Genomic DNA, 271,560 nt, shown 5'->3' with positions numbered 1-271,560 from the left:
CGTGCCCTGGGCCCCAGGCCCAGCCGGGAGCTCCCTTGGCCAGAGCTGGACGCACCACCGAGCGCTGCTTCGGTCACGCCGGGTCATAACCCAGGGTGTGCGAGTGCCCTGCGCCCACACTGACGGAGGTGAATCTGGAACCAAAAGTAACCGAGGGGGAGACAAACCTCCGGTGCGGAGAATCCAGCTACTGTTTGTGGGCGGCCGCCCTGCCGGGGTGTGGGACCGGGTGTGCGGGCTGGGAGGAGGGGCACCCTCCAGCAGACAGCGGGACCGGGCGGAGAGCCCCCCTTGCTGGGGGCGGGGGTGGGATCGGAGGAGGGGGCGCCTTCCTAGAGTCCACATTCGCAGCACCGCACCCACCACACCACCTGACATAGTCCACGCGGTACTCAAGCGCGTGGAGGCCCTCGGGTCAAACAGACCCGCGCGCAGCCGGGGGCACTGCCCTGAAGGTCAGGCGTCTGGAGACCAGCGCCAGCTGGCACCCGCGGGACTGATACAGGCAGAGGAGGAGGTCTGCAGGGCCTGAGGCTCACCACATCCCTTTAAACAAAATTTGTATTTATTATCATTAAGAGAGCGAGTGGGGAGGGGCAAAGAGACGGGGAAGAGAATTCGAAGCGGGCTCTGCGCTGACAGCACTGAGCCGGACGTGGGGCTTGAACCCACCAACCGTGTGATCATGACCTGAGCCAAAATCAGACGCTAACAGGCTGAGCCACCCAGGCGCCCCCACACCCCTTTAAAAGGGGAGGATTTTTGCGGCAAACGGTCGGCCTCCTCTGACTGAGCCCTCTGTGTCTGCCCGCCTCAAAGGCAGGGTCACGGGAGGCTCGGCCGGGTTGAGCTCCCTCCGCGGTCCGGCAGCGAGTGCTGACAGCTGACCCGGCCCCACCGAGGCGCAGCTCAGCTGGGGGCCCCAGACTTTGCAACTGGGCATCTCCCCCTGAGAGCCTGTTTGCCACGTGGCTTGACTCGTGCTCTGCCTGCGGGGGAGGAAGTCAAGGTAATCACGTGGAGATGTCACTGAGTCCGCAATCCTGAACCCGCGTGATAACCTTGTGAACCTTGCTTGTTGAGTAAATAAAGCTGATGCTGTGCAAGGATCCAGCTCGTGTGTGCGCCTTGCGTGGGCTCGTCACAGATAGGCTCCGTGTCCCATGCTTTGGTTCACCTGCAGGCCGCGAGTGAGCACATTTAAGGTAGGCTGGGCCACCCCAGTAGGTTGAGGGTATTGCATGCATTTTTGGCTTAGGATCTTTTCCCTTTACGAGGGGTTTGTTGGGATGTAACCTCACGGTAAGTCAGGGAAAGCCTGTATCTTCCTCGTATGTGTGTGGTGCACGTAGCATGTCTTTGCAGCAGCGCCCCTTGTGGCCGCCCTGCGTCACTGCAGGCTCTGGCAGGCCCGGAGCGCGGAGTGGGGGGCGGGGGGGGAGGGGCAGAGACTTGCCGGCCCCAGCCCGCTGGGGGTCTCAGGCAGAGCAAGAGCCACACAGGTAGACCTGAGCACGCGTGCGGACGTGCACGTATTCACACGCACCTGCGTCCTGCCTCTGCGCACGGAGAGGTCCTGGGACAATGACAAATACATAGTATATACGGAGACAGGGAGGCAGACAGGTCAAGTGGCAACAGCTGTGGAAACGGAGCCGAGGAGCGTTTGTGATGTTCCTGCTAAGGTTCTGTAACTTGGAAATGGTCTCAGTATGGACAGACCTGCGCTGCCCTTCCTCAGGGCCCCCACCCTCACACGTGGGATTTGCAAACAGGAACACTAAGACTGGAAAAGTGACCCCCTTTACAGAGGGCTCAAGGTGGCCCAGACCGGGGGTGGCATCTTTCCCCTGCTGGCCCCAAGGCTGGCCTGTGACCGCCGTCCCCACCCGAGAGCAGCCCACGCAACACCTCTGGCCTGGCCTGGCCGTGTGAGGTGCCAGACTCCCAGCTGGAGAGACTGGGGGTGGGGGGACCCCAGCAGCTGGCCTGGGCTTGGAAGAAGCCCCGTCACCAGTTAACACCTTCCAGTGACCCTCTCGGTGCCCTGGGGATCGATGCCAGCTGAGCCGGAGCCCTGGCCACACACCTGACTTGATGCAGGGCAATCGCTCAGACACCAGCTGTGCTGTGCGTCACCCGGTGCTAAGAACCAGCGTGTGTCACCAGCTCTCATCTGCACAGAAGACATGAAGGGTCCCCCTCTTCATGCAATTCCAACAACAGTGTCGTTGTCAGCAGACTTAGCAATCATAAAGGCTATCGCTTATCACTTCTGTTCTAAACCCAAAGGCAACATTTTCACTTTGAATTGCTGACCCTCATGAGTGGCAAACCCCGCAGATGTGTGCGGGTGTTGAAATCTTGAGAAGTGGCTCCCTGGGGCCCCAGTGTCCCTGTCACATGAGGAGCCGGTCCCCTTCGGGCCTGACCGGCCAGACCCTCCCCCAGCTCACTGGCTTCCTCCCCCAGAAGCCCAAGATGCCCCCACAGGCCCAGGCTTCCTCCTCGTGCCCTCCCAGAAGGGTCTAGCACAGGACAGGTGACCAGGAGTGGGGTCCCTACATCCTGTCTCCCAAGAGCCAACTTCAGTGTCCAGGGGCCCCGTGTCCCTGGAGATCTCCAACCATTGCCCTCAGAGTGGATGTTCCTCATTAGCACCGCCAGCTCAGCCCCAGATGGCTGAGGGTCAGTGGCCGGGGGGAGGTCCTGTTGTGGTGAGCTTGACCTGGCACGGGCCTGGGTCAGGTGAGCCTGGGGCCTGGGTCTGGTGACCTGGGACCTGGGTCAGGTGACCCTGGGGTCTCCTTCAGCTGAGCCTGGGGCCCGGATCCGGTGAGCCTGGGCCTGGGGCCTGGGTTGGGTCAGCTGGGGCTGACGTGGGGTGACGCTGGCCCCAGTGCAGGCCTCCCCCCCGACCCCTCCCAGCCTGGGCGCCCAGCACAGCCCCCAGGAGCTGGGCTTCAGGCTCCTGCACACGCCAGTCTCTGCCGCCCCCATGTGGCCGTCAGCAGCATTGCATGCGCGCTGCCAGCAAGAGGCTGTTCCCAGGCCTGGGGCAGCAGCTGGTGGGGGCACAGAACAGGGGACAGGAAGCAGGGAGCAGGGGGAACGGGGTAGGGCCAAGGGGGCGTAGATCAGAAGGCAAGGGGCAGGGGCACGCCCAGCACCACCTGGGAGTTGTGTTTGGGTTCCATCGGGGGTCCACGGCTGGCCCCACACCCTTTTCCTGGAGGTGCCACCCTGGGGGAGGGGGAGGGGGGGGGGGTCTGCGCCTGCACCTCACGGTCAGGTGTGCACACGGCAGGTGTGAAGCGGTCCTGAGGGCTCCCGGCCCCGCCCAGCCTGAGGGGCGAGGCCTGAGGGCTGGTGCTCAGCCCCCTGGTGGGTGGGGGTGCTGCCTCCATCCCCGCAGCTGGGGGGACGTCCCCCGTAGGCCCCTCTGCCCCACAACGTGGCCTCCCAGGCTCCATTGGCCATGCCCGTGCCACGACCAGGTGCAGCAGGCTCCTGGCAGGCGGTGGTCGCCAGGTGTCCCCGCAGAGAACATGTGGCAGCACTAGCCCTGTGGCCGCTGCCCCCGTCGACCAGTGCCGCCACCGCGGCCACACCGTGGAGCTCGCGCGCCCCCTGGTGGCCACCCCGCGCCACCGCACGTGCCCCCCACCGGGAGGGTTTCCAGGACCAGGGAGGGAGAGAGGTCACAGGGCCATCACCGCCCACGCCCCTCAGGGCCACCTACGGGAACCAGGGCAAACTGCGACATTTCACACCACACGAGGTGCGTCCGGAGCCAGGAAAATGGTCCCGAAGGAAGCCGTGCGGACCAAGCAGCAGAGGATCTAGGCCAGCAACAGCGAGGACAGGGGCCCGGGCCGGACAGCACGGCACTGAGCAAACCCTGGGCGCGCCCAGGAGGGACAGTCACGTGGCAGCCGGGCTAACTGGCCGGGAGGGGGCGAGGGTCGCGGCAGTGGATTCACCCCGTTGTACACGTGCCCTGGGCCCCAGGCCCAGCCGGGAGCTCCCTTGGCCAGAGCTGGACGCACCACCGAGCGCTGCTTCGGTCACGCCGGGTCATAACCCAGGGTGTGCGAGTGCCCTGCGCCCACACTGACGGAGGTGAATCTGGAACCAAAAGTAACCGAGGGGGAGACAAACCTCCGGTGCGGAGAATCCAGCTACTGTTTGTGGGCGGCCGCCCTGCCGGGGTGTGGGACCGGGTGTGCGGGCTGGGAGGAGGGGCACCCTCCAGCAGACAGCGGGACCCGGCGGAGAGCCCCCTTGGGGAGGGGGGGGGGGTCCTGGCAAACACAGGTGGCCAGACAACCAAATCAGCACGCACAGGAAACCGCCATCTGGTCAGAACCTAGTGTGATGGGAAAACACACAAATCCAGGGAGGCGACGTCCCACAAAATACCTGGGCACATGTCTTCCAGTCACCGTGGCCGCCAGCAACAAGGAGCATCTGAGAAACTGTCACAACCAGAGGAGCCCAAGTGATGACAGATATGATGTGGGCCCTGGACGGGGTCCTGGAACGGGGAGCAAATGACCCTGCTAGAAATAAGGAAATGGGAGTAAGGGCCATTACTGACAATCTGTCAATTCCTGTCCGTGAATGTGACGCAGGATGCTAGCGGCAGGGGCGCCTCGTGTGGGGCTCTTTGCCATTTCCCGATGCGTGAATCCAAGTCAGGTAAACCGCGTCCTCTCTGCGTCCTGTCACGGCCATGGCGGCCACACTGGCCTCCTGTGGGCTCCTGCTTCCTGGCGGGTTTTCCCGGCATCCGGCCTGCCTCCTCCCTCCCGTGTCCATCCGGCACAGCCTCCCTATGTCGTTTCTTCCATTGTCATGTTTTCACGCCCCGTGTTTCCACCTCGTCCCATCCGGCACTGCTCAGGCCATCCCTCGCCCTCGGCGACACCACCACACTTACCCCTGTCCTTGGCGTCCGGCTGGGCCAACACTCCCGCCCAGACCCCACGTGCCTTTGGGCGCCATCCATCCTGAGGTGGCCATGACTCACGCCCCCGAGCAATCCAGTCCCCGCGTCTCAGGACGTGGACTGAGCTAGGGCGCAGGAGTGCACACGGTCACCTGGAGAGGGCCCCGCCACCCCGGAGCCGGCCGACTGCACCTCTGGTCAGCCCACCGTTTCCAGAAACTCTGCCCAGCTGGCTTCGGCTGGGCAAAGACCCAGGACTGGCAGGGCCCTGCCGCTCCCACCAGGACCCACCAGGAGAGGGTCAGGACAGTGGTGAGGATGCCCTCTGCCTTCCCAGGCGGCCCGCACACACAGTGAACTGCGTCCCTGCGTGCAGACTTCCTGCAGCATGGACACGGGGGGCAGGACCGGAAGGCCCTTGAGCCAGGCTACAGTCCCTGAGCGGTCACTCCACTACCACGCCCCAAACTGTGTATGTGTCACCTGCGTCCGTCGTATTACACACGTCCTGGCACATCGCTTTTCACCGTGAAATTGAGATAGGCCAGTATTAGACCCGCTAAGCGCTGACATCATGACACACGGAGCGTAAATGAACTGTGGCCGGGCCAGCCCCAATCGAGCCACCAGTCAGACACCTGCCTCATGTGCCTGCACCCAAACCCTCCACCTTGGACACGCTCCGCCCCATGGCTCCGCCCCAGGCTACAGCTACGTGGCTCCGCTTTGCAGAGCGTGGCTGCCACACCGCCAGGGACACGGCAGGCTGACTAATGCCATGTCCTGGGCCAGGGCTCCGGCTCAGGGATGATGGCATCAAGTTCACGGGGAACTGAGCTCAGGGGCTCGGTCTGCGATGAGGAGGGTCAGGCAGAACGAGGTTGTGTGGCTGTGACAAGCACCCCCAAAACTGGGAGGCGGAAGCAACAAAGGTGTACTCCTGCCCTTGTGTCCGATGTGGGCCCACAGGGTCAGCTCGTGGCCACTCAGGGGCCAGGATGAGGATGTCCCCTTCCTTAGCTGACCCCCAAGCCCACAGCATCGCCGGTCACCACGAGACGGCCGATGGCTTACGCTTCAGCCCAGATGTGACACACAAGCCACTCTGTCCTCAGCCCATCGGCCGGGGCCTCTCTGAAGCCCAGCCCTGCAGGCGGGGGTGGGCGACCACCCCCACCCCTACCAGACCAGAGTCAAGGTCTCACCGGCAGGTGCACCTGTGCAGGCCTCCAGGTGCGCGGTGGTCTCCCTGGCCAGCCTGGCAGAGGTGAAGCTCGGGCGCCCTCTGGTGGCCATCGTGGGCCATTGCATGTCCTGCCAGCCGCGCCCCAGCCAGGTGGGACTCCGGGGTAGGTGTGAACTTTGTGGGCAGTCCCCCCTCCCAGAAAAAGGCCCTCCCCTCCCCCAGTCACCCTGCCCCCGCAAAAGTCACCTGGTAGGGAGGCCGACCCTGACAGCCCCACCGCCCTGCTCTCCCCTGCATCGGGCTGACCACCTGCACAATACCTGTCTCCCCACAGGTGCAGAGCCTCACCCGGAAGTGACGTCACAACCTCAACACCCAGAAAGAACCCGGGTTGGGGAATGCGCATGCGTGCGTGCGGCTCACCGACGTGGACCCTGCGGTAGGTCCGGGCAGGATCTGAGCGGTCAGGGCAGAGGGGCTGGGCTTCCTGTGCACAGCCCCCTGGGAGAGGGGTCCTCTGCAGTGGCCCCTGGCTGCTCAGCCTGTCACACGGCAAAGAGAGACTCTTCGGAGGAGGCGTTTCCTGGGGCAAAGCCTCCCCCCCAGCTCTCTCCGCTGCCCTCACCCATCCCGATCTCCCTACGCCGGCCTCCCACCATTCGCGATGCCTTCATCCATATTTCATTAAAAGTCATAAATACTCTTTTCCTCATAAATTTTTCAGTGAAGGCTTGCAATGTCCATTCACGTCCAATCTCACTGATCCAAGGCTTCTGTCGCTGCGAGTTTTCTTTCCTGGCCATGGTGGCTGTCACGTGCAACTTTCCTTCGCGGAAACCTCGCAGAACCGAATTTTGAGAAGGGCGTTTGTTTTGGCTTTTCCCTGCCGAGGTTGGCGGAAGCAAACGCTACCACGGGCCGTCTTACCCTCCGCCGGTTATCATTTCACACATGATATTCTTTCTCTGTTTAATAAAAGGTTCAACGTTTGTTTTTTGAGACTCCCAGCGAAACGGAAAGGGTCGAACGTGTGTTATGGGTGTTCTGTCCCCAACCCCACGAAAACACAAGTACTGGCCAGACGGCAAAGGCTGCGTTCAGCGAGCCCCGGGGGCGCCTCCGGTGGTCGCACAAGGAGCGGTGCCGGGGGCGGTGGAGCGAGACCCGAACCCCGGCCCAGGGGCGCGGAACCAGCACACTAAGCCGACTGGTGGGGATGGGGGAGGAGGCGGGGCCGACAAGAGCTTGGGATCTGCAGGCAGAGGCGGGGTGGTCCAGGTAAAAGCCCACGTCTGAGGCAGCCACACCGCTTTGGCCAGAAAGGTCACATGATCAGCGGGGCCCGGCTTTGGGGCATTTTGTGTTCCAGCCTTGTGAGGACAGAGCCGGGGAGCAGGCCGATTCCATAACGGCCATGAGGCGTCACCGGGGATGCAGGCCGCAAGGCCTGAGCACACGGCCCACAAACCCTCCTGAGTCAATCCAAACACGACTCAGCTGTGGGCGACCAGAAACACTTGCCACGTGGGCTGGAACAGGAGGGAGGTGCACACTTGAGGAAAGCGGGTCAGGGCGTGGGGCTGCGCGAGGGCTGGGCCCCATCCTCAGCACAGCCAGCCGGTGGCTGTACCACCACGCACCCCGACGGAGAAGCCTCAGAAATGGGGTGTTTATTCAGGAGCCGGGCGTCGAGCTAAAATCACAGTGAGGGCTGGTGGCCTTGCAGAGAAGCACGCAGAACCTTCTGCAGAAGGCTCTGGGCCCTGGGAGAGGGCGCGGGGCCCCAGGCACGGGACAAAGTGGGAACCGAAATGCGCCACGCTACTTAATAAATTTCATCAGGCAATTCACAGGAAAAGAGCTGAACTTTGCATCTTTAAAGTAAACCAAAAATCTAAACAATTGGTTGTGGGGAGTGGGACCCAACAGGAACTAAAGTGGCTACGAGCCTTGGTGTGCCAGACGGGAGGGTTGGGACACCGACTAACCGTAAACCTGGTTGGGAAACCTTGCCGTTAAGTGTGTGAGAGAGACAGCTGAGTGGTGTGGGGTCTGTCCACACAGCAGAATCCTGCTCAGCCTTTAAAAGGAAATCCTGGTTCCTGCTACTGCGTGGATGAAGCTTGAGGACACTGCCCTGAGTGACAGAGGCCAGTCTCAGAGGGACACACACCACACGATCCACTCACGCGAGGTCCCGAGAGGGGTCACATCCATAGAGGCAGAAAGTAGATGGGGGTCCCCGGGGGTCAGTGTTCAGAGGACCAAGCTTCACCCTGGGGGGATGGAAAAGTCCTGGTGGTGGACGGTGGTGGCGATCACTCAGCTGTGTAAAACCGTGAGGCCTCCAAGTTGTTCCCTAAAAACGGTTACGATGTAAGTTTTATGTTAACGTATACTTTCCCACAACAGAAAAATCAATGAATAAAATCTGTCATCCTCAAAAAAACTCTGGCAGATTGCAAAAGAATTTTTTGACTCTAGTTTGCAAACCAGCAGAGGACAAAAAGGACAACGGAAAAAGGACGGAGCCCGTGGATGGGAGGGGGGACCAGAGAAAAAGACGACAAATCTAACGAGACTGTAGGAGGAGGTCCGTCCGGACAGACCAGGATTCACAATCAATGCACACGATCACGCTTGCCTTTTCAAACGCAGATCCCCACGCGGACTAACAGTGAAGCGCGCGTGGGGACCAGACCGCGGAGGGCGCGTCTCTGTCAGCTCGGCCGCTGTAACAAACACCACAGCCTGGGGCTTCCTCCTGGTCCTGGATGCTGGAGGCCCGAGATCGGGGCACCACACGGCGGGTTCCCAGCTTGTGGGCGGCGGTTTCTCACTGCGTCCCTACGGGGTGGACAGCGGGAGCCCTGCCGTCCTCCTCGGGGGCGCTGACCCCTCGCGGGGACCGCGCGGCCCCATCTGACTCCAGCCGCCCGCTAAAGGCTTCGCCTCTGAACCCCATCACACTGGGGGCTGGGGCTCCGGCGTCCGGCTTCTGGGGGACACACACAGCCCACCCAGAGCGGAACGTCTGAGGGGAAGGGGGGAACACACGTGCGCTTGGGGGAAAGTCCAGGAGGCGGAAGCGGAAGCAGGGTGCGAAGCTGGCCAGCCATAAACTCACGCCGGAGCAACGGGACCACGGAGACCAAACCCGTGGCCGACTCACAGGAACCTGAATCTTTCGCGAAAATGTGCACGGGTACGACAAACACGGTCACGCAAGCGCTTTCAACAAAACCGAGACCTGTGTCGATGGCTTTCAGACCTCACACGTCTGCTCGATTCCCAGACCAGACGCCACAGCTCACGGGCCCAACAAAGGGACAGAAGCCAAAGTCCACTGCTGGACACAGCACGGTGCGTTCGAGGATATCGCAGGCAGAGTCCACAAACCCGCGGAGAAAAGCGGGGCTCACGTATGAAGTCTCGACTCGGACGGAGATTTTCCATCAGCGGCCCTGGACGCCGGGATCCCAAGTATGGACGCACGGCCCGGGCTGCGGCCCACAGGCGCTCGCGCTCGCCGGGGTCGCTTGACATAGGCCTCTTGGAAGACCACTTGGCATCACCCTGTGAAGGTTAACGGCCCCTCCCCTGCATCCTGGCAGTTTTACCGCTAAACACGCTGCCCAAGAAAACCTGCCCACGGAGGAGGGCTGTGCACAGGTACCGTCGCCAGCGATGCTCACGCAGCCAAAGTCCGGGAAGATCCTCAGATCCTTCGATGGGGCCGGAGTGGACCAGAGGAAGACGTTCACACGGCGGGATGAACCCACACACAAGGCAACACGGGCGAATCTTAGTACAATACGGAGAGAAGAAACAAGCCACAGGAGCGCCTTCAGAGCACGAGACCCTTTCTGAAGCTAGAAGCCGACATGTCAGGGCTGCGTGGACGGGAAGAAGCCCCCGGCCTCAGGGGACGCTGTCCCGGGTGCACGAGGCCTCGCTCCACCTGGTTGTTATCGGGACTCGAAGCGGGGGTGGGGGTGGGGGTGGGGGTGGGGAGGCAGACCTGCCGGAACTTCTCCCGCCAAGGACGCAAACAGGACAAAGGTTTTGGAGGAAAAGACTAAAAACTCTACTTGAATTCCAAGGTGCTGGTCTTTCCGAGACCTCCCTCCAAGAGGCAAAATTTCACGGGGACACCCGGGCGCCTCGGTGGACCCACGTGTCCAGGTCCGGGTTCGGGACAGCGGGGTGCAAGCCGGGTGCCTCAGCCCAGCTTCCGAGAGCCATGCAGACATCCCACCGGTGTCCCCTTTCAAGGTGAACTCGCACGGAGGAGCGTGTCCTTGACAGGCTGGGGCAGACCAGCAGCCTGGACAGCCTGCCAGACTCACATTCGAGAGCAGCATGAGGGTCCACGCCACCCAGCCACCATCATCGTGGGGACACAGATGAGTGCACAGTCAGAGACGCTGGCACATCGTCCCGTGACTGACAGACCCGCCAGAGGGGATGGGGTCCATCCCACACTGACCACTGGGCCGGGGAGGGCACGGGTGACCCCAAAGGAAATCTGGTTCTTGTCGCCATGCAGGGGCCTCACAACCCAGTGGGCATCCTCCCCTTCCCGTGCCACGACTGCCGACCCTGGCATCCTCCCCCAACACCTGTGAGCTTTACTGCCCTGATGGGGCCATGGGACATGACGATGGCACGTCGGACATTCCCCCTGGGTGTCCGTCAGGGTGTCTCCAGAGGAGACAGGCACCAAGCCGGTGGACAGACCGAAGCGGGCGCCCCCCCCACCCCCACCCCCACCCAGCATGGGCCTGGAAGGACTGGAAGGCTCGCCCGTCTTCTGCCCTCAGACAGACGTGGGCGCTCTTGGTTCCCGGACCTTTGGGCTTGGCCTGAATGGAGCCCCGGGCTGCCCTGGGCCACACCCTGCGGACACGGAGGGTGGGGCTCCCCAGGCCCCAGGTCCTCGGCACACATCTCTTTCTGTGCCTGTCTGTCTGTCCTACTGGCTCTGTTTCCCTCCAGACAAAAGGAATCTGATCCTGTGACGTGTTTGGTGTCATGAAAATGAGTGGGTGTAATTTGGCTAAATTGAGTTCCTGTTATTATGAGGCTATTTTGCTGCAGAAAACGTGAGTGTGCTTTGGGCTGAAAGATTTAGGGTCAGAAGTTCAAATGCTTTGTCTTTCCGAGTCTGCATCTGGTCGGTGTCTGAGCTCCCCACAGGCAGGAGAAGGTGGGCTGACCCCGGTGCCCCAGGGGAGGAAGGGGTCCCCGGCTCTCGGGTACAGGAGGGTGGGCGGGGGCCCGGCCAGGGCTGGCCCTGAGCTGAGGGACACCACACGCCTTCCCAACGGCTCAGGAGCGGCCTGAGTCTTGCCATCGGGACCACCCGGGAAGGGTGTGGTTCGCAGGACGCTGCAGACCAGGAAGGCGAGTGGCCCAGAGGGTTTCACCGTATATTTCTGTTCGGGGACATGGATGTGCGCCAGGGTTCTCAGCAGCGGGACTGATGATAATTGCGGCGTCGACCCCGCCAAAGGCGTTGTGCGCAGACGGCTTCTGAGGGGAGCTGGGCCCACGCGGCAATGCCTCGGATGCCCCGGCGGACTCGTGGGTCACGCCAAAGGGGGGGCGCCCACCAGCTGTGTGTGCCGCACCCGCCCGCCCTCCCCATCTTCCCCACGGGCTTGCGGGCAGAGGAACCAGGCGGCATGCGGGAGCTCCCACCGTGTCTCAGACCCAGGGTGCAAAGCCCCGACCCGACCAGGCACGGTCCCCCACGCCCCGCGGCCAGCCATCAGTAGAGGGGCCGTCGCGGAGCCAGATCTGGACCGCAGGGCCCGGGCGTGCCCGTGCCGAGGACTTCAGAGAAACGTTTTCCTGCCAATAGGAGGGGCCCCAGGCCTTCTCTCCCTGCACTTGGATGCTGTGGACCCTTGGGACCACGCAGGGAGACAGCGCCAACACTCCACGATGGCAGATACAGAAGGACGGAGCCTCGTCCTACACGATGTAGCCAACCTGGCAGGGCTTGCCTCAGACCCCGTGCACGGTGACAGACGTCCTCGAGGCCCACCTAGAAACAAGCTAACACTGAGCTCTTCGGAGGAGGTGACCAGGCTGGGGCCTTCTTAGAACAGGACTTCAGGCACCTGATTTCCCGGGTGACGGCACAGCTAGGACACCGTGCCAGCTGGGGACCTCACAGGTGTCCAGACCCGAGGCACACGGTAGGCGTGGGTCAGCACCTCACATCCTGGCGGGGCCAGCTTCCCAGGCATCTGGAAACGGGGGTCTCTCTGGCCAGGACGGCCCAAGTTGGGAGAAGGGCACTCCCGACTCTGGGGTTTGACACAAGTCACCGTCCAGCTGTTATCGTATCAGGGGTTTCTCCTACAACCCCCAACTGAATTTCCTGTGGGCAGAGAATGGAGGAGAACGCGGCGTCTGACCTGGCCTGGGAGGAAGGGGTGCAGGAGGGGCATGGCTCCCGGAGACACCCCTTCTCTGGACCTGGCTGCAGGGGTCCTCCACGGCCCCCCCTCCCCTCCCCTCCCCCTCCAGCTGCCCTCCCCCCCGGGAGCCGGGCCCTCTTCACTCTCTTCCCACCATGCATGAGCTGTCCGGCCCAGCCACCGGCCACAGTCTGTGGATGCTGACGTTGTCAAGTCCCCGGTGGCCTCCCAGGTGGCCCATGGGCATCTCAGTCCACCCCATGCCCCCCAGCCCTGTGGGCTGCCCCTGCCCTGTTGGCCTAGTGCCCACCACACTGGTCCCAGGCCGCTCCACCAACTGTGAGGAAGGCCTCCCTGCTCCGCCCAGGCCCAAGCCCTCCCTGCTCCTCCCCCAGAGCCTGGCGGCCCCACAAGTCCACACCCCCCCCCCACCCCGACACACACACACAGGGACGGTGTCTGCCTGGGCTCAGCATCGGGGCCCACACGGAGCCACAGCAGACGCTGCATCGGGACCTGCGAGCTCTGAGGGAGCAGAGGACAAGGGGCCAGTGGCTGCCTCCTCTGCATCTGGCCATCACAGGCCACCTCAGGAACCAGAGAAAGGGCAGGCTGGAATGTCGCTGGGTCTGCATCTTGTTGCCAAGGAAGACGCCAGAGGACGGACACCCCAGGCCACGAGCCCACCTGACGCCCCGGCTCCCAGCCCGGCTGCAGCCGAGGCCGAGCAGTCAGGAAAGCAGTGGGTGCCAGCCACAGGCCTCACCACAGGTCCCACATCTGTCCAGATGCCCTCACAGACATAGGAAGGGCACGTGGGCCATTAAACCAAGTCAGGACGGTGTGGGGCCAGTGGCCTCGGCACTAAATGGTCTGGGGAGGCCAACTGAGGCCGAGGTGGTGCTGCGTGGACTGCTTCCCACCTCTGACACCGGATGTAGGGGCCTCACAGCAAAGCCGACCCCACAGAATGATCCCCATCACTGTCCCCCCGACCCGAGGGCCAGCAGGGGTTCCTCTGAGAACAGGCTCTGAGGATAAGAGGTGACGCAGGTGGGAACCCAGTGCAGGTGGTGGAGAGAGGCCGGGGGAACCTGCAGCCTGTCAGAACCCCTCTCCTGCACAGCCTTCGCGCTGTCCCTACCTGGTTCCACAGGAGGCACCGAGGACACACCCAAGACACCAGTGGGGACGGGATGGGCCAACACTGCCTGGGGTGGGGGGAGCACCTGGCCCTCAGCCTCACCTGCCGCCCCCACCCCAGACCACACCCCCCCAAGACTGCACGCACACCCCGCCCCACCTGCGGGCTGTGCCCCTCGCGGCCCCTCGAGCCCTCCACACCCGGCCCGTGGCCTTTCTGGGACAGCTCCCCCTGCAGCGCCCCCCCTCCCCTCCCTGCTCTACTCCAACACAGGAGGAGAGAGCCTCCCCCTGCTCCACACCTGGGCTCCCCCGGCTCAGAGAGAGGCTGCCAAGGCTGTGCAGGGGGAGGGGGTGTGGAAGTGGCCATTCTGGGAGCCGAGGGCAGGGCTGTAGTCAGGGTGTGATGGCATCTGGGGACACTGGTCCCCAAGGCCGGCTGACTGGGAAGCATTCAACTCCAAAAGCCAGACCCCAGGCAACCGCAGGCTGGGGGAGAGGAGAGATGGGGAGGGGCCCGGTGGTCGGCCAGCCCCGCCTGAACTGCGGTTGGCAGGAAGGGGGCACAGAGAGGTCCCTGCTCTGCACCGCCAGCTCAGGGCCCTTCTGGGAGCTGTTGGTTACAGACCGGGACAGTGGACCTTGTCATCAGGCAGCACAGGTGAAACGCACTGAGCACGAGTCTGGCCCGCCACATGGCTCCGCGATGAGGACTGGCCGGCCAGACGTGCCGCCCCCTAACACAGTCCCTGTAGCCACAGCCAGGCGTCCTCCAACAGCCTCGTCAGCAGCCCCGTGTGGCCCAAGGCAAAGGGTTCCCTCCCCTCCTTGGCCCGTGGGTGCCCAGGGCCACCTCACAAGCGCATGGCACCGGGCAGAGGCCAGGTGAGAGGCCACCCGCGGATGGTGTCGTGTGCTCTCAAGTGACAGGTCAGGCAGCCTCAAGCGTCCTCTTTGCCCCACCAGGGAGCCATGCTGCTTGGGCCCGGCTGCTGGGGGCTCCATGGGTGTCTGTCCCCACCGGGCCCAGGGCAGGTGGGGCCAGGCTCCATGCTCCTGGCCTCAGGCTCCAGTGTCCACCTGATCCCATATCCTGCCCCTCCACCCCCCCTCCACCCCCTCACCCCACCTCCACCCCTCCACTACCCCTCCACCCCTCCACTACCCCTCCACCCCACCTCACCTCCGACCTCCACCCCACCCTCCACCTCCACCCCTCCATCCCACCTTCACCCCTCCACTCCACCCTCCACCCCACTCTCACCCTCCACCCCACCTCCTACCTCCCACCTCCACTCCTCCACTACCCCTCCACCCCTCCACCCCCCCTCCACCCCTCCACTACCCCTCCACCCCTCCACTACCCCTCCACCCCACCTCACCTCCGACCTCCATCCCACCTCCACTCCTCCACCCCACCCTCCACCTCCACCCCTCCACCTTATCTCCACCCCTCCACTACTCCTCCACCCCACCTCACCTCCGACCTCCACCCCACCCTCCACCTCCACCCCTCCATCCCACCTTCACCCCTCCACTCCACCCTCCACCCCACTCTCACCCTCCACCCCACCTCCTACCTCCCCCCTCCACTCCTCCACTCCACCTCCCACCTTCACCCCTCCACCCCCCCCACCCCACCTCCACCCCTCCACTACCCCTCCACCCCACCTCACCTCCGACCTCCACCCCACCCTCCACCTCCACCCCTCCATCCCACCTCCACCCCTCCACCCCCCCCCACCCCTCCACCCCACCTTTCACCCCCACCTCCCACTCCCGCACTGAGGAGAGAACCAGAGGCTTGGGGGCATCGCAGGGCCTCAGGTATGCAGAGACCTGGGTGAGGTACTCCAGGAAGCACAGAGTTGCAGGCGGGGACAGTGAAGCTGGAGCGGAGAGTGCCTCTGTGACAGCTGGAGGTCCTGACGGTCCACCGCCGGAGGGGGCTCCTCCGGAGGGGGCTGGCCCAGACCCCTCACCTCCCGCCCACACTCACATCCCTCCTCCCACCACGTCCCGCTGTCGGACACTGGACTCAGGAAACAGGGCCGTGCGGCTTTGGATACAAAACTGTAAACGCGAGTCTTTAAAATGACAGAGGCCTCCGTGGCCCCAAACGCTGAGCCAGAGGCCCCCACCAAGGGACCCCGAGGGACCGCACCTCCGCCCACTCTGTCCTCCCTTCCCAGCCGCCCCCCGCCCCCCACCGGCCGGCGCACTGGGCGCTGGGGGCAGGCCGGGCGCGCTGGGGGCCGGCTGGGGCGCTGGGCTGCGAGTCCGCGGTCCGAGGGATTCCTGAGATGAAGAAGCGGCCCGCGGCGCCCCCACCCCCCACCCCCGCCCCGGCCGGGGCACTCGCCAAACCTGGCCCTGGGGGGGGGGGGGGGGAGCCCGCCCCCACCTGGCCCTGGGGGGGGGGGGGGGAGCCCGCCCCCACCCCATCCCATGCAAGCCGCGCGGGGCCCCGTCACGTGCCCAGGGCGTCGCGCGTGGGCGAGGGCCCGTGGGGGCGGCCGGGCGGGCCGTGCAGCGGCGGGGGCGGCGGCACCGAGTTGCGCTGCGGCGGCGGCGGCTGCAGCTCCAGCGCGAGCGCGGGCGGCGGGAAGTCCCGCACCTGGCGGCGGTACTCGAGGAAGGTGCAGGCCTTGGTGGCCAGCGCCACCACGTTCTTGCCCACGAAGATGGCCGAGACGCGACTGTCGCGGAAGAGCGCCATGTTGGCGGCACGCGCCAGCACGGCCACCACGTTGACGGTGGCGAGGCTGAGCACGGGGTAGAGCATCATCTTCTGCGGCGCGATGTGCTCGCCCTGCATGCTGACCTCGCTGAGCGCCACGCACGGCAGCACCAGCAGCAGCATGTAGCAGTAGAAGAAGGTGAGGCCCTCGGCCCACAGCGGCAGCCCGGTGCGCGGCGGCTCCCACAGATTGGCCTGCATGTCCAGCAGGTCCAGCAGGTCCAGCGCCACCCAGAAGAGGCGGCCGCGCAGGTCCTCGCGCTTGCGGAAGGTGCGCACGTACTCCATGCGGTCGAGCGCCACCAGCAGCAGGAACAGGCCGGGCACGCACACCGACAGCAGCAGCGTCAGTGCCTTGCGCGCCACCGGGTCGGCCGCGCCTCGCCGCGCCGCCTTGTAGTTCTGGAAGATGAAGTACAGCTTGATCTCCAGCACGAAGATGTACAGGAACCAGAGGATCATGGCGTAGCCGCGCTTGGCCGTGCGCACCTCGGCGCCCACCCACACGGCCACGTAGCGCAGCACCAGCAGGAAGCACACGTCGCCCACCAGCACGATGATGCACACGCCGATCTTGCGCGGGCCCTGGTTCTGCTCCACCAGGTACGCGTCCATGACCGCCATGCTGCCCATGATCACCAGCGTGGTCAGGCACACGTGGCGCCGGTCCGGGGGCGGCAGCACCATGGTCGGCCGCCGGGGCCCCGGCCTGGGCGCGCGTGGCCCCCACGCGAGGCGGGACGAGGCCCTGCGGCGGCGGAGGCGGCGGCGGCGGCGGCGCTCAGCCCGCGGGCATGGCGCGACAGGACCCGTCCAGCCGCTCTGAGGGCGCCACCGCTGCCGGCCGGCGAGCTCGGAACCTGGGGAAGACCAGAGGAGACGGTGAGGGCGCAGCCCGGGGGACAGCCTCCGCCCTCCCCTCCCCTCCCCTCCCCCCAGCCCCCGGGACGCGCTTCCTGCGCGGGGCGCTGTCCCCGCGCGGGGGCGCCGGGGGGCTTCTGTCGCACGCACGCGCCGGTGCGCTCGCGGGGACCCGGAGCCGGGAGCGGGGCCTCCAGGGGGCGCTGCAGCCCTGCCTGAGACCCGAGACCGGCTTCCCGCGGCCGCCGGGAAGGAAATGGAACGGAAGTGGTTTCTCCCGGCCGCGCGCATCCCCGGGCCCCGGCGGTCTGCCCCTGCTGGGCCCACGCCGTCGGCCCTCCGGCGTCCTCTCGCCCCCGGGCGCTTTGCTGGGCGGGAAGCGGGCCTGCGGCCTCAGCTCTGTGCGCTCTCGGAGCCCCCGAGGCCCGCGGAGGCCCAGGCCCCTTCCCTGGGCGCTGCGCTGGCGCTCCGGGCGTGTTTTCTGGTCCAGGACTGAGGGTCATCCAAGTGCTGAGGATCCCCTCCCACAAGCATCGCCACCCCTACCTCGGCGGACTCGGTGCCCCCACACACCCGTCCACAGGCGGTGGACCAGTCCCTGCCCCGTTTCACCAGGGCTCCCATTGCCTACGGAGGCTCGTGCCAGTGGACGCCTGTCCCGCCAGGTACGCTGCCCTGCTCCCCGCGAAGGGGTGGCCATCTGCCACTCCCCCCCCCCCCCCCCCCCGCACCTTTGGGGCCGTCTCAGGAAGCCCGCCCTGCGCTCTCACCCACAGGGACCTTCTTTGGGCTCTGCAGACCCCTATACTTCTCACACCCTTGGCATCGTCGTGACTGTGCTGGTCAGAGTCCCACACCAGACTGGGTCCCCACACCTGGGCCCGCACCCGTCACCCACTGAAAGTCACTTTGCAGACTTACTTCCACTCACTTCCAGCCAGGCCCCCTCAGCCCGCCTCTCCCCTCCGCAGCACCTCTGGCCCTGGGCTCTGTTTACTGCCCTGTCTAGACAAGGACATAAAATTTAATGTCCCCCGTGCCTGTGAAGCCTGCCCCTAGTGACACCACCGCCCTCAAGACTGAGGAAGGAGGCCCTCCTCCAAATCCACACCCCCACTCCTGACCTCAACACGGCTGCTGTCCCACCCAGGGGTCCCTGCAGCCACACACAGGACCCCCCCCCCCCCCCACTGTGAGCTCAGACACCTCCAGCGAAGGGTTCCTTGGGGGGAGGGGGGTCATAGCACCATGTCCCTACCAAAACAGTGTCTGGAGCCCCTGCTCCCCACCCACACCACACCCTCACCCCATTTTCAGCCACCAGGTGGGCACGCGTGACCCAAGGGGCCTCCTCCCACCCTGCCTCCTCTGGCTCCAGCAGCGGCCTGGGAATGGCCTTCCTCCCAGCCCTTGGCCAGGCCAAATAGCCAGAGAGCCGCTGCACCGCTCACCCCTCCCCATCTACTGCTTGGCTTTCTCGTTCCCTCTCTCAGCCACTCATCAAACCCGGGTTGACGATGCCAGGACAGACCCCATCCCCACGAGAGCTCGCAGGGGGATCCCCCGCCCCCGCCCCAGAAAGCCGGAGCCAGGGCCTGACCACCGCTCCCGCACACCCTGCCCGGCCTCTCCCTGGGGAGCTGGCCCCAGGCCCTCCTGCCCTGGCTCGTCCTGGGCTGGCCCTGCGGTCCCCCGCGTGCCGCCTGCCCGCCCCCTCCCCGAGCCGCCCCTTCGGTGCCCACCGATGGGGGCGGACAGGAAGGGGCCGCCAGCGCCGACCAGACCCAGGCTGCCCCAGACAGGCTGCGTCTCCGCCCTTCTGCCCAAGCCGGGCCCGGCCCTGCAGCGCCGCTGCGCATCCCAGCCCCTGCGCCCGACCCCCCGCTCGCCCCGCTCGCACCCCCCGGCCCCGCGCCTACCCACCGCCGGCCCGCCGAGCCTCCGCGCCGGGCCGAGGCCGCGCTCCCTGCGCCGTGCTCGCTCCCCTCGCGGCTCTCGGCGCGGCCCCCGCCGAGGCCCCGCCCCCGCCCGAGGCCCCGCCCCGCGCGGTGGGGGGTCCCGGCGCCCCGCCCCGCCCCCCCCCCCCCCCCCCCGCAGCACCGGTTGCCACGGCGACAGCCCGGCGCCGCAGCGGTGCCGGCGACCGCTGGCCCCGGGGAGCTGGACACCGCCGGACCCGCGCGCCATCCCCGGGAAGCCCCTGCACCCTGCTTCACCCCACAGCCGGGTCTTCAGTCCCGCTCACGCCCTGAAATCCCGCTGCGGCCCCACCCAGGCCGCCCACCAGGGTGACCCCACTCGCCCTCGACAGGCAGCCCGAGGACCCCGTTCCCTGCCGCGGAGCTGGTCCGGACGCGGGCCCGGGCTGACCACCGGCCCTGTGCAAGCGGCCTGTGGGGACAGTGCGGTGGGTGTCGGTGCCGCGTGCCAAAGAGCCCCGGGTCCCGGATCTCTCCAGCCTTCCTGGCTTCCTTCAGAGGGTGGGAGACAAGAGCAGCCGGTGGCCTTCGTCTTCAGCCGTCCAGGCGCTCGCTCGGGTTTGGAGGCTCAGGCTTCCTTCCTCCAACCCCGGTCACCACTGTGTCCTCACGGAGCCTCCACCGCACACCCCAGGCCGTCTGCCTTAGGGTGGGAGGAGGGGAGCCCACCTAATGCCTGCTCTCCCACATCCCACGTCCCTCCGACAGAGGAGGAGAGGAGCGTCAGAGAGGTGCAGGGGCACCGGCATCCCCCTGATGCAAAGGGGTGAGGCACGACTCACACCAGGTCTGCTTACACTGAGGCCCTGAGCCGTGCTTGGGTCCACACGGGTGATGCGGTCTGTGCAGGAGACTATGGGACTGCCACGCTCCCTCGGCGCCGGGGGCGGGGACGTCTCTGGCCCAAGGGAAGCCAGGACCCTGGGCTGCCCAGGCCACCGACCCACAAGAAGCACAGATGAGGTGCTGTGAGAACTTACTGCGGTGAACCCCTCGGGGTGGCTGCTTGGGAGATACCAGCCCCCACATCTGCTTTCACTGGCAGGAACCTGTGTGGTCAGGACCCCGAAGCTGTCTTTGTACCCAGGGAGGGGCCCCAGACCCCTCGGGGTGGATCCTCTCCCCCAGAGGCCTCCAGAAGCCCCCCTGCCTCAAGGCACAAAAGGCAATACGGAGGGAGGTGGGGAGAAGGCCCAGGGCACACGACCCCCACCGCCTCCGCCCCAGGGAGCACCAGCTGCACCCTGGCAGCCCCAGGAGGCAGAGGAGGGACGGGCTGCGTAGGAAGAGACCAGAAGCACCTCCCTGTGGCCTCCACTGTCGGGAAGGAGCTGCCCCCTCAGCCCCTGCAGCCTCTCCCCTCTGCCCTGCCCACCTCACCCTCACCCTGCCCACCTCGCCCACCTCACCCCTCTGCCCTGCCCACCTCGCCCAAGTGCTCTAAAAGCCCAGTCCTTAGCCTCAAACCTGCAAAGCTGCTCCAGGGCTCCGCACACCTCCTGCCCCACCCCCAGCACCCTGGCGACTCTGCGCTGACCTCGCGGCGCTCCCCCTCCTGGCTCTCCCCTTTGTGTTAACATTGCCTGGGCGCGGAGGCGTGGCCCTCGAGGGTGGGCCCAGAGCGGGTGAGGACGGTTAGGACTAGGACTCCGGGGTGGCACCTCGGCTCTGGCGGCCGCCGGCAACCCCTCCCCTTCCTTGGCTTGTGGACGCACCACTCCCATCCGCCTCGGACATCACGCGGCCTTTCCCTGTGCGTCTGTCTTCTTCTCGTGAAAACATGTGATGTTGGAAAGGCCCACCCAGTGACCTCATCCTAACTTGATGGCATCTGCAAAGGCCTCGTTTCCAAATGAGGTCGCATTTGGACGTTCCAGGGGTCAGGACTTAAACATATCTTTGGGGAGACACAGTTTCACCCGTGATGGACCTTCCCAACTTGCCAGTCTGACTGTGACCCCCTCACGAGGTGTCCCCATGGCCTTGACAAGAGGACCAAGCTCCCGGGCCTGGCTGTAGAGCTGCCCCCAGCCTGGCCCTGCCGGCCCCCCAGCCATATCTCTCAAGACAGCCCCTCACGGCCTTGCCAGGCTTGTTTCCCCCCCCCCCCTCCCCCGGGTACACCATCCCAGAGGCTCCCCTGGCTGGAACACCACTGCCCTGAATCGGGGTGGCATCCCCAACACCGTGCACTTCACTCCAGGCCTGGCCTCCATCCAGCTGTCCTGCCGCACTGCGGTCTGGCCGCCCGCCTTAGCCGCAGCCCCTCGCCACCGGCCATCACGCCATGCAGTCATGAGGATGGGCTCCATGCCCCCCACCTGCCTGGAAGGCTGACGGAGCTGCACCAGATCACAGAGGGACCCTGGGGGGCTCATGGGTGCCTGGGGTCCCTCAGGAGCGAGAGCAACTTCACGTCTCTGACGCCTGTGCCAGGTGAACTGTGTGCTGGTCACAGGCTCCTGGAGGCCCAGAGTGGGTGGGGTCACAGCCCAGGGGGGGCTGCCCATCTCCGGCTCTGAACTCGGCTGCCGGTGACCGGGCAGGCCTCACCTCCCGTGCCCGGCGGAAGCACGTGAAACCCCGCGGGGAGAGCAGCGTCTCCGTTGAAGGCCTCAGTTATCCCACAAGTGATTTTTCAAACACCGCAGGCTGCCAGACTGGACTCCGGGAGCCAGCCAGCAGACACACAGAGTGAACCCCACAGAGACGAACCCCAGACACCCGAGAGACTGGAGGGATCAGGCGTGGTCCGGCACGGGGCCCTGGAAACGATGTGACGGACGAGACGGGGGGAAAGCACCAAACAGAAATTGTAGGGCTGAGAAACACAATAACCGGAATCAAGAGTCAAAGGGAGGGTGAACGGCAGAGTGGACGCACGGGGAAGACCTAAGGACGGGGACGGCAGGAGGAGCTGGGCGTCCTGAAGCATGGAGCCCGGGGCGGGGGCCACCCGGGCAGGAAGGTCTGCTCCGTGCACGGCTGGAAGCCCAGGGCCCCGAGCAAGACACAGCAGCAGTCTGAGGAGTTTCTGTCTCTGCAGAAAGATGTCAAAGCCTGAGTCCAAGTAGCCCAACCAACCGTAGCATCGTCACAATAAACCCCACACCTGTACACACGTCATACAATCTTTGTCTTTGGTGAAAACCGGAGAGAAAATCTGAAAGGCAGTCGGATGGCAGAAGCCTGAGAGTTGCGCGACAGCTGACTTCTCAGCTGCAACAGCACGACCCAGGAGACAATGGGACGGTGACTTTGACCCACCGCAGGAAAGTGCCGGCTGTGGTCGGCAGAGGAATGGCCCCAGAGAGGTCCACGTCCTAATCCCCCAAACCTGTGACCACGTTACGTTAGGCAACTGGGATTTTGCAGGTGTGATGACATTACGGGCCTGGCAGGGGAGGTTGTCCAGGGTCATCGGTGGGTCCGGTGTCATCACAAGGAGGTGGGGGGGGGGGTGGCAGGAGAGTCAGAGAGACACTGTGAGGCCCCAAGCCCGGGCAGGGATGACGGAGGAGGGGCCGTGTGCCCAGGAGTGCCGGCGGCCCCTAGAAGCTGGAGAAGCGGGATGACAGGGCCTCCAGAAGGAGCCGTCCTCGATTTTAGCACACTGAGACCGCCACCTTCCACAGCTGTAAGGTAGTAGACGGGCGTTGCTTGCAGTGCGTGGGGGTGCGTTACAGCAGCAACAGGGAAGGAGTAAGTTGCTGGCCTGAAATCACTCTTTACTCAGACAAACAAGAACTGAGAGAGTTTGGAGCAGGCCTGCAGCAAAAACAGTGTGAAAGTTGCCCTTTAGGCGAAGAAAATAAGGGCAGGGAGGAAAGGAGAGCAGAGAAGGTGTCTGTCATAGTGATAAAAATGCTGAGATGTAGTGACGTGTAGAAAACGCGACGTCGAAATGTGAACCGACAACATATAAAGCAAGAAGGAAACAGAAGACAGTGTCGATGAGCTCCGGAAGCACCAAGCTGAAGCACCAAGGAACAGGCACACACTGTAGGGAGGAGCTCACCAAGCTGGCTTTAAGAGTCAACCCAGGGGCACCTGGGTGGCTCAGTCTGTTAAGCGGCCGACTTTGGCTCAGGTCACGATCTCGCGGTCCGTGAGTTCGAGCCCCGCGTCGGGCTCTGGGCTGACGGCTCAGAGCCTGGAGCCTGCTTCCGATTCTGTGTCTCCCTCTCTCTGACCCTCCCCCGTTCATGCTCTGTCTCTCTCTGTCTCAAAAATAAATAAACGTTAAAAAAAATTTTTTTTAAAAAGAGGCAACCCAAAACAAAACAAAAGGGGGGTGGGGCGTGGAAACAGAGCAGCTGCAGAAATTAGGAAACTTTTCTAAAAGGCAGATTTAAACACCATTGTATGAGTAGTCACATCAAATGTAAATGGACTAAACTTTCCCATTGAAAGGCCAAGACGATCGCTCTGATTTCTTCAAAAAAGAAAACAAAACAAAACAACAAAACAGACCTTGTTTACAAGGAACACATAAGCCACGAGAAAGGAAAGGAAGAGACGCGGTCTGGAAATACGCCCCGGAAGCAATGCGGTTACAGAGCAGCCGCGGTGGGTCGCTGCGCAGGTACGTGCCCCCACCCTGGAGTGCTGCGTGGGGGGTGCTCAGGCTGAGTCATCACGGTGCCTGCTTGCACCTGCCGGCGGCCTAGGGCAAGTGTGTGTTTACACCCACACCCCGGCAAAGATCCATCCAACGTGGTTACACAGGAAGAGTTGCTGGGTCTTACGTTTGTTCGTTGCCGCCTTCTTTTCATGTCCTGGGTCCCCTTTTGGGGCGAGACAGAGCAGACATGGCCGACTCTGTCTCTCCCACTGGATGCAGCAATTAAAGGAGGACCACGCATGGCTCACGCGAGGACCCAGCAAAGTCGTAACGGGCCGACTGTGGGAAGAGCCAGAATTTGAAGCACTACCGAAGTGGGGGTGGGTCTCGGGCTCTCCCTCCACACCCCTCGGCCTGGACTCACCCCAGCCTGAAAGCTAGAGATGGGGCTGGGGACGGGGACAGAGAAAGCTCCAGCGGAGCTCTCTAGTTCAGGCTCAGGGGGCAGGAAAGAAAGGGGCGCCCTGATGCTCCCTGAGGCTGGGGGAGCTCCGGGCAGAGTGTCGGAGTGGGGGTGGTTCTCTTCTCCCTCACACCTGCCCCCAGGCGACCCCCCACCCAGCCTGCAGTGGAGGCACCAGTTCACATGTGCCTTGCGAGGGAGAAAACCTTCCTCTCCCGTGGGAGGGGACGTGGTCCCCAGAGGGCGGGGAGGGGAGAGAGCCAAGCGCTGCCCTCTGTCCAAGTCGCAGGAGCCGTCACAGGGAGTGTGCAGGAGGCGGGGTGGCCAAAGCCGCAGACTCTGCCAGAGGACTGGAAAGGGGAGCCCCGGGGAGCCAGAAAGTATCCAGAAAGCATCCCCATGACGTTCGTGCCTTCTGGGCTCACCCCAAGCTGTGTGTGCCTCCCAGGTCTGTGCACTGGGCTACAGGACAGACCGCAGCCGAGTCCCATACCGGCCACCGGGGGTAGTGCCCACACAGGACGGACCCAGGTAACACTGTAAAGGCTTTGAAAACCGCTGGCATTGAAACCACAACCCACAGAGGGCTGGGCCGATGGCGTGCTAAAAAAAAATGTCACCACTCTCAGTGGGATTTTTAGAAGAGCAGGTATTCATAACATAATCTCTGAGCGTGCGGGATACTATCTGGAATCATCCTGCGTGTGAGGAACCAGAACATCCAACGCGCAAGAGAGGAGAAAATCAAAGCCCCAGGGCAAGCATGACACAAAACCCTCAACAAAATATTAGCAAACAATATCTCCAAGGCACCACAGCCACACAGAGGGTATCCCAGGAATGCAAGGCTGGCTCAGGTCAGGAAAACAAATCCGTGCGAGCCACCATATTCACAGTCTAAAGAAGAAACCACACGATCATGTCAACTGATGCAGAGACAGCATTTGACAGAATTCAACATCCATCCACGATAAATACTCTGAGCAAACAAGAGATAGAAGGGCATTTACTGACTCTAACAAAGGGCACCTACAAAGGGCAAAAACAAAAACAAACAGACAAAACTGAAATACTTAGTCCCAAAGGACTGGATGTTTGCCTTAATTACATATTAATTAACAACATACTTTTAGGTCATTTTACAGTAATCTGGCACATGCCGTTCTGACTGAGCAATAAAAATTAATGGCACCAGGGGTGCCAGGGTGGCTCAGTCAGTTAAGCGTCCGACTTCAGCTCAGGTCATGATCTCGTGATTTGTGAGTTCAAGCCCCGCATTGGGCTCTGTGCTGACAGCTCGGAGCCTGGAGCCCGTTTCGGATTCTGTGTCTCCCTCTCTCTCTGCTCCTCCCCCACTCATCCTCCCTCTCTCTCTCTCTCTCTCTCAAAAGTAAATAAACATTAAAAAAAATTAATGGCACAAATAGTGGGGCTTCCTGGGCTGATGTGCTGAGAAGGCACAGCATCTCTTGTGTGATATCTGTGCCCAACAGTCAGGGGAGACATGATTGAGGGGTGTTCTACATACTGGTCATGAAAGTCAGGAACACACAGAAGAACATTCCAGATGAAAGAAGACAAGGGAGAGGTGACAGCCAGATGCACACATGAGCCAGGACCGGTCGTAGCCCCATGAAGGACGTCACCAGGACAGTGAGGAAGTTTGCGTGGCATCTGCCAATGAGATGGGGATGTCGGATCAGGGGTGGTTTCCTGATTTTGGAGGTAGAACCGAGGTTATGTAGGAGAAAGTCCTTTGCTTCGGGAACCCTCTGAGGTGTAAGGGAAATAGGTGGTGTGTCTGCAGCCCGTCCCCAAAGGTGCACAGGAGATCTACATGTACAAATATAGGTGAGTGTATGTGTACCACACATATTACGTGTGTGTGTGTGTGTGTGTTCTGTGAATGTGGAGACAGAGCAGAGCCGCGAAGTGTTGACATTTGGGGAATGTGCGTGCTATTTCTGCAGGCTTTTTATTTGAAATCATTTCTTAAATGAAAGGCTTAAAAAATCAAACCATTCTTCACATGAACGATTAAATGAAAAAATAAGATCACATCAATAGAATCAAGAGACATTTAATAGAAGTCAATAAGCTGTTCATGATGTATTTTTTAAAAGCCTTCAGTAGATTAAGAATGGAAGGGGATTTTTTAATCTGATAAAATGCATCGAGAAGGATCCCTCGCGAAGAGCAATCTTTCTAATGAAGAGTTGGAAACATCCTCTTTGAGACAGAGCAGACAGCTACCGGCACGGCTGGGCTCTGTCCCCGAAGCTCCAGACACAGGAGCTTCTTCCAAGAAGCAAGGAAGCGAAACAGAAGAAGTAGGAGCTGGAGATGAGGAAACGAAGCTGTCATTAGTTTGAGCAGGTGATATGATTTGTGCCTGGAGAAGTCTATAGAACCGAGAGAACAAATGTTTGCAATTAATAAGTGAGTTTAGCAAGATTGTTTGTACCAGGGCAGTATGTAGCAGGCAGTCGTGGGGGCGCCCGGGTGGCTCAGTTGGTTAAGCGTCCAACTTCGGCTCGGGTCAGGATCTCGCAGTTTGTGAGTCCGAGCCCCCGCGTCGGGCTCTGTGCTGACGGCTCAGAGCCTGGAGCCTGCTTCGGATTCTGTCTCCCTCTCTCTCTGCCCCTTCCCACTCGCTCTCTCTCTCTCAAAAATAAACGTTAAAAAAATTTTCAAAATGAATAAAACTTTTTAAAACCTTTTTTAAATAAGTCAGTTACATTTCTATAGTTTTCAACAGTTAGAAAATGAAATTTATATGTGTGTATATATGTAACATATATCAGGTATATGTATATATATATATATGCATATATAATGTTTAACGGATGTACATATATGCATTTATGCATACCGTTCATAATACAAGTAATATGTCTAATAAAGGAAGTAGAACACCTCTGTGCAGAAAACAAGAAAACATCATGAGATAAATTACCCCTAAGTAGATGGAGATGTGCTCACAAACAGGAAGAATCCGCGTTTATAGAGATAACACATCTCCTCAAACGGGTCGATACACACGATGTAATCGCAAGCAAAATCTCAACAGGTTTCGCTGCTATTTGACGAAGTCGCTGTGAGAAGTGTATGGAAATGCAGAGAGCCGAGGAGAGCCCAAGCCTTCGTGCAGTAGACCAGGGTGGCGAACTCACCCAGCAGCCCGCCCATTGTGAGGCCGGAGGAGTCAGCGCCGCGGGGCCCGGGGAACAGAGGGGCGCCGTCTGGAAGGGGCACGGCGCAGCCGCGGGGACAGGTGGCCTCCCTGCAGACGGTACCAGGACAGGGGCTGTCCACACGGTGGGAGGGGGGAAGGGCCAAGATTCCTACAGCTGTGCTCTGAAGAGTGACGTTACTCTAAATCACATATTTTTAAAAGGTGAAAAGCAGTCCCACGTGACTTGTCATTCCAGGGGCAAAGTCAGGAAGAAAGCCCTAGTGGAGGGCAAGATGCAAGACAATAGCTTTCTGACTCTGGAGTTGGAAAAAAAAATTGGTTTTTTTTTTTAATATTTTTTATTTTTGAGAGAGAGACAGAGCGCAAGCGGGGGAGGGGCAGAGAGAGGAGACACAGAATGTGAAGCAGCTCCGGGCTCTGAGCTGTCGGCACAGAGCCCAGCCTGGGGCTCGAACTAAAAAGCCATGGAGATCATGACCTGAGCCGAAGTCGGACGCTTAACCGACTGAGCCACCCAGGCGACCCGGAGTTGGAAAAGATTTTAAAGGGGACACAAAAAGCAGTAGTGATAAAAAGAAAAGAGTGATAAACTGGATCGCATGAAATTCGGGAGCTTCTGCTCATCAAAAGACACCACTGAGGAGGCGAGAAGGCAAGTCACAGGGAGACGCTTTGTGCAGCGCTAATGAGCGACAGGGGACGCCCATCGGGGACATACCAAGAACCTCTGCGTGTTAGTAGGAAGGACGACAACCAAAGGGGGGGACATGCGGGCAAACGCAAACAGGCACTTCCCAAAGGGTCAGGGAGGGACGGCCAGCGTGTCTCGCCACCAGGAAAGAGACACGGCGACAGCCCGACAGCCGGAAGAGCCGAGGCTGTCCATACGGTACATCGTAACGTGCAGCGATAAAGCGAGTGAGTCGACCAGCTACGCGCGGCGGCCAGTGCGAAGCTCGCGAACACAGCCCCGAGAGGTGCGGCGGGACACCGCGGGGCCGCCCGAAGCTCCAGCGCCAGACGGAAGCGGGTCGCGGCGCTTAGAGCCGCGGGATTCGCGTGAGCGTGCGGAGAAGCCCAGGGCCAAGGGCCCAGGAGCTACGCGGCCGCGGTCTCCTTCCGGTCCCGCGAGGTGGCTCCGTGGTCTCCTTCCCGTCCGGAGAGGTGGCCGTGGGGGAGCTCACCCTGGGGTGGTTCACGGAGCTCGACACCAAGCATTTGCGCTTTTCTGCACATGTGCTGTGGCTCACGATGAGAATGCGCCGGGGCTCGGTCAGTGGAAAGGCGGACTCTTGGTTTTGGCTCCGGTCGTGATCTCACGGTCATGATCTCACGGTCATGGGATGGAGCCCCAAGTTGGGCTCCACACTGAGCATGGAGCCTGCTTGGGATTTTCTCTCTCTCTGCCCCCCCCCCCAACTTCACACTTTTTCTCTGTCAAAATAACATTTTTTTTTAATAAATAAAATCTTTTTTTAAAAAGTCATCTGGTAGATAAACAGAATTAAGAGCAACTGCCACAAGAAAAAAAAAATACATGATGTTTAAGCCGACAGAAGAAAACTGGATCCACCCAGTGGAAAGCAGAAAATAAAGAAAAAGAAGGGGGTGGGGGGCGCCTGGGTGGCTCAGCCTGCTAAGGGTCCAACTTCAGATCAGGTCATGATCTCGCTGTCCTGTCCCGTTGGTGAGTTCAAGCCCCACATCAGGCTCTGTGCTGACAGCTCAGAGCCTGGAGCCTGCTTCGGATTCTGTGTCTCCCTCTCTGTCTGCCCCTCCCCCGCTCATTCTCTCTGTCTCTCTGTCTCTCTGTCTCTCTCTCCCCCTCAAAAATAAATAAAATTGAAGAAGAAGAGGAAGAAGAAGAAGAAGAAGAAGAAGAAGAAGAAGAAGAAGAAGAAAGAAAGAGAAAGAAAGAGAAGGAGAAGAAGGAGGGGGAGAAGGAGAAGAAGAAGGCAGCACCTGGGTGGCTCAGTTGGTTGAGCATCTGACTTCAGTTCAGGTCATGATCTCATGGTTCATTGGTTCGAGCCCCATGTCAGGCTCTGTGCTGACAGCTCAGAACCTGCTTGGGATTCTCTCTGGCTCTGTCTCTCCCTGCCCCTCCCCTACTCATGCTCTCTCTCTCTCCCTCAAAATAAATAAATAAACTTGAAAAAAAAAAAAGGAAAAGAAGGAACAAAGTAAATTCCAGATAAAAATAAAATGCGAAGTCCTGTAATCAGTGTACAATTAATCAGAGAAAACACAGAGACTGTGGGGTGCGGCTACCCAGTTGGAAGGGTGTGTGAGTCTTCACCTTGGGGTTGTGGGTTCAAGCCCCACACTGGGTGTAGAGATGACTTTAAAAACTTAAAAAAAAAAACAAAACAGTGACTCTTAATGTTGGAATAAAATAAGTCAACAATGTGCTGTATTAAAAAAAAAAAAAACATGGTTTGTTTTAAGACACAGTAAAGTTAGAAAATAAAGGACAGACCAGCCTATACCACGCAAATATGAACCAATAGAGGGCTCCAACATCATCTCGGTATACAACCAAATATACTTTAGAGCAGAAAAATAGCGTAAAGCACGCAGAATGAAATTATGTGCTGGTAAAAAGGAACAATAAAACGAGATTTATCTCTTATAAATATATAAATACCTAACAATGTAGCCTCAAAGTATGCCAAGCAATAATTAACAGAATTACCAGGGAAAGTAGATAAACCATTAATTAGGTTTTTCATATAAAGTAACAAGATTGTATTTAAATGTGGGCAGTTTATTCCTGAGCAGGTAAATATTGAAGAAATTGAAATAATAACCAAAATCTTCCCTTCTGGCAACCCCAAGTTCCAGATGGTTCTCCTAAATTTTCAAGGAACAGTGGTTGCTACCTTCACAGGCTATTCCAGAAAACAGATCGCAGAGGCTGTGACGAGGCCAACATGATCTGGATTCCAAAGCATAGTAAGGCAAGTGCGATGAGAAAAAGGGGGAAATGCAGCCGGTTTCATTTTGAACGTAGACAACGAACTCCCTAAGATTTTAGCGAAGCGAAACCAGCTGGATATTAAAAAGTTACACGATCACAGGCACCTGGGTGGCTCAGCCGGTTGAGCGTCAGACTTCAGCTCAGGTCACGATCTCCCCGTTTGTGAATCCGAGCCCCGCGTCAGGCTCATGCTGTCAGGGCAGAGCCCGCTTTGGGTCCTCTTTCCCCCTCTCTCTCTGTCCCTCCCCTGCTTGAGCTCGCTCTCTCTCTCTCCCTCAAAAAATAAATAAATAAACATTAAACAAAAAAAAGGTAAACGTCGTGATCAAACAGGGCTACTTACAGGAATACAAGGATGGCTCAACTTGGGAAAGCGTGTGGTGTAGTTAATGTATTTCATTACAAACGGGTGAAGGAGAAAATCATAAGATTGTCTTGATGAGTGAAGTTCATGATTCTGAAAAAGCTCTTAGGAAATTAAGAGTGGAAGAAAACTTTCTAAACGTTAGAAAACCAGGGGCGCCTGGGTGGCTGTTGGTTGAGCGTCAGACTCTTGATCTCGGCTCAGGTCATGATCTCGCTGTTGTGGGATCGAGCCCCGCGTTGGGCTCTGAGCAGACAGCGCCGAGCCTGCTTGGGATTCTCTCCCTCCCTCTCTGCCCCTCCCCCACTAATGCACTTGCTCTAAATTAGTTAACAATTAATTAAATGTTACCAAACTTCAGGCACGGAAAGCAGCGGTTGATGGAAGCCTTGGGTCTGCACCCTTGCGGCGGGAGAATGAGGACACCTGCCCCTCCCCGCTGCCGAGGGGTGAGGCATTAACGCTGGGGCCACGATGACACTGCAGCCATCTCAGAATGCTTCCGTCGAATCTCCTCCCGGCTCTGCTCCTCTGGCTGAGCCATCAAGTGGAAACAAGAGCCAGAAGCCGTGGTGAGTTGCGCACACGGCTTTAAACCCGCACCACGTGGAGAGAAACGGAATGCAGGCCACAAACACCGGCGTTGGTTGGGGCCGCGGTTCCCGAACCGTGGGTCTAGGCACCCCCAGGTGCCACGGCGAATCCTCAGGGGCAGCACAAGGTGTCGTGAATTTTGAGGGAAACAGGTGAGCGCCACAAGCCGGACACCCCCTCGTGGATCGCGGACCGGACCGCCCTGCTTTCCTTTCTGCGGTGTCTCTGCAAAGCTGGTTTTACAGCAGCTGCTGTGATGAAAAGAGAGCAAATGCCAGGCCGAAATCCGCGTGGCTCAGCCAGTTCGGACGGCAGTGTCCAGTGTGAGGTCTGAAACTCCGGGACGTTGACTTCAGGGGACAACCGCCCGCCGCTGCCGAGTCGAGTCCCCCCAGGGAAACGAGCCCCGTGCCCATCTGGTCCCTGCACCCGGCTCACGTGCCAGTGTCTCTGGGGCTGCGCGGGCGCCTCCAGCACCAGAAGGAGGGATATTTGCACACCCCTGTTCACTGCGGCCAACAGCAGGAAGAAAATGGACAAAGAAAACATGGTGTCTCGATAAATGGAATCTTACCGCGCGTTATTCTAAGGAAGGAAATTCTGACACCTGCTACCACGTGGATGAACCATGAGCACATTTTCCTGAGCGACACAAACACCGTGTAATCTACACAGCAGAGGTCCGTAGAGGAGTCAAATCCATACAGACAGAAAGTAGATGGGGGTGCCCGGGGCTGGGGAGGGGTGGGGGTGAGTGTTTAATGGAGACAGAGTTGCACAGAGGGGAGGGGAGAAGGTTCTGGGGATCTGTCGCACAGCAGTGTGAATGCACGTAACACTGCTGACCCATACACTTAAAAATGGTTAAGATCATACATTTAACATTAGCTTTTCGCCACCAAGAAAGAAAAAAAAAGAAAGAAAAATAAAAATTGTCCCCAAAAAAGGAGGGGGAAAAATCTTGGGTATTATAAATAAAGAATCCAAACAAACCAGAAGGCAAAACATCAGCCATCAGCTCACAGGCCCCACAACCAAGACGGCCACAGACCCAGACCCCAAAACTGCCATCGGCCTGGCCCCAGCCTGGCACCCCCACTCCCGGTCCGCCTCATTGCTGAGCCCCAGCGGCAGAGGGGGCCTGTGGGAACGAAGCCCTGAGCCCCGCGTCCCAGGACAGCCTGACTGGGCCACAGGAGTCTACAGCCCCCACCCCTCCCCACCCCCTCCGAGTGCCTGTGCTGCCCCCAATGCACCCCGTTTCCTCTGTCTCACCACCCTCCTGGGACACTAGGTGCCCCTCGTCCAGGTCTCTGGCCCCCACCCCAGGGCAGGCACACTTCAGGCACCAAGTGACTCCTTGCTCACCAACGGTGAGCTCAGCCAACCAAGAAGGGACAGAGAGGGGAGGAGGGCAGCTGGCCACACTCAGTACCCAAGACCCTGGGGGGACACAGGAGCGTGGGACAGGTGCAGGGCTGGAGGCCACGACCACGGGCGACGACCGGGGGGGGGGGGCGTGCAGACCAGGTCACCAGCTGCGCCCCTCGGACCCAACTTCCCCCATAAGTGCCGCTGAGAAGTACCCCATCCCGGGAACACCCCGCAAGTGTCCCCCTGGAGACACGAGCCGCAAAGGGTCCTGGAGGGCCTGGTCCAGTCGCCGCGCCCCAAGCCCAGGCCCGGCCAAGGTCGACCAATGAGGGTGAGGAGGCCGTGCCCTGAAGGGAGAGAAAGCCAGCCCTGGGCGGTGAGGTCAGGGCCAGAAGGACCCAGGCGCTGGAGCAGGGACAGGATGCCGTGATCGCGAGAGGCCAAGTGCGGACGCGCTCACGGGCGGGGCTTCGCCGGAGGTCCTGTCGGTGCCGCAGTGGATAAAACACGGGAGGAGGCCGGCACAGGTGCTGTGGATCCCTGTGAACACAGGCCCTCGGAGCAGGGGACACAGACCGCAGCCCTGCCCTGCTGTGATGGTCGCTGGGCTCTTCCCCACGGCCTCCCCGTGCGTCACCTTCTGCGGCCGGTCTGTACTTCCCCTCACCTTCCCAGTCCTGGCCACGGCATCGCCCACAGTCTGCTGTCCCTGGCTCGGCTGCCGGGCGGCCGTCCCCAGCGTTGGCCCAGGCCCACCAGCCCCTCCCCTGCGCAGGCCCTGCGCCCACCCCGCGGCTTGCGGGCACATCACCACCCCGTCTCCTCCCCCCCGCGGTGCCTGCCCCAGGCCCGCTCTGTCTTCCTCAAAACCGTTTCCTCTACCCTCTCTTCACAGGTTGCAAGTGTCGCCAACGGATTCTCCCGTGGCCTGTCTTTCCCGGTCTTTACGGGGTCTCCGATAAGCAGAAGTTTCTGGCGTCCATGGGGGCCAGTGGAGTATAGGGTCCTGGGCCCCCACAGGCTGCTCTGCCTTCACATCTCCATGGGGAACCCTGGGCCCCCGCAGCACGGGCCTGTCCCAGGCAGAACCCGCGTACTCGAGCTAGCTGGGCCAGGCCTGCATCTGTTCCGTGGGGCCGCAGGGGGCTGGGTGGCACCCAGGCCCTGCCGCAGGCCTGCAGACCTGCCACGTCACGTGCAGAAGTGGACTAAGGTCCCCGACCGGGGCTGGGGGCCGGGGACCGTGATGGCTGCGCCCCCGCCTACAGGAAGGCGGCCATGCTTCTGTGCTTCTGAGCCACTAAGCGCGTGCTAACGTGGCGGCAACAGTAGGAGCCAATGTCAGAGCCCAGCCTGCTCCCCGGACCACCGAGTGTGCCTCGCTTCCCCCCGACTTGGCCTGTGGCACCTCGTGTCTCTCAGAATCCGCGCCGAACTCCCACAGACACACAGACACACGTGGGGTCTCGAGTAGGCTGTATTGGGTCCACAGAACAGTTTGAGAAGGGACAGCTCCAGAACGCCGAGTTTGCATTTGGCTTCTAAAATTCGTTCTCGGGGGCCAATGGGTGTCCTGACTCAACGGCACTCACAGAGGACAGGGAGCTTTGAGTGACTTGTTTCCAAGAAGGGTCCTGTCCAGCGGCTAGGAGGATGGCGGAGGGCCCAGCAGGCAGGGGTTCTAGAAGTGACTTCACACACTGAGGCGGCAGGTGGAGGGCTGGGGCCCCGCGGGCCCTGGGCCACAGCTGGAGCACGTGAGGAGCTGGGAGGGGGCCGTGTGGGGAGGGGAGAACCCGACGCCCCCAAGGGACGGGGGTCGGGGTGGGGGCAGGCTGGCCGAGACCAGGCAACACCAGCAACATGCCAGCCAGGCAGGAAGAGCCAGTGAGAGAATGTTCTTGAGGGGCCCAGGCGTGGAAGTGTCCTCGGGCCTGAACTGGCTGGCAGCAGGAGGCCGCGGACAGGCCCCTAGGCCCGCCCAGCAGCAGCCTGGGGTTCAACCGCCCTAGGACAGGGGAGCCTGGCGAGGGAGGCAGGGACGTGGCTGTCTGCGCCTGCTGGGTGAGGGGTGCCGAGAGGCTGAGCCCCCAGGATGGAGGGGGACTGTTCCGGCAAGCTGGGGGCGCATCCCCCAGACACAGATGGCTCTTTGTCGGGGCCGAGCCCAGCTCCCCCACCGGTCTCGGGAACAAAGCCCCCTCTGTCCACAGTGGCCTCCCCCTCACCCCCAGCACCGCTCCCAGGAGAGGAGCAGAGCCCCCTACCCCCAGGCTCCCAGCCGGCGTCCCTGCCCCCCCTCACACACCAGGCACCCACAGGGCGGGGTGTGCAGTAGGGGCCCGGGGCACAGTGTGTAGGGGGCATGCGGGGCAATCCCCCGAAGGACCCCGATGCCCACGCCGTGTTGCAGGCCATGCCTGACCCGCCAGCACCTGAGCAGCACTGGACCAGCCCAGCTTCGGCAACCACCCCCCAGGATCCCCTTCCCCTGGGCCTGAGCACAGACCGGACCCTCCCCAACCTGCCCCAGCGAGGAACCTGGAAGGGTGGCAGAGGGAGGGCCAGAACAGAGCCTCACCCCTGCAGAGAGGTCTCTACGACTTATTTCTGGGTCCTCCTTTGGTCCTGAAGGCCCATGGACTCCACACTGGGCCTGTCATGCCCGCCCCCAGTATTACTAGCCAAGGGGCTGGGCTCTGCCCCAGGTGGGGACAGCCCCAGGGCTCAGGGAGACCATGCCTGGGGCCCCGTGTCTGCGTCGTCCCCGCCACCACCCTGAAATCTGCCCCTCCGAGGCCCAACCAGGGCAGGTCAGGGCAGGTCCCCCTCCAGGCGGGCACAGGGCCTCAACGACCGGGTGGCAAGATCCAGATGAGGCCGGGCAGGGCTCCCGCCAGCCTGGCCAGTTCCTGCCGACACTGTCTCTGCAGCTGGCACAGCACTGCCTCCAGGCAGGCCTCCCGGCTCCTCAGCACCTCAATCACCTGGGCCGCCCGCAGGCCTGGGCCCCCCGAGGCTCCGGCGTCACTCTTCACCAGCCGGCAGGGCCCGTGGGGCTGGGCTGCGGCCCCACCTCGCTCCCAGGCCCTCTGAAGAGCTGCCAGCTCGAGTCCCACGGCCTCCCGTGAGGCCCGCTGCACCGCACTCCACTCGGGCCCCCAGCCTCCAACCTGCATGGGGCAGACGGCAGCTCGTGAACCAGGGGCGGCCACATCCTGCCCAGGACACGGCCTTCGGGCCCCCTCGGCCCCAACACCAGCCCCCAGCCCTCACCCTGGCCTCCCAGGCTGCCCGCCGGGGCTCCGCGGCTCCCCGCAACTCCTCCTGTAGGGCCTGCAGCTCGCGGGCCACCAGCTCCCACTCGCCAGCCCCCCGCTCGGGGATCCGCGGCACAAACGTGGGCTGCGAGGCCTCTGGAGGGCAGGTGCCCAGGACTGTGTCCTGCGGAGAGAGACCAAGTGAGTGGCAGGCAGCTTGTCCGGGCCTCGACCACAGGTCCAGCCCCTCAGCCAACGGGGGACAGAGGGCATAGAGGCCCGGGGGCAGCGGCCACCCCCCCCCCCCGGTGGCACAGTGAGCTGGAAGCCAGGGACGCCCCCAGACTTGTGGACCCCTGAGGAGTCTGGGCTCCCCAGCAGCTGGGCAGGGTAGGTGACGGACAGACAGACATCCGCAAAGAGGCAGAGACTCAGAGCCAGCCGGCCTGCAAAGCCAGCTTGGTGGCTGCGTGTGTCTGTGGCCTCCCCCAACCTCCTCTTCCTGTCCGAGAACTAGGAAGGCGCCCCCACCCCGGGGCTGCCGTGGTCAAGGCCGGGACAGGGAGGGGAGCCAGTCACACCATCCACCGCCAGAAGACCAGCTCCTGGCGCCTCCAACGCAGGGCTGCCTCCAGGCACACATTCTCGCTCTCCAGCCTCCGAAGCAGCTGCAAAGCAGACCATAAACCGTGGCCGGGTCAGAACCCCACCTGGGACCCCCGGCCCCGAGCACCCGACCACCGTGCTCACCAGTCCCCCTGGCCCCGCAATGGCAGAGCCGCCCCCCTGCGGCAGCCCCACCTCCAGGCTGGGGCCTCAGAGACACCCACCGTCCCCACAGGGTCAGGGGCTGAGCCCAAGCGTCGACTCGGGACCTCTGCCCCACATCCCTCACTGACTGGGGGGCTGCACCCGGGAGGCTGTAGGCAGATGAGGAGGTCCCAGAAGGGGCAGCCTGCCAGGCTCTCGGGGCGGGAAACCCTCCGTATAACCTCAGGAAGGCAGGGCGGAGGCTGGGCCTGGGCACGGCATGCAGGGCCCAGCTGCACCCCGCACGGCCCCCTGCCCGCCTCAGGCAGCCCCAAACCTGCAGACCCCGCAGGAACATGTGGCCGCGCGCTGGAGCGCAGCAGCACCTGCCCCAGCCTCGGCCTCCACCACCAGGGGGCCCACCGACCGGGGAGGTGCTGTTGAGGCCTCCTCCCCCCCAACCCGCTCCATCCCGCCCCCGCTGCCCCCTCAGGAAGCCACAGGCCTGCACCTGCTGTGGCCCCTCTCTGAAGGCAGCCACCAGCCTACCATCCAGGCCACGGGCACTGCTCCTTCCGGAAGACAGGTGCACCGGGCTTCCTGGGAACGCAGCAGCACGCTCTGAGGCCAGAGCACGGTGGCCACACAAGAGCTCTGACAAGCCACCGCTCACGGAGGGCCAGTGCACAGGCCCTGTACGACAGGCACCCGTGACCCAGCGTCTCCCCTGGCCGGGAAGGGACCCCTGCTCTGCCCCTGCAAACAGCAAACAGGCTGCCAGCCGGGCCACCAGGGGACTGCTTGCTGCTACAGCAGGAACCTGGGGCTCCAGGGGTCCGGAGGTCAGGTGGGGAGCGCCCTTGGATGCCAAGCCAAGGACCCAGCCCATCGCTGTAAAGCCAGGCACAGAGAGAACCACTCTGTGGGCCCAGGGGAGCACGGCCTGGAGCCCAGAGGGTGCCAGGTGCACCCACGTCCCTGGACGCACACGCACAGTGAATGTGGAACGGTCCCCAGGTGCTCCCCACCTCCCAGGCTATGGGAAGAGGGGCAGGCACAGCAGGAAGAGGCAACACGCCCCCACTGTCCCCCCACGTGCAGGCCCCGTGCCGGAGTCTCCTGAGGCAGCCACCTCCCCGCCGCACCCCACTGCGCTGTGGCCAGGGCAGGGGGGGAGGCACAGGGACATGAGAAGGGCTGCAGGCCCGGCCAGTAACCAAGCACGCTCACTGTCCAGCTACTCCGCAGCACGCCTGGCCACTCACACAGCAACCATAGATCACTCCAGAAGCTTCTGGGACCCATCCCAAGAGTGCGGGCTCTTTGGGTACACCGATCCGGGCTTCTGCCAGCAACCCCTCCAGAAACCTCGGGAGGAAGCCAACCGTGACCCCCAACGACCTCACGCCGTCTGCAGTCCAGAGGCGCCCGCACGCCCCAGCTTCAAGGGCGGGGAGGGGGGGGGCGCCACGGGCTCCCACCCACCACCACCACAGAGACCGGGGCCCCAGGCCACATCTGGCTGAAGCCGGCGCAGCCTCAGCCCTGCTCCAACCCAGAGGGACCAAGGGCAGGAAGCCTGGGCCTCGCTGAGTCACCCGTAAAAGGGGACCTTGCCGAGGGCACCTCAGGTCGCCAAGATAACCGCCTCAGCACTTCCAGAGAACGAGCGCAGCCCTGCCTGGGAGGGCTGGCCAGGTGCTGGCCAGGACTGCAGGCCTGGCAAGCGCCTCCCCCCGGCCGCCGGTGGCTGCCCCAACCCCACAAAGGGAGGCACAACTCTCTGAAAGCACACAACTCCCGAGCTGGGGTCCGCTGGGCCTGGAAAGAGGGGCCACACCAGCCCTGAGCCTCAGCCCACCTGCCTGGCCAAGTGCCCCCCAGGCTGGACAGTGCCAGCCTCACACTCTGGAGCAGCCAGAGCCCAACCGTCAAGTGACAGCCAGCCCTGGGCCTGTCCCAGGACGTCCTGGCCATGCCAGCCTGAGGGAAGGAAACAATAATGACCGACGGGGGCCTCCTGAAAAGAAAGTCAGCAAAGGATGGGGCATGCTAGACCAGCCCCCCTCTCTCGCTAACCGTGCCCAGCCACACGCACACACACGGCCACGTGGCCTGGATTTCTGCAACACCGGATGGTCTGGGAGCTGGGGGAGGCCCTGAGGACATGTCTGGGACCCCCCACCAGCAAGATGGGGAGTGGGGCAGTCACCCACAGCTCAAAGCCGGTCGCCTGGGTCCTCCCTCCCAGGACCCTCCCCACCTCGACCCCCACCACCTCACGCCGTCTGCAGTCCTACGGCACCGACACGCACCAGCCCTCACCTGCTGGCCGCCCTCCGCGTCCCTGAGCAGCTCGGTCTCGGCAACAGACAGGTGGCCAAGGCTGCGGTCACTGTGGCAGCCGCGGGTATATGAGTGGATCTGAAACAGGCAGCGTGAACCCCAGGCTGAGTAGGAAGGGGCGCCTCTCCCAGCTCCAGGTGAGGCTTTGGGGGCCTGCTTCGCAGACAAGGAAATGGGCCATGCCTGGCCGAGGTGGTCAGGGCAGGCCAGGGTCAGGCTCAGGACAATAGTCAGCACCGCTGGGGAGCCGGCCCTGGGCCCTGCAGGAGGCTCCTGCAGAGAGTGGGGTATGGGCAGCGCCGCCTACAGCTTCCCCATCCTGCCCAGTTCCCAGGGGTGTGGCGGAACTGGAATCGGGCATCCCTGCTTCTAAGCTCACTGACTGCCAGGTCCGTGTGGTGGGAGAAGCAGCCTCTGGACGGGCTAGGAGATCCAGCGAAGACAACGGCAAGGACACAGAGTGACTGTCTGGACCTGGGGGACAGGGAAGGCTTCCCAGCAAGGCCCGGCCCCAAGGCATCACGGAGGTCACTCGTGGCCATGTCCCAAGCAGGAGGAGTGCCAGGAGCCCAGTCCGAGCCAGAGCGACGCAGCTCCCGAGAAGAGCTGAGGGATGAACAGGTCCCCTGCGGGGGCAGACGTGCAGGGTGGGGGGATCCCAGCATCCAGGAGCCCTACATCGGTGGGAGTCTGAGGCCCCCCGCCCAACCCCCTCTCAGCCCAGGTTTTGCACTGGACCTGTAAGGGTGACCTGTGCCCCACAGCTGAGCCTTAGTGGCCTTCAGGAGCTCTACAGAAGCCGCCCGCTGCCCATCAGCCTCCACCCAGGATGTGGCAGAAGGAGGGGGTACCTTCCTTCCCAAAACATGCCCAGGCAGCAGCGGCTCCCCCAGCACCCAGAGCCTACTTCGTGGCTCAGAGACAGAGTCTGAGGCCTCTGATGACTTCCGGGCACAGGAAAGTCAACCCCACAGGCTCCTGGCCCCGGTGATGCCTAGCTCCACCTGCCCTGTGACCCCTCCTGGACCACCTGGAGCCCTGGACTCAGGCTCTGGGCCACCACAGGGCAGTGGCCAACCAGTCAGCTCCCAGCCAGGTTTGGGAAGGGCCACATCCAGTCAAAGGCCAGGCTCCAGCCTGTAGTATGGACAGTAAGTGTCCCCGGGGGACAGTCCCCAGTGACAGTACCTTGCCCAGGAGGGCACACTGCTCCTGCTGACTGGTGATCAGCTTCCGCCACTGGAACCGCAGCTTTCCCATCAGCCACTGCAAGTGGCGTATGTCCACAGGGCCATCAGCTTCCACACGGGGTACAGGGGCGCCAGGCCTGGCCAGGGCTTCACACTAGAGAGGGACAAGGGTCACGCCCTGCTCCCACGCCCCCCAGCGGAGACCCCAGGAAAAGAGGCCCCTGGAATGAGTGCCATGGTCCTCGGGGGTGCCACACACCCACGTCCAGTGAGCACACACCCAATACTGCCCCCAAGGGAAGGGCAGGGGAGGAGGAGAGAGCAGTGGAGAGGGTGACACCGCCCCCCACAGGGCTGTCCCAGGCCGCATCCAGGGTCCCAGCCAGGATCCGGCCCCGTTCCCTCTCACCCCACACCCACCTCGCACAGGGGTATCTCGTCGCCCAGCCGCACGCGGGTCTGGGCCAGCAGCCGCTCGAGCAGGGGCCCGCGGGCCAGAAGCCAGGCCAAGGCCAGCAGGAGCTCGCGACTGCCCTGGGAGCCGTCCTCAGGGAGCTGTGCCAGCGCCCGCCTGGGGTAGCCCTGGGAGCGCAGCTCGGACTTCACCGCTCGGACTTGGGCCTCTGTAGATGGGGGTTCGCCTGCTCAGGGAGGCCACCCGTTAGGAGTGCGCCACCAGACCTTCTAGGGGCCCCCGCATGACCCCCAAGCAGAGGCCAGGTTTAGGAGGGGACAATCGGGGGACTTACAGGATGAGAGAGCCAAGGCTAATGGGGTCACGGCTTAGGAGGTGGGCGGGGCTTTGCCAGAGCTGGGAGCGTGGTGGACTGGGTGAAGCCGGGACCCGCCTGAGGCGGGGCTTGCCAGGGGGGCGGGGCTAACCAGTTTGGGACTTTACAGGAGTCGGACCTCGTGATGTGAGTGGGAGGAGCGAAGGCCAACAGGTTGTGGCTTACTGTTGGGACGCGCTTGACCGGGGAGGGGCTTGCGTGAGTTGGACGGCCCCTGGTGGGTGGAAGGGGCTTGTAGGGGGCGGGGCTAGCCGTTTAGGGGGCCTTGCAGGAGAGGGACCCCGCGAGGCGAGTGGGAGGAGCCAGGGCCCACCGGGCGAGCCTCACTCTGGGGAGTGATTAACGGGGCGGGACTTGCGTGAGTGGGCGGAGCCAGGGCCTCGCCGGAGCGGGGCTTACCCTGGGCTGGGGACGCCGAGGCGCCGTCGGCTGACAGCGGCGAGAGTACGCGAAAGAGCAGCTGCCAGAGCGCCGGGGCCTGCGGGGATCGAAGAGCGACAGTCAGCTGGGCCGGCCGCCACCCCGCGTCCTCCCCGGCTCCTGCCGACCCGGCCCCCTGCCCCGCGGGCCTCACCGCCTCCGGACGGTCGAACTTGGCGCGGCGGAAGATCTCGGGGCTGGGCCCAGCGGGCAGCGTCCGACTCAGCGCGGCGATGGCCTTGGGCAAGGCCCCGACCGCGGCTCCCCGGTCCACCCTGCGCCGCCGCCGTCCCATGCAGCTTGCACTGACTTTCCTCGGATTGCGCGCCGCGGCCGCGGGGTCCCAGCGTCCAATCACCGCGCCGGTGCCGTCTCTGCTAGGCCCACGCCCAATCACCCAACGGGTCGAGACACGCCTCCAGCGTCGGCCCAATGAGCGGTGCCCCCGGCCTTTGAGTGCAGTCTCTTCTGTCCAGTGCGCAGGCACTTCCGGTGCTCTCGGGGCCAATTGGCGACGGCAGCTCCGGGGTACGCTTTTTGTGGCCCAGTCGCTGCGACACCCGACACCCGCCTCGTCCAGACCCCACCAATCAGCGCCTCACCCATCTTAGCGCCAAATGGCAGCCTAGCAACCCGCGGAGGGCTTTGGGCCGCGCTCCGGCCCCCCCCTGCGGCCGGGAGCGCAACGCAGCCAGGCGCCGCCGACCCTCGCGGGCGTCCCTGTGGCTCCGCGAGCCCGGCCGGCCCGCTCACCAGGGGTTCCCGCGGGATGCGGGCGGCCCCCTTCCCACCCCAAACCTACACCCGGACCCCGGCCCGGTCCTCCCGGCCTCGCTGTTCTGCACCCAGGAAGTCTCCTTCCGCCGCCGCATAGGAGCGGCCGAGGACGCGGTGCCAGGGAGGGCAGCGAAGCGCTCGCCCGCGGTCCCAGAGCCCGGCAGTGCACACGGACGCCCCGGCTCGTGAAAGGCGCCGGGCGCGCAGCGCTGTCGCGTGTCCACGGTGCGCGTAGGAAACGCCCCACACAGCAGGTGGCGCGCGCGGGCACGCGGGGCGGCTGTAGAACCCTGCACATCGGTTAGAGCTGACGGACGGCACGGGCGAATTTTGTACGTGTGGCACGTGAATTACACCTCAGCGAAGAGGTCGGGAGGACAGAGCCACCAGCCCTCCGATCCTCGCCCTGCCCACGCCACCCTCCTACGCTTCCTCCACCGCCCCCCACCCCCCGGCGGGGGCCACGCCCGCAGGAAGTGCGTCGGCGGCGGGTCCGGCGCCCCAGGTCCCCACCTTTGCCCTCCTCCCTCTCTCCCGCGCGGCCCGCTCCTTGGCCTGTGTTCCATCCCCACCCCACACACCGTCGCGGAGCCGGTCACCTGCCCCGCGGGAGGGGACACTACTGCCGGTCCCCCAGCTTCGCCGTGCCGGGTCCCGCAGGCAGGCCACTCTGCTGAGCCAGGCGTAGCGCCCTGCGGCCTTCAAAATAAAGACCACACCCCTGAGCCACCCGCCCAGCCCAGCGGGTCTTCTCTCTGAGTGTGCCACCTGAAGTGCTCTCCTGCGTCCTGGCCTGGTCAGGCCCCCTCTGGCGGCAGGCCTCATCCCTTCAACTGTCCCACCTGGCTGTGGGCTACACGGGGGCAGCGCTGCCCCCCCCCCCCCAGCACTTGGCCCAGATTTTCCGGGGTACCCCCACTCCTCACTGTGGCACAAGACACTGCTGAATCTCAGATTCAGCCCCAGCCCCCACCCTTCCACTGTGCTGAGAAACCCCGCCTCACCTTAGCACCATCTGTTCTCTCCCACCCCCTCCCCACCAGATGCACTATGGCTCCCACCCTTTGGCGCTCTGTGAGCCACCCAACAACGCCCCCCCCCCAACACACACACACACACCCTACACGAAGCCCTTGAGGCCCCCAACAGCCCGTCCAGCTCAGCCCTGCAAGGCCTGGGTAGGGCCAAGGCCTGGGAGCGGTGGCCCTCTGCCAGGACTGGAGACTGAATGGCCAGTGGGGGTAATGAGGAGGGCTCCAAGTGTGGTCCAGTCTGCAGCTGCTGCCAGAACTGACATGGGCATTTCCAGAAAGCCCCCAACTATCCACTGCCCAGCTAGTCCTCAAATTCCCCACTTGGCCGCTGGCTACTTGCTACTCTGGAGGGACGGTGTACAAAAAGAGGGGCGGTGCTGTCCAGGCAGATGCCCCTGCAGGAACGTGGCTGGCCTGGTCCACCAAGGCAGGTGGGGAATGGAGACAAGGGTGGGCAGGAAGTGGAGAGAGCAGGCGAGGACTCCCCACCACAAGGCCCCGAAAGCTTCTCAAAAAACGGAACCAGCTTGAGCACAGCTGATTCACCCTGTGGCCACCATCAACCGACTACCAGGCCTCATGTTCCCGCTGACCTGTTGACCCACCCTTAGCCCCATCCCTGAACCGAGGGGGCATTAGGGGGCCTGGGAGCTGGGGAGCTGAGCCACCATGGGGCCTTCCAGGGTGGCCAGCCACCTGCCTTGCAGAGGAAGCTTCAGCCTTGTGGCAGCCCCGGGGAACAGCACAGCAGGAAGAGCAGGGCTCCTGGCAGGGCCAGGAGTCAGAACCCCCAGCGGCGGCTCCCTTGAACCATCCCCCTGTCACCCTGTCAGTGCACTCTGTGGGCATGTACACACACACACACACACACACACACACACACACACAGAGGCAGGGCTTCTGAGTGCTCAGCTTTATTGAGGGCAAGGGAGACTACAGGGGAGCCCCGGGTGCCTGGGGATAAGGCCTGGAATCGGCCTGGAAGGGCAGTGGCCCAGTAGACAGCCAGGGACAGCGTTTCCACGACCTGCGCAGAGAGGTCAGAGGACAGAAGTGAGTGCAGGTCCAGTGAGCAGTCAGGCCTCACCCGAGAGTGCAGGGACCATCCCGAAGGCCTGAGGGTCTGCGCTGGGGGGATGGGGGTGTACCTGGGTTTATTTGAAAGTGTGACTCTCAGCGCCACCCCGCCCAAAGCCTGCAGAGAAAAGAGTAGGCAGGTTACCAGGTTGGCGGGGAGGGGGGGGGGGGAGGTGCTGGGGAGGCTGGGGGGAGGCGGGAAGGCAGCTCAAGGGGCCATGCGTAGGAAGCGTACCTTTGGGCCCGAACATGGCGGCGTAGCAGGGGTGGTTGCAGTAGGGCTTGCCTTCATGCTGCAAAGACAAGGGCCATGAGGGGCTGTCACCCCTCACCCTGCGCCCGCCACTGCCCTCCGGGCCCCACCTACCTCAGCGTGGCCCCCCGATGTCAGCGTCTTTCCGCATTTCTCACACTTCAGGCAAGGCCGGTGCCAGTCCTTCCCCAGAGAGGTCACCCGTTCGGCTGCAGAGGTACATACACCCCTCCCCTACTGTAAGACATTGCTCTGGGGCCACAGGGCACCCGTCTGCTAACATAACAGCCTAAAGTAACAGCCTTCTCCAGCTCCTTCTGCTCATGGTCTCACCCAGCCCGCCTGGTGGCCCACGCGGGGTCTCAGCTGGCCTCCGTGCCCGTGGGTGGGGAGGGGCACCCCCAGTCCCCTAGGCGTGTCCAGCCAAACAAACGGCAGGGGGCGCTGCGTGGAGCTGCAGGAAGAAGCCTCCAGGGCCAGGGTGGGGGGCCTGGGTGACCTGCGGGGGTGGTCGGAGATGGGGCCTGCAGGCGCCCTTCTCCGGGGCGAAGGCGGGGGAGACCCTTCCCACTTCCTCCCGCCTCTCTCCTGGGGGGGCCCCGGGGCGCGGGGCAGGGAGGCGGCACCCGGGGTGTGAGCGCGCCCGGGATCGCGCCCCGGGCGCCGGTTTCCGCGTCTGTTTCTACTTAGCTATGGGAGGGGCGGCCAGAGCGCAGCGTTTCTTCTTTGGCGGCGCGGTCCCCGCCCAGGGCGCGCCGAGGGGGAACGGGACGGTTGGGGAGATCCGGCGACGGGGAGTCCCAGAGTCAGGGAGACCCAGAGAAGGGGGAACCCAGAATCGGGGAGACCCAGCGGGACCGAAGGAAAGAGAGCGGGCCGGAGACGCCGAATCAGCAGAGACCTCGGGCCACCCCACACAGGGGTCCTGATCCGCATACCCAAGCCGTCGCCGGCAGGGCTGAAGTGTGGGCTCCCGGCACGCTGCCCCAGGGTCCCCAGCGCGCCCAGCCCTCCGGAGAAGCCCTGTTCGTAGTCCCTGGGTGCACCGCGGTCCCGGCCGGGAGTGGGCCGGGGCGGGAGGGGTGCGCTCACCAAAGTACACTTCCTTGTCGCACTTGGGGCACTTGGGCATGGCGGCAAGGGGTCAGGCGTGAACGACCGGTCAGGAGCAGACAGGAGAGCCGGACTGGGTGGGTCCCGCGGGGTGTGCGCCTTTCAGGGACCCCAAGACCCCGCCCCTTTGGGACCTGCCCCTCGAGCCCCGCCCCCTGAGTCCAGGATTTGGACCCGTGGACTTGGATTCCAGGCCAACCAGCCAAGAAAGGTCATCTGGTCCACCCCCGCCTTCAGGCAGCATCAGGCCTAACCGACGACGGGGTAGGGGGGCGGTTCAAGGAGCGCACGGGATCGCGCACGGGATCCCTGGGGATGCGCTGAAGGGGCGGGGCTCCTCCGGGGGCTACTGCCCCGCCCCTTGCCCAGGGTCCAGGATCTAGGGAAGGGGCTCCCCAGGGCCAGGAAGCCCCGGCCCCCCAGCGGCCCAGCCCCTGTCCCCAGTCCTCCGACACCAGTCCTCCGAGCCCCAGATAGCTGGGATCCAGGGAGTCACCGATAAAATGCAAATAGATGCAAACCAGCGTGTGCGGACTTCCTTCTCCCCACACACTTTGACCCGACCCTCTCCCAGACAGAGGGTTGGGGACCAGCGACGTCTCAGCCTTGTAGCCCCTCCCCCCGTGAATCTCCCCTCCGGCCTTCATCACACGCGGAGCTAGGACGCCCACCCCTCCCCAGCCCCCCACGCCCAAGGGACATCCCGGGCCTCTGCGAGCCCTCCACCCCCGCCGCTGCCTGGGAAGTCCATTGGACAGCAGCCCGGGAAATTTGGAAGAGGGGACTTCGAGACGGGACGTCCCCTCCCTCCCCTCCGCGGTAACAGTGACCAGTGTGAGCGCGGGGGTGGGCGCGGCCACGCACAGGGCATCTCTGCCGGAAGGGCTCCTTATCTCTGCGGGAAGAGCACGAGAGCGCACGACGGGAGTGGTTCAAGTCCTACGCCCAGGGCAAGTGCGGGCCGGTGCCAGGTGGAGACCATCCTACTCCACCCACCCTGGGAGTGGGAAGTGTCCAGGGGGCTGGTGGGGTCTCCCAGCCGCCTTTCAGCCCAGACCTAGGCTTCAGCCTGGCTGGGGTCCCGGCCTCCATGTCCCCTTAGGAAGTCCCTGCCCGCTAGGCCATTCCCTCCTGGCCACTGGCACCCTGGCCACGGTCCTCTCTGCTGGGGGCGGGGGAAGGGGGCCTGTCCCCTCTGCCTGCTCAGCGGATCCTCCCCCGGCCACACCCAGTTTCTTGGCTCCTCAGCTAAGCTCCAGCCCCCTGTCGAGGCCCCAGCCCCTTGGCCCCCCAGCGCCGCAGCCCCCTCCCCGCCTTGGCCCCGACGTCCAAGACCTCAGGACCCCCAGCGCGCCAGCCCCTCCCCCCGCCCCGGTCCCCCAGCGCCCCACCCTTCCTCCCTTTCTCCGGGTTGCCCATGTCCCTCCCTTAGGCTACCACCCTCCTCCTCATCTGCTGACACACCCATCTCTCAACACCAAACCACCCTGGGCCTATCCAGGCCCCATCTTCTTGGAAGGGGCTGGAGACCATCCTCTGACAGGACCCAGGGGCTCCTGGCCTCCCCACAGGCACTCAGCGACTCCAACATCACCCTCCCTGAAGCCCACCTCCCCACCATAGGCCTCCGGCCTGGCACTGGGAGGGAGGAGGGAAACCATGGGTGCCCCCACCCGCACCCCCACAGGGCCCGCCCTCTGCCCCCCAAAAGAGGCCTGGCTTGGGGTAAGGGTGGCAGCGGCCAGGGATGCAGGGCCACGGAGGCCACCTCCAGAGTGAGCCCTCGGTGAGTAGGGCACACTAGCTCCCACACCCTCACGTCCTGCCCCTCATGCTTCCCTGCGTCACCCCCTCCTCCCCGAGACCCCCTTTCTGAGACCACAGTTCTGCCCCCGGCTGGGACTCTGGGAGCCCTGGGGCCTGCAAGGCTTGCACCACATCGCTAAACCCTCAGCGGCTGGCTGGCTGCTGCCCCCAGGAGTGGGGGTGCACACCACGCACCACCGGAGCCCCGGACTCCCACCCATCGATGCTGGCCTGCTCCAGCCTTGAAGCCTCCACACTCACTGCCACGTCCGGGCCCGTGGCCCTCCCTGCCCAGCGCTGGGGCACTTGGGCACGGTTTCCAGAGGTAAGGCCACCAGCCCGACCTCCTCCACCCCCCCATCCCCTCCTTTGGTGTCTCCCTGGCCTGCGCCAGATGCTGCTGCAGACAGATAGGGTCACTAGGGTGGATCCTGACTTCCCTCATCTCCTGGCTCCGGGATCTGGAAAGAGGCCGGGATGGGGAAGAGCAAGGGTGGGGGGGGATGAGCGCACAGAAACACACACAGCAGGGGACAGAAATGTAGACAGGCCAGAGAGGCCCAGAGAGGCAGGGGCTGCGGGAAGGGCCCGAGGCCCACTGGTTGGGGGGGGGGGGGGGCTGTCACAGTGCGTCATGGGGCTCTGGTCACACACATGTTGCTCGTAGCACCAGCAGCTTCCTGAGAAGACTGCCCTGCATGGATGTGCGGCATGTGCTGGGTGGAGGCCTGGGGCTCCAGGGCAGGGCTGCCTCCACCCCTACCAGGGTGATGTGCTAGAGGGGTGCAGTGAGCCCCACAGGGAGCCCGGAAGCACCCACCTCTGTCCTGGTGCCCACGGGCATCACTGTGTGAGTGCACTTGTCCGGGTACCCCAGCTGCCTCCCCAGGTTTCTGTCCGGCCCACAGCACCACCTTAAGGCTCCAGGCAGGTGGGGCCAGGAGCCAGCTCTGCCCACCTGTCCACCCACCCTGCCCCTGGGATGCCCCCCACCCACACGCTGTGACTCCAGCCCCTCCCACCATGGGGGAGCATGAGAGAGTACCATCCCTGGGGTGGTGAGGTTCCGGCTAGCTTTCTCTGCTGTTATTTCCTGTTGCCATGGTCACAGGGCTGCGGGGGCGGGGGCGGAGGGGCGGGGGGAATGCCAAAAGTAGCCAAGGGCCATGTGCCTCGCCCTCTAACTGGTACACAGCAGTTTTTCCAGACATCAGACAGACACACACACACACACACACACACACACACACACGCTCGCTGGAACCCTCTCAAATCTTCAGCCACAGGCTGGCAATGCTCCTCCAATTCCCTTGGGCTCCCTACCCATCTTGCCCACCTGAGGGGATGGGAGCCCCGCACCAGCTGCCGCCCACACCTCCTGGAGGAGATCGTGCCTCCCCCCAGAGTCTGTACCTCAGCCTCCGTCTGAGGCTCGGCTGGGTACGGGTCAGGGCCCTGACAGCTCGCCGGAGACCTGGGCCCCACCAGGTGCAAGACCTCCTACTTCCATCAGCTCACCTGGCTCAGGGGGCACCTGTGGGCGAGGGGCACTGACCTGGCCCAGGGGCCAGTTCCAGACCCAAATCTGCCTTGCTCAGCCGCCTACCCCTTGCCCCACTGTTTTGGGGGTGCTGTTTGCATTTGTTTCCCAAACAAATGGAGGACACAGTAAGCCCCCTAATACACCCCAAGGTGTAGCCTTCCCCCACTTTGCCCCCTAGTGCTACCAGCAGGCACAGGGGCTGTGTCTGGAGCATGAGGGACAAAGTGGCCAGGACAGGAACACAGAGCAACCCAGCCACTTGCCCCAGGCTGCCTCTGTGCCCACAACATCCTGCCTGGCACAGGGACAGCATGAGGGCACCCCGGGGCCCAAAGACCTGTGGGAGGCGGCTGTGGGGCTCTGGGTGCATCAGCTGAGGCCATGTTCACCTTCTGTCTGCACACCCCCATGCCCTTGGCTGTTCATGCACCACCCAAGCTTGGCTGGGGACCCAGATGGGAACCAGGAGGGACGTTGCCCTGCAGGACGATTCCCAAGAGGGCCCCGATGTACCTCCACAGCAGTGCTGGGCTCCAGGCACCTGAGAGCCAGTGACCACTGAGGAGTCCCTGCCTGGGGCCAGCCACCCTCACCCACTGGGAAAGCTCTGCCCCTCAAGCTGGACAGCACCCCTGCACTCTCTCCCCCTGTTTTCTGTGGCACTTGCTCTGGCCTCCCCCCACCATCCTTGAAGCCCCCACCCCGTGCCCTGGCCTCCAGGCCCCTTCCTCAATATGGACAAGGATGTCCCTTCCTAGGGCTGAAGGGCCAAATGCCCCAGGGCAACTGCTGGCTCCCTCTCCAGGGTCTCCCCCCCTCCCCCAGGCTCAGCTGAGTCACGGACACTCAGACGTTCCCAGGGCCTATTTTCAGCAGCTTGTCCCCCGGGACCCCCCAGTCTGCTCTGAGGTTCTGCCCCAGAGTGGGCCTGCTGGGCCTTCGAGGGACCTTCCTTGCCCCGAGGCAAGAGAAGGGATCAGACACTGCACTTTCCCAGGACTTGGCTCCTGTCCACCCAGGACCCCCCAGACCAGGTGAGAGGGCAGCTCCTGTCCTCCTCTCCTGGAAGCAGAGGCGGCATGCAGAGAGGATGGGGGGCACACGTGGCCTTGAGCTCCCTCAGTCAGCCCTACCTCGACTGGAGTCGACAGTCTGGACAGATGGGGTGACCCTCCCTTCCCCCGAAGGCTGAGCCTTGTTCCAAGAATCTATGTCCGGGAGCCAAAGACCATGCAGAACCGCCTCAAATTCCAGCCTCTCAGGTCCGGCAGCCGGCCGAGCCCCTCCTCCCCACTGCCAGAGGGCAGCCAAGCCCTGGGAAAATGTGCTGTCCACACCTGGCTGCCCTGGTCCCCCGCCAGTCTTCACCTGGCCCAGCCCCCAGCAGCCCAGAGCCAGGGTCATCGGCCCTTGCTGATTTCTTGACACTCAGCCCCTGGAGCCACAGCTGGTGGTCAGTGAGCTGCTGCTTGGACCCAGGGATGGGAGGGAGTCAGTCCCCCCTCCGCCAGTCCTAAGAAATTCAGGGAGGCTGGCCTGGGCTGGGTGGGGTTCTCAGGGAGCCTCTAGCAGGGGAAGGGCTGCCTAGGGCTGATGCTGGGGGTCACTGACCCAGGGGGGAAGCTGGGCGGGGCCTGGAGGGAGAGGTGCTGGGCATCCAGGACATGGGAACCTAGGGTCTGGACCTCAGCGAAGTGGGGACAGAGGGAGGTGCAGGCAGAGCAGCCCCCCGCCCCTGGCCCCACCCCGGGATGCCTGCCTGGTGACAGCAGCCAGGGCCACACTGGCCCACGTAGGGGGTGGAAGGCATGCCACCTTGCAGGGGCCTAGCCTTCCCAAGCCGGGGAAGACTGGACTGGCAGGAGGTGGGGTGCAGCTGGGGAGGAGGATGGTGGAGGAGGCCCCCGCGCCATGTGCAGCCCTGGGCTCTGGACGGGGAAGGAGGCTGTTAGATGGCATCTCAGGGCCGCCTCCCTGGCCGGCACCGAATGGAGGGCGGGGCGGCGGCGGTGGAGGTCAGGCAAGGGGAAGTGGAGAAGGCGGCACACCCCGGCACACAGGCCCATTGCCGCCTCTCCCGCATCTTGCGGGAGCGTCCGGGGCCGTGGACGACGGAGAAGGCACCTGACTTGCTGGGGGGGGCTTCCTGGAGCCGGTGCCATCGAGAAGGCCGCGGCCGCGCGGGGGCACCGCTGTCACACCGTTGTCACAACGACGCGCCTAGCGACGCGCGCGGAGACCAGTGGTAGCGGCACCGCCCGGTTTCCATGGCAACCCCTTGGAAACAAACAAGGCGGCGAGTCCTGCTCCGCCCGCAGGAAATGGGACGCGCTTTCCCGGCCGGCCCCGGGAGCTGGGGGCCGCTGCGTCCCAAGGCGGGCCGCAGTCGACCTTCCCCGAGGCGGTCCCGGCACCCTCGCCCCCGCGCTGCCAGGCGGGCTTTCACCCACCCAGAGCCCCCTCCGCCCCGGGTTTGGGGAAACGGCGCGCCGCCCACCCCCTCTCCTCCCCACATAGTTTCCACTGGAGGCTCCCGAGGGAGGGCCCAAGTTGCGCCCTTAGCAGCTCCCCGCCCGGCAGAGGGCAGGAATTTCCCATCCGACACCGCAGCCAGGGCGAGCGTGTGCTGCTCAGAAAGTCTGGATTCTCCCCCAAAGGTCCCCCCAACCATGGAGCCACAGCCTGGGGCAGGTGGGGGCCTTCCGCCCAGTTTGCACCAGTGCCCCGGTGGTACTTGCTCTGCCCTGGGGGGGCGGGGGGGGGGGGACACTGGCTGCCCCTGGGGTGCCTGCTCCAGCGGCCCCTCCCCCCACCCCAGGCCACCTGCCCTGCACACTCTGGCTGCATTCCAGGGCTAGCCAGGTGAGAGGAGACACTGCTGCCCACAGTGCCATGGGACGGCCTGGCATCGCCGGACACCCGAGCCGGCCGATCCACCCCCAGGGACACGCATGGCCGCTCCAAGGACAATGGCTATGGCATGCACGCAGGCTCAGCTGTGTCTGAGCTGGTGGACTGGAGGGAGAGCCGGGGAGGGGCCCTGTGCCAAGGGTTGAGGCACAGAGAGCTGGTCCTGGGGTGCAGGGCACATGGGCCCAGATGCCCTGGCTTTGAGGAGGGCAAAGCTTCTGGGGCTGCGGTGCTAGGGGCAGGTCAGGGTAGATCGGCCTAGTTTCCGCCGGAGCCTGGAGTGGAACAGAAGGTGCGCCCTCTGCTGGGCTGTCCAGAAGCGGCGGAAAAAGGAAGACCGGAGGGAGGGCTCCTGACAGGTTCAAAGGGCAGAGACTGGGCTGCCTGGGGAGGCCAGGAGTGACTCCACTCTCACTGCAAACCCGGACACAGGGACACCGGCTGGGAAGGAGCACCCAAACAGGGGGACTCGAGCCCTCAAGCCCTGGCCTTCAGACTGCCCCCCGTTCTGTCCCTTGGCCCCCACTGATGCTGACCACACCCCTTCCCCATCCAAGCCACCGCACTTCCAGGCTGGGTCCTGAAGGCCCACCTTGCCTCTGCCTACTCCCCAGCTCCTGCACTCCTAGAGAGGACCGTCCTCCCATCACCTGCCCCCTTTCCCCCATGTGCCATGCCCTTGGCTCTCTGTCCCAAGGCAGACCCCGCCCTGATGGATGGAGGCATCTCCTGGCTCTAGTGCCCACTGCTGACATTTCTGGGGACCAGGACCCCAAACCCAGGATGCTTCCCATGCTCCCACCTCCGCCTGCTCTGGTCCCTGTCTCAGCCGCCTTTTCCACCTCGGTGCTGGCACCACGGTCCACAATGGAGCTGCCTGCCTCCCCACCCGCCCCTACCAGCCTTGGGACTAGGACCCCACTCCCACCAGAAGCCAGCCCGCGGGTGTGGGGACCGTCTGTGGATGGGACAAGGGGTTACAGTCCCAACGTACGTCCATCCCCCAACAGAGGCACGGCAGGGTCCCCCAATCCTCAAACCTTTATTGACGGCAATCTCAGCAGTTACATGTGAGCCGCGTGAGGGTGTCAGGCAAGCACTGCAAGGCGGTGGGGGCGATGGGCAGAGGGCTCCTGGCAGGGACGCCCTGGGTCCGCCCTGGGAACACCGTGAAGAGCGTGGCAGCGTCACCGGCGAGGGGAGCAGAAATAACACTGTGAGGCAGGCCTGGGGCAGTAGGAGGGGGAGAGCGGGACGCCCACCTCAGACAGACCCACGGAGGGCCAGGAGACACGCGGGGCCGTGTGGGACCACGGGCAGGGGAGAGAAACGGGGATAGGCAGGCGGGCCTCCTCCCGCACAACACCCGGGCCCTGGACGTGCAGGGGGAGGACCGGACGGCTGGCCGCTCTCCCCCATAGGGCCAAGCAGTAGGCTCTGGAGCAGGGCCGGCAGAGGAGAAGGCCCCGGCTCCTTGGACGGGCTGCGTCCCTAGGGCTGAGCTTTGCCCTCTGGGTCTCTGTCATAGATGTAGCTGCCCACGGCTCCGGTATTCACTCCTGCAGAAAACGGCACAAAGGCGGTAGGGAGGAGTGGGGAGGAGGGCACCAGAATCCCAGCCCTCCTGGCGGCTCTCACCTTTCGGTCCAAAGAGTATTCCGTAGCAGGGCTTGTGGCAGTAGGGCTGGCCATCATGCTGGGTGCAGAACAGGGACAGAGCTGAGATTTCTGGGCTCCTCTCCCCACACCCCCACCTGGCTTCCTCGTTGTCCACACACCCCGCCCTCCCTTACAGCCTTCAAGGACCCCAAAGCCATGCCAGGTTCCACTCACCTGATGGATGGGGGGAACGGCAGTGCACCCGTAGGCCTCCACTCTGGCCACCGGGGGATAGCACCCACCGCTGGCTCACCCCCAACCCCACCCCCAGGCCACCCCGGGGGGCGTCACCTCCATGTGCCGCCCACCTCCGCAAACACGCCCCCCCACCTCCGCAGGCCCGCCCCCCACCACCGCAGGCTCGCCCCCTCTTCTCCGCAGGCCCGCCCCCCCCTCCGCAAACCCGTCCCCTCTCCTCCGCAGGCCCGCCCCCCTCCTCCGCAAACCCGCCCCCCCACCTCCGCAGGCCCGTCCCCCACCACCTCAGGCTCGCCCCCTCTTCTCCGCAAACCCGCCCCCCCTCCGCAAACCCGCCCCCTCTCCTCCGCAGGCCCGCCCCCCTCCTCCGCAAACCCGCCCCCCCACCTCCGCAGGCCCGCCCCCCACCACCGCAGGCTCGCCCCCTCTTCTCCGCAGGCCCGCCCCCCCTCCGCAAACCCGCCCCCCCACCTCCGCAGGCCCGCCCCCCACCACCGCAGGCCCGCCCCCCCTCCGCAAACCCGCCCCCTCTCCTCCGCAGGCCCGCCCCCCACCACCCCAGGCTCGCCCCCTCACCTCTGCGTGCCCGCCTGGAGTTAGCGTCTTCCCACAGCGCTCACAGCGCAGGCACGGGCGGTGCCAGTCCTTGCCCAGAGAGGTCACCTTCTCGGCTGGGAGGGGAGACAGACGGTGATGCTGAGGGGCCCTCCTCGGGCACCCCCCAGAGGCTGCTGCCAGCGCTCTCACTCACCGAAGTAGACCCTCTTGTTGCAGCGAGGACACACGTTGGGCTCCCCCGTGAACGTGGTGACACTGGAGGCTGAGGGAAGGAGGAGTCAGGGCAGGGCACGGCCTGGCCGCTGGGACACCCCTCCACCCGGACACGGAGCCCGGCCCACCTTTGCTGGGCCCCCTGGGGGGGCCGCCGGCCTTGCGCTCCTCAGCCCGGACCACGGGCACCTCGATGGGGCCGGTGACCTGGGGGCCCTCGGCGGAGGGTTTCTCGTAGATGTAGGAGCCGGCCCCTCCGATATTCACCCCTGCGGAGTGGCAGACACTGTAGGGTGAGCGGCCTCGCCCACCCCCAGCCCCCACACCCCACTGCACTTCTCTCCACAGCCCACTCTGGGGGGTCGGGACCCCCCCCCCGCCCTCCCAGAGGGTGCCAGCCGGCTGGGGCAGACTTCTGGGAGGGGCGTGGGGGACGCTAGAATCACCAGGACGGAAGAGACTGTCGGGGGAGGGTCCAGAATGGGCAAGGGGAGAAGGGGGCCAGGGGACCCCGGGGCTGCTGGTGTCTTCCGGGCCCAAGTCTGTGCCGGGTCCAGGAGGCACACCGGACGCCCCTTCCGGGGCCAGAACGGTTCCCAGGCTGGGGGCGGGGACCCAAGCTCACCTTTGGGTCCGAACAGCGTGGCATAGCAGGGCTTGTGGCAGAACGGCCTCCCGTCATGCTAGGCAGAGGGGTGTGGCGTGAGGGCTGGCACCCGCCCACGGCCCAGGCTTGCCTCCCACCCCCGCCCTGCCCCGGGAAAGGGGGCTCACCTCAGCGTGGCCCCCGGGGGTCAGTGTCTTGCTGCAGCGCTCACACTTGAGACAGAACTTGTGCCAGTCCTTGCCCAGAGAGCTCACCTTCTCAGCTGGGGGCAGGACAGGAGGTCAGGGCCAGCGCCCAGGGACCTGGCGTGGGCAGACTCCTCAGCCCTCCCTCCAGCCCCACAAGGAACCTCCAAGCCCCCACCACACGCCGGAACCACCTTCTGCCCCTCAGAGCCCCTGCTGGGTCTCTCTCGGTCACCCTCACACCCCTGTGAACCCTCTCAACGACGCACCTGCCCCTCCCTCAAACACTGGCCTCACACTCATACACCTTTCCATCCCTCACAGACTCCTGAACGCTCCCAATTGGGCCCTGAAGGGGTGGGCAGAGCCCCCTGCAGAGGGGACAGCCCCAGCCTCCGGACCCTCCACGGCTGTGGACCCTCCATGGCTGTGCCGTGCCCCCTGCACCCCATGGGACAGAATGCCTACCTGTCTATATTTGGTTTCCCCATGATAAGGCACTGCCTCCAGCTGCTGCTTCCACACTCAAGGTCAGAGACCAGCTGCTAAGGGCCCAGTCACCCCCACCCCACCCCCTGCCCACTGGGCCACCTCCTAAAGGCCGGAAGTGTGGGGGGCCTCCCCAGGAGAGCGCGGCAGGAAAAGGGTGGTGGAGGAGAGGGCAGGAAGAAAGGCTGGAGCCAAGCCGGAATTCCGAAGGGAAGGGAAGGGAAGGGGTCTGAGCAGAAGCATGGGGGGGAGGCGGGGGCGGAGGTCAGGCGGACTGGGCCCCTGCCACACTGGCCAAGCCCCAGGACCAGCGGATCTTTTGGCCCCCTCGCAGCGAGGTTGCTGTGCAGGCCAGGCCTCCCCCAGGGCCCTGGCAGAGTGGAGAGAGAGGGCCCGGCCGGGTCACTCCCCACACCCAGAGGTCCATGGGTGCTGCTGCTGGTGGCCCAGGTTTGGGGCCCTGGGTGCTGGCTCCCCATAGCCCTGGCAGGACCTGCTGGACCGCCACCCACACCCACCCCTTCCTGGAGGCAGCTGGGGCTTTGATCCCTACGGCCACTCTACCCGAGGATGCTGGGACAGGCTGGCCAGCCACCCCTCCCGTGTCCATGCTGGGGCAGTCGGGTGCCACGCCAGCCCGGCACCCTCTCCCAGTCCTCCCGCTGGCCAGCAGCGGCCGTGGCAGCTGCACTCAGGGCTGCCAAAGCCACGCCGCACGGGCCAGCACTAGCATATGGCTATGCGGGGGCAGGGGAATGACCCTCAGACCCCACTGGGCGGGGAGATGGCCACATACTGCCAACCCCGTTGGGAAGACAGAATTGATCGGGTCTCTTGGCATGGAAGGGACCGGGCTCCCCACGGGCGGCACCATTGTTAAGGACACAAAGGCAAAGCATTCTGAGGCCACTCTGGGGTGTCCTGGCCCAGGTTTCACTCTGCTCAAGGGTGTGGGCTGCTGGGGCAGGGGTGGGGTGGGGTGCCTGACTGGGGGATGGGCAGGATCCCAGGCCAAAGGCCCCCCTCCTTCCACCAGCGCCTCCCGCCCAGGACAGAAGCCAGGCGGGTCTGAGCAGCCTTTGTTTTCTGCTGGGAGCCAGTGACCGCCCAGGCAGGCAGGCAGAGACGCTTCCGCGGCTGTCCACAGAACTGTCTGCCCCAGCCCTGGAGAGCCCTGAGCTGGCCTGGTCGGGGCCAAGTAGTGGGCAGCGGGCCTGGCGGGAGGACCCCAGGGCTGTCCCCCACCGTGAGCCTTACGGGGATGAGCCCCCCCTCTGGGATGGGGATGGAGGACTGGGCCAGCTACTGGGGAGTCGGCCGGAAGCCCCTGGGCTCCCAGCCAGGCCAGAAGCACTCCAGGCCAAATCCGGTCCCTCCCCTCTGGGAAGAGCAAACAACCATCCACCTCCCTCAGCAGGGAAGCCAAGTGGCTTCCTTCACCTTGGCCTGTCCACATTCCAGACCCCGACCACTGTCCCCACAATGACCAGGGAAGGGCCCCCTGTCTGTGGCTCCAGGAGGGTGTTAGTGGAAGGATCCGGGGGCAGGGACTTTGCCACCCTGGCAAAGTCGGGACAGGATCAGCCAAGAGAAGAGAGAGTGGCTGAGTAAGCCAGACAGGCGGGTGTGATCGCCAGAGAGTGGGTGAGCGCCAGGGGCTGCCGCATACCCTGGGGGGCCATCCTGGCAGAGACCCGCCACACCCTCCCGTCTAGGGCTCTTCTGACCTTGAGGAGGCAGGGGCACTTGGCCACCTGGGCTCCAGTGTCCTCTCATGCTTGCGGGGACCCGTTTGTCATCCCACCTCACCCGCAGCAAAGTCCTGAGGGAACTCGCGCCAAGGGAGGGAGCACGTTGGGACACGCAGGAGTTGGGAGGCCGAGGTCGCCCCCGCGTGGACCGAGTCCAGACAGAGCCCATATCTGACCCGGGCCCGCTGTGGTCAGAGGTCGAGGTGGAGGTTGGGGGGTGGTCACTGCTGGGGGCCAGCCACGTGTCCACGGGAAGGGCCGTGAAAGGCAGGAGCGCACGGGAGGCTCCCAGAGCGTGCGCCCCGCCGACCCCGACCCCGCCCCACTCGGCGCCCGCGAACCCCGAACGTCCCCCCACAGCCCGGCCTCATCCTGGGAGGCTCACGCACTCCCGCGGGGCCCACCGGCCGCTGCGGGGTTCGGGCGTGGCTGCCCCCACCTCGTCCAGCTCCACCCTCCGGCCGCACCCGCGTGGGCAGCGCGCCTAGCCGGCCTCGGGGCCGCGCATCCCGGGGCCGCGCAGCCCGAGGCGGGGCGCGCAGCCCGGGGCTGACCGCGAAGTGCGGCGGGCGCTGGTCCGGCCCAGCACTCACCGAAGTACACCGTCTTGTCGCACTTGGGACACTTGGAGGCCATGGTCCGTGCGCCCGTCGGCCCTCAGCCCGCGCCCTCTCCGCGCCGCCGCCACCGCGCCGCCGCCCCGCCCCGCCCGCCGGCTGCCCGCGCACCCATTGGCTCCGCGGCCGGGGCGGGGCCTCGGGAGCCCGCTCCCCGGGTCGGCGGGGGGCGCCGCGGGGGCGGGGGCGCACCTGCCGGGGCCGCGAGGGCGGCCAGACCCGCCCGGCGGCGCCCCGACGCCGGTGCCTCGCTCGTGTCCATGGCAACGCCGGGGCAGGGGCGGGGCGGGCGGGGGTCCGTAGCCCCCTCGGCTCGGGGGCATTCCTGGCTGTTTAGGGCCTCGGCCCGGAAGGCCGGCCCCCGGACACGCAGACGGACGGCGGCCCTCGGCGCCGGGTGCTCCCCCCCTCCCGCCCCCGGAGGACCCCACCCACCCCGCCGCGCGCCCCCCGCCCCGAGTCCCTTTGTTGCTCGGTTTCTATAGCGATGGCCGCGCGGCGGGATCGGAGCCGGCTCCCCCGCGGGGCGCGGCCACCTGGCCGGGCCCTGGTCCTGCCCCGCCGCCCGCCCCCGCCTGACACCGTCGACGGTGCTGAAGCTCAGTGGGTGGAAGGCAGGGCGCCCGACGCTTCCAAAAACAGCGGGAGAGAAACTGCTGGAAGCGAAAGAGGGGGAGGGCGCCGGGCAGCAGGGGACCTGGGCGTGCTGCCGGCTTGGGAGGCACTCTCCCCATGCTCTCCACCCAGGGGCAGTAGAAATGGGAGAGAAGAGGGGTGACCCCCCCCCCCCCCCCGCCCCGGCGTGCTCTCCGTGCAGGTGTCCAGCGGGCTGGCACTGCCATCCGCCTGCGCCCCCACCACCGCTGCAGGATGCCTCCCGCATCCCTCCTCTGGGGCCACTAGCTCCGTGCCCAGGGGCCTCTGACCTCCAGCCTCCTGGCCCCAAACCCGGCGAGCTAGGGATCCCCTGAAGGTCCCCCTCCCAACAGGGGCCTGCCTGATCCCTCCCAACCCTCCCTGCCCCCATCGTGGAGTCTGAAAAACCGGGTCCTACCCGTCCGGGTCCTACCCGTCCCGTGGGGCCCAGGAGGACCCCCTGGTCTCCTCCCTTGGGGCTCTACCTCCCAATAAGCCCTTCCCTGGGCCTCCAGCCTGGCAAATGGACAGAACCCCAAGCCCAAATGACCCCGTCCAGTCTGGGCAGCTCCCTCCAGGCCCCTGGGCCCCCCACCGTGTATCTTGGAGGTTCTGTGCTGGACACCAAGGTCTGCCTCCCCACCCCCACCCCCTTTCCTCTGCCGGATGCACCCGCCGGGCCCCTGGTGCCAGGCATATTTGCACACTAGAGGAGTGAGCAAGCCAGTGTCCCATGGCCCTTAGAACCAGGCCCTCCAGAACCTGGACTTTCATGGCAGTCCTGCCTTGGCCAGCTCCTGCACCCCACCCCCACCCCGCCATGCCCTGCACTCACACTCTATCCACTGCTGTTACTGTGAGGACAGCAGCCTAGAAACATGTGGTCCCAAGCCTGACTGACCAGCCTGACCAGCCCCCTTCCCGTCTGCACCCTGACTCTGGCCTCTTGCCAGGCAAGGCAGGCAAGGGGGGTGGGGAGGCCTCCTCGGTCCTCCTCCTGATAGGGTGGCCCGCGATGGGGCTCCCCACAGGTCAGGCATTCACCGCCCCCTGCTTGCTGAGGCTCAGCATCAGGTATCAGGTGTCTTCTGTAAGGAGGCTGTGTGGGAGGGGCCCAGGGCCCAGCCCTGCCTGGAGAGTGAGGAGGCATAGCAAAGGAAACTATGTTGGAACTGGCCAGACACCCCAGGGACGGAGGCGGGGGGGGCCAGGTTGGGGGACAGGTGCCCCGCACCCAACTACAGTCCTGGGCCCGACTGGAGGCTCCCTGATGTGACGGGGTTATTCTGGATGGATGGACACTGAACAGCAGTGTCCACCTCTGAGACCACAGAAGGCTACAGATGGGGGCAGGGACCGGGCAGTGGGATGGATGAGGACAGCGGGTGTCCAGGAAAGCAGCTAGCCAGCCAGGCGTGAGCGCAGGTCCCTCCCCCGGGGCCACAGTGGCACGGCGTCCTGGCGACGTTGGCAAATAGCACCCGGGGGACATCTTGGCTCTGCTGTGGGGACCCCGGGGCTGGGCTCGGTGGTAGGTGGCAGGAAGCCCGGGAAGGACAGGGGGCTTGGAGGTGTGCAGGCCGGGGCCCCCATGGGGACGACTCCTGCTCGCCTGAAATGCCCCCCCGCCCCCCGTCTGAGGAGGAGGGAAGGGGGCCTCAGGAAGCTCTCTGCCCCTTCCTCAGACCCCCAGGTTGGGAAGAGGCTCCCAGGAAGCTCAGTTTTGTCAGCTTGGCGCCCGCCAGAGATGCCACACCTCAGTCTCGGAGCGGGCAGGGCAGGGGCGCCAGGCCGCGGATTGAAGTGGCTGGGTGGGGCCACTTCTTCGACACCCCGGCCTGTCACCTTACGGGGCCCCATCACGGGCTCGAGGTGGGCAGCCAGGACTCCCTTATCTGTCTCCCGCGGGGGAGCACAAGCAGTTTCTATTTGAATTCCTGGCTGAGATGTGCACCCTGTCACAGCAGGGCTGGGAGAGCAGGAGGCGGGGCTCCGGGAGGAAGGAGGTGGGAGCCCCGCCCCGGGAGGGCCCAACTCACCCTTCTCCGGGCCAGCTGGGGTGGCAGAGAGGTGTCCCCCACCCCGCCCCAGACCCCTCTCCTCAGTGGTTAGACGGCTTGCACCTGTCTTGCTGGCCTGCAAAGGTGGGTGCCGAGGAATGGCCAGAGGTAGAATTTCTGAAAACAACGTACTTGCTGAAATCTGAGCAAATTCTCACTCTGGAAAACTCCACACCTGCTGGGGGCTGACCCTGCAGGTCTGGGCAGAAATCCTCAGACAGCTGGGGCAGGGCTCTGCCAGGAGAGGGCGGTGGGCTGGCCTGACCCAGCTGTGCTGGCTTGCCCTGCTGGGAGGGGAGCCATTCGGCCACGGGAGCCAGGCACCTGCCAGTCTGGGTCCAAGGCCAGGTCCAGGCCACTCCCTGCCTCAGCCAGACATGGTTGTGGCAGGGGGGGAGGTGTGGGGGGGGGTCTCAGCTTCTCCATGGGAAACAGGGGGTCACTGGGCCGGGCCCTGCAAGAGACAGGTGTGGGGGTAGAGGTGAGGGAAGGACAAAACCCCAGCCCAGCCTGGAGGCCAGGAAGGCCAAGGGTCACATGCTGCTCACTGGGGCTTTTTCTCAAGGGTCCTCCTGCCTATGGACGGTATCTCTGGCCTTGAGGTGCCCACCTGCCTGGCACACTGCCAGGCCACCCTTGACCCAACCCTGGTAAGTGAGCTCTGCCCTGGGGTGCTGGGGGGGACAGGACAGCCCCAAGGCTCAAGGCAAGGAGAGGGACAGGAGACAAAAGACACGGAAAGGGCCAGTTGGTTTTTTCTTTTTATAACTTTTTTTTTCTTTGTTTTTTTTTAATATGAAAATTACTTGAAAAGACCAGGGGCCAACCCCACCAGGCAGCTCGGCGGCCGCTGGCCATGCCGATCCTAACATTCCAGATGTAAGTTTACAGAGCTTAAGTTCATCTACAAAAAAAGTAATAAAAATAAAATTTAAAATGGCACCTTCAACAGAACACAACAAAACTTGCGGCCGCACGCGAGGCCCACAGGGTGGTGCGGGCTCCCGGGCGGCTCCTCAGCTCCGCTCCGGCCAAAAAGTAAACACAAAGCTAAAAACGACTCCCGGGCTTTCTGGGAGTAAGTGAAAGGGCACTTGCCCCCGAGGTGCCCGGAGGAGCAGTTTCTCTGCAGGGGAGGGGGCGGGAGGGGAGCACTACCAAAACCGGGCAGGGGTGGGCGGGTGGGTGGGCGGGCGGGGGCGCGGGCTGTGGTCGGAGTGGCCTCGCCGGGCAGCGGGACACCTAGTCCTCGATGACGATGGGCTCGTCATTGACGGGGGCCGGTGGGGGCGGCCGCAGGGGCAGGGCCTGGCTCTGGCGCAGGGCGATGGGCTTGTAGGGCCTACGGGCGGCACGCTTGGTCTCCGAGGACGATAGCAGCTTGCGGATCTTCCTGTGAACGCAGCGACGCCAGCAGGTGACCAGGGAGCGGAGGCCCCCTGCCCTCCTAGCCTCCAGGGAGGCCCCCCTGGATGCCCCACTCCGCCACCCTCGGGGAGGCAACCCGGCCCCCTCCCAGCCTCAGGGAGGCCCCCTGGACCCCCCCACGCCGCCAGCCTCGGGGAGGCCCCCACCTGGTTTCCTCGGTGGCCATGTAGAACACATCGTCAGGAGCATCGATCCAGTTCATCCTCCGCCGCTTGACAGGGGGCAGGGAGCCCCCCCGGATCAGGCGCACTTTGGTGGGGTAGGACTTCCCATTGAGCAGGAGGTTCCGGCTTGGTCCCTGTGGCAAGGGGAGGCCTGAGGACGACGCCCTGGGGGCCTCCACGCTGCACCGCGAAACCCCCCAGGCAGCAGTCCCAGCAGGAGGCATGTAGGCCTGGCCCTCTGGGCAGGCAGGGGACCCACTGAGGGCCAGGGGCACCCTGGAGCCGGCCCCCTCCCGGTCCCGCTGAGCCTCCCTGATGCTCCTGACACAGGGCCCGACAGGGCCACCCAGGCCTCCCGGCCACCAGCCCAGAGAGCCGTGCGCGGACACACGTTGTGCTTGCGCACTGGGGCGGGGGGTCCTGCCAGGGTGGGGACGGGGGCGGGGGCAGGGGCAGGGGTCCCGCTGGGGCCCAGCCTTGCTCTTACCATGTGCCTGGTCTGCCCGTGGTTCGCCAGACCTGACAACGGGGAGAAGAGAACGTGAGCCCCCTCAGCCAAAGGGCGGGAAACCTGGGGCCACGTCCTCCCGTGGTCCCAGCCTAGCCCAAGCAGCCCCCACACGATCCCACAGCTCTTGGGGGCTCTGAGGGCCACCTCTGGCCCAGCCAGTGAGGGCGGCACTGGCTTGGGCTCTAGGCGGAAGGCCAGGAGTCTCGGTTCTGACGGCACAGTCCCTGACACGCGGGCTGCCTGCCCTGGATGGGGCCAAGACGGTGGGAGCCTGGTTTACACGGCAGCCAGGCAACGCCTAGCACAGCGATAAACACAGCGGCACCGGGACCCCCTCTCCAAGGCGGCCTCTCCTCGGGCCCCACTGGGCTTCTTCCCCAGGGGCTCCAAGCATCCCTCGCCGACCCTGGGGCTGGCTGCCCTGGAGGAGCAGATGGGAGCTTCTAGCAGTGGCCAGGACACAGGCGCTTCCACCCCACGGGCTGAGGGTCTGGGGCTGCAGGCCTCGGCCCGTGACTTGGAGAAGTCACCGTCTTAGGTCACGGTCCCCCAGACCCCTGCCACGGGCACGCGAGGCTCCCGACTTGCGAATGCATGCCGGTGAAGACCTGGGCAGAGAAGCCGGGTGAGCCCAGGCCTGCCGCTGTCTCCCCTGCTCCGCCTGTGCCAGCGAGCGTGCACACGGACGTGAGCGTGCCCGTGCGTGAGCGAGTCCTGCCAGAGGCCCCCCAGAACCAGCTCTTCCCAGATACGCTTCTTGGCCGAGGTCCATTTCCCGAGCGGCTGCCCGGCCCGCCCCCCTGCAAGCCCCCTCCTCGCTGGGGGAGCCCTAGGCAGGGCAGAGGGAGGGGCTCCGGCACGTGGCCTGCAGCCCGAGACCCAGCACTACTTACCCAGGTAAGTGCCTATCAGAGCGATGGGTGCGGAGGAAAGAGAACACACGGTTAGCGTTAGTTAGACAATGAGCGTGGGCGCTGCCGGGGGCCGCGGGCGGTGGGTGCAGAGCGCGTGCGCCTGGTGGGCTGGGTTAGTGAGTTAAGGCCCCAAGGGCACCCGAGTCCAGGCCCTGGCCCGGAGCTCAGCTCATGCCTGCCCGACAGTCTGGCAATGCCCCTGGGCCTAGGCTGCCCGGCGGTGCCTCAGGTGGCCAGCCTGTGGTCTCCTGGGCAGGGGGCACCCCCGACCACACCGCCACACGCTAAGACTGAGGGAGACACAGAAGCACACCGATTTGGATAAACCGGTAGAAGTAATTAACTTTATCCACCCTGCTCGTGAAGCGCTTTTTAAAAAGGAAGCCCCAGAGACGCCCGCTGACTTCTGTGGAATGAGCTCATTCACGGGGTATCTAGCAGAGAGCAAGCCGGCCAGCCCCCACTGCGGAGACGGGCACGGGGTGGGGGCCGGCCGCCGAGAGAAGGGTGGGCAGGCCAGGAGTGACGGCAGGGGCACCGGGGACCCAGGGCAGGCCACAGGGAGTGCAAGGGCAGGAGCTGGCACCAGAGCCACCGGCTGACCCCACAGGACGCGCCTGCCGGGGCTCCTGACGCGGCCGAGAGGCAAGGACAAGGCCGGGCTGGATGGGCGCCGCCTGCTGCCACCCACAGGTCCCCATGCCTGGCCCAGCACCGTGGCCGGCACCCCGAGAAGCAGCTCGTCGGTCCTGAGCCTGTGCAAGGGCTCCGGGCATGACCACGCTTGCCGGCCCACAGTGTGGAGCGCCCACGCCGAGACCCCAATCCTCCCGAGATCGCCCCTCCTGGCCCCCCTCTGCCTCCCTCCCACACGGATCCTGCTGAGGGCCAACCCTCCAGGGCCCAGCGGCCCCTCCCTGCCACCGTGGCCACCCCTCTCCTAGCACCTTCTTTGGGAGCAGCCGAAGAGACCGTGGGTGCCCCCTGCCCAGCTAAGGGAGCAAAGCAAGGCCCCGAGTCACTGGGGGAGCGACCACAGACGGGCCCGGACAACCCAGAGTCCTGCTCCCCCAGGCACTGCCAACCTGGGTGCTTGTGGTGGCAGGGTCTCAAATCACCTGCCCCTCCCGCCCCGCACCCCCCCCCCCCCCTCCACCGACCTCAGTCCCCTTCCCCTGGGTGTCCCACCCCACTCGGGAGAGGGTGTCGCTGCCTTGGCTCTGGGACCCCTTCCCTTGGGGGCACCTCCCTGTGCCGTGCGGACCACGTGCAGCCCACAGCTCGGTCCTATCTGCCCCACTGGGGAGGCCAGGGTCCCAAAGCCCCCCACACCCCCCCACCCCCAACGGGCAGGGCGCACAAGAGGGTCGTAGGCACAGCACGGGCAGCCACGCGAGCTGAGGCTGACGGCATGCGGGCGGTCACAGCGCGATGGCAGACAGTACAGGCAGGCGGCGGGGGCGCCAGGGCCACACGAGAGGACAGTCCACTGACCGGGCACCGGGCCGGGAGGGAGGGGGCGGCCCACCAGCCAGAGGCCCCGGGGCGGGAGGCGGCGTCTGGGCGAGTCGGGGGGAGCACGGGGAGCGGGGTGCGGCCCAGCCCACGTGGACTGCCCCGCGGGCGTGCCCTGAGCCGCCCGCCGTGCACCATGCACGCGAGAGCACAGCAGCCGCGCCGCGGCCGCCCCGGGCCTTACCCCTACTGGGCATCAAGAGGCGCTTCTTCATGTTGCCTGCCAGCGCCCGGCGACGGGAGAGAGAGGGAGAGAGAACACGGTCAGCACGCAGGGGTGCGGCGGGGGCGGGGCCGGGCACCCCAGGGCCGGCAGGCCGCGCCGGCCGCCCCGCCGGGGACTCACCGTCCACCCCGTTGTGCTGCTCGTAGCTCCTCTTGCCCAAGATGGTGGGGGAGCCGTTGTTGATGACGGGGGCCGACTTGGCAGGGGTCAGGCCGCTGAGCACGCCGGACACGCTCTTCACGGGGTCGGGCTTGGGGGGGCGGGGGTGGGTCTCTGTCGGGAGCAACACGGGAGGGGCCCGGTCTGCGGGCAGCGAACGCACACGGCGGCACCCCTGGCCCATCCCGGCGGAGGACGACCACAGGGCCCACCGGGGAGACACCGCCCATCCCGCACCCCTGGGCGTCCCGCAAGCAGGGCTGGGCCCCGCGGGTCACTGGGTAACTGCCAGCAGCTCGCAGGCTCCAGACACAGGCCCGTAAACAAGCAGGCCCATCAGAGGCGTCCAGGTCCAGGCCACCGGAGCTGATGGCAGAGGGCTGGCCGCTGGCCAGACGCTGAATTAACAGCCGGGGTTGGCCCAGCCAAGGACACGCCCCACTGAGGGCTGGCCACGGCAGGCTCAGGCTCATACCTGCCAAGGCCTCCCAGCCCTTCGTGGCTTTCAGGGGGGCTGAGGCCCAGCCCCAAGACCCAGACCCTAGACATCCGATGACGCCAAAAGCACTCGTGTCTACACGGAACACGCTTAGCTCACGGTTCTGGAATGTCCTTCCCAGAAGGTCAGACACCTCCGTGCTGGGAGGGACTGACTCGTGACCCCGCCCCGAGCCCAGAGAGGGGGTTGGCTCTGTTCCCTCCTGCCCAAGCTCGCTGGCTGAGCCCCCAGGACAAGCCGCCTACGGCTGGCAGAGTGGTGGGCAAAGCTGAGGCAAAGGGCACTGGCCAAGGTGTTGAGGGTCCCCAGGCCACCAGAGTCCGCGCTGGGAGCTGCTGGCCAGGTGCTTCGGTCCAGCTCACCCCGCAGTGGGCCTTCCCTCAGGGACGGGCGGTGGAGAACCCCGGTGGGTGTCTGCAGGGGGCGCCTGTCCTGGGTGTGTCCAACCCAAACCCAGGACCCCCAGGCCCCTACAAGCTGCAGCAACACACAGGCAGCTCAGGGGCCTGGGCAGCGGTCGGGGGCTGTGGGAAGGCATGCCCCCTCCCCCACAGGCAGCCGCTGGCTGGCCTCGCTGGCAGTGCAGGGCTGGGGTAGGCTTACCTAGGTACCGGAGCACAGCTTCCAGAGGCTTCCGCACGGCCTGCTTCAGCACCAGTGGGCTCTGGGAGGCTTCGGGCAGCCGGGCTGTGCCTGTGTGTGGGGGCCCGGCATACGTGAGAGGGGCCCGGGGCCAGAGCTCCCAATGGGGCACCCCCAGAGCACCGGCACGCCCCTCCCGCGGGGACAGGGCACAGGGCACAGGGCTCGGGACAGAGAGTGAGGGAGCCACTCACACTCAGCCTTGATGGCCGCGCTGTTGATGGGCATGTAGGGGTGTCGGGCCGCGTGCCACGGGCGCAGGATCTCTCGGCACAGGCGCCGGGCGATGCGTGTGAGCTTGGTGGTGTGCAGGTAGAAGGCCTGTCTCGTCTTCATGGCGAACTTGGGGCTCCCGCTGCTCCGCGCTGGGATGCCATGGGGGCTCTGCGGAAGGGGGCGCGCCGCCCCGACACAGCGCCATGACCGCGGGCCGGGCGCACGGCCACGCGTGGGGGCGGGGAGGGGCGCCCACTTACCATGTTACTGCGGTTTGGTCCTGGCCTCTCTCCATCTAACCGGGTTGGCATTTTCAAGCCACCATATTTCTTCCAATATGTCCAGCAAGAGGCGCAGAGGCGACACTGCATGTTAGGGGGACCCCAAGAATACCACTGGTAAGACTGGGCGGCTACGAACAACAAAGTTGGAAATAGACGGGTCCTTAAGCAGAACCAGTGACGGCAGAGAGCATTCCACAGTGTCGCCCGCCCCCCGCCGAGCCGCCCCACCGACCCAAGACGAGGGCTTCCCCGGGCAGGGAGTGACCCCCGCCCCCCGCCCTGGCCAGGACCCCAGGACGGTGCAGGGCGCCCAGCGCTGGGGGTGGGCCCCGATGCCAGGCGGCGGGCACTTACTGTAACAGCTCTCGCAGGCTCGGCCGGCCCCAGGGCTCTGGCCTGGCGCCCCGGCCCCATTCACCACGCCTGCCTTGACGTTATTGACGCTGATCTGGTTCGGGTTTGGCTTGTTACTTAGGGTAAGGGAGAGAGGGAGGACGTCATGGGAGTGCCACGCCGCCTGTGTGCAGCTCCCCGGAAACTGAGGCTGTCAGGCACTGGCAGCCCCCGTCCACGCCCAGGGCAGGCGGTCTCTTGGCCACCAGAGCTGTGCTCAGCTCCGAGTGGAGCCCCAGGCCGGGTGGGCTCGAGTCCTGGAGCCCGTGCTTCCTGAGAGCCACTCCACACCCGCCCCAGCGGCCGAAGGGATGACAGGGGCCTGCCCGGTCCGCAGCCCCAAGGGTGGTGAGGACACGTGGACACGTGGACAGGTGGAGGGCTCACTCACTAGTTGGGAATATACACTTGCTTTAACTTGCTCTCCGCCTCCGCTGCTTTCAAGCGTTTCTGGAAACAGGAGCCACGTGTGAGGGGATGCGGGCGGGGGAGGGCGGCCCACCGGCCCCGTGTCCCTCGCGTCCCCACGGGCACCCACCTGCTGCACGTATCTGTCGGTGGTCTTCCACATGTAGTAGTACTCGATGATGCTGGTGAGCGACTTCCATGGCAGCTGCACGAGAGGGCGGGGCGTGAGGCCGCAGAGGGCCCCTCCCTCCCCGGCCAGGGCCCCTCCCTCCCCCCCACCCCCAACCCCCCACCCCCCACCCCCCCCGCCCCCGAGTCCCTTTCCCCTGCACACGCGGCCTAGCGGCGCCCCTCCCAAGGACTCCAAGTTCCCGAAGCGTCAGCAACACAACTCCCGAGTTCTGTTCACACCGCTGCTTCCGGCACCAGCTTTGAACCCCAGGGGCTCCTGTCGGGCCAGCCCTTCCTGCTCTGCCTACGGAAACAGCGTCCTCTGAGCGCAGAGGAAGCGCGTCCGTGGCAGGGATTTAGCTACGAAACCCGTCTGTGCTGCGTCCACTCCACCTGTCACGGAGGTGGCAGCGTGGTCTCTAAGTTGGGGCCCCCGTCCTGTGGCCGCCACGTGAGCCTGGCTGGGCGTCATCTGCGGCCCCGTCTTCGAGCGGCTGCTATTTCCTGAGAGGGCCTTGCTCCCTGTATCTGGGACTCTGAGTCACTCCTGTCAGACTCTGGGCGCGTCAGGACGGCGGCTCTCCCTTCTGCTGGGCCCCTCCACCCACCTTTGGCGGGTCCCGTCTGCCCTCCGGAGGCTTCCCAGAAGCCAGCCCACCTGTGACGCTACATCAGATACTGGCCTGCCTGTGTGTCCCAGCCCCACCTGGAGGTCCTGCCGGCGACCCACTGGGTTCGCTGGGGTGGAGGCTGATCTCCTTTTAGACGAGTGTGTGTTTTCACAGGTCATAAGGGCTGGGAGGGGTCCCCGAGGGCACGGGCCCTGCTCGGACAGTCATTCCCAGGAGGGACACCCTCCAGGGACACAATACAAAGCCGCCTAAAGACAAGCTCAGCTGCTTAACAGCAGCCATCAACTCACACAAGCACAGAGGTCAGTGCCGGGAGCCCGGGGTGACGCCCAGCGTGATGCCCAGCGCCGCTGACCTTGCACCTGGCAGCAGGTGCAGCTCTTGGCCCCGCCTTCCGGGAGCCGCAAACACACGGTGGGGCTGACACACGGTGGTGGCCCTGGGGAGTGGGGCCCCGAGCCCACCATGTGGCACTCACGAAGTCTTGCTGAATGTCCGTGAAGTCCTTCCCGTACTTCTCCAGGGCCTCCTCGAAAAGGCTGGCCTCCGAGGCGGACCATTCTTCCATCTCGTCCCTGCAGAGCACGGGCCCGCCCTGTGGCACCAGCGCCGAGATGGCCTTGGCAACGTCGTACACGCTCTTGTGCAGCGTGTCCATGGCGTGGAACTGTAGCAGGACACGCGGAGGTCACCCGGGTCATGTCCCAGCTGCCGCGAGGACCCGCAGACGCCCCAGGCAGGGCCGGCCGGCCGGCCCACCCACCCGGGAAGAGATGAGGACGGTCGCAGGAGGCAGCGGGGGCACAGGAGAGACGGAGGGGGGCTCGCTCCCACGCCTAGCCCGGTGGGCTCTCTGGGAGGGCACGGGATGGATGGACTACCCCAGCCTCACGGAGCCACCGGCCGGGAGCCCGGACACAGCTGGCCCCGGCAACAACCAGACGGGGTCCCGTGCAGACGCCCCGGCATGCGGCCCCCTCACCAAGGTGATGTCCCGGGAGGCGGCCGCGGCGCTCATGTGCAGGCTGGGCTGTCGGACGGAGCTGCTGCAGTCCAGAGCCCTCGCGAAGGTGCCCACAGAGCTGGGGGGGGGGGGGGGGGGGGCGGGGAGACACTGACCACCGGAGCCCGACGTGCAGAGGGCGCCCTGGCCAAGCCCGGAGCACACCAAGATAAGGGGACACGGCTGGCTAGGAGGCCCCAGGTACCAGGGACAGAGCTTGCCGCCGGCCACCACCGCGTGGGGTTCCACCTCCCCAGCTCACTGCAGGGCCCTCCCTCCACAGTGAAGGCGCAGGGTCCAGAGGAGATGCATGGGAGCCTTCCGGGCGCCATGTGCCCAGGGGGCACCTGCGTCCTCACAGCGCCTCCCCTCCCGCTGGCCCAGCCCCAGGGCTCCCCCAGGGGGTCTGCTGGAGCAAAGGCTGCTTCTTGGAGCACTGCCTCCCTTGTGGCTCTAAGGCCCGGGTCTTAAGGGCCACGTCCTCCCTTCTCAGCTACCTCCCCCCGCCCCGTCTCCAGGACAAGAGCCCACAGCCCATCCAGACACAAGCCTAGCAACTCTATCCAGTCCTTCGGTCCTGGGGACCAGCCCTGTCCGCGCCTGGCCTGCAAGGCCCTGAGGTAAGCAGGCAGGTGCACGGGGGCCAGCCCCTCAAAGCCAGAGCTGCCCCCAGGACCCTCAGGGCCCCCGCAGCAGCCCAGGCGGCCCCTAAGAGCAGCAGGGACGAGAAAGGCTGCCCGGACCTATCTGGAACTGGGGAAGGGGGTGTCTCCACAAAGGGCCCAGCCAGCAGGGGCAGGGGAGCCGTTCAGCCCCTGTGCCTGGGGTCCAGGCAGAACCCCGACTGCCCCTGAGGCCCACTCACCGGGCCACCACCAGGAACTGGTCGATCTGCTTGTCTATGAGGGGGTTGTGGGCCTCCCACACCTTGGTCTCCAGGCGGGACTGGTCTCGGCCATCCTCCTCACCTAGGAGAAACGCGTGATAGGCTGCCAGCAGGACCCTAAGAAGAGCCCGTGGCTTGCAGCCTTTTGGAGCCAAGGGTCCTGGGGGATCAGCCTCCCGGCTGCAGGGCCACACACACCCTTGCCTCCGCTGGGACTCGGGAGGGCTCACTGAGCCCGGGGTGCAAGGCTGCAGCACACGTTCACAAACTTCCAGGTCTGCTCAGCACACAATGGGTTTTCACCTCTGCGAACACAGAGCATCCCAGCCCGGCTCTGGAGGAGGCTGAGGAGGCGCCTGGGGGCCGGGGGAGCGCCTGTGGCCCGAAGCAACCAGGCGTGGGGACAAGGCAGAGGAGGCTCGCTTTGGGTCTAATCAAGCTCCTGATCCCGAGACGCCACGGGGCCACACGGTCCACTCAACGGCCAGGTCGGGGGACTCTGACGTGGCCTCGTCCAGTGCTGGCGTCTGCCACCCAAGGGCCCCTCACAGTACCCAAAAGGCTGCATTTCAGTTTATCCTCCATCTATGTGACCCCCTGCCCCCCTGGCCGCTCCCAACTCTGCAGACTCCAGGGTCGGGGCGTCTCTGGGGGGCCGCGTCCCGTGCAGACGCGAGGGCAGAGCTCCTGAACCCCGCTGGCACAGCCGCTTCGCGGGAAGTACACTCACGGAGAACAGAGCGGAAGCTGCGGGAGACGCCCGGGAACAGCTGGCGTCCCCACGTGGCCAGCCCTTGTGGGTGAACACCTCACAGCCATTCCCGTCCGGCTCCCTGGCCGAGGCCACGTCCGCAACCGGCTCAGGCCCTCAGGCTGCACACGTGCAGGAGACGCACTCGCTCCCCTTGACTGTGGCGGCAATGGGCTCCCTACCACGCGCAGGAGCCCTCGCGGGCACATCCCACGAAGTCGGTGCCCAGGGCGCCCACCGGGGAGCCTGGGTGAACAGGTGGCTGGGGCCCGCGGGCTGCCGTGAGGCAAGGCGGAGCACGGGTGGGATGTTCCTGGCGTTGTAGGCAGTGCCCTTCCTAGGGGGACTCCCCTTGAGATACCCCGCCCCCCCGATATCTGGGGTCCCACGCTTCCTGGCCTCCACGGTTTGAGGGCCACGAGCTGCAACCGGCACCTGCTGGGTGCCACGGCGCACCCGCGTCAGACTTTAAACGTGTTAGGGGAGAGCGTGTGCCTTCATTCACTCTGTGCCCGCCTTGCCGCAGCACCCAGGAGCTGGGGGGCGGGGGCCCCGTGCCGCTCAACCCAGGCCCGGCACCGCCGGGGCAGCCCTCACGGCCTTCTCGGGCCTGCGGGTCAGGGGCCGAGGTCGTCTCCTGCCCGGCACCCGGGTCACGGCCCAGGAAACTGAGGCTGGCTGACGTTCGAGCCGCCCGCTTGGGGTCCTTCTCCAGTTACCCCCAGACGCGTCGCCCTCAGCTGGGCCGGGGAGGCGGGACCCGGCAACGGCCGCGGTCAGGCTGGCAGACAGGGGCTGCCACGGGGACACCGTCACGTGGCAAGCAGCGGAACAGTACGGGGGGGCGGGAGGTGGGGAGCGTGCGGCTCCGGGCAGCCCCCAGAAGCGGCCAAGGACCAGAGGGCGGGACATAGGGCGGAGGGCACCCGTGCGCTTCCTGGCGTAGGTCCCCTGCCGCGCGCCGCCTCACCTCCGACTGGACGCACCGCCAGCCAAGGGGGAGCCAGCGTGCGAGCGCGCGTGTGTGAGCGTGTATGCACGGATGTGTGTGCACGCGTCCACACGTGTCTGTGAGCACATGCGTGTGAGCACGCGTGTGCATGCGCGTCGTACGTCACGTGGGCATGTACGTGGGGGTGGGGCGCGTATGCGCATAAAAGAAAAGAACACACGCCAGGCGAGACCAGACGTTTTTAAAAAACTAAATCGGCTTCAGAGAAATAGCCCGTTACGTCTGCAGAGCGAGGTCCTGAGAGAGCAGCAGAGAGGGAAGGAGGAGAGAAAGGGGCCCCAGGACCCCAGACCCACTGGCCCAACACACAGCTCGCTGCATACAGAGCACACACCGGTCCCGAGGAGCTCACTGAGGGCCGGGAGACCCAAGACCGCGCCTCGAGTGGGGGGGGTGGGACACAGGACTGAGGCCGGGCTGGCGCCACAGGAGGAGCTCAAGTGAGGAAGACCCCCAAGGAGATCATCATGGCCTACAGGCCCTGGGGTTAGCTGTCAGTCCGGTAGGGGCACCTGCGAGGAGGGGTGGGGCCGGGGAGGCCCACGGGGTGGTTCCCCAGTGGATGGCGGCCACGGGCGGCCCATTAGACTCAAGGGGCGCAGAGTACGCAGGGCTGCGTGGGCTCCACGCCCGTGAGCCCCGGCCACCAGCACCCTAGCCGCCCACAGCTGCTCCTCAGCCGCTAGCCAGACCTCCTGCCGAGACAGGACGCACAGCCCCTCTGGTCGCTGCGGGGCGCACGGAGTCCCGGAGGGCGCTGCCCACCGGCAGAGGCAAGGTGAGCCAATTCATCCAACCAAGTTTTTTGGAAACAAAGCTCCAAGAGTCGCGCAAAGGAAACGCAGCTGGTGCGCGGACGCCCTTCTGGCGGCCCAGAGCCCTACCTTCCTTCAGCAGGTCAGTGATGTCCGCCTGGTACCGGTTCCCCACGCGGATCTCTCCCTTATCTGCCAGCAGGGTCTTCTGCTGGGGGTCGTAGACTAGAGAATAGAAGAAGAAATCCTGAAAAACAGCACACAAGACCGCGTCAGCAGGGCGCCAGAGAGGCCTCACCCGGAGCCCGCCGCCGCGGGGCCGTGAGGAAGCAGGAACACAGAACCCCACGCCGCACAGGCTGGCAGGCCGTGGCCAGGGAGCGTCCGGCCCAGTTCACGTGCAGCCGTCACCGTGGATGCACCACGGGGCCACAGAAGGTTCTAGACTCCGTGCCTAGGGCCGTGCTTCTCAGGAACCGCGCCGAGCCGCTTTGCTCATTTCCAGCGAGTTCAGAGGCCTGACCGGCCCACCCTCGGAGCTCGCCCTGCGGTGTTCCGGTGACCCTCTGCTGCCCTAGGCCCCCAACTCTGTTGGGCCCCCTGTAGCCACCCTGCCTGCTCTACTTCCCTGACGCCTGAGGGGCTGTGTGCAGACAGGGCTCGTTTCTGCCACGGCTCAGCGGCCAGTCCTCACGCTTTTGAGGACAACGCGCTCCCCAAGCAGGCGAGGGGACACCAGCAAAGGGCCAGGCCCCCGCCCCGGGGACACACGCGGGCCACAGCCCACAGCAGATCATCCTGTGAGACTGACACCACGGCTCCCTCCGGACGGCTCTCACCCGCCACCGGCTCCTGGCTCACTCAGCAGGACCGACCTGGGGCTTGTCCCCTGGCTGGTGGCTCCCTGCCCGCTCGGCAGGATTGACCTGGGGACTTGTCCCCCCCGGTGGCTTCCCTGACTCCCGGCGAGGAGCCTGAGAGCGACCGCACCACCGTCCTCACGTCTGCACCCCGTCCCCCAGCCACCGCAGAACCTCAGCTCCCCAACGAGCCGGGCTCTGCATGGTGGGAAGGGACCGGGGCTGAGAACGAGCAGGTCGCCTCGGGCCAGCCCCCTCACCTGCCCCAGGATCTCCTTGCACGGCCACCTGCCCCAACCTGTCCTTCTCATAGCGTCCCAGCCCCTTCAGACCCCTTCTCCACGTCCTCAGTGCCGGCTCTGCCCAGGCCATGCAGCTCCCCAGGGACAAACCCGTTGTCTGGGAACATTTTCACCTGTCACAACTTGGGGGTGGCATCAGTGGGGACCATCCCACAAGCGCATGAGGTCCCCATGCGTGTCTGTGGGACCAGGAGGCGGTCCCATGGCCCCAACTCCTGGCAACACTGACGATGCTGATATTACAGACTCGGGAACCCTTCCGTGGCCTGGCCGCCTTGGCTCCGGCTCAGCCCAGGGACGGTGTGAGCGGGTGGCCTGCAGGGGCCCACACCCCCGGCTGAGCCCCCGCGGGGTGGCTGCGGCCTGGCAGGGGGCGGGGCGGCCAGCCTCACCTCCCGCTCCAGGTAGGACTTGAGCGACTCTGTCTCGTTGAGCAGGGTGACGCTGCATTTCCCTCTGCAAGAGAAGGGCAGGCGTCAGAGGGGCAGGGTGGACCCCGGGCACCCGCCGGGCCGCTGGGTACCTGATGTGAGTGGCCGGCAGCGACTCCAGCTGCCGCGAGAGGAACAGCTCGCGGTGCCGCAGCTGGTGCTTGAGCTTCTCAGGCAGGTCTGCCGTTTCGGGGTTCTCCACCTCCTCCTCCGTCTCCCCTGAGGGGGCGAGGGTTTCCCATGAGCTCGCCGCCCCAGGGCCCCCAGCCTGGCACCCGCCCAGCCGGCTCGTGAGGACCCTCCCGCACAGGCAGCTCTCACCTTCCTCGCCGCTGTCGGCCCCCGGTCCGGTTCTATAGCAGACTGACAGAGCTACGTGGCAGACAGACAGACAGACAGACAGACGGTACCCAGACGGCAGGTTAGCAACAGAGCACTGCTGGCCCACCCGGCCACCCATGGCCCGGGGCAGCCCCAGGTCAGGTCGGCAGTGCACCTGCTGTTCCCAGAGTGCTGACCCAGGCGCCCTCAGCCACCCCTCCGGAGCTGGCACATTGGTGCCCACAGGAAGCACACAGTACCAGGGATCAGGGGACCTTGGAGACACGGTGGAAGTCTGGGGCGGTGTGGGGGACGAGGGGGCCAGGGCAGGGACACGCAGAGGTTGGCTATCCCACAGGGGCTGCTGCACTTGGGCAACATCTGGGAACCCCATTCTCCATCCTGGGCCCTCCCTCCGCCCCCGCCCCCCACCCGCCACAGCCCTCTGCTGCCCCCCTGTGGTGACTGCAGGGAGTCCCCAGCCCCCCCTCCCCCACCCAGCCCCCGCCCGGCTCAGACAGAGGCCCCGGGCTAGGGACACCAGGGGAGGTGGTCCTGTGTTTGCTCCAGGCGTGTGGGCCACCAGAGTCCGAGTGTCCACCACTGGCTTTGTCTTCCCCTGCCTGCCCTGCCCACTCCTGCAGACCCATAGGCACAATGCACCCCCAGCCGGGGGACATTGCCATTGTCCAGACACCCGCCAACCAGCCCACCTTATGCTCACGGCAGTCCTGTGATGGCACCGTGGGCCCAGGCAGCATGGCTAGGAACAGGGCCAGAGACCATCATCCTGGGACCCTCCCCACAGTGGCTGGGAGACCCCCACCCATCATGGCCACCATCAGCAGTGACAAGGAGGGGCCCCAGGAGTGGCCACGGCTAGGGCCACATCAGCACCTGAGGAGACGGGGAGAGAGCGAGCTTCCCACAGCCCCTGTGCTCCAAGCCTTCCTTCGCGCCTGGTGGACCCCTGGGTGTGGGTGGCACTGGGGCACTTGGTCTCGAGGAACCCAGGGGGTCAAGGTGGGGGAAGGCAGCCTGTGGTGCAGAAAACCCTGCTCTGGGATCCAGTGCGTCCTGGTCCCGGGCCGTGTCGGGGGCCGGCCCTCCCCGGCACAGGCAGGCCCTGCACTCCCACCGCACCCCTGGGGCTGACACACACCCCGTGAGCCCCTGCAGCCTACTCTATCACCTGTGCCTGCCGTTCTCCCAGGGCAACAGGGTGCTGCTGTCTCAGGACAGCCCTGTGCGTGCGGGCGTGTGCGTGTGTGTGAGCGCGTGTGCACGCGCAAGTCTCAGGGCAGGGGGCCGCGGCCACGTCCGCTATGGGCTGAGGAGGTCGTTGTGGTTCCCCACAAGGGGCAAGGGCTGAACAAAAGGTGGCTGGGAGACCTCAGGAAGGGCTTCACTGCTGCGGGGATGCCCACGTGGCCGGGGACACCTGGCCCATGCTGGGGGCTGGACGCCCTGGCAGTGGTGGGCAGGGACTCTGTCTCAGGCACCCAGACCCAGAAGAGACCCTAGCAGCTGACTGGCCATGTGGGCCAGGGGCCTGCCTGACCAAGCAGCGGGCCCCCTGGGTGTCTCCCTTTCACCAGAAGGGTCCCCGGGAAACCCCAGAGTATCCTCACACCCTCCCCTCGATGCTGGGCTGGGGCCTGGGCAGAAGGGTGGATCAGCCTCACCCTGGCCACAGCGAGCTCACGGAGGGACGCACGAGCAGAGACAGCCCCATGCAACACGGTTCCCGGGAACACCACTGCAAGACAGAGCGGCTGGCACAAAGCACGGGGCTTCCCAGAAAGTACCAGCAGGGCCCTGCCCTGACAAGGCCGTGCCACCGGCCTCACTGGGCCCCGTCATACATGACATGCACCCCGGGACAGCACTCTGGGGAGCCGCGGAGGCCACTGCCCTCCCAGCAGCTCCAACATGGTGGTCCTGGCAACAGCGCCCCCCAGGTGCTTCCTAGAGCCCTCTTGGCCACCAGCTGACCTCTGGGGGGCCTGGCAGCAGGAGAGCCCGGCCCTGAGGCCACGGTGTGCCACCACGTACTGAGGGGGTGAGGACTGCGGTCACTCTGGGCGAGGCAGCGGACACGGGGGAAGAGATCCTCGAGCATCAACAGCGCAAGTCAACAGTAACTCCACCCAACCTGGGCCACAGACACCGGGGTCTGGCCAGCCCACCCCTCAAAGTCCCTCCCACCCTGTGGCATGGAACAGAGACCACCCTTGCTGATGTCTGTAGGGCCAGCAACCTAACAGACCCGTCCTCCGGACTGTGGGCCCCGAGACCCCCGGCTCTCTGCCCCGACACCCACGGCCAGGAGGGCAGGGGTGGCGGGTGCAGGCTTTGGGGCTGAAGATCGAGAATGTATGCTTCCCGGGGGCGCTTCATCGTCCACAATTAGACACAGAGCCACCTGTGTCACAAGAAGGCCACCGGTTATAGGACATGCACCGAAGCCTGGACCCGTGGCCTCCCCGTGACCACAGACGTCCCCTCGGTGGACATCTCCTGGGAGGCCAGGCGAGGCGAGGCCAGCACAGAACAGGCTGCACTGATCCTGGCAAGGGTGCGGCCCCCCATGCCAGACCTCACTGCTTCTCTCCTCGCCCCTGAAGCCTTGGGAGACCCAGTCCTGGAGCACCCTCTGACCCCTCCAGGACCCACGGAGGAGCCCGACCTGGCCTGGGCGTCCTGCCTCTCACAGCACCGTGCTGGGGACACAGGCAGAGGGGGTCCCTGGCCTGACTGCTGCCCTGACCTGGAGCCTGACGAGAAGTCGTGACTCCCCCGTGTCTGGACCTCCACCCAGAGGAGCCAGGGTTGATCGGCGGCGGGGGGGGGGGGGGGGGGGGGGGGGCGGGGCACAGGGGAGGCCTTCACCCATGCAGGAACGATACCCGGTAAACTCCCTAAGAACGGTTCCTGTCCCCTGGCTGGATGGCCCTGTAGGCAAGCACCTGGGAGCCAGGGTCAGTCACAGTCACAACCACTGGTGTGCCCCCCCATCCCAGGAGGGAGAGTCTGGGACCCCTCCCCTTGCTGCCTGGTGGGAGGGGCCGTGCAGGACCCGGGGCTGGAGGTGCACACGGGCAGCCGCACCCCCACGTACGTGGGAGCAGATGCAGGCCGGGCCCCAGTGGATGCCTGTTTTCAATCAGGAGCCTTGGCCACCGATGGGGAGGGAGACCTCAGGGCTCCTGCCAGGCTGCTGGGAGCCCCCCCAACATCAGTGACTCCAAGACTCAGGCTTGAACTACAAATAGAGAGACTCTGGTTCTAAAAGCACTTTCCAGACACCAGTGTAAACCTCCTGGCCAAGTGGAAAGGAGTGAGGCGTAGCGGGACCAGCAGAGTCCTCGCCCCCGCCCCCTGCAGCCCCCTCCCACCTGGCCTCCCTGAAACATCCCAGGACGGCTCGATCATATCAGGAAAAGTCCTGCAGCAAGCACACAGCAGGCCCACCTTTCAGAGAAGGGGACCCCGGGGGACGAGCACAGAGACCCATGCGCCCAGAGCCCAGGTTACAGCTACAGGACAGGTGGCCTCACCAGCCCAGGACCCCACGAGCCGACCCAGGGAGGGGCGGGGGAGGTGGGGACCAGCCCAGGGGGAAGCAGGAGGGGAAGGTGGGGGCTGGGCCCAGGGGGAGGGGGCGGGGAAGGTGGGCCCCCGCACCCTGCAGGAAAGGCCCAGACTCACTGGCGTGCTTGTCGGCCAGGGCGATGAGGGTGCTGGAGATGTCCCGCCTCCGGTAGAAGCACACCACCTTGGCCTCCACGTTCCCGTTGGCGGTCTGGAACAGCAAGGCAGGGTCTGAGGACTACCCCCCTCCCCCCACCCCCCACCAACTGACAGCCCCCAGCAGGGCCGACTCTCACATGGGACCCTGAGTGTGACCAGGAACAGACCCATCACAGGAGGGGCCGTGCCCGGGAAGATACGGGGCAGTGACACCTCCAGCCGGCCGGGGATGGGATGCACAGACCTAAGCCCAGCCTGTGCCCCTCCCCTCCAGGTCTGTCTCCCCCCACCCCCCTCCCTGTGCCCCTCCCCTCCAGGTCTGTCTCCCCCCCATCCACCTCCCTGTGCCCCTCCCCTCCAGGTCTGTCTCCCCCCACCCCCCTCCCTGTGCCCCTCCCCTCCAGGTCTGTCTCCCCCCCCCCAACCCCTCCCTGTGCCCCTCCCCTCCAGGTCTGTCTCCCCCCCATCCCCCTCCCTGTGCCCCTCCCCTCCAGACCTGTCTCCCCTGCCAATCCCCTCCCTGTGCCCCTTCCCTCCAAGTCTGTCTTCCCTCTCTCCCCACTGTGCTGTCTCCAGGACACAGGTGGACCCCAGCCCACCAGCTGGGGCTCACTTCTGCTGGTCTCCGTGTCCCTCCCCCAGGCCTTGCTCGCTCAGGGCCAGCAACTGGTGGACATTCGGCCAAAGGCGGCTGTGCCTCGGCTCCTGGAACACCCTGCCTTTCCAGCACCCCTCTGGGTGTGACCAAGGCCAGCTGACCACTGACCCCGGTGCCAGGGAGCAGCCCCCAAGGGGCTGGGAGCAGCCGATGCGTGCCCTGGGGACGATGCCGCCATCCCAGGGCTCAGAGACGCCTTCAAGGGCTTTCAGAGACTTTGACCAACATGGGAAGAGAGCAAGACGCTGAGGGAGTCTCCTGGGTTAGGGTTACGAACAGACCCTTCCTCAACTAACGGGAGCTTCCAGAACCTTCAATGACACCAGGCTCATGACCACCACTCCCACCTTCCCAGGGTGCAGCGTTCTAGCGTTTACATCCTTAAACGAAGTCGTCTCTAGGTCGAGTGTGGACCGCCCGGCTCATTCCACGGAGCCAACAGCCTCTTAGGAAGTCTGGCGATGTGTCACACACTGAGCCCCGGGCACTCCCCGAGGCTAGCAGACCACCCTCCGCCTAGAAGAACCGACCACCTTCCAGGAAAGCAGGGTAGCCGCGGCGAACGCTCCCTGGAGCCCGCGGACGCCCCGGTGTCCAGTGCGCGCCGCATGCCCCACGGCAGTCACGCCCTCGTAAACGGCTTCGGTGCTGGGAGACGCTTAAAGCTGCCTCGGCCACGGGGCCCACGTGGAACAGTGTCTCCTAGAAATGGTTCCCAGGATGGCCTGCTGGGCTCCAGGTGAGGAGACGCTTCACGGGGACCGCCCCCCAGGACCGTCGTCAGGGCCGCGGCAGCGTCAAGGGCGAAGTCTGACATGATAGCCACTGGACCTGTGAGCTCGGGAGCGGCGCCCCCTCATCCGTGGGGCCGGAGGGCGGCCTGCTGTCTTCAGGGCCCAGGTCCACCATGGAGCTTGCCCGGCAGGGTCTGTGGGGCGCAGCCCTCGGCCCCCACTCGTGGTGGCCCGGCCCAGGCCCGACCCTGGAGACCCAGCACGTGCACCCCTTTCCCCCACACGCCCAGGAGGATGGCTGGCAGCTGGGGGGCAGGGGCTCTCCGCGTGGGTCCCAGGCCCTCCCCCTTGGGGTCCGTGACCCCTCTTCGTCCACCTTCTGTGCTGTGCTGGGCCTGACGTTTCCACACACCCTCACAAAGCCAGACACCGATCTTCCAAAATTTGGCTTCTAATTCCAGGACGGCCTCCCCGCCAGGACCCCAGGACCCCCCCCCACCCCTCCCCGGTTCCCACACCCCAGATGCCAGGCCCCGCCCCTTTTCTTTCAAGCCCACGGTTTCCTTCAGCCCCTCAGGCCCCTTCGGGACCTAACTTCCCGTGGAGACAAAGCCAGTGCAAGAGAGACTCAGGCAGGGTTCTGAGAAGAAAATGTGACAATTACTTTGAAGGTTTATAAAAGCCCAGAGTCCTGGGAGGGGTGGGGACCTCTGTCACCCGCCACCTCACAACACAGGCTAGGCTTCATAGGAGGAGGTGTAATATCCAAGAAGAGGTCCCCGAAGAGCAGACCCCTGAACCGGTATGACCACTGCTGTGGCTTTTTTGACAGGTTTTAAAAGAAGACTCATTTTAGAATCATTTCCAACTTACAGAGAAGTGGGGGGGGGGGGGGGAGTGCGCTGCCCCTGCCCCCCCCCCCCCTCCTGCTGATTCACCCACTCTTGTCTGCAGGTGCCAGTGCTGCCTGGGCCCCAACCTGCTGTCCCACCTCTCAGGCAGGGCCTGGGCTCACCCTCAACTCATCACCTAACCCTGGGCTCTGGCTTTATTGTCAACAGCTCCAGGTTTTACCTTCCACCTTTCTGTGGACAGGGATGTCACCCCCCCCCCCCCCAGTACAGACAGGGCTTTTACTAAAATTCAAGGCCTTCCTTGAACACCTGGCTCCCCTGGGCCGTTCCCCCGTGACCACGCCCAAGGGACAATGTGGGGAACACACCAGGGACGCATGGGGGACACTGCTCTGGGGTCCAGGGCTCGGGGCGGGGGAGTCAGTGGCCAGGGTGGGACCACCAGGGACCGCCAGTGGCCAGGGTGGGACCACCTGCAGACTGACCCCCTTGCAGCCCCTGCTGGGACCCACTCGCCTGGCCCCACTCTGAGTGGCTCCAGAATCCACTTCAGTCAGGCCTGAGTCCCACGTTCCGTGGGGCGGCAGGGGGAGGCTAATGGGGGCTGAAGATGTGCCCACCAGCGTCCGAGCCTGCAGGCCACCCCGTCCTTTTACATGTGATCCCAGGCAAGTCTCTTCGCCACCCTCCCACCTTGACCTGACCTGTCCTCCCACCCCATCGGGGCCCCTGTCCTTTTACATGTGACCCCAGAAAGGTCTCTCTGCCCCCACCCGGACCTGACCTGTAAGGGGGTCCACAGGCACACAGACCCAGGGGTCCGACCAGGCTCAGAGCTGACAAACATCGGCAACCGCCCCTGCTCTTGTCGGTGCCTCCCGGTCACACAACGGGCTCTCCATGTCGCAGCCCAAGCGAGGGGCAGGGACTGCGCCAGCCCGGTCAGCGAGGCCACCTACGGCCATCTATAGTCACCTGCCCCGGGCTGCAAAACCCACTGTCAGTGGCAACTCCAGCTGGCAGCCTGGGGGGGGGGGGGGGGGACCCCCGCCTCCCCCAGCCACGCGCTTTCGCGCGACTGCCCCTTAAGCAACCTCTCTCTGTTGCTTCCTTGTGACCCAAGTCAGCACAAGCTGACACGTGTGGGTGGGTGACCGGCTAAGGATGCCGCCCGCCCCTCCTCCTGGGGCCCCTGACGCTGGGGCCGCTATGAGCAGGTTCCTGCCAATGAGGCGCCCGCGGGGCACAGGGCCTGGCAGCACAGTGGCCTCAACACGTCCTGGTCGCCCGCCCCCGCCCTGAGACCTGCGGACCCGGCCTCAGGGCACAGGCTCCCCCCCCCCCCCCCCCCCACCGCCCCGCGGTGCTGCCGCTGCTGGAGGCTCTTGGGGGCACAGGTGCCGCTAAGTCCGGCCTTCTCACCCCTCCCCGCCTCCTGCCGAGCATCCCAAGCCACACTGCCACCAAGCCTGAGGAAAGCAGCTTCAGGGAGGGCCTCGAAGAGCACAGCAAGGTCTTCCATGGCCAGTAAGCGACCGCCGCAGCCCTGCCCCCCCCAGGAACCAGGGGGGGAAGGGCCCACAGGGCCAGGGAGTGCACTGACCCGATGCCCCTGCGCCGTGGCCACAGCGGACACACGGGAGGCGTGGGCCCAGCGCCCGGCCCCAGTCATGGCCTCACCCCACGCCCGCCCAGCCTGGGAGGGCCTGCCAGAGGCTCCAGGGACATGGATGGAGGGGAGGACGGTGCACGTGAGCAGGAAGGAGGCAACGTCTGGGCAGGGCCCACAGGGGACCGTGGCTGCCCAGGCAGCTTCCTTCCTTCTACAGCGGGGCCTCCGGAACCTCCAGGCCAGACACCGCTGGGACGCTCCTGTCCCGTTTGAGCCCCTGCTAGGCACACCCGTCACGAGGCCACGGGGGCGCCACCGCCTGACTCTCCAAGGATAAGAACCGGTTCCAGGCAAGTGAGCCTTGGTACAAAGCTACCAGAGGGTCTGTGGCCAGCCCCAGAGCCCCCCGCCAGCAGGACCCCCAGCATGCACGCACACACACGCACACACACGCATGCTCACACTACCTTGTTGAGTTCCTCGATTCTGCGGATCAGGTACGGGTTGCTGGAAGAGTTCTCGAAATAGACGTAGTCTGCAAACAGGAAGAGAGAGTGTCACCCACAGCACTGAGCCCTGGGGAGCAGAGAACAGGAGGACACAAAGAATACGGGGTCCACACCATCCCAGTGGGGAGAGGAAGTAACCAGAGACATGTCAGCGGGTGCTGGGCACGGGCTCAAGACGAGGTGGGAAGCGGCCGCCCCAGACAGGAGCCCACCCCCAACCCCCATCCCTGGGGCCCTACACCAGCCGCCCACTGGGAGCTCTATCCTCCCAGGAGGGGCTGGGGGTACCACACCGCAGCTCCGCCCTGGGGACGGCTTCCCAGGGGCCACTGCTGCCTGAAAGGTGGGCCCTGAGTCACACAGGCTGGGCGGGCAGGACAGCCAAACACTGCCACCACGAGCCCCAGAGACCATGGCGGCATGCTGGGCGGGGGGCCACCACGGCCCTGCATCTCCTCCCCCTGCCCCGATGAGCCCCTGGCAGTGAGCGGAGGCCAGGGCCTGGGGTGAGGATGGCGTCAGGTGCCAGAGGAACAAGGCCCAGACGAGCTACCACCGCCCGGCGGGCCCCCCAAAATGCCAGGTCAGCACGGGCTTCCCTCAGGCTCCATCTCGGGGAGACCTGCCCTGGGAGGCTCACACGGAAAGCCCAGGATGGCCACGAGACCACTGAGTTGCCAGCGGGGCCCCCTGGCTGACGCCTAGGCCAGCTGGGGGAGGTTCGGCGCCGGGGACGCCTCCGCCTGCCCCTCGGTGCCCACAGGGCAGGCCTGCGGGGGACGGCTGGCCGGGAGGCTCGCCCGAGCCGGAATCCGGTTAAGGCCCGGACACGGCCCAATGCCCCCACTGAGCACAGATTCTGCGGAAGGACCTGGCCCGGCCCGGCCCACCCGGGCTGCCTGGGACCCCGAGGAGGGGCCCGAACAAGCACGTGTCGCCTGCGGGGCTCACCGGTACAGCCGGAGGACACGGCTGCATCAGACGCGGCCGTGCCCTCACCAGAGCCCCACGGGACCAAGAGGCAAAGACACCAACAACCCACAGGGGCATGCTCATGGGTTAGGGGAAAACAGGGGTCAAGGAGGGGCCGTGGACGGGCGCGAGGTCCGCTTTGAGGGAGACGGGAAGTCTCTGAATGCGGAGCGTGGCGCCGCTGCTCAGCTCGCAAAAGAGGAAACTTCAGGGAACTGCACGCTCAGAACGGGTGGATCCTACCAGGTGCAACTTACATCTCGGAAACGCACTGTTTACACAACGGTCTCACGTTGATCTTCTAAGCTTCTGTTCTAAGAAACTAAAGAACGAATTAAACCAAAAATGTCACTCACGTGCACTCCAGCCCGGAGACAACCCAGCCGCTCACGACTCCAGCGGCCGACCCCTCCAAGGGCGCCTCCCAGGGTGGCGGGCAGGGGGCCCGGGGAGCAGGAGCCACAGAGCCCCACACGCTCCCCGGAATTCACAGAACCGCGCACTCGAGGAGCGCGCGTGGCTGCGCGTCGGCTACGCTGCGGGTGACGGGAAACCGAGCGACGCGAGACCGCAGATAACGAGCCAAACGCAGGACAAGTGAAAACAAGCGCGAGAGAGGAAGCCAAGGAAGGACGCGGCTTCACCGCAACACCGGTAAGCGGGCACACCCAGGGTGGGCTGACCAAGGAGCCAGAGACCCGAGCTAGGGACGCCGGGGCGGGGGCGAGGGCGAAGGGGTGCGACGGGCACTGGGCACGGCTTCGCGCCAGGAACGGAGCCCGGGGAAGACTGGGCAATGCTTCACAGACACGAAGCCCCGAGCTCTCCGCGGAGAAGCCGGTACCCTGACGTCTGCTAAAGGAACTGGGCTCATAGATAAAACACCTTCCAAAGTCAACCAAGAAAGTAAAAAGAGACGGCAGACAGACAGACGGCCCTCCAGGCCCAGACGGCGTCACCGGGGAACCCGCCAGACGCAGGAGCGGGATCTGACGCCAGCTCGTCCAGAGAGCAGACGCGGAGGGACGTGGAGGGAACGGTCCCCACCGGCCCTCGCGGCCACGACGCCAGCACCGTGGCCACGGAGCGCGGGACAACAAAGAGGCTCAAGGAAGCGGCAGCACACCCAGGCCAGGCGTACACGGAGGGGATGATGCGTCGCAGCCACCGGGATCCCCCTGAAAACACCGAAGCCCGCGGCAGCCGGGCAGGGAAGGAAGGCTGTGCGGCTGTCTCAGTGGATGCAGGACAGACACGTGCTCCCGACGAAAACTCTCTCAGGAAACCGGAAATCAGAGGAAGCGTCGTCAACCCGATAAAAGGCGCACGTGGAAAATCTAGAGCTGACGTCACACCCGACAATGAAGAACCACGCCTTCCCCCCAAAATCAGGAGTGACGTGAGCACATCGGCTCTCCCTGCCGTGCACACTCCGTCGCCAAAGTCCGCGAGGAAGAGAAGTACAGACACCGGGAAGGGCCCTCCGTCTGCAGAAGACACGCCGTCCACACGGAAATTCCCGGAGTCCACACAAAAGCCATTGAAACGAATGAGGGTTTAGCCAGCTCCCAGAACAGAAAACAGCACGTGGACGGTACTATTTACAATAGGCCCGAGGAGCATTAAAAACCTAAGTATCCATTTGAGAAAAGACCTACGGATCTTCAAACGTCGAAAGCCCTGCGCACGGATCTGGCAACTACAAAACACTGGGGAGGAAAACGAGCGAAGAAAGGGGTCACAGGTTAGAATGCAGGCGCGGTCAAGGGCCAGGTGGCAAAGACCTGAGGCCTGCAGGGCAGGACGCTGCACCAGGAGTATTTTGTAGGTACGAACGCAACACTCCCACACACCTTTATCAATGAAATTAAAATGAAACAGTAATAACCAGACACAGTCTTTTATGACTCTTTTAGAAACTTTTTAATGTTTATTTTATTTATTTTTGACAGAGAGAGACAGAGGCAGCATGAGTGGGGGAGGGGCAGAGAGAGAGGGAGACAGAATCCGAAGCAGGCTCCGGGCTCCGAGCCATCAGCACCGAGCCCGACGCGGGGCTCGAACCTATAAACCATGGGATCATGACCCGAGCCGAAGTCGGACGCTCAGGTCCTGAGCCGCCCAGGCACCCCTCAAACGCAATCTTTCGGAACAACACAAGCCTACTACTGAGAAGAACTGAACTGTTTTGGGACCTTTTGCTTCCCCGCGGTCCAGAGTCAGCGTCGAGCACCATCCAGACTGACAGCGATGCCCGTCAAGTGCTGACGTGTGGCGCGGCGGGTGTGGCCAAGCACGGTATCTACGGGCAAGCATACGCTCTCCTGGGCACATTCACCGCTTGGAAAGCCTACGCCAAGCTCCATCAGGTTTTTCTCCTTGACGTTCTCCTTTCAGCAGACAGGAAGGCCTGGACTGCCCACACCCTGCATGTCCGCAGGTCCCAAAGGAGAGTATGGCCCCTAACCTGCTCCTGGGGGGTAACCCCAAGCCCTTGGGAGTCCCACGCCTGGTGAGCCACGGCTCACTGGGGATGTGCGGCCACATGCACACGAGGTCGGGCGAGCACGCTTCAGGCACATGGTCACCGGTGGTGGCCAGAGAACCAAGCACTGTCCATGGATCACTGGGAGAGGCCGGCTGAAAGCCTGATGTGCTCGTTACTTCCGCTGACTTTGGTGCGAACGCTTCTGTTGTAACCAACCGTAAGGAGGGGTATGAAGGCCTCAAGGAGCCCTCGGGCCCACAGTGGCGCAGCAGGAGACCCTCCACAGCAGGGGACGCGGGAGCTGCTGGCAGTCAGGCCTTGGAAACACAGAAAGTCCCTCGGGGCGTGAATGGGGTCCGGAAGCACTGTCCGAGCCCTAGATGAGGTCCCTGTACATGGGATCGGGGCGGAGATCTGCCTCTCGTCGTAGCCAGGACGCTGAGGAAACTACCCAGAGAGGCCGGAGCTTCAGACGTAAGTTGTCACCAAAATGGCTTTACCAGCAGAAGTTCGCACACGTGCAATTTTACATAATTTTCAGATGACCTCACAAAAGACCCCGACCACGTATGCGGCAAGAACTAGTTTCCAAAGGCACACGGTGAAAACGGTGGTTCAGAGCAGTCCTTCGCATCCCCCCAAACTTCGGTTTCGGCCCTGAATTTAAGACGTCACAATAAGGAGCACCTGGGTGGCTCAGTCAGTTAAGCATCTGACTTCAGCTCAGGTCATGATCTCACGGTTCGTGGGTTCGAGCTGACAGCTCAGAGCCTGGAGGCTGCTTCGGATTCTGTGTCTCCCTCTCTAGCTGCCCCTCCCCCTCTCACACTCTGTCTCTCTCAAAAATAAATGTTAAAAAAAAATATTGTTTTTAAAGAAATTAAAATTTAACAACCAGGGGGCGCCTGGGTGACTCAGTTGGTTAAGCATCTGTTTCTTGGTTTTGGCTCAGGTCATGATCTCAACAGTTCGCAGGTTCAAGCCCCGCATCAGGCTCTGTGCTGACAGCACGAAGCCTGCTTGGGATTCTGTCTTCCTCTATCTCTGCCTCAAAATAAACGAATAAACGTTAAAAAAAAAAAAAAAAAAAAATTTAACTGTGGCTGCGCCATGGAGCTGCCTGACGGGGCAAGGAAGACACCAGCTTATACTTCGGACGGACAAGAATTCTGTGAACCGGGCTGCCCAGAGGTGTCCGACCGGCCGTCGGCTCAGGTCATGATCTTGGGGTCCGAGGTCAAGTCCCGCGTCGGTCGGGCTCATAGCGAGGAAACTGTTTCAGAACTGTCTCTCTCTCTGCCCCCACCACCCCTGCTCTCGCACACTCTCAAAATAAATAAAAATTAAAAAAGATAATAATTCACAGAAGCGATGGTGTGTAAGTCCATGAGGTCAGAGGAAGGTCACGCTGATGCATGGGTTCGATGAGGCAGGAGGGACTCACACTTGTCACCAAGCACAGCTTGGAGCCCCGTCCGCATAGTCACGTCACGTGCGAGACACGGGTCCCAGCCAGGGTTCCCGAGAGAAACGCACTGGGGGGAGGGGGGCATGCGCGGACCAGGTGGGAGGAGGCACCGGGGTCCCGAGGTCACGCAGCCCCGATGGTCCCGTGGGGAGCTGGCTGCGAGGAGCCGCTCCTTTGGAGACCCTGCGCTTCTGCTGACAACTGTCCGCGCTGAGCTGTGGGGACGCGATGCACACGTGCTGCCTGCCCCCCGACCCCCGGTTCCCGCGAGGGGACGGTGCGGCACGGAGACTCACCCCGACCCCAGGCCGCGGGTGACCCCGGCCCCTGCCACTCAGCCCGCCGGCGTGGCTCAAAAGCAGCCAGAGGCTACCCGCAAACGAGCCAGCCAGGCAGCGTCCCGAGTGACACTGCAGTGTGGACCCTCTCGGAACCCACCTACGACAGCCCGACACCACCCGACCCGCACTCCGCTGCTGCTTTTCTGTGGGGAAAATCTACGGGAGAGCCGACTTATCCCGACAGGCTCGGCAGCCGGGGAGCGGGACGAGCCCGAGAGCCCACAGTCCTGGCCCCGAGGCTGCCCACGTGGACCAGTGGCAGGAACCGTGGACACGTGGCAAACCGATGTGATGACAGAGCCAGCACGTCCGGTGAGAAAGGAAGATCATTTTTTTAATGTTTATTTTTAAGAGAATGAGTGCGAGAGGGCAGAGAGAGAGAATCCCACAGCACAGAGCCCCATGCGGGGCTCGAACCCACGAACCGTGAGATCATGACCTGAGCCGAAGTCGGACGCTCAACCGACTGAGCCGCCCAGGCTCCGACACTCACAATGTCAACAAACGATAATGGACGCTCATGAATGTGCCAAAAAAAAAGTGAGAACCCCAACGCTGGCCTCACACAAAATTTAACCTAAAATGGATCACAAACTCAAAAGTAAAACCCAAAACTATGAAACTTCTATGAGAAAACAGGGCGAGAGTCTTTGTGAGCCTGGGCCAGGCAGGTTTTGTGGAGGCACCAAATACACACATTATAACAGAGAAAACCCGTAAGACGCGCCCCTGAAAGCCAGAGCGTGAAAGCAGCTCCCACAATTCAACAGCAAGAAAAACAAGCACCTCGATTTTTAAACCGGGGCAAAGGCCCGCGCACACACCCGCCCGGAGAGCAGAAGCTCAAGGCCGCTCCGTGGCGGAGGCCGCCAGCCCAGGCCCGGCGCGCCCTGGGGGAGCCGAGGCGCAGCGGTGCCGGCGGGACGCGAGATGGCCCGGCCGTCCCGCCACGCGGCATCTGTGTGTCACCAAGCGAAATCCGCGCTCCCGGTCCAAACACACAGCCCCACTCCTGGGCGCTTTCATCCGGAAGGCAGGACACACGCAGAACTCAGCACGGGAGTCCACACTCATCATCGCCCAAAACTGAGCACGGCCCCGCCAGGGTCTGCGTGCCTCCAAAATTCACGCGGAAGCCCTCACCCGCCCCCGGGAGATGGTGCCGAGAGGTGGGCCTTCGGGGGTGCCTAGGTCACGAGCGGGTCCCCTCAGCCAGGCAAGCGACCTCGCCAGACACCAGACCTGCTGGCGCCTTGCCCTTGGACGCCCAGTCTCCGGGCCGTGAAAAATAAATGTGTCCGTCACGGGCGGCCCCACCTGTGTCACAGCCGGAGCGGACGAAGACAGGCCCAACTGTCCACCGGCCGCTGGCACGGGCAGGAACGCCGGCCACGGCTCACTCAGGGAGGGGAGCCAGGCTCAAAACGCCGCAGACGGTGCGGCTCCACTTCCGGGACTTGCCGCACAACGCAGACGAGCAGGAATGGATGCAGGCCGCGGCCGTCGCGAGCTGGGGGGAGCAAGGGCTCAGAAAACAGACGAGGAGGAAGTTCGTGGGGCCGTGGAAACGTTCTCAAGGGCGGAGGTGGGCACACGCCTGCCATCTGTCAGAGTCAGACACTGTCCCCGAGAAAGCACTTACTACGTACAAGCCCGACCTCAACAAGCCCGACTTGAGAGAGAGTGAGCAGGGGAGGAGCCGAAAGAGAGGAGAGAGAGAGAATCCCAAGCAGGCTCTGAGCTGTCAGCCCAGAGCCTGATGCAGGGCTGGGCCCCACGAACTGTGAGGTCACGACCTGAGCTGAAATCAAGAGTCATGAGCCACCAGGCGCCCCTACCAACCTGACTCTAAGTGTTAGGGTCCCACGCACAGGGCACGCCCCTCTGTGACTGCGGTCTACGGTGTCTGCTAATACCCAGCGGCTTCTAAGGGACACAGGGTCAGGGGCTGCCAGCCTGATCAACACAGGACCTGGTTCTGTGTCTGCTTCCGTTTAGCGTCCGCCGCGGATTCACTCACTGAGCTCAGGGCCAGCGGCTCTGTAACCAGCACCGAAGGAGCTTTCCTGACGCAGGCGTGCTCCCCGCGAGGGACCTCGCAGCCTCCCTGCACGTACAAACACCAGACCGGATGGCACTCGAAACGATACAACAAAAATGTATGAAACCACGGCACCAGACAGGCCAGAAGGACCCCGGTTTACAGGGCACAAGGCGTCACCTCCTTCGATCCCAGCTGGGGACCTGCTCGTCGGACACTCACTTCTCACAGCTCTGCACGGCTGCCACAAGGACCGATCTGGGCCACAGACCAACGTGGGGAGTAGGCGGAGGCAGTGGTACGGGATCAGCAGGGATAGTGGGGACGGTGCCCGCTGAGGGCAGACCCAGAGCAGCAGAGGGTGGTCCTGGCAATGAGACCAGCCCACGGGGACGGGGGCCATGGGCAGCCGGGGGGGGGGGCAAAAGGAGGTCCCACAAGAACACGGACACCCAGCTGTGCCCAGCACATCACCGGAAGGCCCCGCCGCCCGCCCTCCACGCCCTGATTGTCAGAATCCCTCCAGAAGTGGCTCCCACCAGGTCTGTAGGGGCCGGGGACCCCTCCCCCAGGCCCGGGCTCCCCCTCTGCCCCTCCACACTGGGGACACCTGCAAGCCCAGCATTTTACTTTTTCCAAACGTGGGGATGAATCAGGAGAAACCAGCAGTAGCCGGCCAGGCACAGAGCCCTCGAGCCCCGGCCGCCACGTGGAAGCTGACTCGCGTCTCTGTGTGACTCTCTCCCAAATAGTGCACAGGAGTCCCAGGACTCCCGCCTGCTAACCCTATGGGCCCTGCAAGCTGACGGCCTGGCCACCTTCACGCAGGCATCCCTCTCCCGTCCCTTCCCTGGAAGGACAGCCAGCAGCACGTCACCGTCCCCGTGGCAGTCTGGGGACCAGAGCCTGCCTGGAGGGGGAGGTACCGATGACACAGGGGCAGCAGCCGATGTCCACTTCGTGCAGGTGGCCAGATGGCGGAGGGCTCCCAGGCACCGGGCCTGAGTGGGCAGGGTCCCCCATGTTCCTCTGGACACATCACCATCCAGATCCCCCTCTGCCACCCCCTCCCTCTTCTTTGAAGATCCTGCTGGTTCTGCTGCCTCAAATGAAAGGTGAGTGGGAGTCGCGCAGAGGGTGGCTCACCACGGCCACGTCACAGGCGGCCTCCTGGGAAGTCCGGCCCTCCAGAGGGCGGGGGTCCCTGCCAGGAGGTGCTGCTGTCTGCATCCTGACCTGGGGGTTCAGCCAGGTAGACCCTGTGGCTCGGGGCTGGGACAGGGCCAGGCGGGTGGGTTACAAGCCCTCTAAGACTTTGGACTGGACCCTCCGCTCCTCGGAAGCTGTTAAGCAGTTTTAAGCAGCGAGACAGCTTAGAAGGATCATCTCCTAAGGCAGGTCACAGACCACAGACCTGGGGGCCAGCCTGGGGGCCGCAGTGTGTGTGGGGCAGGCAGGCGGTGCCCATGGGCGCCTGAATTGGCAGCGGGGACTAGAGGGACCCTGGGATGTCCTCAGAGCCCAGCCCAGACCCTCGGCCCCCCCAAAGACAGCACCCCTGGTCCACCCGTGCACAGAGCCCTCGGGAGCCCTGAGAAAGCTGCATTCCGAGTCTGATTTGGGCCAGCTTGGCCCTGGCTGGTCGGTGGGGGGACTGAGAGGACACAAGGGTCCCAGGGAAGCTGGGGCCCCAGGCAGCAGAGCCGGCAGGCTGGGCAGAGGGAACAGGGGCAGCCCTCCCCTCGGACAGGGGGCCACAGGGCGCCCACTGTGCCTGGCGTGACCAGCCCCACATCCACACCTCCAGACCACAGCGCCCGCCCTGAGCTGGCGGCCCGTCCCTCGGGCCCTGGGCATGAGGGATTCCGTTCCGTGGACCGTTTACTCCAACATCCTTCATCAACAGCTTCTTTTGTATTAAGCCACAGCTTCGTGGCCAAATTCTTCTCTCAAGAGACCCGGGAGGCCAAAGCAGTGCTGGCTGCCGCGGAGGGCCCACCCGAGGGGCAAGACCGGGGGCGGCGGACACGCAGGGGCCATGAGCGCTTCCCCGCCGCCTCTGCAAGTTTGGGATGCTCAGGTGTACGGACTCCCCACCTGGTCAGAACCTTAAAGCGCAGGGACAACGGCAGAGGCACGGCTGACGGGAAGACAGGGTTCCGAGGGGCACAGAGCCCAGAGCACGGCCCCAAGGGAACACTGCCAAGCGGCCAGGAGCGCCAGCACATCCCGGCACCTTTTGAAAGTACGTTTTTAAAAGCCAACTACTACCCAAAAGAATGGGTGCTAGCTTCTTGCAATGAAAGAAAGGAAAGGAGGGGGAACCCCAAGGAAAAGCTTCTATTCTGTCAATCAAAAAGAAATGCCCCAAAGGCTAACCATGTTGTCAGGTGGCTCACGTCCCAACTTAGGCTCTTCATGTCTCAAACCTCACTCGACACCTTTGCCTTAAGTTGCAGAGAGAAGAATCGCCCTGAGGTGCCCTCGGCCCACGGCCCGTTCCAGAAGCCTGCTGAGGCCTGGGAAGACAGACCCCGGAAGAGCAGAGGTCATGGACCCTGACCCTGCCACCCACGGCCAGGCCCCGCCTTGCCGCACTCGTAGCCACCAACAGAAGGCCTCTGTCGACAGCCAGGTCACTTCCCTGGGAAGAGCCAGGCCCTGTCACCTCCCCGGCTGACCCACTCCACCCAGCTGGTCAGCTGGCACAAAGCCGCCACCCGGCCTTCGCCCCGCCCAGACCTCCTGGCAGGGCCTCGGAGCAGCCTGCCAGGTAAAATGCAGGACACCCAGATAAGTCTGCATTTCTGCTGAGGATTTTCTAGCATCTATGTGTCCTCTGCAATATTTGGGACACGGTTCTAGTCAGAAACTGCTTATGTGACATTCAAATCTAGCTGGTGTCCTACTCTCTCCTTGCTGGATCCGGCATCTCAGGAAAAGGCTCTGTTCCCAGGGTCCTGAGTGGAGATAACAAGGGGCCGGGGGTGTCCCCTTCTCAGAATGTCCCTGCGGCACCCCCCACCACACCAGCGCCACCCAGACAGGGCCATCGGCTTGGGGCCAGAGGGCTACGTCTTCCAGACGCCCCCTCCCTAAGCAAGCGGTGCTGAAGGACAGGACACCAACCTGCCAACCCCCCCCCCCCCCCGCCCGTGACCACCAGCTCTGCCAGGACCCAGGCGGCAGCGACCCCGAGACCCCGTCCACAAACCACGAGCAAACGCCACTTCTGCGGGAACCCACAGGGGGTTGCGAGTGGGAGCGTGTGGTCACACCTGCGGAGCACAGAGATCCTTGTCCGCTGGGGGAAACGGAGGCACGGGAAGGTCTGAGCGGTGGCCAGGCCCCCACCAAGTTCGGAGCCAGACAGGCCTAAAAGCCAAGCAGCCCCGCCCACACACCAAGGGTCCCAGGGGCCTGTGGCCTGGTAGGGGCTCTGCTAAAGCCCCCTACCCCAGAAGGCTTGAGCTGAAGGCACAGCAGCTGCCAGTCGAGGGCCTCCAGCCCTGCAGAGGGGAGACGATGCCCAGGGGCCCCCGGCCCACCACCCCACCTTGCCCCTCTCTCGTCTGCATCCAGGGGCCAGTGCCTCTGTTCCTGTGATCATGTCTTCATTTATTCAACGGCCCTTGTGGCCCAGACAGCACGTGGGAACCAGGTGTCAGCCAGGACCTACCTACGGGGCCTTGTCACTAGTCAGTGGGAGCCATGGGGGCCTTGAGCCAGGAAGGGGGGTTCTGCACTGCAGGAAGGTGGTGCCTGGAGGGTACGTACGGGGGGGGGGGGGGCAGGATGGAGAGACTTCTCTACAACACAGGGAGGAGCCCTGAGCCGCAGCCACGGGGGCGGAGGGGGCCAGCTGAGGGAGGGGCCAGGGGCTCCTGGGATGGAGGAGGGCCAGTCAGCCCCCGGGGACCAGGCACCTGTCAAGGTGCCTAGCTGGCAGTGTGATGAAGAAGAACCTCTGGGGTGACACTCCAGCCTTGCCCTCAAGGTGGGAGATGAACAGCCCCTCTGTTCCAGGCCCCTGCACCCCTGCCTGCTGCCCACACACCCTGCTGCTAATAGGATGTAGGCTCCCATTCCCAGGACTGCCTCTGAGCTGGGGGGGGGGGGGGGGGGGGCGGCAGGGTACTGATGGCCAGGCAGGTGCCATGCTGACCCACTGCACAGATGAGGGCAAGCCCAAGGTCGTCACAAGGCTGGCCCGGCTGGAGGGAGACAGGAGACCCAGGCCCCAGGGGGGCCGGCCAGTCAGTGAGGAGGGGAGACTGGGCCAGAGTCCACCCAGAGGGTTCTCGATCCTGACATACTCCACCAAAGGAGGGCGACCAAACATCTGGAGGTCTCGGGAAGGGTGGGCGCCAAAGGAATGCGGGGGCAGGAAGGGCACCCCGCCTCCCTGTGGAAGTGCCAAAGGAGGACAAGCCCAGAACCCCAAGGAACAAAGTGGGGCCCAACGTTGGGGGCTTCCTAGGACCCAAACCAAGGGAGGAAGTGGGGGAAGCCTCCCCCAGGGCCCCAGCCAACTCAGCACCACCCCCATCCCCACCCAGAGCTCCTTGCCTGTCCCCAACCCTTGCAAAGCACCTCTTTGCTGGACTGGGGCAACAGGAGGCGGTGAAAAGTTTTGGGGTGCATCAGAAGTGTGCTCAGGGTGAGCGCAGCCTGCTGAGGGCCCCACAGAGGGAATCCTGCTGGGGGAAGCCCCCAAGCACAGAGCAGGCCCTCCTGGGCTCCCAGGAAGGAATGTGGCCCCGGAATGGGGCTCCCCACCCCTGCACTGGAGCCAACCAACCCCCAAGGCCCTCCACACCGCAAAGGCCCGGAAACTTGGTCCGGTGGGGGGGGGGGGGGGCAGCCTGAACCTCCCAAGACCATGTGCTCCGGCTCAGGGGGAGGGGGGCTCAAGCCAGCCCCAGCCGCAGGCTCTCAGGCCCACCAGGCCCAAAGGATGCTCAGCGCTGCCCAGCGTCTCCGGTGCCCGGGGCCCAACAGACCAGCCGCTGGGCCCCCAACAGGTGGGCAGAGCCCCCGCCTCCCTGCAGCCCGCTGGGCCACCACCACCCACTGGCCCCCGTCGGGGCCGGGCCAGGGGCCATTTCGGGTTGCGGACTGGGGCGAGCGGGGCCAGGGCAGAGGTGGCGGCGGAGGAGCAGGCCGCTCAGAAAAGATGGAGTGGGAAGGGGAAGGCGGCGAGGGCGGGGGTGCCGCGGGGAGCGGGGGGGGGGGCCGCTGGGGTGGGAGGAAGGATGGTCGGCGCTGGGGCGGGCCTGCGGTGGGGGAGGGGTGCAGGGGTGGAGGGAGGGGACCAGAAGTGGGCCGCGGGGGGGCCGTGCGGCCGGCGCGGCGGGCGGAGCGGGTGGGGGAGGGGATGGAGGAAAATGGGGGAAGGGGAGGGACGAGACGGGGGCCCGGGCAGGGGTGACGGGGGCCCGGGGTGGGGGGGCGGGGGGGGGGAAGGTGGTGCTGGCGCGGGCCCGGGGCGGCGGTGTGGGGCCGGAGGCCCGGGGGGCCCGGGGCAGGCCCGGGGGGCCGGGGGGGGGGGGGGGGCGGCCGGCGGGGGCCGGGGGCCGGGTCCGGGCCCGAAGCGCATAAAGGCGGGCGGCGGGCGGCGGCGGCGGCCTTACCTCCGACCCTGTACATGTTGGCGGCCATGTCCGGGCCGGCGGCGGCGGAGGGCCGGGCGCGCGGGGGCGCGGGGCGCGGGGCCTGGAGGCGGAGGCGCGGGGCGCGGGGCGCGGGCGCGGGCGGGGGGCGGGCGGTTTAAAGGGGCCGCCGCCGCCGCCGCCGCCGAGGCCGCCGAGGCCGCGCAGGGACCGAGGGCCGCGGCGCGGGCGGGAGAGGAAGAGGAGGAGCGGCCGCGGGCAGGGGAGGGGCCTCGGGCGCCGCCGCCCACCGCGCGGCCGTTACCCGGCCGGCCCTCCCCGCGCCGCCGCGCGCCCCCCGCCCCGGGCGCGTCCTTCCGGCAGCCCCCGGCGCGCCGGCCAGGGTGAGCCCTCCCCGCGCGCCCCCTGCTCGGTGGGTCCTCCCACGACCCGCCCGCCACCCCCCCACCCCCCCCCCTCCCGCCGCCCCGGGGCTTCCCTGTGCCTGGGTCTTCCTGGCATCCCCAGCGCCCGTTACCCGGGTGGGTCCTGCCCCTGCACCCAACCTGCTCCCCCCGCCCCAGGTGGGTCCTCCCCGTGCCTCCACACCCGGGCCCTGCCAGCATCCCTGGCGCCCCTTCCCGCAATGGCCATCACAGCCTCCACGCTGGTCCAGAGCCCCTCCCAGGGCCTCCAGCCCCCTCTCTCCCACTCTCCCCTCCCTGGAGAGGGTGGCTCTCCCAAGTCCCCCCGCCCCGCCCCCCCACCTGCCCTGAATCCCAGCCGCCCAGCCTCAGCCACATGGCCCTGCTGCTGCACACCTCCCTTCCGGGCCTGGCTCTCTCCACCCACCCCAGGGGGGTCTTTGTCTCTGCCCTCACTGCCCAGCCCCCATGGCCACGCTTGGACACTGGTGGTGCCCCCATCCACATGGGCAAGTTCCCCAGCTGGTGCGGCCTCCCTGAACTGTGGCCTCACGAAAAGGCCAAGCCCAGTCTGCCGCCCATGAGGTTGGGGAGGTGGGCCCTGAGGCTGGAAGGACCGCCTCTGTGTGGAACAAGGTACCTGCTTCTCTTTCTCAGCCCCCCTCAGGACCCTGACTGGGCACGTGTGTGCTTGTCACTTAAGGTCCAAGGATTGTGGAGGATGCAAGGCTGGTGGGCCCAGCCTGAAAGAGCATGAGGGGGAGGGGGTGGCATCCCAGGGGGAGAGAAGCAGGTGTCCCAGCCGAAGTTTGGAGCCAGGAGCGACATCACTCTTGAGGGGCAAGGAAAAGGAAGTATCTGGTCTCCGGCTTGGTGGTCTGAGCAACATTGTGTGTTCCTGCCCTTTACGCAGCAGGGGCAGGTCTGTGGCTAGAGGGGGTGCAGTTTAGTTGAGGGACCCCCCCCCCCAGGCTAAGCACAGGTCTCCCCAGCAGTGGGAGCGGCAGGGACAGAGCCATATAGGAACCCACCCCATAGGGTCCCTGCAGGGGACTAGGAAGGTGGGCAGGAGCCCAGAGCCAGGTGGGGTTCCAAGGAGGGTAGTGCAGCCCAGGGCTCCAGAAGAGGAAATGCCCACTCACTCTCTGAGGAAGTTAGCCAGGAGGGCAGCCGAGGGGCAGGGGGTTTATGGTAGCTGGAGGAGGGGGGAAGGAGGAGTTCAGGTGCAGGACTCAGGGCAAACACGCTGAGGTGGTTTCCCCAAACGTGACCGGGGAGGTGGTCGTGGAGTGGCGTCCCTCCCCCACCATAGGCCCCCTTCCCGACGCCCTAGCCTGAACCTCCTCATCTGGACGGCGAAGCCGCGTCGTGAAATCTTCCAATACGGAACAAATTGGCCAAAAAGTCGCAACTACCAAAAAGTGCCCAGCTGGCCACTGGGGGTGGAGAGAGCCCAAAACGTCCATCGTTGTCTTGTAAAGTGCCTGCCTCTGCCTCGGTCCCAGACACAGGAAGGGCTTCATCCTGAGCACCGAGGCCCTGCCCCAGCTGGGAAGGCGGACGCTGACCTCCCTGCAAGGGGACAAGGGTGGGGAGGTGCTGCTGGGGATGGGCGGGCAGGGCCCTCGCGTGGGAGGCAGGGCCACCAGAGGCCAGCATCTCAGGGAAGCCTTCGGGATCCTGAGCTTCCCCACAAAAGGTAAGGATACGCCCCTCACAGAGCGGAGTGGCATTTAAGAAGACCTCAGGAGACACCACCGAGCCCCTGCCAGCTTCCACGCGGCTTTCTCCTCTTTCCAGACTAACATCCGGCGCCCTGCCCTAAACCAGCCCTGAGGCGGTCGACAGATCCCGGGTAAATTGCAGAAATTCAATGTCAATTGCAGAAATTCTATGAATTCATCCATTAGTTAGCAGTGCAAACAGACATTCACAGGGATGTTCTGTGCGGCTAAGTCCACACATCCGACAACAGAGAAACTGGAAGAGGGAGGGAGGAGGCGAGGGGCCAGCGCAAACCCCGTAGAGAACGCTCCTGAAGCAGAAGACGACTCCCCAGGAGTGCCACCGGTCACGAACGAACATGAGAGGAACGTGCGATCGCTAATCAGAAGCCCAAGTAGTGGATGACAAAACAGCAGCCTGGAAGCAAGATTAACGCTGAGGAAACTCGCTTCCTCACAATCACAGCATTCTGGAATGAGTGTGAAACAGCACGGGGCACGATGTCAGATTACCGATGGGGCAAAGGCTGGAGACCATCTGCGGGCAAGACAAAGCAACGGAAACAAGAATTTATTTGTTCGACGGTTACTTGTGGAACGTCTGCTTGGTGCCACAGTTTAGATGGGCGGGGGGGCGGGGGCAGGGGGTAAGGAGACACGATCTCTGCCCTCGGGCAGCACACAGCCCAGTGGGGAGGAAGGCAGGGATGATAATACACGATGAGGTCACATGTCCTGAAGAGGGTGGGGGGACAATTGTTGAGAGAGGTCAGGACGTCGGGAAGGAGGGACCCTCAGTCCTGTGCAGGTGCGGCACCCCTCAGGGCCCACGGGGCGCGGGCTTCGCCACTGGAGGGCTCGGAGTGACCTTTCTTCGGGGGACCCCTGGCGGTGGCACCCGGTGGGGGCTGAGAAGATGCAGAGGCTCCAGTGGCAGAGGGCTCGGAGGGGGCGCAGAGATCGGTGTCCCGGAGTGACAAGGGGCCTGCAGGCCGTGCTCAGCAGGATCTGCACTGAGGCCTACCGCGCCTGAACCCGGCCGTCAGGGGTCAGTAGAACTGTTTATCGGGAAGCACAGATCGCAGACACAGCAGACACGGACAGAAAGCCAGGTTGACCCTCACTTCTGCAGTGACACTCAGAGCGGGAAGACCCAGCCCTGAGGGAAAGACGGTGTCACCCAAGACAGGAAGGGTCCCCGGCCAGCTCTGGTGTGGGTCTAAGGGCCTCAGGAAAACCTCTGTAAACCTAGAAGAATCCAAGAAATAAGGGTCTTCAGACACATAAACCCGGACCTTAAATGCAGTCAATGAGGACAGAACCCAAACAAAGCCCGAGTGGCCGCGTGGGGGTGGTGAGCTCAGGCCGGTGTAGACCTGAGACCCCCGCCAGCCCCCAGTGGGGGCAGGGCCCGCTCCGCAGCCCTGGAAGTCAGACATCAGCCAGCGCTGTCTGAGGGGAGCCCGCTGCCAAAGCCACGTGACGCTAGCTCTTGATTTTTGCAATTTCTAAAAATAAACTTAGGAGAAGCTTTTAAACTTGGGGTGAAGACGCATCTAATTCAGCAATCATGTTTTCCCTTTAATTTTTTTTTGATCTTCGAGGGGGAGCTCTCTACTTTATTCCCACGTGCCCTCTGCCCTCTGCCTAGGCCTCTAGAAACCCCCGGGTGACCTTCACCTGACATCAATGGCCTTATCTTGATGAAATTGTGGGGGAGATTTTAAAACTTCATCCTCAGGTTGTTCAACAGTGAACACACGTGCTCTTGCAAGGCCAACGAAGTCCTTTTTCTCAGCAGGGGCCCTGGGAGGGGCCCTGGGAGGACACGAACAACACGTCCCAGGCACACAGCAGTTCTGGGGCGCTGCAAGCTCCCCCCTTCCCACCTGGCACGTCCACAGCAGCCTCTGCTCTCTGTCCCAAGCTGGCCTGCCTCGTGAGCACAGACAGGTGCTAGGACACCACGCGGTCAGCACGGGCAAGCCTGCGTGTGGGACACTGTCCCCCCCTGCCGCCAGAGCACCCCGATGCCCTCAGCCCAGGGATGTCTCCAAAGGTCTTCCCTAACTCAGAGGTGTTCCCTGATGGGCCACCACCTGGGGGTTCCCCGTGAGTCCTGGGAGGGACGCGTTGTCGCTACTGGAGCCGGAAGAGACACCCGCCTGGCTGAAAGGAAGGGAAGGAGCCGGTAAGAGTGAACATACGGTGGGGAGCACTGCGGTGTCCCTCAGGGGGGCCCGGGGGATGCCCTCAGCAGACGGATGCCGCCCCAGGACTCTCCCTCCCCGCTCATCCTACTGCCGTGCACCATCTGCTGGATAGACCCCGCCCCCCACCCCGCCTCCCAGGGACTCTCGGCCCGGGCACTGTGGACACCTGGGGCCCCGTCATTCTTGGTTGCAGGGGGGTTCTGTGCTCTGCGGGATTGAAACAGCACTCCGGTTCTGCCCACTCGATGCCAGGGCCGCCTGTGGAAAGCAGAGCGCCCCCCAAAAGATGTCCGCGTCCTCACCCTGAACCAGCGCGCGTGCCTGTCCGCGTCCTCGCCTTGAACCTGCATATGCCAGGTTCCACGGGGCGGGGTGGTGGAGGGGGGGCTGGGACTGCCAAGCCAGGACTTCAGAGTAGCCGCAGGACCAGGGGCCCGACATCAGCACGGGGGCCTGAAGTTGGAAGACGTAGAAGCCCCCGAGAAGACGTGCGGCAGGGACAGAGGGACGCTACGCCGCTGGCTTTGAAGGTGGAGGAAAGGGCCACAGGCCAAGGGTTGCAGGCAGCTTCTAGAAGCTGCAAAAGGCCAGACAGATTCTCTCCAAGACCTCCGGAAGGGAAGGCAGCCCTGCCCGCACCCAGGCTGAGATCTGCTTTGGCCTCTGCAGACCTCACAGTCCCTGCGTCTGCTTGAGGACGTGAAGTCTGTGGCCGTCTGTCAGGGCGGCCGTAGGAACCAACGGTCCCGGTGACAGCAAAACCGTCTGCAGGTGGTGAGTGACCCCTGTCCTGGGCCCCGCTCTCCTGGGGAAGGTCCCCACCTGCCCCGCCGCCCAGCCTCTCTGCTCCGCCGCTGTGGCGGGGAGTGTGGGGTGCCTGGCTCCCAGCTGGGGAGACCTCATGCAGGGGAGAGGCCCTGACACCACCTGGAAGGCAAAGGGCTGGCTCTTCCAGCATCCTGGACCCACCACCCGCTGACTGCAGCCTTGAGAGGCTCCCGGCAAGACCAGAACTGGTAGCTCAGCCCAGTGAACCGCTGGATGTCTAGTGACAACACGGGAGTCCTTTAAAGTCACTGGGCGACAAAGAACAGCAAAGTACGCGTCACTACGTCCTAGCCGTTGACACTTCAGCTCCCACTCTGGACCGTGAGCACTGGTGGGGGTGGGGGCCTTCCTGCCCAGCATGGAGCCTGGCGCCTGACGCCCACCCCCCACTACGTCATCGGAGGTCCCTAGGGAGGAGGGGGAGGGGATCGCGATGTCCCCCAGGCCCTGCCTCCACCTCACCCCAGGGTCCTGTGGGGCAGCAGCATCTGGGCAGGACGGAGCCCAGGCCTGGGGTTCTTCACCTCATCTTGTCCACAGTTCCCTCCCCCCAGCTGCCCCCACACGGAAGCCGGGTCAGCCCGAGAGTCCATCACCAAATCCAGGGGATGGTGCCCGCCGCCCACTGTTGTCTGTCCAGTGCCCCCGAGGGCTGGGAGCCTGCGGTCACCTCCCTCCTTCCTGCCCTCTCCAGCTTGATCTCTCCAAATGTGGTTCTGCCTCGTCACCCCCGGCTCAGGACTCCCCACCCCCCCCCCCAACCTCCAGAAGCAGACACCATGGACCACAGTGGGTCCAGGGCCAGCTCTTCATGGTTACCCCGGGCCCTCTGCCCACCAAGCACTGTATGGAGGTGGGGAGGCACCACCTCCTCCAGGAAGCCTCCCTCTGTGTTCCGCACCCTGTCCGTGTTCTGCTCCCCCAGGGTTATGTGTGCCCCTTTGGGCCTTCCGGGGGAACAGGGCCCAACATAAGACCTGGTGTCCCCAAACTGGGTGGCATCAGTACCCAGCAGTTCATGACATTCAATGCCCCCCTCCTGGAGGACAGGGCTGGGCAGAGGACTTGGTCATGACCAGGCTCTGTACGTGGGGCCTGTGAGGGCAACATGCCCCACTCCGCGTCCCAACCCCCCTCGCCCTGGAGCCACTCGCAGCTGCTTGACCCCAGGAAGGTGTGGGGGGCTATCCTGGAAGGCCCCACTCTGCCCTGTCCCCCAGGCCCCTCCCGGTGGCCTCCTGGAGGCTGGGCTGGGGCAAGGCACCCCTCCCACAGATGGCCTCCAAGGCCTCGGGCAGCCAGAGGGTCCAGGAGGACCTGTTCTCCCATCTGAAGACTCATGAGCCCCTGGTGGGGTGTGAAGAGAGCTCAGCCGCCGCCACCCCCCTCCCCGTGCCCCCCAGGAAAGGCGCTGAAAGACAGACACTGGGCTGAGACACCGGGCTCTTAGGAGGGCGGTGACCTCGAGACCTGCGCCTCCAAAGTCACGGTCTGCCAGAAGGGTGCGCTCGGGGCCAGGAAGGCTTGGAAGGCGTTGGCGGCCTCGGAGGGCCTCGGAGGGTGGGGGAGGAGCACGTCCTTGTCCACGTCCTCGGACACCAGCTGGGCCACGAGCCGCGAGAGGTCCTGAGGGCAACCGCGGGGTCAGGGGGCGGGGCGAGCCGGGGAGAGGAGTCGCTGGGCAGGGGCTGTCTCGCGCCACGCGCCGCCCGCCCCCTGCAGTCCCCTCCCCACCGCCGCCCCGCGCCTCCCGCCCCCTCCCGTCCCCCCGCCCCGCCGCCGCCGCCCCGCGCCCCCCCCCCCCCGCCCCGCACACCCTGGAGTGGGAGGGGGGCCCGGCGGTCCCCGGCCTCTCCCGGCCGCCCTGCACGGCCAGTCGCCGGCGCTCGTCGATGCTGACGCTCCAGCGGTGGCTCTGGCGCCCGCTCTCCGCCGGCTGGCACACCTGCGGGGACACGGAGGCGGTGGGCGCGGGCCACACCTGCGGGCCGCCGACCCTCTGCCCCTCACCTCGCGCGCCCGAGGTGCAGTCTGCTCGCTCCTCCCCGGGCTCGGGCTCAGCCTCCGGGTGTCCCGCGCTGCGGCCTCAGGCCCCGTGGCCTCAGGCCCCGTGGCCCAAGGCGGCTCTGCGCCTGGGGCCCCCGCCCCACCACCTGCCTGCTTCCCTGCTCGAGGGTAGGCCCCTGGACCGCGAAGTCCGCACAGCCAAGGCCCCAGCCCTCCCCACTGGTGCCTGGAGGTGGGAGGCGGGGGGGGGGGGGGGGGGGGGGGGGGGGGGGGGCTCCCCAGCTGGCCCGCAGGAGCCTCAGGACAGATGGGACCCACAGGTGGGCTGCTGCGTCTCAAGTCCCTCTGGAGTGATCATAAGGAGAGACTGGGGGACAGGAAAGAGTCCCCGCCCCCCCCCCCCCTTGTTCTGGAAGAGGAAGACGGAGTGTGGGAAAGAACCACTCAGACAGCAAGCGTAGCTCAGCGCAAATGTGGCGTGGCTCAGACAGGTGGTGCTGCCCCTCCCTCCCTGTGGCCACAGCACTTTGGTGGTTCCTGCTAGGGTCTGCTGCCCCAGGATGGGGGTGGGGGGGCAGGTCCGCAGCAGAGCACCTGCTCTGAGGATGCCTGTGTGCTCCAGGGCGCCCCTTGGGTCCCCGCCACCGGCTGTGAGCGCGGCGCCCCAGGGGGACCCGTGACACTGGGAGGCAAGCAGAGGACACACAGGTACTGCTGACCTCAGACCCCCGAGTGGAGAGCGAGGGTTCGCGCTGTGGATCAAGGAAATCGTTACAGAGCGTCGTTATGGCAAATGTGACTGATAATCAGGACTGGCAAGACGCCAAAAACCCGGCACCTGGGGGCTCAGTCGGTTAAGCGTCCAACTCTTGGTTTGGGCTCAGGTCACGATCTCACAGTTCGTGGGATGGAGTCCCAAGTCGGGCTCTGTGCTGACAGTGGGGAGTCTGCTTGGGATTCTCTCTCTCCCTCTCTGCCCCTTCTCTGCACACACGTGCATGTGTGCACGCTCTCTTTCTCTCTCAAAATAAATAAACGTAAAAGAAAAAAAGATTAAAAAAACAAAAACGAAGAGATCATAACTAGGTAACAAATCACGAGGAAACTGGATCATCTGTGTAGGCCAACATCCAGTGAATCAAAGGTCCGGGAGGAGACTGCCACAAGAATGGGTGCACGCACGCACTTCCAGAGTCGAGAGGAACGGGGCTCCAGGCTGGAAGGGCTCACACAGGACGATAGGAGACAGACCTGCACCAGGGGTAGAGCTGTGCCATCAGAACGGCGGCAGTGGAGGAAGAGCTCAGAAAGTCGCAGAGACTGAAAGGCAGGGCACATACAAAGGACCTGAGGTCCGCACCGTCTAGGGCATTGGGCAGCAACACTAGAGTTTAGAGGCAATACGACAATGCCTCACAAATCCTGAAAGGAGGATTTCCCACTGAGAAATGCCATGCAAGTGTGGAGGCAGAATAAAGACAGTTTAACAACTTTATAGTCGAGGACTCAAACGTCTTCTGGACCCTTCTGGGCAGCTGTTAGATGAGGCAGTCCACCGAAACAGGGGAGCAAACCAGCGAGTGGGGAGTCTGAGGGCCCAGGAACAGGGGTCCTGCAGAGGAGGGGCTGGCGGGGCACCCCAGACGAGCAGCCTCCCCTGGGAACAGAGCTGGCCTCCGGACTTCCCCCAAGCGCGGCCTGTGGGACTCCGGAGCGGCCACGGGCAGTTGTCCACGTGCCTGGGGCTCTGAGGAGGAGTGAGCTTCATTAGCACAGGCACAGCAGCTTCTGGATGTGGCTGGGGTCCCCAAGGAGAGTGTGCATAGTGAGGACAGGATCCCCAATCCTGGAATCACAATTCAGGGAGGCCAATTCTCAGGTCATGGGTAGCACCGGGAGGGACAGAGGGAGACAGCACTACGCAGCCACCCTGAGGGGCCCCGCCTGATGTGTCAGGGTATTTGTGGGAAGTATCCAGCGCTGGGGGAATTTCGGGAAAGGATTAATAACCTGTGTGTAGCAGATGAGGGGGGTGTGTGCCACGATTAACTCCAGGGAGAAACAAAGAACTGTGTGTGTGTGTGTGTGTGTGTGTGTGTACCTGCTGGTCATGGTGCTCTGTGCTCAGTGGATGTGCTACGTGGGCGAAGCCCACATAGTTACTGGACAGCAAACACTGCAAGCGGGTTTAGGGAAAAAGCCTGAAACCATATAGTGGGGGCAGGTGGGGGCGGTGCCGTACCCTCAGTCTCTGGGAGGCAACAGAATCAGAAAGTGAGGAAGCGAGAAGCAGCAGTGCCCGCACGCTCGTTAAAGCTGTGGGAGCAGCCACGAGAGCTGGAAGAGTGGGTGCAGGGCAGTGCCACTTGCGACCCCAAGAGCTGGGGCAGGGCTCTTGTTCCAAATTACGTGTGCGTGTGCGTTAATAAAAGTAGCACAAAATCTTAAAAATAAAGACTTCAGTAATTAAGATGAGCGATCTAATAGTCACGGAACACGCGCACATGACTTTGACCCACAGAGAGCCACGCACGCTCTCACCCAACAAGTGGAGCACCGCACACATCAGCCTGGTTTCAGGCCACCGGCAAAGCAGATGCGCCAGCACGGGACTCGTTAGGGTCACAGTAGGCGAGCGCAAAGCCACACAACGCAATGAACGATTAATGGCAGAGGCATATTGGCGTGGGCTTTCCAAAACACCCTTCTCATCCACCCGAGTGAAAAGGAAACTCCGTACTATATGCCGACTCACTTAGAAACGAGCAAGGATCCAGGGTGCACTCCTGTCCTGTGAAGATGAAGTTTTAAATGCTGGAAAGTTAGAAAAAAGCCACAGACCAGATTGCAAAGCAGGAAATTCAAGAAGCTAGGAAAAGAACAACAAAAGAAATTCACTGCAAGTTAAAGGCAGAAGGAGCAAAGATTAACGAATAAGTCCACAGGGGACAATTATCACCAGTCGGCTTTCTGAAAACCCAGCAGGACAGAACGACTGGAGTCCCCCCGGCCCCAGGCACGGTCCCCGTCACGTCGGCCCATCTCCTCCTGCCACGAACTGTAAGTCCACGTACTTCAGACGCTCTCCCACCCAGTTCTGGACACAGCTCTCCTGCTGCTGTGAAGCGCCTCTCCGTGGACTCTGGTTGGGAATGGCATACGTGCCATAGGCATTCCTTCCAGACGTCTTAGAATGTGTGTCTTTGAAGCCTTGAAAAAGTGCAGTCAGATTTGTCAGGATTTCCCCTCGTGGGTCTGTGCGTGGCCCCAGGGAGGAATTTCCCACTGAGAGATTTTTTTTTTTAATTTTTAATGTTTATTTACTTTTGAGACAGAGAGAGAGAGAGAGAAAGTGAGCGAGCTGGGGAGGGGCAGAGAAAGAGGGAACACAGAATCCAAAGCAGGCTCCAGGCTCTGAGCTGTCAGCACAGAGCCCGACGTGGGGCTCGAACTCACGTGATCCTTAAGATCACGACCTGAGCTAAAGTCAGACACCCAACCGACTGAGCCACCCAGGCGCCCCTCCGTGAGATTCTGACAATGCTCTCACACACCCTCCTGGCACATCCGTGGTTTGGTCCTGACACTTGGTGTGCGTTTGAGGACACGTGAGGAGTCTACCTTACGATCTCCTCAACGGGCAGCCAGTTACCCCGACACCATTCGTGGGAAAGTCCGTTTCCTCACTGTTCTGCAATCCGTGCGAAGCACAGATCAAATCCCCGGACTTACACAGGGGCCCGTTTCCAGACTATTGGCACCGGATCGTGGACCACTCGCGCGGTCTGTCTGTCCCCACGCCGTACAATTTTAATTGCTGGAGCTTAGAGCAGACAAGCGGTGCCTGCTCTTCTGTTTCAAAATTCGTGTCTGGTTTCTTTTCCAAGTAAATTTGCAAAAAAACATCTTTATTTTTTCAAATAGTATCTTTACTATGCAGTGATGTATGCACATTTCTGAACCCTGAATAAAGGAAGCCACGCTGCACACACACGGCACCACTTGCTTCCTTCACTCACGAGCACGTCTGCCGGGTCACCCTGCTGCCACGTGGAGAGGCACCCACCCGCTCTAACTCCAGGCCGAAAGGCAGTTTGGCACCGAAGCAGGCCGCGAACAGATGGGAGACTGTGCGTGGGAGGTCCCCATCCCACTTGGCTGGAACGTTCCCACGTTCCTCTCCATGCACATTCATGCGCACATCGAGGGACCGGGTTGTTTTTAATCCATCTGACGATGGCTGCCTTGTGAGCGGGGCGTCTGGTCTCCGTGCGTCCATCGACCGGACCGACGTCGGCGATGACACCTGCTGCGGGACCTCGTGCTTTGTCTTGTCCCTCCCTCGGTGTACTCGCCTCCCACACGCAAACTCACCGAACCCTAAGCTAACGGATGGCCCCTCGGGGGGACACCGGAGGGCCTTTCAAATACACAGCGCCACTTGCAGACGCCGTCCTGACACTCGCGCCATCACGGGCGCACATCCGCCCACCCCGAGTCTCTTGCTTCTGGGCACCCCCTCCCGTCTGAGATCACCTTCCTGCTCTGTGAGCTCTGTCCTTCACAACCGGGGTGAGGTCCTGCTGGGGCAGATTTGTTTTCTCTTATTTTGCCTACCCTTTTATTTATTTATTTTCCCCTCTTCTTAAAAGACTACTTTGGCCGGGCACGAAATTCCAGATTGACCGTTATGTGCTCCGCCGAGTCAAGCTTCTATATTGTTAATGCCAGGCTGTCACTCCCTTCCAGACTCTGTCTCCTCTCTGATCGTTCCTGACATCCTACCTTTGCCCCTGGTGCCCTGCCGCCACACTATGGCGGTTCTCGGTATAGACCCCCCTCATTTCTCCTGCTCTTGGTTTGCTGGGCACGTGACTACGTTAGACCGCCCGTGTTAGCCAGCCTCCACGGTGGCATCCAGAGATCTGTGCCCCTGGTGCTCAGGCCCTGTGTCCTCCCTGCCACGTTACGTAGTGGTGACCTTGTATCCAATAGGAAGTTGTAGACACGATGGAGTGTGAGTCCAAGGCAGTCCTAAGACACTGAAGCTTCCTCCTTGTTCTCTCCTGAACCTTCCACTCCGGGGGAAGCCAGCCTCGGGACACGAGGACTCGAGCAGCCCCAGGAAGAGGGCACATGGTGAGGAGCTGAGACCTCCTGCCCACGGCCAGCACCGACTCACCAGCCATGCGAATGAGCCCCTGTGGAAGTGGATTCTCCAGGCTTATTCAACTTTCAGATGACTACGGCTCTGACGTCTTGCCTGTAACCAGAGCCAAAGCCACCCAGCTAAGCAGTTCCCGAGTCCCTGACCTATAGAAACCGGGACAAACATGTTTATTGTTGTTTTAAGCTGCTAAGTCTTAGGGACACTTGTTACACAGCAACAGGTAACTAAAACATGAATGGAAACATAGGTACATTTAGGGTAAAATTTTCAAGATTCATGGAAAGTTGTTTTGTTTTTTTTAATAGTATTGCACTGAATTAGTTACTTTGGGGGAACGTGGCAGGTTCAAAACATTAACTCTTCCCATCACATAAGGTGGTAAAGCTTCCCGTTAGGTATCCTCTGTGCTACTCAGTCTCGTGCCACAGTATTCATCCCAAGAACAGACTCGTTCTCAGGGACTTTGCAGTTTCTGTTGTTAAAGGGAATGCATCCTTTTTCCCACTTACATTTTCTGGTTGGTTATCTTTAGTATGTGGAAAAACCATTAAGTTTTCGACGGAGATCATGTATCCAAGCTTCCTCTTTTACTAGTGGCCTTTTTTCTTAAGGGGCTTGCACGGATTTCCTAGACAGACAATGGATTAGCTGCAAAGAGTGACCGTTTCATCTTTTCTTTTCGGGTATTTATGGCTTTCATTTGCCTGACTTCCACACAGGCCGGGTTCCCGGTGTGTCCATCGTCATGGTGATGCCCTGCGTTCCTGCCTGCTGCCCGCGCCTGTGAGAAACACTTCTGGTGAAGACCACCCAGGGCTCTTGATAGCCGTGCTTTATCGGGTTACAGACCTGTCCACCTCTCCTTACCTTACTAAGAATCAGCAGCTTTTCCCCGCGTACTCATTACACTTCAATTTTACAAAATTGTTTTTAATTGTCATATTTGTTTTGTTTTAAAGAAAACGTACCGGAATTTATTTTTCAGTATCTACTGAAGTAATCACACGGTCTTCCTTCTCGCTTAACGTAGACCATTTTACCAAATGGGTTTCTAAATTCCTTTGTCCTTGGGGTACGGTATTTTTTGTACATACACAACTGTATTTACTCAACACGTAGTCATCTTGCACCTACTCTGCCGCCCCCCTCCCCCCACACCATCCGAGGCACTGGGCGCAGGGCTGCGAGGACACAAAGTCCCTGGTCTCCTGGAGGGTGGAAGCCTGGGAGGCGCCGTGGTCGCGAAGTTGGTCTTTCCGACGCTGCTGGGTTTCCCTGCCCCGCATTCAGGAGCTCTCCACCTGCGCCACAGTCAGATGGGCCCATCGCTCCCGCCTGCCCTAGTCCCAGCCCCGCTCTCCCGCGGCGCTGGCGTCAGGGCGCAGCCTGCTCTGTACGCACAAGTGGCTTCTACGCTTTCAACCTCACCGCCGGGGAGAGCTCATTTCCTAATCGCTGGGGACTGCCCACCCTTACGCTCTTCATTTAGGGCATTTCTGGGACAACTTTAGAACTCTCTTTGCCGTCTTCAGGTTTTTTAGAGTCAATTCGGGTGACGCAAATTCAGATGATCAGCTTTCACCTTTGCTTAATAACGCTGTGAGGTTTCACCGCTAACTGCCCTTCCCCTTTCCGCCGCCGCCCTCACTCCCTTTCAGCTGCATGCGGGTCTTTCTGGAAGGCTCCTCGGCTTCTCCCCTCCTCTCCTGCTTCCCACCTCTCTCTCTGATTTTCCAGGCGATTTCCTCAATTTCATATTCCAACCCTTCTGCCGAACATTTCAATTCTGTTGTTTATTTATTAAGAGCTCTGTATGATTTGCTGAAAGTGTATTTTTAAAAAAACAGAACCCTTGGGGTGCCTGGGTGGCTCAGTCGGTTAAGTGTCCGGCTTCAGCTCAGGTCACGATCTCGCGGTCCGCGGGTTCGAGCCCCGCGTCGGGCTCTGGGCTGATGGCTCGGAGCCTGGAGCCTGCTTCCGATTCTGTGTCTCCCTCTCTCTCTGCCCCTCCCCCGTTCATGCTGTGTCTCTCTCTGTCTCAAAAATAAATAAACGTTAAAAAAAAATTAAAAAAAAATAAAAAAACAGAACCCTTTCCAAGTTATACGGAAGGGACTGTCTCTCTTCCAGATCCCAGGGTTTCACTTGGACACTTTGGAAGCTTTCTGCTCCCCGAACCGCCTGGCCCTCGTGCCTCGGGAGTCCTCGCCAGCTGTTGCTTGCAGCTCGGCATAAGGGGCACGGCCTGTCGGGCACGGCGTCAGCAGAGAGGTGACTGTGACATCTGTCAGCTCTTGGTCACCTGCTGCCTCCCACTTTCCTCCTGGGCTGCTCCCGCCGCCCTGGGGCTCCGACCCAGGGGCGTCTCCTTCTCAAGCACCACTCTTGCCCTGTGTCAGGGCTTCGGGAGGGATGAGGGCGCTGTTACTTGTTGACTCCCTGAAGTCCGACGGGAGGAAAAGGCAATTCTCTGCTGTGTGCAGCGTGTCAGAGTTGGACGCTTGACCGACGAGCCCGACACCCCAACCTTTCCCTTTCTTTCTGGCCTCTGGAGCTCCCGTCTCTGCAAGAAGCCCTCTGTTCTGACAACTGGGTTTCCGAGCAGGTTGCTGATGTCTGGCCTCCGTCCCTCGGGCCTCGCCCCTGGTGCCCCTGCCAGCTGCTGGGAGTCAGGGCAGGAAGGGCCCGGGGACAGCTCCTGTTATCTCCTGACCTCAGTGTCCAATGCAGACTGGCCCCAGCCCCGCAGGGGCAGCTGGTGGGGCTCCGAGATCCAGGCAGCCTCGCTCCGTCTCTCTCCAGACCTTCCAGAACTTCCATCAGGCTCACGCTGCTCTCGAGCTCCCGCCCGCCTGCTGGTTACTTGCACGTTGCTCACCAGCACTTCCTTCCGGGGCCTTGAGCAGCTGCCTGTGCTCCCCTTTCTTCCTAACTGTCTACGTTTTCTTCTTCTGTGTGGTAAATGACACACAAACATCATTTACGGCACACGGTGCAGCGTCGTGAAGCACATCCCGCCCGCCAGCACCGTCCGTCGCCACTCACTCCCCACCCCCATCCCGTTTTCTGTCTCCGGGAGTCTGACCACTCTAGGGACCTCAAATCCGCTGCATGTGGATCATGCGGTGTCTGTGCTCCCGTGTCTGAAGCATAACGTCTTGCTGGTTCGTCCACATGGTAACATCTGGCTGGGTAACATTCCGTGGTAGTATACCTCGCATGCACCCGTGGACGGACACCCAGGCTGCTTCCGCCTCGTGGCAAGTGTGAATCACGCCGCCGCGAACACGGGTGTGCTAGAGTCCCTGCTTCTCGGTTCTTTTGGATTCGTGCCCAGAGGGGGGGCTTGCTGGATTCCAGGGTAGTTCCATGCCTCGTCTCGTGAGGGACTCCACACCGCTTCCACGGTGGCCGTGCCACTCCACACTCCCACCAGCATGCACAGGGCTCCGATCTCCCCACGATCTCGCCAGTACTCCTTTCTTTTCTTCTGGCGGTAGCCATCCTCGCGGGCGTGACGAGCTGTGTGCTGTGGTTTTCCTTTCCACTGCCGGCCCAGGGCTGATGATGTTGAGCGCTTTTTACATCTTTCTTGACCATCGGTATAACTTTGGAGAAATGTCCAGGCCCTCTGCCCATTTTTGCTTCAGGTTGTTGCTCCGTTTAGAGTTTCAGCAGTTCATTATGCATTCTGGACGTTCTAGACATTCATCCTTTATCAGATGTGTGCTTTGCAAATGTTCTCCCATTCCACAGGTTGACTTTTCCGTGTCCTCTGATGACCAAAAGGTTTTAATTTTGATGAAGCCTAATTTAGCTATTTTTACTTTTGTTGCTGGAGCTGCTGGCATCCAAGAAATCACTGCCAAGTCCACATGAAGCTTTCCCGTCTTCTCCTAGGAGTTTTGCGGTTGTAGGTGTGTGACCCACTTTGAGTTAACTTTGGCATGTGGTGTTAGGCGACAGTCTGGGTTCATTCTTTCACTTGTGTAAACCCAGCGTTCCTGGTGCCGAGCAAGGACACGACCGCCCCCACCCATTCTCACCGAGTGTCATGGCTCATCCATCAGCCATCTCTGCCTTTGTTCCTGGTGTGCATTTTACCCGCCCCCCCCTCAGCTTTGTCGGTTTTCCACATGTGGTCACGTGTAACCGTTGTTTCTTTCACGGCTCCGGGACTTTGAGGCTAGGTTAGAAAGGCCGTCCTACGCCCCTGGTGTTGGATGAGGCGTGGCTACAACTGTCTGTCTTCTGGAGAGCTACGCCACTGCCAAGCGTGATTCACCGTAAAGCCCATCTTCCCCACCGATTTGAGACACCATCTTAACCCTACACTAAGTGTCTGTGGGCATTTGAGTCAATTTCCAGACTTTCTAGTTGGTTCTGATAACCATGCATCACACGCCAGGACCCCACTGCTTTGATAACCAACACTTTGCAATATGATTTCACGTCTGCTAGGGCTGAACCTACTCTTGCTTATTTTTCCATTTGACCAGTTTGACGTACCGAAAAAGAGCAGGCAAAAATTTAGCATTATTTCAGTTTATCCGTTTTGGTAATCTCTACACCCAACACAGGGCTCGAACTCACAACCCCAAGATGAAAACTTGCACGCTCCACTGACTGAGCCAGCCAGCACCCCAAACATTTAGCACGCTTATCGCTGATGATGCTGAAGTGTGAAATGTCTAAGGAGGCCTCTCAGCGCTGGTGTCTCCCTGCTGTCAGTTTCTCGGTGATGCTTTGGGGCGCTTTAAAGCTTCTCTCAAACAGGTTCGCCTGTTTCCTGTTCAGCGTATTCCTTTTCCACTCGTTCATCTCCTACAGCCTGTCGATAAGCACGCGGGCTCGGCACACAGCTGTGTGTGTCCTCTCCGCTAGCCTGGGCCCCAGTCCGTTCTCCCTCACCGAACAGGCACAACCACACGTCGCCCCTGGTGCTGGTGTCACCTCGGACGCGTTCACGTCCCTCTCGTTTGGCTGCAGGACTAATTCTTCCAAGATGGCACAGGTCACCGTGAGGATGGTGACACAGCTATTGCTGGGGCTCTTCTGGGTCCTTTTTCCCCTAGCTGTCCTGCCCTTCTGCGGGATAGAGGTTTTCTTCAAATGTCTGGTACCCTTAGCCATTACTTCTATTTCACAGGGCACATGTGGACTAGGGCTCGGGGGCTGGGGCAGCGACCTGTTTCTGCTGCCTCCCATCTCACAGCCCGGAGCGGACCCTCTTTCTCTGCCCAAGCTGTGATCCGCCACCACAAGGTGACTCCTGTCGGCCAGCCCTCCCATCCTGTTCTGTTCGGTGGTCATTTCAGCGAGATTGTTGGGAAGCAGGCGTGCGTCAGCCGGCCCAGCCCTCGGGGAGAGGCTGGGTGGCGGCAGACCCTCCATCAGGGGAACTCTCGTTAGACCTCGGTCCCAACTTGAGGTCAATGACCTCTTGTGGGCATGTCATTACCATGTGGGGCAACAGGGACCGTGCTGACCCCTGCGGATGAAGGCGGTCCTGTGGGGCTCGGGAGGGGATGACACAGGGATGAGAGGAGTGCTGAGGCTGACTGACGTCTGCCAGGTGGGAGGCTCCCTGGGAGGCTGGCATGGGAAGGTCTGGAGGAAGAGCACTCCACACTGGGGGGAACAAAGAGAAGGGACACCCGGCAAGACATCGACACAGAGCAGCCCCTCAAGACCACAGTGGGCAGCTGACGTTGCCCGGGGGCTGAAGCAGAGGAGGGCAGCGGCAGGACAACGTGGGAGGCAGTGCCCCCAAACCAGAAAACTGGAGGTCTGCAGAGACGGATCTGTGCCCTCTTCTGGCCTCTGCCCAACTCCCTCTCCCCTGGCCACCTCCCGCCGGACGGTTCTTTCCCGCTCCCCTGCTGCCCCCTCGGCCCCCGCCCGCCCACCTCTCTGAACCTCACACTCGAGCGGTGGCCTCTGCCCAAGAGCTGCCAGTGTGCCCCTAAGTCCCCACTGCCTATTCGGGACGCAGGCTCCCGAGTCACGCCCTCCTGGTGACAGTGACACGTCTGTGTGTTTCAGCCCCGGACAGCCCGTCCCGAGAGTCAGCCCCACACAGGGGGGTCTGCCTGCCTGCCCCCCAGGACCCTCACAGGCACTCGGGGGGGGGCCACGGCGGCAGCTCCGGGAGCCCGCTTCCCTTCTCCCGCCAACTCTTCATGTAAACCTTCGACCGCAGCAAGTGCGCATGCACACAGACCCAAGTGCACAGCCTGACAGGCTCCCGCTCACCACACTGCCGAGCCAGTCACACCTGGGAAGCACCCTGCTGAGTCCGACCCTGGCGCACAGGCAGCCACACAGAACCTCCGGGGGTCTGGCTCCTCTGCTCCTGAAGCACCCCCTGGGGCTGGGGCGGCAGCGCCCTGGCCCCCGTCATGGCTCCTGGAACCTGGCGGGCAGCTGCTCACCTGCTCGGCATGAGGTCGGGGACAGACAGATGCCTCCAGTTTGGGGCCATCACAGGCAGAGGCTCCAGCGACATTTTGGTTACGGTTTGGGGACAAACCCCGCTGACCGCCTGCCTGCCTGGTCACAGGGTGGCTGTCGGGGGGCCGCCCTCTCGGCCCAGGGTGCGATGCTGGGGCGGACTGAGGCAGGCCCCTCCGACAGGCCAGCAGAAACAGACAGTATGGTGGCCGCCCAGCGGACACCGTGTGCCTCCCATCAGGTGCGATTCGGCCCTCCGTGAGGCTTGAGGAGCCCCTTCTACCGCACGCTGCGACCAACCCACCTGCAAAGCCAGTTCTGGGGTCCCGCTTACCCAGTCCTGAGTCTGCAGTACCTGTTGCCCTCCGCTCTGGGCGCCGGGCTGGCCCCAAGCCGTGGTCGCACTCGCAGGGGGAGGGGGCTGCCCGAGCTCTTGGGGCAGCGGCAGCCCCGACTTCTTCCCCAGCGAGGCATTAGCCAAATGCTTCCGGCTGTCCATGTCCAGCCCCTCGGCCAGCTTGTCTGCACCTCCCGGGCTCCCTGGGCCCCCAAGCAGATGGAGGAAGCGTCAGGCTCTGCTGGGCTCACCTTCCCACCACCAGCCAGACAGTGCTGGGCAGGCCTCAGGCTAGTGGGTGACCTGGGTCCCTCAGCTCCTCCTGCCATTCCCCCCACCCCCCCACATGCTACTGGCTGGAGCAACTACAGTGCCCTGCCTGTCCCCTCTCCCGGCACCCGGGTTTCCCACCTTGGCTCCAGCCCAGTGGGGGGGTGGGGTATGTGCCCCCAGCCGACAGCCGACCTCTGGGGACCTACAGAGAAGGCCAGGAACGACCGCAGAACGAAGGGCCCCACAGCTCTCCCGGCCTCCTTCCTCCCACCCGCTGTGACCTCACCTTGACTCCGCCCGGACCACACCCCAAGGCTGGCCCTCTCCCCTCCAGGGGCTCTGCGGGCACCACGGAGTGGGCTGAGGGGGGGGATCAGGGCAGGGGTCAGAAGGGCACAGCGTAGAAGGTCGGGAGGGGGGACCATTAGGGAGGCAGCAGTCACTGGTGGAGGAGTAGGGTACGTGCGGGGGGGGGCGCGAGGTGGGGGAGGGGCTGGGTACGCTGGGTGTAGGGGGCGGGGAAGGGTGGGGTGCGCTGGGGGTAGGGGACAGAGAGGGGCAGGGTACGTGGGGGGTAGCGAGGTGGGGGAGGGGCTGGGTACGCTGGGTGTAGGGGGCGGGGAAGGGTGGGGTACGCTGGGGGTAGGGAGGCGGGGAGGGGTGCGTACTCTGGGGGTTTGGGGTGGGGCACGCGGTGAGGTACGCAAGGAGTGACGGAGGCGGAGAGGTGGGGCTCGCTGCGGGAGCAGAGGCGGGCAGACGTCGGGTACACCAAGAGCTTGGGATGGGGTGCGCTGCGGGGCGGGGGGCGGAGGGCGGGCCCTCGCGCGTGGGGGCCGTCAAAGAATAGGGGTGGAGCCCACAGTCGTTCGGGGAGCCCCCGAGGGGGCGGAGCCGAGCCCGGCGGAAGTTCTGCTGCGGCTGGCTCCGCCCTGCCGCTTCTGCTTCTGCTTCCGCTTCCGCCCCGGGCCGCGCCTGCGCCCTGGTCCCGGCGGTCCGCCGCGGGGCGGGCGGATCTCTTCTCTTCCCGGCTTGTCTGGAGTGTGACCTGGCGCCGCTCGGACGGGGGGGGGGGGGGGGGGAGTGGTCTCGCAGATGCTGCCCTCCTCCGCCCTTGGGGCGTGTCCGAGGCGCCGCTCGGAGCTCGGGGCTCCTCGGCCGGAGCCCTCCCCGGGCCCCGGCCGTTCGGGCCACAGGCTCTGTCCCCTCCTGGGTCCCAGGCGGCGCCCCCACCTCCCTGGCGGCCCTCGGGACGGGGCCCGGGGCGCGCGGGCGGCCCGGGAGGAATCACACAGCAGGCGTGGGAAGGCCTGGGGTTGCTCCCCAGGTTTATTAGTGTTTTGCATCAGCACCTTAAAATAGTCCACGTGGTCACATACGTGACAGATTAGAATCTATTCCCCAAAAAGGTTATTTACATTAATCCTGTATTTCATTTAAAAAGAAAAAAAAAAAAAACCCTAGCAACACGTACATCCTAGAAACTAAATAATGCACGACGATGGATGGGGGTCTGCAGAAACGTAGAGGGGCACCCCTTGGCCTACAGGTTGGGACCCGGCGGTGGCAACCAAGGCCAGGCAGGTGACATGTGGGGACGCGGTCTCCCTCAACCCATGGGGGGCGGGTCTGGGGAAGGCGGTGAGGGACAAGCTCAGGTCAGGCGGCTGGCCCACAGAAGCAGGTGGCCCTGTCTCCTAAGGAGGAATCTGCCCCAGGGCACAGGCCAGACCCCGGAGAGTGGCCAGGTCTTCCCGTCTGGGAGTGAGCACAGTGCCAACCGGGGACCCTCCCCGAGCTGCAGCCATGACGACACTGACTCAGGATGCTGGCCCGCAAGCCCTGAGGAGATGGCCCCCCAGGGCTGCTGATGTGGGAGGAGAGAGGAAGCAGTGGGCCAGGCTGGAGGGTGGTGGCTGGCCCCCACCTGGCCTTGCCCGGTGGTGACTGGCGGCTGCTCCTGCCCAGGACCCGCATGCCTCGCACCCCACACCGCCCTCCGTGTGCTTGCAGCTGCGCTGACTCGGTCACAGATGGCTTTGGCTTCTGTGTCATCTTCCTTTGAGGGACAAAGTGCTTTCACGTGGGTCCTCAGAACAGCTCCATTGAGGTAGGCAGGGCGCATGTGACCAATAGGAAAACCGAGGCACAGGTCTCTGAGAGAGTCACGGTGGCTGGGGCTGTCTGTGTGACCGCCTGGGCCCTGGGGACAGTGTGGCGGGTGAGCCCCATAGCACTTAGGCACAGGACAGATGGCAACCGGGCTCTGTAGGCCCAGCGGCATAGGGTGGGGGCGCTGCGTGCCCTCCCGTGTGCACGAGGACGCAGCTGCGGAAGGGGATGGGGAGGCACATTTGGGGGGGAGGGTCCCATGACGGGGTGGATGTGACTGCTCTCTCTGGTCCCTTCCTCCAAAGCAAGCTTTGGGGCTAGAAGCTATGTCAGGAGCCTCACCTGTACCTCCTTCCTGCAGAGTTTGACCTCTGGAAAGGAGCCTTAGGGAACCCAAGGCCCTGAGGCCCAGTGGTGGGAGCAAGACCAGCGAGGCTCACGGTCGCAGGGCCCGCTTCTGAGGATGGCTGCTGGCAGACATGTGGCACGGGCACAGGGTGCCTGAGGCGCTGGGCTCAGTGGCCAGCCTCCAACCCTGGTCCTTCTGAGCCAGGGGTCAGCCTGGTCCCCAGTGCTGTCAGAGGAGGAGTTCGGGCCATCCTGGGGAAGGTCCTCGGCCCGCAGGCAACCCTGAGGCGGGGCCACACACAAGGTCAGGCCCTGTCCTGTTCCCCAGCTAGCCCAGGGACCCCTTCCTGCCTTGGGGGAGGAAGGAAGCCGGTAGGTCACAGGTAAGGAGAGTGGGCCACCTCACTCCCCCAGGGTCATACCTGCCTGTGCCACGGGCACTGTTTTCCGAGCACAGCCTGCATGGCGCCGTGGGTGGGCTACCGCAGGGTCCCGGAGCCACAGCTGCCAACGGATGGGAACTGGTGGGCTCTTCCTGTGGACACTGGGCTGGACTCTGGCTGCAGGTCAGGGTGTCCCTTTCCTGCCGCATGGGAAGGCAGGGGGCAAGGCTACCACCCAGGGTGGGACTCAGACCCAGACCCTCACTCTAGGGGGCTTGGCGCAGAGAAGCCGGGGCTCCCTGCCTCTTCGGGGTACTCCCAGCGGTACCTACGGCTCCAGTGGGATTGGCGCCTGAGCTCTTGCTGGCCACAGAAGTGGGCGTGGGCCCAGACACCCCTCAGCCGGCAGGTGGGCCCAGGGGGCTGGGCGGGAGGAGGCGGCTGAGTGGGCTGGGGCCAACTTCGGGGCCACTGTGCTTGCCGAGTTTGGGGCAGGGGCAACCAGCAGAAGCGTAGTGACAGCTCGAGAACAGCCAGAGGGAGAGTGGCGGGGGGGGGGGGGGGCGAGGCGGGTGCTCTGGACTGGGGGCTAGGACACTCGACAGCGACAGCGACAGCTCCGCCCCAGCCCCCGGGGGCCGCTGGGACGTCAGAAGAGCAATGTCCCTTTGGCAGCTACCTTGTAACGTGTATTTAAAAGCATTAAAAATATCTGCTACTAGAAAACCCCCACTGCCCGCGAGGCTGGAGTTTATTGGGAACCACAAGTGGGCGGTGCTGGGGCGTCTCCCGCCTGGTGGGCGGCTGGGCCCAGGCCTGGGCTGTCTGGCCTCCAGCCTCTGGCCACCCAGCTCCGTGTCTGGGCCCGTAGGCAGCCCGTGGATCTGCGCGCTGCCCGCCTGACCCCAGCTCCCTGAGGAAGCAGTCCTGGCTTTCAGGAAGGACAGGACGCGAAGGTGAGGACCCTTCTCGCTGGGGGGGGGCTCGGGAGGTCCTGAGGCCAAAACACACCTTTCGTGATTCTCAGAGCTCAGCGCTGTCCGCCTGACCTCCCACCCCGCCGGCACATCTGGTTATCGAGCAGGGCAGTTACCAGGCCCCGGTGGGGAGCCTCCCCGTGAGTTTCCAGGTTGAGAGCACATTCATACTTAAGACTGTTTCTCTTTGTGTTTTTAAGTGTCTCCGTAGTAAACTGAAATGTTAACAGAAAAGCAGCTGGGCCCTCCTGGCGCGCGCCGTCCAGGGCTCCGGGGTGGGGCTAGCAGGCGGACTTGGAGTGTCCAAAGATGCAGATAGGGAAGTGCTTGACGTGGGAGGACCACTGGGCCGCCAGCTGGAAGAACTTGACGTCATTCCACTCCACACCGTCGATGAGGACTGTGGGGACAGGACCGCCTGACCCATCTGCCCAGCACGCCCCAGGACAGGGCTGGGGGAGGCTGGGGGAGCCCGGGGGAGCCCGGGGGAGCCCCCCCCCCCCCCCAGCCTCCAGCGGTGCCCAGCTTCTCCCTGACCGCGAGGACCTGCTCTTCCACAGCCCCTCCGCCCTGGCTGGGGTCTGCAAAACGGATTAAAACGCCGTGCTCTAAAAGCAGAAAAGCAACAGAGGAAGGCAGGGCAGTTCTGGACCACAGTGGTCGTCAGACTGGAGCTCCTGGAGAGAAAACCGTTCCGGGCTCCATATGCTGAATTAATTAGCTGCAGAGTATCTTCTATAAAAAGTCTGAGATACACAAATCAATCTCTTAAGAGAACAGAAAGGACTGAGAAATTATTTCTGAGAACAGAATTTAAAAAGCTCTTCTCCGCACACAAGTGCTTTATCCAAACGTGTGATACGCATTTCATGGCAAAACGAAAGCGTTTCCAGAGGTGAGTTTTCAAGAACACTTCAGCCTTCCCTGGTTCGCTTTCATACTTTAGACAGGACCGATGGGACCTTGGGTCAAGGACCTGACTCCCCGCGGGTTCCCCTCTGAAGGAAGGACACGTGGACAGGTGACCTCTCACGAGTCCTGAGAGCCTCCCGCCGCCCCGCCCCCTCGCCAAGCACTCACCCCTCAGCATGTTCTGCTGGTGCTTGGCCGTGCAGATCAGGCGGCTGATACCCTCGATGCACTGGCTCTTGGACTCCACATCCTTGTCCTTGGTTTTCTTGGGCAGAAACATCACTAGGAGGGAAAGGGCTGCAGGGCTCAGCCACGGCCCTCGGAGCCCGGCCTCCCCGAGCCACCCACATTCCACAGTGGCCACGGCCACCAGCCCTCCCACCCGCCCAGGTAGCCTCTGGCTGTGGCTGTGGTTGGCGCGGCCCCCAGACCCGTGGTGACCTCGGGACCTGCAGGGCTGCCCCTCCGACTACCCCGACGGTCAGCCTGCCACCCCCACCTCACCCTTCTTGTTCTTCTCCTTGGTGACCACGGTCATGGACATGGCAGGCGTGGCCACAGCCTCGCCGCTGCCGGGCAGCCTGCTGACCTGGAGAGACCGGAAGGTGCACTTGAGCGTGTTTTTGGTGGCCGGCAGGTCCTTCTTCTCCACCTCTCTCTTCCTGTCTGCGGGCGGGGCTGCTGTCCAGTAATCCACCTGCAGCCCCATCAGCTCGGCGCCGACGCCCTGGCTGCGAAAGCAGAGGGGGCCTCACTCCTCTGTCCTGGCTCGGCGGCCGGCACGGGCGAGGAGGTGCCAGCTGGCGTCCGTGCCGCTCAATGCGGGGGGGACGACCCGCAGTGGGCGCCCAGCAGAGCGGAGCCCCGGTCCTGGAGCCCACTGTGGTCCATTCCCTGGGCTCTTGGGAGAGCCCAGTCTGGGCCTTGCGGGCGGGCACAGCGGCCGTGCTGAGGTCACCCAGGGGCGCCTGGGTCCGCCACCCGTCTGCCCTCTCAAGCCACCCCTTTGAGTCTAGAGGGCCAAGGTCAACCAGCCTCAGCTGAGGTGTGCCCCCGCCCCCCAGCCGCGGGAGCTGGCAGCAGCCCTGTGACCCTGTGACCCACGTGGGTGTGAGGACGTCCTCAGACCCCTCAAGTTTTGTTTGGGTGAGTTCTACTCAAGAGAGAGCCCAGGGCGGCCGGGAGAGCTGCTGAACACCCCACGCTCTAGTCCCTACAGGGACCCACATCCAGCCACATCTTCCCCGACCCCCCCTGCCCCGTGCATGCGGAGCACCCCCCACTCACTTACTCGGTGTGGTTCCGGTCCCTGGCGCCACGAGGGCTGGGGGGGGACATACCAGGCCAGGGCCTGCGCTGCCCCTACCTCACGGGGCACCCGATCCCAAGCAAGCCCGTGTCTTCCCAGAGGCTGTTCTGAGCCCACCCTCTGGCCAGACCCTCAGGCTTCCTGGCATCCCGGAGGTGCGGCCAGCGGCCGGGAGCGATTGTCCGCATTCTCTGGCCATCGGGGGTGCTCTCAGATCGGGTGGGGCGGGGCACCTGTGTGGCACGGCCACGTTTACCTGGGGGAGGACAGGCCCCCGCTCACTGACGGGGAGGAAGGCGGGGTAGGTGAGGCCTCCTTGGCCGCGGGCGACGTGGACGGCGGGGTGGACGAGAGCACGCTGGAGCCCGAGGGGGCTGCGTCATCCGAGTCACCTTTGGGAAGAAGTTGGGCAGCCTTGAGTGCCCCTGTGTCTCTGCCCCCAGGGCAGCCCCAGGGGCCGGGGAGGGCCCGTGCGGGGAGGTGGGAGACCCCGAGCTGGAGAGGAGCCGCCGGGCCTCCCACGGTGGGGCGTCCCTCCCCTTCCTGGCCCCGAGGGCAGGGAGCGTGGGGTCACCTGATGTGGCTGAGGACGGTTCCACGATTCCAACCTTCACCACCTAAAAGGCAACGGGACGCTGGCTGGCAGCAGTACCAGATCGTCGGCCAGCCCGACTGTCAGTGCCAGGGCTCCAGACGCAGGCCCAGTGCCGTCCTCCCTCCGCCGCCCGGCCACTGCGTCCTGCCCCACCCTCTCTGGGAGCTCCTGGGGTGCGGCAGTGACCCAGTTCTTCCTGTCCGCGGCACAGGACCCTCCCATGGGCACGGGTGTGCTGGGGAGACTCCACAGAGCTGCGGTACCCCTCCGTGGCCATCCCGCCACCCGGGGGTAGGGGGCACAGGCTCCACACTCCGGCCCTCAGCAAACTGTGTGCATGTGTGGCCAGCCTGGCCCAGAGGTTGGTGAGACCCGGGCACTGGTATGCGGAACCCCTGCCCAGCGAGGGGCAGAGGCGGCCCTGGGGCCTGCCCCGGGCGCCCGGTCAGACAGATGCCATTCCAGACGGCCGTGCGGGCCAACCAGCGCGGGAGTCAGGAGTCACGTTAAGCGGGGACTCGTGCCTCGGTTACACAATGGTGTTTTAAGTGTCCACAGGGGGGGCCTGCCCGTCACTACAGAAGGTTCCCCAAGACCGGCTGGACTCCTTCCCTCCCAGGAGGGTCGGCAGTGGCCCTGACGCCTGGCCAGGGTAAAACCACGGCCTGCTGGCCTGCTGCGCCTGGGCCCTGTCTGCCCCTGGCTCTCGCAGCAGGTGCCTGGGCCAGGGGCCACACGGGGAGGTAAGAGGCCGTGAAGCGTGGCATGGCCCGGCCGGCGCATAGGAAGTGAACTTCCCGATTCACACACACCGCAATCCCCACTGAGCAGCCTGGCGTGGAGGCAGGCCCCGTCCCACAGCTCCTGAGGGACAGAAGCATCCTTCTGCCCCTCCCGGGGCACCCACCCACAGCCGAGTCTGACACAGGCCTCGTGCCCAGTCAGTGCCGAGAATTGGCCCCTCCTCGCCTCTAGGTGAGCTGTCTGCGTGCACTGGTCAGAGAGCTCACGGCCCAGCCCTGCTCCACACAGGAAGAAAACAAGAAGCTTTAAGAGGGCTGGGGGGCAGATTTTAAGGAATCCTCTGCTCAAATTGGTGAAGAAGGTTCTGGAACTTAAAGGTAGTGCAAGCATCCCAGCAGAGAAGTACTCACCCCTACAAAGGGGATGAACTTTTGTGAAGATTCCTCGTCAGGGCTAAGAACACAAGAAACACACAGTTACTCCTCTCTCGGTGTGGCTGGCAGTGCCCGCACCACACCCACACCTGTCCCTACAGCGGCCCGACCTCCGACCCCAGGGTCATCTCTCTGCACCTAAGGTCAAGAGGCCAGCAGGGAGCTCCATGGGAGCCCAGCTTCCTGGGGGAATCTGTTGTCCATCCCAGGTGCCTGGTGCCCTGAGGGCCTGCATTCCGGCTGGGCCCCCAGACAGAGGTTTCCCACGTGTGTCCCGGGACACCCCCCCCCCACCCCGCCCTGGACACTGGTCTTCCTCCAACACTGGGGGTGACCACAGCCGGGGTGTCTAGGTTTTCTGCAGATAGTCCGGGTAAAGTCCAGGGCAACTAGAGAGAGGAGACTGGGGCAGCGGCGGGTCCCAGGCCTCTGGCCTGCACACACCGTGCTCTGACAGAGCGACACCCCAAGAGCAGCCAGAAGGGGAGACTGAGGCTTCAGGGCCATGCTGTGGTCGGAGGCTAGCCAGCACTGGTGGCAGAGGAGGTGCCACACGGCTTCCCTGAGATCGCTGGTCACAGCCCATCCTCGGTGAAGGCAGCCATGTCCCAGGGCCCTCGGGGAGAGGAGGGCAGAAGCCAAGGGGATGTGGACCCCCTTCTGTCTTCGGTGGCCCAGGCGGGCACCCGTCCTGCCGCCCATTTATGTACCGGGCATTTGGATGACAGGCCTCCACCTCGGGGCCTGGGCTGCAGCCTGAGTTGCTCTCCCCGGGGAGGGCTTGGCCACCAGGTGCACTTGGCCTCTAAGAGCGTCTCCTGGCCTGGGGAAGACCCACAGGGCAGGCCCAGTCCCGGGCCTCCTGTCCCTCCTGCGGCCTCCTTGCCTCTCCGGGCCATCCTCCCAGCTCTGCTTCAGTCTCACATCCCCAAATCTCAGAGCTCACCCTCAGAAAGCTGTGCCCAAGGTGCTGGCCAGAAGGGGTCCCCGGGCACAGGGCCATTCAGGAGAAGTCCCTGCAGATGGCAGGCTCTCCAGCCCGCCCATGTGGGGACAGAAGCCCGTGCCTGGCCAGCACTCTCCACTAGACGTGCACCGGGGCCAGCACGGAATGCACGCACGGCGCCCAAGGCGGTCCCGGCAGGAGCCGCTGCCCCCTCCCTGCGGCCTGGCACCCGCGTGAGGGGACAGCAGCCGGCAGGCCCCTGGGCACCACCTGGACACGGGGGCCTCCGCCCCAGCATCGCCCATCACGCCTCCGAAGAAGGCCCGGCAGACGTCTCTGGACAAAAGAACCTACAGATTCGGGCCGTCCCACTGAAATGACCAAATCCCCAGCCTTTCTGACCTAAGGGGAATAGAGTTTATCCGTTTCAGAGAACAGCAATTCGAACCCTGTGCCCGGCCGGCTTTCGCATGCGAGAGGGCGCAAGACAGGGTTCTCAGGGGGTCCCCAGCCCGGTGTGGGGGAGGCTCCGCCCCACAGGGCCCCAGGACCCTCCCCACGAGCAGCACGCAGGGAAGGCAGACAGAGGCCTGCAGGGGCGGACAGGAAGCACGGCCACACAGGGATGTTGCTGGACTCTGAGAAGCCAAGCTGAGCCGCTGGGCCATGCAGATAACACTCAGCACTTGACAGGCGCCCAGCGCGACAGGGGTGACACCGGCTTGCCTAAACTCGGGACACAGACGAACACGCGTGTGCCTCTGTGGTGAGGGCCCCTGGGTCTGGCTCATGAGACCACAAAACGTGCCTCAACAGGACACTGGGGGCACAGAGCTGAGGGGTGCTGAGGACACGGGGCGCTGGGCGTTCCCTACCCCGGTGCCCTGAGGGAGCCTCCCGGGCCACACGCAGCCTTTGTGGTCTGACCATAGGCCACGGACTGGGTGCTGTGTAGACCGTCCGTGCAGGTGTTCTCACAAGGGGCAAGTGGAGACAGGCCCCGAGGGCCATGCCCACCGCGCACCTGCTGCTGGTCTCCTGACCCATCTGTTCTCTGTCACCATCTGCTGACCCCCTGGTCCTGGGCTCTGAGGGTGGCCAACACACTGGGCCTTCACGGGGCTCCACCCAGGGTGTCTGGAGCCCCCACCCCAGGTGCCGGTGTCACCACTGTGACGCACAGGTGGGGGCAGAAGGCACGGGACGAGGGCCAGGGTTCCCTAAAGCCCTGGCTTGAGGCTCAGAGGAGCCAGCGTGGGAGAGACGAGACGCTGTGGCCAGGCAGCGAAGCAGGCTGCGGGCTTCTGCGGCGGTCGGCGGGCACGCCGCGGCTGGCCTTTCTTTAGTCACAAAGGCTTGTTTAGCAGGACAACGTGGGGGCTCAGACCCCTCCTCCTGGTCTGTCTCGGGGTTCAGCAGGAGCGCTGCCTAGAGCCCGATGACCCTGCCCTGGCTGGGCTTTCCCAGGAGAGAAAGAACCCAAGACCCGGGGTGGGAACAGGGTCCCAGGGGAGGGACCTGGCAGGCAGGCCGCCAGGACAGGAAAGGGGGCCCCAAATGAAATGGCAGCTCTAGGCAGGTCCCGGTGTTTGGCTCCCAACGTGCAGGTTTTCAGAGGGTGGAGCCACCTGGGGGTGGGGGGGAAGCCCTTCATTGCACATAGGGGGTCTTAGTGGTCTGGCCACCCGTCCAGTTCAGCCACAAGAGTCGGCTGGGAAACCCTCTGTGCTGTCCACAGCCCCGGGGCCCAGGCCAGGGCGAGGCTCCGAGTGCGTGCCACCCCAGGGCAGGCCCCCCACCCTTCTGCCTGGACACCCCGCCTGCAGGATCAGCATTCATGCTGTCCTTGCGGGGGGTGGGGGGAGCCCGCGAGCCAGGTTCACAAATACACTGAGCCGATAAGGAGGCCCGCATGCGGCCGATGTGGCATCAGTGGACAGTGTCTCGTGGTGGTACCCCATGCACCTGCTTCTAATTTGAGAGGTGGGGCCAGCGTGGCTTCAGAAACACAGACGCTCACTGAGGGGCTAAACGTGGCCACGTCTTCAGCTCAGACTCTGGACTGAAACGGACAGAGGAAAGCCTGTCCAGCCCCATGTCTTGGTTCCTTCAACCGGGTGGGGGCCCGAGAGCAAAGTCCTGACCGGGGTGGGGGCGGCCACCTGCCTGCTGCCCAGCTGGGGGGCCCTGCCTGGCAAGGCGCCGCCCCTCCCCGGCCCACAGACAGGTGGCTGGAGGGTAAGTGACGCACCCCACCTGCTCACGCTGCTAAACAGCCCTAAAGACCAGCCTGGGGACAGGGGACGGGGTGCAGACCCAGGGACAGCGGTACCTGAGGGTAAAGTCAAAATGAAAGTTCTTTTTCCTTTTCAGAAAGCCACCAAGAGAGAAAACACAGACACGTTACTGTGCTGAGGGACAGGACGTGCCTGCAGGTGCAGCTTGGGGACGGCACGGCCCTCGCTCAGGAAGAGCCGGAGCTGCGGGCGGACCCCTCGGGAGGGCCGTCCCGCGCCCCTTGGACACCGGCAGAGACGCTGCGGTCTGCGGGGCCCGCCCTGCAGCCCACCTCCCCACCTCCCGGGCCCTGGCCCTCGCCCACTTGGGCCTGGCAGCCAGACCTCTGCCCGCCCTCAGCCCCAGCGCCCGCTGCTGCCCGGCGTCCTGCCCCGGGGCAGGACGAGAACTGTCTGCCGGCCGGGAAGCCGGGCAGTCGAAGGAGCCTGTGCCTGTGTTCCGGCAAGCAGGTCGCTGCTAGGGCTGGGTGGCGTGACCGCCGCCTCTGACCCTTCACGGTGAGAAATTCCAACATACGAAATGGAAAACACCAGACTGCCTTCTTCTGACCGATACGGAGGAGGGCCTGGGGCTGCCGGGCCCACCCGAGGCCTCCCCCAAGCCCAGCCGGGTTTGTCCCTGAAGGCCACCCCGAGGAGCCCCGGGCGTGCTGCCCGGGGGGCCGAGAGCCGCAGCCACGGCGGCCCGTGTCTGCGGCGTGGAGCCGGGTGCACCGGTACCCACCCTCCGCCTCCAGCCCCGGCCACGGCCTGCCCGGCCCGGGGCCCAACGAGGTACCTCTTCTGCTTGTAGGTCAGCATGGCCTCCGCGATGGGCAACTGGTGGGCGCAGTTGGCACCCGCGATGTACTGCGTGATCCTCGACACGATGTCCGGCGTGTCCTGCGCTGCAGGAGGAAGCCGGGCAGGGTCCGTGGGGTGCCGCGCCTCTCCCCCCACTCCACCTGTCTGCCCCGGGCCCGGCCCAGGAGCAGTGGCCATGCTGAGGGCGCCAGAGGGGGCCCTCTGCCCTCCCCGCTCAAGGGGTCCCGGGCAAGGGCAGCAAGGCCGCTCCAGGTCCCCAGGAGCCCCCGCCCCGGGCCCCGGTGGACAGAGGAGGGCACCCAGCTGCTTCTCACAGAGGCGCGGCGGGGGCGGGGAAGCCTCGCGGCCTCACCCGCCAGCTCACCCTCACCCCGGGCCTCACCGGCGCTCTGGGCCTCCAGCTTGTTGAACAGGTCTTTCCAGGCCAGGTCCTGGAAGAAGTTGTTGTAGCGGTAGTCCACGGAGCCCAGGTACCTGGCCACGGGGTGGGAGCCTGCGAGCCACAGGGTGGGGGGGGGGGGAGGTCAGGCCACGGAGTCTGCGGCCTCCACCCGGACAGACGTGCTGTGCGGCCCCACCAGAGCCCTCCCCATGGGCCGGGGGGCGTCCTGCAGACCACAAGCGGGGCTCGGGCGCCAATGAGTCTCCCCCCAGGATCCAGCACTTTCCGACGCGCTGACGTTTACGGATTTGGTCATAAAACGAAATCGCGTAAGCAAAAACGAAGAGTGCGGTCGCCCAGGGTTTGATGACGTAAAAGGCCTCGTGACCACCCCCACCCTATCTGTGACGACAGCATCGCGTGAGGCGCGTGCGGGGCCGGCACGACAGGGGCGCGTGTGGCGCATCGCCCCCCACGGCGTCCGCGAGCCCCCCACCCAGCGGGATGATGAGGACCCGCCCCGCCCGCGAGCCCCTCACCCAGCGGGATGATGAGGAAGCGCATGTAGCCCAGCCAGTCGGGCGTCTTGTGGGACAGCTGCTCCACGAAGAGCCGCAGCACGGCGCTGAGGTAATGCTGCGCGCCCGCCACGGCGATCTTCACGGGGGTCGGGGGCTGGGAGTTGCAGTTGCAGCTGAGGCCCCGAGGGCAGGACACAGAGGGGACAGAGGCCTCAGGGCGCCGTCCCCGCTGCCAGGACCACCCCACTGCGCCCGAGGGGTGTCCCCAGGGCCCCGGGCACACACCGCTCAGGACGAAGGGAGCACCGCGCCCCCTGCGCCCCGGGGGGGGGGGCCGACACCCAGGACCCCCAGACGGCAGGAGCACCGTGCCCCCTGGCGGGGGGGGGGGCCTGCTGGCCACACCCAGGAGGCCCCCGATGGTGGGTCTCTGCCAGGAGCCCCCCTGCACCGCAGGAACTCCCACCAGCGCCCAGATCTGGACAGAGGACGGGGCCGTGGGGAGCCTGTGGGCGGGCACATCTGGAACCCGCCCGCAGCCCCCAGGGCAGAGCCTCAGGCAAGGCTGGGGCGCAGGGACCCCGACAGACACTCGGCTGCCACACGTGTGGCAGCTGGACTCACTATCTCTGTATCCGAGAGACGATGGTGCTGAAGGCCGCCTGCACGTCAGCCGCGGAGCACGTGCACACCACGGGGAGCGCGTGTCTCTGCAGGACTTCCGACAGGAACTGGGAGCGAGGGGCGGGCGGAGCCTCAGAGCTCCACCCACACTCGCTGTCAGCTCCACCCCTCGCAAGGACTGGGGACATGCTCTCCGCCCCCGCAGGGAGGACACCCCCGCCCCCCCGCTCCCCCCCCCCCCCCCAGAAAGGACAGCGCCCCTCCCCACCTGCCCCTGCCAGTCGGAGGTGTTGACGAGAATGATGTTTTCAGGTAGCTGGTCGTCAGAAATGAGGATGTGGTTTAGCTGGTCGTACACGGTCTTCCTGGGGATCTGCAGACACAGGCCCGTCCACACCAGGTGGGAAGGGCGCCGCGTCCCGTCACCCGCCCAGCTGACCCCTGCCCCAGCGGCCACCCGGGAAGGGGGAGGAAGGACAGCCCGGTCCCGTTCCTGCTCAGGAACCTGGCTCTGCTCTGGACAGAGGTCACTGGGCTGTAGACACCGCGGGTCGGTCAGATCCCGCCCTCGAGCTGCCCGGCCCGGGGGGGTCGGAGGTGTCCGTGGCCTCTCCTGGAGACGCACCTGCAGCTGGCTCCTCGTGTCCGGGCAGCGCTCGTTGTCCAGGCTGTTGGCCCGCTCGTTCTGTGGCCGGGCCGGCTGCCGCTCCTTCAGGGATGTGCTGCGGCCCCGGCGGCCAGCCTGCTTCACCTCGGACCTGTGGGGGACCAGGACAGGCTGGGGCAGGCCCACGCGCTCACTGCCCAGGGAAGGGGGCTCTCAGCGGTGGGACTGTGGTGGATTCACGTGGGGCGGGTGGCGGGCGAGGGGCTCATCTGTGGGGTGAGTGTGGAGGCCACGAGCACACACGCACGTGCTTTAAACCCGGCATGAGGCCCGATTAAACGTGTGCAAGCAGAGAAGGGGTGGGGGCACCACAGCAGCCCCGCTGTCCCTCCGGGGCCTGGCCGCCCCGCAGAGGGACGTCCTGGGGTGGGAACGGGGGTTCTGGCCGTGGTGCAGGCACAAGGCCGACCGCGGCTGGGAGTTCGGCTAGGTGCCCAAGGTGAGGAAGGGCACATCACAGGGAGGGGCACAGAGACGACCCCCAGACTGACCAAGATGGTGGGGGGGGGCAGGTGAGACAGCCTGTGAGAGTGTCTTCCCATGCAAAGCTGCAACTCAGACCCCCGCTTCGATGGCTCTGAGAGGCAGGGTCCAGGCCCCCCCCCCCCCCCCCGGGGCTCCAGTGTTGGACCTGGAGCCACTATCTGGGGGCTCCTGAGCTTGATGGCACTGGGCACCCCCTCCCACACCGGCATCTGGTGTCACACAGGTCCACGAGGTACAGGTGGCAGAAAACGTGAGACGGCCACAGGAACCACACCTCAGCCCCAGCAGGACTGCTGGCTGCAGACAGGGTGCAAGGGGTCCACTGTGGACCCCCGGGTGGGCCGAGATCTCTGTGCTTCTAAGTGACTCTCACCTGGTCAGACGGGGCCCTGCCCACCACACCGGCCCACGTGGGCAATGCAATGCCCGGCCAACGGCCTCCCCAGGGCATGCTGTCACCTGGTGGAGGGGATGACGAGGGACTCCGTCTTGGTGATCCGCCCGCTGGGCGGCAGCTTCTCGGTGAACATGTCCAGGGCGGAGGTCTCCACCTCCGGGCTGTCCTCCGGCTGTGCAGGCTGCTCCCCAGGGGCGGGGGTGCTCTGATGTGCAGAGAAGGAGGCTCGTTGGGAATGCGCACCCTGTGGGGGCCTCCCGAGGGCCGGCCTCACACTCGGCAAGTCCCTGGTTTGGGTGGAGGTGTCTGGGCCTTTTTTGGGTTCGCAGCTTTCTGCACATGGTATGGACACGCTGGCCTGGGGAGCCGAGCTGACCCCCACATCCAACCACAGGGCTCCTGGTCTCAGCTGCTGGGGAGACCAGCACCAAACCTCCTCCAAATCTCCCTAAAACCTGCCCTCTGGTCCCAGACATCTTCCTTGAGAACCTCCATGAGAGAACAGGGGCCACCCAGCGTTCACAGTGTCTATGCTGACAGCAAAGCAGGGGGACACGCACTGTCCCCAGTGATCTGGGGGGTCCTGACTGTACCCTGAGGGTAGAGGTGAATCCAGGGGGCCCTGATTGTCACCCAGGATCGAACCCTGACTGATCCTTTGCCTGGGGATAAATCCAGGAGAGTCCTGAAAGTCCCCTGAGATGGGGGTGAATCCAGGGGGCCCTGACCATCCCCCAGGGTGGGGGTGAATCCAGGGGAGCCCCGACCATCTCCCAGGGTGGGGGTGAATCCAGGGGAGCCCCGACCATCTCCCAGGGTGGGGGTGAATCCAGGGGAGCCCTGACCATCCCCCAGGGTGGGGGTGAATCCAGGGGGCCCCAACCATCTCCCAGGGTGGGGGTGAATCCAGGGGGCCCTGACCATCCCCCAGGGTGGGGGTGAATCCAGGGGAGCCCCGACCATCTCCCAGGGTGGGGGTGAATCCAGGGAGCCCTGACCATCCCCCAGGGTGGGGGTGAATCCAGGGGAGCCCCGACCATCTCCCAGGGTGGGGGTGAATCCCAGGGAGCCCCGACCATCTCCCAGGGTGGGGGTGAATCCAGGGGAGCCCCGACCATCCCCCAGGGTGGGGGTGAATCCAGGGGAGCCCCGACCATCCCTCAGGGTGGGGGTGAATCCAGGGGGCCCCGACCATCCCCCAGGGTGGGGGTGAATCCAGGGGAGCCTCGACCATCTCCCAGGGTGGGGGTGAATCCAGGGGAGCCCCGACCATCTCCCAGGGTGGGGGTGAATCCAAGGGAGCCCCGACCATCCCCCACGGTGGGGGTGAATCCAGGGGAGCCCCGACCATCCCCCAGGGTGGGGGTGAATCCAGGGGGCACTGACCATCCCCCAGGGCGGGGGTGAATCCAGGGGAGCCCCGACCATCTCCCAGGGTGGGGGTGAATCCAGGGATCCCTGACCATCTCCCAGGGTGGGGGTGAATCCAGGGGAGCCCTGACCATCCCCCAGGGTGGGGGTGAATCCAGGGGAGCCCTGACCATCCCCTAGGGTGGGGGTGAATCCAGGGGAGCCCCGACCATCTCCCAGGGTGGGGGTGAATCCAGGGGAACCCTGGCCATCCCCCAGGGTGGGGGTGAATCCAAGGGGCCCTGACCACACCCTGGGGTGTAAGGTAAGGACCTGAGTGTCGAGCCCTGCCCCGCGAGCTCAGACCCCTAGAGACAGTGTGTTGGTGGACTCTGTGCTTGCACAAACGAACGTGCTCTGGGCCTGCTCACGTGGGTCACCGTGTCAGAGACGCTGTCACTCGGCTGCTTGACTCCCAGGGCCCGGGTCTTCTCGGGCACATCAGCCTGTGTGGACCAGATGGGAATCAGGGCATATTTAATGGTGGGCACGGAGGCTGGCTCACCTCTGGCCAGGGGGATCTGGGATTGGGGGGCAGCCTGGGAAGACTGGCCAGGGCTTCCTTAGACTGAAGGCTCAGGTCACCCCGTGACAGTCACCTGGCATCAGGCAGGGAGATTCCAGCCACACGCAGACCCAGGAGCACGGTTAGCTCTGGGCTGGTCTGACACTGGCGTGTAAGCAACACCCTGAGGGATCAGAGACGGAAACCCTGGAAGGCCCACCCGCGGTCTGTGCTCCCATCAAGGGTGGGCACTGCCACGTCCAGCCTGCTCACCGGACTCGGGGGCTCCTTGTGGCTCCGGACGCTGTGGACGCTCCCGATTTCCGTCTGCGAGCTGGAGTGTGACAGCCCTTCGAAGTAGGGCCTGGGCGTGGGGACGGAGACAGGTCACCCTCCAGGACCCTCCCCAGGCTGAAGGCTCAGCCACTGTGCCCTGGGGTCTGGCAGCCACACAGGGCTGGGATGGGGCAAGGGAACCACAGCCCAGGAGAGGTTGCCCTGCGGCCCACGTCAGCTCCTCCACTGGCTCTGACACCCACAGCCCAGGACCTCGCCCCCGAGCCCCGCCCCCTCCTGGCCCGACACCCACAGCCCAGGACCTCGCCCCCGAGCCCCGCCCCCTCCTGGCCCGACACCCACAGCCCAGGACCTCGCCCCCGAGCCCCGCCCCCTCCTGGCCCGACACCCACAGCCCAGGATCTCACCCCCGAGCCCCGCCCCCTCCTGGCCTGACACCCACAGCCCAGGATCTCACCCCCGAGCCCCGCCCTCTCCTGGCCTGACACCCACAGCCCAGGACCTCATCCCTGGTCCTGCCCTGCCCCCTCCTGGCCTGCACCCAGGCTGCACCCAGCAGTTCTGTTGGAGGGCCAGCAGGCCAGCCAGGGGACCTCAGGCTCCTCGGCCAGCTGGCAGGAACACAGGCTCAACAGTGCAATGACGGTGGGGTCAGCAGGATCTAGCAACCCCAGGCAGACCAGGCCAAGTACCTTGTCCCCAGCAGACAGCTGGGGAGAGGGTGGGGGGACTCATAGATTCGAAGAGACTTAGAAGCCTTTCAAGCTGATACGGTGGACAGGGGGCACATGGTCTGATGCCAAAGCCACCAGGGAGAGAGAAATGTGGGAGTGAGGGCAGAAACAGTGCCCGAGACGTCCACGCAGACTCCCAGAACTGTGAGCACCAGCTGCCAGTGACCTGGAGGTGGCCTGGGTCAGCCAGCGGCCGACAGGAGCAGGGCCTGTCCCAGCGGACGGGGGCAAAGCCCAAGGGGCCTCGGGAGGTGGGTGGGCAGCAGGCAAGAAGCCGGGCCCCTGGAGCCACAGTGAAGGCCAGAGGCGGACACCTGAACCAGAGCCCGCAGATGCCACAGGCGCACCGACAGTAGGACAACCAGAGGCTCAGCAGCTGCACAGAAAGCCCACCCTCCCCCCATGTGCGCGTCTCCCTCCAACCGACTTCCACCACCATGTGAAAAACAAAAAACCAGGAGGCCACGGGGGCTCTGGACTGCCACGTGGCCCCCTCTTGGCAGCCTGCCCGGACCCCACAGTGATGCCCCCAAGACGGGCCACATGCACTCCTGCCCTCCCCTGCCCCAGCCAGGCAGATGCCCTGCTCCTTGGGGACATGCCCACTCCCCTCCCCTGCGCACAGGAAAGCCCTGCGGTCCCAGCAGCCCGTCTCCCCATTGCACAGAAGGGCCTCTCCTGTGATGGTCGCCTCAGCCCGGCTGGGACCTCAGGAAGACCCCTGAGCACCCTCCACACGCAGAGCCCCTGCCCCTCCATCCCTGCCCCTGCAAGGCCTCCAAACTGGTCTCCTGTCTTCATGCTCCCAAGCTCATTCCAGAGAGATCCCTCCAGAACACAGGCTCCCCGTCCCACCCCGCCACAGCCTGCGTCCCCTGCCACATGTGGGGGGCCACGGGGTGCTCACCTGGGGTTCCACAGAGATCCCTCCAGAATACAGCCTCCCCATCCACCCCCCCCCCCCGCCACAGCCTGCGCCCCCTGCCACACCTGGGGGCCACGGGGTGCTCACCTGAGCTTTGGTTTGGGGGTGCTGAGGACACTGTCATCGTCCTCCAGGTCAGGGCCGCTGTCACTGGGGTTCTCCATGTCCAGCGTGTCATACAGAAGGTCCAGGTCCTCCTCCGCCTCGGGGACACGCTCTGCAGGGTCCTGCTCTGAGTCCAGGACCTACGATGACGTCAGACGTGTGAGCGCACGCACGAGGGGTGGGTGGGGGTCCCCTCGGCAGGACAGGTGGGAAAAGGACGCAGAGCCGCCAAGCACCCTTTGTCCAGCAGGTGCCAGAAGCCCAGCTGTGCCGGACGCTGGGGTGATCCCTGGGGCCTCCAGTCACGGGGTGCCGGCACGGCTGGGCCACTCCTCCCCCTGTGACTCAAGCTTCCACACAGAAGTGCGCAGCTGGCACAGGCCAGCACCACAGCCACACGGGAGATGTTCCCTCCCCAGGGCCTCCCTGGCCTCTCACTGTCCCCTCTCCTCCTCCTCAGGCACCCACTGAACCGACTTCTGTCCCGTGCGTCCGTCCTCTTCCGGAACGTCAAGGAGGTGGAGCCACACGGAGAGCGGCCCTCTGCGGCCCTCTCACTCGGCGCGGCGCGGTAAGACCCGTCTGCGCTGTGTCTGCCCGCAGCGAGGCCTCGCCACCGCCCGCGCCGTCCGCAGTCTAGCCACCGCCAGGGGGTGGACGTTCTGGGGTTTGCCGCTGTAGACGAAGCTTCTGTGACCGCTGAGTCTGCGTGGACGCGCCCGGGTCTCTCGTAGGTAAACGCCAAGAATGCCATCACTGGTGGAATCGCCTGGAGGAAGGCCTGCTGCACACCCCCGCCAGCGTCTCCTGCTCCGCTCGAAGCCACAGCTGCCGGCGGGCGTCGCGTGGGGGTCGGTGAGGTTCTCGCTTGCGCCTCCAGGACGCCTCGTGACGCCGGGCACCTTCTCGTGGGTCTGCTGGCTGTTTATGTATCTTCTTCGGAGAAATCGTCTCGTCAGACCCTCTGACCAACTGTTACGCTGGACGATTAATTTCTTACCCGTGTCGTCTTCGTATTTGGGGTTGTACGTTTTCCATCTTCTGGGTACTGGTCTCTTATGGGATCTACGATTTGTAAAGCCCTTCCATCTTATGGCCACCATTTCATCTTCTGGAAGGTTGTTCGGAGCACATGACTTTTATGTTTTGATGGGGTCTGACCCCTGGTTTTCTCTTTGGCTCCCGTGCTTCTGTGTCCTACCGCCAAGACCACTCCTCTGTTTTCTCCTAAGACTGCCACAGTGTAAGTTCTTATACTTAGGTCTTTGGTCCATTTTGAGTTGGTGTTTATACATGGTGTGAGGTAAGGGTCCAACTTCACCCTTCAGCACTTGGAAATCTAGCGGTACCATCGCTATTTGCCGAAAAGCCTATTCCCCCCTATCGGGTGGTCTTGGCATCCTTGCCAGAAATCAATTGACCACAAATAGAAGGATTCAGGGCGCCCGGGGGGCTCGGTCGGTTAAGCGTCTGACTTCGCCTCAGGTCACGATCTCCTGGTCTGTGAGTTCGAGCCCCGTGTCGGGCTCCGTGCTGACGGCTCGGAGCCCGGAGCCTGCTTCGGATTCTGTGTCTCCCTCTCTCTCTCTGCCCCTCCCCCACTCACGCTCTGTCCTTCTCTCGCTCAAAAATAAATAAATGTTAAAAAAATTTAAATGGATTCACTTCCGGTCTCGCTGATCGTACGGTCTTGATTCCATACCTCTTCCTGAGTTTTGAAATGAGAAAGCATCGTTCCTTCAATTTCGTTCTTTTTAACGACCGCTTATTCTGTTTGTTCCGGGTCCCTTGCGTTTCCATGTAAGTTTTAGGACTCGCTGGTCTACCAACAGGCAGCTGGGGATTTGACGGGGACCCTCCCGAATCTGTGGAGCGATCTGGAGAACCCGATTCCAGTGCCTGCGTCGGAGAGCAGCTGACCTCCCGGAGCTTCACATGTGTGGACAGGTGGCCATCGCCCTCAGTTCTGTCACAACCACGTGTGCCAGTGACACCTGGGACACTTACCTGCCACCTCTCCCGGGTAGATCCAGAACCTGTGGACTAGCTTTCCTCTGCCCACACGGAAGGTAAAACCAAAGCATTTTTCTTCTGGTTATAAAAGTGAGCAAACCCATCACCACGCACTTGGGGCGGCAAACAGCTAAGAGAGGGAGCTCCAGCGCCACGGCGCGTCCGCGGTGGGGGGCGGGTGTGTGGCGATGGGGCCCACAGAAGCTAGTCTCTGCTCAACTCCGCAAACCTGAAGCTGCTCTAAACATAGTCGGCTTAGAACCAACAGGAAACACAGAACTCATGGTCACAGCCCGAATGACGTCCAGCCTCCCTCCTGGTCTGTTCCCTGGGTTGTGATTCGAGAGACACGCAGGCGGCCGCTGCTCGACCCCCGAGGTATCACGGGAGCCCAGGGGGCCACAGGACGGTCAGAGGCAGAGCCAGGATGTGGCCCGGGTGCCCCCAGAGCCCTCGCCTCATCAGGACACCCCGCCGTGGGCCTGGGGGGCAGGCAGGATCTCACTCACCTCATCTGACACTTTAAACCTTCGCAGCAAGGCCACGACCTTCTGCTTGAAGTTTTGTTGCTGCAAGGCAAGCGGGACAGAATCAGAACCGAAGGGGGTGGGTTCCCCGCGAAGGACACAGCGGGCTGCCAGGGGCAGCCGGCAGGAGAGAGGTGCCTGGCGCACAGTCTGTACGGGCTCCCGCGAGCGCGGCTCTCGCCCGCCAACAGCACCGACCCTTCGCAGGCATTAAGAACCACGGCCGCACCGGACTTAGGAACAGACCCAGGAGGGGCGCGGGGAGGGCGTGTGCCATCCCTGTGGCTCTTCCCTCGGCCTCCTGTGGCTGGCCCCTTGCCACGGCACCGCCTCCCTCCTGTAGGACCCGGGGGTGGGCACGGGCTGGGCAGAGGGGGCGGCGAGGGCTCAGCAGAGACCCCAAGCTCCCTGTGCGCCCAGCGCTGCGCTGGGCCTCAGAGTAAAGCTCCGGCCACGACTGAGGCAGCCACCCTCAAGGGGAGCCACGCTCCCCTGCACGGACACCCAGTGTAAACAGAGGCTCACGCAGGTGCTGCCGTGCCCCCAGCCGGGGCCTCCAGAGGAGGTGGGGAGGTGTCTGGGCTTGTGCCCCGTGGCCTTTTACCCGGCGTCCACCCACCGTGCTGGGGGGCCTCAGCCCACGTGCAGCAGCGGCTTGGCTCTGGGAGCTCTCCCCGGGGTGGGTGTCCCGTGACGGGCCTCCACCTCCGTCTGGAGCTCCCCCCACCCGCCTACAGGCCTGCCCAGGCCCCAGGGCCTCTGTGCCGGGCGGACCCAGAGGCTGAACAGAAACAAGGGACTGGCCTCACTCGGGGAAGGGGACAGCCTCCCAGCTCTGTTCCTCTGCTCTTGGAGTGGCCTGAGCAGGACGGGGGTAGCCCTGCCTCCTCCCCTGCCCCCAGGGCCAGGAGCCACTGGCCCCCCGGGGTGAGCTCCAGGACCCCCTGCCAGGGAATAAAGAACAATGGGCGGCTCCTGGAGTCGTGGCCTGGGCCTCAGGGGAAGCCAGCAGAGCCAGATCAGGGGGACCCGGACGGCGCCTCACCTCCCGACCCCCCACCCAGGGCCCCCCAACCCCAACCCCCCCCCCACCCTGCCCCAGTGTTAGTAAAACCAGTTTCCACCGACCCTGGTCATGGACGCCGTTCTTACTATCGATCGCCGCTGCTTCTTGGGCTTGCCCACATCGAAGTCCTCCTCGTCCAAGTCCTGGGGAGACACGGAGCCCCGGGCTGGGAGGACTGCCCTCCCCCCCCCCCCCCCCCCCGCTTCCCCTCCCAGTGCCTCCCGCACGCGGGCCCCTCAGGAGGGTCCAGGGCTGTCTGCCGGGGGCTGTGCGGCTGCGGGGAGCCCCGAGGCCACATCTCCCAGGTGGCCGCACGTCCCTCACACCAGGCCCCAGGTTACCTGCCCTTGCACGGCATCGTCACTGGCCTCCTGCTCAGAGGAGAAGCTCTCATACTCCTCCTCAGAGTAGTTATCTACGGAACGAGCAAATGGAACAGGGAGTGCCTTGAGATTCCGACCGGTGTCCCGGCAATGAGGCAGCAGCCAGACGACCGGGCCCTGGGCACCCGCAGCCCCCACGGGCACTTCCAGGTGGGGGCAGGGCCGCACCTCCCGGCTCCCACAGCGGCCCCCGTGGGCCTCAGACACTTCAGCCTGGATCTCGTGCCTGACTGGCTCCCCCATGTGCCCTCCCACACCTCAGGGGAACAGTGGCCCCATCGTGACGGTGGCAACAGCCACGCCAGGATCTGTGCCAGACTCCAGAAGGCATCGTGATCAACCCTGTGACCTCCTGCTGAGCTTGCAGCTGTGGGGCGCAGGGACGGGACATGTGGCACGGGGTGCGGGGCGCAGGGATGGGACGCGCGGGACACGGGGTGCGGGGCGCGGGGATGGGACGCGGGACACGGGGTATATAGGGCGCGGGGATGGGACCCCCAGCCTAGGTTCCCAGAGCAGGCACGATGTTGCCGTGAGGGTGCAGTCCAGAGGGAAACCCACAAACCCTCTCAGCCCCCCGCCCCGCCTTCTCAAACCCGGCAGGACAGGAAGGCAGACACACCTGTGGACTTGGCCTTGGGCCCAGCCTGCATGGCACTGTCCTCGTGGTCAATGGGCTGGCTGGACAGGGAGAAGATCCAGATCTCGGCCACCTTCACGGAGGCCTCCTTGACGCTGCTGCAGAGGCTCAGGACCTGGCCGCCCTCGGAAGGGTGCTGCATCACCTGGGGGTAGGGCAGGGCTGGGCGCTAGAAAGCGCACCGGGCAGCGCCACCTTCCGGGTGCACGTGAGCAACGGCACGCGGCAGGCAAGAGACACAACCGTGGGGCAGCCTGACAAGGGGAGGCACGGGACACGGGTGTGGGGGCCGCGGGAGGCCACTGGCCAAGAACGGGGCGGGGGGGCGGATCGGCACTAGGCTCTGCCACTGGGGACTGGAGGCTGTCAGAGAGGGGAGGGGCTTGGCCGCAGCGAATAGCGTGTGAGGCTGTGGCTGTGGGCCAGCAACCCCGGAGACCCAAGTCCAGGGGCCTGTGTCTGTGGGGGACCAAGGAGGACCGGCCAGCAGCGTGGGCCGGGGGTCTCGTGCGGCAAAGCCAACGCCCGCGAGGCTGGCCCACCTGGCCGGTGAGTCCTTAGAGCCATTCCGGTCGGGAGAAATTTCCATTAGACCAGGGAGAGGGGCACCGCCTCCGCGCACCCCGTGCGCCAGCCCGGGTGAAAGCCTGCGCCCCACACCCGTCCCTCAACCCAGTACCGCCACTGTCCGAGCCCCGCATGGGGGTCCCGGGCCAGATGAGAAGGGCCGAGGGGCACGGGGTCAGGCTGGTCAACCCACTCACACGTGGCGCCCTGCCCTGCCCTGCCCCAGGCGGGCACCAGCACAGCTCTGTGTGGGTACCAAAGTGGCCTGGACAGCCCGGACCGCCACCCCATGACGGTGGAGGCCCCACGGCACAAGAGACACCAGGGCCCGCCCCACAGCTCCCAGAGGCCCGGGCTCCTGAGCCCCACACCTGCCACACCTGGGACGCCAGGTCCCCCAGGACAAGGTGGCGTCGGGCAGTCGGGTTCCATTCTGACCAACAGCGCTTGTTTCCAAGGGAGCTTCCTGACATTCAGGTCACCCCCTGACCCAGAGCATGCGTGTGCCACCCTCCCGGGCAGTGCCGGCAGAAGGGAGCGGGGCTGTCCCGGGAGGGAGCAGCTGGGGTGGGGGCACCCGCAGGGACGCTCTTTCCGGGAGGCCGCAGGACGGACCCACGCCGGGCCAGGATCTACCCTCGGCCAGAGAGCAGCTGTCACAGCAGAGCCCAGCCACACAGGCCGTCGGGTCGGGGCGCCCGGGGGGGGGGGGGGGGGCAGCCGGCTGAGCGGGGACGCGCTCACCTCGGCCATGTTGATGGAGCCCGCCGCCAGCGTCTTGTAGCCCAAGATGGTCCGGTTTTTGTACCGCTTTCTCCGCTGCAGCATGATCTGGAGCTTGTTGCCTTCTCTTTTCAAGAAATGAGGGTACTGCAGAGAAGGGAAGTCACGGCTGCCCTATGTGCCAGCCGCCACTCCTCGCTGGGCCACCGTGGGCCTCAGTCCGGGACACGCTAAGAGCCGCCGCTGGCAGGTGTGAGCGGACTGCCAGGGTCTCTGGGCAATCAGCGGGGCGGTGGCCACCCAGCACGGCTGCCCACGACACAGACTGCAGAGGGCGTGGGCCCGTGAGTGGTGCTGGTCCAGGCTGCCGTGCAGAGCACGCCAGGGGCTGCCACAACAGGGCTCACGTGCGAGGAGCACAGGCCACACCCCTGCACGCGGCTGTCCAGACCGCAGAGCCGTGCACTTACGAGGGTGAACAGCTCTCTGATAAAACTGGCCCCCGAAAAAACTCAACACATAACCCAGAAGGTCCCGTGGTGGCGTCAGAATTAGGGTCACGTGCACAGCCAGGCAGGCCCGGGGGGGCCGGCGGGAGGCAGGGGCCAGCGGGGTTGTCGCCGGCCTCACTCAACCACAGCCCTCTGTGACACACTCACCAGGAGAGAAGGTTTTCAACGGGACGTGAGCTGACGCCCACACGGTATTCATCTTTAAAGCGAGTGTGTTAACAGGACAGCAGCACCCCCTTAAAACAACCCCCCAGAGAGAGAGGAAGGCAGGAGAGCAGCTGTGCAGGCTGGCCCTCGGTGGGGGGGGAGGCGCCAGGGCAGGGGTTCTGGTTCTCGCTGGGGGGGCCCGTGCCGCGGTCGCACCAAACCCAGCATACTTCACGGGGGTCTGAACTTGCAGCACTGAGGGTCCATATGTTTCCCCCCACCTCTTCTAAACACTGGAACAAAATAGTCTTTTTAAAAAGGTTTTCTTTCTTCATCTAAGGGATCTCTACACCCAGCGTGGGGCTCGAACACACAACCTCCACCGACTGATCCAGCCGGGGGCCCCCCAAACGGCCTTTTGAGGGTGAGTCTAGGCCTCACTACGTTCTCTTCACGGCAGGAACAGGAGGGAAAGCTCGATCTGACAAAGCACACGCTCTTCTAAGGCTCTGGCTGAGCCCGAGGGGAGGACAGGCCCACCTGCAGGGAGAAGGTCAGCGCCAGGTCGGTCTCCACTTGTCCACTGGGGGGCAGCACGATCTCGTGGGACCGCAGGATCCGTTTGGAGCCCTGGGACACAACAGGACAGCTTCTCACTCACAAGAGGAAACTGGCTAAGGACGTCACGTCGGCTCCCCGAAAACACTCGGGATGAAAAGCCACAGGTCGGAGGGGGGACGGCACAAGCTCACGGGATTCCCAAAGGCACCGTTGGGGAGACTTCTCAAGAGTCTTAAAAATGTCCACGTCCTTGACCCTCCAAGTCCTCCTGTAGCTGACCAAGGATGGTCCCTGCCACACCTCATGTGACTACCAAAATGCCGCAGCGGGGTCAGGGGGTAAATGGACGGCACCCGTTCAGGTGTGTGAGACGCCAAGCATTTCTGAGGGGTGACTGCCTCCCCAGAAAGCAAAATGTGGTACAAGGTGTAATAATTAACACACGGCAGCGCCGTCACTGGGACCAGATGAGAAGTCTAGAAACACAACTGAAAATACATACATAGATGCACAAAACACAAACTCAGTGTATGATGAGCTCTCAGGTCACTAGGAAAAACTAATCACTAAATACCCGTGGTAAGAAAATAACAAGTCATTTGTACAAAACATACAGGTCTTTACCTCAAGTCCTCTACCAAAATAAACCCCAAAGGCATTAAAGATGTTTCTCACAGTACTGTTTTAAAAGTGACTGTCCTGGGGCGCCTGGTGGCTCAGCTGGTTAAGCGAGCAACTTCGGCTCAAGTCGTGATCTCACGGTTTGTGAGTTCAAGCCCCATGTCGGGCTCTGTGCCAACAGCTTGGAGCCTGGAGCCTGCTTCGGATTCTGTGCCTCCCCCGCTCTCTCTCTCTCTCTCAAATAAACATTAAAAAAATTGTTTTCTTTAATTTTTTTAACAGTTCATTTATTTTTAAATGTTTATGTTTGAGAGAGAAACAGAGACAGAGCATGAGTAGGGGAAGAGCAGAGAGAGAGGGAGACACAGAATCTAAAGCAGGCTCCAGGCTCTGAAATGTCAGCGCAGAGCCTGACATGGGGCTCTAACCCCCGAACCGGGAGACCATGACCTGAGCTGAAGTCAGATGCCCAACTGACTGAGCCACCCAGGGGCCCCCCTCCCCCGCCAAAATTTTTTTAAACAGCTGTCCCAACATGGACAGACCGGGAGGCTGAATGCTGATTGCAGGAAGCCACGGGACGGACATGGTGTGGCCCCACGTCTGCGGGGCACCAAGGGCAGGTGGGTTCGGAGCCACAAAAGAGAACTGCGGCTACGGGGGGAAGGGGCTCCTGTGGCGTCTGACCAAGACGAGGGTGCAGAGAAGCAGCTGAGGGCAGCAGCGGGAGTGGGTCCAGGACAAAAACAACAGACGTGTGAGTTGATGGGAGTGATGGAGAGGGAGGGGTCCCGGGCACAGCTGCGGGTCCGGGTGGATGGCCTGTGGACCACATGGCATCGGCTGCTCCCAGCCCACACGGAGCTATGGAGCACGCGGACCAGCACCCCCGTCGCCTGAGCTCGCGGGGTCCGTGAATGTGGGCTCTAGCAGCCCGGGACGGGGGTGCAGCAGGCGCTCTGTCCCGTGGGGCGTCGGACGGTCTGGGGCCCTAACAGGACAGGCACAGCTGAGGGGGCCGCTCGAAGGAGGAGCCGGCACACGCAGCTGCCTGTGAGCACGGCCACTGGGGGAGGGAGGTGCCTACAGGGCGGACCCCATCCGTAGGGGGGACGCGCCTGCAAAGGGCCACGGGAGGCACCATATGAGCAGCAGGGGGCTGAGAGCCCTCCTGACTCGGGAGTGGACGGGGAACTGGCATCCCTGAAGGGGTCAAGGAAGCACACACGGCACCTCCTGCAGGGCGGCTGGCGGCTGGGTGAAGGCAGTGCTGAGGGCCGCTGCCCCCCAGGGTGGGGGCCCGGGTCAGGTCCTCCTGGAAGAGTGATTTGTTTCAAGGCAAGATCCCACGAGGATCAGAGGGACAGAGAGGGGCCTGAGGATGACCAGCCCCGGGTCAGAGGTTGGCAGAGAAGGGCCGGCGGGCACTGGGCGCACATGCGAGGGTGTGGGCGGCACAATTCTGTTCCGGGAAGGCCCTTGTGCAAGTCACCTGCACACACACACTCGCGTCCCTCCACACTCCCCAGCCGCCAGCCCTTCACGCGGACAGGACTGCACCCTGGTTGTGTGGGGTCCAACCGTGCCAGAGCGCCAGGACCCTCCTCCAGGTCAAGCACCCAGGGCAGAGAGCTGGCCGTGTGGCCATGCCCCCATCTCCAGGACGGCACAGGCACCCTGGGTGGACTGCCCTCACCTGCATCTTGACGGCAATCACCACCGAGACCAGCTCCTTCTCCAGCTCTGTGAACACCACCAGCTTCTTCAAGGTCAGGCTGCACAACCTGCAGGGGCCAAAGGGCTGCTCAGCAGGGCCAGCGCCCTCCCACAGCCCCTGGAGCCCTAGGAAGGCCCGCCCTGGGCAGCTCCAGCCCCAGATGTGGCCCTCGCATCTCCCCAGGGACCTCAGCTAGGCCCAGGGCCACCGTCAAGGCTCCCTGCAGGTGGTAGGTGCCACTGGGCATCCCCTTGCTCCGGAGGGTCGCAGGGAGCGGGTCTCCTGCTTGTGGGGGCGCTCGATGCACGTCTGGGGGCAGGGCAGCCCGGGAAGGGTGCGCAGACCAGGGAAGCCCCCCCAGGTACCGGCTGCCCACCTGCAGTCCCAGCTTCCAGCCTCCGCAGGCCCCGCCCACCCGGCCCCGCCCCCTCATCTCGACCCCGCCCTTGCCCCAGGCCTCCTGCCGGCCTGGGCCCTGAGCTTCCTGAACCCTCCCTTTCCCCACTCACCCTCCTACCCCCAGAGCAGGGGACTGGGAAGAGGGGGGGGGGCGAGGGCGGGGCCCGGGTGGCCTGGGGGCACGCCCGCACTGTGCCCCGCCGTCAGTGGGGTCCCTTTCTTCTGCTGTTGCTGCGGCGTGTGCCTCGCCCACCTGACATTACAGGACCCCGTCCACGCAGCCTTTCCTCCCGGGAGGCATTGGGGCCTGCCCAGAACAACCCCACCAGGGGGTCCAGGCAGGGGAGCGGGGCTGCGGGGAGGGGCGCGGGCACGGGCGGGGGTGGGGGGGTGGGCATCACGGAACTCAGCCGGGACCTCTCTCCACGGCTCCCTGAAACCCCGGCCCGGTTTCCCGCCCGGAGGCCAGTGGGCTGCTGACGCGACAGCACCACACCCAGGAGCGCCACCAGCCAGGGCTGCCGCAGCCGGCCACACAGCTCAAGGAGCCGGGCCGAGTCCCAGACACCTGTGCCGGAACCCCACGGGCCCTATTTGGGAAAGGCACTCTGTCCGTGCCCAGCTGAGTCGTCACTCAGTCCCCGAAGCGTGCGTCTAACCCCAAGAGGCAGGACAGGTGCGGCCGTGGCCAGGACGAGGGGTGCGGCCATCTGCTGACTTCGGAGACTCTTCCTGCTCACATTTCTACATCTGGACAGCAGGCAGCGACCGTGCGAGGCAGGCGGGTTCAGGTCTGGATATAGGCCTGCGTGTGGTCAACGGTGTGGCCTTGGAAAGTTCCGTGGGCTCCCTGAGCACTTGCCAACCACCCACGGGGCAGAGATAGCCACCATGGTCCTGGGCATGGAGCTGAGACCCCACTGCCATTGTGGGCATGAAATGAAGAAGGACCCTGCTGTTGTGTGTTTCATTAGATTCTGTATTTTTCTAGCTGACATCCTTTAATTACGGGCCAACTCCTGGCCAGAACCGCTTCCATCTCCCCTGAATCCACAGCCCATACTCTGAATCCCTCCTTAACCAACCCTCAACACCAACCTAATGTCCCTCTGCCCTAAGCACCCAGGGCCAGCCCCCAGGACCTGCTGCCTCCTGTTTCCAGGGGCTGGTGAAGGACAGTAAACTCTCCTCTCAACGGCAGTCACGTCTCTGATAAGCTAGGACCGGCACACGCCACCCATTCCCATCCCGGGCAGAACGCCAGCCTGTCACAACGCGGCACTCAGGGCCACGTGGCGGACGATGGTGACGGCACCGCACTCCACTGAGCCCACAGGGGCCAGGAGACAGACGTGAGGGCCTCCCCCGGCAGCGAGGCAGGTGACTCGGCAGCAGGAGGGCTCCAGGCTGCGACGGCCCCGGACATGCGTGCGCCCTGGGGAAGCCCAGCCTGCTCTGCCCGGCAGGCAGCTCTGAGTCTGCAGGAAACAGACTGCCAAGACGTCGCGTACAACTGGCATTGCTTCATCTTTAAAGAACAGAAGTCACGTAAAGTGTGTTCTCTGACCAACACAGACTCCGCTAGAAATCAACAGTAAAGGGGCACCTGGCCACCTTGGTCGGTGGAGCACGAGACTCTTGATCTCAAGGTGGTGAGTTCGAGCCCCACGTTGGCCGTGGAGTCTACTTAAAACCAAAACAGAAAACCCAAACAGACAAAAAGAAATCAACAGTAGACAGGTGGCTGGAAACGCCAACCACTGGGGACAGCAGGCAGCGCTCGGACCCAGGAGGAAAGCTCAGAGGAGACCAGAAGTACCTTGTGGGGTCGTGAGTGAGATGGGAGCGGAGACCCCTGGGAGGCAGCTACAGCCACTCCTGTGCTCGCTCACACTGGGCAGTGAGAAAGGCCTCAAGTGCCCAGGCTGGGCTCCACCTCAAGATCTTGGGAAAGATCTTGGGAACCCAGAGCGAGCGGGCAAGGAAGTAAGGAGACAAAAGCAGTAACAAGAAATCGAAGATAGAAAAACAATACGGAAATAAAATATAGAGTAAAGGATAAAACAAAACGAAAACTGGTTCTTTGGGAAGAGCAATGGAACTGATAAAACCCCTAGCCTAACAAAGAAAAAAGAGGACAGAACCACCAATACCAGAAACGAAAGAAGGTCACAGGGTGTCAGGGACAAGGACCCCGGTAGACAGCGGGAAGTCTGGGGGCTTGCACACGACATAACGATACGTAACAGTGTGCGACGTGACCCCGAACCTACAAACTGCCGCGGACCATGAACAGATCATCCCAACAGCCTAATCCATTAGACAAACTGAAGAGCAAAACACCTCCTGAAAAAGAAAACTCCAGGTGGATTTAACCAGACACCAAAAGATGAAACAACACCAATTGCATGTAGTATCTTCCAGAAAAGAGAAGAGGAAGGAATACTTCTCAACTCATTTTGTGACGTCAGCAATTACCCTGATACCAACACCAGACAAAAACATACAAAAAAAGAAACCTATAAACCAGTATTCCTTTATGAAGACAGACGTAAAGATCTTCAACAAAATATTAGCACACTGAACTCATCATGTATGGAAAGAAATGAGTATAACATGTCACGACTACCTGGGTCTGTTCCAGGAAGACAAGGCTTATCAACATTTATAACCAATCAGTGTAATTAACCCCATCAACGGGCTAAATAAGAAAAACCATAAAATCTCAACCGATTTTTAAAAATTGACAAAATTCAATCCCATTTGTGATCAAAACTCTTGGCGAACTGGGGGCAGACGGGAACATGCTGAGTGGCCAATGTCGTGCTGGTGGCAGGACGGGCCAGCACCTGAGACCGAGAGGCAGGCCTCCCCCTCACCGGGGGTAGGCTGTCCCCTGCAGCACAGCGCAGAGCTGAAGGCCTGCCTATGCAATAAGGTAAGAAAAGGAAAAACACAGCTCTTGTTTGCGTAACACAATAGTTTATGCAGAATAGCCCAAGGAATGTGGGAAAATGTGGAAGCCCCCAAACTAATGAGCTCACTAGCAAGATCATATGATACAAGTTCAAAAGATAAATAGTCCCATTTCTACATATTGGCAACGAACAACTGAAAGTCAGTTTCCTAAAACTGCCATTTGTAGGAACTCCAAAAACAAAAAGAAAATACCCGAACGTAACAAGACCAGTGTGGGATGTGCCAGCTAATGAAAGGGGCCAGCCGAGGGTTCAGCAGGTGGACCTGAGCCACCGCATGGGGCATCAGTGTTCCCCAGACTAGACCTGCAGGCTTAGCACCCGTGAAATCCCAGCACCGCTCTTTGGTAGCTACCAGTAAGCTGGCTTTTAAGTTCACGCAGAATGGCAAAGGAACTAGGGTAATCAAAAGGACTCTAGGGGCTCCTGGGTGGCTCAGTCGGTTGGGTATCCAACTTCGGCTCGGGTCATGATCTTGAGGTTCTTGACTTTGAGCCCTGGGTCCGGCTCTGTGCTGGCAGCTCAGAACCTGGAGCCTGCTTCGGATTCTGTGTCTCCCTCTCCCTCCCTCCCCCTCTCTCTCTCTCTCTCAAAAATAAACAAACATTAAAAAAAAAAAAGGACTCTGAAGAGGAGAACCGAGGAAGGCGAGGGCTGTCCGGATCCGCAGGGACCTGCGCGCTGCTCGCAGGGCAGAGGCAGGGAGGTACAGGGCAGACACAGGAAGTCCACTGTGCTAGACTTCACCAAAATTTTGTGAAAAATGGAAAGGGGCTAGGACTGGCAGAAAATACTTGCACACTGCGTATCTGACCAAGGGTTTAATCCACAATATATAAAGCACCCTCAAAACTATCAACAGCAGGAACATAAAGAATCCAATTAAAAAACAGGCAAAAGATTTGCAGATGCTTCACCAAAAAAGACATACAGACAGCAAAGCAGCACATGAAAAGATGTAAATGAAAACCAACAAGGTCCCTGCCCCACCCCTACTGCAGGGGTGGTTCTGGGCGGACTGTCCAGTGTCCTGAGCCTGGTTGAGGGGGTAACATGGACCTCAAAGCTGGGGACAAACACGGCGGCAGGCTGAACTTTACTGTAAGTTGTGAACAGTAAGTTTTCAAAAATTAAAAGATGCCACAAGACCCAGGGGAGGCCTTATCTGGGTCCTGCTGCGAAGAAACAAATTATCTGAAATGCCCACACAGCCCCTCTTTGGGTCTCGAGCTCCTCAGGGCTTTTCACGACGCCTGTTTCTAGACAATTGGTTAGACTGGGCAGGGGCTGGGGTGGGCCCAGCATCTGTTTTCCACAGCTGGGACGGACACGACTGTGTCTGGGGGAGTGGCACCCCACTCTGACGTGTCCTTGTCACAGGGACCCCTAGAGAGGCCACGAACAGAGCCTCGGACTTTCTGTGGGAAGGGAAGGGTGTCTCTTCTCGAAGCCTCTGCAGGCGACTCGTGGCCGTGCAGAGGGTCCGTCTACACTGCCGCTGACCGGCTTGCCTCCAGAGTTACGCCTTCCGGATGGGCAGGACAATCACAAGCCATTTGGATTTCCCTCTTTTTTCTTTCTTTCTTTTTTTTTTAAATTCTAAGACACGTTTGAGCTGATGCGACGTGCAAACAACAATGAGAAGCATCCAAGGAGTCATTTGCATACAGACACTGAGCCAGATGGAAGAAACATCACTTGTTTTTCTACAAGATGGGTTCGGAGAGAAAGGCCTGAGGGCTGGGTTATAGATTATAGCCAAGGACGAGAGTCATTGCATAACACCAGGCCCGCAAGGAAATCATGAGCAAATCCGCTGAAAACACCCCACCAACGATGATTCATCACTAAGCTGGGGCTGTTACTGTGTCAGACGCCCTGCAACGTAGCAGCCTCAGCAGTAACAGAAAAGGAGGCCGCGCTGTCAGTACGCCCACCGTGCCCCCAACGGGCGAAAACCCGGCGTCCCATCCGAGGGACACCGGCCCCCCGCCTGCCCTCTCCTCCCTCTGGGATGGCGTCTGCTCGGGACCGGAAAGCCCACTGCACAGCCAACCCCGGAGGAGCGCGGTCTGGCTTTCTGAGGCACAGAAGCGTGGGGCTTCCAGAAGCACCGCGGTGACATCACTAACACCCACCCATCCCACGCCGGAAATCAATAACCCCTCTGCGTTGACTTCAGATCTTTTTAAAGAGATCGGGGCCAGAACCACAGACACCCGCTGTGTGCCCGCCGTGTGCCTCCCCGCCCCGCCCTCCTTCCCCTTTGCGGGAGACACCTTCCAGGAGTCGGCCAGCCGTCCCCCAACCGCCCTTCCCCCCCAGAGGCCACAGTCCTGCCTGGCGGGCAGCCGGGTGAGGCCCCTGAACGGCCAGGTGGTGGAACCTGAGCAGGGGTGACGTTGGCTCCCCCCTTGCTCGTTCCTTCTCCAGGCCGCGGTGTCTGGGCCCAGGCAGCCACCCTGACCCAGACATGGACGAGACGTGCCGTCCGTCCCTGGACCACAAACACCTGCGGGGCTACCCCAGGTGGGGGGTGGGGGTGGGGAGGCTCAGTTTCTGGTTCCCCGATGGTGCCAGACTGCCAGGCACACTGTTGTCACCACACACACACACACACACACACACACACACACACGCGGCAGGGCATGGTTTCTGAGGCGGCACGGCGCACGTCACACAGCCTACGTGTCTGTGACGTGTCCTCTCCACCCCACACCTGGTTTCTCTCGGACTGCGGCAGCGCCGGACCACCTGATAAACGCGCGCTCCCGTACCACGCGAGCACGTGGCCCGTCCACCCTCTCCGGGTGCCTGCAGACACACAACACGCTCTGGTCCACACGTGCTCCGAGGGGCAGCCACATGCAGGGGGCTGCGTGGTCCGGGCTCTGCCCAGAGCTCCCAGGTTACGGGACTGATGTGCATCCTACTGGCCCAGGGGCGTGCTGACCCGCACACACACTCGGGGGCCCGGGACGGCCACCAGGACCCAGGCGGCTTCCGGAGGCGGGAAGTCCAAGACCAGGACGCCGGCAGGACCGCACCTGGGACAAGGGTCCGTCCCAGGCCTCTGTCCTCGGCTCGCGGGCGGCGGCCCTCACACCCCCTCCCTTTGCACACGTGTCCGTGGCTGTGCTGCGCTAGGACCCGCCTAACGGCCTCGTGTTTCCCAAACGTCCTGACGAACGGTCTCACCGTCTCAACTTACCACCTCTGCAAGGCTGCGACCACACTCGCCCCCGAGGTGCTTCCGGAGTTAGGGATTCGACGTGTGGTTCGAGGGGGAGGCAGTGGGGCTCGGGACGCTCACCAACACCCCGAGGCAGCAGTCTTTCCGTCTGGGTCTGTGTTTCCCCCTTGCGCTTGCTGCCGGGAGGTGCCCGTGGCCACGAGCACGGCCTGCAGCCCGTCCGTGCCCTCCGCCCGTCCCTCTCGCGCGGTGTCTTCTCACCGCCCAGGACTCATCTACTCTGGAGGCATTCGCGGCAGATACCATCTCCTGGCCGCAGGCGGTCACGCGAAGGTGTTTCCCGCGTGCTTACGTAATGAACGCGTCTCACGGTTTAGGCCTCGGGGCGCCCTCTCGCGCGCTGTTCTTTGAGCCCGGCCCCCTCCTCCCGACCGCTCCTCCTGCTTTGACGCCCAGGGCATTCGGGCGCCCCGGGCCGTGCTGTGTGTGCAGAGACGGTCATTTACGGGTGTCCGGCGGTCCCCTAGTTCAAGGGCTCGTCCTGTCCTCACGGACGCCCGGGCCCTCTCCGAAGCCCGCCGTGGTCCCAAGGGTGATTCTGCGCTCATCCGTCTGTACTTGCGCCAAACTGACGGTATTAATTAGTACAGCCTATTTAAACAAACACCCGTCTGCTGCGGAAGGAAGGTACGCCGCCAACGCGGACACCCTTCACTCTTGCCTCAAGCCACCGGTCTGTTCCATGTAAACTGTAGGCTTAGCTCGCAGGGGTCTTTCCCTGCCTGGGTCCTCGTGTGCCTGACTTCTGTCTGGGCAGCGGAGTCTGTGCACCCCTCGCCCAGGTGCTTCCTGTCCTGGGGCGAGTGCCACGTGCCTTCGAGGCCCGCGTCCACTTGATTCCTAGACAGACACCCCTTGTTCTCGTGACTAAAGCTGCTTTTATTTTCCAGCTGTTACTGCAGGCATTTCGACACGGACCCTGGACGCTGCTCTTGGACCAATCAACATTACAGAACTCCTGTTTTCAGGGTCCTACTGCCCTTATAAAGCGGATGCCTTTCCAGTCTCCGCAGCACTTTGTAGGAGACAGGACTTATCTCTTAAAGAGTTGGTGAAATTCACCAATAAAACCGTACGACGCTGTTTAGGGAACAGGAGGTTTTAACGCAACTTGACTAAATTGTAGTGTAATTCACGTTTTCTCTTTCACCAAGTCAGTTTTTCATTCATGATCTCACCAACTGCCCTCTCAGGTTTCGTATTAATCGGCGTTGTCTGCCGCGCTCCTGACGTTTCCCTGCCAGCTCCTCCCCACCACGTCTGTATGTGCGTTCTCCGACTCTTCCCCCCTTTTGCCAAAGGCTGGCCACGTTCTCGGCCTTTCCCCGCAGTGGGCCTCCGGCTCCATTAAGTCACCGTTGTTTCTTTTTTTTTTTTTTTTTTAATTTTTTTTCCCAACGTTTTTTATTTATTTTTGGGACAGAGAGAGACAGAGCATGAACGGGGGAGGGGCAGAGAGAGAGGGAGACACAGAATCGGAAACAGGCTCCAGGCTCCGAGCCATCAGCCCAAAGCCTGACGCGGGGCTCGAACTCACGGACCGCGAGATCGTGACCTGGCTGAAGTCGGACGCTTAACCGACTGCGCCACCCAGGCGCCCCAAGTCACCGTTGTTTCTATCTCATGACGCTGGCTCTTTGCGACCTCCATTTTTCTGTCTGTCTTAGACTCACGCTGTTCTCCACATGCCCATGACGGACGCTCACTAGGTCCCCAACATCTGCACTCCGAATGGGGGTGTCCGTGCTCAGGAGCGACACTGGCGTGGGGGCAGCAACACGGGGTTCTGGACTCCACCATCCCATGTGCACCACCTCCGCGAGGGGTCGGGCAGGGCGGCCGCTGTTTCCTGCGACCCCACCACGGACGTGCCGCTGGGGCCCACCAGCCACCCCCGGCCCCCTCCCCGGCTCCAGCCCGGCCCTGGGGCCTCCCTCGTGCAAGTGGACCTCCCGGGGATCTCCTTGGTTTGTTCAAGCGTGGGTGTGCGCCCAACGACGGTTTCCTCCTCTCTCTCCAAGGCAGCCGGCCTGGCCCCGGGTAAGGTCATCCTAGGTGTGTGTGTGTGGGGGGGGGGGGGGCGGTTAACGTGAGACGCCTGTGCTCCTGGCAAGGGGGAGTCCGTGTCTCTGCGTAAGAGGCCCTGAACACACACTTCGCTCCCCAGGGTCTCTGGTTCCCGCCGTGAGGGAAGAGCCCACCCACAGGGCAGCCGGCCACGGCAGTCGGCAGAGGCTCCCCTGACCCAGGACAACTGGACGCCCGGGCCGGGCTGTAATCGGGCTGGAGCAGGCGCCAGGCCCCCTGCCCCCGGGCCTCTGTCTCTGCACCAGGTCCGGGCGCTACGGCTTCCGAGTGTTCTATGGTCAGTGGTCTTCGTGGGGGGTCAGGGGGTCAACAGGACGGAGCCCCTGGAAGGAGGGCAGGCCTCCCGGCTGCCGCAGGGAGCCCCCCACGCCCAGGCCACGAACAGAAGGGCCGGCTCGGGCTCCGGGCGGAGGATGGACACCTGGGTCGTGAGGGCCAGCGTCTGGAAGAGGAAGGTACCGGCAGGTGAGAGGGGACAGCAGTTGGGGGCAAGGGTGGAAGCGAGATGGTTGCACAGGAGAGGGGACTCGGGGGGGGGGGTGGGCCACGACCACTCGAGGTGACCTGTACTGGCAAGGGCACAGGACCTGGAGGGCGGGGACCGAGTGCGGGATCGAGGTGAGTGTGAACTGAGCCATGGGACCCTGGGACAGAAGGCTGGCAGGGAGGCCAGGGCGGGGAGCAGAGCACCCTGTGAAAGGGAGAGTGGGGTGCAGGGGCCTCCCCCTGGGCCTCTCAACATGGCCCCACAGGCCAGAACACGCATGGCGGGGGGGGGGGGGGGGGGCAGGGTCAGGCGCTCTGCCCTGGGGTCAGGGAAGGTGCCCTGGGGAGGGCAGGTGACAGGGGCCACCAACACCGTTCCCTCAGGGCGGTGACACGAGGTGGGGGACAAGATCCCGAGGCCCCCTGGTTTAAGTGAGTTGCAGAATAAGTGAAATTACAGAAACTTCACAGAAACCTGATTTTGCAGAAATTTTATACACGCGAGGCCTGCGAGGCCTGCAAGGCCTTTCCACCTCCACCGGAGCGTCTTGTGGTGGCCGGGAGGACGCCCACCCGCCCCTCCCCCAGTCCTGACCTTTGGGACCCACGCGCTGGCCCCACCGCTCCCCATTACTGGGCCAGCACCTGCGCCCCCGCCCCCCAGGACCTCAATTCCAAGCTGGAGGAAAAGCCCCGAGGGGGGGAGACAGAGCTGGGAGCAGCACAGGGAAGAGGGACCCCCCCCACACACATCCTCACGTGTGACACAAACCGGAGACGGGAGCCCGTGCAGATGCAGTGGCCTAGGAGGTGTGTGTGCCACTAACCAAATTACTCGCGAGGAGCTGCGTGGGGACAGTTCTCCAAAGGTGGGGTCTGAGTGGGGCACCATGGGGGTCCCTCGGGCTCCAGGAGGTCAAGGGACAGAGGAAGGTCAGTCCCCACCTGTGGGGGCGTCTGGTTGGCCTGGGGCTTTGGAGACCACACCTCAGTCTGCAGGCAGACCTGTCACGTGTCTCGTGGGCTCCCCTCTGGGTCTCCAGCTGAGTCCAGCCGGACACTGAGGGTCAGAGCTGGTCGACACCACGGTTTCAAGTCCCGACCCCTCCCTCTGTGAGTGTTAATCGCTACAGCATTATTTTGGGGGACAGTTTGGCAATGTCCAGTTCCCTTTATTGAAGTAAAACATACGTAACATAAAATTTACCACTTTTAATTGTGCTGTTGGGAGGCATTAAGCACGTTCACACTGTCACACGTCCATCACCACCGTCCGTCTCTAGAACTTTCCATCGTCCCCAACCTGAAACTCTGTTCCCGTTCAACGCTCACCACCACCCCCCTCTGTCCTGCTCTGTGTCCGTATGGACCCGACCCCTCTAGGGACCTCGCGGGAGTGGAATCTGTGTCCTCTAGGACTGGCTTGTCCCTCAGTGCGGTGTCCTTGCAGCTCACCCACGTGCGAGCAGGGCCAGAATCTCCTCCGTCTCTAAGGCTTGTTTATTCACTCACCCCGTGATGGACACGGGCCGCTTCCGTGGCCCAGCTACCGTGCATCATGCTGTTTCCAGTTCCTTCGGGACACCCAGCCGGGAGCGCGGCTGCTGGGGGCTGTGTGCTCAGCACCTCCCCTGTGACCCCCAGGCTACACCAATTACGTTCCCCCAACAGGGCACGGCGTTCTGGTTTTTAACGTTCGGTCAACAACTTTCGCCAGCAGGGTTCTCCCACACACAGGGCTCCACGGCGCCACGTGTCCCCCAGGCCCGTCCAGAGAGTGGGCACGCCCATGTGCCGCACTCGCTCACTCACTCGCTCACTCACCCGCTCACTCACTGGCTGCAGGCTCTGAGCAGACAGTGCGTGGAGAACACACTGACCCCTCAGAGCGGAGGGGCCGACACGTCAGGGGCCGCGTCCCCACCTGGGCCCTGCCCGCAGCTCGGCGCCTGCATGGCCGGGGGAGGGGCCCAGATGACGGATCCTGCCGGGAGGAGCGCCAAGACCCCCGTCTTCTCCACAGGCTGTGCCTGCTCCTGGGGTACCGGGGCTCCTGCGAGGGGCCTCCAGTTTCTTTTTTGTCTGTTTCCACCTATTTCAGCTCCAGTCTCCAGTTCTTCTCCGCTTCGTCTGGCCCCTCGTGCTGAGCCTTCTGCGTCTGCCATTGAGTTCCGGCAGCCACGGCGGAATGTTCTGGAATGTTCTTTCACCAGACCCTCCCATCCCCATTTCACAGATGCAGGCGTGTGCCACTGTTGAGTTCTGCCCCCCGCCCACCCACTCTCCCTTGCTCTGCTGGGCCTGGAGGCCGGTGGCTGCTAGAATCTGGAGCAGGGACCAGGAGGCCACCAGGCTCCAGCCTCTGCCCTGGGCGTCTGTGCCTCGGCTCCACCCTCCCACTACCGGTTGACCCGGTGGCCCTGGTCCTCCTCCCAGGGCTCCTCCTGAGGCTCCAGCCCTCCTTGGCTCTGCCGGGCCTCAGGAGGGGGCACACCAGCACCTGTGCCCACTCTGGTCTTCTGTACCCTTCCCGCTAAGATGGCAAGTTCCCAAAATGAAGCCTCTCTCCAGTGTGTGGCCTGTGTCCTCCAGACCACCCAGGGGTGAAGCCCAGGCCTCCTGCCCCTGCCTCTCTCCATCTCTTGGATGCCCTCCGTTCTGTCCTCCTCTGCATCTGCCCCGTGGCTCCGTGCGGTCCTGCTGGTGCCCGCTGGTATGGAGATGCCTCGCTGCCAGAGCCTGGTGCCTGTCCCCGTCCGGCCTCTGGGCAGGCCCGACGGGCAGCGTCGACCGAGACTTCCTGCACTGCCGGCCCAGGATCCGAGCCGGCCCGCGCTCAGCCGCCTTGTGACCCCCGCCACCCCATCCCCCGCCCCGGGCGGCGACCAGGGCCCTGCCGCCGTGTCACTGCCTCTTCTCCCCTCACCGAGGGCCCTCGGGGCTGGGAAACGTTCGCTTCCCACCGTCTGGACTGGCCCCAGGAACCAGAACAGCACCCCGCGCACACAGGCAGGTCCTCGCCCAGGAAGACGAGAGCCAGGGACACCAAGCCGCGTGGAGGAAGGCGCAAGACCCCAACTCTTCCTGAGATGGGAAATGCGGACGCCAGCACAGAGAGGTCAGAGATGGACCACAGATGCGGGAAGACAGCTGCTAGCAGACAAAGGGCCAAAGTCCCGGGAACAAAGCCTCTCACAGAAGCACAACAAAGAGACAAACAATCCACAGAACGGGGGCGATGGCCACGAAGAGGCGACCCACAGAAGTGCAGACCCACGACCCCAGTGACCTCAGGCTCCAGAACCTTCCAGGGCTCTGCTCACCCCTTGCTGCCCGGAGCCCCGAGGGCACAGCAGTTCATACTTCTCACCCCCCACCGCGAGGGACACCTCCCGTGTGCACCTCGGATTTGTGAAATGAGTCAGGGCAGAAGACCCTCAGCCCCCAGCGAGTGGCCCCCAGGAGTGGCGGACTGTCCCCGGGGACGTCCACACGCCCGCCCGTCTGCCACACGCCGCAGCCCACCGCCCGCCACCGCTCCTGAGCCGTGAGCCTGGCTCCCCCACCCCCACTGGCAGCCGGGGTCCGGGCAGACCACGCGTCACACGGGCTCACCTGCTGCTGGTCTCGAATCTACGACCACCCGAGCCCCATGTCTTAGAATCACTCTCAGAATCACCGTTTTAAAGTGTTCGAGTCGGTGGCACTTAGTACACGCAGAGCGTTGAGCAGCCGCCGCCTCCAATTCCAGAACATTCTCGTCAGCCTGCAGAGAAAGCCCTGCCCCTCGGCCGTCACCCCCATGGCCTCCCCCAGCCCCTGGCGGCCAGCAGTCTGCTCTCCCCTGTGGGTCCCCCTGCTGGGACGGTTCACAGAAAGGGAACCGCTCGCCAGGCGGCCGCAGCGCCTGGTTCTCCACCGAGAGCCTTTTCCAGACTCGTCCGTGCTACATCCACGTTCCTCCGCGGGCAGGATAACCCTCTCTGCACGTCTTGTTCGCGCATCATCCACCGATGGACGCGCGGGTCGTCCACGCCTTCTGGCAACCGTGAGTAGTGCTGTGAACATTCAGAGGAGTCCCCCCTTATCCGAGGGGGGCGCGCTCTGAGACCCCCTGAATCCTCGGGCAGTCCTGACCCCCACAAGCACATGCTTCTCCTCTCCACACACAGCCGGGATAAGGGTGAACTTACAAACCAGGCACAGGAAGGGGTCAACAACCGTGGCCGGCCGTAACGGGACAATCCCAGCGATACGCCGCAAGGGAGGCCGCGTGACCGTGGTGTCCTGCGGCCCGGGATGACGGGGGACACGAGATGCCAGGGACGAGGTGACTGAGGTGAGTGGCGCTGGCTTGTGACCAAGCGTGAGGCAGCACTGCCCTCCAAGCACCGTCGGGGGGACCACCACCCTGCCCCAGGTGGCGGCTGACGCCCGTGACGGACTGCCGGGCGGGCTTCGGCTGGAGTCCCTGCCCCTCTCAGGAAAGACCGGTTTGCTGGGCCACGTGGTAACTCTGCTGAACCTTCTGAGGGCCTGCACACTGCTCCAGGGCGGCCGAGCAGGGACCCCGCCAGGCCCGGCCCTCTGGATGGCACCCGGCGCCTGCAGGGACGAGACCACTTTACGGGTTTCTGCAAAACAAGCAGCACCGGGGCTGGCCCTCTGAGCAGAGGCCGACTTCTACCGTTCTCCTCCAGGCACCGGGGGAACGGTTGAAACCGCGGCCACGCGTGGGGCGCACCTCCGGGGTCCCAGACGCGCTGACTCTGCGTTTGGCAGGAGGGAAAACCAAGGGGCCCTTTGTCTTCAGGAGCTGACCCGCCTGTGCGGTCGCGTGTCTGCCCTGGTGGGAGCGGGGGCTCTGTGCTGGCAGCTGGCCGGGGGCGCCCACGCTCTGCCCACCTCTCGGGGAGCAGCCAGCCCAGGAGCGGGGCCGGGGCGGACGCGGAAGGCCAGCCTGCCCCACGCAGGCCCCAAAAGTGCCGCAAGTCTACGCAGCCGGACCACGGCCTAGTCTCGGGGCAAGGCTGGGGCACGTGGAGGCCTGGAGCCTCGCGTTTGGCCCAACGTGCTTCCTGTAGAAACGTGCCAGCAACGGCGAGCCGTGGCCAGCTTACAAGAGCAAGCTCCGCCAAGGGCTAAGGGCTCCTGTTCCACCCACGTCCTGAGCATAGGTCACCTGCCCCTGGCAGCCCAGGGTGGCCGCTCTCTCTCACTGGCCCGGCTCAGCTTTCTCTGCTGTCCGAGCCTTATCTGGACACGGCTGCTTCCTGCTAATCCGGAGGCAAGGTCAGAGGTGCCGTCTCAGCGTCTCTGCTGGCTGGCATGTGGGGCCAGAGTGGCCTTTGTCACCGAAGCTGGGAAGCCCTGCAAGGGGGACGGAGGAGGAGCGGCTGGGTCACCGTGAGCCCACCTTCAGGCCCCGGCCCAGCCAGCCTGCCCACGGTGGGGCCAGGGCGCAGGAGGAAGGGGCGAAGGAGCCGGTCCCCGAGCGAGGTGTTGCCGTCAGAGGCCAGCGTGGCCACCCGCAGGGAGGAGCCGGGCACTCGCAGAGAGCACTGCGTGTCCGTCAGGCAGAGCTTCAAGGGGGCCTGGGACCCCGAAACTCCAGCCAGCCAGCAATGCAACCATGTTACACAAGGGCATTGGCTGTCGGCCAATGCCTGCTCTGGGACCAGCCACGGGGAGGTCTCCTGGGCCAGTGTCCTCCACCTGGGTGACCCAAATGCCCCAGAGGTCACCCTCGGCCCCTCATCCTCCAGCCCAGCAGCCTCAGGCATGAGGGGAACCCCACATGGTCTCCGGCAGGCGAGGCCCTGCCCAGCGCTCTCCCTCCCGCCTGCTGAGGCCTTTACTTTTGCAGAGGCGGCCCCGGCCAGCGCCTGGGAAGAGAAGGACGCCATCCGGCAACAGGGGTGGGGACGGCAGGCTGGGGAGCCCCCAGGGCACCTCGGTCGAACCCTGTGTCCCTCCAGAGTGGCCTGCAGGCTGGACTGCAGGGACACAAGGATGGTCCTGGGTGGCCCTGCTCCAGGCAGGTGATGCTCGGCCAGCTGCCGGCCCTAGGGTCTGCCCAGACAGGGTCAAGCGCCAGCCTTTCTCTGGCCAAAATCCACCCGCTTCCCGCCCCTCCCTGACAAGGGCAGGGAGGGGTGTGAGCACACTTGGTGGTGAGCCTGGAAGGGGGCGGCCTCGCCTTCCAGCTCCTCTGGCTCCCCCAGGGGCTCACCCCCCCAGCCAGGCTTGCCCCAGGCACATCCCCACGCTAACCCAGAAAGCAGCCGGAACCTTCTCTCTGGGGACAAGTGCCCCACGTTGGACAGTACCGCCCTGAGCGATGGGTGTCCACGAAGGCCAAGGGGAGCGGGACCCACGCTGACGGCGGGGCGCTGTGCCACAGGCTGTCCCCCCCACGGGCAGGCTCAGTGGAGCGGCAGAACCAGCCCTGCTGGGCATGGAGTGCTTCCAGCTCGTCTAATGACCACAGTGCGCCCGGGGCAGCCCGACCTCCCAGAGGTGACGGGTGGCGTGGGACCCCGAGGGGCAGCGGGTGGGTGGGAGTCATGAGGCGAAGGAGCTTCTGTGGTCCCGGCACCTCTGACGCCTTACACCAGGGGTGGCCCAGCAGAGCCCCAGGCCGAGTGGGCGCTCCCCCCTGGAGCCCCTGCCAGCACACAGCACAGAGCCCCGGCACCGCACCCCCCACACCGGGCTCGGCTGGGCCCCAGGTCGAGGCAGATAAGGAGCCGCGAGGCCGCCCGCAGGAGGCCTGTGTCGGGGAGCGGGAGAGTGCACGGCTGCGGGCGTCCCCCCAAAACCCCGGGGGGGCAGTGCGTGCCACACGCTAAATTGTTTCCCCCCAAATTCGTGCTGAAACGGCCCCCCACCTCTGGCATCATGGCGGTAGGAGGTGGGACCTGGGCGGTGAGGCCCGGGCAGGATGGACCCCAGGCTGCCGGACTAGGACCCCCACAGGCACTGCTCCATTTGTGCCGTGAGGCGTCCCTAGGGAAGCCTCCACCAAGGAAGCCCAGGTGCCCCAGGACTGCTCCCCTCCCCACCGAGAGGGCAGCAGGGGTCCGTCCCGCAGGAGCGTGCTGCATCTGCGACGGCCGCGTCAGGGGCCGGGTGGCAGGGCGGTAACGTGCAGGCTGGCCCGATCCGGGACAAGGAGAGGGACAGCGGTGACGCTGACCGCGGATTCGCGCCGTGCGCACCAAAACCACAGGAAGCCCTTCCAAGCAACCAGAGAGAACTCCCTCCCCACGAGGAACCTCCAGCAGGCTTCTCCCCAACTTCTCAAAATCGCCGCAGAGGCCAGAAGACAGAAGCGTCCGAGGGCCCCGGGAGGGCGGGGCAGAGGCGAGGCCGTCCCCTGTGGCTGTCTCGAAGGGGCCAGGGTGGCGGGGAGGGGGCGGCTTTCCCTTCAAAGGCAGCGCAAGCCAGTAACAGACAAATGGACAGAAAACTTTCCTGGAGACGCTAATAAAGGAAGGCAAATCAGTCTCGATCGGTTTCCTCGGAGAAAAATGGCCAAAAACGCAAAGAGAAGGAAGCACGACAAACGCGTGTGACAGGTGCCGCAGACGTACAGACCTGGAGTCAGAAGTGGGTTTGTGCGAGAGAGCGGCCCTCCCGGGCGGGGCGGGGGCTGCCGCGGACACAGCTGGCCAGGCGGTGCTGAGGACACAGCGGGATTCGAGCAGAGGACAGAAATGACAAGGGGCCCGTCACCAGGAAGCCGAGCCGAGGCCAGCTCCAGCCACGCCAGACCACCTGCGCAGGGCGGCAGGCGGCGCAGCCCCGGCGGTGACCTGGGAAGTGGGCCAGGGTCCACGGGGGGGGGGGGGGGGGGGACGCGTCGCCAGAGGCCTACGAGCAGGCAGCGCGGCTCCGGCCGGAAAAGGACACGGGACGAAGTCTCCAGGAAGCCCCGTCCACCCCCTCACAAACCTGTCTTGGGCTTCTCGCACATCCAGCCCACCTGGGCTGTGCCCCCCCCCCCCCCGGGAGCCACCAGGCTGCCAGCAACACACAGACCACGCGCTGCCTCCGCCGGCACCAGGACCCCCTCCCTCACCCCGTGCCAGCCCCCAGCCCAGCAGCCCCTCCTCCCCACTGGTTCCGCCCGCGAACACCCACTTGGTCAGCAGCTGTACACCTGAGACGCCGGCCACGGCCACGGCCTACCCACCCAGGTCCACGGCAAGGCCATGCGGGCTCTGGCGCTCCCGGGTCTGCGCCCCACTCTGGGCCCCCGTCTCACCACCCCCTGCTCTGCCACGTCTGAGAATCAGGTGATCGATCCAGGAGAAGCCACACCCCTCACCCCCTTCCTCCCAATGACTCCAAGCGCCCCCCCCCCCCCCCAGCGGCCACCACCCCCCTCCTCTCCCAGACGGCGCCCACCCCTCCCATTGTCTCCTGGCCGCACCCCAGCAGGCTCGGCCCCAGCCAGAGACACTCCTGGATGGTCCCGACAGGGGGTCTGTGCTCACACGTTTCCCAGTAGCAGCCTCCTTGGTCTCTGGCACCCAGGGAGGTTCTCGCCCTTCCAGACAGTGCCGGGCCCCTCTTCTCACCACACCCTGAGGGACCGCCTCAGATTCGCCGGGGCCCCCGTCACCCGAGGGGCAGGGTCACACCGAGGTCAGGCCAACGGTCAGGCGGACTGGCCTGCAGGCTCGGCCACTTCCCACCGCCCTCTGCGGGCACAGCAGTGACCGCTCGGGGCCCCCAGCTCCCCGCGCCAAGCCAGGATCGTGCCCACAGCCCACTGGGTGGCCGGGATGAAAAAGCCAAGGTGCCATCACATGGGATCAGGTGCGCTGGCTCAGGGGGGACCTGCCTCACAGCCCTTCCTCTCTGGAGGGGCTGCGAGACCCCGAAAGGGAAAGGGCAAGGTGGGGTGCCACGTGGAGCCGGCGTGAGGCGGGTGCAGGTGCCGGTGGGCGCTCGCCCCTCCTCTGCACCCGCCCTGAGTTCCAGCTGCAGATGTCCGCTGCCCGGCAGGCTGGGGACGGGCGCCACGGGCGCGCCTGTCGGCTCTGCGGACGAAGCAGCCTGCTGTGTGCTGTGGACCCGCTGGGCACCGGGAGCCCCGGGTCTGGGGACAGCGCTGGGCCCCACCACATCCCCCGCCATTCCCGTTTCGAGCGGCCCCCTGGCTGCTTACACCACAGCAACGCCCCCCACCCCCCGCCCCGCCCAGAGGACACTGAGGACCCCAGCCCCGGAAACTCCTGGAGCTCCTGAAGGCCACCACACCCCCACCCCATGTCCTCTCCACAAGCATCAGCCAGCCCGGTGCCCAGGACGGTGCTGGAGGCCGGGGGGCCACAGGGAGGGGACAGCAGGCTGGGCCTGGTTCCAGGGGCTTCTCATCCAGGCAGGAAAGGCAACAGCTGCTGGGGAGCAAATCTCAAATGACGCCCAGAATGCCAAGCTGGGCGTCTGTAGCGGGCGGGAGGGAGCAGGGGGTTGGGACAGGGCCGCGTGGGGGCCCAGGGCCTCTACACTACAGCGCACGGCCAGTGAGGACGAGGACCCCCGCCCTGGCTTCACCGTGCCCACGGCTCGGGGCCCGGCTCGTGCCCACCTGAGCACCACGGCTCAGGGCTCTGTCAGCCGGGGGATGGGCCTGAAGGTCACCGCCGAGTCCCCTGCTGTGGGACTCTGGGTCGAGGAGCTGGCCTGCCTTTCTCGTTGGGTCGCAGGCCGCGCTCTTGGGAGAAGGGACCTCATCCTCCCCTCCTCTTGAGGGAACCAGAAAACCCCCAAGGAGCAAATTCACCAGGAGCTCTCTCCTAAACCAATCCAATCAGACACGTTTTCTGTTTGTTCCCAACACGAAGATCATTGCCCAGCGAGCTCCCTGTGAGCAGACAGGCGCTGGGGCGCGACCACGAAGGTCCTCGGGGTGGTATTTTCTCACCCACCGGGCCGGCCTCCTCCGCCTGAAGACCCCGCCCGGGGCTCCTATTTCAGGGACGGCACGTGCGGACACCCCAGCTTTCAAGTGACCGTGAGGCCAGGCCAGCAGTTTCCTGCGTCCCCCCCCCGCGGCGGCTGGTGACGCAGCTGTCCCCTCCCTGGTGGGCCTCCGCCGTGGTGGCACAGAATGGAATGTCCTCCTGTCCACGGGAGCAGCCTGCCCCGGGCAGGGTGGTCACCACCTATTCTTGAGGAAGTGATTCTCCAAGAGGCAAAGCAGGAAAGAGGAAGGCAGCTGTGGTCGACTCTGCTGGTTCAGACGAAGACAGAGGCAGGGCCTCACCGCTGGGCAGAGGGCTCGGCGTCCACACCGGCTTCTCCCGGAGAACCCTCACCACGGCCCTCACGCCTGGCCTGCCGCTGCACGCGGCTTTTATCTGCTGAGATCGATGCCACCAGCGATCCTCAGGGGGCTCAGCTGTCGACAGTTCTGCTCCAGACCCAGACCACGAATAAACACACAACCGGAACCTTCCATGACCTGCCAGGTGGCCTTCCAGAACCCACGGATGGGTCCGGCCCATGCCTCCCGGCACATGCGGGCAAGTCGGAGGCGAAGGTGGCAGACGCCCCGCCCAGACCCCAAGGCCTCAGCCTCCTGCCTCCTCACCGGGGCCCCCAGCAGGGCCCCTCCCTCAGCTGCAGTGCTCACAATGCTGAACTCAGACCAGGAAGGCAGCCTCCACCGTCACAGCGCAGCCTGGTGGGGAGCCAGGACCCGGTGCCCCTTGTGTGCAAACAGCCCGTCACCCCCCGCGACGCCCCTTCTGTCCCAGGGAGCCCCGTCGTCTTCCCTTCCTCCCAAGGGCTCGCCCTGACCAGGCCCTGTCCGCCCTCCCAGCCACCCGCTCAGCCCCCCATCCTCACTCCTCTCTCAGGGGCCCCACACCCACAAATGAGTTCATCGTCCTGCCCCCCGGACGCTCCATCGGACAAGTGCTATGTTTGTAAACACAGTCCCCGCTCGCGCATTTCCTGGCAGAACCAGCCAGAGAAGAGGGTGTGCCGACCCGTCCCTACTAACCTCCAGTTACGCTCGGCCGGCTGAAGCCTAAGCTAGGATCCAGCCAGAGCCTGCACGCTCCTGAAGGGCCCTCTGCGATGGCCTAGGACCCCCGGGGACCCCAGAGGACAGTCAGCTGGCCGCAGGCGAGGTCCCCAGAGCCGGCCCTCGGCAGGACACCTGCCTGAGGCACTTCTGGGGGCCCTGGAGACCCACAACGTCCCCTCCCGGGTGGGCAGGGATGCGTGTGTGAGCACGGAGGCACCGCCCAGCTGAGGGCAGAAGTGCGAGGCCGGGGCACCTGCGGAGCCGTGCTCCACGTGCCGCCCCTTCCACCCGGGAGGCCACGCCGTGCCACAGACGCTCACTCGAAACCAGGGAGGTCCCAACCTCCCAGGACACAATCGGGAGGTACGGTCACGGGTGCGAGATCTGCCACAGTCACGCGGCAACACGAGACTCAAATTACGTGACGGATCCTAGCAAATACATTAGAAGAAATAAAAACTATCTGGAGAAAAAACTCAGGGAAAGAGGCAGGCGCCCCAGCTGTCCACAGTTCGAGGCTCTGACTCACAGAGGTCACCCCAGAGGTCACCTGAGGGCCTGCCTGGGGGCGCCAGCACCGTCCCAGTGGGGACGACATGTGCCCTACGAATTGAGCCGAGCAACCGGGGACAGGAAGGAGGTGGTTGCCACACGAGGATGGAGACTGTGCAGCCCACCCAGGGCAGAGCCGGGCTGGCACTTCGGTGAAGGGTACGACCCCGTCTGAGCAGAGGGGGTGCCTCTGAGGGCCCGCCCGGCGGTGGAGGAGGGACGAGGGCCTGTGGGGGCGGGGGTGGGGGCAGAGACAGGGGCTAAACCCCCTGCCAGCAGGACTCCACCCACAGGGAGGGCAGAGGGTGACGCTGTGGACAGACACTGCGCCGTTCACCTCAGACCCCACGATGTGCGTGCAGGGGCGGGGCGCGGGGGTGCATGCTGGAACGGTGGTGTTGCCACGTGGAAAGCAGACACGGAGCCAGCTGACAGCCGGCCGTGAGACACTCGAGGCACCTCCCTTGCTGCCAGGAGCACAAGCCAGCTGGGAGGAGAGGCTGGGCCGGTTCCTCCCGGGCCCCTCCCAGCCCACCTGCCGATGGGCAGCAGAGCCCCACGTGTGCCCACCGCCTGTCCCGGCCCCCGGCCCTCGTCTCCCACCATCGGGACAACAGCGCCCACAGGCTCTCGGCACCGCGGCTGGGTGCTACCTGTGCCTGGCCAGGGGGCAGGTGCGCCAGTCCCTGGTGCCCCCGCCGCCACAGGGGACCCACCCTGGCTAGAGCAGCAAGAGACCCGGGGCCGCGGCCTTGACTCCCTGGGGCGCCAACCGCCAGGCAAGCGGCAGCTGGGCTTTGTACGCGTGCCTCCCTGCCTGTCAGGTGCACAGCTGCCCTTCCCCCAGAGGGAGACGGGGCCGGAGACACCGACAAACAGAGCGCTTCCACCGGACGGAAGTCCAGACGGTGCGGCTCGGGTACAGTCCCCCTGGACCGAGGCACCTCGAGGGCAGACAGGAGCCGGGCCTCTAAGTACGCGCCCACACCATCTCCAAGGCTGACTTTCCACTGCAAGGCTGCCTAGCAACCGCGGGAGCCGATGAGGCGCAGGTGCGGTCCGGCAGTTCCACGCGCTTGCCGCGCCCTGCCCGAGTCCAAACGCTGCCCCGCACCGCCGGCGGGGACGCGCGGATGTGCCAGTGCCCAGAGCACAGCAGCCTGGGGCCGGCCACGATGCTGGATGACACTGGGCTGTGCCCGCGGGGAGGGCACGCTCAACCCGTGGGCTCTGGGCGCACACGGTCCGCCCACCCTGCCTGCATCCCAGCACCCGTCTCTGTGACGGGTCACTCTGGCCGGGCCGCATGCTGCCTGGGCTCCCGACGGACCCTCGTGATCTGACCCATCACAGGGTCAAAAAAACACATCATTTTTCCCGATTGAACAGCCATTCTCTGGAGCGGTCCCCCTACCCCACGGGCACCCGCCCTCACCCAGCCCTCCCACGCGGGACGGCCAGCATGTGGGGCAGGAGCGCGGAGAGCTGCTTCTGGAGCCCAGCCGAGGGGTCCCCACCCAAGCATCACATGAGACCACCCTGCCCCCCCCACCCCCCAGCAAAGCAGCTGTGAGCTCCCTTAAGGCAGCTGCTTCCTGCCACACAAAGGCCAATTCTGCACAGGAAGCAGACCACGGCCCAGGTGCACACTCACGGGTGGGCTGCAGCGAGAGGCACTGGATGCCCAAGTGCCCCCCACAGATGCCAGCCCACGGGCCACAGAGGGCCAGCCTTCTCGGTCTCCCCTCCGAGCCGACTTCATCCTTCGGACGCGGCAAGCACCGCGGCCCCCCCTCCGCCCGCGTACACATCCACCCCGCCCCAGCTGCCAGCCAAGTCCACGGCGCCCAGCCTGTGCCTCTCCCCCAGCACACACCCGCACACTCGAAACAAAACCCACACTCGTGAGCAGAGCACCCCCGTTCAGCTCCGGGAGCTCCCCAAGCAGGCGCACCATGTCCACACCGAGCCCTGGGTGGAAGACGGCACAGTGCCCACCGGCTGCCCCGTGGGACGCGGGCAGAGGTAGAAGGAAGAGCTGAGAACCAGCCACCGTCACGGGGACACGCAAAACCTGCCCGGCAGTGGTCTCTGTGACCACCCGCCGGGATGGTCGCATCCGGACGGGGCTCCAGAGGCCCGCAGGGACGGCGCTGAAGAGAGGGCGGCTGGCACTTCCCAGAACTGGTCAAAACCACCGACCCACGAAGTTGGAGAACCCCAACCATGACCAGGCAGTATCAGAAGAAAGCCACACCTGGAGGCGACAGAGAGGCGATCGCGGAGGACAGACCTTCAAATGAGTCTCACCCGACCGACGGCCGACTTCTCAACAGCAAAACTGAGCACAAAGTCAGGAAGATACGCCCTCCACGTGCAGAGGGGAGATGCCACCTGCACGTCCACACCCACAGGACACCCTCCAGAAAAAAGGACAAACGTTCCCGATACACAGAAAAGCAGTTATCAACACCACCTCGCTAAAGAAAATCCTGAAGATGCCTTCTCAGACATAAAGAGGAGGAAAACTATTCCAGGTTCTGAAATAAAGGAAAGGAAGTGGTGAGTTTTGCGGTTAATCGAGTGCTAACAGAAGAGCGGAGTAGAGCGGAGAAGTGCCTCCCGGGCTCACGAGCACGGTGACGTACACCAAACAGGAGCGTGTCAGCATGAAAGGGTTGGGTCAGAACGACAGGTTGTAAGGTCCGTCCTTGCGTCTGCCAGGAACAGAATAAAGGTAAATTACCTTGAAAATACAGCCAGTATGCAAACTGCAACGTACACAGTAATCACTAAGACACAGAAACAGTGGTAAATTTCAAACTAATATATGCTGGAGAAATAGAATGAGAAAAAGCCCGTTCAAAATAAGGTAAGACCAAAGAGAAAAACAAACACAGAAAATAGAAAACTGATGAGCACAAAACGTAAACAGGTAGACGCGAACCGAAACGTCAGTAATTTAGGCAAAAGACCTAAATTATTCTAGTTAAAAAATAAAGATTCTCAGATTCTAGTTAAAAAATAAAGATTCTCAGAGTGAACAAAAACTAGATCCATGCCGAATAACCAAAGATACATCTCACGTGAAAGGACACACGAAAGTCTAAAGAAAAAAGGTGGAAAAAGAAGTAACACATAGTGCTTTCCAGAAGCTCAGAGAGCTTTCCTGTCACCAAAGTCCACGTTCAGACAGCCATATGTGCTCAAAGTTCAAAACCCCTGGAAGGTATCATAATCCAAACACGTATGTACCTAAGAGCTTAGTCTCAAAATGACACAAGTCCAAGAGAAACAGATCAATCCACCATCAGAAGATTTTAACACACTTCTCCGGTAGACAAAAAGGGGAAGAGATCTGAAGACGGCAGTGAACCAAGCCTGAAGGGCGCGGACAGACATCAAACGCCATCAACTGCCAGAAACGCATTCCTTTTCGGTACAAACAGAACATGTATGAAAACTGACCTCAAACTGAGCCATAAGGCAAGTCACAAAAAATATTATGGACCTGGTGTCATGCTGACCACTCTCTCTGACCACAACATAATTAGGTTAGAAAAGAACAGTCGGAAGAAGAGAGATAAACTGCATCATGGAAAACTAGGAAACAAACCCATATGTTTGCGTATCCAGAAACTTGGAAACTTGCAATTCCGACAGGTTACGGAGAGAATAGTGGAGACCACGAAGAATATTTTAAGTGGAACGACTCTGTGAGGCACAGCTGATTTCCAAAGTACAGACGCTTATGTGAAAGGAAACGAGGAGGAAAATGAGGAGCCACACATTTATCAGAAGAAACTACAACAAGAACAGCAATGTAAGCCTGAGAATCATAAATGGCAGAAAACAAAGAACCAGTATTCATTTCATCCACTGCTGAGCCCTCGGTGAGACAGAGACAAGCGTTCTTGTCCACCTGCACAGACAGCCAGTGTGACGAACTGAGGGGACAGCACTACAGACCCTGCGGGCGTTAGAAAATAAAAATAAGAGAATATCGTGAACGACTATATGCCAATAAACTCAAACATCTGGACAAAATGGACACATTCTCAGGAAAACATATTTTAAAACGCCAACTCAAAGGGGGGAAAGTGTCCTACAGCTATGGAAGCCACTGAATCTGGGCAGTGCCTATAAAGCAATCCCACGCTGAGGGTCCTTTCTGGCTGGCTTCCCACAAACATTCCGGATGAAGCAGCCCCAGTCTTGCATACAGGACGCCACAAAGCAGCAAAAGGAGACACACTCTGAAGCGTGTTCTACAAAGTGTCTTGGCATCAGAATCTGGTGAGACAGCAGACCACACGCGCACACACACAGATCCTAAACAAAATCTTCATCGTCTAAACCCGCCAATGAGCGAGAAGGGTGACACTGCACGACCAGGCTGGAATTTTTCCAAGAACAGAAGGTTAGTTTAATACTAGAAAATCCATTTACGTAACGTAATGTACCACAACAGCAAGTCAAGGAGAATCAGATGATGCTCTTAATTTAAAAAAAAACCCTGTTTGGTTATATTCAACATCCAGGCACAATAATCCCAGAAAAGACCCTCAGGAGAAGCCATCACCCAGCTGTCGGAATGGCTAGAAGTCACAAGACGATGGAACACAAGACGGAACACAGGACGCGGCTAGTGGCAGCAGCAGACAGTGCCACCACTTCAGAAAACTGGCACACGCCACCCCCCCCCCCCGGTGGCCAGTTGTCACCAAGGACAAGTGACAGCCCTGCCCCAAACGGCCATGGCAGCTGTGAACCCAAGAGCCTCACCCTGGAAACAACCCACACGCCTGCCGACAGGACAGGTAGAAACAAGGCGCGGTTTCTTCCCACCGCGGGATACCGTGCGCACCCAGAGGAGGGACCGTGGACACGGACTCGGCGTGCGTGGGCCCAAGAGCCACGTGCTGCCTGATCCCGCCGCAGGGAGGCCCCAGAACAACGGAACTAGCCTGCAGGTGCGAGCGGCCGCTCCCGTCTTGCTGGGGTGTGGCCGACGGGCACACAGCCACCAGACGTCCCCTGCCAGCTGGACAACCTCCTCCCTCCACCATGTGAACCAAACTGCAATTCGGTCCCTGTAATGGGCCAAGGATGCGAACAAGGGGTTCACAGAGGTAAAGATCGGAGTGAACAGTAAGCAGGGGAAAGGATGACCAGCCCCCCAAAATTTAAAAACTAATCGATAACCTGAACAGGAAAGAAAAAATAAATGGGGCGCACAAGGGTATGAAGTGACCCAGAATCTGCTGGGGCCCAGGGGTAGGGGAGGGGCCACCTGCGGAACCCCGGCCACGGCGCAGACAGGAGGCGACAGGGAAGGGCGCCACGCCACTGCTGATGGCCACCCGGGAAGAGTGCACCTGTGACGGCCTCCTCGGGGAAAGCCACCAACTCAGGGCTCCCTGGAGTTCCAGCTTCACACCTTGCACAGGCCCCGGGGAGAGCAGGGAGCTTCCGCCACGACCAGGAAGGGAAGGGCGAGAGACAGGAGCCAGGAAAGGCAGAGGTGCACACCTCGCAGACCGCCAAGGACCACGCATCACTGGGAGAAGACGGCCCTAACGCTTGTGGCTGGGGAAGGATGACCTTCCCCTCAAGAAACTGCCCCGGCTCAAGGGGGGACAAAATAAAAATAAGAAGGAGAAAGAAAAATTGGCAAAAGAAGTGGCCTGCAATTTTGCGGACGAGGAAGTGCAAACGGCATCAGTAATCAGAGAAATTCGAATTAAAACCACGAGACCATTTCACACCCACCAGACTGGCAAAAATTAAAAGTCAGGCAAAGTGTTGGCAAGAATGTGGAGCACTGGGGACTCTCCGCCCCGCCGCTGGGGGCTGGAGTTGGCACAGCCACTGCGGGAAGCCTCCTGGTAGCAACACCGCGCACACACCCCCAAACCCTACTACGGGCACGTGCTTGCGGCAGGCCTGGCCGCCCCCTGGACACACACGTGCACAGGACGGGGACTCGACGCCGACGGCAGCACATCCGACATTGCCGAAAAGCTGGAAACGGGTGAAAGGTCCCCTGAAGAGCAGAGGCCCATGTTGTCATCTTGCAGGGGCAGCCACGGGTACGCTGTCACTCGGGAACTTAAAGACTGGGTGAGAGCAAGACACGCAAACGAACAGAGAAAGTATGACCCCTTTAGGTACGAAAAACAGTCCTGCGCAGAAGGCAGGGGACGGGCACCGCCTCTCAGGGAGGGGCCACACTCACCAGGACAGGTGGGGGGCGTGTGCCATAACCCATGTTCCCTATGTTCAACCCATAAACTCTGCCTGCCTCTCCTGATGGCTGTCGTGCTCACCCCAAAGAACACCACCCGCCATCACCCCTCCCCTTCGGCCCAGGCTGCACACCCCACCCCCGTCCCCTGACGCTCACCAGAGAGGGCTTCCCAGACCATCTCCACAAGGTGTTGCAAGGACCCTAAATCCAGCTCCTACCCTCCTGGCCTCTCCTGCAACCTCCCCCCACCACCCTCCAGTTAAACTTCAGCGGTCTTTTGGGGAGCCCCAGGAAGCAGCTGGAGAGGTGCAGCAAACAGAGGCCACGCTCTGCACTCTGTCGGGGGGCACGTGGTGTAGCAAGGGGGCACTGACGGAAGGCAGCCAGCATGAGAGATCTAAGGGCTGGCGGCGGTGGTGACAGTGCAGAGGGACAGACACATCGGGGGAAGAGCTGCCCATATTGACCCCTGGCTGTGGGACTCGACCCTAGGGCAAATGCCAGGATGGGAAAGGGCGAGGAGATGCTCCTCAGCTTGGCTGCGAGGCTCAGAGACCTCCCAGAAGGAGAGGTGAGCAGGTGGGTCTGGAGTCACTGGCCCCCAACCCCGGCTAACACCGACCCTCAGGTCTCACAGGGTCACCGCGTCCTCCAGGAGGCCCCATGCAGATCTGGCAGGTATACAGAGGGCCCGTCCTTTCCACTTGGCACAGCCAGTGCCCTGAGCTCCCAGCTCTGCACCCCCAGGGAGCACACCCCACAGACTGGCATCCCCAACACCTCGCTCTGTGACACCTATAGAACGAGCTGTGTCCCCTTCAGCAATACACCACCCACTCCCCATGTCTGGATGGCAATCCTGAGGTCCTCACCACGAGGTCTCCCTAGGGAGTGCAGCCCTCCAGCCCTGACCCTAGTGCGAGTCTGCCTCTTCCCTCTGGCCTGAGAACTTCATCTTCAGGGACCACTGAGTCTGGAAGAAACCGAGAGAGCGCCAAGCTGGCAAGGAAAACAGGGAGGCTGCCAGTCTGCGTGGAGGTGACCTCGCTACAGCACTGGCCTGTGGGTAGACCTGGTCTAGCTGTTCCCACTGGGGTCCAGCCACTTCCCCACCGAGGCGGGGGGTGCAGTCCTCTGCCATGGCAAAACTAACAGCCTGGTGCAAAGCGCCCAGCTCATGGACACGAAGGTGTCTCTAAACTAGGAAACACGGCGCACACAGGTAAAGGGCCAGCAGGACTGAGCAGGCAGCACCAGGCCCCCAAGACCACCAACAAAAAGCTGTGCGCTGGATGAAAGAGAAAAATCACGGTCCCAACTTCAGGTGTCCTCTGGACACTGTGCGCCCTGCGGGTCACTCCCAGGACACTCGGACTTGACAGTGTGGCTGCGCGCAAAAGGAAATCTGACAGCAGGGGAGAGAGGAGGCGCCCTGAGTCAACTCCAGCACCAGCACCGCATCAGTGGACAGGTGCAATGATGCCGCCTGGGAGCGAAACCAGGTGAGCCTCAGAAGACCGCGGGACCTGAGACACCCGCGCCACTCCCTCCCGGCGGTGCCAGGACCTCAGAGGCCCTCCACGCGTCAGAGATTGCTCCCATTGAATGCGCATGCCGGAGTGGAGCGCGCAAACGCGAGGCCCGGGGTGGGGGGCCCCGGGTGGACGGGCGGTTCGGGTGGAGACCCCGGGCACGAGGACCCGGGGGACGGCCCCGAGCACGAGGTCCCGGGTGGAGTCCCGGATGGACAGTCTCGGGTGGGGACGGCCCAGGGAGCAGGTCCCGAGTGGACGGTGCGAGGCGGACCGTCCCGGGTGGGGACGGCGCGGTGCGCAGGGCCCGGATGGACAGCCCCGGGCAGGCGGTCCCGGGAACAGGTCCCGGGTGTCCGGCAGGTGCGCGCGGGAACAAAGCGGCCGGGCGGCGGCGTACCTGGGCACGCAGCTGGGGCTGGAGCCGTCCACCTCCCAGGTGGCGAACAGGTTCATGGGCACGGGCGTGTTGAGCGCGGCGGGCGCGCCGGCCAGGCCCAAGCGGCCCCGCTCGGCCATGGCGCCGGCCCCGCCGCTCCCTCGGCGGCCTGGGCTGCGGCCGGGCCGCGGACGCGCGGCGGGCGGGCGGGCGGGCGGGCCGGGCGCGCGGAGGGCGGCGGCGCGGTCACATGGCTGCCGGCGGCGGGGACGGCCGGGCGGGCGGCGGACGGGCCCGCGGGCGGCAACCAGGCTGCGGCCGCCCCGCCCCGCGCCGCGCGCCCCGCCCCTCCCCGCGCCGCGCGCCCCCGCCGCGCGCCCCGCCCCCGCCCCGCCGCCGCCGCCGATTGGCTGAGCGGGCGCGCGCTCACCGCCTCGAGCCCAATCGAGGCCCGCGGAGCGCTGGCCGGAAGTGCGGGGACGCTCGCGCTCCCTGCCGCCGACTCGAGAGGCGTCCCCCGGCCCGCGACCCTCGGGAGCGCGCGCCCGCGCCCGCGCACAGGCCCCGCCCCGCCTGCCCCACCCCGCCCCGCCCCCAGGGAGCCTCCGGGTGGAACCCCACCCCCCACCCCGCACCCCGCACCCCGCACCGCCGTCGCCTCCACACACACACCCCGCCGGTCCGCCCGCCACACGCGCTCCCGCGTCCCCGGCCGCCAGCACCCGCCCAGTACCGCAGTCCCGCGCACTCGCGTGTCCGCGGCGCCCCCCAGGGGCACTCGCTGTCGCCCCGCGTGCCCCGTGTCCCCACGCACCCACTGGGGGCCCTCCGCGCACTTCCCGTGTCCCCTGCGCAGTGGGCCCCGGGCTCCTCCCGCCCCCCGCGAACTCTCCGTGGTCCCCCCACCTGGCGGGCTCCGGGTGGGCCGCTCGGACCGGGGCCGCCGGTCGCCCTGCCCTAGCCCGCCGGGGGCCCTGCCTGCAGGGGCGCTGGGGGGCGCCGCGCCTGGCCCGCCGTGTGGAGCTGATGTCCCCAGGCCCCTCCGCAGTGTGCTCTTTGTGCCCGGAACCCCCTGTTACCCCCCCGGTGCCCCTCTGCGTTCCTTAGGCGAGACAATGGAGAACAATTGGGGGCAGGGGCGGCTCTTGGCCCTGGGGCTCACAGTGGACTTGGGGACCCAGGCCGGTAGGGGACCGTGCCCAGGGCTACCCACTCGGCCCACGGGACAGGCAGGGTGGGGAAAAGCCCTGGGAAAGGACGTCCAGATTCCAGGGCCCAAGGAGGAGTCTCCACCCCGTCCCTTTGGCGGTGGTCCGGGTCAGTGGCCAGATGCCGCCCTGGGATATAGGAAAAGCTCCTCTGGCATCTGTTCTGTTCCCCCAGTATCTACGGTATTACGGTGGCCTTTCCTTCCGTTCCTGCCTGTTTTGTTGTCTACAAAGAGTTTTATTGAAACAAGGCCAGGCCAGGCAAACCCTCTTTCTTTCCTGGCCCTTGGGGTTCACCATCTCGGTGCCCGTGTCTCCTGCAGAGGACCCCAGGCCACTCCCCCTCCGTGCGAGCCCCGCCTCCCGCTGGAGCGCCCTCTGTGGAGCTGCAAACAGCTGGGACTGCTTAAAGCCAGGCCACACTCGGGAGAGAACAAGAGAATCTGTGTTTCCCCGCTCCCGCCCCTTCGGGGTGGCGCAGTCCGAAGCCACGAGGGTCTGTGTGTCCTCAGCCAGCTGGCGGGGTGTTGTCTTAGAGGGACCGCTCCCGCCAGGCACAGTGCCCGCCGTGGGCCTCCTACCTGTGAGGTAGAGGATGGGGACAGGACTGTTCAGAGAGGACACAGCAGCCTCGCGTGAGGACAGGCCCTTTGGTGGCAGGAGACTGACGGCCATCGACCTCGGCATGTCGCGTGCGGTGCTGCGGGGCAGCGTGCGGTTTGGTTGCAGTCGGCCGGGTGGGCCAGCGTCTCGCCCGGGCAAGGACTGGGGTGGGGCATGTGAGGAAATGCGGGACAAGTAGGCAGCGCACATGGGGGCTGGACACCGGCTGTCCCCTCTAGCAGAGCTGTAAACCTCCCGTGCGCCAGCCACCACGGTGAGCCCTTCACGGACGCGGCGGTCCTGTCCGCATCCCTGCTTTACCGCTGAGGAAACTGAGGCTGAGAGGAGGTGCCCGGGTGTGTGTGCCCGCTGCCTGGCCCAGAGCCACCCCAACTGGACCCCCACGGCGGAAGTTCTTAAATACCTCTTCAGGTCGGGGAGGCAGAGGCGCAAGATGCCGAGCACCACACCTGTGATGCTGCCCGTCCTGGTTTTGTTTTTTCGAGCTGGGACGATACGGACACCAGAGTGTTAGTGGTAATGAGGTTGTGGCCTTTTGTATTTTCCAAACTTTCCACGATCGACAGGTAACACTTTGGTGATGGGGGTACCTTTCTGGCCGGGACCTCTCACTTGCATTGTCATTCCCTGTACTTGAAAACGAGTCTTTGTTCATGATCCACTCGTGGATTGTCCCAGGATGAGTGCCTGGGAGGCGGGGCCGTGCCCCTCCCGGGAAGCTGGGCGTGGCGGTGCACGCCCCCGAATGCTTGACACCCCCAAATGCTTGCAGCACGTCTGCTTTCTGGTGGCTGTTTCTTTAAGGCAGGAACTTAGCTGAAGAGGAGCTCCTCTGGACAGCTGGGGGGCTGGGTGTGGCGGGGCAGGGACCCCTGAGGAGGGGTTGTTCAGACCCTGGAGCGGAGAAGGACTCGGTAAAGACCTGTACTGAGGACCTGATGGGCACCCTAGCCTGCCACCTTTCTTCAGATGAATTAAAGCCTCGGGTTTCCAACCCGTGCGATGGAAGCCGGCCGTGCTGCACATGACATGTTAGGAGGTCCAGCTCAAAGCCCCCTTTACGGGGTCCCACCCGTCGTCACCAAGAGCCCCTCTGCCTGCAGGTCGGGGCTCCGGCCCTTCTAGTTGGGCAGTCTGGACCTCTGGCACTTCGGGACCTCATTCATCTGTTCAGCCTGGCTTTAGATGGACACCCGTGTCCAGGCGGGGGACACGACGAGGCATCGGGCAGGTGTGGCCCCACTGGCGAGAGGTTCCCCGCAGGTGTGGGGACTGCTGCGCTCCCCTTGGCCCAGGAACCACGTACGCATCCCCACACCGGGAGAGCCACAGCGTCACGGGCACGATGGGCCACGGCAGGCACGCTGGGGCCCGACTGCTGCTGTGCTCACCTGGAGAGGCTGGCCCGCTCCTGTGCACCGTCTGGGGCGGCTCAGCCTGCCGGGTGCGCGGCCAGGGCACCGCTCAGCTGGATGGCCTCAGCCGGCTCCAGCCTGCAGCTGCGCAGGCCTTCTCTTCCTCGTGGAGCCGGTCGGGGAAGCCGGGTGGAACGAGCCGTTGTCTAGGCTCTGCTCCTGGCAGGGGGCGGATGGCCTGTGTCACACCCACTCCCCTGGGTGGACCGGTGGTGTGTCCCGGCCCCCAGTGCTGAGGTAGGGGCAGAAACTTTGCACAGAAGGCACGCAGGTGGCCGGGAGCGGCCAGGAAAGCAGGCCTCTTCCGGGGAGAGGAACGGTGGTCCCCAGGGACCCAGGCAGCCTCCCGGCACAGGGCAGGTGCACGGGCACCAAGATGGATAGGAAGGCTGGCCCCGCGGCACGGCTGAGACGCTCCGTGAGGATCGGAACAGGGACACGGGCACTTGGCAGCCACGCTGCGTGGGGTGCGTGGGCTCACCGGAAGGGCACAGCCGGCTGTTGGTGTTCGTACCCCATTAACCACGGCTGCTGGCTCACCGCTGTAGAAGTTACACATCCCACGTGAGCCTCACAGAGGTGAGTCAGACATTCAGGTGTTGTCTGAATGATAATAAATGATGACCTGGGGGTGCCTGGGTGGCCCGGGCTCAGGTCACGCCCTCGTGGTTTGTGAGTCTGAGCCCCGTGTCGGGCTCTGTGCTGACAGCTCGGAGCCTGGAGCCTTTCTACCTCTGTGTCTCCCTCTCTCTCTACCGCTCCCCCGCTCATGTTCTGTCTCTTTCTCTCTCAAAAATAAATAATAAACATTGAAAAAAAATTTTAATAAAAAAAAATGATGAGTAAGCCAGCGTCAAACCCTGAGAACACGGGAAAGAAAAGACAGTTTTCCTGCCCTCAAGGAGCTTACATTCCCCCAGAGAGAGGTCACGGCCTGAGCTGAGACCAAGAGTCAGAGGCCCAACCTAGTGAGCCTCCAGGCGCCCTCCCGTCTTATCCTAAGTGTGCATCAGGAAAGCACTGCAGGGAGGGGCCACCTGCTTCCAGCTTCTAAAGCACTGTGGGGGCAAAAGTGGATGCGTGAGACGCTGGGGCACATGGACAGAGGGGAGGCAGGGAGAGGAAGGACATGGCTGTAGGTGGCCAGGGTTTTGAAGGAAGAGTCAACAGGGTTGGCGAATAGACTGGACGAGGAAGATGAGGACAGTGGTCACTGTGCTGCTCACTGCAGGGGGAGGGGAGGGGAGGGCTGGGGCATGAGGAGGGGGAGACAGGCTGTACCCGGTAGGCAGGTGATGAGGGTCTTAGTGGGCATGTTTATAATGCAATGTTGATAACGAACATAGTGTATCCAGATAAGTCCCTCCAGCGCACAGGTGGCACCCTCTGCCTGAGGGCAGGTGTAAGGGAAACCCAGGCAGGGCAAGGAAAGTCCTAGAAACCGGGAAGGAGGGAGCAGCATGCCGGGCCCTGACCAAGCCCAAGAAGGCTGATCCACCTGGAAGCCCGGAGACAAGGGAGCCCGTTCGTTCGTGGCCCCACTTGGTCAGAAGGGAAGCTCTACGCGAGTCTGTCGAACGGCGGGGTGAGTGAGGAGGAGCTCGCGTGGCAGGTGGCGAGCTGGGGCGTGGCACCCTGCACGCAAACCACCAGCACGTGGGAAATGACAGGGAAGCTTGCGTCCTGTTCAGAACAGCAAAAGAAAAATAAAATACCTGGGAACGAACTTTGTAACTTTCGAACATGTTAAAGTTCTATCGAGGAAAGTAAGAGAGGCTTGCTCGCTCCTGACTTGCGCCTGAATGGTGAGCCACACCAGAACGCTGACGTGGAAAAGGTCGAATTCATTCTCCGATGTGTGTGCAATGCTGAATGTGAGCATATGGCCGGGACAGGCCGCTTTCTCCGGAGAAGAGGGAGGAGGGGCCGCATTCACGCGAGGAGGGTGTGACTGGCGTCCCCATGATGTGCGGCCAACGGGGCGAGACGGGGTACCCAAGGTATGGTATCGGGACAACGGGCTAGACTTAAAAAAAAAAACAACAACGAAAACGTAGTCTTTACCTCACTTTTTACACCAAAATAAATTCCAGATGGAGCAAGAATCTAATCGTGAAACATGAAACTCTAACGGCTCTAGAAAAACACTGGAAAAAAAGTTTCTGATCTTGGAGTGAGGAGGCCTTTTACAAGCAAACCACCAAACCGTAAAAGATGAGATCCATAACTGTCTATTTTCCGAAAAAGAAACCAAAAGAGCACAAAACTTGGAAAAAACGCAAAAGATCTATCAGAAGACCGTTTTGCTTTTTTTTTTTTATCGCATAAAGAGCTCTCGCAGATCAGTAAATAAAAAGAAGACCCAGGTAGAAAAATCTCCAAACGATACGACCCCATTTTGCGGCCCCTTCTAAAAATTAAATTCTATAAATTCACAGTCAAATAATTGTTGTGAAAAACGAAGGCAATAAACACACGGTACTCTTGCTGGTAAGTTGAATGCATTTGAGGACGCTCTCTGCTCATGAGCTGTCTGTGTCTGCTGTATTGGTGCCGCTGAAGATGCGACTTGTCCCTCTTGCCAGGCTCACGGTCAGGGCAGCACCTGGGCAGCTAGAAGTCGGCGGTGGTGGGAGCATTTACACCCCAGACGCAGCAGACACGCGGGGCTGGAGTCCCTTCTCTCTTTGCGGCCAAACTTCTCGAAGGCATCAGCCAGGGAGCTCATCCCACAAGAACTTGCCTCTCGGGGCGCCTGGGGGGGGGCTCAGTCGGTTAAGCGTCCGACTCTTGATTTCAGCTCAGGTCACGATCCCAAGGTTTGTGAGTTTGAGCCCCGCGTTAGGCTTTGCACTGACAGCACTCAGCCTCCTTGGGATTCTCTCTCTCTCTCTCTCTCTCTCTCTCTCTCTCCCCCTTCCCCCCACCTCAAATAAATTAACTTAAAAAAAAAAACTTGCCTACCACGACTTGTCACCAACTGTCACAGTTCCTGCAGCGTGTGTGATGTCATACTTTCTGGAAGTTTATCACCTCCAAAGGAATTCCATCAGGGTCAGGAAAGTTAAAAAAAATTTTTTTTTAAGTCTATTTATTTATTTTTGAGAGAAAGACAGCCAGCGTGAGCAGGGGAGGGGCAGAGAGAGAGGGAGAGAGAGAATCTCAAGCGGGCCCTGACACAGGGCTCAAACCCACGAAACCGTGAGATCAAGACCTGAGCTGAAACCAAGAGTCGCACACTAAACCTGCTGAGCCCCCCGCGCCCAGGAAAATTATTTTTTAAAGAGCATTCGACGCAGCGGCCGATGCTCCACTTCCCGAAAGCAGAGACGAAGGTTCTGAAACGAAGCCGGGTGCGTGGCATGCACTGTGGTTTTTCCCGAAGTTTGCTGGAGAAGAGCTCATTCCCTCCGCCTGCTCCGAGCACCCTCTCTGAGTTATTATCACACCCCAACCCACAGCTCCGAAGGCGCCACCGGAGGTCCGGGATCCGACAGAAAACGTGCACAGGGCCCCACCTGCATGTCACGGAGAAAAGGCCTCGGATGACGGCAGGAACGAGGGACAGGGACAGGGCACTCTGGATGGGGGGGCGTGCCCCGCCGCTCCAGACTTTACGTGTGCACAGACAGTGGCTTCTGTCCGGCACCAGGTCCCCCGTCGGGTCTTCCTGACTTCGGACCGGCTGTGGCTCCCACCCCTTCCTGAAGGCCCCTGGGCTCCTCCTGCCGATGGCCACCCACGCCGTCCTCGCCTCTGAGCCAGGAGGCAGCTGCCGCGGACGTGGCCCGCGTGGCTTTCGAGGCTGGGTCACAACAGGCGCCCAGCTCCACCGGCGCTCTCCCTGCCCCCCAGCTCTCCCTCCCTCCCTTCTCTGTCTGTCTGTCTGTCTCTCTCTCCCTGCCTTGTGAGTGCGTCGCAAGAGGGTCCTCACCGGGAACCTAACTGGCCGGCTCCCGGACCTCAGGTTTCTGGCCTCCAGAGCCACGAGAGACAGACGACTGTTTAAGGCGGCCAGTCTGTGGGATTTGCTGTGGCGGCTCCAGTGGACTCGTGTTCTCTCTCTCCACCTGCCCCGCCCCGCACCGGTACAGGCTGGGTGAGCGCGTGGAGGCGCCCAGCCCCCCCTTCCCACCCTGGAGCCGTGAGGAGAGGGATCCGGCCTGCTAAGCCCCAATCAAGTGCTCGTTCCGGGACCACGTAAGTGTCCTGCGTGGATTTTCTAACGGCTTTGTTGAGGTAGAATTAGCACACGACAAAATCCCCCCACTTAGCATATCCGATTCAATGATTTTAGCACGTTTGTAAGGTCGTGCAACCATCACCACACAACTGGAGGCCGGTCTCAGCATCCCCAAACTTCCCCTGTTCTCCCTCCAGCCCCCGTCAACCACTGTCCGCTTTCTGCCTCTACAGACCGACCTCTTCTGGACATTTCACGTAGACGGCGGTAGAGCGGACGTGATCTTTCGTGTCTGACCTCTTCCACTTAGCGCGACGTTTCTGAGGATCCTTTGTGCAGCACCCGTGAGTACTTGGCTCCTCTCGTGGCCAGCCGAGTAACGTTCCCTTGTACAGAGATGCTGCCTTTTGTCTGTCCGCTCGCTGGTGGGTGCACGTCGTTTCCAGTCGGGGCCGTAGGAATAGTGCTGCCGTGAACATCGTGAGCAAGTCTTTGCGGGGACCTAGGTTTTTCGTTCTCGTGGGCAGATTCCTAGGAGAAGAACTGTGTAATAGGGTACCTCTTGACAACTTAAAACTCTTAAAGAAATTGGTAAAGACCCTGAGAAGCCTTTCTGGAACGGCCAGACTCTTTTTCCAGGGTGACTTCACCACATTTTCACCAACAACATCTGAAGGCTCCTGTTTCTGCACGTTCTCACCAACGCTTGTCTTTTTCCTTGCACTAGTGGGTGTGAAATAGCATCTCATCGTCCTTTGATTTGCACTTCCCTGATGACTAATGATTTGAGCCTCTTTTCATGTGCTTATTGGCCATTTTTGCATCTTCTTCGGTGAAATGTCTACTCAAATCTTTTAATTGGGTTGTTTGTATTTTTATTATTGAATTGTAAGAGTTTTTAAAATTTTTTTTATTTACATCCAAGTTAGCATATGGTGCAACAATGATTTCAGGAGTAGCTTCCTTAGTGCCCCTGACCCATTTAGCCCATCCCCCCTCCCACAACCCGTCCCGGAACCCTCTCTTTGCTCTCCATATTTAAGAGTCTCATGTTTTTGTTCCCCTCTCTGTTTTTATATTATTTTTGCTTCCCTTCCCTTACGTTCACCTGTTCTGTGTCTTAAAGTCCTCACATGAGTGAAGTCATATGATTTTTGTCTTTCTCTGACTGACTCATTTCACTTGGCATGATACCCTCCAGTTCCATCCACGTAGTTGCAAATGGCAAGATTTCATTCTTTTTGATTGCCGAGTAATACTCCCTTGTATATATAGACCACATCTTCTTTATCCATTCATCCATCGATGGACATTTGGGCTCTTTCCGTACTTTGGCTATTGTCGATAGGGCTGCTATAAACATGGGGGTGCATGTGCCCCTTCGAAACAGAATGCCTGTATCCCGTGGATAAATGCCTAATAGTGCAATTGCTGGGTCGTAGGGTAGTTCTATTTTTAGTTTTTTGAGGAACCTCCATACTGTTTTCCAGAGTGGCTGCACCAGCTTGCATTCCCACCAGCGGTGCAAAAGCGTTCCTCTTTCTCCGCATCCTCGCCAACATCTATTGTTGCCTGAGTTGTTAGCCATTCTGACAGGTGTGAGGTGGTATCTCACTGTGGTTTTGATTTGTATTTCCCAGATGATGAGTGATGTTGAGCATTTTTTCATGTGTCAGTTGGCCATCTGGATGTCTTCTTTGGAGAAGTGTCTATTCATGTCTTTTGCCCATTTCTTCACTGGATTATTTGTTTTTTGGGTGTTGAGTTTGAGAAGTTCTTTATAGATTTTGGATACTAACCCTTTATCTGATACGTGGTTTGCAAATATCTTCTCCCCTTCTGTCAGTTGCCTTTTAGTTTTGCTGATTGTTTCCTTCACTGCGCAGAAGCTTTTTATTTTGATGAGGTCCCAGTAGTTCATTTCTGCTTTTGTTTCCCTTGCCTCCAGGGACGTGTTGAGTAAGAAGTTGCTGCGGCCAAGATCAAAGAGGTTTTTGCCTGCTTTTTCCTCAAGGATTTTGATGAATTCGTGTCTTACATTGAGGTCTTTCATTCATTTTGAGTTTATTTTTGTGTCTGGTGTAAGAAAGCTGTCCAGGTTCATTCTTCTGCATGTCGCTGTCCAGTTTTCCCAGCACCACTTGCTGAAGACACTGTCTTTATTCCATTGGATATTCTTTCCTGTTTTGTCAAAGATTAGTTGGCCATACGTTTGTCAGTCCATTTCTGGGTTCTCTATTCTGTTCAATTGATCTGTGTCTGTTTTTGTGCCAGTACCATACTGTCTTGATAATTACAGCTTCGTAATACAGCTTGAAGTCTGGGATTGTGATGCCTCCTGCTTTGGCTTTCTTTTTCAAGATTGTTTTGGCTATTCGGGGTCTTTTCTGGTTCCAGGAAAATTCTGGGATTATTTGTTCTAGTTCTGTGAAGAATGCTGGTGTTATTTTGATAGGGATTGCAGTGCATTGTAGATTGCTTTGGATACTGCAGACATTTTAACAATATTTGTTCTTCTAATCCATGACATGCTGCCATTGTTTTGAGCCACTACATTTTGGGGCAACATTTTTTTACTGAACAATAGATAACAGAAACTGACTGCCATATGCAAAGGCACAGAAGCGTGTTTACAGAGGCACAGGGCACCCCACCCACTGCACTGGAGGCACAGAGTATAGTAAAAGGGGAGAGACAGAGTCATAAGCACTGTCCTGAGAGGCCTACAGCCCCTTTGTCTATGCATACATACACACGTTTCTCCAAAATCTGGTTGAAATATACATAGCATATTTTTCTCACCTAACAACACACTATGAACATTTTTTACAACCTTAAATGTTTTTTCTGGAGTGTGGTTTCCAATAGCCTTTTGGTGTTCTGTGATGTGGAAACACTATAATCTGTTTACCCAGCTGTCCATCTGGGGCATTTAGACCAACATCATGTATTGGCAAAACATTACTAACATCCCATTAAAATGGCCCGTTAATCCTTAAAACATTAGTAGGAACTATGGGAAGGAAAAGATTATATTGCCATTACTTTTTTTAAGCTTATTTATTTATTGAGAGAGAGACAGAGAGAACTCAAGTGTGAGCGGGGGAAGGGCAGAGCAAGAGAGAATCCCAAGCAGGCTCTGCACTGGCAGCACACAGCCCAACGTGGGGCTCCATCTCACAAACCGTGAGATCATGGCCTGAGCCGAAGTCAAAAGTCAAGAGCCTAACTGACTGAGCCCCCAGGCGCCCCATATATTGTCATCATGAGTAGAATTTGGTTATATCCTGACAAAGCACAAGAGAAAGCCCTTGCAATAGTGTTGTGACTAACCAAAGCTGGGACCGTTGTGTGTCCTAAGACGTCAAGGGAAGGTCCGTCCCCCAAACGGCAAACAATGAAACAAAATACCTCTCAGGGCAGAGAGAGCAGGATGGCCCCAATATCTGTTCTCTCCTCTCCTGTGGGGACAGAGCCCTTGATTTAGGGCTGGAGGTAAGAGCCCCCCAAAAGGGCAAGCCCCCTTCTTAGCCTTGTAGCAGAAGGTGGGCAGGTGCGTGTGTTGTGAAGGAATATCTGAGTGTGTGGACAGTGACACGTTGTTTCTCAGTGAGGGTACTGACCGACCGCGTATAGATCCAAAGGGGACAACAGGGGAGGGGGACAGTCCCTGCGTGCATGCATGTGACCGGCCACAGGCGCCCAGATCAGACACTCCTCCCGGGTGTGTGCCGGGGGCTCCCGGGGAGACTGGCGTGTGGCTGGTGGCCGGGTGAAGCCGGGGCGGCCCCAGTGTGGTGCCCCATCCAGTCCAGGCCCAGATAGAACTGAAGGTGAAGGAAGGAGGGATTCATCCCCTTCTCCAGCCTCACTGTTGTGGGGGGTGGGGGGGTCCCTGTCTCACGTCCTGTCCTAGGACCCAGACTTCCACCATCATCTCCCCCTGGCTCTCAGGCCTCGGGACTCGGGCTGTGTCACACCGCAGGCTCCCCAGGGCCCCAGCGTGCAGACGGCAGGTCGTGGGACTTCTCAGGCCTGGTGCTCCCCCCCCGCCAGGGCCCCATCGCACTGTTGCATCATAAATCTCCTTGTATATGGACATCCTGTTGGTTCCGTGTCTCTGGAGAGCCCGGACTTTTGCAAGGAGCTGGAGAAGCTGATTTAAGTCCACCTGGAGGGACCACCGTGTGGCTGTCCCTGAGAAAGCATCCTGAGTGTTCTCACCGGAGCCACGGGTGCCTGCTGTCTCCTCCCGCCACACTCAGGGGATGTGACATGGGGGGAAGGGGCTGGAAGCCACACAGACATTATTATTACCACACTTTGGGAGAAGGGGATTAATCTTAACCAATGTACGACGTCTCACGAGGTGGCCGTGACCAAAGCCATGCAAGAGTCCAAGAGGAGACTGAGGTACAGAGCCAGCGTGGGGTGTGTGGCCTCTCCTCGGGGCCACGGGCAAGATCGGGTCCCAGCCTTCTCCTCACAAAACACCAACAGGAAACCCAGACGGACGACACAGGGAAATGCGAAAAGCATCAAATGCAGCAAAGCCCCCGTGAGACCCAAGGGGACTTTCCAAGTATAGAGACACTGAAGGACACTGCTGGCTGAGAGCCTGGAAGTGTCAGATGTGTCCGCAGCCATAAACCCACTGCCAGCAAAGTTAAAGGGTAAACAGAGGGAGCGTGCCTGTGGCATGAATCGCAGGCCCAAGGTCAACATCCTTAGTGCATGACATTCTCCTGCAGACGGGTAGGAGGAGCGCAGAGGCCAGGTAAGGCACCCTGTCCATGGGGTGGACAGGCTGAAGATCACGGGCGAGGAGTCCCACGCGTGGACATGCTCGTATTGCCCATCAGATTGTGGGGATTGGACACCAGGGTCCCCTCCCAGGCGCCAGGAAGGGGGCGGTGGGTGTCAGCGCACCGGAGGGCTACATCAGGTCCCTGTTCAGAAACCGCTGGAAGGGGGGTCCGGAAAAGACCCTGCGGGTGGCGGAGTCCTGTCGCAACACCTGCTGGTGGCCCCGAGGTCACCCACAGGGACCAGCAGGGGGCAGTGTGTGCCTGGAGACCCAGCCAGCTCAGCTTGGGAGACTGACACCCGGAGTGAGAGCCGGGGTCACAGAGCAAGGCACGGTTAGGTCGCCCGGCACAGACACCCCAGGAAACACTCGACGGCCACGAGGGATGGTGAGTTTACACGTGGCTAAAAATGGAATGTATCACGCGATCCTATTTGGCTAACAGACGTGTGTGTAAATGCATGTGTGTGTCAAGTATACATTTACATGCAAAAGACCTATTTTTAAGTTAGAAATGGGGGTGCCTGGGAGGCTCAGCGGGTTGAACCTCCAGCCTCAGCTCGGGTCATGATCTCACAGTTCGTGAGTTCGAGCCCCTCTTCTGGCTCTGTGCTGACAGCTCAGAGGCTGCTTGGGATCCTCCCTCCTTCTCTCCCTCTCTTAAAATAAGTAAATAAATTTGGGGTGGGGGAAGAAATTACCTCTATGGTGGGAATTCGGTTGGTTTAGTTTTTCCTCTTTTTTTTAAAGTTTATTTATTTGGAGAGAGAAAGAGCTAAAGTGGGGCAGGAGCAGAGAGAGAGAGAGAGAGAGAGTGCACGCACATGGGAGGGGCAGAGAGAGAGGGAGAGAGAGAATCCCAGGCAGGCTCCCCACTGTCAGCACAGAGCCCAACACGGGGCTCGAACTCACAGACCTCAAGATCATGCCCTGAGCCGAGATCAAGTGTCGGACGCTCAACCCACTTAGCCCTCCAGGCACCCCATGAGAGCAACAGAATTTCTTAAGTCAAAGAAGCACAAGTGGGCCAGATGGAGGTGGGCTCGGAGGGCTGGGCTTGCTCTGGATGACAGAGCTAGCCTAGAGGAGAGCAGGCATGGGACTGCCCTTGTCCGGAGAGGAAATCTTATCACCCAGCGGGTAACTGGTGGGCGTCTTACTCTTGCGGCCGGGAGATCACGTGTTGGTACCTACTATCAAGTCTTGCCATAGACCGGGGCTTGCAAACGTGGGTCCAGCTACTCTACTGACAGTGCACGCTGATCTGGCTAACCCAGAACGATCCTGGCTCAGGGGCTATGGCACCCCTGTGATGTCCCTTCCCCAGGTCCTTCCCTTCTTGGGACATGTGTTGGGGTCATCGGGGTCAGCCGAGGCTTGGAGACATGGGGACATCGGGAGAACCCTGGTTCTTGATCTTGGGGTCCCATCCCCAAGGATTCCCAGCTCAGAGGAACCAGGCACCTCTGTGGGATCTTCTGGACCCTGTGCATGACAAGCTGATCAGGACCCTCAGTGAAGCCCTGGGGACACTCAGGGAAGGTGACACCTCTAGGTGGCCTCAGAGCATGGGGCCATGCAGCACTGGGGGCCTCTTCAGGCTCTTCATTTGCCAAGTCTGATCTTTACCGGGTACATGTTAACTCGGCCTTAAAAATCTGTTCGCAGGGCGCCTGGGAGGCTCAGTCGGTTGAATGTCCAACTCTTGATTTAGGCTCGGGTCATGGTCTCAGGGTCGTGGGATCAAGCCTGTGTCAGGTTGTGGGCTGAGCGTAGTGCCTGCTGGAGATTCTCTCTCTCTCTCCCCCTCCCTCCCTCTGCCCCTCTCCCCTGCTGGTACGCTCTCTGTAAAATAAAGAGCAAAAGTAACTAATTAATCAATTAATTTTTAAAAATCCGTTCGCAGTTGTGAAAATGGAGGTGATTTCTAACTTGCTAAATTGTAACCTTCCAGCCTTCATTCCCCCAGCCCCCTGCGGTGTATCCCCCGCCTATGGACGAGGCGCCTTCTCTAAACCAATGGAGCCACAAAGGGGCTCCATCGCCAAAGGCAGCAGCCACAGCCATGTACCTGTTTGAAATATGGTCTCCGTATATCTCAGGACATTCTCGACATCATGAGCTCAGGAACTTTCCACTGGGCTGCAGAAGCCAGCCCTCTTAAGAGTTGTAGAAAGGGGTCTCGGGGCGCCTGGGTGGCGCAGTCGGTTAAGCGTCCGACTTCAGCCAGGTCACGATCTCGCGGTCCGTGAGTTCGAGCCCCGCGTCAGGCTCTGGGCTGATGGCTCGGAGCCTGGAGCCTGTTTCCGATTCTGTGTCTCCCTCTCTCTCTGCCCCTCCCCCGTTCATGCTCTGTCTCTCTCTGTCCCAAAAATAAATAAAAAACGTTGAAAAAAAAAAAAAAAAAAAAAAAAAGAAAGGGGTCTAGGGAGGGAAGGCCCAGAGAGACGCTGGTGGGGCAGCTGACATCTGACCAGGGGACCCGCGGCACAGGGGACTCCTCCAACCCCCTCTGGAGGGAACAGGACTGAGTTGCAGAGTCAGGAGGCTGTGTCCCAGAGGTGGGAATGGGTGCCCCGGGCCTCAGCTTCTGCGGAGGAAGATGGGCTCACACAGTGAGGGCAGGATGAACAGACAGCTACTGGGATGTGTGTTCTGAGCTGTCTGTAATGAGAACTACTGTCTGTAGGATAGTGCTCCCTACGGATAGCAGGACTGTGCTCCCTATGGACAACAGGACAGTGCTCCTTAAGGACAACAGGACAATTGCTCCCTGTGGACAGCAGGACAGTGCTCCCTATGGGCAGCAGGACAATTGCTCCCTATGGATAGCAGGATAGTACTCCCCCTGGATAGCAGGACGGTGCTCCCCGTGGACAGCAGGACAGTGCTGTGTTGGAGGTGTCATCACTCCCAGTACGCAGACGAGGAGCTGGGGCCTTGGAGAGCTTGCCCATAGCCGTGTACAGGGTGGAACGGGGAGGTGACGGAAGCCTTCGTGCCCAGCCTCAGTCCTCACCCCTGTGCTGATGGCTGCCCATGGGGAAGTGTTAATTTAAAGCCCTATGACCCAGCAGTTGCACTACTAGGTATTTATCCCAAGGATACAAAGATACAGATTTGAAGGGGCACACGCACCCCCACGTTTATAGCAGCCCTATCGACAATAGCGAAAGTACGGCAAGAGCCCCAACGTCCATCAATGGATGAATGGATAAAGAAGATGTGGCATAGATATACAGTGGAGTATTACTCGGCAATCAAAAAGAATGAAATCTTGCCATTGGCAACTACGTGGATGGAACTGGAGGGGATTCAGCTAAGCGAAATTAGTCAGAGAAAGACACATCGGATGATTCACTCATGGGAAATTTAAGAAACAAAACAGATGAACACGTGGGAAGTTGGGGGGCGGGGAGGGGAAAGGGAAACAAACCATAAGAGACTCTTAAGGATAGAGAACACACTGAGGGCTGCTGGAGGGGAGGTGGGTGGGGGATGGGCTAGATGGGTGACGGGTACTAAGGACAGCACCTGTTGGGATGAGCCCTGGGTGATGCACGTAAGTGATGAAGCCCTCACTTCTACTCCCGAAACCGATATTGCCCTGTACGTTGACTAACTAGAATTTAAATAAAAAGCTGAAAAGTGGGGCGCCTGGGTGGCTCCGTCGGTTGAGCGGCCGACTTCGGCTCAGGTCACGATCTCACGGTCCGTGAGTTCGAGCCCCGCGTCGGGCTCTGTGCTGACGGCTCGGAGCCCGGAGCCTGCTTCGGATTCTGTGTCTCCCTCTCTCTCTCTGCTCCTCCCCCGTTCATGCTCTGTCTCTCTCTGTCTCAAAAATAAATAAACATTTAAAAAAAATTTTGAGAAGAAAAAAAAAAGACATCAAATCATCATAAAATGTAGAAAATTTAAAAACATGACTAAAACAAAAGGCCAGCAGGACTGGACAATCTGTGCAGCCTCGTCTTGCCCCTGAAACCGGACCCTGACTGGCCCGGCTGTTTTCCTCGGGCCCTGAGAGAAGAAAACCCTTTCTGCTTTGTTTCATGGAGGCATTCAGCGTAGATTAAATAAAGCTGGTGTCTCTCCAGTCTGACAGCCACACTGCTTTCTGGGGTCCCCTCCAAAGCCATGCCAGGCCCCGCCTGGGCCCGGCCTGACTGCTCTTGTGTCCCTGGAGCCAGAGAGGTCAGGAGAAAACGGGGGGCCCTTTCCCTGGTTGACTAGAGATCACGGCTTAACCTTCCTGCGCCTGGCTTGCCTTTGCCAACCTGCCCCTGCCGGGTGCCCAGGTGACCCTCCCTGCTGGGTGCCCTCTGTGTCCCCACACACACTAAACTTGTCGGTACAGGATCTCGCCTGGTAGTCTTAAGTGTCACTGAGCATCTCTGAGTGGCAGCTTCTGGAGGTGCCGGGGGGAGCCTGACAGACGTCCCGGAGACAGCTCCCCTACACCCTCGCTCCGCACCGGCCCCGTGCTTTATAACCTCGTTCCCCCTTGGGGTGGCTCGCTCCACTCTGTGGGCCGTCTGAGCAAAGTCTTCTCGGCAATGACGGCACCCACTTCTCCCCAGTACCCAAACCAGCCACGCTCTTCAAAACTCTTGCCCTCGTGGGTGTTGTCCTCCCCTCCCCCTGCCCCTTTGTTCAGCGAAACCCCAGTCTGGCCTTGCCCAACAGGGAGCTTCCCCGGGACCCCTCTGATGTACCGAGCGAGGACAGGACTCGGCGGCCACGAGGATCCAGGCTGAGTTCCACCCTCGTCTCCTGTTGGCCGTGTGATTTGAGGCTGTCACAGGGGTTCCATGGAGATAACGGTTCCTGTTACCATCGGGTTTGAGTCGGATTGTGCACGGAGAGAACGGTTTGCATAGAACCCCGTAGCAGAGAGATATCTGAGAAACCCCCAAGTTTCATTCCCCAAACGTAAGCAACAGACTAGCAAGTAACCCATGGGTCAAAGAAGAAATCAAAAGGGGAGTTAGAAAGAATCTCAAATTGAATGAAATGAAAACTGAACGCATCAAAACTTGTGGGATTTGCGAAAAAAAACAAGACTTGCAGGGGAAAGTCCAGCTCTGTGACACCTCTGTCATGGAAAAGAGACCATATTGACGAGCTCGTCGCCCACGTTGCAAACCCAGCGGAAAAAGAACAAATTAAACCCCAATTAAGCAAAGAGAGAGATAAACATCAGAGCAGAAATCAATGAAGTGGAAAACAGGAACACAACAAAGAAAATCAATCAACCAGATGTGCTTCTTTGAGAAGGTCGGTAACACTGAGAATGCTCCAGATGGATCGGGACAGAGGACAAGAATGGCCAGTTCCAGAGACGGGGATGTGAGAGGGACAGGAAGAACCAAACTTACCAAATAACCTTGGGTCCGACAAGAAACTAGAAGGGAAAATGATCGGATTATACATTTGAATATGTGTGGTCACTACATGCCAGTTATAGCCCAATAAAGCTGTAAACAAAACCCAAAAGCATCCCGGGGAGAAATTTAGAGAGACCTAAATAAAAGGCAAGGAAAAGGAAAAGACAAGCAGAGGCATCGGAGGTGTCACAGGCAACGGAGCTCAAGGCTTGTCCTGGAGGGTCCCGGGCCCCTGGTGACTCTCAGATTTCCGGCTTGGCCCCTAACAGGCGACACCTGCCAACATTTCTGAGCACCCCCACAAAGCCTGAAGTAAAGCCTGGAGTCCAATTGAAGCCGGGTTGTATCAAGGAGGGGACCCTGGCCCCACGTGGCTGACAATAAAAATGAGCTCTCTCTGAATGACAAAAGCAGCTCCCAGAGCCTTGCAGCTTTCCATCAGATGGTCACCATTTATCCCCAAATGATCGGGTGTGCCGGGAGGCAGGCTCTCCCAGACTTAGAATACGCAGCACTCATGAGTCTGCGGGCCACCGCGTATGAGAATCCTTGCGATGGCCTTGAAATAGGATTAATATGTGAAGGCAACAAATGGGAAACACGGAGAATTTCATCAGAGGATTGACCTCCAAAGAAGAAGAACCAGACGGATGTTCCAGAGCTGAAACACAAAATAGACCAAAATCAACGATCGCGTGGATGGTTTTAACAGCAGGTTACAGGGAGCAGAGGAGGGGACTCGTGGAGTGGCGCTGCGTGAGCAGGGAGCGCCAGCTGGATGCCTGGAGGGCGGACACGGAGTGCAGTGTGAGAGGCACACAGGACAGAGTGAGCATCTAACCTGGGTTAGAGGGAGTCCCAGGAGCAGAGGCTGAGAGACAGCGGTGCGGGAGCCGTATTGGAACGATACTGGCCAAGAATTAAAAAAAAGAAAGAAAAAAAGGGGCACCTGGGTGGCTCCGTGGGTTAAGCGTCCGACTTCGGCTCAGGTCATGGTCTCGCGGTCCGTGAGTTCGAGCCCCACGTCGGGCTCTGTGCTGACAGCTCGGAACCTGGAGCCTGCTTCGGACTCTGTGTCTCCCTCCTCTCTGTCCCTCCCCGGCTCATGCTCTGTCTCTCTCTGTCTCAAAAATAAATAAACGTTAGAAAATTTTTTTAAAAAAGAAAAAAAAGATGAAAGACAAAAACCATAGATTCAAGACACTCACTGTAGGAATTTTGATTAGCATAAATACAAAGAAAATATACCTAGAAACAACCTAATAAAACTCAAAAGTCAGGGATGCCTGGGTGGCTCAGTCAGTTGAGCATCCAACTCTTGATGTCAGCTCTGGTCATGATCCCAGGGTCGTGGGATCGAGTCTTGCATTGGGCTTCAAGCTGACAGCCTGCTTGGGATTCTCTTTCTCTCTGCCTCTCCTCTGCTCTCTCTCTCTCTCTAAAATAGTAAAAAAAAAAACCCTGCAAAAATAAAATTTTATTTATTTAAGTTGACTTATTTTGAGAGGGGGGAAGGGAGGGGCAGAGGGAGAGGGAGAGAGAGAGAGATCCAAGCAGGCTCCATGCTGTCAAATACGGGGCTCAAACTCACAAACTGTGACATCATGACCTGAGTGGAAATCAAGAATCAGACACTTAACAGACTGAGCCACCCAGGTGCCCCTGAAAACCAAAATTTTAAAAGCGTCCGGGGAAAATTGGGACAGAAAGAGACAGCAGAATTTTCAGCAGAAATGATGGAAGCAGGAAGACAATGCAATGACGTTTTGGAAGTGCTGAATGGCGAGCACCACCGCCCTTCGATCCTGCGTGGGGGCCCCTCTCCCCTGTCCCGCGGCCCAGCTGCTCCCTGGAGCCCCACCTGGCCCCACACTGAGGGACGCTCCCTGTGCCCTCTCCCCGTCCCCTACTTCAGGGTGGCAGGTGCTGGCCCCGTGAAGTCTGCAGCCAGGCTCCAGAGGGTGGGCTCCCCAGCAGGTGCCCCCCCCACAGGACCCAGCAGGGACCCCCGGCAGGAGGCCTGGACGGCTGCCTCCCGGGGTCAGCCAGGCCCCTTTCTCCGGAGGCCCGCTGCTCCCACTCAGGGCTCCGGCCGATGGGGACCCCCCCCTCCTCGCCTGGGACGGCCTCCCTCCTCTCTGCAGGCACCCAGGATAGGTAGCTGGAGAGAGCGGAGAGAGAGAGCCGCGCTCCGGGCCACCCCCCTGCTCTGCGGCTGCAGTCTTGGGCTTGCCCTGGGGCTCTGTCCCCGTAGCTTAGCGTCTGTTCTCGTGTGGGTGATGCTTCACTCTCCAGGACCCCCCACCCCGGGCCCAAGGGGGTCTCGTCCACACTGGCCACGGCTGGGGCCTCCCGGGAGCCTGCCGCGGCTCGAGTCTGAGCGCCTGGCACGGCCGTGGCAGGTCAGAGGCGGGTGGCCTCGTCAGGGCAGGTTAGGTGCCTGGACCTTCAAATGTTCCTGGGGCGCCCAGGAGCTCAGCCGGTTCAGCGGTGCCGGGCTCTTGATTCCGACTCAGGTCACGGTGTCACAGTTTGTGAGTTTGAGCCCCGTGCGGGACAGCGTGGAGCCGGCCTGGGATTCTTCCTCTCCCTCTCTCTCTCTGACCCTCCCCCCGCTCTCTCAAAATAAGTAAATAAACATTTAAAAATAAAACAAGATAAAATGAAATAAAATAAAATATGTTCCCACGTCCTCCTCCTCCCCCATCCCCCCGGAGTGTGGGTGCCCGCCGTGGGGTCGGCCATCAGAGCCCTGCAGCCTCTGTCCCCGTTCTGGGCTCCGTGGCTGTGGGAGACGCGCCGGCAGCTGGACCGGCCCGAGCCACCCGAGTCAGAGTGACCGCAACGTCACGGGAGACCCCGAGCCACATCCGCCCGGCCAGCCTCTCCCGGACCCCCAGCCCTGAGAAGTGGCCCGAGATGACAGGTGTTAGCCATTTTAAGCCGCTCAGCTGTGTGGTGATTTGTCACGCAGCAGTGAGAATTAATGTGCCATGTTGAGGGAGTGCATACTCTGTGCTCCCTCGGTGCTCCCCTGGGGTCTTCCTGGGGAGCACCCACATGGTGGGGATCATCACTGCACCAACCTGTTTCCTGACTCTGCAGTGAAAAAGGACGTCTCAGAGTAAGCAAATCTCAGAGAAAGAAGGGGGAGTTGTAGGAGGCCAGAGGTGAGGCTGTTTCTGTGCGCGTTACAAGCCACTGCTTAGGAGTGATATAAAATCTGCTCGGCATTGAGATGACCTCTAGGCCGGGGGAGGGTGGGGGAATGGAGTCTGAGCAGACCCGGGCCCGTGTCCCTCACAACAAGACAAACAAATCAAAGACGTAACAAATCGAAACAAGGCAAAGAGATGAACCAGGCAGCCGTTATGGGAAAATGCCACACTTTGGTATGGCTGAGTGATTTTTTCTGGTTTTCTCCCTAGTTTCAGTTATGTTTGAAATATCTTTATTTAGAAAAGCCACTAGTTGAGGCTTTTCAAAGCAGGGAAGTTCTCCTGGCTGTACCCCCCCCTCCCGGGTGGCTGTGCCTGTTGTCATCACTCACGCAGGCACTGTTTTCAAGCTGCTTGCTTGTCCACACCCTGCGGTGAGGGCAGCGGGCCGGGCTCTGGCAGGTGCCCGTGAGGTCCAGGACTGCACAGCAGGGAAGGGTCTCAGATGCCAGCCACCACCCCTCACAACATGCAGCCACAGGGGACTTACCATATCCTCTTGTATTTGATTCCATTAGCCTTGGTCTTGTTTTTACTTTTAGCTTTTAATGCTACTTGGAATTTATTTTTATTAAAAAAATTTTTTTTTAATGTTTATTCATTTTTGAGAGACAGAGAGACAGAGCATGAGCGGGGGAGGGGCAGAGAGAGGGGGAGACCCAGAGTCCGAAGCAGGCCCCAGGCTCCGAGCTGTCAGCACAGAGACCGATGCGGGGCTCGAACCCACGAACCACAAGATCTTGACCTGAGCCGAAGTCGGGTGCTCAACGGACTGAGCCACCCAGGTGCCCCTGGAATTTATTTTTAGGGGCTCAATTTACCCTTTTTCTACTCTAACTGGAGGAACATGCAATACCACTGAAGAGTCTAGCTCTTTCTTAATGACTCGAGGCCCCTAAATTTCTTTTTTTTTCTAAGTTTATTTATTAAGAGAGAGAGAAAGAGAAAGAGAATTAGTGGGGGAGAGGCAGAGAGGGAGAGAAAGAGAATCTCAAGCAGGTTCTACTGACAGTTGTAGCCTGATGCGGGGTTCAAATCCACCAACAGTGAGATCATGACCAGAGCTGAAATCAAGAGTCAGAGGCTTACCTGACTGAGCCACCTGCCCATCCCAGAGGCCCCTAAATTTCTGTGTACCGATGGGTTTCTTTGTGGACTGCTGGTTTTATTCCACTTGTCCATTTGTCTGCCCCTGTACAAACATCACGTGGTTTTATTGCCTGTAATTGGATGTAATATTTTTATGTACGGGAGGGCAATTTTCCCCTCCTTCAGTTTTTTTCCTTTTATTTAAAAAGGTGTTTCATTTTTGAGAGAGGGTACACACAAGCAAGGTAGGGCAGAGGCAGAGAATGGCAGAGAATGGCTCTGCCTCAGGACAGAGCCCAATGCCGGGCTTGAACTCACAGACTGTGAGATCCTGACCTGAACTAAAAACCAGGCACTTAACCAACTGAGCCACCCAGGCACTGCTTCCCTTTGTCTTGCAGAATTTGACTATATTTGTGAACGCACTCTTCCGGATGGCTTTGGGATCAGCTTATCAAGTTATTTGAAAATCTCGTTGACATTTTGATTGGGATTAAATGGACTTTACAGATTGCCTGCGGAACGGTTTGTGTGTTTACTTGGTCGCCTCCAAGTGGGAACAGAGCGTTTTCTGATGGTCTGAGCTCGGGCTGCGTCCCACAGACAAACTTGGCAGTTTAAACACTGGCGCCCCGCATGTTTCTTCTCAGGCTATTCTCAGGGGCGCCGGGGGGTCGCGGTGACTGCATATATTTGCAGATACTTGCGGGTCGGGGGACACAGAAGCCTGCCACGGGTAACACACTTTGCACAAGCAGCTGTCAGGCAGCGGGGACTTCTGGGGGCACACACAGCACGGGACAGGGGGCGCATAGGGGCGTCCGGGCACCGTCAGGCGGAAGCCGGGGAGCCGGGGCGAATCGCGAGGCGGGCCTGCCTGTGCAGGGGAAGAAGCGGGCGCCCGGGCCCGGCGTCTCCACCCCCGACCCACGCCGCCAGGGAGCCAACACTGCCGCACACACCTGCCCGGGCACCGCCCACCGCTTCGCGTTCGGTCCCAGGGGGCGCTCCCAACCAAAGCTCCGCCCATCGCTTTGACCCCGCCCACCGCCCCCTTCCCAGGCGGCTCTCCCCACCAAAGCCTCGCCCACCGGCCTGGACCCGCCCACCGCTCCCGGAGCCTTCTTTGGTGTCGCTCACCACCAAAACCCCGCCCACCACCTGCGGCCCCGCCCACAGCTCCGAGTCCGGTCCTAGGGGGCACTCACCACTCAAAGTTCCGCCCATCGCGCCCCGTCCCGTCCCAGGGGGCGGGCCCCCAAAGCCCCGCCCACCACTCAGGGCTCCTACTGTAGCTCTGGGTTCCGGCCCTGGGGGCATTCACCACTCAAAGCCCCGCCGTTCGCCTTGGTCCCGCCCACCGCTCCCGGTCCCATTCCCGGAGGCTCTCGGCACCAAAGCCCCGCCCGCAGCCCCTGGCCCCGCCCACTGCTGACGCTCGCTCGCCGCCAGGGAGGCCTGCTGGTTAGTGGTTCTGAGGCCCGGTAGCGGCGTCCGGGTCCGCAGGTTGCGGGTTCGAGTCCTCGAGGCCCCGCCGCAGCCCCGGTGCCCGTCCCCGACGCGCGGGAGAGACCGTTGCGGGCGGCGCGACCGCGGCGTTCGCGGCGAATCTGCCGCTGCGAATCGGAGGGCTTGGCGGCGGCGGCGGCGGCGGCGGCCTCGCGAGAGTCGGGCGGGCCGACGCGCGGGCGGGCGGACCGGGGCCGGGGCCGGGGCCGGGAGCGGGCGACGAGCCCGCGCGAAAGCCGCCGGCATGACGGGCCGCGTGTGCCGCGGCTGCGGCGGCACGGACATCGAGCTTGACGCGGCGCGCGGCGACGCCGTGTGCACCGGCTGCGGCTCGGTGCTCGAGGACAACATCATCGTGTCCGAGGTGCAGTTCGTGGAGAACAGCGGCGGCGGCTCGTCGGCCGTGGGCCAGTTCGTGTCTCTGGACGGTGGGTCCGCGCGGGGTCCGGGGTCCGCGGGAGGGGGCCGGGGGACGCAGGGGGCGCGCGGGGATGCCGGGGGGCACGGGGGGGGGACGCCGGGGATGGTGCCAGAGGACAACCGGGGGACGCGGGGGGCGCGCCAGGGGACACCGGGGGGGGGGCGCGGGTAGCCGGTGGGGTCCGGAGGACCGCCCCCTGTGAACTATGTGCCCGCAGTTTTTAAATAACGGAATTTAAAAGGGAGGAACACGATGACCGTGTCCGGTCCTGTCTCTCTAAGCGTCCGGTAACGCTGGCTTCATCTGGGTCCAGCGCTGTGACTGTCACCGCAGCTAGGTTCAGGGGTAAAGAAAAGTTGCACAGCTCCAAATCTTCCCCGCAGGCTCTCCCAGCCGCCCTGTCCCCGGCCCTGCCGCTAGTGGATGTGCTCTTGGTCCCCACCTTTGGGGACTGGCATCTTCCCCCAGCCTGGTGCCTGTGACTTCACCCAGGGTGTGGGGCTGAGGTCGGAGGACGGTGGTCACTTTGGGGTGGCGAGGAGCGGAGCTGCTGGAAACAGCGTGTGGCCCTTTCTGCGAACCTGTTTTCATTTCTCTGGGGCCGATGCCTCTGGTACAGAGCGAGCTGTGCTAAGGACTATCTTTTAAAATTCAGCGTTTGATTGTTCACTGCTGGGATGTAGTAATACGGGTTTTTGTCGTTGGCCTGCTTCCTGTGACTTTGCTAAACTTAGCCGTGAGTTCTGGGAGTTCTCGACATCTCTTGGCATTTTGTATTCAGACCGTCCCGTTGTTTGTAAACAGGGGCTGTTTATTTCTTCCTTTTGTTTCTCTTTCTTGCCTTATAGCCGGACTCAGGGAAGGGCTCAGCGTTCCCCACTCAGTGTTGACGTTTAGCTGCAGGCTTGGGTAGATGTCTCTTAGTAAAGTTGGGGAGGCCCTCTTTCTGCTCCTGGTTTGTTGAGAGTTTTCATCACGAGTGGCTGTTGGAATTCGTCCAGTGCTTTTCTCTCATCACCTCACATCCTCGCGGTTTTCTTCTGAATCAGCGTGGCCGTGGCCGTGGCCGCGTTTCGAATGCCGCACCTGCCTTGCTGGGGCAGACTTACCTAGCTCGGCTATGCTGAGGGGTTAGGTCTGCTGATACTTTGTTGAGAGTCTGTACATGGAATGTGGAATGTCGGTGCATAGATTTCCTGCAGTGTCTCATCTTCTGGAACAGGTTGGAGAATGTCCCCTTCTCTTACGTTCTTCAGAAGAGACCGTGTAGAACCGTTGTTATTTCTTCCAGGAACGTTTGGTGGAATTCACCAGTGTAGCCCTCTGGGCCTAAAAGGCTTTTTGTTTTTGTTTTTCCCTCAGAAGGTTTTTAACTTCAGATGCAGTATCTTTCATCGTCGTAGGTTGTAGTCATGTTTTAGGTTAAGTCCTTCCCCGTGGGTGAGTGTGTGGTTCTGAGGATTCGGTCCCCCCTCGATCAAAGTTGTTCAGTTGATGCGTTCAGAACAGTTGGCACCAGTCCCTCCTCGTCCTTCTGATGTCTGCAGGGTCTCTGGTGATGTCCCTGATTTCTTTCTCCCTTTGTCTCCCCTGCCGGAAGTTTATCACTTTAATTGAGCTTTTCAAAGACGTGGCTCCGGGCCTCACTGACTCCTGTGTCCTGCTCTCTCCCCATCACCTCTGGTGCAGCGCGCACGTCTTTGTGTTCTGGGGCAACTTCCGGGGCTGCCGGGGCGCGGGCTCCCCAGCACTGCTGTCGTTTTGTCACACATTGTCAGGCGCTGCCTCCCGTCACTGGAAAGAGAGGAACGAGACGGTAGTGAGAACGCATGGTGGCAGGAGCTGACCCTTAGGGTTCTCCACGGGAAGGCGCTGTGCTGACGAGGGCACCCGCGCACCTGATGACGGCGCCTGCCCTCCGTGCAGACGGGGAACAGGCTGCGGAGGCGCCGCACACCCCGCCGGTCCCGGACGTGAGAGGTGTGCTCTCACCCGTGTGCGGCGAAGTTGGTGGCACAGCCTCGTGAGCACGGGCTCAGAGCCCGGTGCTGTCGGAAGGCATGCCGTAAAGGGGGTGCAAAGATACTTCCCCAGGCCAGGGCTGGCTCTGTCCTGTGGGTCTGTTCCCTGCAGGAGCCCGTCCAGGAGAGGGGAGGGGCGTCGGTAGCCCCTCTGCCGCCCGGCCCCCTCCCTTCCCCCTCAGGGCAGTGGTGGCTGGGCCGTTGACTGGGGTTACTCCCAGTCCCCTGGCCGCTGAGCGAGTGCCCGCTGGCTCTTCTCGGGTCTTCCTGCACTCCCCCCTCGCCCTGAAAGCTGACCTTGCCCTCTGAGCTGCCCTCACTGGGTCCCACGGTCAACTTTCCCGAGCATTCATTCTTAGTGTTTGAGAACCGAGCGTGGACAGTTAGGGGTGTACTACCTGGGACTGTGTGAAGTAGACACCGGGGCCGGGTGGCCAGAGGCCCTGCCACTGTGGGCTCCTGGCCGCCCAGGGGTCTTTCCCAGTGGGCGCCCATTGTGCGCCGGGCCTGGACTCTAGAGCTCCAGTCACCCTGATTCCCTGGATCCCAGACCAGCAAAGCGTGAGGCCAGCGTCCGGGGGTGGCAGCGTGAGTGGTACTAGGGACATCCGGGCCGAGTCCTTCAGCTGCCGGGCACAGGCGACAGGGAGGCGACCGGCTGGCAGAAGGGGTGGGTACCTGGGGGGGACTGCGGGCGGTTCAGTGTGGCCAGAGTGGCTGGGGTCTTAGCGAGGCCCTGAGGAAGGGTCCTGCTGCTCTCCCGGGAGGGGCTCGCCTCCAGCGTGTCCGGAACCGCGGGGGCAGAGCCCGAAGGATCGACTCTGAGTGTCCTGTGCCGCGTGTCCACCCGAGGGCCTCCAAGCCCCAGCTCCTTCCCTGGGGCGCCCTCGGCTCCCGCCAGCCTCCCCCTGGGGTTGTCAGAGCCCTCCAGAGGGCTCCGCACCAGGCAACCCGTGGCTGCTGCTTCCTTGGGGCCCCTCCCTCCCTCCCAGGGAGGCGGGGGGTGGGGGGGCCTTCCCACAGCTTCCATAATCACAGCTTCTCCCGGCTGCAGACCGCGTCTTTCAAGCAAGGTGTTTGTAAGTGCTACTGTCGTCACCGTCCAGAGTCGTGATGCACTTCGCACACATTTGGGGTGGATGAACCCCCAGTCGTGTTTGCACCCCTGGCCCTGGATGGGGAGGGCCGTCTGCCCTAAGGAGGGGGGGGGGACCTGCACCCACCTGCCTAGTGCGCCCTGCCCATAGGTGGCTCTCCCGGGACAGCCCACCGGTGTCCTGGGCCGCTGAGCACCGGGTGCTGTCCTGGCCGAGCTCTGGTCCCAGAGGCGGAAGGTCCTGCATCTGCTTTGTCCTGTGGCCCCTCAAAGCCCCGTGGAGCTCCTGGCCAAAGTGCCGCTTCGCAGGAAACGCTGGCCAGGCTGTCCTAGAGGCCCATGGAGAGAGAGGACTCTTCTTGTTAAGATGTCGTTTGCAGCCTTTTTCGTTCTCTACGCTCCGTGCTGTGTGGTTTCCCTACGGAGCAAGCTCTTTGGGAGCCACGCCGGCTTGAGCGCAGTCTCGGCCGTGGCCTGCGCCCAGCTGTTTATCCCACCCTGGGTCTGTGTCCAGGCTGCATCCCGGGACTCGGGACTCCCTGCGGTCCTGTTGAGGGCCTGCTGGCGGCCCCAGAGGAGCATGTGTCCATGTGGGGGCTCCGGCTGCTCCCAGGGCCTCTCTTGAGAAGAAGGTAGACACCCCTCCCTTAAAATTAAGTTAATAGAAAGCGATGGAAGTTTTTGCTTACGAGTGTTGATGGGGCTTGTGGGTGAGACGGGGGACAGACAGATCTGTACGAGCGTCTCTCTGGGGTGCTGAGGCCTCTCGGTCGTGCCGGGGCCCCGCCTCATCACTGCCTTTCTCTCCCTGGTGTTACTGGCTTGGTCCCTGACGCCCAGCCTGGGGGGCTCATGGTGCGCCCGTCTCCAGGGTCGGACCGCCGTGCCCTCCTGCTCCCGCTGCCACAGGCGGCATCAGGCGCCCCACCGCTGTCCACGAGGGGGCGGTCTTGGCCTGGCCGTACCTTCCACCAGCTGGTTCCAGCGTGGATTTTTGCCACAGGAGCTTGTTAGAGAAAAGGTCCGATGTGGAACAAGTAGACGGAACAGTGTCGCATCGTGCAGGCTGAGAACGGCGTGTGTCAGCAGTGGTGACCGGAGGTAACACTCCAGCTGGTTTCAAACTTCGGGGGAGCCTTAGGCTCATGGTTTTAGGGGGCCCAGGTTTGCTAAATAAGCACTTTTTGTACGACCCACGGGTGCATTCCAGACTCTGTCTCTCATAACCAGACCCTAGTGGGTGGTGTTTGCTGAGTACGAGAATCAGTTTGCCTCAGTTTGGCAAGCAGGCTCGGACACCCCCATCCCGCCCTGCTGCGGAGAACTGGGTCTGCGGAGGGGACCGGATCCCCGCGTCTCCTGGAAGCACACGACGAGGAGCACGGCCGGTGTGCGTGCGAGGGTGCACCAGTGTACGTGTGCGTCTGTGTGAGCAGGAGTCGGGAGACCGGCCCCAGAGGTGCCCTGGCCCCGGACAGGGGGACTGGGTCCTCAGGGAGAGGCAGGGCAGGGTGGCACAGACACAGGAAGTGCAGTGAGGGGGTGGGGAGTCCCGGACAGTGCAGGGGAGAGTAAGGGAGGAGGGGGAGGAGGGGGAGGAGGGGGCACGTGGGCGGGTGACCTCTGGTGGCTTTGCGAGATTTCCAGGAATAAGGAGATGCGTTTAACGCTCGACCGGAACGAAGCCCCTGCTCTTCGTAGGCACAGCCTCCCTGAGTGACCCGCCCCGGCCGCCTTCTGTCTGTGTCTAAGCAGGGGGTGTTGGCCCCCAGGGTCCTTGTTCCCAGAAGGTGGGGCTTTACAGCATTTCATCACCCTTTTCCTCATGCAGTAGCCCCATCATTTATTGAAAGTACACATCCATCTTAATTAAAACAGCATGGCGATATTTCTGTTTTTCTAAAATAGAAGTTGGGGGTGCCGGAAACAGAGGCCACGATGTGGGTGTCCTGGTCAGGTGCTGTGAGTGACTGGGCCTTCCCCCGTGGTTCTTGTACGTTAAAGATTGCACAGGTGAAGAACCTAGAGTTGTAAAAAGCACCACCACCAAAACGGGAAGGGAGCAGACGCGGGGCCCTGACCTTGGTCCAGGGAGCCTGTGATGGGCTCTGGAGCCGAGAGGCGGCGCGCGGCCGATTTGGGGAGCCCTTTGCGGCTGGTGCGGGTGGATGAAGCCCCTCTGGGCCCTGCAGCTCTCCAGCCCCCAGCATGCCCCGCTTGAGCCTCCCCAGCCCCGTGAGGACACACAGCCCGTCCCTCTCCCTCCCCATCCTCTGCGACCAGCCTCTCAAGGACGTGAAGTCTGTGGCCGTCTGTCAAGACGGCCGTAGGAACCAACGGTCCCGGTGACAGCAAAACTGTCTGCAGGTGGTGAGCGACCCTGTCCTGGGCCCCGCTCTCCTGGGGAAGGTCCCCACCTGCCCTGCCCCCCAACCCCTCTGCTCCGCCGCTGTGGTGGGGAGTGCGGGTGCCCGGCCACCTGACAGCCGGCTCCCAGCTCCGCTCCGGCCAGCCCACCCGCCCGTGGCCCCGCAGCTGCTCAACAGAGCCCACTCGTTGTTCTTCTCAAAGTTTTCTTGGCCAGTCTTACTCCTTCTCACTGCCGGCTAAACTTTGGAACCACTTTGCTGAGATCCTTAAGGAATCTCACTCGTGTTGCTTCGGGCCCGGGTCGCCGTCACAGGTGTGCCGGAGGTCACGCTTACTCTGCTCTGCCTGTGTGGTGCCTGCCCGCGGGCGACCCGAGGTCCCTGCTGGCCCCAGGAGGGGGGCCACATGCTTCCCTGGGGGCCTGCTCCCAGACTTCAGGGATCTGGGTGCCCAGGTCCCTGCCACTTCTGAGTTTCCCTGTCGCTTCCCCTGTGTCTCGGTCCCTCCAGCACACCCTGTGTCATGTGGCTGAGCGTGGGAGATGTCCCCTAGCTGCAGAGGCCTCTAATCCTTTGGTGTCACACGCGTTGGCCTGCAGGATGGGCAGCATTTCCCTGCTTGTTCGTGGCTTCCTGAGCACTCCCTCTGTGGCAGCGGCAGCGGGGTTTCTAGGTCTAGCACACAATCCAGACCTCTGCCTGGCTGTTGTCACGGGGTGACAGGGCAGAAGTCCCAGCCCCAGTGTCTGCAGAGCAGAGAGTGCGGGACTTCCTGGGACATCTGAGCCTTGCTGGGAGATGCAGGGCAGGGTGCCCGCAGGCCTGGCTACGGCCACCTTCGGGGTGGGCTCTCTAGGCTGCCATTCTGGGGGTGGGCAGCACACAGGGGGCCAGAGGTGTGAGCGCCTCCTGTAGACCAGGTGGCTCAGAGGCTCTGGGCCGCATAGGGCGTGGCCCGGGACGTGGCCCGTACCCTCCGGAAGCCCACAGTCCTGTGGGGAGATGGACGCACTAGCCAGTGGTCACTGTGCAGGTGTAGCTCCTGTGAACAGGCTGGCCCAGAGCATGCAGAGGGCCGAGGGGAGAGCTGTAGTTCGGAGGTGAGCTGTGCTCTCTCTGGCCGCCATGTGGCAGTGGTCTGGAACGTGCTTAGAGAGTGCCGGTGGCCGTGGTCCACCTGCCGCGGCTCCGGGTCGAGGCCGCAACCCCGTTGGCACGGCAGAGGGAGAGGCCCCGATCGTGGCTGCCTCGCGCTGTGAATGCTGGTCCCCCTGGATCCTGGCTCCAGAGACGCCCCATGCAGGGAAGGTCTGTCGGTGTGGATCTTTTTTGCCAGGTTTTGACTAATCAGGCTGGTTGTTTTTCTAGGTGCTGGCAAAACCCCGACCCTGGGCGGCGGCTTCCACGTGAACCTGGGGAAGGAGTCGAGAGCACAGACCCTGCAGAACGGTATTTCCTGTGGCGGGGGGGGGGGGCTCTGGAGGAGGGAAGGTGTCGGGGGTGGATGGAGGTGGGGTGGAGGGCAAGAGCGGGCGGCCTGCGGTGGCCCCTGGCTAGCACCTTCAGCACCGTGCTGAATAGAAGTGTCTTTTTCCTGATTCCAGGGGAAAGTGTCCAGTCTCGCAGCGCTGAGGGTGCTTTGAGCTGAGGTCAGCTCAGGCAGGGACACGTTCTGCCAGCACTTCTCAGACATGTGCTTGAGGACACTCTCGGGAGTGATCGTGTGTCCCCTTGCTCTGTGGTCTTAAAGGCATACCTCAGAGACACCTCAGGGTCTGCTCCAGACCGCCACAATACAGTGAACATCACAACTCTTTGTAACGGGTTTCCCAGCGCACGTAGAAATTACATCTGCACATTATTCTAGTCTCGGTCTCAAGGATACACTAGCATTAGGTCTAAAAAGTCAGTGTTTATACCCCAATTTAAAAATACTCTGTTGCTAAAAAAGTGCTAACCGTCATCTGAGCTCTCAGTCAGTCATCTTTTTGCTGGTGGAGGGCCTGCCTCGATGGTACTGGCTGCTGACCTGGCAGGCGGTGGGTGGAGGCTGGGGAGGCCGTGGGGACTTCGGAAAGCGAGACGACAATGAAGTCTGCCGCAGGGATGGACTCTCGGTCGTGAGCAACTTCTCTGCAGCCTGCGATGCTCTCTGATGGCATTTGACCCACAGTAGAACTTCTTTGAAAATGGGAGCCCAGCCTCTCAAACCCTGCAGCCGCGATATCCGCAAGTTGATGTGATCGTCTGCGTCCTCTGTTGTCGTGTCAACGATCTTCACGTCATCTCCGCCAGCAATGGATTCCGTGTCAAGAGTCCACGTCCTTTGCTCGCCCGTCAGAAGCAACGCCTCATCCTTTCTAGTTCGATCATGAGATTGTAGCGTCTCCAGGCCTCCTTTCCAGTTCTGGTTGTCTTGCTGTGCCCACCACGTCTGCAGTGACTTCCTCCCCTGGAGTTTGGAACCCCTCACGGTCACTCACGAGGGCTGGAATCAACTTCCTCCAGACCCCTGTTGGTATTCTGAGCCCTTCCCATGAGCCGCATGAGCCATTAATGTTCTGGGTTTTTAAAATGTTTACTTAGAGAGTGTGAGTAGGGGAGGAGCAGAGAGACAGGGGGACAGAGGATCTGAAGCGAGCTCTGCGCTGACAGCAGTGAGTCCGACGTGGGGCTCGAACTCATGAACCACGAGATCATGACCTTGGCCGAAATCAGGCGCTCGACCAACTGAGCCACCCAGGTGCCCCAAACCATGAATATTTTTAATAGCATCCAGAGTGGTGAATACTTTCCAGAAGGTTTTCAATGTACTTTCCCCAGATCTGTCAAGAGGAATCACCGTCTATGGCAGTTACAGCCTTCCAACATGCATTTCTTTTTTTTTTTTAATTTTTTTTAATGTTTATTTACTTTTGAGAGAGAGAGAGAGATACAATGTGCAAGCAGGGGAGGGGCAGAGAGAGAGGGAGACACAGAATCCGAGGCAGGCTCCAGGCTCCGAGCTGTCGGCACAGAGCCCGACGCGGGGCTCGAACCCACGGACTGCGAGATCATGACCTGAGCCGAAGTCGGACACTTAACGGACCGAGCCACCCGGGCCCTGACGTGCATTTCTTAAGTAACAAGACCTGAAAGTCAAAGCGTCTCCTCGATCCACGGGCTGCAGGACGGATGCTGTGCTATCAGTGATGGACACAACGTTGCTCTCTCTGTCCGTCTCCATCAGAGCTCTCGGGCGCCCGGGTGCTTTGTCCACGGGCAGTAACGTTTTGGAAGAAATCTTTTTCTGAGCAGCAGGTCTCCACAGCGGGCTTCAGATCTTCAATAAACCGTGTTGTGAACAGACGTGCTGCCGTCCGGGCTTCGTGTGCCGTCGATAGGGCGCGGGCGGAACACAGGGTAACTTCAAGGGCCCCAGGGTTTCCAGGACGCTACGCGAACCCTGGCCTCCGCTTCAAGTCCGCGGCTGCCTTGACCCCAGCAGGACGGTCAGCCTGTCCTCTGAAGCCCTGACGCCAGGCGTTGACCTTGCTTCCGAGCTGTGGAAGTCCTCGATGGCGTCCGCTCCCTAGAGAAGGCTGTTTCGTCTACACTGACGGTCTGTTGCTTAGCGGGGCCACCTTCGTTCACGATCCTCGCTCGGGCTCCGGACAGCTTGCCGCGGCTTCTGCATCGTCAGCGCTCGCGGCCTCACCTCGCGCTTGTGTGTTAGGACACGGCTTCTTTCCTTAAGCCTCTCGAACCCGCCTTTGCCAACCTCAGACGTTTCCGCTGCAGCCTTCTCCCCTCTCGGCCGTCAGAGAACGGAAGAGTCCGGGCCCTGCTCCGGATGAGGCTTCGGCTTCAGGGATCACCGTTGGGGCTGGTTTGAGCTTCTACGTAGACCACTCAAACTTTCTCCGCCTCGGCAGTGAGGCTGCCTCCCTTTCTTATCACACGTGTGCTCACTGGAGGGGAACTTTTAATTTCCTTCAAGAACTTTCCCGCTGCGTTCGCAGCTCGGCTCGCGGTTTGACGCAAGAGGCCAAGCTTTCGGCCCGTCTCGGCTTCCAACGTGCCGTCCTCGCTCAGCGGCCTCATTTCTAGCTTTGGCGGTGAGAGACACACGACTCTTTTACCTGCACACTTAGAGGCCACCGTAGGGTTAGTAGTTGGCCTGATGTCAATACTGTTGGTCTCAGGGGCCAGGGAAGCCCGAGCAGAGGGAGGGAGACGGGGGAGCGGCCGGTGGGGGGGTGTCGGTGCGCACACGACGTTTATCAAGGCCGCCGTCTTACACGGGTGGGGTTCATGGAGGCCCGAAACGGTTACAACGGTAACATTGAAGATCGCCGGCCACAGATCACCGTAACAGATAAAACAATCGTGAAAAAGCTTGAAGTATCGGGAGAATCACCAAAATGTGACACAGAGACACCAAGTGAGCAGATGCTGCTGGAGACACGGCACAGTCTTGCCGGGGGCCTTCTGTTCGTAAACACCGCGTCTGCGAAGTGCCGACAAGGCGTGCCCGTGCCCGTGCCGGGAGGGCAGGCTGCGCGGCGTGGGGGGTCCCAGCTGCAGCCCGCCGTCTGCTGCGCCGCATCACACTCAAGGACCCATGTCCCCTGTGGGTGGGTGTGGCCAGCATCACACGTGCCACCGTCGCCATCACCGGCCGCGGCGCCCGACCGCCAGGAGGGCAGTTCGTGGGCTTGGAATGATTGCGTCACGGGATGCTCTTACATTTCTTTCGTGCTTTTTTCTCCGATGCCATGGGTTTATTATTAGCATCGTTAGTTTTTATCAGAGATCATACCGTGCGTAGGACCTGTCCCTTGACTCGGTCGGTGGCCACTTGTCCTGTGGTCGGGACAGCGCCAGGGGCTCCTTTCACAACGGAGGGTCAGGCCACCCCCTGGTGCTGGCCCAGCTCCGCCCCTTCACTGTGGCCGGTGCCGTCACGTGGTGGTGTTCTGTGTGCCGACACGTGGTGGTGTTCTGTGTGCCGACGTCAAGGTGGACCCGAGTGAAGGGAGGCGGTCACACAGACTTGTGCTTGCAGCAAAATCGGAAACTAACAGGACAGAAATAATCCATCTTATTGAAGATAGTTACCCTTGGTTAAGTAAGAAATCAGCACAACTTGCAGAACCCTCAGAGCGGGGCCACAGCGAGGTCTGAGGCCAAGGCATCTGGGGGAGCGCTGGGCGGCCCTAGGGGCCGGGCCTTTCCTCGGGGCTCTTGCCTGCGGAAAGCAGCCTGCGCCGGGCGCCTGCACAGGGCCCGCCGACCCTCCGCCCACCTGGGCAGGCGTCCCCTCCCGCCACCGTCGGCATCCGGTCTTTGCTCGGGCGGGGGCTGTGGGGGACAGGGAGGCCGGCGGGCCCAGCCCCCGGTTCCGCTGCTTTTGCTTGGCCCTTGGGGCCTGGCCGTGAGGCTGCACTGGGTTGACCTCCTGTCCTCGGAGATCTTTCTTTGCTCTCTGCCCTGGTGAGTTTATGGCAATTTTATTTCCTCCTGTCCTTTTCCGTAGCTCCTGGGGGAGGCGGAAAGGGCAGACCCCAGCAGGCTTTCCGGACGTTGTCTGAGAGGTGCGGCCGGTACACTTCTGATGTGCTGGGGCTGCCCCCGCCTCGCGCTTCGTGGTCCGTATTTCACTTCCGAAATTCCCGTTACCGCTGCCTGCTGCTTCCCGCGTGGCTTATCTGTCTGCTCCTTCTCGTGTCCCTCACCTCCCCCGGCCCTGGTTTGGAAGTGCTGTGCTGACCCCTCCGTCCTGGTGCCCTGGGGCGTGTGCGACCGTCCCCCACCCAGCCGTGGGTCTGGGTGCAGTCTGGGCGTGTGGCTTCAGCCCCCACGGTGGTTGCCGATCCGTTGGCCCTGATGAGAAAACAGGAAAATTGGAAAATGGGCTGAGACGGCTCCCAGCAGCGCCCTGCTCGTTCTTTACGCTCACGTAGTTTGCCGGCTCCTGGCACCCCTCCTGGGTGGCCCTGGTGCCCACACCTTTCCAGGGTCCGTCTCTGGTTTTGTTGGGAACGCACCCAGGTTGTGCTTAGCAGGTTAGCCACCTCCTCTGGGCTGTGTTGGGGGGCTGAGCAGGACGCAGGGGTGTGATGTCACCAGCATGGGAAGGTTGCTGCCACTCTGAGTTTTGATCTCTCTCGTCATCTCTCCTAACCGGCCCCTTGTGGGTTTTCCCTCCGTCTCTGGACTTCGGAGGCACCACCGGGCTGGAGCGTTTTTCGTTGACTTGAGAGCCCTTTTATTTGGGAGCTGTTTCTATTCTATTCTTTTTGTGTCTGTTTTTCTTGGTGTAACATATGCATAGTCAGGTGCATAAAACGTACTGACCTTACGTGAACTGCTTTGTAAACTTACACAGATCAGATGTGCCTCACGGATCAAGGTAGAACATGCTTCTTTTTAAAAGAAAAGTTTTTTTTTTTTTAATGTTTATTTTTGAGAGAGAGAGAAGGAGCATGAGCAGGGGAGGGGCAGAGAGAGAGAGAGACAGAATCAGAAGCAGGCTCCAGGCTCCGAGCTGTCAGCACAGAGCCCGACACAGGACTCGAACCCACAGATCATGAGATCACGACCTGAGCCGAAATCAAGAGTCGGACACTCAACCAGCTGAGCCACCCGAGCGCCCTGAACATACTTGAACCCCAGAAAGCTCCTTGCTGTCTGTTGGATTTATGTGTTTTTCTGCTGCAGATGATTGGGATCCTGGAAAACGCCCTTTCTTGTGCACATCAGTACTTTGTTTTGGGCCGTTGGGACTTCGCTGTATGAATACAGCACAGTTTGTTCACCCACTTTTCCTGTCGGTGGGTGTTTGGGGTTTCCTTTCTGGCTGCTGTACGTGAGCTGCCGGGCACCTCCTTGCACTCCGTCCTCTGGTCGACGCCCCTTGGGGGTGTGCTTGTGAGTGGGGTTTCTGGGGCCGCAGGTGTGCGCTCACGATCGGTAGATGCGCCGGAGGCTTTCCAGCATGGTTGTGCCGCGTCACCCTCCCGGCTGCAACCACGCGGGAGCACAGGGGCCGTGTCCGCACTCGGTGCCGCTGCTTTGCTGACTCCGGTCTTTCTGCTGGGTGTGTGCTTTCGTTTGCTGTGCCTGGTGAGTGGCTGCGTGGAACACCTTCGTGTGTGCTTTTTGGCCATTCAGAGATCCCTCTTTTGTGAGGTTTTTTAAAAAATCTGAGTTATCATTTTCTTACTGCTTTGTAGATGTTTTGATACGTTCTGCATTTGAGCCCTTGGTTGGAGGTGCACATTCTGAATCCTTTTCCCAGCTGGTGACTTGTCTTTTCACTTAAGTCTCAACATTGTTTCTGGATGAGTAGAAATTTCTTAATGAAGTCCCAACATGTTGCCTTTTTTACGGTTGGGGGTTTTGTGACTGAAGACATTCTTGTCTACCCTGAGATCTGCAGACACTCTCTTGTGTTTTCACCTAGAAGCTTTGTTGTTTTGTATTTCACAGGTAGGTTTGGGATTTCCCTCGGATCAATTTTGTATCTATGGTGTGAGGTAGGGGTTGAGGCTTACATTTTTCAATGTGGACGTATAATTGTCCCATTCGCCAATAAGACCGTCCTTTCCGAAACCAGGGTGCCGAACTGGTCCATTCGTCACAAGTCAAGTGACTGTGTAGGGATAAGTCCATTCGAAAGTCCCGTGCTGGTGCCACACTGTCTTGACAGCCGTGGTGTCCTTGTAGAAGTCCCACAGTGTAGCTTTCCGGCACTGCCCCTCTTCAGGATGGTCTCAGCCCTTCTAGCTCCTTTGTGTGGCAGAGTAAATGTTAGAATCGGCTTGTCGGTTTCCACAGGAAAACTTGCCCAGACTGTGGTTGGGATTACCTGGACGCTGTAGATCAGTCACTCATGAAATCTGGTCATGCATAGCTGCTTCTTGGTTAACAGTCGCGTGATGTGTGATAGTCATTTGCTACTTCTCTCTTCCCCATCTGTACGCCATCGTTTGTTTCCAGGGCTTTGTTACCCATTATTGCCGTGTGGCCGCTCTCCCTGGGGTGATGTTGGGCAGAGTGGTGACCGTGCATGTTCCTGTCTGTCTCCTGACCTTGGTGTGATGGTGACCACCAGCTTGTTGTCAGGAAGAATCACGTTAGCATTTTGTCACATGCTCCTTTGCATTTGGTGCAATGATTGTATGCGTTTTCTATTTGTTTTGTTAACGTGATGAAGTACACTGAGTTTGTGAGGTTAAACGCACCTTGCCCCTCTGGCCAAGACCCTGCAGGATCGCGCTGCATTGTTCCTTGCTCTCTGCAAAGGCTCCTGTGTGACCTACCAGTGTCTTCTTAAGCATGTGGGAATGGGAAGTCCTCTGGGCCTTGACCTTTCTTTGTGAGAGGTTTTAATTATGCTTAAAGATTAAAGATGCATCTTCTTGATTGGGACTACTTTTCGTAGGGTTTTAGTGGGACCAGTTATCTTCCTGCTCTTTCTTGTCGGTTTTGGTAAGATGTCCATGGGGTGCCTGGGTGGCTCAGTCGGTTGAGCGTCCGACTTCGGCTCAGGTCACGATCTCGCGGTCCGGGAGTTCGAGCCCCGCGTCGGGCTCTGTGCTGACTGCTCAGAGCCTGGAGCCCGTTTCGGATTCTGTGTCTCCCTCTCTCTCTGACCCTCCCCCGTTCATGCTCTGTCTCTCTCTGTTGCAAAAATAAATAAATGTTAAAAAAACATTAAAAAAAAAAAAAAAAAGATGTCCTTCTCGACTTGTCTTCGAGTAACTCAGACTCAGACTGTCCTGAGACTCATTTGCAACACCCTCCCCCTGTGCCCCTGGGTCTCCTGATTTGGGAGGACGGCCTGTCTTCATTCCTGGCCTTGGTCATCTAGGCTTTCTCCCTTTTTTCTTAACTGCATTCATCTCTCCAGAGCCTCGGTGTGGGGTCATCTGTCCTGTTTGTGTGTCTCTTGCTTGATCGGAGCCTTCTCTCCATTGTCTCCTCCCTTTTACATCTTCTGTTCAGTCCCTTGTTCCTTTTTAGTTTTTTGACTTGGGAGCTGTGGCCACTGTTTCAGGCTTTTCTTTTTCTTTTTCTTTTTCTTTTTCTTTTTCTTTTTCTTTTTCTTTTTCTTTTTTGATATTTGTAATTACAGCTGTTCATTGCTGCAAGCTTTGCTCCATCTAGAACCCGCAAATTTAGAGACTGCTATTTCTCCTTTCTGTTGTTTTGTTTTTTTTAGTTTTTTTTTAATGTTTATTGGTTTTTTTTGCAAGAGGCAGAGAGCAGGAGTGGGGGAGGCGGGGAGAAAGGGGGACAGAGGATCCGAAGCAGGCTCTGCACTGACAGCAGCGAGCTTGATGTGGGGCTTGAACTCACAAAATCTGAGATCATGACCTGAGCCAAAGCCAGATGCTTAACTGACTGAGCCACCCAGACATCCCATGAGGTTTATTTCTTTTTATTTTTAGAGAGAGAGAGAGAGCACAAGTACAAGCAGGGGAGGGGCAGAGAGAGAGGCTGAGAGAGAATTCCAAAGCAGGCTCCACACTGTCAGCACAGAGCCTGACGCGGGGCTCGAACTCACGAACCGTGAGATCATGACCTGAGCCGAAATCAAGAGTCAGATGCTTAGCTGACTGAGCCACCCAGGCGCCCCCTCTGGGTTTTTTTTTTTTTTTTTTTTTTTTTAATTCTTTTTAAATGACCTCTGGTCTCCCAGCAGAGTTGCAGAGACAGCCCCGAGTGTGCCCGCATGGCTGCCCTAATTCGGACATCTTGCTTGGCCTGGCTGTGGGGCTGACCCTTGTCCCTGGTCTCCTCCTCTGTGTGACCATTTCTCCCAGCTAGACGCACCTGGAGAGTGCTGGCCTGTTGTAGAAGCCGCCGGGGTTGGAGCTGGCTGTGGGTTTGGGGTGACTCTGCAGAGGCGGCCCCCCTGTCCTTGCCCCACGCCAGGTGTACCTGGCCTCCCGTGACTGGGCGCTGGCCATCGGGGCCCCGAGGCTGCCAGGTTCCTCCCTCTCCTGTCCTGTGCTCCGTAGAGATCAGTCCCGAGGGCCACGCAGCGCCTGGCGGGGCTGCAGGGAGATGACATCCCGCTGCCCCCGCAACACTTGCTGTCCGCTGGCCTCCTGCACCGCCCGCTGGGCCCCTCCCTCAGCTCTGTGCCTGCCGGACTGCTGTCCTCCTGGTGGGGTCCGTTGTCCTCGTGCCGCGTCCTTGTTCTTCCTGATGATCCCTCCCGCAGGAGCCCACCCCCTGTCTGGAGGGAGAGGCCTCTCGAGCCAGCTGCGAGCCCCCTCCCCACCCCGACCCCCGCCGGCGGCCGCTCTTCCTCCACTCCCGAGCTCACTGTCGAGGTCTTTATCTGCGTCCACACGGCTCCCAGTTAATTTTGAGTTTGAAAAAAAGTTTAGTGATCGGTTTTTAATTTCCCAGGGCTGTGTCTTTCTTTTAATCTTTTAACTTTTGTAGGGAGCGTGTGCGCGTGCACGTGGGGAAGGGGCGGAGGGAGGGAGGGAGAATCCCAAGCAGGCTCCGTGCTGTCGGTGCTGAGCCTGACGAGGGGCTCGATCCCACAGCTCCGGGATCATGACCTGAGCCGAAATCGAGGGTCAGATGCTCAACTCTCTGCGCTCCACTGGGAGGACCGAGATCTTTGTAATATTGGAGGAGGCCGTGGGCTTCACAGGCCTTCTTCCGTTACCGGTCGGCTTGTGGAGCTTGGGGTTTCCTCTCCCTTTTGTTGCCGTTTTCCACAGAGGTCAGTGATCGCTAGGGTCCGCTCTAGCCCACACACGCAAGTCTGAGGCTGAGCCCTTCGCCTCTGTGGCCGCGCAGGCCTCTGGCAGCCCCCGGCAGCCCGGATCCGGTCACAGGAGTCGGTGTGACCCCCGTCCCCGCGGCACCGGCCTGACCTTGGGGCCCGGCTGGCATCGTGGAAGTCCTCCTGGCCTTGGGGGTTGGGAGGTGGAGGCACCCTGTGGATGGAAGGTGTGCGGATTCTTGAGCCGTTCGGAGTCAGACCCTTCCTCCCGCACATTCTCCGGGGCGCTGGCCCCGGCCCTGCCCTGTGTTCGTGTTCCTGCCCTCCTGGCCGTTGGCGTGGGCCGGGAAGGATGCCGTCCCGCCCCCGGCTTGAATGGAAACGCGGGCCTTGTCTCACAAAATGCCAAAATTTTGAAGGCACCTGTGTGCTAGTGTGTTTCCTTTTTTAAAAAACTTTTATTTGGGGAGAGGGCAGAGAGAGAGAGAGAGAGACAGAGAAGGTGAGAGAGAGAATCCCGACAAGGGGCTTGATCCCGTGGCCCTGGGACCATGACCTGAGCCGAAGTCCGAAGCTCACCTGACCGAGCCCCCCGGGCGCCCCAGGTGTGTTTACTTTTAGCATTCGTTTATTGGGAGGAAGCCTAAAGGGAAGAAGCTGTGGTTCGTTGATCAGGAATCGGTTGTACGCAAGTTTATGCTTACCGGCATCGTTGTGTCTTTGTGCTTGTGTCCCTGCGTCATGTGACTTCTCAGTCTGCCGTGGTGCTGGCTGACCTCGCATGAATTAAAAACTCATTGCGGGGGTGGGCGGGGCGGGGTGAGTGGGGAGTGACTGCTAATGAGGACAGGGTTTCTTTTAGGATGATGAATTGTGAAGATGCCAGAACCGTCGAATCATACTTCGGTGGGAAGATATTACAGTGTGTGAATTATGTGCAATGAAGCTGCGATAAGATAACGTATCACAGTAGTTCTGTGCCCCCAAGCCGGCAGGGAGTCCCCTCCTGCCCGCTCTGTTCTGAGAGCACACCCCCCCACCCCCCCCAAGCCCCACAGAGCCGGCAGGTGGGGCCCCTGCTGCTCTGTGTTGTCCCAGCGGCTCTCCTCGCCTCCGGGCTTGCTGGGCTGAGCGCGAGCCTGCCGATGGGGGGTGGCGCTAGGCCCTGCTGCCCTTCTGTCCAGTCAGGGCCGTGGCCCTGGGGACAGTGGCCCTGATCCCGTGTCGGTTCAGCCGGAATGGAGGGCTCCAGGCAGGGCGGGGGGTGTGCCACCGGGAGGGCGTGCTGACCGTCGGGTCCCCCTGCTGCCAGATCACATGCCGGATGCCAGCTTCTCGGGGCGCCGGCTCCCCGGGTGCCTGCCTGTGGCTGGCGGTCGCCGTCAGCAGCATGCCTAGGGTGGGCGGGCCGGACCGTGAGCCACGCAGCCCTCGCCTTCCCCTTGCCAGACGGGGGGGGGGGGGGGGGGGGGGGGGGGGGGGGGGGGGGGGAGGGGGGCGGTCAGCACTTAGCTGTTCGTGGGTGAAGCACAAGTCCCTGGCTTCTCTCCTTGGCCCAGCTCAGGGTGGCCTTTGCCAGAAGAGTGGGTCTGGGGAGCCAGCGGGTGTTAGGTGGAGTGGGGAGTCTGTGTGGCGGCCGGGGTGGGTGGACAGCCCGCCACACTGCAGCTCTTGCTGTGTCCCTGCCACGGGCTCCGGCCACACGGCCCGCGATGACTTCTCCTGTGCCGGCACGGCACGTCTGCGTCCTCTCCCGCTGCTGCTGTAGCTCGTGGGATGTGCTCGTCCAGGAAGAGGGGTGTGTGTGGATTGTGTCCCAGACTGGCCGACGTCCCGGCCATCCCGTCACCTGGCAGCCCCCGGCCTCCCCGAATCTGCCTGCTGCTGCTCCCGCCCTTGCACGATGGCACACGGCAGGCCGGGGCAGCGACTGTTGGTGGACAGGCTGGCGGGGAGGCCAGCTGGCCCTGCTGGGGAGGCCGGGCAGGCACGAGCCAGCCTCCTGGCTGTCGGAGCAGGAGGCCAGTCCGGGGAACTCAGCTGTGGGACAGGGGTGTTCCCGTGGGGGCCCACGGCCAGCAGGCAGTCTCGTCTGTCCCTGTCAGGAAGCCGTGTCTGTGTGGAGCATGTCCCAGGGAGCAGCCCCAGGCTGGCCAGCCCACAAGCCCTTTGCTGCCACCCTGAGCACAGGGGCCTCGGGAGGAGCAACTGCTCAGGCTGCAGACCCTTGCTCTCCAGGCGCAGAGCGGTGACAGTCCTAGGGACTCTGGGAGAGTGGTGACAGTCCTAGGGACACTGGGAGAGAGGTGACAGTCCTAGGGACACTGGGAGAGCGGTGACAGTCCTAGGGACACTGGGAGAGAGGTGACAGTCCTAGGGACACTGGGAGAGCGGTGACAGTCCTAGGGACACTGGGAGAGAGGTGACAGTCCTAGGGACACTGGGAGAGCGGTGACAGTCCTAGGGACACTGGGAGAGAGGTGACAGTCCTAGGGACACTGGGAGAGCGGTGACAGTCCTAGGGACCCTGGGAGAGTGGTGACAGTCCTAGGGACCCTGGGAGAGAGGTGACAGTCCTAGGGACCCGAGAGTGCGGTGACAGTCCTAGGGACCCGGGAGTGCGGTGACAGTCCTAGGGACACTGGGAGAGCGGTGACAGTCCTAGGGACCTTGGGAGAGCGGTGACAGTCCTAGGGACCCGGGAGAGAGGTGACAGTCCTAGGGACACTGGGAGAGAGGTGACAGTCCTAGGGACCTTGGGAGAGCGGGTGACAGTCCTAGGGACCTTGGGAGAGTGGTGACAGCCCTAGGGACCCGGGGAGAGCGGTGACAGTCCTAGGGACCCTGGGAGAGCGGTGACAGTCCTAGGGACACTGGGAGAGCGGTGACAGTCCTAGGGACCTTGGGAGAGCGGTGACAGTCCTAGGGACCTTGGGAGAGTGGTGACAGTCCTAGGGACCCGGGAGAGAGGTGACAGTCCTAGGGACACTGGGAGAGCGGTGACAGTCCTAGGGACACTGGGAGAGAGGTGACAGTCCTAGGGACCTTGGGAGAGCGGGTGACAGTCCTAGGGACCTTGGGAGAGCGGTGACAGCCCTAGGGACCTGGGAGAGCAGTGACAGCCCTAGGGACCCTGGGAGAGCGGGTGACAGCCCTAGGGACCCTGGGAGAGAGGTGATAATCCTAGGGACCCTGGGAGAGTGGTGAACAGTCCTAGGGACCCTGGGACAGTGGTGACAGTCCTAGGGACCCGGGAGTGCGGTGACAGCCCTAGGGACCCGGGAGAGAGGTGACAGTCCTAGGGACCCGGGAGAGTGGTGAACAGTCCTAGGGACCCTGGGACAGTGGTGACAGTCCTAGGGACCCGGGAGTGCGGTGACAGCCCTAGGGACCCTGGGAGAGCGGTGACAGCCCTAGGGACCCGGGAGAGAGGTGACAGTCCTAGGGACCCTGGGGACTTCACACCCGCGCCCACATGTAAAGCTTGGAACCCGCAAAAAGCGAACTTAAAAACGTGGCAGGGAAAGGGTCGGTCTGTCCTGACCTTGGGAATCCGTGGTAACGTCTCTGTTGTACCCTAGGGAGGCGTCAGATCCATCACCTGGGGAACCAGCTGCAGCTGAACCAGCACTGCCTGGACACAGCCTTCAACTTCTTCAAGATGGCCGTGAGCAAGCACCTGACCCGCGGCCGGAAAATGGCCCACGTGATCGCGGCCTGCCTCTACCTGGTGTGCCGGACGGAAGGCACCCCGCGTATCCTTTGGTTTGGGGGCCTCTCGGAGGAACCCCGTCTCGGCGCTCTCTGGGTTGGCCTCCCTCCGTTGGGCTCAGCGGTTGCAGTTTCCCGGCGCATTTCGTGGAGGCACCCTAGTGGGTGAGCGCAGGCCTTCCTGGATCGAGGTGGCCTTCCGCCACTTGGGAGGGTAGGCGCCCGGCCCGTTGGCCCCCGGGGAGGACAGAGCGCACTCCGCCGTCAGGCCGGTGATCCGCCCCCTCGGGGAGGACGGCGGCGTGTTCTGTTACTGCACTGAGACCGACCCTGCAGACGCTCCTGCGTGCCCGGAACTCAGTGCGTCGCACGCCCTGGAAAGCCCTCCCGGGGCCGCTCGCCCCCACCCTGGCTGTCCGCCCTCCCTGCCTGCCTGTGTGTCTTTTCCACCATCACTCGGCTCCCTCGGCCCGTCCTGCGTGGGACCCCCGCTCCTGGTCCCGTGTCCTTGTTTCGAGATAGCACGTCCCCCAGCGGCTTCCTGCAGGTGGTCTCCCTTCTGCCTGTCCTCTCGGGGACGGCCCGGCGGGCTGCGGGTTGCACATCGGTCTCTGGAATGTGGACGGTGGTGCCCACCGCGCTCGGGCGCCCTGACCCTTGGCCCCGTGCGTGAGGCCGGTGTGCGGTCCCCTGGAGGGCTTAGCACCTCCTCATTGTTCTCTCTGAGCCGCGGACCCGGAGCCCCTGCCGCTCGCAGTTCCTTCCTTGGCGTCACCCTTGTTCCGGGGGTGGCCCACCGCCTACTTTCCGGCGTTCTCTTCCTTCGTTCCCGCTCACTTACTTTCCGCTTTCCCACCGGGCTCCTCTCGTGGCACGTGTGTCCCCAGTGGATTCCTGTCCGTCACAGCTGCCCTCACGGGCGGGGGGCCCCAGCCACGGCTCCCGTGAAGCAAGCATGGGCTGCTGGAAGGGTCGTGGCGTGCGTGGCTGGGCCTGTTGGCCGCCGTTCCGATCGGGCAACCCTCAGCACCGGAGTCTTTCACTGAAACGTCCTGAGGTCTTGGAAGGTTCTCATTCCAGCATACCACGTCGAAAGCACACGCATGCTCTGAGCGGGCACGGGTCTCGGGTTCCCAGCACAGCGCCCCGGCAGAAGATGGTGTAGGCGCCTCGCCTGCGTCCTACCCTGGCCCCCGTGCACCGAGCAGCGAGAGGCCCGGCCAGCCTAGCTCTGAGGAGGGCGGCACAGGGGCGGCGCGTGGAGCTCCAGTCGGGCTGGCTCTGCGTCTCCGGGAGTACGGAGCGCGGGGAGCAGGGCGAGGGTGTGCAGGCCAGGCTCCGGGATCCGTCCCTCCCCCACCGCCCCCACCTCCGGTCCCCGCCCCAGTCTGGCGAGCAGAGAGAGGCATCCTCAGAGGTGCTGGCCCGTGACCCCCAACGGGAGAGGCCACAGGGTCAGGGGGGCCGGTGGGAGGGCCGGTGGGGGCGGGGGCGGGGGCGGGCCGGGGTAGAGCCAGGAGAGCCTGGGGGGCGGGGGGAGGGCAGAGCTGGGGGGGGGGGGTACAGAGGCAGGAGAGCAGGGTGGGGGGCGGGCTGGGGCAGAGCCGGGACCAGGGGAGCCGGGGAGGGCCAGGACCAGGCTCCCTTGCTGTTGCCAGATCAGGTGTGACCTGCGTCCCTGTTTGTCACGCACGCATCCGCGGGAGCTGTTGCCGCCGCAGCGGGTGTTGAAGCCTGTGACATTTACCGGGTTCCAGCTGAGCTGCCAGCAGGCCTGTATGTGAGCGGCTGGCTTTGCGCCACGACTCCGGGTGTGCCCACGGAGGCTTCTGTCACTCGCGACCTGCCCCCACCCACAGGGGCCCCGGGTGGGAGGGACAGATGTGCGCAGATCGTCCCACGGCCGACCGCGCCCTGCACACGGCCGCCTGCAGACCTGTCTCCTCTGCCAGGCTCCAGACCCCTGGGGGCTGTTAGTGGCGGGTTTGGTTCGCAGGCCTGGGCTGGGTTTCCAGAGCCTGACTGCTGTGACTCCGGCCACCCTGTGTCCCCCTCCTCACGCCCAGCTGAGGACCGCGTTTCTTGCTTTAGAGGGCGGTGCAGTCGGAGACTCTCCCTTCTGCCACGGGCCCCCCAGCCCCCCTTTACCTGCTTCCCTCTGCCCCTCCCCCTGTGTGCCCAAGGGCAACCAAGGAGTTGAAAACATGTTTTTAAATAGCTCTTTTCTAGACGAGTTTTAGGTTCACAGTGCAGCTGAGGGGAAGGTACAGAGATTTCCCAAGTGCCCCCCGTCCTCCCCCAGAACGGACCCCCCCACCAGATAGTGCGTGGATGACACTGATGGACGCATCAGCACTCGGCGTCCGTGGCTTACCTTGGAGCTCACGCTTGCTGTGGTGCCTTCTGTGGGTTTGGGCAGACGTGTAGTGACACGTGTGTGTCACCGTGTAGCCTACAGGGAGCCCGTGGTCGAAAGGAGGCCTTGGGGTGGCTGGTTGGCACGTATCAGAGGGTGGCCGGCATCACCGGGCACCAGAAAGTCGCAGGTTCAAAGCCACGGTAGGCTGACGTGAAGAGGGCGGCCCGCCCCCGGTGTCTGTCGGCTAGCCAGGGGGCTTCGGGAACCCTGGGGACCGTCTGCCGGTGTCAGCTGACACGGAGCGCGTCCGCACCCTGGGGCCCAGCTGTCCTGCCCGGCTCGGTGTGCAGGTGCGTCCTGGGTGGAGGCCGGTAGCCTCCCCTCCTGGCTGCGTCCATTGTGGTGGGGCCTCTCTGTGGGCAGAGCTCTTACTGAGGGCCACCTTAACATCTTGTCCTTTATGGCTGATTTGTGCGCCTGTTTAAGAGGCCTTTGTCTGTTCCACATCGTGGAAATACCCTCCTGGTGTCCCTTCCCGAAGCTTTTGGTTTTATGTGTCCCCTTGGAGTTTGGGATTTCTGTGGGGCTGGCTTCACTGTGTTGTGTGTCGCGAGGAAAGGGTCGGGTTCCTCTCCACGGGGCGTCCGGCACGCGGCGCACGTGGGCCCGATGCTGGCGTCTCCGAGCCCTTCTCTGGTCCGCTTGCCTGTCCTGGGCCGACCCCGGGCTGCTAGAAGCTGCAGGTTTGGAACAGCCTGAGGACCCCGCGCGTGTCAGGAGGCCTCCGGCTCCAGCTGTCTCAGCGTCTGCGCTGTGTGTGGCCCTCCGTTCTTCTGCGTGAGTTTTTCAAGCAGCCTGTTTCTGTGAAAAGTCTTCTGGGATTTTCTGGGCTTTATGGATCAATTTGTGGGAGATTGAAGTTGACGTTCGTTTTAACAGTACTGAATCTTCCAGTCGATGAATACCCCTGTTTCTTCCAGTGTTTTGTACTTTCGGGGATGCTTTGTTATTTTTGAGGAGGAGGCCTTTCCTGTCCTTCGTTACATTTGTTCCCAAGTCTGTTTTGCGCTAACGTAGATGCTGTCTTGTGTGTGTACAAGTACAGTTGGGTTTGTATGCTTTAAAAAAAATGTTTTTTAATGTTTACTTATTTTTGAGAGAGAGACAGAGCGCGAGCCGGGGGGGGGGGGGGGCAGACAGAGAGAGGGAGACACAGAATGCGAAGCAGGCTCCAGGCTCCGAGCCGTCGGCACAGAGCCCGACGCGGGCCTCGAACTCACGGACCTGAGCTGAAGCCGGACGCCTAACCGACTGAGCCACCCAGGCGGCCTGTGTATATGGTTTTAAGTTTACTTATTTATTCAAGCAATCTCTACACCAGACCTGGGGCTCGAACTCATGACCCTGAGATCAAGAGCTGCGCGCTCTTCCAGCTGAGCCAGCCGGGCACCCTGAGATTTGTCTCTTGACATTATGTCCACGTCTACAGGATTCAGTTATTAATCTTACGAGTTGGCTGTTGGGATCTCTTGCCTTCTTAACCCACGCAGTTGTGTGTGCGGCACCTTTTCTTTCCTTCTATTTTTTTGGGGGGTTTGATTCACTATTTTTCTAGCTTCTTGAGACCGATGCGCAGGTTCTTGATTTTAGTCTTTTTTGTTTTTCCTGATAAGAGCCTTAGAGACTGTCCCTTCCCCTCCAGGCAGATTTTAATTACATGGCGCAGTCCTGACGTGTCATTCAGAGTTGTGTTGCCCGTTTTGACAATGGTTGGGGGTTTTCTCCTTACCTTGGGATTACCGGCTTGCAGCGTAACCGTGTGGTCCGAGGACGCTCACCGAGCGCTCCCCCGCTCCGGCGCTCCACGGTGTGTGCACAGCTCAGCGCACGGTCTGCTCTGGTGGGGGTGCGTGTGCGTTTCAAAAGAATGCGTGTCTGTGGTCGTTGCGTGCGTTGGCTGATTGTGTGCCTTGACTGCCTGCTCGTGTCTGCTCGTTCTGCGGGACAGTTACAGCCTCCCGCCGCCCCCGTGGGCTGGGCTGCGACTTTCCCCTTGACCCCGTCAACGCCCGTTGACGTGCCGGAGCTGCGTCGTGGGGAGGGCGAGACCCACCTCTGGGGGATGGGCCCTGGATGCCACGGGACGCCCGCCTGTTTCCTGAGCGCTTCTCCCCTCAGTTGCACCCGGTCTGATGTGCCGCAGGTGGACTCGCTCCCTTCTGCCTGGGGTTCGCGGGGTCGATTTCCATCTTAAAATTCACTCCTTCCTGATATGTTTAAGATGTGTCTCTTGTGAGCAATGTAGAATCCTGTGTTTTTCTCTGATTTTTTAATTCAGTTTTGAAATATTTTTTGTTGGAGAATTTCCTCCACTTACATTAAATGTGCTTATTGGTATATTTGCATTTAATTCCACTACTGGTTTTCTGTTTGCTACATTTGTTCTTTGTTGTTTTTTTCTCATGATGTCTTAGAGAAATCAAGTATTTTCTTACTCTCGTTTCCTTTATTTTGTAAATTTTTTTAATGTTTGTTTTTGAGAGAGAGCGAGAGACAGCAAGAGCGTTGATGCACGCACAAGTAGGGGAGGGGCAGAGACAGAGGGAGACCCAGAATCTGAAGCAGCTCCGGGCCGTGAGCTGTCAGCACAGAGCCTGACGTGGGACTTGAACCCACAAACCGTGAGATCGTGACGGGAGCCACAGTCAGCTGCCTAACCAACCGAGACCCCCAGGCGCCCCCATACTATTTTCCTCTAAACACCTTGTCCGTCATGCATGTGTTTGTCATTGTTTTGCCCGCTAGCCTAGGTTATGTGCCCCTGTGCCTCTGACTTCTCAGGTTCCACCTTAGACCAGGGTACCAGTACTCCCCAGGCACGTGGACTGGCCCAGGCGTCCCCGTGGCCACCGCTCCCACCGCTGCTGGAGGTTAGCGCTCATTCAGATTTCCCAGTTTTGACCGTTCCCTTCCTGTATTTCTCTGCATCATCTAGGACCATTTTCCTCCCATCTTAGGAACTCCACTCTTATTTTTAGTGTGTCCGCTGGAAGGAAGATTCTCTCTGCTGCTGTTTGTGTGAGACATCGTTGTTTTTATTTACTTCTTTTTTCAAATGTTTATTTAATTTTATTTTTATTAATTTTGAGAGAGAGTGAGCCGGAAGGGCGGGGTGGGTGTCTGGAGAGAGAGAATCCCAAGCAGGCTCTGCGCTGTCAGCACAGAGCCCAACACGGGCCTCGATCTCACCACCGTTGAGATCCTGACCTGAGCCCAGATGAAGAATCGGACGCTTACCCGGTTGAGCCCCCGGTGCCCCCAGAACATGTTTATTTTGAAAGCTGTTTGGGTAGCCTGTAGGTGTTTCCTGCGGCCCTCCCGGGTCATCCCTGCCCACCGCCGGTCAGGGCTGGTCACTGGTCTGCATCATCTTGTCTCTGTTTCTCAGGGCAGCCAGCCCGTCGTCCCTGCTTTTAGGGAGTATGTTTGTCCAGCCTAGTGTCCGTGGGGCATCTCTAGAATCGGTGGCATCATGTGTTTTGTGTGTCCCAGGGGGGTCTGAGGCCGCGTCCCATCCCAGCTGAGGTTCCCTTCATCCTCTCGTCCCGTCTGGTCTTGGGTCACATGCACATCTCACGTCCCACCTTGGGTTCTGCATCTTCCCTTCTGTTTTATATTTTTCTTCTTCTTCTCCTCTCTCGGTTTCAATCTGAGTGTTTTCAGTAACCTACCTTTGGATTCCCTCAACCCTTCCTTTGCTGTGTCTTACCGGGTATTAGACCCGTCTGGTAATTTCTTAATTTCAGTTACTGTTTCTCATTAGATTCTAAGTCTTTGGCGAAGTGGCCCATCTCTGTAGTTACACAAAGGTCTTTAGTAACTCCCATCAGTAGGACCATCGGTGGTTCTGGTTGTACTGGTTTGGGGTATTTGGTCATGCCTGTTCTCTTGTTTGGCAAGTTTTTATTAAACTGATAGATACTGTGTTTGAGAACTTGAGGGGCTGTGGGCAGTTGCCCCCTGAGGGGGTTTGCTGTCCTCGGAGGGGCGGGCAGTGTGGGGAGCAAGCCCTGCTCCAGCAGAGGCTGGTCGCCCGGGGCCCGACCGCCAGCCTCATTTGGTCGACCACCTCGCCGGGTGCTGCCTGCCCTTGGAAGTGCCCGGACTTAAAGTCCACCTTCCTCCAGGGGGCGCCGCGCTTTGTCCCGGGGCAGCTGGTCCCCTGAGCGGGAGCACGGACTGCTGGCGTGGCCCTCCTTCTTTTGAGGGTCTTCCCCACAGCGGGGCTCCCAGTTGCTCCCCTGCCTTTTATCTATTTTTCCGCTTGTTCCCCACCCCCAACCACCGCCTGCTTCCGAGCGCCGGGCCCCTGGGTGCGTTTGTCTCCAGCCTGTGGGCACGCCTTTCGACACTTAAGTCAGGGCCTGCTCCTTCCTTCCCTGGACTGTCCGTGGCTTTCCCCGTGGCACAGAATCCCTGTCCTCCGTGGCCAGCAGGCTGCAGCTTCCAGCTCCTGTCTCCCTCGCCCTCCCTGTCTTCCCAGCCACAGCAGCTCCTGGCTGCCACTCCCTGTGCCTCAGGTGTGCTGACCTCCTCGGAGCTCCCAATCACAGGTGCCGGCTGGCCTGCCACCAGCCAGTGGGGGAGCAGGTACCTCCCGCAGCACAGAGGTGGGCACGGTGCCTGAGTGCAGACCGCGTCCGGGGCCTGTGCTGCTCAGCCCCTCGCTGAGCCTGAGCCCTGGGCACATACAGGTGTGCTTGAACCAGGAGCTGCCAGCGCGGGACGGACCATCTCGGCATGGTTGGGGAGGGAGCCGAGACCTTTGGCCGGGGCCGGGGCGGGCTGGGGCGCGGGCCTGAGCTCTGCACCTCCCTGGCACTTGGGGGGGCAGGGCCGGCCTGGAATCCGGCCCTGGGCCCTTCCCACACCTCTTCCGGGCAGGCAGCTGGCACAGGCCGTGGCGTGGAGCTGGGAGGGTGGGCTGCGGGCACCTCCAGAGTGGGGGAATGTCCTGCAGAGTGACGATGACTGCCCGTGTCAATTATTTGAGGAGTCGTGTACATAAGGGAGAGCCCACCACAGGACGCCTCAGCCTCAGGCTCAGTGCGGGGGGAGCAGGGTCGGTGTGCGGGGACCGGGCGCTCAGAGCCCTGCAGGGCACTTCCGTCTTTACCGGGCACAACTCTTCAGTGGACGGGGTGTTGGGTGTTCCTGGTGGCCCTTGTCCTTCGTGGGGCGTGGCTGTGAGCTCCTGTCTAAGCAGGAGTGTGTCGGGCTCATAAATAATCGCCTGGGGAGAGATCAGTCAGGCCAGAGCCACCCTGCAGAAGGGGGTGTGGGTGGACGGGGGGGACAGGGGGTGCGTGCCGGGCAGGCCGGCCTCCGTGGGGCGGACGCGTCTGCTCCTGGTGCGGAGGGCGCCGCTGTCCCCGGGCCCCACCCCCCCCCCCCCACCCCGTCTGTCCCCGCCGGGGCCCGGGAGCTGCGGTGCCGGTTGGGAGCTCTGCTGCCTCGACCGTTCCCGCCACCGTGAGCTGGAAGTGCGGTGTCTGTGCACGCGCTCACACCTCCCGTTGGCCCGCATGCTGATGCCATTTTCCTCGTCTCTCTTTGGGCGCCCTGAGGAAACACTCCCACCTGAGGCCGTGTAGACAAACGTCATGGTCTTTTAACGGTTTGCTCTGCCGTCATTAAATCTCTGTAAACTTTCCCGCTTACTGAAAACGGGTCTGCGTGTAAATCGAGCCTCATCTGATTGTTCTTCCGGCACCGCGCACGCCAGCCAGGTGGTCCCCTGTCCCTCTCATGGTGGATCCGGACGCCGGGGCGTTGCTGGCCCAGCGTGGGCCGCCCCACCGTGGCACTGGAGCCCTCTGTACACGTCCTCAGAATCCTCTGTGGGGCCACGGGAGCGCCGGCGTTTTGGTCCGTGCGGACAGTGTTTGTGTTCGCACATCTCTTCGCAGGCCGACACCCCAAGCTGGTGCTCCCTGAGCGCAAGTGCCACCTAGCAGAGCATGTCAGGGACCAGGGGAGGCCGCCAGGCTCCAGGCCACCGGAAGGTCTGCTGACCTTTTATGATTCCAGCACCCGCGAAGGGGGGCTGGTGCCCCTGTGCCAGGAAGGTGGGGGGCGCCGCCCCGCAGGCGGTGCAGACACAGGCCCGCTGGCCGGCCAGATGAGACTTTCCAGAGCCACGGCACATCCCCACGTGCGCCTCAGCCGGGCGACCTGCTGTGGGCCGGGCCCCGAGGGCACTCACGAGGACAGCGTGGGCGCCCGTGTGGGGAAGCACGTTGTTCCCGCGGTCCTTGCTGCCCGGCCGCGCGTCCGCGTCTCCTCCGGTGTCACGAGGAGAGCAGCCGCGCCTCCTTGGCTGCGCCTGGAGTCCAGTCTCCTGTTTGAAACACACACACTCCCCCAGGGTTTGCTGCGGGGATCGCGCTGCTCGGCCCACGGCAGAGGGAGGTGCAGACGCCCGCCTGCCCCCACGCGCCCTTCGGCTGCCAACTCATTGACTGACCGGATCTCCGTGTTTGTCCGTGTTTCTTTTTTTCCCTCGGAGGGGAGATTGGCATAAAACAAAACGCTCGGGGGTTTTGACAGACGTACGTCTCTGCAGCAGGATGCAGGGCAACCTGGTCCCTTCTGGTCAGGCCCCCCCCCCCCCCCCCCCCCGCCGCCCCCGAGGCACCCACTGAGGATTCTCACGGGCTAATTCGGCTTGTTCCAGACGTCGGGTGAAGGCAAGGCCTCTTCTGTAAGGTTCTGTCGCTAGGCGAGCTTGTGGGCCTGTGCTGTGGCACACGCTCCGTGTGGGAGCGCCCGCCCCGCCACGGCTCTGCCGGGGGCGGTCGTCTGGGCTCTTCTGGCCGTTTGTACGAAGCCCTGTGTGGATGCGCATCCGCATGCTGTGAGCGAGAGCCTCGCCGGGAGGAGCCGGCCGGAGGCGGGCGCGGGGTCAGCCTTAGAGGAAGCCGGCCGGCCTCCCGCCATCGGGCCGTCCCGCTGCGCCCCAGCCCGCAGAGCGCGTGAGGCCGGCGTTGGGTGCTGTGGGGGGGCCCTTTGTTCGCCTTTCTCTTGCGAGGTCTTTCTCATGTGCTTATTGGCTCTTGGCTTCTCCCTGTGAAGTGTCTGTTCAAAACTTTTACTCCTCTTTTTGCCTTTGTTTTGTTATTACTTTGTAATAGATTTCGTTTTTCAGAGCGTTGTAGGTTAAGGAAAAATTGTGCAGAGTCCCCCGTGCGCCTCTGTCCCCTCCACCCCCACCCCTGCATTTCCCTGTCAACACCTGCGTTAGTGCGTAGACACCTGCGAAAGTCACGGCTGACGGCCCAGCGTCACGTCGTCCTTACCGCAGGCCCGCGCCTGACACCGGGGCTCGCTCCCGTCACGTGCTGTGGTGCCTTCCGTGGCTCTGACAGGTGTGCGGTCAGTGCCGCGTGTCCGCGACCGGGAACGTCACATGCAGTGGCTTCGCCGCCCCGGACGGCCCCTGTGCTCCACCTGTGCGCCCCTCCCCCACCCGGGCAACCTCCCACGCCTGCACCGTCTCTGGGGCTTTGCCTTTTCCGACCGTCACGGACCCGGAGTCTTGTGGTTCCCGCCTCTTGGCTCGGCTCATTTCTTGTGTCCTTTTTGGTGCCACGGGTCACCGCTCCCTCCCGTAGCTCGACTTCCTTTCCTCTCCCGGTCTCCCTTCCTCCCCGTTCTTCTTTGCTCCCGGCCTTCCCTGGTGTATCCCGCTTAAGGGTGTGCCTTCAGAGACCGAGAAACCCGGTGCCTTTTAGTCAAGGACCTTAAAGGTGGGGGCGGGATGTCTGGGACCTTGTGCAAAGCTGTGGCCTCGGGGAGCCCTTTCTTCTTGATGTGTTGGGCCCGGGGTTACCCTCCCGATGCCTGGTCTGGGCTCTGACTCAGCACGTGGGGATTTCTCGTCCTCACCTTCTCAGAGCCACAGCAGACCCGTGAGTGACATGGAGTTTCTCTTCTCTTGACGAGCCGCCCTACTCGGTGGCTTGTGTTTTGTGTTTTTGTGTACGTGTCCAGCTGAGTTTCATCACTTAGGACATAATCTGGTGACTCTTTAATCACCTGCTGAGAGTGAGCACAGGTCCCGTGCCAGAGTCTCCACAGCTGTCCCCTCTGGAGGTGCCTGCCAGCCACCAAGGGCGGGTGGCCCTCTGTCCACGTGTCTGTTCCCCAGGAGCCACGAGTCGTGGGGCAGAGGCCACACGTAGTGCCTGGGTGGCCGTCAGTAGGTGCTCGGGGGACAGACCGAGTATCGTCACGCGCTTCTGGGCTGTGCCACACGGGGGGTGGGCCTGTGAGGACTGCATTCACGGCCCCTCTCCCCCTGTCCTGGGAGCGGTTCACAGAGGTCTCCGTGAGCAGCCCCGATGCCTCACTCCTCTCGATCCATGCCGAGCTTAGATTCACGACAAGGTCCGGTGGCCGGGTGTATGGTCGGTGCCTCTGGGAGGCTGTCGGGTAACGGGGGGTCCATGGCTTGAGTGCACGTGTTCCTTGACTCCTGCCACAGACATGCTCCTCGACCTCAGTGATCTGCTCCAGGTAGACTGGTTTCCTTCCTGAGCCCTTTTCCCAAGGGAGGCTGGGACTGGGGCACAGGATGCGCCAGGGTGTGGTCTGTTCAAGAGCTGGGAGGGGGCAGTAAACATGGGTCACACTGTGGTCCTGGGAGCCGGGCGGCCTCGGCCTCAGAACCAGTGGGGAGACCCAGATGTACTTGGTCCGAGACAAGGGAGATTCTTTAAAACGAGGGGGGGGGGTGTCACGGCACAGACGTGTCCACGGTGTGAGGGTGTGTGCGGGGTGCTCATGGATTCCACGCCTGTGCGGAAAGCGTGGTCGGGTCCCGGTGCACCTGGGCCGCAGGGCCCCCCAGTGCTGACGAGGCTGGGCTTCCACGAAAACCACATGCCACCTGCGTGGTCGCCGTCCTACTGTCCTCGTAAATGGCGTCTCTCAGGAGTCCTCTGAGATGCTCTGGCCGAGCTAACAGTCATCTGTTGGGATCGTGGAAATGGAACACTGCACGTGCGGTACCAAGGGGGCAGGGGCCGGGGGGGGGGGGTGTGGCCTCACGGCCGGTTCCGTGGAAATGGAACACTGCACGTGCGGTACCAAGGGGGCTGGGGGGGGGGGTGTGTGGCCTCACGGCTGGTTCCGTGGAAATGGAACACTGCACGTGCGGTACCAAGGGGGCGGGGGGGGGGCGGGGTGTGTGGCCTCACGGGCCGGTTCCATCCCGGGACTTCCCACAAAGGACGGAGTGCGTCTGGTGTAGGGCAGATGCTCAGAAGCCCTTTGGCAAAGCCTGGATGGGTCAGGGTGGTGTTCTGGCGGTTTCTTGCTTCACACCGTTGGAAATGGGAAACCAGCGCAGGGCCAGACAGAAGGGGTGCGTGTTCTTGCTCCTCCGGGCTGGACCAAGGCCCCGGGGGCAGCCGCTGCGCCGGCCGGCTGAACCCGCACAATTTACTGTGAGCTTTTATTGCCCGAGATGGAGGGGTGTGCCTCGGGCCCCTGGGCCAGCCTGCTGGGTGGGCGTGGGGGGACCTGGGCAGAGCCGGCCCCAGGCTCTGGGCCGCGTCCCTTCCCATCAGCGGGGTCTCCCTGGGGCCGGGCCGGGTGCAGCACACACAGGATGTATTTGTGTGCTTGTCTGTGGGTGTGGGGCAGCGTGTCGGGTGAGGGTCTCACCTGGGCTCTGGCTGCGGGGGGCTGACACGGGTCCTCCCATCCGTTCTTGTGTGAACGCTCGCCGAGTGGACCTTTCTCCCCGGGCTCGGCCCCCGCTTAGGCGTGGCTGGTACAGGAGCACTCAGGGCCATCTGGGCGGAGAGCCCATCTGCCAGGTGGACAGGATGGGGGGTGCTGGCTAGCCATGCCCGGCTGTACCGGCCACCTTCGCAGAGACAAGCTACAAACACCTCAGAGCTCCTAGTGCGTGCTGGTGCACGTTAGCGTCTGTGGCAATAACCGTGTGTGTTGTGCGGGTGTGGCCTTTCAACAATTTGACTTTCCATTTGAAGTCTGTTCAGAGGACTGTTTCCTGCAGATCTTCATCTGCTCGGGACACAGGCAGGGTGGGAGGCGTGAAGGGGGACCGGCGGGTGCTGCGGTGGGAGGAGACGGTGAGGGGGACACTGAGCTCCACTCTCAGACGGGCCTGAAGTCAGGAGGGTCAAGTTGCAGGAACTTGGGGGAGCCCGGCAAAGGCTGGGGCGCTCATAGAACGTCCGCACACACGGACACGCGGAGACGCGGCACGCGTGGGCAGGCTGAGGGCTGAATCCCTTCGGAAGGCACGCTCCGTGAGCCGCCAGCCCTACGAAGGGGTGCTTCTCCCAGGAGGAGGCCTGGATGGGAAGTGCAGGTCTGCCCAAGCTGGCACCTTCCACGTCCTCTGAGGGGGCTTTGTGCCATCCCTTAGCGCTCCCGGACGGCCGCAGGCACCTGCCTGTGCTGCCTGAGAGGACTTTTCTGGTGTCCCCTTGGGCACCGGCGAAAGGGCCCTCATCCGGGCCTTCATAGGCCAGGCTTGATTAGGCAGACAAACTCCCTGGGGAGACCAGAGACAGAGGGCCAGGGCCAGGATACTGAGGCCTGAGAGTCCCAGGGGAGGGGCGGGAGGGCACCAAGCCTGAGCTTTTCCCAATTCTGCACCCCACCCGAGCGGACCGGCTTCTTCCATGCCTGTGGTCAGGCACCCCTCAGAGGCCCCCCTCCCACAAGGTGCCCAGGCCAGCACGGGGCAGGCTCTCAGGGCGGCCGAGGCCCGGCCGCACTGGAGGGTCGCGTCCAGGAGTACATGACTGGGTGCTGCGGTTGGTCAGGTGCTGGGCTCCACAGCGGATTTGGACTCGAGGTGGGAGTGGGCGGCGTGTCGCCAAGATCTGCGGAGACCCACGGCCACGACTGAGCTGCTCCCGGCGAGGGGCCGAGGCCATGGCTCCCGGGCCCGTTGGGAGCACGGCATGCCGTGGCCAGCAGGCCCCGAACGTGCGGGTGCACGCCACTCTGAATGACACACCTTGCGCTCCGCGTGCTTCCGCTTTGCTAACTGTCTCTCAGGCAGCTTTTTTCCTCAGCAAATCGCCACTGCTGAGACGGTGGTGGGGCCTGGAAAGCTGCCTGGGGCTGGGAAGCAGGACCCTGGGCTGCCGTGGGCTCATGGGGGCTGGCAGGGAGCCTTACCAGGGCTCTGCGGACTCAACGACGAAGTGCATATTTTAAGAGAAGAAAGCAAACGTTTCCTAAATTGCTAATCTCGGTAGTGGTTTTTTCGTGACAGGTGAACGTTTACGTGCTGGGGAAGACCTTCCTCCTCCTGGCGAGAGAGCTCTGCATCAACGCACCAGCAATAGGTATGGCGGGGCCGGCGGGGGGCGGGTGGGGGGCGTGCTCGGACGGGAGGCGGTCACGTGCGGGCACAGCAGCTCCGCCAGGTAGGAAGCAACCCTGTCCGAGGGCAGCCCGGAACCCCACGGCCTGGGGGTTACCCCCGGTATAAGACCAGAGCGCCCTGCGGTTGTGGGTGAGCGCGCAGAGAGGGAGCGGTGCTGCTGCCTTGGGGGCCCGCCCGCCTCGTGAGAACAGGGCTGGAGGCGGGTGCCTCGGGGAGGCCAGGACCCCTGCGGATGGAGTGCCGCTTTCCTAGCCACATTCCGCCTTCACCGGAGCCTTACCAAGGACTGTTTTCAGCCCGCTCGGAGGGCTTGCTCCCGATTTTGCCCACGGAGGAGGCGCAGTGTGCGGGGCCGGGCAGGGCGGGCTGGGGGCGCGGTGCTGGGTAACCCACGGGACGGTCCTCTGAAGCCGGGAGGGGCCTTGCAGGACAGGCCCGGAGGCCAGAAGGGCTGCTGGACGGAGTAGCCACACAGCTGTGGCTCTCTGCTCCCAGCCCAGACCCTCTCCCGAGAGGCCACGTTCCTGTGGCCAGTGACACGGTCCCTCCCTGTGGAGGCGAAGATGAGGTTTTTTCCAGAAACAAAGCAACCACCAATAGAGTGCGTGGCCTGGGAGAATAGAGACAAGGGGCTCAAAGAGCCTGCTTGACCCCAAAGCCCGCCTGGGCAGGGGCCATCCAGGGCCTGCCAGGGAAGCCGCTGCCTAAGCCTGAGGCAGGAGATTGGCGCTCAGGGTCTGGAGGTGCGGACCCAGCATAGAGTCCCACTTTACCCCCCTCAAATCTGAGCTTCACAGCAGGGGTTTGCGTGAGAGGCTACGACGCTCTAGGAAGTACAGACGCAAGCACACACCCAGCTTTTTCCAGAGCCTTCTAAAGCAATAAGCACGCCCTGGTGGTGGCAGCCCGGCTTGCCAGCAGAGGGCACGCTCAGGGACAGACGGGGCCTGCCAGGGAGGCCGTCCGATCCTAACCAGCACGGGAGGGTTTGCTGTGTGCTAGAAGGGAGTCCCTCTTCACAGACACGCGGGAAAGCGCGTGCCCAGCTTAACGCTTCCTCGGACGTTCATCTGCCGGTGGCTCTTGTCTTGCTGAAACTCTGAGACCCGGCTAGAAAGACTACGTTAGGTGGCTTCTTCCAATTTTGGTTTTGAAGGGAAGGTTTTGGGTTAAGCGTAGTACCACTCTGAATTTGTGAGGGTGGGAGCCGGCGAAGCCCACAGGGCACGCAGCGTGGGCACCACCGGGAGGGGCCCGAAGCCCGTCTCGGAACCCCAGGGCTGCCCGGCGGCCCGGCCTCCGAAACCTGGGCAGGGCCGTGGCTGTGCAGCACAGCCTGTGTGTCCCCGCTCTGGCCGCAGCCGACCGCGTACAAGAGACGTACAAACTAAGCACGGTCTTTAATGACGTCGGCGAGGCCGTCGGCGGGGGGTGGAGGGGTAGCACGGCCTCCTGCACGTCCCTCCCCCTCCCAGCGCCCCTCACGGCGTACCCATGCCACCTCAGGCATAGAAGATGAGCTCTGGGATCTGCCCACCCTGGACCCCGGTCCCGTTGGTGCTGTCCGAGGAGCACTGGAACTGGAAGGTCACCTTCCCGCACTGCACTTCCGTCATGCCCTCCTGCCCAAAGTAGCTGAGCTCGCTGCCATCCAGGACCGCGCTGGCCGTGTAGAAGGTGTCCTGCTCCACCTGCACGGGGTGCTCAAACCAGACCGAGAAGGTGTTGCTGGAGCCGTCCGAGACGAACTTGGTCAGGTTCTGAGCCAGGACCACCCCCAGCCGCTTCAGTTCGATCTTCACGCTGTACTCGGCCTTCCCGGAGCTGGAGCCGTACAAGCCCAGCCCTGCCACGAACACCCTCCGGTCCACGGCAAACTGGATGCTGTCACAGCGCCCGCGGTAGCGCCACTGGTTGCTGCGGTAGGCGGAGGACTGGAAACGGTGGCACCTCTGCGGGGCGAGGCCCTTCCTCTTGGTCAGCGGGAAGCTGAGGAGGGGCTTGTTGGCGGCCGTGTACCACAGGAAGATGCTGTGGGTCTCCTCCAGCGTCAGGATGTCCGACTGGGCAGCGCCGTTGGCGAACTCCTCCAGGGTCATGGTCGGAATCCGGACCAGGTAGAGGACGGGCCCCAGCACGTGCCTCTTGTTGCGCGGGGTGGCCGGCAGGCCCTGCCTCTTGCACTCTGCTTCCGCCCAGCTCAGGACGGCCTCGAAGACCACGGCCTCCTTGGCGTTGAGAGCTTCCCGCGTCACGATGATCTCCAGCGTCTGCCAGTCAATCTCACAGAAGCCTTCAGACCTCAGAGCCATCTCCGCCTGAGCATCGATGACCTCCCAGCAGCGCTGGGTCAGCTCGGGCTCCTCAAACAGCCGGCTCTGGGACAGCAGGACACAGGCGTTTTTGGCTTCCAGGCTGGTCTCCAGGAAATTAACACAGGCTTTAGCTAGTGCCGGCACGATGTACTTCTTGGCAGCATAGAGAGTGGCCAGCACCGTGTCGGCCTCCAGATCGATCTCGTCACTGTACATGTACCTAGGTGGGGCGGGGACCGTGTCACAGGCTGCGTGGGGCATGCCCCCAAGAAGCTGCACGGTGCCCGCTGGCGGCAGCCAGGCAGCAAGGAGCCACCCCCTCCTCGCGGACTCGTGCAGCAGACTTACTTTAACAAGATGAGGAAGGCTGCGGGCTCCACGTCAGGGATGTGGATTTCTGACTTGACTTCTGCCAAATCGCCATAAAACATGGCATAGAAGACAGAGCTCCCAACGGCCAGGACGTACTGTGGATGACACAGGAGCTGCCCTGAGCCCCGGACCCTCCCTGCCCCCAGCGGATGCCGCACCCGGGGTACAGGGCAGCCCCTACTCAGGCGGTGGGCAGTCGCCTCTGCGGGCTTACAGGGCCAAGCCTCTACCAACCTTGTGGGCGGGCACCCTGCGGGCCGCTCCCGGGGGCCCCACGACGAAGTGGACGTCAGCCATGAGCTCGTTGTTGAACATCAGCGCGTTCCTGCAAAGGGCAGAGGCACACGGCTCGGGGCTCGGGGGTCGGGCCGGGGCGCGGGCGCGGGGTGCGGGGTGCGGGCGCGGCCCGGGCTCACCTCTCGCGCAGGGTCGGGTGGAAGGACTGCCAGTTGGGACTCTCCAAGTTGTTGTTGTCGGGCGCGGGCGGCGCGGGCGCGGGCGGCGGCGGGACGGGCGGCGGGGCGCTGGGCGGGCCCTTCCTGCCCGCGGCGGCGGCGGCGGCGGCGGCGGCGGCGTTGCTGTTAGCGATGTCCGTGGCGGTGGCGGTGGCGGTGGCGGTGGCGGCCGCGGCGCCGGCGGCCGGGTACAGCTCCGCGGCCATCTTCGCGGGCAGGGCGGCCTCCGCGCGCGACGGTGGCGCGCCGTGCACCCTCGCGCCGCGCCGGGGCCGGGGGGGCGGCTCTGCGAGCACCAGGAGCGCCGTGAGGCACTGCGCCACCCGGCCGTGCAGGCAGGCCAGGGGCAGCAGCATGGGGCCGCGGCGGGCGCTGCTGCCTCGGGCCGCCCCGCCCCGCCCGCCGGCCCGCAGCCCGCAGCCCGGCCGCAGGGGGCGCCGTCCGGCCCACCCTCGCCCCTGCCGCCGCGGCGCCCGCGCGTCACGCCGCGTCACGCCGGCCCGGCTCCGCCCCGCCCCCTCGCCGACGGCGTGCGCGGCCTGAGCCGCCCCGCCCGCTCGCCGACGGCGTGCGCGCGCGGCCTGGGTCCCGCCCCCGCGGGCTGTGGCTGGCAGAGACGGCGGCGCAGGCGCAGGCGGGAGCGCTCGGGGAGCCGTGGCTCTGCGCGCAAGGTCCGCGCTTGGGGGCCGGTGTCTGTGCGCAGGCCCGGGTCTTCCGTTTTCCGCGTGCCGGAGTTCGGCTGCGTTGCGTTGAGGGTTTGTGCGTGCTTGACGCTCGCTAGCCGGTCCTTCCCAGATGCGGGGTCCGCTCTCCGGCGCGGCTTGCCGTACCCGCCCCCCACCGAGGCCCGAGGCGGGTCCGGGGCTGCGGGGGCGGGGGGCGCCAGGCCTTGTCCCTCCCGCGTGGGGCCCGTCCCCGCGCCGCGCCCCTGTGGGCTGGCGTCCACCCGTCCGTGTGGACCGTTGTTTCCCGCCCGCCTGCAGTGCGGGCTGCTTGCTAACTAAACGCGGGGGTCTGGGGGCTTACCTAGGAGGCTGCGCCTTACTCTCCGCGGTTTGTTCGTGTGCGTGCCTGCCAGCTCGCACTCTCCGTCCTGGGAGGCCGCTCTCGGGGTCCCTGGTGGGGGGGGGCGCCTCTTTCCGTCCTTCCCCCCCCCCCCCCCCCCCGTTCTCAGGTTGGGGAGATCTGGCGGAATCTCACATCGCTGTGGGTTTAGTGTCTCCTCTTGGCGCTTCTCACCAATCCCGTCCATCCCGCGTGATCTTCTGTGAGCTGCTTTTCTTTCCTTCGTAAAGTCTGCCTCTTGGCCCGTTTCACTGCCCGTGCCGGGCTGGCGGCGCCGCACAACCTTTGTCACCGGCCCTGGGGGAGAGGGTTCAACCTACCCTCTCCTGCAAATTGTCTGTTTTCCTGGACTTGTTGAGGTGTCCTGGTACCCTCCCCCCCACCCCCCACCACGTGCCTGGGCAGTCGGGAGCTACAGCACACTTGGCCATGGGCTCCGTTTTGATTTGGTTTGTGATTTGGTTGCTAAAAAACGTATTACTGGGAGAAAAGAGACATCTTATTTTATTTTTAAGCCTATGTTTTTGAGCAAGTGAGAGTAAGTGCACACATTGGGGGGAGGGGAGTGAGCAAGTGACTGGCAGAGACAGGGAGGGACAGAGAATCCAAAGCAGGCTCCATGCTGTCAGTACAAAGCCCACCAGGGAGCTCCAACCCACAGTCTGAGAGATCATGACCTAAGCGAAATGGGATGCTTAACCGACTGAGCCACCCAGGCGCCCTGAGGGAAGATACATTTGAAGAATTGATGTTATTGTTACGATTTGGAACTGTTTTCAATAGAACATCAGAGCTAGAGGTGAAAACTTGGACACTGATTAATTTCTGAGGTAGAAAGCTGAGCTTAAAAACCACTTGTAAAAGATTGGAGACAGATGTGCCAGAAGATGGTGGGAGGGCCTGGGCTGAGGTGGCAGGCAGCGGCTCTTGGTTGTGCTTTGCCACCAGAGTGCCACCAGCCGTCCAGCCCCATGTGCCCAACACGGGGAGCTGTTACCGCTGACTCGCCTTTCCAGAGACTGCTCAGCGCCCCGGGCCTCTGGAAAGGTAGGCGAGTAGCCGCTGCTCAGCAGCACCCCCCTGTGGTCAGTGTGGGAGGTGTCACTCCAGCCCTTGGAGTCCTTGGGGACCCAGACTGCCTCAGGGCCAGCTGCCAGTCTCTGTGTTTCCTTATGTGAGCCAGGACTGGCGGAGGATGCGAGGGGGTGCTTCTAAAGGGGGTGCGGGTAGGCCCTCGCGGGGCTTCCAGGGATCAGAGCTCAGTCACGTAGGCCCTTGCAGATGCAGGGAGGCTGGGAGAGGGATGGGGCCAGAGCCCCAAAGGAGGGCGCTTGGTCGGCGGACGGCCAGGGTCACCTGCTAGTGCCGCTGACCAGTCCCAGGATCTTGCCGGTCTGCCCTTCCTCCTCCTCCACCCTCTGACCGCACATGCCTGCTTTCTGGCTCGCCCGTGGCCCCCTCAGGCCTCCGCAGCGGCCCCTCTTGAGCAAGGTCTTCCCAGATGATCCTGCCCAAAGGAGGTTTTGTTTCTGGTGTTCTGTCGTGGACCCTGTTTCACTCCGTCTGTGCACTCACAGCAGTGCCGTAGCCCACCGGATTCGTCAAGTTACTTGGTCTCCCCCGCCCCGGGGGCTGGAAGTGTCCTAAGCCTAGGGCGCTAAGGGAGTCTTCTAGCTCATAGCTTAGAGCAGGGCACGAGCGAGGGAGAGCGTGTGTGCGCGCGCGTATGTCCGGGTCCCTCCGAGCCCTCCCTTACTAAGGACCGTGTGGTTATTTAAAGAGATGTACGCACGCCCGTAGCCAGAAGAGCAGCGTGTTTCACAAGAGTAAACGCGGTAAACAGCTAACGAACGTGCTGTGTCTCAGTCATAGTCCACGACCCGCCAAACAAAGCAGCAAGGTGTGGCGTGTGCACCTGCACAAGCACGAGGGATGCCCGCACGGGCCTAGCGTCCTGCCCCGGGAAGCAGCTGCGGGAGGGACGTGGGTGAGCGGCCCCAGCCGAGGGGCGGGGGGCCCCGGGGAGCCTGTGCGGCGGAAGGACTGGGAAGGGTCGCCCCGATGGGGAGATGGCGTGCCGTGTCGTTCCCGTGCGCTGTCCGGGTCTGGAGCATGCACGTTCCTCGAGGCCCGGTGGGGCGAGGCCTGCTCCCGTCCCAGGACGCAGTAGCACTGAGGCCCACGTGTCTGCTGCAGACCCGTGCCTGTACATCCCACGCTTTGCCCACCTGCTGGAGTTTGGGGAGAAGAACCACGAGGTGTCCATGACGGCCCTGAGGCTCCTGCAGAGGATGAAGAGGGACTGGATGCACACTGGCCGGCGCCCCTCGGGCCTCTGTGGAGCAGGTGTGGCGGCCTTGCTGGCCGCGGTGGTGGTTTCCGTCCTGGCTTCTGCAGGCCGGGCACGCGGGTGGTGGGCGGGCTGTCTCCACAGCGACCCTGGCCGCCGAGGACTGCCAGCTGCTCCCTGCACTGACTCTCAGTCACAGGGGCAGGGCAGGACTCGTGGAGGCCGCGGCCAGCCCTGCCCTGGCCCCGCGGCCCGGTCGTTACTGCAGAGGGTGTCCGGGCCTCTCTGGCTGACTCCTTGACCCCCGAAAGGGTAGCTGTCTGGGTTGCCCTCTAGGTGGCAGCTGCCTGAAAACAGTCCCGCAACCCTGTCCTCCATGTCTCGGGGCCTGACGCGGGCCTGGGTCTGGAGCCCTCCCCGGCAGGCCCCCACCCTGGCCCCCACCGGCTCCATACCTGTCCAGAGCGCCACGGGCCTGCGTTCCCGCGCTCGGCTGCCAGTAGGATCGTTTCCCATTTCGGAGCCCGATTTCCAAGTGCACTGCCCACTCGGGGCCTGTCCGAGAACCAACCTGGCTGTGGCCGCCACGTGGGGCCCACCGCCTTTTCCCCCCGACCCCGGGCCGTGTCCCCAGAAGCCTCACCTCCACTGCCGACCAGTGTGCCTGTTCGAGTCACCTGAGAGTCAGCTCGCTGGTTTGCGGGGTGACGTGAGGTTCTCAGGTGGATTTTAATTCTCCCTGTGTGGAGGACGGAGTGTGTGATGAGCACTTTCTACGTTGATAGATCACTGCGTGGTTGCACGCAAAGCCGTGTGCAGCTTTCAGGGGCTGTGACGGTCACATGCTGTGTAAGCGTTCCCCATGGTGAGGCTGGGGACTCGGCGCCTGCAGGCCCCCCAGGCAGGGCTCTCCCCACCGCAGGTCATCGGCCCCGAGCGCTGGGCTGCTGCGCACCTGTTCCGATGCCTGACTCCCGTCGTGCCCCCCCCCCCCCCCCAGCACTTCTGGTCGCAGCCAGGATGCACGATTTCCGGAGAACCGTCAAAGAGGTCATCAGCGTGGTCAAGGTGTGCGAGTCCACGTTGCGGAAGAGGTAGGTGGCTCTAGTTTGTGGCCTGGGGCATAGACGGTTCATCCGTCGGGCCCAGCCAGGCCCGTTGGTCGGAGCCACCTCCCGGGGGGCTCCTCGGCGTGGGCGCCACCCGCCTCCCTCCCGGGCGTCTCGGTCAGTCCTGGCACCATGCCAGCTGCAGGTGCAGTGCCTCTCTAAGGTGGGTTGACGTGGACTGTGGGGGCCCGGGAGCCTGGTCCCCCACCCGGGGGGACGCCCGGCTGACACCGAGGGCCACCGTGCCATGTGTCCGGGTGCCCACGAGCTCCTGCTTTGGGGTGTGGTGTTCGTGGGGTGGCACAGCTCAGCATCAGATGCATGTGGGCTGAAGTCCAATTGCCAGCAGACCTGTAATTGTGCCTGTTCTCACAACGGATCTGGAACATTCGATGGCTTGTTTTCAGTGGAGGTTGTGTCCTGTGGCAGTTTTCAAAGGCAGATAGTAAGGCATTTTGTTTGTTCGACCTCTAATTCTCTTCAAAACAGTTAAAAAAAATTTTTTTTTCATGTTTATTTTTGAGAGGGAGAGATCACGAGCAGAGAAGGGGCAGAGAGAGAGGGAGGGAGAGAATCTCAAGTAGGCTTTGCACTGTGAGCACAGAGCCCGATGTGGGGCTCAATCCCGTGACCCTGGGATCATGACCTGAGCCGAAATCAAGAGCTGGACCCCCAACCGACAGAGCCCCCAGGTGCCCCTGACCATGCATTTTTAAAACCACACTACTCCACTTTGGAGAATCATTGTTCTTCAGTGAGTAACACTAGAGAATTTTAAGCCACAGTGGTGTGAACGTAATCGTAGTTTGGAAAGTTAATCTGTTGTGTTGAGAGCTTGTAAGAACGGGTTCACTGAAGGTAGAAGCACTACTCGTTCCTCCAGAAACATACATACGTTTGTTTATTTTTGAGAGAGAACTCGTGCGTACACGAGTGGGGGCAGGGCAGAGAGGGAGACAAAGACTCTGAAACTGCGAGATCATGATCTGAGCCCAAGTGAGACGCTTAACCAGCTGAGCCACCCAGGTGTCCGCCCTCCCCCCCCGCCCAAGTTTTTTACTGAACATTTTGTAGGTTGGGGGCACCTGGGTGGTTCAGTCAGTTGAGGGTCTGAATCTTGATTTCAGCCATGGGATCAAGCCCCTGTCAGGCTGACTGTGGAGCCTGCTTGGGATTCTCTCTCTCTTTCCCTCCCCCTTGCTGGCCCTTGATCTCTCTCTCTCTCTCTCTCTCTCTCTCTCAAATAATAAAAAACTAAAAAAAACAAAACGTGTCTTGTTAGGTGTGAGATGTAGGGAATTGAGCTTGAGTCAGCACATACCTAGGGCTGCTGGCTTGGCCTCCTTCCTTCTGGGCCTCCTCTGAGTCTCCCCGTGGGAGCGACAAGGGGAGCTTATCGCTTGTCCAGCAACAAGGGCAGGTGACCCCTGCCCACCCTGCCTTCCTCCCCAGGGCCCCGCCGTGGGGGGCGGCAAGCAGGGCCTGGTGACCAGCAAGTGGGGCCACAGTGCCCGATGGCCGTCTCCAGGGCCCTTGTCTCCCTGTGACTCTCTTGTCCCAGGCTGACGGAGTTCGAAGACACGCCCACCAGCCAGCTGACCGTGGACGAGTTCATGAAGATCGATCTGGAGGAGGAGTGTGACCCCCCTTCGTACACAGCTGGGCAGCGGAAGCTGCGCCTGAAGCAGGCGAGTCCCCGTGTCCGTCCGGCACTCGGGTCCCTCGAGGCACTTCCTAGATCTCGTGTCACGTTCCTACTTTGGGACGAGAAGCTTAGTTACAAAGGCTCGACTGGGTCTGTGTCCACACAGCTCGCAGGGAGAGGCGGACAGATGGGTGGGTGAGCAGTGGGTGGGGCACCAAGGGCCGGCTCTCCCCAGGCCGTGGTCCCCATGCCTTCCCAGGGTGTTTCGCGTACGGCGCCTTGGGCAGGCGCTGCCTTGCTCTGGGGCCTGGTCGTTAACGTTTACCCGGAGGGCTGGGGTCCAGGGCCGCTGCTCCGTGTGCCGCCTGCGGGGCCCCCGGACGACACCCGGGAGGAGGGTCCGGGCAAGGCCCGGTGGTCTGCGAGGAGAGGCGGGGTGTGCACGCCGCGTACCTCTTTCACACCTGCCTGTTTCCACTGAAGGTTCTGGGTGCTTTGTTTCAGCTTGAACAAGTTCTGTCCAAAAAACTGGAGGAAGTTGAAGGTGAGCAGCCGATCTTACCGCTATGGATGCCTCGTGTCCCTTAGAACAGGGGGCTTTATATTCATGGTTCGCTTCTAATTTCCTGCTGCAGGTGAGATATCCACCTACCAGGACGCGATTGAGAACGAGCTGGAGAGCAGCCGGCCGAAGGCAAAGGGGGCCCTCGCCAACCTGACCAGAGACGGTGAGTCCCGCCGGGGCCCCCGCGGCCTCGAGGGGCCGGCCCCCGCCCTGCCGCCACCCCTTCTGTGGCCGAGGGATCCCGCCTCACAGGGCCCCGCTCCCAGCCCCGGCCACCAGCCGCCTCCTGGCCCTGACGTGCTGGGCACGGTGTCCAGATGCTCCCGGGACCCCTGCCCGCCCGCCCCCCACCCAGGTTCCAGCCCTGCCACCCAGATCTTCCTTCCAGACTGGCCTGCTGCCTCCCTCCAGACCCCTCCCTGCTGTCGCCCACCCTCAGCCTCCCTGGGGCTTCCTCCGTGTCGTGGCTCATGTGAACGTTTTCGGGTACACACTTGGTCTTCCTTTGTCCCCCGGACGCCCCCGTGTCGACTTCTTTCTGGGTGCTCTGGGGACCCCGTCTGGAGGTCCCTGGTTTGCCAGGGCCAGGTGCTCGCTCTCACTGCCCGCCCCTCTTCCCCGGGGTCACTTCCTTCTGGCACCTCTGGCCCTCCCTGCGCCGCCTCCCAAGGACCCGCGTCTTCCCGCCCTTGGGTTTTCCTCGGCCGCCCGCTGGTCCGGTGACCCACCGTCCGTCGCCGCTGCAAGCGGTGTCCTGCCCCGTCTTCACTGCTGCCGTGCGTGGGAGACCGCGGTCTCCAGGTGCTGCCCTGGGCTCCCTCGTGTCAGGAATCCCGTTACCGCTCCCGGTGCCGCGCTCTTGGTCCCCAGGTTTTCCTCGTGAGTCGCGGGGGTGGCAGCGGGCACAGCCTCCTGCAGGACACGGGGCGGCTCTGGGTCGAGATGCCACCTTTCCCCGAGAAGGAAATGCTCAGGCCTGGCTTTCACCGGGTCTGGGCTCCGTGAGCGTGACCCACTGCCGGGATGGCACCCTGTCGTCCGGCCTCCCCGTCTGGGCCCCCGGCACCGTCCACACAGACGGGCAGAGCTGTCTCAGGACACGTTTGACTTTGTTATTTCTGTGGGGTTTGCGCTCTCCTCTTCTCGCATAGCGTTGTTTTCTGGTGTTTTAGTCGGTTCGCGGTTCCCCACGGGTCCCGTTGGTCTGTTCATCCTGCCGCCTTCCCGTCGCTGAGCCAGGAACGCCTGTTCTTCCAGCTTTGCCCATGTCCTGACCTTCAGGGTCGCTGCTTGGGCGGCTCGCGTGCAGGGCCCGTGAGCCCGTCCGAGCGGCAGACGCCGTCCTGACGCCCGGTGTCCGCGGGGCTCACGCCTCTGGCTGGCGCTGCTCTCGGAGGCTGAGGTTTCCGTGAGGAATTCAGTCTGGTTTTCGTGGTCGTCTCCGTGTTTGGCACACAGCCCGTCCTCGGTGCTCCTGTGTGCTCGTGGCCCACCCCGGGTCTGTGGCTGGAGATGCCCGTGGGCCTGGGTCGGGCTGGGTCATCGCACTTTCTGCTCCTCGCTCGCTCTGCCCGGTGACCCCTCAGGGACAGAGGCGGCCGGTGTCGGCTGCCCCCGGTGCAGCGCCTGCGGCCGCCGTGTTCTGACAGGCCGGCGTGTCCGGAGGGCCGTCCTCGGGGCCGCGTGCACACCCCATCCCGTCCGCGTGTGCTGCTCCGCTCCCCTTCCTCGGCGCTTTCGTGCGTCGTCGTCTTGCGGCAGAGAATTGGACGCTGCCTCGTCGCCTGGCCGGAAGCTTTTTCTCCCGTAGCAGGTGCAGCTGGTTTCTGTCCGTCGCCGTGACTTGTTACCGGTCCCTTCTCTGCGCCGGGGGCCCCCTCGTCCCCTCCCCCCGCCCCCACGGGAGGGCCGTGTGGGTGGCAGGGGCCGGGTCCTCCGGGCAGGCATCAGGGCAGAGGTGTTCATCCGGAGGGATCATCACCCCACACGCGTTTCCTGCTCCAGGGCATCAGTGGTTTCGTCCCCCCAGGGCTGCGTCGGTTGGGACGTGACGTTCTCGTGTCAGTCGGCGCTCACCACGAGCTTTAAGTGGGACACGTTCCAAACCGGAGTAAGGCGTTCCTTTTTTTTCTTTTAACGTTTGATTTTGAGAGAGAGAACCAGCAGGGAGGAGCAGAGAGAGAGAGACAGAAGTTCTGAAGTGGGCTTTGCGCAGAGAGCGGAGAACCTGACGTGGGGCTTGAACTCACGGACCACGAGATCGTGACCTGCGTCGAAGTCGGACACTTAACCGACTGAGCCACCCAGGCGCCCCAGAGTGAGGTCTCACGTAAACTTTTAAATTTTTTTTTTCAATGTGTTTTATTTATTTTTGGGACAGAGAGAGACAGAGCATGAAAGGGGGAGGGGCAGAGAGAGAGGGAGACACAGAATCGGAAACAGGCTCCAGGCTCTGAGCCATCAGCCCAGAGCCCGACGCGGGGCTCGAACTCACGGACCGCGAGATCGTGACCTGGCTGAAGTCGGAGGCTTAACCGACTGCGCCACCCAGGTGCCCCTCACGTAAACTTTAAACTCTGTAAGGAACCACGCACGTCGTTGGTGACTCGTCAGTGGTTTTACTGAGGCGTCACTGACACACGACAAACCGCAAACTTAGAAGGCGGTGTTTTGGTGAGATGGACGAGGCCCCCCCCCCCCCCCCCGACGCCCTGGGCCTGTGTCAGCCAGCCCTCGGAGGTCGGTTGTACTTCCTGGCGTTTTTCCTCCGTGGGATCACAAGGCCCGTCCTGACTCGCGTCCGGCCGCTCTGCTGTGTGGGAGCGCGCGGGTGGGGTGCACAGCGGCCCCATCTGTGGTGCGTGGCAGGCCCGACGTACGCCCGGGTCGTTAGTCTAGCCGGGGCTGACGCACACGTGGGGTGTTTTCTGGGTTTGGGTTGTCGCGCACACGGCGCCGTGAACGTCTGTGCGCAGGTGACCGCGTGGACGTTTGCCTCCTCTCTGCCGGGCGAGCGCCGAGGAGCGGACTTGCTGGCCGGTGCGGGGCACGTGCCCCTGTCTTGGAGGGGCCGCCGCGTGTGTGCCCCGCCGGGCGTGGGAGCCGCTTCCCGACGCCACTGTCGGCCTGGCGGGAGGGTGATGGCGCCCGCAGAAGCCGCGGCCGGTTCTGACGGGCCGTGTGTTTTCTTCTTCCGGACTCTCGAGTGTCGCCTTCGTGTCCCGAACACCAGTTGCTCACGGGAGGGCCACGCTCTCCAGCTGGTTGTGATCGAAGCGACTGATGTTTTGTGGGTTGCTTCCCGAGTCACTTCCTAGATGTGACTAGGAAGTTTTGCCTAATCCCAAGCCATAGGTATTTTCCCCCGTTAAAAAAAATTTTTAGCTGTTACATTTGAGTGAATTTTTGCACAAAGCGTGAGGCATAGGCCGAGGGCCGTGCTTAGGTGCGTGGACGTCGGGCTCCCTCTGTGACGAGGCGCGTCTTTGAGCCCCTCTTTCGTCGGTTGCTTACTGATGTTAACGCAGCAACTGCTGGCTGGACGGCGATGCTTCTCTGCACAGCGGCGGGGCCCTCTGCCTTTCCACGCGGTTCACAGGCGGTGTGTGCGATTGGGTCCCTAGGCTCCGTGGAGGACACCACGTCCAGCGTATTCGGGGAAGACGATGCTGAGGACGAGGAGTTAGAAGCCGCTGCCAGCCACCTGAACAAGGACTTTTACCAGGAGATCCTTGGTAGCGGCTTGTCCAGCAGTTCCGAGGGGGCCGGAGACCCCGACGGGGACACCAGGCCCCCTGCCCTGGAGTCCCTGCTTGGCCCCCTGCCCACCGCGGCCAGCCTGGGCATCTCAGACTCCATCCGAGAGTGCATCTCCTCCCAGAGCCAGGACCCCAGTGAGTGCCTGGGGGCTTGGGGAGAGGAGGGGGGCTCCTCTGGGCGGGGGGGCGGGACCGTGGCTGGCAGATAGCAGGTCCAGGTCGCCCGTCCCCAGCTGGGGGAGGTGGGGTGCAGCCTCACGGAAGGGTGGGCGCTGCGCCTGCCGTGTGTGAGCCATCGGTGATCCCGGCATGGGCTTGTCACCACCCTCAGAACCCTTCCCCGGCGGCCCGCTGGCTTAGTCCTGGCCAGAGTCCTCTGCTGGCCGGGGGTCCTCCTGCCCGAGCTCCTCCACGGGGACAGGGCCTGCGTCCCCCGCCCGTCCCTTCTCGTCTGACCGAGGGCACGGTCCCCGCCGGTTGGGCTTCGGCGCTGGCGGTGCTGGTGGCCCGGCAGGAGCGTTGGCCTCACCCCGCTGGGAGAGGCCTGGGGCGCGGGCTGTCCCGGTTCTTCCGCGTCTTCCTCCCTCAGGTGTCCCCAGACTGCAGGGTGCGGGCCCTGCCTCGTCTCCGGGCACCGAGGGCTGGGCCAGGAGCCCCTGTGAGGCTGTGCCACCCAGACGTTCATCACATACCCTGTAGCCAGGTGTGGCGATGGGCGGGCACGTGCCCGCCCCGATGGCGGTGACGTCTAGGGTGAGAGGGACAGCGACACGGCCCGAGCCCGGTGTGCAGGTTGTACCGTGAGGGCCCGTGCGAAGGCCCTGAGGCAGGAGGGGACCGTTCTTGCAGGGGCCGAGGGAGCCGGCATTGAGGCAGAGCAGGGAGGCGTGTGAGCGATGTGTCTGAGCGCCAGGGGGAGTCCACGCAGGGCCTCGGCCGCGGAGCGACGGTGTGGCCCGCGGGCTGTGGGTGGAATCGGGAGGAGCCGGCAGAGGACCATCTGGCGACGGGGGCTGCAGAGAGCAGCTGCTGCCCCGTTTTCTGGGCCGTGCAGACTGTGCTGTTGACCCAGCTGAGGCAGGAGGGGAGTGGCCAGCGGGGCCTGGGGACGTCCCGAGCGTGTCACTGGGGACTCTCCGCGGCCCCTCTCCTGCTCCAGAGACGCTGCTGTCGTCCGGGAGCCGCAGGGGCCGGCGGGGCACCGCCTCGGCCGTGGCCCCGGTCTAGTGTCCTTCCTGCACGAGCGCTGGCGTGAGAGCCACGCACTGTCCCCCGAGGGGCCGCCGTCCGCCCTCGGCCAGAGCCCCCGAGTCCTGAGACAGCCCGGGGGAGTGTGCACTTGGTCACCGGTTACTGACCCCCAATGACACCGGTGTCGTGCTTCCCCGTAGCGGACGCGTGTGGGGACGGCGAGCTGGACCTCAGTGGCATCGACGACCTGGAGATCGACAGGGTGAGTGCGCCTGCAGCCTCCGCCCGTGCGGCACGTGGTCTGTGCTGGCCACACCGCCCTGCCCTCCCGCGGGTGGGGCGTCCCCACACCGGGCCACCACACGGCCCCCCGGGACCTTCATCAGTTCCCGGGGCGGGGCACCGTGTCCTCAGCTCAGTTCCTTCTCAGGGACCTGTGCCCCTGCACTCTGGCCTGGCTCCTGTGCCCCTGCTGTTGGCCTTGGAAGGGGCGGAGGACGACAGGGTCCCCGACCGGCTCCCCCAGTGAGCCTACGGCCTCGTGGGTCAGAGGTGCACCCCTGACCAGCGTATACAAGCAGGAAGGGTGTTGGTGGCCGAGACCTGAGTGTGGTGCTGTGTTCTGCCCAGTACATCCTGAACGAGGCGGAAGCCCGCGTGAAGGCCGAGCTGTGGATGCGGGAGAACGCGGAGTACCTGCGGGAGCAGAGGGGTAAGCGCCCGCCCGGCCGCCCGCCCAAGAGCCTGGGCCACGGGGCCCCTGCTGATCCTGCCATTTGGGGACTTTTCAGAGAAAGAAGCAAGAATAGCAAAGGAGAAGGAGCTTGGCATCTACAAGGAGCACAAGGTAGGGGCACCCGGTGCGCGTGGGGGCCGGCCTTGCTCCCCCCCCCCCCAAGTCATGCCAGGGCTCCCGGGGGGCAGCACAGACCTGTGCCCCTGGCCGCTGGGCCCTGACTGTGCTGGCCTCCCCTCGGACAGATGTGCCGTTCGGCTTTGGGGAAGATCCTAGGCAGGCTGAATTGGGGCCTTGTGACCTCTGTGGACACCCTGTCCCACCTCTGGGACCTGAGAGAACCTGCGGTCACGCTTCCCTTCCTGTTGGTGGTCACAGTGATGTGGCCTGCTGCTCGTGTGGCCGGATGGGGAGCACCTTTCTGGGGCAGGGGGTGAAGGAGGCCAGGGGTGGCCCTGGAGCTTGGGGGTCAGGGTTTGGGGCCCCCGGCAGCATGGCAGGGAGGAGCTGGCAGGAGGCACAGTTAGGCCCTGGTGCGTGGTGCGGCACCCAGGACGAGGTCCGTCCCCGCTGGGTGACGCCTCCTGAGGTCAGGGAGCACCCCGTGTGCCCTTCGGGTATCTGCGTGGTGGGCTCGTGGGCGGTCGAGTTGGCCCCACGCCCCGAGACCTGCCCCCGGCTGGTGGTGATGGTGAGCTGCCAGGGCACAGTGGGGTGCAGCCGGCCTCCCCCGTCCCAAGAGGAGGTGGGAGCCGCCCTCAGGGAGGCCCCGGCCCCCTGCACACCTCGGCTCCCCTGGGCGGGGGGTCCCCAGGAGACCCTGGTTGCCGAGCCCCTCCCCCCCCCACCTGCCGGTGTCCAGCCGGCCGTGCCCCCACATCCCACGCGGCACCTAGCAGGCTTACGGGCGCTGAGGTCCCCGTGGGGTGGTGACGTCCCCGTTTCCGTTGAGCCCAAGAAGTCCTGCAAGCGCCGGGAGCCGATCCAGGCCAGCACGGCCGGGGAGGCCATCGAGAAGATGCTGGAGCAGAAGAAAATCTCCAGCAAGATCAACTACAGCGTGCTCCGGGACCTCAACAGCAAGGGCGGGGGCGGTCTGCAGGAGGAGGACGCACAGCCCGAGGGGCGGACCGCCACCCGGAAGCTGTCTCGGAGGAAAACGCCCGCCAGGAGGCACAGGGCCGACCCCGTGACCGGCGTGGGGAAGAGGTACTGGGCCCGGTGGGCCGGGTGTTGGTTCTGAGCGGGGCGGGAGGCCTGGGCTGGCATTCGGCCCCCGGGTGCTGGGGACGCACGTCCGCCTCGCGCTGCGCTCGCTGCCCTGCGCGCTGACGAGGGGCTCCGGCCCTGGAAAGGGGCTGTGGCCTCAGGGTGTGTTGCGCTCACGGAGCGGGTGGGCCGGCCTGTCCTCCAGGAGGGGCTCTCTGCACCCCGTGCCCTGGCTGCACGCCTCTCTCTGCCGAGAAGGGGGGCGGGCGGAGAGCACATGCTGTGGGGGGGTGAGCGGGTCAGGGGAGGAGCTGGGAGCGGCAGAGCAGGCCAGCGCCCTGGGCCCAGGGGGTCACGCAGGGCGTCATGCGCCCCGCGCAGAGGCGCCCTGGAGGGCCTGCGGGGGCGGGGTGGCCCCACTCCCCCGCCCTCACCTCCCAGACCTCTGTGGCTACCGGTTTTTAACCCTAACTCGACGGAGAAGTAAAAACGTTTTTGGTGTGTTTTTTTGTCTCAAGTGGGACTAAATGTCTTTCGTGGTTTCTGTGACCCTTTTTTTTTTTAAGCTTTGTTTAAGTAAACTCCGTACCCAACGTGGAGCTTGAACTCACCACTCTGAGACCAAGAGTCGCGTGCTCCGCCGACTGAGCCGGCCTGGTGCCCCTTGTGACGCTTTTTTTTCTAATTTTTTTAAAGTTTATTTTTATTTATTTTGAGAGAGAGAGCATGTGAGAGGGGCAGAGGAAGGGCGAGGGAGAGAAAGAATCCCAAGCAGGTTCTGTGCTGTCAGCACAGAGCCCGACATGGGGCTCAAACCCACAAACCGTGAGATCGTGATCTGAGCCGAAATCAAGAATCAGACGCTTGACTGACTGAGCTGCCCAGGCGCCCGTGACACTTTCTCTAGAAGTTGGTTATTCTGCTCCCTGGTTCCCGAGCGCCCAGCGCGGCCTGCCACAGACCATCACCCCCGTGATCCCTTCTGGTCGTGGTCTGGGGCCTGGGGCGGTGTCCCCAGCCTGTCCCCTGCCTACTCGCTGGACCCCCAGAGCGGCGCCCTGGGCCCTCAGGAACCTGGCACCCTCCCGCACGGGGCCTTCCTGCCGGGCTGCTCAGGCTGCCCCGGGCTGAGTAGGTGCGTCACCCCCCACCACAGCCCATGGCGCCCTGTCCACGGCGCACAGGGGCTGCTTTGTCTCTGGCCGCCAGTGGACAGCGTGCGGGCGAGCCCCCGTCTCTGGGTCAGCTGTGCCCTCTCAGCGCCAGTGCGTCTGTGACCCGGGCTGTGAGAGGGTGAGCGGGCTGGGGTTATGGGCCGAGGGGAGGAGGGTGCTTCCTTCCCAGGGGCTCACAGACCCTCCTCCGGGCTGCTTGACCCATACCCCCGCCTCCCCGCTGGCCGTCCCACATGCCCTTGACCGCCGTGACTCTTCCCCAGCCAGGTGGGTGGACAGGCCAGCTTCCCAGTGGGGGACCGGGAGTCCACGTCTGTGGGAACCGCCCTCCCTGCACCGGGCCCGTGGTCTCGGCCGGCACGGCCACACGCTTGCTGGTCTCCTGCCCAGAGGCCGCCGGCCTGAGGCCGTGCCAAGCGGAAACCTCCCACGAGCGCTCCGAGGGCCTGCCCACCTGTCAGAGCTGCCCTGGTGTCCACTCCCAGTGTCCCAGGGCTCGTTGGCACATCACAGTGGTGGGGTGCGCTCGGTCATCTGAGGCCCGTCTGGATGCTTCCCCCAACTGGCCCTGGGGCAGGGTCCCTGAGCGTGGATGGCTTCCGTGGCCAGGCCGTGGGAAGGGAGCCTGCCTCCTCTCAGTTGGGGTCTCACTGTCGCCCCGGACAGGTCGGCGTTGTCCGGGGGGTTCTTGGTGTTCTTCTCCTTCCTCCGTTCCTTGCAAGTGGCAGTGTGGCCGATGTCCCGGCTTTTGTGTTTGGAGGGTCTGGGGGGAGGGGGCTGGGCCCCCACTCCTCCAGGCATCCAGCCACGGGAGGAGCAGGGCTGTGGTTGGCCGCTGCCCGCAGCCCCCACACGCCGATCCAGAACCTAGGCTGGCAGAGCCCGAGGGCAGCCCGTCGTCAGGTCTGCGTTCATCAGATATCGATGGACGTCAGTCACGGCCCGGGGCTGTCTCCTGTTGGCTTGCGTGGCGTTTTAGCTAAAATTGGCATTTGCTGCCAACGTCGTAAAGAAGCTTTCACCGAAGAGCCCTGCTTTCCGACTTCTGCCAGGGGCCCTGCTCCCGCCCCAATTCCCAGCACAGCGGCTGTGCCCCCACGTGGTACGGTGCCAGTGCCTGGCCTGTGGGGGTGGGGACTCGGAGATAGATGCCGTCCCTCTCACGGGTCTGTATCACGTGGACACGCGACCTGTTCAAACGACCGGCTGGCGCCGCGCGCGTTAGCGGAGGAGAAGCCCCCTAGCGGCATCGGGGCGGGGGGGGGGGGGGGGGGGACGTGATTGGCACCAGAAGGAGGAGACCTGCTCACTGGGAGAAAAGGCAGAAGGAGGGGCCGGAGGGCAGAGGGAACCAGGCCAGGTCACAGCTTGAGGCCCGCAGGGTCCACTGGGAAGAGTGACCACAGAGCGGGCCCCGGGGAGGCGGTCAGGGCCGCCGGGGGCCGGGGGAGCCGAAGCAGGAGGGGCTGGGCACCGAGAGCACACCGTGCTTGCGGAGGAGTGGCTGGCCACGCATCTCAGCGGGGCCCCCTGTGTCCCGACCGGTGGCTCTGGCCCGGGCTGAGGCCCTGCGATGCGCTTTCTTCTAGGTTGAGGCCAATGGTGTCTGCGCAGCCGGCCAAGAAGGCGGCCGCAGGAGAGGTACGTGATGCGGCCGCAGCCGGGGGCAGGGGCCTCGAATACCAAGCTGTGAGCAGCTGAGAAGTCGGGCCGGCCCAGGCCTGGGGAGGCCCGAAGCCTGCAGGTGGCAGGGCAAGTGTCCCAGGAGCAGGCCTGCCACTCTGGGGTCGCACTGCCAGGCTGTGTCGTCAGACAGCGTGCCCTCAGGGCGAGGCTTTCTGGGCACTGATGTGGGTGTGGGCTGAAGGGTGGGGCAGGGGGCCACTTGGGAGGTCAGGGGCTCTGGGTGTCCTCACTGACCACTCTGGGAGCACAGGGACCCCCCCCCCCAGGGCAGGTGGCCTCTAGAGCCTGTCCCCTCACCTGCAGCCCTTGCCCCTGAGCCCGTCCACCCTGGGAGCCGAGCCCGCCAGGCCCACGGCGGTGCTGGTGGAGAGCGGGCCCGTGTCGTACCACCCCGAGGACGACCCCGATGAGGACGACCCCGACGAGGACGACGGGGAGCCCTGTGTCAGCGCCCTGCAGATGATGGGCAGTGGCGGTGAGGGGGCAACACTGGCACTGGGCGGGGCAGGGGTGCTTCAGAGAGAGAGAGAGAGAGAGAGAGAGAGAACCAGTGGGGGAGGGGCAGAGAGGGGAGAGAGTCCCAAGCAGGCTCCGTGACGCAGAGCCTGATGCAGGGCTCGAACCCGTGAACCATGAGGTCGTGGCCTGAGCCGAAGTTGGGCGCTCGACTGAGCCGCCCAGGCACCCAGGCCTGTCAGCTTCAAACGCAGTCTTTCTGTCCAGAAGGAGGTTGGGCCTGGGGCGTTCACAGCTCGGCTCCGTCCGTTCTGAAAACATCAAGTACTGGAGGTCGCCGACCGGGCCCTCCCCGATGTGAAGGCCGCGGGCTCCGGGTTGCAGGAGGGCCGCCTGGCCGGCGGGAGTGGGGCTCCCACCCGCCACCCCACTCCCATGGCGCTCTGCCAGGCACCCGGGTGGCCACGGTTCCCTTCTGCGTTCCACAGATTATGGTTGTGACGGCGAGGAGGACGACGGGTACTGAGCCGTGGCCCCGCGGCCGTGGCGTCTGGCGGTGGGGGCCTCGGTGGGCCCGCCTGCCCCGCAGCCCTCACCACGGGCGCTCAGCACCTCCGTGGCACTTGCTGCCAGGACCACGTCGGGAGCGTCGTCGGGAGCGTTTCTGCCCAGCGGGGGACTGGACCGCTGCCTGTGCGTCTGGTCCGATGTGTCTTGTCCCGTGGAAGGAAACTGAGGCGCGAGAAGGCCCGCTTTTCGGAGCGAGTGGAGGGCTCCTTGTGGAGCCGGGTGCCTTGGCCCCCACCCCTCCCCGGGGGCTGAGAAACACTGCACCAGCCCCACCCCCGCGGGGCCAGGGCCACTCTGTGCCTGTGGCTGTGTCTTCAGCCAGACCTCGGACTCTGGCCCACTCCTGGCCCACGACAGGACAGTTGGCTCCATGACCCCTGGGTGCACAGCTGCCCTGGGCAGTGCCCGCACAGCCTCTGGTGGCTGCCCAGGGTGTTGGGCTGGCCCTGCTGCATGGAGCCAGACCCAGGAGCTGGAACCGGGAGCCGGAACTGGACCCAGGAGCCGGCGCAGGAGCCAGGAGCCGGAACCGGGAGCCAGGAGCCGGAGCCCAAGCTGGAACCAGGAGCCACAACTGGAACCAAGAGCCAGAGCCAGAGCCGTAGGTGCTCCTTGCTTGACCTGGGATCTGGCTCAGTGGCCACAGAGGAATGACAGGCAGAGGGTCTTCAAGCCTGGCCACTCTGCTCTGGATGGTTCCTGCTGCCCTTGACCACCCCTAAGGACCAGGCCTCGTCGTTGGAAGGCCCAGCAACCACTTTCAGGGTCTCCGCTTGGGCGTTGCTGCTCTGGACATGGCCACGGAGGCAGGGCGGATGTTTTTGCTGCTCGAGGCCCCAGACCTGGCCACCCTGCCCCCCCACCCCCCCACAGTGGCAGAGTGGGGCCACACTGCCTTCCCAGGGCCCGGCCCTCCATCTCCAGGGCTGGGCCAGACCCCTCCTGAACGCAGCAGTACGTAGGTAGGGAGCTTTGAGGTCTTGACTGCACGTGTCTGTACCCTGCAGCCAGCCTGGACCCCGGGGCGCCTTAAAAGCCGGAGAGGAGAGTGAGTTTAGTGGAACAGAAAGATCCGTTACTTAAGCAGAAATTGGCTGAGGCTGTGGTCTGTGCCTTCGCATCTGGGGCCGTGGCCTGCCTTGGAGGAGGGGGGCCACGGCCAGTGGGAGTGGGAGGAGCATACAGTGTGCAGGCTGGACTCACGCCTGACCCTATTGTCAGATGCGCTATGGGGACGTGGTTTGGCTTCATTAGCAGTCCCCTTGTGCCCAGCCCCGTAGGAAGTCCCAGAGTCTGCTCCTGGCCCCGGTCTCTCGTGGGGCCACGGGGCAGGGAGAGCTTGGCCGCAGCGGCTCTTAGAGCAGCCCCAGGCTCTGGCTTCCTGGCAGGGCCGGCGGGGTGAGGGGTTTCACTGAGCCGCTTGGGGAGCAGAAGGTGGGCTGAGCCTGGCCATGGATGACTGGCTCTGGGGACTTCCAGGTGGAGGTGTGGCGGTGGCCACGGAGGTGACAGAACCACCCTCTGGCAGACGGGGCTGCCTCCCCAGCAGGGCGGGCAAGGCAGGCTTCAGGACGGGGCTCTGGCAGGACACATCCCCAAGGGGCTGGACAGAGGAGGTTCCCACGGAGGAAGAGTCCTCTGTCCCAGTGGGGATGGGGTTTCTGTGGGGGTGTGCAGAGGGCTGGGGTCCTCGGAGAGGATGTGGTGAGGAGAACAGTGAGGCGCGGGCCGTGACCGAGGTGCCGTGACCTGGGGCTGGCAGCCAGCAGCCCTGTGCTCTGTGCCAGGTCGCCACCGCCACCGGCGTGGGCTTGCAGGGGACACACAGGCCCGTGTGCCCCTCCGCCCCATACCTGGACGCCCCTCGTCCAACCCTGAGGATGACCTCCGTCTGGTCACCGGGTGTGGCTCTCTTCAGGGGGCCATGGGGGGTTGTCCCTGGCAGGTGCGGGCTGCAGCTGATGGGACAGGGTACCAGCATCACCTGCCCCCCCCCCCCAACCTGGGTCCCTGTGGGCTGGGCCGCAGGAATCTGCACCCAGAAAGCTTGGGAGGCCTAGGTGCCTGGGCCAGGGAGGGGCAGGGACCTCACTCCTGCGTCTGAGGGTCAGGGTCACTGAGGTGCTGAGAGCCAGTGGGTGGTCAGACCCAGGCTGGGATCAAGCCCCAAGGGGGTGTGTCTGGCAGTGGGCCTGCCCAGGGTGCCTCCCCCCACTGCGTGCGGGTCCCACCCCTGCTCCCTGCACTACAGACAGGTAGGTGCCGGTTCTGCCCTAATCTTAGCCGAGACCAGAGGGGCACGGGAGCCTACGTCACTTCCCAGGTCACCCAGCGTGGAGGTGGCCTCCCTGGGACCCATCCTGACAGCCGCCCCCTTCCCGGGTGCTGGGGCCTGGCCATACCCGCTCTCGGATGCCTGCCCCCGGGGCCTGGCCAGCGACGGCAGGCATCCCGAGAAGAACGCAGGGCTCCCCGCTGGCTCCCTGCGGTGCTGGGGGTCCCTAGGGGGCAGGCGGGCCGCCGTGAGCACGTGTGCACCGTGGGCACACAAACAGGTTCTGGGCAGCCTGGCGGCGCGCGCTTGTCCTCTGACCCTGCAGAGCTGGGCGGCCTGCCAGTGGGGCCAGGGTCCTCGTGGGGGGCAGGAGGCAGCAAGCAGGCGTGTCTGGCAGGCTCCAGGTGGGAGCGCTGTGCCCGTTGGCTCCCGGCCCCCTGAGCCCGGCTCCCCCTGGCCAGCACGTGCAGCGCGGCCGGATGGGTGAGGGCCAGCGCCGGCCCGGACGGGGCACCGCGCGCGAGCATATGCGCGGGTACAGGCCCGGCCCCACGCAGGTGTGCACGTGCACACGCAGGTCTGTCGGGGGGCCAGGCCAGGGCGAGCAGGCGGGCCCGGTGCTGGCTGAGGTCAGACGGCCCTGGGCCTGCCGCTCTCGCTGGTGCTTCCCATGGGGCACCTCCCCGCTCTCCGGGGAGGGTGGGGGACGGCCGAGACTGTGTGTGTGTGGCACCTGCTTGTGCCCCGCCACACCCTGTGCTGTGTGACCTGGCGCCAGTCCGTCCCTGAGCGGGAGTCGGAACTACAGCGTACCTTCTAGATGCTGCAGGGAGGTGGGCGGGCCACAGCCCCTCCCAGGCATGGGGGGACAGGTCTGTGACTCCCTTCCCCACCCGGGGCTCTCCGGCAGGGCGGCCTCTCGGGATTGCCAGCTAGATCATTCCCAGGCGTCCTGGGCAGACAGCGAGAGCCCCGAGGGCAGAGAGAGGCAGGCAAGGAGGGAGGTTGGCCTCACGGGAGAGCCCTCTGCGTCCGTCTCTCAAGGGCTGTCCCCAGAGCATGACATCGGTGCATTTCCTCCAAAAGGCTGTGCTCAGCCCCACCCTCCCACACCCGCCCTGCTGGCCACCGTCACCGGTGATTTGGGGCTCACACCAGCCTGCGTGTCCTCAGGCCTCGTGTGCCCTAGGCTCACACACCCCGCCTCCCCGCTGCTCCCGCCAGGTGCCTCCTGCAGCCCCAGGTGGTTCTGGACTGGTCAGGCCCCTAAGTGGGCAGAAGTGCCGACGGCCCGAGGGCGGTGTGGGTCTCTGGAGGAGGGGCTGGGCAGCCCCCAGGGTGTCCTGCTGGGTGTCGTCGCCCTCCGTCCCGCCCTCCCTGGACCAGGCCTGGATGGCAGCAACCTCTGCCGCCTCCGCCCTCCAGCATCCTGCCCTCCCACCCCTCCGTCCACCTCTGGGCGGCTGCAGCACCGAGCGGGGGGTGTCCTCCGTGGTGCCTTCCAGGCAGGGTCCAGGGCCGCTTCCTGGGGAGGGGCTGACCGGTGAGAGGCTTGGGGGCGGGGGGGAGGGGCTCTTGTCACCGGCCTGGGTCTGGGCTGGCTGCCCCTGCCCCCGCCAGGCCGCAGATGTTCCAGTGGGGCAAACTCAGGGACTTGAACTGGCAGGCCACACACACAGCCACCAGGGAGATGAGGTCCTTCGGGCTGACCGCGTCACTGTCCTCAGCCCTGCCCCCTGGCCGCTCGCCCCCTCGGGCGCCCAGGCCCAGCCTCGCCTGGCTTCACAGGCAGGTTCAACTGAGGCCCCCGCTCCCCCTGCGGCCCGGAAATGCTACATTCCCCGAATAATAAAGACTAGGAGACTTGAAGTGGCAGAGTGTCTATGGTCTTCGTCCACAGCGTGTCAAGGCCTCTGACACATCGTTGCGGGGCCCGCCCGGCCGGGCCCCCCACCCGGCGTGCGCACGCGGAGTGGCCATCTTCCACACGCCGGGCCTGTCCCCTTCCCGGATCTGAGGGCCCCCTCGCCAGCAAGGTGGCAGAGACGGGCACGGACAGGAGGCCCCGCAGGAGCGGTCTGCTGGGCCTCCTGGACACTCCTCGGCGCCCCAGGCCCTCCCAGCCCCTGGCCCAGCAGACCGTCTGAGCTCTCGGCCTGCAACCCTGTGGACACTACACCCCCAGCTGCCTGCGACCCTAGAGAGCCCCTTCCCCCACGGGGCTGGTCCCAATTACGCTACCCCCGTCCTGCAGCCGCACTCCTAGGGGCGGGGGGTGACCTAGGACCAGCTGGGCTTGGGGAGGACTTGTCCAGCGGGGGGCACGACCCTCTGCCTGTCCCCTGCCCTGCGAGAGGACTGATGGCCCTTCTTGTGCCCCCCCCCGCCCCCCGTCCCAGCACCAGCACCGAGTGCTTGCCCACACCCAGGCGCTAAGCCGCCACTTGAGGACTCTCGGCCACCCTGCGCGTGCATCCTGGCCTCTTGGGGATGCCGGGCTTCGTGTGGGGGCCGTGCTGGTGTGTGGCCAGCAGCTTCCCTGACCGGTCAGGGCCTCTCTGTGCCTACGTGCCTAGAGGGTTGGCTCGTCCCTGGGGAGGCCTGGGCCCCAGCCAGGCTGGCAAAGGGTAGTGGCCAAGGGACCGGCTCCAAAGTCGCAGGCCCTTCAAAGGGACGTGGGCGGTGGCAAAGTGGAGAGTCTTTATGGCTTTCCGGCCGGCAGAGGAACCTGGCTCAGGAAGCCATTGTCCCCATACAATGGGCCTGGCTGGGACCTATGAAGGCAGGGGGCCCCAGATTGGTGGGACCTGACCTTGACCCCGATCAACCACCGATAGTCCCCAGCACCTTCTCACGGCCACCGCGGCTGGCCCTGGCCAGGGAAGCGGACGGCTGTGCCTGAGGGCTAGGGCACCACCAGCGGGGGCGGGGATGGGTGGGGAACGGTGCTGGAGCAGCCCCGGGGGGCTGTGGTGGAGGCGCCCTGCAGCCCAGGCCGTCTCACAGGTGGGCAGGGAGGAGCTGATCGGCGGGGTCAGGAGGGGTAGGTCAGCTTCCATCACAGGGAACGAATCGCTGAGGCCACAGAGATCCTGTCAGCGAGCACCCGGGAGGCCCTGACCGGATGGAAGGCAGCGCCTCCCTGCCAGACGACGAGGGGGCTGCCCTTGGTCGCCAGGGGCCTTTGCACCAGCCAGGCCGAGTCCTCGCTCCCCTCCTTCGGGAGGTCACAGCGAACAAGGACGTTGTCTGCCACGCGCCCACTTGGCGGGGCCTAAGATGAGCGCCTGGCGTATCGCAGGGGGATGACCACTGTGGCCCCGGCGCCTGCCCTCGGCGGCGACGTGGCGCTGAGCGGGTGGCCGGGGGACGTGCCCCTCAGGCAGGAGGCCACGGGGCCGCCAGGGCCAGACGTCGGCAGGACCTGCAGGGTCCCAGCAGGGCCCGACTGCGGGTGATCGAGAGTCCCGGCAGAGGGGGGTGGGCGTGGGGGGGGGGGGGGGGAGCCAGGATCAGCACCTGCGCCTGCACAGCCCCACCTGGGCCCCAGGCGGGCGCGTGTGCGTTACACACTCAGGTGCACACACACACCTCGTGTTCGTCATGTCCATGATGGGGAAGCGGGGACGTCCGCTCACGTCTCTGTGCCCGTCGCCCTCGCATCTCCCCGAGGCCTCCCCACACGAGCCCCTGGAGCGTTTCCTGCAACCACACACGCAGGACTCTGGAGAATGTGTATTTCTCAGCCGTCGGCTCACAGAGGTATCACTCCGCCAGCGTCGGCAAAGCCTCACGGCAAAGGTTTGCTCTGACGTTGTCCGTGGGGACGTGGCCGGGAGGGCACGGCCTCCGCGCTGTGGGGAAATCCAGCAGGCAGGGGGTGGGAGACGCGCAGAGCAGGTGTGCGGCCAGCTGGAGCACAGAGAGGTGGGCCGCTGGGGGCGCGGGGAGCCCGGGCAGGGTCTGCGCAGATGGGCCCCGTGGGCATGGACAGCGGGTCTGTACAAGGTGCAGGGTGGCTGGGAGAAGAGTGTGGGATGACGGGGAGGCCGCAGAAAAGGGGTGGCAGTCTGGAGCCCGTCGGCCCCCCGGGGGCAACCCCAGCCCGGCCCCGGGCAGGGCTGCTGTCCACAGACAGATTTTCCAAACCGTCGCGGACCCCAGGCTGGGAATGGGAACGCTGGGGAGAGGCGTGGTGGTCACGTGGCCCAGAGGAAGCCGCTGGCACACAAGGTTCAACAGCCGCCGGGCACCCCCTCCGCTCCTGTGCGGGCTCTGTGAGTGCCTGGGGGCTGCCGGGCCCCAGCCAGCAGGCGGCGCTGCAGGACGGCCCGGCGGGCTTCCGTGGGTCAGGGAGCCTCCGGCTGCTGCGGGTGCAGGAAGAGAGAGCCCTCTTGGGGGGGGGGGGGGGGGGGGGGGTCTCGTGTGTGCCTGTGCACGTGGGTGGGTCAGTGCCGTGAGGAGCCCTGCTCCTGGGGGAGGGGGCACTGCTCCTCTGGGAAGGAGTCCCCCCAGGTGTGTGGCTCCTCGGCCCTTGACACCCGCACCAGGTGGTCTGATGCGGGCAGAGGTGCCCCTCTAGGTCAGACTAAGACCGCCTGCTGGGCCCTCTCCACTCAACCTTCAGCTTCACTTCCTGTCTCACCCGCACAGCATCCCCAGGACCCCGAGGTAAGGGGCGGGTTCTGCGGTGGACAGCGGGCTCCGGGTTCCCGCGGAGGGTCCAGACTTCGTGGAGACCTCTAAGCTCCATGCAGTGGTGACATCCCTCCCTTGGGAGGCCCCGGAGTGGGGGGGGGGGGGTGCAGGGGTTAGTCAGGAAGACTTCCTGGAGGAGGAAGGGTCCACACCAGGACTCAAAGGAAAAGACGCTGGTCAGGCCACAGTGGGGCACAGAAGAGGCAGGTGGGCCACCAACCTGGTGACAGAGGGCGTTGGAGAGGAGGGGAACGTTAGGTCAAAGCCTCTGGGGGTGGGGGAGGTCAGGATGGGGTGTTGTGTTCTTGCAGAGGAGCGGGGAGGGGAGTCTCGAGTCCGTGGGTGGGGAGCAAGTGTGTGTCCAAAGAGGGCAGAGGAGGTGTGTGCTTGACCCTGGTGGACCCTGCGCCCTGGCTGCTCACCTGACTGACTGGCTTTGGGCACTTGGGATTGCAAGGAGGGCAGACAGCGCTGGTGGCTGGGGTTGGGGTTGGGAGGGACCTGCAAGTCTTTCCCGAGGGCAGAGCCGGACCCTAAACCACGGGAAAGATGGTGGGTGGAGTGTGGCGGAAGGGCAGGGCTGCAGCAGGCCAGGGCTCCTGGGAATGGGGTTCGGAGTGGCCTTGCCAGCCAGGTGCAGGCTTGGGTGAGAGCAGGAGGGCATAGGTGGGGGAGTGGTGTGCGTACGAGGGGGGGCAGGGTGTCCCCAGGCCAGGCTCCCGGTGAGTCACTGCTGACCCGTCGTCCCGGCGCCGCGGGGGCCCAGGCTGGGCTGGCCGCAGGAAGCTGATAAAGGGCCAGAGTCAAAAGCCTCCAGGCCTCCCGCTTCCTGCAGCCCCAGGAGCAGGGTGTGGCGCTTGGGGGGGGGGGGCAGGTCCTGGCGGGCATCTGTTGATGCAGGCTCAGGTGTCCATGGCCTGGCTGGATGGCCCACAAAACAACACAAATTGTGACCTATGACTGCCTGGCTCTGCCTTCAGAGGATGTGATCGGGGACGTCGTGGCGGGCGCAGGCAGCCTCCGGCAGCCATGGGCAGGAAGGCCAGCTGCAGCTTAGAGGTGTCAGATCAAGGGGCAGAGGGGAAGGGGTGGCCAGGGCAAGTGCACGGCCAGGGCCAGGACAGGGGCAGGCAGGCCAAGCGGGCGCACGTTTACCTGAGGGCCACTCTGCCACCTGAAGGTCAGGTGTGTGTCCACCTGTCCAGCCACAGAGGGGTCATGGTGACCCAGGAGATGGGGTGCTCCTGGGAGGCAGGAGGGGCAGGAGGTCAGCTGGCAGGGGCGCTGAGGCACCCAAGCTGCGTGGGCGACCCCATGGAGCCACTCCCAGTGACAGCAGCGCCTCTGCCATGCCTGTGGTGACGACCCGCCAGCCCACAGGTAGGGATGTCACCATGAGCAAGAGCGACCTCGCCCCACGCCATCCAAGCTGGTCCTGCTTCCTCAGGGCCACATCCCAGCACCACCATCCCCACGGTCACCCCACCGACCCAACCTCTGGGGCCTTGGCAGAGTCACCACGCTCGCGCTCTCCCTGCCAAGGATGGTAGCCAACGGCCACCTTCTCCAAAGCCACCGCCACCTCACGCCCAGGCGTCCCACCCAAACAAGGCCACGGAAGCGCAGCGAGGCGCCGACGTGCCCCAGCGTCAGGACTTATGACGCCTTTGGGGGTAAATCCCGAAGACCACGCCCCCTGCAGAGCGTGCCTCCCTTCGCCGGCGCGAGGGCCTGGCGGCCCGGGCAGCCCGCGGTCCCGCACCACCAAGGCCCGGGGGCGGGGCCGCGCCCGCGCTGAGCTCTCGGATTGGCCCCGCGCGGCCGGCAGGGGCGGGCCGGCCCGGCCGCCCGTTGGTCCGCAGCCGGAGGGGAGGGGCCGCCGTCAGCGCCGCGCTCCCGTGGAGCCGGGCGGGCGCGCGGACGTCGGGCGGCGGGGTGTTCGGATCGGGCCGGGCGTGAGGGGCGGGCCGGGCGTCAGTCCCCGCGCCGCGCGCCGCGGCGCGGGGCCTTATCAGCGGGGGCAGCTGGCGGCCCGTCAGTGCGCGAGCGCCCCGGCCCAATTCAATGGCCATTGTCCGCCGGCCCCTTTGTTCGGGAGGCGGCCACTTCCTGCGGGGCCGGGCTCGGGCGGGAGGGCAGGAAACGCTCCGAGCCGAGACCAGACGCTGAGGCCGCCCCAGCCAGGGGTCAGAGGCGACGGCCACCTGCCCGGGGGGGGGGGGGGGGGGGCGCCCTGGGCTTGGGGCCGGGGGACTGCGAACAGATGCAGGGGCTTGGCCAGGGCTCAGCTCGGTCCCGTCCTCGGAGCCTCAGTCTGCCCGTCTATAGGGTGGGTGGACGGGCCAGAAGGTCCCCTCCTGGGGAGGTGATGGTGGGGGCTGGGCTCATGAGATCAGATCCTGTAGAGACGGGGGAGGGGCAGAGGAAGCCGGAGGGATATCCTCAGGCAGAGGGGTGCCCCTCCCAGGCCTGCCCTCTTCCCCCATCCCTGACTGGGGATGACCGGCTCCTAGAGGCTCAGAACAACAGCAGACAGGACTCAGGTTCCAGGGGATGGAAATCCAACTCCCACTGCCTCTACAGGAGGAGAGAGAGTCCACTCAGGACTCCAGGCTGACAATCAGGACTGTGACCTGGGGTGGGGGGAGGGGTAGTGAGGGAAACAGTGGCCCGGGTGCTGCCCCACCTGGGGCCGGGCCTCCCATTCCGCGCTCCCCTGGGCTCTGCTGGGCAGTTCTGCCCACAGAGGACCGGCTGTCTTCTTGGGGTCCCTTACCAGGGCCCGGTGGGCGCGGGGGGGGGGGGGGGCGTGTAGCACTCTGATTGGCTGGACCTTGATCACATGCTCACCCACAGCTGGGAGTGGGGTCTAGGGTTGGGTGGGAGATGGGGCCCGGCCCAGCACCAGAGCCCACCATTCCCGCCCAAGCGAGTCAAGGCACAGATGGTCACAGCCTCTGCCGCTGTCCCCCCCCACGCGGCGTGGACCTTCCTTGACCAGCCCCCATCCTGCCCGTCTCCCCAGTGCCCTGGAATCTCTTGCACTTCCTTCCTCTGAAGCCCCCGTGTGGCCTGTGCTGCCTTCCCCCGCCAACCTCAACCCAACTCAATGGGAAAAAACTGCTGGCATTTCAATGGCAGAACTTGATGAAAAGTTGGTGACCAAAGGCTTGGACGAGCTGGCAGAGGACCGAGGGGACAGTGGGCAACCCGGAAATTAAATGCTGCAGGAGACTGCTGTCCGAGGCCAGAGGAGCCAGGAGAAGGTTGCCACCCAGCCCCCATGTGGCTGAGTCCCCACGGGGACAGACTGCTGGAGGGGCTCCTCTGTGACCCTGGGCAAGCCTTGTACCCCTCTGAACTCCTTAGCTATCACACGGGGGGTTTGTGCAAGTGAAGCGAGGCGTCAGACAGAGAGCACCCAGCTCAGCACCGGAACTTAGGTGCTTTGCAAAGGGCAGAGCACTTACCAAGGAACTGAGCACCCACCAGGGGAAGAGGGAGCCATGCCCCCCAGGGGTCCTTGGCCTTAGGAGCTGGAGGTCACAAGGTCTAGGAGAGGCTCCAACTTAAACCTGTCTGAAAGGCAGATGCCAAGTGGGTGTCTGGTGTGGAAGAGATCTGGGGGGACACAGCTGTGAGGGACACAGGAATGGGCCAGAGGGGTGGGGAGAGCCCCGATCCCCCCACAGGGCGCCTGCCCAAAGAGAGCAGAGGGGGGGTGGGAGGATCCTGCCCACACGCCCCCACCCCCTTGGGCTGTGCTCTCTGCCAGGTGGGTGGGCACATGGCCGGGAGCAGCCAATGCCACGGGGTCCAGAGGGTGTCAAGCAGGCTCAGCGGCGGGACTTCTGAGCGGAGCCTTGCCACATGGCCACGTGGGCCAGCCCGGCAGGGGTGTCGGGGACACGCAAGGAGAGGTCTGTGTGTCACCCAAAGCAAGGTGGTCAGCCCTACTATCCCTGCGCTGTGGGGGCCCTGAAGGGGGAGGGCAAGGGCGGGAGAAAGGTGTGCCCCCCGGCAGGACCCCAGAACTCCAGAGGAGGAGTGGTCTGGCCATGGTGGGTCTTGGTGCGGCGGAGGGGGGGGGGGGTGGCAAAAACCTCAGGAGAAGCCATGGAGGTGTTTAGCGAGGGCCTGGCCCAGGGAAGACCAAGGAGTGTCCACAGGGAGCGGCAGTGGCTGGGCTGCTCAAGGACACGTGGCCCTTTGGCCCTGGGGACTACAGAAAGGTTAGAATAAAGTCAGGAGATGGGCTGACAGGCCGAGGGCCCTGGAGAACACGTCAGCGTGGGAGGGACACAGCAAAGGACTCTTCAGCCGGCAGCCCCGTTGTCCTGGGTGGAGACCAGCATGCTTACTGCGTTTCCAAAGGAGAACAATTCAGCGGGAGCCGGGCCCCGGGTCGGTCCTGGCCGCCTGGTCTGCCCCCTGCCCCCTGCCCCCTGCGGGGTACAGGGGTCAAATCTCCTGCCCCGAGGTCCTGCCCTCACCCCTCTTCTCCACAAGGGAAAGACCTCAGAGGGCGCCCTCGGGCTCCTCCTGCTACCGCAAGGGACTGTCCCCACCGGATGGGCAGGTCTGACATCCCCTAGGGTCTGGGCCTGCCTGAGCCATTCGGGACCGTTTGTCACCTCACCCAGCGCCACCTTCAGCCTCAGCCCCGGCATGGTGGTCCTCACTGGCCATCACTCCCCAGCCTCCCTATATCTGAGGGTGCCCCCCACACTCTACCCTCTGCCCTACACTGTGGAAGCGGCCCAGGCGGTGCCACGGCCATGCCTGCCTCAAACCTGCCCCCCCCCCCCCCCAGTGCCCATGGCCTGCTCTCACTATGGCCCCTCGGTACTCAAGCCCACAGGCACCCTGTCCCTCACTTCTCTGGAGCGGGGACCCACTGTCCCCCAAGACGCTCTCCTCAAGCTCCCCATGGCTGGCTCCTGCATAGCTGTTAGCCATTCGCTCGGGTCCCCCTCCTCCAGAAAGCCCCCCGTGGCATCTCCCAGCCCTGTTGCTGCCTGTCTAGCTCCAGCCGCTCTGCACACGTTGAAGCTGCTGGGGTCGGGCCGCAGCTCAGAGGACGGACGGCTGGTGGACCTTGCCTGGCCCTGGGGGTCTGGGGGGTGGGGGGCGTGCAGGGCCCCAGCGGCACCCAGCCCTGGCGGACTTGGCTAGAGGCTCCTCTTTGTGGGAGGTCTCTGCGTGAATCACCCCTCAGGCCCAGGCACAAATGCAGGAAATCGCCATTCTATGAGACTCTATTTTCTCCCACAGAGGGGAAAGTCTGTCACACGAAGGGCATTGTTCCCCTGCTCGTGCTTTCCGGGTGGGCACGGTCCGCGATGGGGCTTGCGCGTTCTGGGGGCTCCTGGCCGAACCGTTTCCCTTCGAGACCCGGGGGCGCCTAGAGGTTGGGAATATGGGGCCACGGCGCAGCCACCGGCCTCATGGGGACACGGACCCACCCGCAAGGCGGTGCGGGTCCCGGGAGCCTGGGTCTGCACAATGTCGGGGCCTGAGTGAGGTCAGGGCCAGGGTTCCGCCTGACACCCACACGCTCTCTGCCCGTCTGTGGGCCTCAGGGTCCCGTCCAGGCTCCAGCTCAACCTCGCCTCCCCCTCTCCAGGAGGGCCGCCCCAAACCCACCCTGCGCCCCCTGCAGCCTTTGAGACCTGGCCAGGGGCTGCGGCCCTACCGCCCCTTGGCTCTGGGCTGCACGAGCCACTCTGTCCTGGGGAGACCCTGACACAGTCGGGCAGCAGAGGGGCAGGCAGCCCCCACGTGACACCGCCCCGGCCGCTCGGTCCCGTTGCTGCCCTCGGGGCTGACGTCAAGTCCCACGTGGGGCACACGGGGCACACGCGGCACATGGGGTGAAGGGGCCGGGGCGTCGCTTACAGCTCAGCTCGGTCGTACACGGGAAATGGCAGGTGCACCGAGGGGCTCCCACGAGCCCCCGAGGAGCCCCAGGAAGGGCTGTGGACAGCTGACGCCCCACTTCTCACATCCTGGAGGATCCCAGTGAGGAGCCCGGGAGTCTCGGGGTGCAGGCGCCACAGACCCAGGGCCACCCAACACGGAGCCCCCAGTTAGAGGTAGGAGCGGCGGGAGAGGGGCAGGGCTCAGGCCAGAGGGGTGGGAAGCCACGCAGCCAGGAGGGCAGGCCCGGGGTGGGCGTCGGGGCCTTAGGAAGGGTGGTGGCAAGGAGGAGGCGGTGGGGTGCGGCCTCGATGTGAGCAGGAGGACGCCCCGACCCCCGGCCCACGCACTTGAGTCCCAGCCCGGCAGGCTCCGTGGTGCAGTTGGCAAGGCCAGGCCAAGGAAGAGCCCAGCCTGAGGGAAGAAGGGAGTAATGTGTCCCGGGTGTCCCGGGCAGGACAGACTGACAGACTGGAGGGGGGGGGCACAGGAAACCAGAGGCGGGAGCCCAAGTCTCAGAGAGAGCCAGTGGAGACACAGGTCATGATGCCACTGAAACACGGGGCTCAGGAGGTGTCCCCAGGGAAGGTCATGGCAAGGCCTCTCCTGGAACAGGGCAGGGTGCAGAGCCGGCAGCCGCACCAGGGCAGAGACAGCGGTGGGAGGAGGGACGGCACGATCGAGTTCCCTCCGAGAACAAAACAGAGAAGGGACTCTTCAGAGAAGATTTGCCTAAATTACAGACGCAGGACTCAGGTAGAGAGGACTTTCAGGGGGCATGGGGGCCGTGGGGGTGGTTTGGCCTCTTATCACCCGGCTCACACAGACCCTCCTCCATCCTTCCTGCCTCTGGCCTCCACCTTTCGTCCTCACCCCGACACGCCTCCTCCCACTTGGTTGTTCTGAAGCGAATCGTAGGTATGGCTTCATATTTCAGCTTGTATCGCTAAGAGACTACTTCCCAGAAAGGTACTACAGTGCCCTCAGCACACTGGTGCCCAGTCTGGTTCCAGTTTCCTGGACAGTCGGTCTGGTGAGGGCCCGCGTGTGGCCCGCATGTTGTAACTCCTTCGTGTGTCTCTCGGATCTCAGTGTCCTCAGGTCCTCCCTTGCAGTTGTCTAGCATTTGGGCCCCGACCACATATCTGCCGTGGACCAACTGTTGAGTGTGGCCATGGTAGGCGCGGGACGTCGCTCATCAGCGGTGTTCTCCTGTTTGGAAGTGCGTGGTTTCTGATTGTTTTATTTTATATACTTTTTTATTGCAGTAAAACATACCAAGCATAAAATGGACTGTTATAACCATTCTAAAATACAAGCATCACAAAGGACAAAGAGGAATATCAATAAGTGTGACATGACTCTCAGATCAGAGAACAGAACACATACGCAACTAAAAACATAGCTTCAGAAAACAAAAAGCCACAGATGACAAGTGACCTGCTCCAACTCCTCAGACAGCACACAGACAGCTCGAGCAGCCACAAGCAAAGATGTGAACAATTTGGATAATGCAATAAACTGAGGCACACTCTTTTCTAGTACAAATGGGACACTCTCCAAAGCAACACGTTTTGGGTCCCAAAAGAGGCCTCAGGACACCTTCGGAAGTAGAAGCGGCCACACGGGAGGCAGGCAGACAAGGAGGCGACGAACTGCCTGCCCACTGCCTCTAGTGCTGCAGAAAGTGGTTCCAACCTAGAATTCCATACCCAGCCAAGCCATCATCGGAGTAGGAGATGGAATAAAAAACATTCTGAGACATGCGAGGTGTCACGCTATCTGCCACGTGTGCTCTCTCAAAGACCTGCTCCAGGAAAACAAGCGTGCAAACCAAGAAAGAGAGAAGCCCAGCATGCAGACCCCAGTGTCTCCCACGGGAGCCCCAGGAAGGGAGCCCCAGGGCTGTGGGGGGAGAGGTCTGCGGGACAGCCGTGCCTTGTAAGGGTGGGCCATCCGGACTGGGCAGCTGAGGACACAGCTTCCCCCAGGAGCAGCGGCTCTGACACGTGCCTGACCTACGCCAGAGAGTGCGCAGAGGACCCTGGTGGGTCGGCAGCAGACACGCGGGGCAGCCCATCCTCCTAGCCCTGCCTTTTGCCCTGCCCGGGCCGTGGGCACCTGGGCGTCCATAGATCATCTGCGTCCCTGCCCGCCGACTGGGAGGCTGAGGCTCTGCAGTGTCTCTCCTCCTGGGGGGCCTTCAGCCGAGCCGCTTGTCAAAACAGGGAGAACGTAGGCCGGGGACATACACCAAGTGCTAAAAGCCACGGGACAGGACACGACGTCTGCGGGAAGTTACTGTGCTGAGACAGTCCCCCCAGCGGCTTCCAGGGAACCAAAAATGTGCTATTTCATATCGGGCTCCTGCATGTCTATTTTGCTATTTTTTTTAACTGGTTTTTTGTATTCTCCTCCACGCACAACACTTCGCACTTTACCGTCTGAAAACCAGCGGTGCCGCTTCCCCAGGCACACGCAGCACAACACTGCTGGGGAGGCACTGGCAGCAGTGGGGGGCGCAGGTCCCCGACAGCAGGGGGGCATCCACAACAGCGGGGGAGAGTGTCCCCGACAGCAGGGGGGCATCCACAACAGCGGGGGGGGGGGGTGTCCCCAACCATGGGGGTGTCCCCAACAGCAGGGGATTCGAGTCCACAAAGAGGCACCCCAGAGAGATCCAGGCAGATCTGGGTGCATGAGGGGGCTCCGTCTGGGCGCGGGGAGCCTGTACGCATGTTCTCCCAGGTCATCACAGACCCAGTGGCCATTCCGATTCAAATCCCTCCTGTTGGTTTTATCCCATTTGTTCTAGCGCTTGTAAGGAAAAGGGAAGGTTAATGATAAATAAGCTAATTCTGAAGAAAAACAGGCAAAGCAAAGAGGTGGAACTGTGGAGTCAGACGTGAAGTCAGCAGTGACACCGGGTGGCACTGGCACGGGCATCGGCAGAGTGGCAGGAAGAAAGCCCGAGCGGCCCGGCCATGCGGTCCGGCCTCTCTGGGGGACCAGGGCTCAGAGGCAGGGGGCGGGGTCAGCGTGCGCTCCGTCCACAAGGCTCAGGCCAGAGAAAAGACCCCGATACGAAAACCTGGGCCCCCCGGGGCTGGACGGTGACACCAGACCCCCCCATCCGTGACACACCTGCCCAGACACAGACGGGGCCACGGTTACAGGAAACAGGACGGCGAGTGTGCACGAGGGACCGCCTGTCACGCCCCGACAGAGGCTGAAACATCGCGTCGGGAAACAGGGACAGCGCCGCCGAGAAGGCGGAGGCGGGAGAGGAGGCACGGGCTCCCCGGGGTCAGAGACACGACGGCAGCAGTTTGGAAGACGGGTTGAAAGTTAAAATTGAGAAACGCCCCCATTCAGCAGAACGGAAGGGCGGACATACAAACAACAGACCACAGAGCTGTGATCTGACATTCAGCCGACGGGGTTCTGGAGCGGTGAGCAAACGGAAGGGAGAAAATGCCAGAAGGTTTCACAAACTGCAGGGCACACGTTTGCAAACAGATGGGTCGCTGGCTGAGGATCCAGAAGCCCATCCCAGACAGGACGCAATGGGACTTCGGGATCCAAACGCAGCCAGAGGGGCACAGGCCCCCCCCCCATGGCCACAAGGCCCCACGACCGGGCCCGGGAGAGCCGGCCGTGGGTCCCGCTCTGAGCCCAAAGGCGGGAGGAGACCCGTGTCCCAGCTGGAAGACGGGCAGAGGGGTGGGTTCTCCCCCTCCGCCTTCGTCTTCAGGCCCCAACTGATCGGACGAGGCCCACCCACACCGGGGCGGCCTCCGTTTCCCTCAGTTCGCCGAGTCAGATGTCCGTCTCACCAGAAATGCCGGGCGTAACGTTCCACCAAATACCCGGGCCCCTGCGGCACAGCCACGCTGACGCGTAAGACGAGCCCTCGCAGGAGAAGGAAAGAGAAGGGATGATTACATGAGAAGATTAAGCGTGGAAGGAAGTACAAACAGGACGCTCTTCTGAATGTGCTACAAAGCGCACACTCCCTCGAAGGAGACAAACGTCCAGCGCCAAGTTAGCAGGGGGTCCCAAGCTGAACACCCCGGGAGGGGAAACGGGCACGTGTACACACGCACGCACAGAGGAGCTGAAGTCCCCGGCCGTGGGGCTGAGGCAGTGGACGCTCCCCCCCGTCCGCTCTGCGGCCACCTGACCTCCTCCTCACCCTTGTGGTCTGTGCTCAGGGAAGGCAATGTCCCCCGGCCAGACCTCGGAGAATGGTCACTGGTCCTCAGAGCGGGGCCTCCTGGGCAAGGGTTTCCTCTCAATTGCAAAACCCCTCCCGTGTACTGATGTCACGGGGTCTGCAGGCAAGGCTGGGACCACGGTAGCCACCCTGTGACCGTGAGGTTCAGCGGGGCCGGCGTGCTGTGCGTGGCGGAGCTCGGACAGCTTTGGGGCCTCCTCCTTGCAGACTTCTCACGAGAGATGGTCGACCCCGTGCCGTCTGAACTCCTGTGGGCGGCTCCCCTGTTTGTCTGCGGCCGAGCCTGTCGTAACCAATGCGTTACACATACCGTGTAGTCGGGAAAAAAATACCTTCAACCCATAACCGCACAAACAGCCAGGCGCCTGGGTGGCTCAGTCGGTTCAGCGTCTGACTCTGGATTTTGGTTCAGGTCGCGGTCCCAGGGTAACGGGATTGAGACCCGTGTTGGGCTTGCACTGAGTGTGGAGCCTGCTTGAGATTCTCTCTCCTTCTGCCCCACCCCTGCTTGCACACTTCCTCTCTCTCTCTCTAATAATAAAATAAAAGATAAGCAAAAACCCCAAGACAAAACACACAGCCATCACCCGAAGTCCCTTCCTAACTGACGTGAAAAGAAGAAAGAGGCTTCTCCGGGCACCGGAAGGATCAGGGGTTTGGTACCTTCTCCCCATTGCCGCCCCTGGTGCTCCCCCAGGCTCACGGAGGTTGGGGAGCCGAGTCCCCCAGAAAGGTGAGGCTTCAGCCCCAGCAGGAGCCTTGCTGCCCCTGGGTCCTCTGCACAGATGCCCACCTTGCTCGGCCCCTTTGCTTAGCGGAGAAGACCCACCCACACCAAGCCTGGAGGCCCTCTGCCCACAGCTTGCTGCAGAGACACAGAGGTCAGGACACCCACGCGCACGGGCAGGCCACCAGCGACCACTGAGTGATGTGGGGCACAGTGGCGCGTGCTCCTCAACTCAGCTGCTCCCTGCCTTCAGGTATCCCTGCTCACCTGTGTGCGGTGCCCAGACGCACCCCTACAGCTCCACACCGTCACCCTCGGGGCCCCACCCACCCCTGGTCCTCACGCCTGAGAGCCGGTGGGCTTCCGTGCCTGTGCCCCTGAACTTGCCCCTCCCTGACTGTCCTCTGGCTCAGCCCCTCCACACATTAGCTGTGCACCTGCTTTACACGCCCAGGCCCGGCTGCACTGTTCCTGCCGGCCCACCCCTCTGGCCCTCACTCCTGGTGCTGCCCCCCACCCCGAGTCTCTCCCATCAGGAGCCCCCGACCAGCATCCTCACCTCTCTGGACCATGGCTTACCCATCACCCTCACTACGAAAAGGCTGAACCTTGGAGGAAGCCAGTGTCTGCCTGTCTATCTGCCCAGGCTGCTGGCTACTGCCTGAGAGCACCCTGCAGCCTGGTGCCACCGGAAAGCCCTGCTGGCCAGGCCATCAGGGCTCGCAGTCCCCTTCCCCGTGGGGACCACTGTGCAGCCGGTGAGCCCGCCCCTGCTCCTGCAGAGAGTGGGAGGCAGCAGCCAGCGGCAGCCTCCGGCCGCCCCGCCAGCACCCGCCCGGCACCGAGGAGCAGGGCCTTCGGGAGCCCCGGCGGCATCCCACTGCCCCAGGGCCTCCTGACACAGGACTGCCCTGCTCCCCGTGTCCACACCCTGGTCCCCAGCACTGGGGCAACGGAACCGTATGTGGCACGGAATGATTAAGTCCTTCACTGAGATGGGGAGATAAGCCTGGATTATCGGGGTGGGCCAGGTAATCACAACGTCCTCATAAGGAGGAGGGGGGGAGGAGGAGGAGACGTAATGATGGGAGCAGAGTCAGGGAGAGGGCCAAGGGGCATGGGCGCCTCTAGAAGCAGAAAAGGCCAGGACAGGTGCTCTCCTGGAGCCTCCAGAAGGAAAGTGGCCCCGGTGACGGCTGAGCCCAGTGAGGCCTGTGTTGGACCCCTGCCCTCAGAGCTGCAGGATAAAAAATCTGTGCTGCCTTAAGCCACCAGTTTGGCCTCCATGGCGCTGGAGCACGGACACGGGGGCTCCGTACCAGCTCAGCCTCCGGATGGGGCTCAGCAGGGCCTCTGGAGGCGGCTTTGGGATGGGCCCCAGTTGCTGAGGGCCGAGGGCTTCTTCTGTCATGACCCTTCCTCTTCCTCCAGGTCTCTGGGAGCGGCGCCTCCTTGGCTAGACTGCCCCCCAGCCTGCCCCCCCCTACACTGAGGGGGGTACTCGGCCCAGTGCCTGTTACCAGGGACCCCCGGTTCCAGGCCGCCTGGATGTGGTAGGCACTTCAGAACAATGGCTGGATCCACACCTTACCAGAGAGACTCACCGCCACCCGTGGCCTCCCGACCCCAGGTCCACATTTAGGGTGCACATCCACGTCCAGGACTAAGGGGAAGGGCCCTAGGGCATGTGGGGGATGGGGCTGGGGGAGACGCCTTGAGCTGTTGTACAGACAGTTTTTCCCCTTTTAAAGAAACTGAAATCCACATGACGTTAACCCTCTCACCCTGTATACACTCCAGTGGTCTTCCCCACCCACTGCCTGGCTCTAGAACTTGGGCTCCGCCCCTAGAGGGAACCTCATCCCCAGGAGCAGCCCCCCCACCCCAGCCCCTGGCGATCCCTGAACTGCTGTCTGTCTCTGGACTTGCCTGTTTTGCCTCACGTCCATGGGGTCATGTACGACGTGGCCTCTTGTGTCTGGCTTCCCTCACTCAGCATGACACCGAGTTCACCCGTGTATCTGACTTTCCCTCCTTTTTATGACCCAACAGACACTCTCCCTTAGGGCGAGAGCACACGGCTCACCTGCTGGCCCGCGGAGGGAGGTGCGCGTTGCCTCCGGCCCCAGTAGGGCTGGCGGAGAGAGGGTCTCCCGAGCC

At 62.9% G+C, this 271,560-nt stretch overlaps 9 protein-coding genes and 2 long non-coding RNA genes across 28 annotated transcripts; 2 read left to right on the top strand and 9 right to left on the bottom strand.

Annotated features, from left to right (window-relative positions):
• Positions 1–16,144: 16,144 nt before the first annotated feature.
• TMEM121 (transmembrane protein 121) lies at positions 16,145–20,953 on the bottom strand. Of its 3 annotated transcripts, none has more exons than XM_053889930.1 (2): positions 20,759–20,953; positions 16,145–17,311 (listed from the first exon to the last, which is right to left on the bottom strand). In XM_053889930.1, exon 2 carries the CDS (start codon positions 17,136–17,138, stop codon positions 16,182–16,184), a length of 957 nt encoding a protein of 318 aa, XP_053745905.1. In that variant the 5' UTR covers positions 17,139–17,311; positions 20,759–20,953; the 3' UTR covers positions 16,145–16,181. The 3 variants fall into 3 exon arrangements, with proteins under 3 accessions (XP_053745905.1, XP_053745903.1, XP_053745904.1); XM_053889928.1 differs by lacking the exon at positions 20,759–20,953 and adding an exon at positions 19,236–19,341; XM_053889929.1 differs by lacking the exon at positions 20,759–20,953 and adding an exon at positions 19,232–19,330.
• Positions 20,954–34,285: 13,332 nt separating this feature from the next.
• TEDC1 (tubulin epsilon and delta complex 1) lies at positions 34,286–42,174 on the bottom strand. Of its 4 annotated transcripts, none has more exons than XM_019434222.2 (8): positions 41,738–42,174; positions 41,563–41,641; positions 40,793–41,013; positions 40,371–40,526; positions 39,162–39,260; positions 36,668–36,754; positions 36,103–36,270; positions 34,286–35,999 (listed from the first exon to the last, which is right to left on the bottom strand). In XM_019434222.2, the coding sequence occupies exons 1-8, from the start codon at positions 41,876–41,878 to the stop codon at positions 35,676–35,678; spliced, it is 1,275 nt and encodes a 424-aa protein (XP_019289767.2). In that variant the 5' UTR covers positions 41,879–42,174; the 3' UTR covers positions 34,286–35,675. The 4 variants fall into 4 exon arrangements, with proteins under 4 accessions (XP_019289767.2, XP_019289769.2, XP_019289770.2 ...); XM_019434224.2 differs by having other exon boundaries at positions 40,793–40,995; positions 41,738–41,978; XM_019434227.2 differs by having other exon boundaries at positions 35,731–35,999; positions 39,152–39,260; positions 41,738–41,980.
• Positions 42,175–44,292: 2,118 nt separating this feature from the next.
• Positions 44,293–45,945, bottom strand: CRIP1 (cysteine rich protein 1). Its single transcript, XM_019434219.2, has 5 exons — positions 45,817–45,945; positions 44,839–44,933; positions 44,707–44,764; positions 44,543–44,589; positions 44,293–44,421 (listed from the first exon to the last, which is right to left on the bottom strand). Exons 1-4 carry the CDS (start codon positions 45,854–45,856, stop codon positions 44,549–44,551), a joined length of 234 nt encoding a protein of 77 aa, XP_019289764.1. The 5' UTR covers positions 45,857–45,945; the 3' UTR covers positions 44,293–44,421; positions 44,543–44,548.
• Positions 45,946–53,119: 7,174 nt separating this feature from the next.
• On the bottom strand, positions 53,120–58,483 carry CRIP2 (cysteine rich protein 2). Of its 2 annotated transcripts, none has more exons than XM_053889931.1 (8): positions 58,350–58,483; positions 55,499–55,593; positions 55,350–55,407; positions 54,853–54,993; positions 54,705–54,773; positions 54,530–54,624; positions 53,735–53,792; positions 53,120–53,655 (listed from the first exon to the last, which is right to left on the bottom strand). In XM_053889931.1, the coding sequence occupies exons 1-8, from the start codon at positions 58,390–58,392 to the stop codon at positions 53,588–53,590; spliced, it is 627 nt and encodes a 208-aa protein (XP_053745906.1). In that variant the 5' UTR covers positions 58,393–58,483; the 3' UTR covers positions 53,120–53,587. The 2 variants fall into 2 exon arrangements, with proteins under 2 accessions (XP_053745906.1, XP_019289759.1); XM_019434214.2 differs by lacking the exon at positions 58,350–58,483 and adding an exon at positions 57,733–58,033.
• A 3,334-nt stretch (positions 58,484–61,817) lies between these two features.
• On the bottom strand, positions 61,818–96,810 carry MTA1 (metastasis associated 1). Of its 3 annotated transcripts, XM_053889925.1 has the most exons (21): positions 96,616–96,797; positions 83,631–83,698; positions 79,264–79,357; positions 75,553–75,603; positions 75,324–75,450; positions 75,193–75,256; positions 73,768–73,885; positions 71,100–71,202; positions 70,214–70,313; positions 69,710–69,898; positions 68,559–68,633; positions 68,412–68,470; positions 67,982–68,097; positions 67,604–67,755; positions 67,322–67,511; positions 67,089–67,178; positions 65,948–66,100; positions 65,786–65,821; positions 63,149–63,180; positions 62,644–62,795; positions 61,818–62,462 (listed from the first exon to the last, which is right to left on the bottom strand). In XM_053889925.1, the coding sequence occupies exons 1-21, from the start codon at positions 96,641–96,643 to the stop codon at positions 62,312–62,314; spliced, it is 2,148 nt and encodes a 715-aa protein (XP_053745900.1). In that variant the 5' UTR covers positions 96,644–96,797; the 3' UTR covers positions 61,818–62,311. The 3 variants fall into 3 exon arrangements, with proteins under 3 accessions (XP_053745900.1, XP_053745901.1, XP_053745902.1); XM_053889926.1 differs by lacking the exon at positions 65,786–65,821; XM_053889927.1 differs by lacking the exons at positions 61,818–62,462; positions 62,644–62,795; positions 63,149–63,180; ... (1 more) ...; positions 65,948–66,100; positions 67,089–67,178 and having other exon boundaries at positions 67,404–67,511; positions 67,604–67,708; positions 96,616–96,810.
• A 2,068-nt stretch (positions 96,811–98,878) lies between these two features.
• On the bottom strand, positions 98,879–116,369 carry TEX22 (testis expressed 22). The gene is made up of 8 exons (XM_053889932.1): positions 116,290–116,369; positions 116,142–116,205; positions 115,728–115,933; positions 103,580–103,708; positions 103,234–103,389; positions 101,238–101,512; positions 100,403–100,891; positions 98,879–99,970 (listed from the first exon to the last, which is right to left on the bottom strand). Exons 3-6 carry the CDS (start codon positions 115,890–115,892, stop codon positions 101,345–101,347), a joined length of 618 nt encoding a protein of 205 aa, XP_053745907.1. The 5' UTR covers positions 115,893–115,933; positions 116,142–116,205; positions 116,290–116,369; the 3' UTR covers positions 98,879–99,970; positions 100,403–100,891; positions 101,238–101,344.
• LOC128773079 (uncharacterized) lies at positions 105,244–110,582 on the bottom strand. Of its 2 annotated transcripts, XR_008417389.1 has the most exons (3): positions 106,862–110,582; positions 106,526–106,639; positions 105,244–105,616 (listed from the first exon to the last, which is right to left on the bottom strand). It is a non-coding gene; the product is annotated as an uncharacterized LOC128773079 (long non-coding RNA). The 2 variants fall into 2 exon arrangements; XR_008417388.1 differs by having other exon boundaries at positions 106,526–110,582.
• A 3,144-nt stretch (positions 116,370–119,513) lies between the features above and the next one.
• On the bottom strand, positions 119,514–173,646 carry PACS2 (phosphofurin acidic cluster sorting protein 2). 7 transcript variants are annotated; one of them, XM_053889919.1, is made up of 25 exons: positions 173,380–173,645; positions 144,374–144,461; positions 142,036–142,125; positions 140,858–140,983; positions 139,529–139,691; positions 138,865–138,938; positions 138,610–138,666; positions 137,440–137,499; positions 134,900–135,057; positions 133,130–133,220; positions 132,723–132,797; positions 131,004–131,146; positions 130,017–130,149; positions 129,660–129,764; positions 129,392–129,498; positions 128,786–128,940; positions 128,235–128,357; positions 127,839–127,947; positions 127,096–127,128; positions 123,794–123,836; positions 122,619–122,661; positions 122,301–122,436; positions 121,240–121,466; positions 120,904–121,017; positions 119,514–120,223 (listed from the first exon to the last, which is right to left on the bottom strand). In XM_053889919.1, the coding sequence occupies exons 1-25, from the start codon at positions 173,496–173,498 to the stop codon at positions 120,105–120,107; spliced, it is 2,691 nt and encodes an 896-aa protein (XP_053745894.1). In that variant the 5' UTR covers positions 173,499–173,645; the 3' UTR covers positions 119,514–120,104. The 7 variants fall into 7 exon arrangements, with proteins under 7 accessions (XP_053745894.1, XP_053745892.1, XP_053745893.1 ...); XM_053889917.1 differs by having other exon boundaries at positions 138,586–138,666; positions 173,380–173,644; XM_053889918.1 differs by having other exon boundaries at positions 128,247–128,357; positions 138,586–138,666; positions 173,380–173,643.
• A 23,059-nt stretch (positions 173,647–196,705) lies between these two features.
• Positions 196,706–255,688, top strand: BRF1 (BRF1 RNA polymerase III transcription initiation factor subunit). 3 transcript variants are annotated; one of them, XM_053889914.1, is made up of 18 exons: positions 196,706–197,226; positions 204,074–204,154; positions 217,022–217,195; positions 228,056–228,087; positions 230,834–230,906; positions 237,351–237,500; positions 238,367–238,538; positions 240,115–240,241; positions 240,703–240,742; positions 240,834–240,926; positions 244,387–244,656; positions 245,913–245,974; positions 246,343–246,424; positions 246,504–246,559; positions 247,401–247,657; positions 250,422–250,473; positions 250,822–250,993; positions 251,463–255,688. In XM_053889914.1, exons 1-18 carry the CDS (start codon positions 197,043–197,045, stop codon positions 251,498–251,500), a joined length of 2,115 nt encoding a protein of 704 aa, XP_053745889.1. In that variant the 5' UTR covers positions 196,706–197,042; the 3' UTR covers positions 251,501–255,688. The 3 variants fall into 3 exon arrangements, with proteins under 3 accessions (XP_053745889.1, XP_053745891.1, XP_053745890.1); XM_053889915.1 differs by having other exon boundaries at positions 196,708–197,226; positions 238,445–238,538; XM_053889916.1 differs by lacking the exon at positions 237,351–237,500 and having other exon boundaries at positions 196,707–197,226; positions 238,445–238,538.
• On the bottom strand, positions 232,329–234,569 carry BTBD6 (BTB domain containing 6). Its single transcript, XM_019434167.2, has 4 exons — positions 234,051–234,569; positions 233,869–233,959; positions 233,611–233,729; positions 232,329–233,482 (listed from the first exon to the last, which is right to left on the bottom strand). The coding sequence occupies exons 1-4, from the start codon at positions 234,443–234,445 to the stop codon at positions 232,450–232,452; spliced, it is 1,638 nt and encodes a 545-aa protein (XP_019289712.2). The 5' UTR covers positions 234,446–234,569; the 3' UTR covers positions 232,329–232,449.
• A 3,709-nt stretch (positions 255,689–259,397) lies between the features above and the next one.
• Positions 259,398–266,795, top strand: LOC128773076 (uncharacterized). Its single transcript, XR_008417387.1, has 2 exons — positions 259,398–260,190; positions 265,705–266,795. It is a non-coding gene; the product is annotated as an uncharacterized LOC128773076 (long non-coding RNA).
• Positions 266,796–271,560: the final 4,765 nt, after the last annotated feature.

This window comes from Panthera pardus, unplaced genomic scaffold (assembly GCF_024362965.1).
Source record: "Panthera pardus isolate Hobbes unplaced genomic scaffold, ASM2436296v1 HiC_scaffold_24, whole genome shotgun sequence".
Lineage (NCBI taxonomy): Eukaryota > Metazoa > Chordata > Mammalia > Carnivora > Felidae > Panthera > Panthera pardus.
Note: the sequence above shows the minus strand (reverse complement) of the source record. Positions and strands in the feature narration are given on the sequence as shown.

What these genes read in the sequence shown, in the direction of transcription:
- TMEM121 (XM_053889930.1), bottom strand. Translation starts at nt 17,138, where the DNA reads ATGGTGCTGCCGCCCCCGGACCGGCGCCACGTGTGCCTGACCACGCTG.
- TEDC1 (XM_019434222.2), bottom strand. Translation starts at nt 41,878, where the DNA reads ATGGGACGGCGGCGGCGCAGGGTGGACCGGGGAGCCGCGGTCGGGGCC. An exon ending in ACGAGATACCCCTGTGCGAG is followed by an intron (nt 40,527 to 40,792) that starts GTGGGTGTGGGG and finishes GTCCCTCTCTAG; the next exon opens with TGTGAAGCCCTGGCCAGGCC. An exon ending in AGTGTGCCCTCCTGGGCAAG is followed by an intron (nt 39,261 to 40,370) that starts GTACTGTCACTG and finishes TGCCTGTTTCAG; the next exon opens with ATCCACTCATATACCCGCGG.
- CRIP1 (XM_019434219.2), bottom strand. Translation starts at nt 45,856, where the DNA reads ATGCCCAAGTGCCCCAAGTGCGACAAGGAAGTGTACTTTG. An exon ending in CGACAAGGAAGTGTACTTTG is followed by an intron (nt 44,934 to 45,816) that starts GTGAGCGCACCC and finishes GTACCTCTGCAG; the next exon opens with CCGAACGGGTGACCTCTCTG. An exon ending in CGCCATGTTCGGGCCCAAAG is followed by an intron (nt 44,590 to 44,706) that starts GTACGCTTCCTA and finishes TTTTCTCTGCAG; the next exon opens with GCTTTGGGCGGGGTGGCGCT.
- CRIP2 (XM_019434214.2), bottom strand. Translation starts at nt 57,925, where the DNA reads ATGGGCTCTGTCTGGACTCGGTCCACGCGGGGGCGACCTCGGCCTCCC. An exon ending in CCCCCGGGGGCCACGCTGAG is followed by an intron (nt 55,408 to 55,498) that starts GTGAGCCCCCTT and finishes CCCTCTGCCTAG; the next exon opens with CATGACGGGAGGCCGTTCTG. An exon ending in CAACAAGAGGGTCTACTTCG is followed by an intron (nt 54,625 to 54,704) that starts GTGAGTGAGAGC and finishes CTCCCCTCCCAG; the next exon opens with CCGAGAAGGTGACCTCTCTG.
- MTA1 (XM_053889925.1), bottom strand. Translation starts at nt 96,643, where the DNA reads ATGGCCGCCAACATGTACAGGGTCGGAG. An exon ending in CGGACATTCAGCAAGACTTC is followed by an intron (nt 68,634 to 69,709) that starts GTGAGTGCCACA and finishes CCTCTCGTGCAG; the next exon opens with CTGCCATGGAAGTCGCTCAC. An exon ending in GCAGCACAACGGGGTGGACG is followed by an intron (nt 65,822 to 65,947) that starts GTGAGTCCCCGG and finishes GGGCGCTGGCAG; the next exon opens with GCAACATGAAGAAGCGCCTC.
- TEX22 (XM_053889932.1), bottom strand. Translation starts at nt 115,892, where the DNA reads ATGGACAGCCGGAAGCATTTGGCTAATGCCTCGCTGGGGAAGAAGTCG. An exon ending in GGCCCCCCTCCCACTCCAGG is followed by an intron (nt 103,390 to 103,579) that starts GTGTGCGGGGCG and finishes GGTTGCCCTCAG; the next exon opens with GACCTCTCGCGGCTCGTGGC. An exon ending in CCGTGACTTTGGAGGCGCAG is followed by an intron (nt 101,513 to 103,233) that starts GTCTCGAGGTCA and finishes GGCCTTTTGCAG; the next exon opens with CTTCTAGAAGCTGCCTGCAA.
- PACS2 (XM_053889917.1), bottom strand. Translation starts at nt 173,498, where the DNA reads ATGGCCGAGCGGGGCCGCTTGGGCCTGGCCGGCGCGCCCGCCGCGCTC. An exon ending in TGATTGCCGTCAAGATGCAG is followed by an intron (nt 142,126 to 144,373) that starts GTGAGGGCAGTC and finishes GTTGTGTCCCAG; the next exon opens with GGCTCCAAACGGATCCTGCG. An exon ending in GTCTCTCGGATACAGAGATA is followed by an intron (nt 128,941 to 129,391) that starts GTGAGTCCAGCT and finishes TCGGGGCCTCAG; the next exon opens with CTGCAACTGCAACTCCCAGC.
- BRF1 (XM_053889914.1), top strand. Translation starts at nt 197,043, where the DNA reads ATGACGGGCCGCGTGTGCCGCGGCTGCGGCGGCACGGACATCGAGCTT. An exon ending in GAGTCCACGTTGCGGAAGAG is followed by an intron (nt 238,539 to 240,114) that starts GTAGGTGGCTCT and finishes CTCTTGTCCCAG; the next exon opens with GCTGACGGAGTTCGAAGACA. An exon ending in ACGACCTGGAGATCGACAGG is followed by an intron (nt 245,975 to 246,342) that starts GTGAGTGCGCCT and finishes TGTTCTGCCCAG; the next exon opens with TACATCCTGAACGAGGCGGA.
- BTBD6 (XM_019434167.2), bottom strand. Translation starts at nt 234,445, where the DNA reads ATGCTGCTGCCCCTGGCCTGCCTGCACGGCCGGGTGGCGCAGTGCCTC. An exon ending in CACCCGACCCTGCGCGAGAG is followed by an intron (nt 233,960 to 234,050) that starts GTGAGCCCGGGC and finishes TGCCCTTTGCAG; the next exon opens with GAACGCGCTGATGTTCAACA. An exon ending in GCCTTCCTCATCTTGTTAAA is followed by an intron (nt 233,483 to 233,610) that starts GTAAGTCTGCTG and finishes CGCCCCACCTAG; the next exon opens with GTACATGTACAGTGACGAGA.